Raw genomic sequence first — 288,358 nt, 5'->3', positions numbered from 1 at the left:
CTGACTTTGGAGACGCAGAAATTGAGGACTTCTCTTGAAATTCCTTACTTCACTTGAATTGCGATGCATTGGATCGATTCAGTACCAGCTGTACTTAAATCTCTTAGCAAGGAGTCGTTACATGACTGTTACATAAAAGTATTCACAAGATCAAACTGAGAGTAATTCCTTCTAAAAGAGGATATTTAAGTCCTGTGGGCTGATTCAGTCTTTAATTTATCTGTTTATTTATATCTTGAATTATTTATTCTTTGTGCTTTTTACTAATTTGTCTCACCAATCAATAAATATAAGCATTAGTTTTTAGCCTGACGGTATCAGTTATGACATTGCCATCTTTCAGGGTAGATGATAAACAGAATAGCGATCGGATCTATTTTGAACAAAAAAATTGAAACAGGAATGGGTGATTCAGCCCTTCCAGCCTGCCATGCCTTTCAACATGTTTATAGCTGATTTGCCCAGGTTTCAACTTGTCTTTCATGCCAGCTTCTCATAGCCCTCTGTTCCCTGATACTTCAAAATTGCATAGACCCTTTTCTTTAAGTACTTTCAGAGATTTAGCGTCCGCACCTCCCTGGGGGTAGAGAATTCTAGACGTTCATTAGTGGCTGGGAGAAGAAATTCCTTTGCATCTGAGTTTGAAATGAATGTGGCCCCATAATCATGGCCCCATAATCATGCCCCCAAGTTCAATATTCCCCCACTAATGGAAGTACCGACTCTGTCAAGCCCCTTCAGAATCTCGCACGTATCAGTAAGGCCATCCCTTATTCTTCGAAATCCTGACGAAAGGCTGTGTTTAGCCATTCATAATAAATCAAGCCCTTTGCACCTAGGAATCTGCCTAATTAATCTTTCTTCAGCTGCCTCCCATGTCAATAAATCTTTGCTAAACATGAGGATAAAACTGTACACAGTACTTGAGGTGCAGCCTCACCAGCATCCGAGATGATTGTAGCAAGATTTTTCTATTTTTCAACTCCAGTCTTCTTGCAATAAAATTCCATTTGCCTCCTTAATTACTTGCTGCAAAAGATTTCTGCTGCTGTATTCTTCTGCAATGTATCATAGTCAAGGGGAAGTTTAGACTCCAGGTGTGTTATCCCATTATGGCATGCATTAGGCACACATCTTGCTTAAATGGTAGGTCTCTGCAGAGTTTTGTGGAACAAAGGAACCAAGGGGTGCAGGTTCATAGTTCCCTTGAAAGTGGTGTCTCAGGTCGACAGGGTGGTGAAGAAGGCATTTGGCCTGTCTGCCTTCATTGGTCAGGACATTGAGTATATGAGCTGGGATGTCACATTGTGGCTGTCCAGGATATTGGTGAGGCTACTTTTGGGAATGCTGCATTTAATTCTGGCCTCCCTGCTATAGGAAAGATAGTGTTAAATTTGAAAGGGTTCATAAAAGATTTACAAGGATATGGTCCAGTTTGGAGGCTTTGATTTATAGGGGAAAGCTGAGTAGGTTGGAGCTATTTTCCCTGAAGCATTGGAGGCTGAGTGGGGACCTTAGCGGTTTATAAATCACAAGAGCTATGGATAGGGTGAATAGCCAAGGTTTTTTTTTCCCAGGTTAGGAGAGTCCAAAACTATAGGGCATCGGTTTAAGGTGAAAGGGGGAAAAATTTAAAAGGGACCTAAATGGTAACCTTTTCACGTAGAGGCTGCTGCATGTATGGATTCAGCTGCCAGAGGAAGTGGTGGCAGCTGGTACAATTACAACATTCCATAGAGTCCCTACAGTGCCCAACAGGTCCACACCGACACTCTGAAGAGTAAACCACCCAGACCCATTCCCCCTACCTTACATTTACCTCTGACTAATGCACCTAACCTACACATCCCTGAACACCTTGGGCAATTTAGCATAGCCAATTCACTTAACCTGCACATCTTTGGACTGTGGGAGGAAACCAGAGCAAACCCACACAGACATGGGGAGAACATGCAAACTCCACACAAACAGACAGTCACCGGAGGCTGGGATTGAACCGGGTCCCTGGCACCGTGAGGCAGCAGTGCTAGCCACTGAGCCACCATGCTGCCTACATTTAAAAGGCATCTGGATGGATACATGTATAGGAAGGGGTTTAGAGGGATATGGGCCAAATGCTGGCAAATGGGACTAGATCAGGATGGGATATCTGGATAGCATGGACAAGCTGGACTGAAAGCTCTGTTTTCATGCCATACAACTCCATGACTCTAATCCAAGTGCCCTATGAAATAACTCTCTAGAGGCTGGTATCCCATCACCAAGTCACCCTGTGTTTGCACATGGAGAGTCCTCGACACTGATCCAGTTCCATCCGAGCCAGCTCCAGGAGTGAACAGAACCCCTGCCATTCCTTTTTTTTTCTCTGCTTTAATAAAATTTTTAAAACAATTAATATTAACAGCTGTATACAGAGAAATAGCAGCTTACAAGGGAGAGGAGCGGTAAAGCCAAACCCCACCATTCAACCCGTTTCCAAGGAAATGAGGACAGACCTCAAATCCCGCCTTCAGTCATCACAAAAGTAGCAGTAACAAATACATCCAAGACAGTCCAGTTACCCCTGGCATTCCTTATCTGTCAGCCAGGGCTCCCTGATTGGATCAGGTTAACAGCCCCAGTCCGGGAACTCATGTTCTTTGAGGTCCACCTGGCTGACCTCATTGTAATCATTCCATCCTGCTTTGGCTTCTTTAATAATACCTTCCCAAATTTGCCCTCTGTCAGATGTTAGGCGGACTTGCTTGTAGGCTCCTGCTTTCAGAATCCCTGCTTTTCTGAGCACTTTGTGATTTCAGATGCTGTCACCAAAAGGTGGTACCAAGATAAGAAATAGGAGTAGGGGAAGGAGCAAAGATTGATCTCAGGAGTATACAAGACTTAATGATGCAGCAACAGAAAATAAGACATATCAGATGATTCTCTGGCTATGAATGGAAAAGGAAGGTTAGTATCAGGCCATTGCAGTTTCCAGCTAGGTGGAGGGGAGTGAGGTTGGAGAAGGATAGTATGATTTTTACACTCTCTATCTCTTATTTAAATATACCCATATTCACTTTTCCTTTTTCAAAGTATGTCCTGTCTCAGTGGTAGAGAGTAACACTCATCAGTTATTAGCGGTCCCCCCACAGACGAAATTACTCTCTTTCACTGTACAGTCTGATGTGACTACCACAGACTCTGTTACACTTGGGGCAGGTGGTGGTCATGGGAAGGTGTGCGTGGGGTATTGGTGTGGCAGCACGTTCCTTTCACTGTTTGCGTCTGACTTCCATTTATTCCCAATGACAAGTCTCAATGTGATTGACAACTCCCTGGATACTCCTCCTCCAGTTTTGATGGTCTTGGGCCACTGATTGGTAGGTGTTGGTGAGAATGCCACACTTCGCCAGTGAGGCCTTGAGGGTATCCCCAAAGCACTTCCTCTGTCCACATGGGGCTTGCCTGCTGTTTCGGAGCTGGGAGGAGAGCACCTGCTTGGGGAGTCTTGTGTCGGTTATGGGGACAACATGCCCAACTCATCGTGGTCGATCAAGGGGTGTCAGTGCATCAATGCTGGTGATGTTGGTTTTGTCAAGGACGCTGGTATTAGTGTGTCTTTCTTCCCAGTGGATTCGCAGACAGTGTTGATGGGACTGTGGCAGCACCTTGAGGTCCCTGCTGTAGATAGTCCACACCTCAGCGCCATACAGGAGGGCGGGAACCACTACATCTCTGTATGCCTTGATCTTGAGGTTGTTGTTCTGATGTTGTTGTTCTCGAAGACTCTTTTCATCAGGAAGCCAAAGGCTGTGCTAGCGCACGGGAGGCAATGCTAGATCTCTTTATCAACAGCTGCTTTGGCCGACAGGACACTTAGAGTCACAGAGTTGTGGAGATGTACAGCACAGAAACAGATCCTTTGGTCCAACTTGTCCTTACCAACCAGATATCCTAAGCTAATCTAGTCCTATTTGTTAGCATTCAACACTTTCTATTCATATGCCCATGCAGTTGCCTTGTAAATGTTGGAATTGTACCAGCGTCTACCATTCCTCTGGCAGCTCATTCCATACACGCACCACCCTCTATGTTAAAAGTTGCACCTTAGGTACTTTTTAAGTCTTTCTTTTCTCACCGTACACCTATGCTATCTAGTTTTGGACTCCCCCACCCCTGGGGGAGAAACTTTGTCTATTTACCCTATCCATGCCACTCATAATTTTATAAACCTCTACAAGGTCACCTCTCAGCCTCTGACTCTCCAGGGAAAACAGCCCCAGTCTATTCAACCTCTCCCTATAGTTCAAATCCTCCAACCCTGGCAACATCCTTGTAAATCTTTTCTGAACCCTTTCAAGTTTCACAACGTCCTTCCGATAGGAAGGAGACCAGAATTGCATGCAATATTCCAAAAGTGGCCTAACCAATGTCATATCCAGCCGCAACATGACCTCCCAACTCGTGTAGTCAATACTCTGACCAGTAAAGGAAAGCATACGAAACACTGTCTTCACTATCCTATCTAGCTGTTACTCCACTTTAAAGAAACTCTGAATCTGCACTCCAAGGACTCTGTTCAGGAACCTTACCATTAAGTGCATAAGTCCTGCCCTTTCCAAAATGCAGCACCTCACATCTTTCTAAATTAAACTCCATCTGCCACTCATCAGTCCATTGGCCCATTTGATCAAGATCCTGTTGTACTCTGAGGTAACTCTCTTCGACTACACCTCCAATTTTAGTGTCAAATGCAAACTTAATAATTATACCTCCTGTGTTCACATACATACATTTACACCACTAAGTGTTGGATAATGCCAGCAAAACCCAAGTAATACTGTCACTATTTGTTTCACCATAATTCTTCCCCAGATAACTATCACTCTTTGTGCATTGGAAAATTATGAGCATACTGATATGGAGTTGTTTGGAAGTAGCTTTAATTGTTGCTTTTTCTGAGAAATGGTCAATGTTCTTTAAGCCTCCCTATGGACCTTGATGACACGACATACTTTCTTCCATGTGAAGCAGTTATGTACTTTATCAGCAACTAACATAAGACTGTCTGCCTGATCTATAATTTTCTGGCTTCTCTCCACCACTTTATTTGAAGAAACAAGTCACATTTAATTGGATTTAAAACCAGGAGGAGTGATTGCTAACATTGGACTCTATCAAATTTGAAAGATTAGCGATGGTTTGATCTAATAGGGAAGAAACAAGCAGATCGGGGTGGGGGGAGGGGAATCATTTTCATTATTTGGGAAGTCAGAAATTAGGGACTTGGCTTAAAATTTAAAGTCAAACCATTTCAGGGTGAAATTTGGAAACATTCTTACAAAGAAGGGGTGTAAGGAATTTGCAACTCTCTTACACATTCAGTAGTTGCTCCTAGAACAATTGTTGAGGTCAAATCATACAGTAGTTGTTTTTTGATATTAAAGCAAAATGAGAGCTGGTAGTCTCATATGAAGTTAGGTCACAGATCAGCCATGATCCCACCAACTAGCAACGGGTGCTTTATGGGCTGAATGGCCTCTTCCTGTGCTCCTAATTTCACAAATTCTCCACCCCACAAAGTTTTGCATGTTTGTAGCCAGGCTTCTGCAATTTCTTCCTGAACTTCTTGAATGACCCTGTGATCTTAGTGATTGATTCAAATCCTTGACTAAGAGTTTGTCATGTGAACATACCAAATGTGAAAGGATTGTTAATTGTGAGAAGGACTGTGTGAAACTCCGAAAGGACATTGACTGGTTGGTGGAATAGGCGGTTAGCTGGCAGTTGAAGTTCAATATAGAAAGTGTGAGGTAATGCCCTTTGGTCAGAAAAACATTGAAAGACAACATAAAACATAGTGGGCGGCATGGTGGCACAGTGGTTAGCACTGCTGCCTCACAGCGCCAGAGACCCGGGTTCAATTCCCACCTCAGGCGACTGACTGTGTGGAGTTTGCACGTTCTCCCCGTGTCTGCGTGGGTTTCCTCCCACAGTCACAAAGATGTGCAGGTCAGGGGAGTTGGCCATGCTAAATTGCCCGTAGTGTTAGGTAAGGGGTAAATGTAGGGGTATGGGTGGGTTGCGCTTCGGCGGGTCAGTGTGGACCTGTTGGGTCGAAGGGCCTGTTTCCACACTGTAATGTAATCTAAAACAGTTAATAAAGTATACAGTGTTCTTGGCATTTATTAATAGAGGCATAGAGTACAATAGCAAGGAAGTGGTGTTGAACATGTACAAGAGACTTGTTAAACCTCAGCTGGTGTACTGGGTACATCTGTGTGTGTATTGGACAGAAGTGGCTTACAAGAATGGTTCCAGGAATGAAGAATTCCGATATGAGGATAGATTGAAGAAGGTGGGACTGTTCCTCTTGGGAAGAACACTGAGAGGAAATCTGATAGAGGTTTTCAAAATCACGAGCAGGCTGTGTAGAGTAAATAGGCAGAAGTTGTTTCCAGTGAGACAGTGAGGTCTGCAGATGCTGGAGATCAGAGTCGAGTGTGTGTTGCTGGAAAAGCACAGCAGGTCAAGCAGCATCCGAGGAGCAGGAAAATCGACATTTTGGGCTAGAGCCCGAAGACGTTCCCACTCATGAAAGAAAAATGAACAAGAGGGCTTAAATTTAAATTGATGGGCAAAAGAAGCAAGGGTAACATGAGAAGAAGTTTTTCACACAGTGAGTAGTTAAGGTATGGCCTGGAATGCACTGCCTGGAAATGTGGTGGCGGCAGTTTCAATGAGGCGCCGAAGAAGGGCATTGAATGGTTATTTGGATAGAAACAGTGAGCAGGGATATGGGATATGGAGGTTGTACCTGCACTGGATCTATTACCTAGTGCCAATGTGCCAATCAAATCAGCTTCCCCCTGCCCTGTGATTACCTTTCTCTCAGATCAAATTGAATCATGTTGGCCTCCTTCTGTGCTGTAACAATTCTATGGTTTTGTGATAACTCTTATGTACATACTGAACCCCTCATTGCAACGACTATGTTTTAAAATGAGGGCATACAGCCAAAGAAAATGCCTCAGAGTGTAAAATATGAGCAAAGTAATTCAGTAACTGCATGGAAGACCTGTGTGGATCATTCCAACCTCGAACATGGAATGTGACACCTGACGGATGTCAAGAAGCTTCAAAGAGATGAACTTCAAAGGGGGAAATACACTGCAAACTGAACTGTAATCTGTGGTGAGTTATCTCAGATTGTGAAAGTGTCCGGGGTATAGACAAGTTTGTGGTTTTCCCTTTTGAGAATACAGAAGAAAATTGGATTAAAAGCAAGGTTCAAACCTGTTCTGTGTGCGCTAGTGGGTGAAAGTGTCTGCTCTGAGGGCCACAGCTGACAAACCCTACAATAAAAAGGAAAGAAGCTTATCATTTTGCCAGAAGTCAGAAAACAAATGAAATCACAGCCCAAAGAAAAGTAAGCCTTTCAGCTGACCTGTAAAGCCAACTGTCTCGAAATCAACTGTTCACCTGCCAGCAGCACCTTTAACAGAGACAAAAAAAACTGCAGATACTGGAATCCAAGGAAGACAAGCAGGAGGCTGGAAGAACACAACAAGCCAGGCAGCATCAGGAGGCGGAGAAGTCAATGTTTCGAGTGTAATCTGGTGAGTCCTTGTCCACCTCCTGATGCTGCCTGGCTTGCTGTGTTCTTGCAGCATCACCTTTATAGTGTCACCACTAACATAATAGCCACAGCATCCCCTGGTCTACTCTTTGCTGAATTCAGAAATTGATTCACAATTTTTTAAAACTTTTGTTTTGACTCATTTCTAAACTGTGAGTAATGTGTGTGGCGTTACTGCTTCTTTGTGTGTTTAGTAATTAATAAACTCTCATTAATGCAAGGAAGCCTGTTTAAATTGGCTCCTTCCCAAAGCACGATTTTATTTGACCTGGGAGAAAGGGAACTACAAGGGAGGAGGAAGCTGATTTGATTGGTTGAAAAGTGGAGTTCAAAGATTTGAGAAGTAACAGCACATGAAGAGGGCTTTGGAGTGGAAAGTGGAGTTAGAGATGTGGATTCTATTGAATTGCAGAGAGCTATACCATTAGGGAATTTATCAGCTTCTATCTTTTGTATTGACATTAACCAAGGAATGAGTGGGGTATCATATTGGGACTGAATCACACAGGAGATTCCACAAGCTGTGATCCAGTTGGTAACATTCTCACCTCAGAATCCCAGCTTTTAGAGTTGTACTCGAGGGCCTGGATACACAACCAAGGCTGACCCTCCGGTGATACAGAAAGAATTATGTCTTTTTGATGAGACATGAAACTGAAGCCTTGTCTGCTCTTTCAGGTGAATGTCAGGACATTGAAAAAGCCATCTCACCATTTCCCTTGTTCAACTCCAATAGATTTCAGTTGAGTATCACATTGGTGTGTGTGTGTGCAATTGGCTGCCACATTGTCTACATTGCGATAGTGCCTACATTGGCTGTAAAGAGACATCCAGTGGTCATGAAAAGTGCTACACAAATGCAAGTCCTTTCTTTTTGGACAAAGATAGGACTGTTGGCTGTGACATTGTTCTCTGTGTTGATTGAAGAGCCTCTCAAAAGCCTGCCGAGTGTTTGTGTGTGAGACACAGTGGGGTGGTATAGAAATCACAGGCTTCAGAAAGGAAAGGAGAAGGCAGGGAAGAGGAAAATACCTAAAGGAAATGTCACAGAGTAATGAAGGAATTAAAACTCTTCGTGATCAGGATTAAAATGAGGATTTGATTTAAAATAAAATTAGAAAATACAATGCATTTCATTACTGAGTTAAGTTTAAACAATTATGAGGGCATCTTAATATTTACCACTTTAATCAGTGAAGTCATGTGATGAGTTAAGCTCTTTATCATTTATTGAATAAATTCTTAAATAGGTTATAGAAAAGAGAGAAATAAGCACTGATTTGCATCTGGCCTCATCCTTTTGTATTAAAACTGAGCTTGACCTATTTTCATTAATCTTCAATTTATAAACAGGGGGGTCAGAGATAGGATCTGTAACGTCCTACTGTGTAAACCTCTGATATAAATCTGCAAATAAATCAGTTTTGACACTGGTGAGATTTCAATTCCAGTGTCTTGAATTTAAGCCCTGAGATGTTACTAATGACCGTGAAAGTTTTAAGGATAATTGTTCAAATGCCAGTGAAATTTCATAGAAACACTGATGGTTTCCAATAAGTATTGCACAGCACAGTTCCAGGAAAAAAAGAATGGTTATCACATTCAAATACCTCACTTGTCTGGTTTGCAATGCAGAGTGAAACCAACAGCATGCATTCGATTCCCATGTTAGCTGAGGTTATCGTGAAGGTCAAAGAAAGAGAGAAGAGTCAAGTGCTGAGCCAAAGAAGGAGACTTTGTAAAAGACGAGTAAACATGTGGTCAAAGAGCTGAGCTTTGTGTAAGGAATTCCACAGACCTCCCACAGTGAGGCAGAAGGAGAGGGAAGTGCAAAACATTATAACTATAAGGAGCTGAAATAGGCCATTCAGCCGATCAAGTCAGTTCCACTGAAATCATGGCTAATCTAATAATCCTCAACTCTACTTTCCTGCCTTACCCCCATAACCCTCGATTCCCTGACTGATTGAAAATCTGTCCATCTCAGCCTTGAAAGACGTAGCCTCTGGGGTTAAAATAATATCCACAGATTCCCTACCCTCTGAGAGAAATTATTCCTCATTTCTATTTTAAATGTGTGATTCCTTATTCTGGGAGTATGCTCTTTGGCCCTAGAGTCTCTCACAAGGGGAAATAGTGTTTCGACATCTATCCTGTCAAACCCCTAAGAATGCCGAGGAAGGGTCACCAGACTTGAAACGTTAATTCTGATTTCTCTCAACAGATGTTGCCCGACCTGCTGAGCTTGTCCAGCAATTTTTATTTTTGGCACTTAAGATACTTGTTTCCATCAATAAGGTCATTTCCCATTCTTATATATTTCAAACAGAAAGAGCTAGAGATAGAGAAATGTAGAGTTTGGAAAGCCAGAGGACAGAGGGAGGGAACAGGACCAGGAAAGATTTACCCAGGAGGATAAGAATTTTAATGTTCTAGAGAATGTTTGATTTATGACTAGATTTTCAGTCCATTCCTCCAACCTAGTGTACATATGATATAATTATGTCAACACAGACTTACAAGGTAACATCTGTGGAGATGTTAACACTTTAACACTTTAGGTCGAGTGACCCTTTCTTCGAAGGACCCTGAGGAAGAGTCACTTGACCTGAAACGTCAATTCTGATTTCTCTCCACGGATGTTGCCAGACCTGCTGAGCTTTTCCAGCAACATCTGTTTTTGTCTCTGATTTACAGCATCTGCAGTTCTTTCAGTTTTTAAAAGGTAGCATTTACAATCACACCAATGACCAAACAAAGTTATTTCTGAATATTATTTCAGGCTGATGAAACTTTTAGAAACTCATCTTGAACTTGATTGAAGTGTATGAGATTCTGAATGGCCTGGACATGGTGGATATGGAAAGGATGGTTTCTCTTCTGGGTCAGACCAGGGGCTTTAGGGTAGAGATGAGGAGATTTTTTTTCTTGTAGAGGGTTATGTGACTTTGGAATTCTCTACCTCAGAAGGTGATGGAGGCAGGACATTCATTATGTTTAAGGCAGAAGATGCTGGAAATCAGCGGTGGGGGGAGGGGGGAGTGTGGAATTTGAAACACAAAAACATCAGCCATGATCTTATTGAACAGCTAAGCAGTCTCAAGGAGCCTGCTCCTATTTCATATGTTTGTGTATGTTCATGACTGACTGTTAACCTTTAAACATTTCTCTCAACTCAAATATGTGAAAATCCAAACATTTAAGGAAAGTATGACTGTATCGCAAGTTCAAACAGCTATCGTCAATTTCAGGAATCAGAAATCCTGAGCCAATTCATAGAGTCAGACAGCTTTTCTTTTGAGAAGATTTGTAGCTCAGGTTGAGGTTCTGGATGTAGGTTTGCTCGGTGAGCTGGAAGGTTCATTTCCATACGTTTCCTCACCATATGAGGTAACATCATCAGTGAGCCTCTGGATGAACCACTGGTGGTATAGCCCGCTTTCTATTTATATATTTTTGGTTTTCCTTGAGCTGGTGATGTCATTTCCTGAGGTGATGTCATTTCCCATTCTTTTTCTCAGGAGATGGTAAATGGGATCCAAATCAATATGTTTGTCAATAGAGTTCCAGTTGGAATGCCATGCTTCTAGGAATGTGTGTGTCTCTGTTTGGCTTGTGCTAGAATTAATGTGTTGTCCCAGTCGAAAGGATGTAAGGATACTAAGTGAGAGAGGGTCATATCTTTTTGTGGCAAGTTAATGTTCATGATGTTCAAAAATTCACTAAAGAGGAGGAAAATAACAACAAACTGCCATTCCTAGATGTCGCGGTAGAACGGACAGTCAATGGGGATCTTCAAACCAGCGTCTACAGGAAAACAACATGTACTGAACAAATACTGAATTGCAAGAGCAATCATCCCCACACCCACAAATGAAGCTGCATCAGAACATTATTCCCAATGAGCCACCACACATTGCAGCAAAGAGGAACTACGCAGAGCAGAGAAAACTCACCTATACAGTGTATTCAATAAGAACAGGTACCCAATGAACACAGCCCGCTGGATTTCTCAGCAACAAACCCAAACAAGCAGACACAACACGTCTGGAAACCCTAGCCACTCCGCCTAAATCAAAGACATCTTGGAAATTACTGCCAGACTACTCAGACCTCTTGGCATCATAGTAGCCTTCAAACCCACCAATACACTAAAACAGCAGCTTATGAACTTAAAAGACACTATACAATAAACATCAACTAGCAATGAAAAGATATGACACTCTCTCACTGGTATCCTTACATACAGATGAGGAAGGACACCACTTCGACTGGGACAACTAATCCATCCTAGGATAAACCAAACAGAGACATGCACGAGAATTCCTAGTATTCCATCCAGAACTCGATCGACAAACACATTGATTTGGATCCCATTTACCATCCTCTGAGAAATAGAACAGGAAATTTCATCACCAACCTGGGGAGGTATCCCTAGGTGTATAGGAAACCCAAAAAACACATAAATAGAATGCGGGCCTCACCACCAGTGCTTCATCTGGAGGCTCACTGATGATGTTACCTAGCATGGTGATGAAACATCTGAAAACAAACATAACAGCTCAGCGAGGTTGCTGCCTGACCTGCTGTGCTTTTCCAGCACCACTCTAATCTTGACTCTAATCTCCAGCATCTGCAGTCCTCACTTTCGCCTGAAAAATATGGACACTAGTCTTGAAATTCTCCACCCCAAGGAAAATACACTTGTCTTTCACCTTATCTATACACCTCACCCTCCTACGCTCCAGTGAAAAAGGTCCCAGCCTATCCAGCCTCTGCTTATAACTCAAATCATCCATCCCTGGCAACATCTTGGTAAATCTTTTCTGAACCCTCTCCAATTTAATACAATCCTTCCCACACAGTACTCCAGGAGAGGCCTCACCAATGTCCTGTACAACCTCAACATGATGTCCCAACTCCTATACTCAAAGGCCTGAGCAACGAAGGCAAGCGTGCTAAATTTCTTAAAATAGACAGACCAGAGGCTGGAAGAACAGCAAGCCAGGCAGCTTCAGGAGATGGAAAAGGCAACGTTTTGGATGTAACCCAAATTTGGGACTGGGGTGAAGAAGGATTAGACCCGAAACGTCGACTTCTCCACCTCCTGATGCTACCTGGCCTGTTGTGTTCTTCCAGCTTCCTGCTGGTATATTTTGGATTCCAGCATCTGCAGTTTTTTTTGTCTCTAACCAAATTTCTCAGAAAAGAATTTTGATAAGGTAAGATGTGATAAGCTGGGAGGAGGCATAGGGCCAAAGAGTCAACTTCTGTTCTGTAGTAACATCTTCACATGAGGAGAATGACTGTAGTTATTGCAAAAACTAAATTCAGTTAGATTTTATGAGAATCTAAATGAATGTAAACGGGATTACAATAAATTCAGTTCATAAACTGGGATTGTAAGTAATTTGTTTGTTATCAATAATTTGCTGTAGCATTATGTAATTGCAATGCCTTGTGGCACAGCAGGTAGTGTCCCTGCCTCTGAGCTGAGATCTCCAGGTTCAATCCCACTCTAGGACCCGATGACCAAGGAAGCTGTGTTCGTAGTGTGGCAAACAGATGGACTTTCAGCACACTAGCCAGTGGCAGGTGGTAAGTGTGAGGGAGATTCCTGGTCAATTGTATGATGGAATGGAAATTGGAGCCTCTACCATCATTATCTATAGCTCCAGTTACAACCACCATGAGAAAGTGCACATTGCCACAGCAACCGGGACCCCTGAGTGAACTGTAACACACCATCATTAAATATAATTGCTATGTTAAGTGAAACACTTAATTTCCACTACGCCTTTGATTCTGTACCATCCAGCAACAGCTAATTACCTCCGTCTACACAATCACCGCAAGAAAAGATGTTTTTGTTTTGTAAAACAAACCTTTGTTCTTCCACAATTTATCAGTGTTTACAGCGCCTTGGAACTCAGGAACCAGAAAGCATTGCCAAGAATTTAATAATGTTACCTCATTAAGGAGCTGATTGTTAGTGCTATTGGACTGCAAGGTCATTTTCAGTTCAAAAGTTCAGGAGTCATTTCTTTGAAATAGAATCATACTTTCCTGGTTAACAATCAAGGATTAAAAGCTGCCATTATTACAACGCAGGTAAGAGTAACATGTTTTAATTTAGCTTCTTTGATGTATTGAAGGATTCAAATGAGCGCACGGTACAGGAGTAAGGTTAAAACCTGACATCAAATGCCAAAGAAGGGGTGATAGCCGTACATTTGGTCAAAGGGCAACTTTTGAGAAGAGTCTGAAAGGAGGAAAGTCTTTCGGGCAGAATTCCAGAGTTTAAGAGTCTGACCAACAGAAGGCAATGGTAGCAGAACAAAGGGAGTTTGACCATAAGATGATTTAGGAAGTAAGAACATGACTAAGCCGTTCGGGCCCTCAAGTCTTCTCCATCATTCGATAGGATCTTGGCTGATCTGACATTCCTCATCTCCAATTTCCTGACCATTCCCCATAACCCTTGATTCCCCGACTGATCAAGAATCTACCTATTTCAGCCTAAAATATTCACAAGAACTCTGTCTCTCTCTGTGTCAAGGAGTTTCAAAGACTCACAACCCTCTGAAGAAGAAATTCTTTCTCATCTCAGAGTCGAAGAGACGTCAGGCGCGGAAATAGACCCTTCGGTCTGACTAGACCCAAACTAAACTAGTCCCACCTGTCTGCTCTTGGCCCATATCCCTCCAAATCTTTCCTATTCATGAACGTATCCAAATGTCTTTTAAACATTGTAAATGTACCTGCATCCACCATTTTCTCTGGCAGTTCATTTCACACACTAACCACTCTCTTGTAAAAACATTGTCCCTCATTTTCTCTTTAAATCTTTCCCCATACCTTTAAAATATACCCTTTAGTTTTGAACTCTCCCACCCTCAGGAAAAAAAACCCTCTATTCACCTTACCTATGTCCCTCATGATGTTATCAATCTCTGTAAGGTCACCCCTCATCCTCCTACGCTCCAGTGAAAAAACTCCCAGCCTATCCAGCTTAGTTTTTATAACTCAAACCATCCATACCTGGCAACATCCTGGTAAATCATTTCTGAGCCCTCTCAGTCTTAAATTGGTGTCCCTTTATTCTGAGCCTGTGCCCTCTGGACCTAGCTCTCCCATGAGGGAAACATCACCTCAGCATTGACCCTGTCAAGCCCCTTTAGAATCCCATATATTTCAATGAGATCATCTCTCATTCTTCTAAACTCCAGTGAGTATAGTCCCAACCTGTTTAGTTTTTGCTCAGAAGACAATTCGTCTCTTCCAGGGATCATCCTAGTCGACCCCCCTCCCCCACTCCAACCTCTCACCCTCACAACGTGCAGCCCTCCAATCCCTCTGCTCCGATCTCGACCTCACCATCAAGCCAGCGGATAAAGGGGGTGCAGTGGTAGTCTGACGCACTGACCTCTACATCGCTGAAGCCAAACGCCAACTCAAGGACACCTCTTCCTACCGCCCCCTTGACCATGACCCCACTCCCCATCACCAAACCATCATCTCCCAGTCCATACAGAACCTCATCACCTCAGGAGATCTCCCACCCACAGCTTCCAACCTCATAGTCCGGGAACCCCGCACTGCCCGGTTCTACCTCCTTCCCAAGATCCACAAGCATGACTACCCTGGCCGACCCATTGTCTCAGCATGCTCCTACCCCACTGAACTCATCTCTACCTACCTCGACACTGTCCTATTCCCCCCTAGTCCAGGAACTCCCCACATACGTTTGAGACACCACCCACGCCCTCCACCTCCTCCAAGACTTCCGTTTCCCCGGCCCCCAACGCCTCATCTTCACCATGGATATCCAATCCCTCTACACCTCCATTCGCCATGACCAGGGCCTCCAAGCCCTCCGTTTTCTCCTCTCCAGACGTTCCCAACAGTACCCTTCCACCGACACTCTCATTCGTTTGGCCGAACTGGTCCTCACCCTTAACAATTTCTCCTTTGAATCCTCCCACTTCCTCCAGACCAAAGGGGTAGCCATGGGCACACGTATGGGCCCCAGCTATGCCTGTCTCTTTGTTGGCTACGTAGAGCAGTTGATCTTCCGTAATTACACCGGCACCACTCCCCACCTCTTCCTCCGCTACATTGATGACTGCATTGGCGCCACCTCGTGCTCCTGGGAGGAGGTTGACCAATTCATCAACTTCACCAACACATTCCACCCTGACCTTAAATTTACCTGGACCATCTCTGACACCTCCCTCCCCTTCCTGGACCTCTCCATCTCCATCAGTGACGACCGACTTGACACTGACATTTTCTACAAACCCACCGACTCCCACAGCGACCTGGATTACACCTCTTCCCACCCTATCTCTTGCAAAAATGTCATCCCGTATTCCCAATTCCTCCACCTCCGCCGTATCTGCTCCCAGGAGGAGACCGCAATTTCCCTTCCCACGTGGTTAAAGATGCCCTCCAACCATCTCGTCCATATCCCACACCTCCGCCCTCAGACCCAACCCCTCCAACGCAACAAGGACAGAACGCCCCTGGTGCTCACCTTCCACCCTACCAACCTTCGCATAAACCAAATCATCCGCCCACATTTCCGCCACCTCCAAACAGACCCTACCACCAGGGATATATTTCCTTCCCACCCCTCTCTGCCTTCCGCAAAGACCGTTCCCTCCGTGACTACCTGGTCAGGTCCACGTCCCCCTACGACCCACCCTCCCATCCTGACACTTTCCCCTGCTCCCGCAGGAACTGTAAAACCTGTGCCCACACCTCCTCCCTCACCTCCATCCAAGGCCCTAAAGGAGTCTTCCACATCCATCAAAGTTTTACCTGCAAATCCACTAATATCATTTATTGTATCCATTGCTCCCGATGCGGTCTCCTCTACATTGGGGAGACTGGGCGCCTCCTAACAGAGCGCTTTAGGGAACATCTCCGAGACACCCGCACCAATCAACCAAACCACCCCGTGGCCCAACATTTCAACTCCCCCTCCCACTCTGCCGAGGATATGGAGGTGCTGGGCCTCCTCCACCGCCGCTCCCTCACCACCAGACGCATGGAAGAAGAAAGCCTCATCTTCTGCCTCGGAACACTTCAACCCCAGGGCATCAATGTGGACTTCAACAGCTTCCTCATTTCCCCTTCCCCCACCTCATCCTAGTTTCTAACCTCCAGCTCAACACTGTCCCCTTGACTTGTCCGGACTTGTCTGACCTGCCCAGCTCCTTTTCCACCTATCCACTCCACCCTCTCCTCCCTGACTTATCACCTTCATCTCCTCCCCCACTGACCTATTGTACTCTATGCTACTCTCTCCCCACCCCCACCCTCCCCTAGCTTATCTCTCCACGCTTCAGGCTCTCTGCCTTTATTCCTGATGAAGGGCTTTTGCCCGAAAAGTCGATTTTGCCTGTCCTCGGATGCTGCCTGAATTGCTGTGCTCTTCCAGCACCACTGATCCAGAATCATCCTAGTCAGCCTTCTCTGAACTGCCTCCAATGAAATGATATCTTTCCTTTAATATACGGCCCAAAACTGCTACAGTACACAAGAAGTGGTCTTACCTGCACTTTGTACAGTTCCAGTAAGACTTCTCTCTTCTTATATTCTGACCTCCTTAGGAATAAGGGTCAACATTCCATTAGCCTTCCTGACTCCCTGCTGCCGCTATATGCTAGCTTTCTGTGTTTCAGGCACAAGTTGCCCGAAATCTCTTTAAGTTGTAGTTTTCTGCAGATTTTCCCCATTTGAATAATACTCTCTATTTTGATGTCCTTGGCAAGTAGGATTAAGGAGAATCTCAGGTCCTTTTATATCTATCAATGATACAAATATCTCAGCAAGAGGCCCAGCAATCACTTCTCTAGCTTCCCACAGGGTTCTAGGGTACACCTGATTGGGTCCTGGGGATTTATCCACTTTATGCGTTCTTGAGTGAGGTGCTGGAAGACTGGAGGTTGGCTAACGTGGTGCCACTATTTGAGAAAGGTGGTAAGGACAAGCCAGGGATGTATAGACCAGTGAGCCTGATGTTGGTGGTGGGCAAGCTTTTGGAGGGAATCCTGAGGGACAGGATGTGCATGTATTTGGAAAGGTAAGGACTGATTAGGGATAGTCAACATGGCTTTGTGCGTGGGAAATCATGTCTCACAAACTTGATTGAGTTTTTTGAAGAAGTAACAAAGAGGATTGATGAGGGCAGAGCGGTAGATGTGATCTACCTGTAAGGCGTTCGACAAGGTTCCCCATGGGAGACTGGTAGGCAAGGTTAGATTTAATGGAATAAAGGGAGAAATATCCATTTGGATACAGGACTGGCTCAAAGGTAGAAGACAGAGGATGGTGGTGGAGGCTTGTTTTTCAGACTGGGGGCCTGTGACCAGTGGAGTGCCACAAGGATTGGTGCTGGGTCCACTATTTTTTGTCATTTACATAATTGATTTGGATGTGAACTTAGGAGGTATAGTTAGTAAGTTTGCAGATGACACCAAAATTGGAGGTGTAGTGGACAGTGAGGAATGTTAACTCAGATTACAATGGGATCATGACCAAATGAGCCAATGGGCTGAAGAGTGGCAGATGGAGTTTAATTTAGATAAATGCAAGGTGCTGCATTTTGGGAAAGCAAATCTTAACAGGACTTATACACTTAATGATAAGGTCCTGGGGAATGTTGCTGAACAAAGAGACCTTGTAGTGCAGGTTCATAGCTTCTTGAAAGTAGAGTCACAGGTAGATGGGATAGTGAGGTAAAAGCTGGAAATGTGTTGCTGGAAAAGCGCAGCAGGTCAGGCAGCATCCAGGGAACAGGAGAATCGACGTTTCGGGCATAAGCCCTTCTTCAGGGCTTACCTAGTGAGGTAAAAACAAGGACTACAGATGCTGGAAACCAGATTCTAGATTAGAGTGGTGCTGCAAAAGCACAGCAGTTCAGGCAGCATCCGAGGAGCAGGATGAAGGGCTTTTGCCCGAAATGTCGATTTTACTAATACAATTGCAACATTTAAAAGGCATCTGGGATGGGTATATGAATAGGAAGGGTTTTGGAGGGATATGGGCCGGATGCTGGCAGGTGGACTAGATTGGGGTGGGATATCTGGTCGGCATGGATGTTTCCCTGCTGTACATCTCTATGACTCGATGAATCTATATGTACAGAGGAAACTCAATTTTCCAGCATTCAATTCACTGAATTTCTGGTTATCCGAACAAGATCACACAGTCCCGATGCGTGGCTAACTATGTTGTTGGCATCAATTATCCAGCATTCGATTAACCGAACGAAATACTCCCCGCCCGTGTCCTTCGGATAATTGAGGTTCCTCTGTATATTAGGAGCAAAAGGTTAACAATGGGGAAAGGGTAAGTCCACTCCTAGACATGAGAGGGAAGTTTTGATGAAGCCAGAGAGAGAGTAGTCTAGGTTCTTAATGAGTACTTCTTATCAGTATTCATCAAGGAGAAACACATGAATGATGGCACGATTAGGGAGGGAAATGTTGATATTCTAGGGCATGTCCACATTAAAAAGGAGAAAGTGTTCAGTGTCATGAAAAGATTAAGGTAGATTAGTCCCCAGGGCCTGTTGGGATCTATCTCAGGATATTGAAGAAGGCAAGGGACGAGATCTTTGCTGACTTGACAGAGATATTTGTATTCTCTACAGCCACAGGCAAGGTCCCAGAAGACTAGAGGATTGACAATATTTTTCCTTTGTTTAAGAAGGGCAACAGGGATAATCCTGGAAATTATAGGCCAGTGAGGTTCACATCAGTGGCACAGAGATTATTGGAGAAGATTCTTAGAGGTAGGACTTACTTGTACTGTACTTGGGAAAACAATGGACTTATTAGGGAGAGTGAACATAGTTTTGTGCGGGGGAGGTCTTGTCTCACAAATTCAATTGAGTTTTTGTGGAAGTGACAAAGATGAGCGTATGGCAGAGAATGTAATACCAAGGCATTTTACATGGTCCTTCATGGTAGGCTGGTCCAGAAGATTAAGTTACATAGGATCCATAAAATTGGCTTGGTCATAGAAGACAGAGGGTAGTTATCAAGTTCAGCAATTTTAAGGCTTGAGCAACTTCTCCCATGTCCTTACCCCAACCCCAACACACCAGATCTTGTCATCACATGGGCTGCTACCATAAATAACTCATTGTCAGCCACTAACGTTCCCCATTAGCAGCAATCCATTCTTCCAGGCTGATCTTCACCTATTCCTTTGACTGGAAGGCTCGCTGACCCTTTTGTAAATTAAACAGCCCTTTGGCTGTCCCTAGCAACACTCGTTGCCAGGGAGTAATGAGTCTGCCTGTCTCCAGCAGCTGTTACACAAAAATAATTTTAAACATTTCATTACAATCCACCACCAGTTCAGGAAGAGCTCCAACAGAAACTCCAGCCTTCAATTCATGAGATCACAGCTCAGGACTCGATATTTGGATGAGGCATGTCTGGAAATGCAGCTGCAAGAATCAGAGTTGAAGAGAGAAAGGGTGAAACTAGAGACAAAGATGATTAAACATAACAGAGAAAACACAAAATGAAAAGCACTGACTACAAACACATTTAAAACTTAGGTATGTATGCATGTGTAAGTGTGTGCGTTGGGGTAGATTATGTGTGTGTGTGCATGTGTGTGTGAATGTATGTGTGCATGTGTGGCTGCACATGTGCATTGTGTCGCTGGCATTTGTTGCCACACTTCTTAATTATCCATGAGAAGGTGTTAAAGAACTACTTTCCTGAACTGATGCAATCCACGTGGGTGTGTCCATGTCGATGGAGGGGTGTGTGTATGTATGTGTGTGTATGCGTATGTTACTTGGTGTGTGAGTGTGTTTGTGTGTTACTTGGTGTGTGAGATGTGTGTGTGTGTTACTTGGTGTGTGAGTGTGTGTGCATATATATTTGTTCCTGTATTCTTGTTTCTATGTGCATGTTTGTATGTATGTCAATGTTCATGCTTGTATTCTGTGTGTGCTTGTTTGTTCCTGTGTGCTCAGTGTGTGTGTGCCTGTGTGTATATGCTATGTGTGCATTTGTGTGTCTATAGTCCTGTGTATGCCTGTATATGTATCTATCTTCCTCAGTGCATGTGTGTCTATGTTCCTGAGTATGTGTTCATGTGTGTGTATGCATGACTACATCATGTCCCTCTGTCTTGGTTCCTCTATGTGTACGTTTATTCTTGTGTGTGTGTTCTTCTGTGTTCTGTATGGGTGGATTTGTTCCTGTGTTCTGTGTGCGTGTGTTCCTCTGTGTGTGTTCCTCTGTGTGTGTTCCTGTGCATGTATATATATGTTCCTCAGTCTCTGTTCCTGTGTGTGTATGTATGTGTGTATTCCTCTGTGTGTGTGTGTGTTCGTGTGTGCATGTTCCTGTGGGTGGGTGTGTTCTTGTGTGTTTCTTGGTGTGTGTGTTCCTGTGGGGATGTGTTCCTGTGTGTGTGTGTATATGTGTTCCTCTGTGTGTATGTCTCCCTGTGGGTGTGTGTTCCTGTGGGTGTTCTGGTGGGTGTGTGTATTCCTCTGTGTATATGTATTCCTGTGGGCATGTGTTCCTGTGGGTGCATGTTCCTGTGTACATGTGTTCCTCTGTGTGTGTGTTCCTGTGGGTGGGTGTGTTCCTGTGTGTTTCTTGGTGTGTGTGTTCCTGTGTGTGTGTGTGTGTATATGTGTTCCTCTGTGTGTATGTCTCCCTGTGGGTGGGTGTTTCTGTGGGTGTTCTGGTGTGTGTGTGTGTGTATTCCTCTGTGTATATGTATTCCTGTATGTGTGTTCCTGTGGGCATGTGTTCCTGTGTGTGTTCCTGTGTGTGTGTGTCTGTGTGTTTATGTGTGTGTGTCTGTTCCTGTGTGTGTGTGTATGTTTCTGTTCCTGTGGGTGCATGTTCCTGCGTACATGTGTTCTTGTGTGTGTATCTTCCTGTTGGTGCATCTTCCTGTGTGTGTGTGTGTATGTGTCTGTTCCTGTGGGTGCGTGTTCCTGCGTACATGTGTTCCTGTGTGTGTGTCTTCCTGTGGGTGCATCTTCCTGTGTGTGTTCCTGTGTGTGTGTGTCTGTGTGTTTATGTGTGTGTGTCTGTTCCTGTATGTGTGTGTGATCCTGTGTGTGTGCGTGCGTGCGTGCGTGTGTGTCTGTGTGTCTATGTGTGTGTGTGTGTCTGTTCCTTTGTGTGTCTATGTGTGTGTGTGTCTGTTCCTGTGTGTGTGTCTGTTCCTGTGTTCCTGTGTGTGTGTGTCTGTGTGTTTATGTGTGTGTGTGTCTGTTCCTGTGTGTGTGTGTATGTTTCTGTTCCTGTGGGTGCATGTTCCTGCGTACATGTGTTCTTGTGTGTGTATCTTCCTGTTGGTGCATCTTCCTGTGTGTGTGTGTGTATGTGTCTGTTCCTGTGGGTGCGTGTTCCTGCATACATGTGTTCCTGTGTGTGTGTCTTCCTGTGGGTGCATCTTCCTGTGTGTGTTCCTGTGTTTGTGTGTGTGTCTGTGTGTTTATGTGTGTGTGTGTCTGTTCCTGTATGTGTGTGTGATGCTGTGTGTGTGCGTGCGTGTGTGTGTGTCTGTTCCTTTGTGTGTCTGTGTGTCTATGTGTGTGTGTGTGTGTCTGTTCCTTTGTGTGTCTGTGTGTCTATGTGTGTGTGTGTGTCTGTGTGTCTGTTCCTGTGTGTGTGTCTGTTCCTGTGTGTGTGTGTCTGTGTGTCTATGTGTGTGTGTGTGTGTCTGTTCCTGTGTGTGTCTGTGTGTCTATGTGTGTGTGTGTGTGTCTGTGTGTTTGTTCCTGTGTGTGAGTGTATGTTCGTGTGTGTGTGTGTGTGTGTGAGAGAGAGAGTGTGTGTTCCTGTGGGTGTGCGCATATCTGTCAGATGGATTAACAGCTGGTAGCTGGAATCTGACCCTGTGGGATGCCTGATCCGGTAACCATAGTGATCAGGATATTTATTGCATCCACTAAGCAGTATTCATTGTGGACTTTAGCCTATAATCAGATAGGTGGAGGGGTAAGGCGAGCAGTACTAGATTGCGACTAGAGAGACAAACACATCATTAAAGAGGAAGGGAAAACAGGGAGGCAGCAAAAGAAATGGTAAAAACAAAACAGGAGAATCCCAGTGCTTTCAAAGTAATTCTTAATGTGGAAACACAAAGCAATAACTTTTCTTGTTCCAATTGCAGGCTAAATTTTTCACTCAAGATGAAATCCATGGTGAGTATGAGTCTATACATAGTATGGTATGGTATGTTTGTTTAGTTATGTCTCACAGGTTATTGGAGTCCCCAGTGCCTAAACTCTGTTTCCCTGTTGTGGTGACAATCCCCTCTCACTAAACACCCCTCCACTCTGCTGCCTTTGTAAACTCGTCTTCACAAGTTCATATTCTATATTGTGAGGAAATGACATGAGGATAAACCTGTGGAGGGGGTCAGGGGGAGGGGTGATCAGTGGGTAGGAGGTCAGTGGGAGAGGGGACAGTGGGAGAGCTCAAGGGCTGGGTCATGGAAAGGGGGTCATTGGGTAAGGGGGTGTCAGTGGATAGGGGGGTCAGTGGGGAGGGGTCAGTGGTAAGGAGGTCAGTGATTGGGGGGGTCAACAGGGAGGGGTCAGTGGGGAGGGATTAGGGGTATCTCATCACCCTCAGCAAAATCGTAGACTCTTAAATAAATAGATTTTTGCTAATTACTTCAATTAACGCCTCCAATATCTGCCATTGGTGCTTACTACATTGTATCTGTGTCTTTGACGCTGTCCAACTACCCCCCCCCCCCACTCCCTACCCTCAACTCCCAAAGCAATAGGGGTGGAAGAGAGGGATGATTGTGTTAGGGAGCTGAGATAATGCTGGACTTTCTGAACTTGCTCCAGACTGTGTCCAGAGGATGGGACAGATTCCACCCTCAGTGTCCAGTTCTGCCCACTCTCAGCTTGCTGAGGGAGCTGCTGGGACCTGCTGTGTGTGGAGTGGTCAAAACCAAGAGAGAATGGGCCAAGTGCTGGCAGGTGGGACTGGATTAGGTTAGGATAGCTGGTCAGCATGGACGAGTTGGACAGAAGGATTTGTTTCCGTGCTGTACATCTCTCTGACTTGAAGTTGGAACCGTTCGACAGCTGCTGTCACCTCACCTCAATGTGCTTGTTACACATGGACAATAACCCAGAGTCTCTGGGGAATGTGAGAATCAAATCCCCATGAAGAGAAAAAAGTAGTGTTTCTGCAATAATTTGTACTGAGTTAGAACCACAACAACATTTTGCATTTATGTAGCGCCTGAAACATTGTAAAACGCCCCAAGGGGATTCACAGGTGTAGGATTAGGCTGTAAAAGGAAACATTAGGATTGCAAAACAACAATTTGATTAGCGGGTAGGTTGTATCTTAAAGGAAGAGAGGCAGGTATCCAGGTTTTGGGATAGGAATCCCAGAGGTTAGGGCCACAGGCAGCTGAAGGCAGGGCCACCACATGGAGTGATTAAAGTCCAGAAATCAAAGCCAGGAGTTCCAGTCTCCAATGACAAGCACAGTCCGTAGGAGGAGCAGAACCCTATAGAGGCTGCAACGATGGCCCAGAATCCCCAAACCTTAAACTGCAGCTAAAATCCCAGAGCTGTTTAGAACTAAGAACCCGTCAGTCAAAAGGTGAAAGAAACAAACAGAACAGCACACACAATGAAAAGATACATAATACATCGATCGTATTTCATAGAGACACACCCACAGGAATAGAAACTATTAATTCTAGAGATATTTAATCAGGTTGAACGGGGGAACAGTGTTTAGTTCAATCCCTGATCAGGTTCGGCTTTGTTCCTCTTTGCTAACTGTCAGAATAAGTCATTTATTATTTAACTCTTTTCACTTGATGCAGTCAGCCAGCTGCAAGGCTGGATTGTCAAACAGATGGAGGTCAGGGTTAAAGTAAGAATGGTAACTTGCCAACTCAGATAGAGGCCTCTTATTACCTAAATAGACAAGAGGGTTCTATATGAATGCAGGGAGGTGCCCGGTTTGATCCTAGTCTGGATGGAGTTAGCTAGCCTCAGTGAGTCAGGGGAGGTGATGGGATTGCTCAGTGTCTGTTGAGGACATGGGGAATCATAGCCAAGTGAGAGACAACACTTCAGGAGAGGAGAGTGAACTAACTCCACAGAGGCTGGTATTCCGTCACCAAGTCATCCTTTATTTATACACGAACAGTCCTCGGCTATCATACTGCCTCATTCAGAGCCGACTGTCAGAATCTCTGACTCTCCTGTTTGTATCTGTCAGCTGGGGCTCCCTGGTTGGACCAGGTTAACAGCCCCAATCAGGGAACACATATTCTATGACATGCACCTGGCTGACCATGTTACAATCACTACAAGGGGAACAGGTCAGGAGTGAGACTCATTCACGGATGGACCAAGCCTGCTATTATAGTTTCCCTTTACAAACCATTGACTTTAATTTCCCCAGTATATACTTTACAAAAGCCACATTACAGTAATTTCTTCTATAATGTGACATTGCATTCCTACGCTATATAAAACATCATGCAATACAAATAACACTTAAAGTGTTGGCAATATAATCGTGTTACAGCCAACACACGTTTTAGATACAGCATTCCCTATTCGCCAATCGCATTACAGGCGATTCGCATTCCAAGAGACGCGTAATAGTTTTTGAAGTACATTTTGTTTCAAAAAGAAAACCAGTAATTTCATGCTGGCTTCACCTGAGATGCAATCATAAATCTAGATGAACATTTCAATCTGCAAATATTTGTTCACTCGCAGCAATTAATGACCTAAATGACCTCAGAATTTACAACAAACTGAATCTGAAGCTTTAAAAACAGCAGGCCTCATTAAACACAGCTCACCTTAGCAGCCGAGTGACACATCACAATTTGCACAGTGTAATGCTGCACTGTTATTGCAGTAATGAGTGTGATTCTCACACAAACAACATTTCACAGCAATTGAAGCTGACAGTGATAGTGTGTTCTGTGACATGCCCGATCTGTTTTCTTCAGAATTCAAAGAGTGCTTCTCGCTGTATGACAAGAAGCGCAAAGGCAAGATATCCACTGGAGACCTGATCACAGTGATGCGGTGCCTGGGTACCAGCCCAACCCCAGGAGAGGTGGACAGACACCTGCTGCATCATAAAATCGGTAAATGCAATTGTTACCTAAAGTCTGCAGCGCATAAACAGGCCATTCAGCCCACCTCGTCAACGCTGGTATTGATGCTAACTCCTCCAACCCTTCTACACTTAACCCTATCAACATAACATTTTACTCCTTTCTCCCTCATGTGCATCTCTAAATTCCCCTTAAGTGCATTTGTAGAGTTTACCTTGGGCTAGTGAGTTCTCCTGTTCCAAGCACTCTCTGTGGAAAAGCTTCTCCTGAGTTTCCCATCAGATTTATCAGTGATTATCTCATTGTAATGTTGCCCACTTAAGGTCTCCCCCACAAATCACAAGATTGTGATGAAGTAGAAAGCAGCTATTCAGACTATTGAACTATTTTGTCTACCTAGCCCTTACACATTTCACAGGTAACCCCTCAGCCTTCTGGCTTCCAAAGAAAATACCCTTGGCATGTTCAATATTTGGTTATAATTAACTCCTCTCAGCTCTCTGGTCTCTTTGCTAGTAAATCTTTTTTGTATCTGTGCTGTGCCTCTATTTCAGTTTTGCAATTATAGAGACCAGAACTGCGGACAGCACTCCAACTGAGGTCTAACCAAGTTTCTGTATGTGATACAGTGTCTCTGCTTTTCCATTGTATTCCTCTAGAAATAAACCTCAGAGCTTTGTTTGCAATTTTCTCTGCCTTAACACAGAATGGCAGCTTTGTTACAATGAGAAGGAGGCCTCTCAGCCCATTGGACCCATGAGTAAGCATCTCATTTAGTGCCATTCCCCTTCTCCCTGTACATTCTTTCTTTTAAGATAAGCTTCCAGTTCCATTTTGAAAGCCTCAATTGAATGTTCCTCCACCACTCTCTCAGGCTGTGTATTGCACATCCCACTGCATGAAAAGAAATTCTTCATTTCACTCTTGCTTCTTCTACTAATTATGTCAAATCTATGTCTTTTCATTCTTGATCCTTTCACAAGTGGAAATATTTTCTCCCAATTGACTCTGTGTAGACCCCTCATGATTGAAGCCCTTTAATTATATCTCCTCTCAGCCTTCGCTTTTCCACAGAGTTATGTCCCAGCTTCTCCAATCTATCCTCATAACCAAAGTTTCTCATCCCCAGAACTACTGCTGACCCAGCCAGTGATACCCTCTAGAGGAAAAAAAAACTCCAAATCTTTCTGCACTCTCTCCAAATCCTTGACATCATTCCTAAAATATAGTGGCCAGAACAGGACAAAAACACCGAATTATTAAAGTACAGAAGCAGCACATTCAACCCATCAGAAAATAGAACTACTATCAACCAACTGTTGAATTTTGTTAAATTTTACTCAATATTCAACACTTGTGAGGGTTTTCATGCAAGAGTATATCTTTGCAGCCGCCACAGTGATCCAATGGGACTGAATTTTATCTAATGTGGCACAGAGTTATGGAGGCTTGAAGACACTTCACCGAGTACCTCATCTGTGCCAAATTAGCTGATTTCAACCAGTGGAGCAAATGAATCCAGACTGGCCTTCACTATGGGAGGTGGTGTATTGGTAATGTCACTGGGCCAGGATAATGCTTTGGGGACATGAGTTCAAATCCCACCTTTGCAGCTGCTGGAGGTTATCTTCAACTAATTATACTGGAGTTAGTGTCTGTAAAGATAACCATGCAACCATTGTTGATTATTCTTTAAATAAAACTCAGGTTCACTGATGGACAGAAACCTCTCCTTACCTCTTCTGATCTATGGGTGACTCCAAACCACAGAAATACAGTTGACTCTTTGTGGCTCTATATTAAATGGCCCAGCAAGCCACTCAGTTCAAGGGAAATTGGGAATGGGCAATAAATGGCCCTGCCAGCAATACCCACTTCTCATGAAAGAACACAAGAAAAACAAAATGGCAAAACATCAGCTTGCATCCCCTGTTCCACTACCACTTGGAAATTGTGAATGGATTAAACAGTGAAGTCTCAATGGTGGAATAGTCCATTGACGAACAGGCAGGATTCCTGGTCTGAAGGGATACTGGGAAAATTGTGAGAAGGATGTCAGTATGGTTCACCAGTTCATTGCCTCACTAGGAATGTTTCCTGGAATGGGCCTACATGGATTTATGGACAAAAGCAGAGATTGTTTTGGTGCCAACTAGCATTTGGCAGGGGTGGAGGTTTTTTTTCCTCTAGAGGGTATCACTGGCTGGGTCAGCATTAATTGCCCATCCCTAATTTGCCCAGAGGGTAGTTAAGAGTCAACCATATTGATGTAGGTCTGGAGTCACATGTGGCCAGACCAGGTAAGGCTGGCAGATTTCTCTCCCTAAAGGACATTAGTGACCCAGATAATTTTTCCTGACAATCAACAATAGATTTGTGGTTATCATTACACTCTTAGTTCCAGATATTTATTGAATTCAAATTCCACCATCTGCTGTAGTGGGATTTGAACCTGGCTCCCCAGGATATTACCTGGATCTCTGGATTAATAGTTCAGCAATAATACCATTAGGCCATCACTTACCCTAATCAATTCTCCCCTAATTTATTTCCCCAGTCGGCAGGACACTGCTGCTCGTCATGTCCATGAAGCAAGTTTAACTGGAATTGGATTCCTTGGCTTTATACCATGAGATGTAAAACACTAACACAAGAAATTTAGTTGAAAGCTGTTTTCCCAGAGCGTCGGAGGCTGAGGGGTGACCGTATAGAGGTTTATAAAATCATGAGAGGCATGAATAGGAAAAATAGATAAGGTCATTTCCCTGGGGTGGGGGAGTCCTGAACTAAAGGACATAGGTTTAGGGTGAGAGGGGAAAGGGACCTAAGGGGCAACTTTTTCACACAGAGGGTGGTGCGTGTATGGAATGAGCTGCCAGAGGAATTGGTGGAGGCTGGTACAGTTACACCATTTAAAAGGCATCTGGATGGGTATATGAATAGGAAGGGTTTGGAGAGTTATGGGCCAAGTGCTGGCAAATGGGACTAGATTAAGTTAGGATATCTGGTCAGCATGGACGTGTTGGACCAAAGGGTCTGTTTCTGTGCTGTACATCTCTATGACTCTATGACTCGAAGAAAGATCATTGATCTGAAATGTTAACTCCGTTTTCCACACTCCACAGATACTGCCAGACCTGTTGAGTTTCTCCAGCTTTCGTTTGTTCGTACCCACACAAGCAGGTTGGTTACACTCAACCATGATGAAGCCACTAGCTAGACCCCAGTTGGATGATTGTGTTCAGTTTGTGGCACCAGACTGTAGGAATGTTGTCCGGAACATGTTTGGATTTCACTGACACACGCTCAGGAAGAAGGGGGGTGTCAAGCAGCATGACTGGCTCGTGCAGGAAGACAGAGATGAGGGTGGTGGTGGTGGGGAAGGGGAGCTCGGAGGGGTTGGTGGGTGTTGGGGGCTTCAGTGACAGAGCCGGGGGAAATGAAACTGTCGAACTTTAATCTTTTTTTAACCAGAGAGAAATGGTGAACTGGATTTCTCGACGTTCCTTGCCATCATCCACCAGCAGAAGCAGCAGGAGAATCCACAAAAGGAGATTCTGGAAGCTATGTTGATGACAGACAAGCAAAAGCGAGGCTTCATTACAGCCACTGAGCTGAGGACCAAACTGACCCAACTTGGCGAGAAACTGACAAACCAGGAAGGTGAGAACCCAGAGTATAAACTCTCTTTTTAAAATCTTCCTACCAACATTTATATGGTACCTTTCAAAACACTTGTGATGTATGGATTTTGAACTAGTGGCATGTCAGTTATGGTCGATGAGTGTGTCAAGGTATTTAGTTATTAACTTGTAAGTCTTTCCAAATTCATTTTTAAAACAAGTGTCAGAGATATAGCTTTTAATATGAATTTGTTTACATGGGTGGGTTTTTACAAGTGAACCAAGTGAAGTATAGAGCATTAGGCTTTGATAAGAAGGATTTGGAATGGGTTTTTTTTTTGGTTTAAGTGAAACACCCAAAGCTTGAAGAAATCTTTTGGTCAAAAGTTCTTGTTGAAGCTGGATGTGTAGAACAGTTTTGTCTGAGAAAAGAAGAGGTTATAACTGCTAAGAAGTAGATTACTTCAATGTAAGGATTTAACTGAAGGTTCCAAACTAGAAATGTTTAGTTAAAAGCCTGAAGGAGTATTTGAAGCTGAGAAATTCTAGTTCAGGTTAATAATGACTCAAAGTAAAGGTTTTCAGATTTTCCAGAGGGGGATTGACACAGCACTTATGTTAAACCCAATGGAGGTGATATAGAAGAGAATTTTCCCTGGTCTGAGTACAGTAACTGAGTTTCCTCATTTCCCCTTCCCCCACCTCACCCTAGTTCCAAACTTCCAGCTCAGCACTGTCCGCATGACTTGTCCGGACTTGTCCTACCTGCCTATCTCCTTTTTCACCTATCCACTCCACCCTCTCTTCCCTGACCTATCACCTTCATCCCCTCCCCCACTCACCCATTGTACTCTATGCTACTTTCTCCCCACCCCCACCCTCTTCTAGCTTATCTCTTCACGCTTCAGGCTCACTGCCTTTATTCCTGATGAAGGGCTTTTTCCCGAAACGTTGATTTCGCTGCTCTTTGGATGCTGCCTGAACTGCTGTGCTCTTCCAGCACCACTAATCCAGAATCTGGTTTCCAGCATCTGCAGTCATTGTTTTTACCTGAGTACAGTAACTAGCTGCTATTGAGACTAATGGTATTTTGTGCTTCAAACTCTTTAATCTTGTGATTTAAATATAAATGTTTTGTTTATTCCATTTTAGCTTCACTTCCTTAACGTAAAAAGCTTCTGTTTTATGTTAAAACCAAAGCTGCAATGTTGTATGCCTGTATTTCAGTAAAAGACTACCTTGTTCAAACCAAAAAGCAAAATATGACTTATCAAGCCAGATTTCAGTCTGGCTCCTGACTTGTCTAGCTGGATCATACACACTTTACTGCCAATGAACCACTTACTGAATTGTACACATTATTGTTTGAAATGCAGCAAATAATTTGTGCATAGTAAGATCCCACAAACAAGCAATTAAATAAAGACCAGAAATCTGCTTCAGTGATGGAGTTAAGGGATAGTTATTGACCAGCTCCCTGCAGAGAGGTCCCCTGGTCTTCTTTGCTTATGCTGTGGGATCTTTACACATTCACCAATTGGGGAGGTGTAGCCTCAATTCATTTACCCTCGCCAACGGATGGCACCTCCGACAGTGCAGCATCCCTCTGGCCTGTGACTAGAGTATGCCTGGATTCTGTGTCCGAATCTAAAAGCTACAAGCTCCTGTCCCAATGATGGTTGTGCTCCCACCATGCCGAGGCTAACTCTGTCTGTTGTCCTCATGTCTCCTGTTGCTGGTCTCACAAAAACTAGGCGCCTGCAGTCCCTATCCCTTCTTCTACCCTCTGGAAACGGGAGGATTATGGATGAGAAATCAGAGAAGCATCAGTCCAGACCAGACTGCTTTCAGGTTCACTGGATTATTTCTTGGGATGAGAGGATTTTCTTAAAGGAGAAGCTGAGTAACATCAGACCCAGAACGAGAAATTATCTCACTGAAACAGTAAACTGCTGAGGTGCTGTTTCCCTTGGCTGGGGAATTGAAAACAAGGGATACAGACCCAGGATGAAAGGTGGGGGGGGCGAAGGTGAGGGTATTTTGGGGAAATGGTGGTAAACAGAGAGTAAATGTGGAGCTCAGACACAAGCTCTGAATGGTAGAACTAGCTGGAGGGCTGAATGGCCTTCTCCTCTTTCTATTTCTTATATTCTTCTATTTCTACAAGAGTCAGTACCTTTGGGGAAAGAGAAGGAATTAGGGGAAGGTGTTGGGTAGAGGGGTCTTTTGATGAGTGGACTCAGTTACAGCTATTCTCCACACACCAATAGAAATGGAGATTAAAATAAGAAAATATAAACGGTTAACTAAACTGTGTACATCGATTTTACAGTTGATGACCTCCTGCAAGAAGCAAATATCCCCCCGAACGGCATTGTAAAATACGAGGACTTCATCCGGAGCATCACCCTCCCACTCGCAGATTACTGAACTTCTATCAAATGATACACCAAGGAATTGGAATACCTCAACGCACCCTCTCCAGGTTAAACCACCCAAATTATCTACTGATTGACTCCAATGCTACCCAAGGGACGATCAGTTGTTACCCCAAGCACCAAGATAAATACCGTTGAAAGAGTTCATTTGGTCTCCCTTAAATGTGCAAATCTTTCTTCTGCATCACAGTATCCACCTATCTCTTAAACAACTCAAAGGCTCCTCCTCTCTACTACTCTGCTCAGAATACATTCCTAAGTGTTGGGCACACAATGTGTGAAGCTGAATTTATTTTGTCTTCATTCATTGGATTGTAGGCACCACAGCATTTAATACCCACCCTAACTGCCCTTGCGAAGGTGCTAGTGACTAACCTTCTTGACAACTGGGTGGCTATTAGGATATTTCAGAGGGTACATAAGTATCAACGGCTTTGCTGTGGGTCTGCAGCTATATATGACTCTAGGAGGTGCAAGCTTATCACAATTAACTTCCTGATAGCAACCCTAGCTTAGTCTTTCTTGTTGCTATGTGTACAAGCCTTGCCCTCCTGTCATGGTTAATTCTGAAGTGGCCTTCTCAGTCCTCAGTTTTCTGATACTACTTAATTAATATCTTTGATGGTCTGACAGACTGATGCCTCTCAGTCACCTCTCATCAAGACAGGGATGCTTGACCTTTGTAGCTACAATGAAAATCTGTAATTATGTAGCACTTTTAACTTAGTAACATTTCCCAAGATACTTCATAGAAAAATTATCACCCAAATGTGATAGCGAGCTACCAAAGGTGACGTTAGGACAGGTGAGAGGTAGGTTTTAGGGTGTTTCTTAAAGGGAAGAGAGAAATAAAGAAGGAGAGAGGATTAGGAAGAATGCCTAATACCTTGGCAGCTAAGGACACAACTGCTTCTGAAAGCTCAGGAACAGACCATTCAGACCAACTAGTCCACTTTGATCCAACTTTAGCCAAACTGATCCATGACTTCCTCCCACTCTACTTCATGTCATTGTTATAGAGGCCTTGTTTGTATTTACTGTCCCCACACTGACCAGACTGATGGGTGTCAGCATTCCCAAAGAAATCACTGAGTCTATCAACTCAAAGCAACGACAGGGATCTTCTTGATTAGAGCTTTCTGCAAATTCCCAGGACTTGGGGCTTCACGATGAGCTGCTGGGATTGCTCTACAGGAGGAGACAAACTCGTTGTGGAAAGGGATATTGGAAGTCGCAATCTAAAGGGACACAGTAAGTGTGGGGGTCCCATAGATAATCACACACAGAATGTCCCCTCAACTTTGAGTTATGGATTGCTCCAGTGCCTGAGAATTTTCTTTGATTCTCTGTACAAGCCTCAAACTCATGACTTTAGTTATGTTCAAAACATTGTACATAAATTTATACATTTTGTGTGTCACTGTAATTTGAGATAGGTTGAAACATATAAAAATAAAGGTGATTTATCTGAAGTGTGTGCGTCATTTCGATCAAGGCTCCCCTGAATCCCCAGGACCTGCTTGTGAAAGGTTTCACTCCCTGCACCTGCCAAAGGGATAGGTAGTGAGAGACTGTTCAATAATCTGCTTTGAGATATGTTCACATTATTTAGGTACGGTTCCCCGACATCTTTGCTATTATTCATGGAACTGCAAGTCAACAATTTCAGGAGAAAATTGGGACAAAAATTTCACAATGTAGTATTTACAGCATAGAAAAAAGCCACTCGACTCATTTGGCCCTTTCAGGCACTTAGAGACACATAGTGATGATCTGTCTAAGTACAGGTCCCCATTTAATTTCTCCACGCCTCGAGTCTGTACTTCAGTTATTCATAAGAACCTATTCATTTCAATTTCATTGATCAATCTAACCAGGGAAAAGTTTACATGAGTTGGTTGCCCATTGCCTTCCAACTGTGTAGTTAAAGGAAAATCAACTTTTCTTCTGAAAGGACCTGCATCCTGTAAGCAGTCATTATTTCTCAAGGAGGTCATCACCACCAAAACTTTATTAGTTCTGTCATTGGCTATGATCACTAAGCCAGAGGATGGGACCCTTATCTATGCTGAGGCAAATCAAAAACAACTTGCTTCACTAAAGTCACTGATTTCTCAAATCTTTGAGAGAGAGGTCACTTGAAACCTGTTTGTGGGTGCAATAAAGTTATTGGATCAGACTTCGGATCATCTGGGAGATAACATCTGCTGAGCAACAACCTTTGCTCTCTCTGTCTTTCTCTTCTCTGAAAAACCTCTTATCAAAATTCCTGAGTTGAAAACCTACTGGAAAATCCGATCACTACAAGTAGAGGATTCTTTGAGGAGAATTTCGAATCTTTGACCACAGTCCCCAGAAAAGAAACTTCAGCCATCCATGACTGATCAAGGAAAGTGATCCAGTGCTAATAGTTTGTGTGCAAAGAGACTTCAGCTACTGATCAACATTTGGACAATCTGTAATTAACTCTATTTCATGAATTTAACTGTTACTTGGCCAAGGAATATTTAAGTTAACATTCTATATTTGTTTATGTGTGTGCTTTCTCAAGAAGGGTGCTTGTATATATTTACAGAATTTTAATCTCTTGTTGATAATCTTTACATCTTCACTAAATCATAAAATGTGTGTGTGCTTTCTCAAGAAGGGTGCTTGTATATATTTACAGAATTTTAACCTCTTGTTGATAATCTTTACATCTTCACTAAATCATAAAATGATTACAGTGCAGCAGAGGCGAATCAGCTCATCATCTCTGCACCAGCATTTTCACTTCTAGCCAAACTCCTCCCTTTTCCACATAACCCTGCTCTCTGCTTGAGTAAGTTCTGTTTGCAACAAATTGGTTCTTTATTTGGTATTTAATGAACGTGTCTGACGTGTTTCCAAAACAGAGCGCTATCTTGTTTGTTGTACAATTTAATTTCAAATTTTGTGGTGACCAGAGAGGAACTGGGATAGGGAAGGGATCGATTCATCACGAATGTACTGGATTTGAACAACATTAATCCCATTTTCTCTGAACTAGATTAATATTATTCATTTCATCCCATCCCTGTGTTAGCAAATTCCACACTCTCTGGGTAAAAAGGTTTCTTCTGAATCCCTTTGATGTGTCCCATTCTAATGCTGTGACTGCCATGACACACAGGTATCATTAGAGTCCCTGATTATAAATTCCCCAGCCCCTTTTCACCAGGAAAAAAGGTAACCAAAGGTTAAGATTGATGTGTGGTGTTGAGTCACAGATCAGCGATTGAATGCTTCGGTGTACCATGGTACAGCGGGTCTCAAGGGCCGAATGGCTTATTTCAGTTCCTGAGGCACCAGAAGAATTGCCTCAATACTAGATTCACATCATCAAACTGATTGAAAACTCAAACCTGCGTCCAAGCATTAATCAGATTCTCAAACCTTGGCTTGATTCTCAAACCTTGGAACACAAACTAGTCATCAGTTTCAATGAAAGATCCCTGACCTGAAATGATCTAAATCTGTTTTTCTCTCTCCACAGGCACTACCAAACCTCCCTGGGTACTTCCAGAATTTACTGCTTTTAGGTCAGATTTCCAGCAGCCACAGTATTGCGTTTTACCAAACTGTCTAATCCATTGACAGGACAGGTTAATCTCCTCTTGACAGCATTATCAAACGGAATGTTAGAAACAAGGTAGAATACGTTAATGGTTACTGAAGTAGATCCCAACAATTTTAAGCATATCATCCAGAGATTGTGAGTTCAAAGCTCCCCCTGATAATTTTAGAATTATAACTCTGTTAAAAATATCCATGAATAAAGAGGTGGAATCAGTGATTTTAAAAAATGAAAGAATTGTGAATACTGTAAATCAGGAACAAAAACAGAAATTGCTGGAAAAGCTCAGCAGGTCTGGCAGCATCTGTGGAGAGAAACCAAAGTTACCATTTCAGATCCAGTGACCCTTCCTCAGAGTTCAGCACTCCGAGCTGCTAACAGACCTGTTGAGTTTTTCCAGCAATTTCTCTTTAGGTTCCTGATTTTCTTTCCCTTTTCAGGAGCCTAGAGTTACATACGCTGCAAGTGTTTTAAATGTATGATTTTTTAAGACTCCATGTGATGAGATGTGGGTGGGTGGGGTCAGTGGGCTGCTCTCCCCCTCTGATTAGAAGCTCAGGGCTTTGCTGTCCCCCTCCTTGAGTACCCAGTCTGGGCTGGATCAAAGCCGCGCTGAACTGTCAAAGAAAGCCAAGGTGCTGTCTGCCCTCTCAGGTGGACGTAAAAATGCTAAGGAGCTATTTCAAAGAAAAGCTACAGCATCTGCCCTATTGTTCTGACCAATAACTATCCATTCTTCAAACAGATGATCTGGTTATTGGATAAAGCATCAGAAATTATTGGAGAAACTCAGAAGGTCTGGCAGCATCTGTGGAGAGAGAAACAGAGTTAATGTGTTGAGTCCGATACTTCCAATTAATCAATTGAGTTCTGAAGAAAAGTCACATTGAATATCAAACATTAAGTTTGTTTCTCTCTTCACAGTTGCTGCCAGATCTGGTGAGTTCCTCCAGCAATTTCTGCTTTCTTTCAGATCTCCAGCATCCACAGTGTTTTGCTTTTACCTTGTTAAAGGAATTCATTGTATTCAAATTAGCTTCTGTGCTCCCCACAATGAGAATACTGCACAATTACTTCATTAATTGTTAATCTTCTCGAAGGACACAAGATTGTTAGACACAATTAAAATGGGAATCTTTCATTTAATTCTTTTAGCCTTTTTAAAATCTGTGCATTTGGGCAAATTCCCCAAACACCATCTTATTCAGTTCAAGTGCCTTTTCTATGTTTGATCACCAACAGTAAGAACTACTTTTCTCATGTTGTGTGACCAACCAACTGTCGCACATACTCTGAATAGAAACACACCCAGAAAACACCACAAACATCTTGTTATTAACTTGTGGAAAAGTCAGAACTTGAATATGTACTCAATTTGCTCCTTTCACCTCAGTTCAGACCTGCTAGTGAAAGATAAGATGCTATCCAGACAAGGCAGTCATTCATCCAGTGACCCTCACTGTCTATATAGCTATGGTCTTACGATGAAAGAGTCCTTTGTTCTTTCGAGCTGGTTGACTAAAATTCCCAGGGTTCAAAGTTTAACCTCTGGGCTTTCCCAGGATTCAGCTTGGTTCATAATGTGACCTTACTCAGGCCACTTATACATCATCTTCTTTCCTTGTTCTTCCTTTTGCAATTCCAATGTGCTGCCTTTCATGAGAACTAAGGAACAAAACCTATTCAGTTACTATCCTGGGAAATATTGGTGGACAACAGGTCTCAGGAAGCTAGGGTAAGTGAACCATTTTCACAAAATGCCAGAGCACAGGAGACCATTCAGCCCATCATATCTGTGCCAGGACCTTGAAAAAGTTATTCAATTAATCCCATACTTCTGTCCTTTCATCAAAGGCCTGTACAATTTCTTTCTTCAAGTTTTTAATGAAGCCCCTTGCCATTGAATTCTGCCTCCTCAATCCTTTCAGGCAGTGCACACCAGATCATAATAACTTGCCACGCTCTAACAAAAGATTTCTCATCTCCCCTCTCAATCTTGTGCAATGTAATGGAAATGTGTCTCTCAGTTACTGATTCTCCCGTCAGTAGAGACAGTTTCCACTGGTTCATTTTATAAAAACTATTCCAAATGTTCACATCCCCCAATTTCACAAGGTTGTCTCATCCCAGATTATCCATTCAGAAAGGCAACATGACCCCTGTTGGTGGAACAAAGGAACAGCAGGAGGCCATTCAACCCCTCAACCACTATCTAAATGGATTGCGACCAATCTGTATTTTAGTGTCACAGCCTAGCCTTGTAACCTTTCAAAAGCTTGCCTAACAGAATCTCTCAGCCTCAGTTTTGAAGATTTCATTTGACCAATTCCCCCCTCCCTTCCCCAGCCTCAGTGACTTGTTGGAGGGAAGAGAGTATCAGATTCCCGCTACCCATCTGAGTGAAGAAATATCTCTGGACATCACCGTTGAATGACCAAGATCAATTTTTCATCCATCCCACCACTTTTTTGATTATCTTAAATACCTCCATTGGTTAACCTTTTGATCTACTGTACTCAAAGACGTCTGAGCCCATTTTATGCAAGATGTGTTTGCAATTTTTTTAATAAATTTTTATTTTTATTAAGAAAAAATAGATTTTTAAATATTACAACAAATACAAAACAATGTAATTCAAAACAGTACAAAAATAGTACAAAGGTAAACCCAAATAATAAAAAAAATTCCCCAACCCACCCTCCTATACGAATGTATAAACATATATAGAGAAGTATAAAATTAAAAAAACCTAAACTAGCTATTTAACTAACTAAATAAATACCTAACAACAAACAAATAAATAGTAATAACTCAGCCCAGCCCAACAAAACACTCGTACATTCACAGTTCCTCCTCCCTGGATATTGGACTCAATAAACACAATCGTTACGGCTATATAAAAGCCCTTGTTAGTGTGGCAGATAAATCTGTGTCTTGTTGCCATGTCTTGTAAAAATTCTCAGTTTTGTGGTGTACCATATTTGTGAGAAAATCCAGGGGAATATGCTCCATAACAATCTTCCGCCAACCCGACAGGCCTGGGGGGTTTTCTGATATCCAACCTAGCAAGTTTTTCTTCCTTGCACAGAATGTAAGAATATTGAAAAGTTTTGCCTTATGCGAGTCTGCAGGAAATACAATGGGTAGGCCCAAAAGGAGAGAAATAGGGTCCTTCTCCACCCCTACACATAAAATCCGATCCATTGCACCCACCACAGCACTCCAATATGTTTGAAGCCTGTCACAAGACCAAAGACAATGGGTAAGAGTACCCCGTACAGACCTTGCACTTGGGACATGCTGGAGATACCCCTGGTTTAAATTTTGACAAACGGTCTGGGGCTAAGTGGAACCTGTGGAGAATCTTCAACTGTAAAGCATGGGTCCTATTGCAAATTGATATCTTCCTTGCATTCTCCCAAATATCCTCCCATGCCTCTGAAGAAACTTCAACAGCAAATCTCTTTCCCACATCGATCAGACTCATCTGAGGTGGCACCCCCCAATTGGTGATATAGAGTACTGACAGAGAGTGTACTCTTAGCCCTTAGTACCCCTCTTTCTATGTCAGATTTGTAGGGATCAGTCAAAAGTGTGGTCTTTTTTTGAATAAAATCCCTAACTTGAAAAAAACGAAAGAGGTCTCTATTAGGTAACTCGTACTTCCGTACTAACTGATCGAAGGACATCATTATATCTCCCTCAAATAAATCACCCATGCAAGATATACCCCTAGCTGCCCAACTTTTAAATCCTGAATCTATCATACCTGGTTGAAAACTTGGCATACCCACTAAAGGTGTAAACAAAGATGTTTTGCCAATATTACCTTCCCTCTGCCGAATTGCCCTCCATGCTTTAACAGTATTGATGACTATTGGGTTATGGCAATATTCCCTAACTGTCCTCACCTTGTCCAAAAACAGCAAACTGGTAAGGGGGCACCTTGCCTGGGAGACTTCGATATCTAGCCATATTGAAAGAGGGTCCCCACAAACCCAATCACTTACATAGGTCAAAAGCGAGCTTAATTGGTAATTTTTAATGTCTGGAAGGTCTACTCCCCCCAATCTGTGAGGCAACTGCAGTTTGGCTAATTTAATGAGGAGCAGTTTACGGTGCCAGATAAAGGAGCTGAACCAACTGTTCAGTCTCCTGAGTGTTTGTTTATTGAAAATCAGGGGGAGCATCCGTATAGGGTATAGCAAACGAGGGAGAATATTCATCTTAATAAGTGCTATCCAACCCCACCATGAGACTGAAAGTGCCTCCCATCTTTGGAGATCTTGTTTAATTTTTTCAAATAATTGAGTAAAATTGAGTAAAACAACCAATCCAGAACTGGAGTAATGAATATGCCCAAATACACAAAACCCCCCTGTGACTACCTAAATGGGAATCTATAGTCACTCTCAAGAGCCAACTCTTTCGTAAGACCACCCATAGGCATAGCCTCTGATTTAGCAAAATTAATCTTATACCCTGAAAGAGCGCCAAACGCGTGAATGCATTGTATCAGGCAAGGCACTGAGACTGCTGGATTTGTCAAGAAAATTAGAACATCATCTGCATACAGTGAGATCTTATGTAATTTTGACCCCACTTCTGGAGCTGATATATTGAGATCCCCACGAATGGCCTCTGCCAACAATTCAATCACCAACGTAAAAAGTAATGGTGAAAGGGGACAGCCCTGCCGGCTGCCCCTAGAAATATTAAAATTGCATGATCGTTCCCCGTTGGTAATGAGAGGTACACTGTAGAGAACCTTTACCCATCTTATGAAAACTTCGCCCAGACCAAACCGGTCTAGAGTATAGAAAAGGTACGGCCACTCAACTCGGTCAAATGCCTTCTCTGCATCTAAAGAATTCACCAATCCCTGTACTGACTGCTGTTGGCATGCTTGAATTATGTTAAGCAGCCTCCTAATGTTATTGGAGGATCTGCGACCCTTTATGAAGCCCGTCTGATCCTCTTTAATAATAGAGGGTAACACAGTCTCCAGCCTTAACGCAAGAGCCTTAGAGAGGATCTTAAAGTTCACATTTAAGAGCGAGATGGGCCTGTATGAAACACAGTCTTCCGGATCCTTCCCTTTTTTAAGGATAAGTGAAATATTGGCCTCTCTCAGAGATGGTGGGAGACAAACATGACTGTATGAATCATTAAACATATTCAGCATCGGGCCTGACAGTATACTTATAAATTCCTTATAGAATTCACTGGGAAGTCCATCAGGACCGGGCGCCTTTCCACCCTGAAGCTGCCTCACAGCTTCCTGCACTTCTTGCTCTGATAATGGGGCATTGAGAAAGGACTGTTGTTCGGGAGTCACACCCGGGAGCTTCAGATTTCTAAAAAAGGATTCAATCTTGGCCTGCTCCTTCTCAGACTGATATAATTTAGAGTAGAATCTCTGGAACGTCACATTAATCTTTTTAGAATCACATGTTAGGTTCCCAAACCCTTCCCTAATCGCTGTAATGGTTTGTGGGGCACTTTTCTTTCTGGTAAGGTATGCTAAGTATTTGCCTGGCTTGTCACCATGCTCGTATAACCTTTGCTTTGCAAAAGCCAGCTCCTTCTTTGCCGTCTGCGTGAGCACGGAATTTAGTGCAGACCACAGTGCCGTAATCCTCTGTAGTTTGACCAACGAGGGTCTGTCAAAATAGGCCTTCTTGGCTGCCTTCAACCGTGCTTCAAGGAGACGTTGCTGCTCACCCTTCTGCCGCTTCCTACTGGTGGAATATGAAATAACTAACCCTCTGGCATAAGCTTTGGCAGTTTCCCAGAGAACAGATGAGCTATCAACTGAGCCTATGTTGATGTTTAGGAATGCCCGAAATTCCCTAGAGAAATACTCCACAAACTTGCTGTCCATGAGAATAAAGGGGTCCATTCACCAGTACCTTGAATCCACAGTAACATCCTTAATTTTAACCATGAGGTACACTGGAGCATGATCAGAGATGGCAATATTACCAATCGTACAGGATGCCACCAGATCCAGGGTTACCCCAGGGGTCAGAAAAATATCAATCCTAGTGTGATATCTATGCGGTTTGGAGAAAAACGTGAAATCCCTACCTATAGGGTGGAGACACCTCCAGACATCCACCAATCCTAATTCCCCACACAAACCCAATAACTGTTTAGTTTGTGCAGAGGGTATCGAGGGACCTTTAGGCAACCTGTCTACTGTGGCGTATATGAGGCAGTTACAATCTCTCCCTATAATGATGTGCCGAGACTTGAGACTTATAAGTTTAGAAAAAGCATCTACCAAGAATTTAAGAGGATGAGCTGGGGGACAATAAACATTTAAAATGCCATATTCTTACCCATTTATCAAGGCTTTAAGAATTACAAACCTCCCGTATGTGTCTTTAACACATTCCAACAATTTAAATAAGAGATTTTTCCTAACCAATATAGCCACTCCCCTACTTCTGGTATTAAATGGTGAAAAATAAACTCGGTCAAAGCCATTCTGCTGTAATTTCAGATGCTCCTTGTCATCCAAATGTGTCTCCTGTAACAAAGCAATATCCACCTTCTCCTTTCAAAGACTCAAGTATACCTTCTTCCTCTTAATTGGTGAGTGACTCCCCTTGATATTCCAGGTACACCATTTAATCAAATCATTAGCCATAATCTTCTGCAATTACATTTAAATTCCAGAGAGGAGGAACCTGAACCACAAATTGCTGAGCCTTAGTGTCGCATGATCCACCAAATATAAAAACTACATAAACTAAAACCACTACATTTAACAAACATACAAAATTATTAAAAATAAAAAACAACAAAAACCAGAAAACAAACCAATAGCCCTGAATAGGGGAACTAACCCCCTGCCCGGAGGGGGCAACTACCCATCCCGAACTGCCCATAAATAGACATCTAACCATCTCAACCACCTTCACTTCTCCCATCTAGAACCGCACCGCAAGCACAAGCTAAAAAGAATAAACACCCCATAGAATATCAATATGAATTTTAAAAAATTCTTTTATAAAAAAAGGGAATAAATACCCCACCCATCCTTTGGTATGTCCTAACTTAGAAATTTAAAATGTACATCTTAACCACCGCCAGACATAGTTTGAACCAAATTATTATCAATAGAGGGAAAAAAAGGGGAAAAACAAAGCTCCAACCGGATTTCCTCCATTTCTTTTACAGAATACTAAACACATACCCAAGCAACAATATTTATACATACTACAATTGTTTAACTTAGGTTAATTTGTCCACAAAGTCTCTTGCCTTCTCCGATGTGTCAAAGAGATGCATGGATCCATCTAAGATGATCCGAAGCACTGCCGGATATCTCAGGGAGTACTGAATCCCAAGCTCCTTCAATCTTCTCTTGACACCATCATACGATTTTTGTTTCTGGATCACCGCCGCTGAAAAGTCCTGAAAAAACATGATGTTAGACCCCTCGTATATTAGGGCCTTTGGATCCTTCCCCTAGAGTCTGGAAGCCTCCATGACTCTCTCCTGATCCCAGTAATGATGGAACCGTACCAGGAAAGGACGAGGGCGTTGACCCAGACCTGACCTCCGTGCTGTGACCCGGTGAGCTCTCTCTATCTTCAATCTTCTCATACCAGTCTCCAAGTCAAAGAATTTCAGAAGCCAATCTTCAACAAATTCCGCAGGCCACTCACCTTCCTTACCCTCGGGCAGACCGATGATCCAAATGTTTTTCTCCTGCCCCTGTTTTCAAGATCATCCACTTGGTCATGCAAATTACGAACCTGCGTCTTCAGGGCTTGGATCTCTTCCTTGAATGAACTGGCATCAGCTTCCACCACTGTGATCCTGTGCTCCACCTCATCCGTCCTCTTCTCCAGGTCACCCAGGTGCTGCTCATGCTTCTGCAGCATGAGAGAGACTGGAGCCAGCTTCTCTTCAATCTGTTTCCCCAACATCTCACGAGATTTCGAGAGCTGGTTCACCAGGTCCTGGAGAGTAATCTGCTCTGAGGCTGTTGCAGGCTGTGCTGCAGGCCCAGCCTCAGATGCTTCTCCTCCCTTTTTAGGCATTTCTGGACAGCTGAAAATACAGGTAAGTCATTTTTTAAATGTTTCTTGGGCCCCAAAATCTTTCCAACACCCGAAGAAATCCTGATGATCTGGGTTGGGTGGGTTAAAGGACCATCCTGCTCCTGCTGCGATGCGAAGCTCTGCAGTGCGATCTTCTCAGATCGCCGCCATCTTAGATTCTCCCGTGTTTGCAATTTAACACCTTTCAGAACGGCATCACAGGGTGTTGTATGAGACTGGAGCAGGAGGACTGAGGGCTTTGAGAATGTGGGACAGGATGAGGTTACGGAGCTGGGAAGGTACTGTCAGGAATGTATACCTCTAAGGTCAAGGTCAGCAGGAACTTTCAGAACATAGGTTTAATCCACATATTGATCACCATCGTACCAAAGAAGGTTCCCTCATGTGATTGGCAATCCCTTGGTGAAAGGGCAGTATAATTGTTGGGAGTGGGAGGGGTTGGAGTTTAAAATGGTTATGGGATTTGATAGGATAAATAGAAACTCTTCATCTGGTGGGGACCATTCAAAACAAGGAGGCATGACCTCAAAGTTGGCACGGGGCTGTTCAGGGGCACTGCTTCACCCAGAGGGCAGTTACAATCTCTCCCCTGAAAGGCTGCCGACAGGATCAGTCATTCTGAGATTGACTTCTGTTCAGTTACAACCTCAGAGACAATGGAGTGAAGGCACGGGAGGTGGAGTCATGGTGCAAGTCAGCCATGATCTGATTCAATGGTGAAATGGGCTTGAGGGCTGAATGACATCCTCTCGTTCTTAAAATTTCCAGCACCTGCCCTAAATTTGCCTTTGACTACATTGGATACGTATCCTCTACTCCCACAGTATGTAGTCTTCCAGCTTTTTCAGAATATTTATTTATTTATTTATGCAAGCCCCACACAGATGACAGGAAGAGACAGATTTATGAAAAAGCCTTGCTTCATCATACCACACAAATTCCTGTATAGAAGGAGCTTTGCCTTTTTTAGTGGGAAATGAGCTGGATAAGCACAGCATCACAATGCATGTCCAGTAGGATGCGGGCTATGCACGCAAAATAATTTACAGATTTAAGAGGGATGTTATGTTGGCCACAGAATGCTTCGATAGTGTTAATTCCTGGGGTTGCAGTTAATGAACATCACCACTGGGTGGCAGCATAATGGAAAACACCAAACAGGGCCAGATTAGACTAAGACTAAAAGAGTCTGTGGGAGCGATCAGTGTGTCAGCTTTCCTCTGTCTGTTTATGTTCCATTCCTTATTGATTGAGAAAAAAAAGTTATTGCGAAATTCTGAGATTTGTCACTGTAACCACAGAGCTGATCAGGTTCACTGCTGTTTAGGGCCAGATGAAGAAACCCTGGGTGCTTTCCCATAGCTGAGTTGATAAATGGCCCCCAAACAGTGGTACAGATCTTCACAGATACCACCTCCCCCACTCCATCTCTGATTTGTGATCCTCAGTCCATTAGAATTGGAGCTGGGAGGCAGAGTTGGACGCTGTGTGGCAAAGAGTCTCAATGTTTCTGGAAAGGAGATTCTTTATCTGGGAAAGGATGTTCTAGCTACAGAGGGAATGCACTGACGGTTTACCAGACTGATTCCTGGGATGGTGTACGAGGATTGATTAGGTCAGTTAGGACTAAATTCACTGCAGCTTAGAGTAACGAGGAGGGATCTCAAAGAAAACAGTAAAATTCTAACAGGAGCACACAGGGTAAACCCGGGGGGGAATGTTCCCGAAGATCAGGGAGTTCACAACCAGGGGTCACAGTTTCAGGATACGGGGTAGGTCATATAGAACTGAGATGAGGAGAAATGTCTTCACCCAGAGAGTCGGGAGCCTGTGGAATTCACTGCCACAGGAAGCACTTGAGGCAAAAAACATTAAATGTTTTCAAGAAGGAATTAGATATAGTCCTGGGGGCTAAAGTGATCAAAGGGTATGGGGAGAAAGCAGGAATAGGTTATTGAGGATCTTAATGAATGGGTGAGCAGGTTTGAGGTACTGAATGGTCTACCTCTGCTCCTATTTTTGATGTTACTTTGTCTAACAGGGACACTGATCGAGTGTGCCAGTGTATTTTTTGATTGTGAATGTGCTCAATTTTCTGTTCAAGTACATCTAGGCAGATCGGTGTACCTGTCCCTGTATGTGTCCCGAAGTCAAGATTTCCCGAAGTGGAGGTCAGGACCCCATGGAACCCCATGGAGGCTCGAAGCTGACATTTTGCGGTCTGGAGATCTGAGCCAGCAGTGCGCATCACAGAGCTCTGACTGAGTTCGACAGCGACAGTCCCACACAAACATCTGGCCAGCTCTCACTGATGGGTCACAAGCCTTTGGCGGGAAAATGTTTGGCAAGCACTGCTGTTTGTCATTTGTCCCAATCAGTTGTCATAACAGACTGTTTTGCTCTCCACGGATGGTGCTAGACAATAGAACTGTAGAAAGGTTACAATGCAGAAAGAGGCCATTCAGCCATTCTGTCTATACTGGCCAAATGAACTAGCTTCCCATTGTACTGCCACTCACCAGTACCTGCTCTGTTGCTTTACTGCTTCCAGCACTTCAGATCCAAGTTCCCACCTCAGCCAGCAGCGAGTGCCAGAATTTCCTCAAGGTGAAAAGTTTTCCACATGTCCCATATAATCCTTCTATGAATCACCATAAATCTTAATCTGGAAATGGTCTTTTCCCCTAGGAGAAACAGGAATCTCCTGTCCACTCTGTGCAAACTTGTCATTATTTTGTACACTTAAGTTCAGTTCTCCATCAATCTCCTCTGTTCAAACTTTCTAATCTTTCCTCAATCCCGCCATTTTCAAGCCCTGGTAACATTATGGTAAATCTCCTCTGCACTCTCTCCAGAGCGGTGATGTCCTTCCCGTATTGTGGTGACCAGAACTGTTCATAAAATCCCAACTGCTGTGTAACTGGCATCCTTTAAGCATTCTGGGTAATCCAAGATGGAGGGTGGGAAGAGTTTGTGGCTGTAAGAGCTGCTCCTTTTTTGACGTACTTTTGCTGCTGGAACCGATTTCCTCGAACACTAGAGCAGTAATTACTGTTTTATAAGCTGTTGCATTGTTTTGGAACTTTGGAGAAAAAACATCAAAACAATGGCACTTTAAATGGGAGGAAGACAGACAAAGGTAGTGACCACATGGGAAGTGATTCAAACAGAGAAATAAACCTGCACAGCAGTCTGACCCAGCAGTGTATCTGCACAGCCTGACTGTCTCTGCTGTTTGATTTCAAGCATCTCTGGACATTGGAGTTTGTCTAAGAAAAATAAACAGAGAAACTCACAGCTGACCTTGGATTAACCTGTGTGTAGGAGCTCAAAGCAGGGGAGCAGCTAAGTGGCTAGTTTCAAAGTGTAACCTTACTGTTTTATGTTGTAAGTCTACAATGGTGAGTAGAGTGGGTTCTTTTTTGATTATATATTTTCATTGAATCTGTGTCTTGATTTAAAATTTAAAAACATAGGTACTAAGCCATCCTGGAGCAGTGTTTTAGAGCTATTTTCTGGGTCTGTAGATTGTGAAGGAGCAAAGATGGCCTTTAGTAGAGTGCTGTGCTCTTCCTGTCAGATGTGGGAGTTTAGAGAGAGTTTCCACATTACTGATGATTACGTCTGTAGGAAGTGTCTTTAGTTGTGAATCCTATCGGATCGAATGGATTGGTTGGAGCAACAGTTAGAGGCAATGAGGAATTTACAAAAGCTAGGTGGTATAATGGATGACAGTTGCAGGCAGGGAGAAAATCTGCAGATACAGTCAGGTAGATGGGTTAACTCCAAGAAAGGTAGAAGGGGGTAGGAAGGTAGTGCAGGAGTCTCCTGTGGCTATCCCATCTCAAACAAGTATGCTGTTTTTGAAAATTTAGGGAGTGATGGACTTTCAGGAGAATATAGCACTGACAGCTAAGTTTCTGGTACTAAGAATGGCTCTAATGTTGGGTTCCAAATAATCGATTGTGATAGGGGACTCTCTAGTCAGAGGCACAGACAGATATTTCTGAGGCCGGCAGTGAGAAATGGTGTGTTGCCTCCCTGGTGCCAGGATCAAGGATGTCTAAGAAAGGGTACAGAATGTTCTCAAAAGGGAGAGGGACCTGCAGGTCATTGTACACACTGGAACTAACAACATAGGAAGACAAAAGGATGAGATTCTAAGGAGAGAATGTGGGAAGTTAGGCAGGAATTTAAAAAGGAGGTCCTCGAGAATAGTAATATCTGGATTACTCCTGGTACCACAAGCTAGTGAGGGTAGGAATAGGAGGATAGAGCAGATGAATGCATGGCTGAGGAGCTGGTGCAGGGGAGACGGTTCACATTTTTGGATAATTGCAATCTCACCTGGGGTAGAAGTGACCTGTACAAGAAGGACGGATTGCACCTGAATTGGAAGGGGACTAATATACTGGCAGGGAAATTTGCTAGAGCTGCTCAGGAGGATTTAAACCAGTAAGGTGGGGGGTGGAACCCAGGGAAATAGTGAGGAAACCTGAGACTGGTACTGTTGGGAAAAGGAGCAAGTCAAACAGTCAGTGCAGGCAGGAACAAAGCAGAGAACAAGGTAGAACTGATAAACTGCATTTATTTCAATGCAAGAGACCGAACAGGTAGGGCAGATGAAGTCAGGACAGCTTGGGAACATCAACCTGGGATATCATGGCAATGACAAGGAAGTGGCTCAGGGATGGACAGGACTGGCAGTTTAAAGTCCTAGGGCATAGATACTATATAAAGAATAGAGAGGGAGGTGGGGAAGGGGAGGCAACAGAGGAGGGGAATTGATTTTGATTAGGGATAACATTACGGCTGTACTTAGGAAAGATATTCCTGGGAATACATCCAGGAAGATTATTGGGTAGTACTGAGAAATAAGAAAGGAATGATCACCTTTTTGGGATTGTACTATAGACCCCTCCAATAGCCAGAGGGAAATTGAGAAACAAATTTGTAAGGCGATCTTAGTTATTTGTAAGATTAATAAGGTTGTTATGATAGGGGATTTTAGCTTTCCAAACATAGACTGCCATACTGTTAAGGGTTTGAATGGAGAGAAATTTATTAAGTGTGTACAAGGACATTTTCTGATTCAGTATATAGATATACCTACTACAGAAGGTGCAAAATCTGACTTATACTTGGGAAATAAGGTAGGGCAGGTGACTGAGGTGTCAGTGGCACTTTGAGGCCAGTGACCATAATTTTATTGGCTTTAAAATTGTGATGAAAAAGGATAGACTGGGACTAAAAGTTAAAGTTCTAAATTGGAGAAAGGCCAACTTTGATTATACTAGGCAAAAGCTTTCAAAAGCTGATTGGGGCCAGATGTTTGCAAGTAAAGGGACGGCTGGAAAATGGGAAGCCTTCAGAAATGAGATAACGAAAGTCCAGAGACAGTATATTGCTGTGAGGATGAAAGGCAAGGCTGGTAGGTGTAGGGAATGCTGCATGACGAGAGAAATTGAGGTTTTGTTTAAGAAAAAGGAAATATAAGTCAAGTTTAGACAGCAGAGAGCGAATGAATCCTTGGAAGAGTATAAAGGCAGAAGGAGTATACTTAAGAGGGAAATCAGGAGGGCAAAAAGGGGATATGAGATAGCTTTGGCAAATAGAGTTAAGGAGAATCCAGTGGGATTATACAAATACATTAAAGACAAAAGAGTAACTGTGGAGACAATAGGGCCATTTAAAGATCAGCAAGGCAGCCTATGTGTGGAACCTCAGGAGATGAGGGAGATAATAAATGAGTATTTTGCATCAAAATTTATGTGGAGAAATTTATGGAAGATGTAGAAGTAAATAGCGATATCTTGAAAACTGTCCATATTACAGAGGAAGAGGTGCTGGATGTCTTAAAATGCATAAAGGTGGATAAATCCCCAGGACCTGATCAGGTGTACCCTAGAACTATATATTGTCCCAAAACTTTTGTACCCAAAACTCTGTGGGAAGCTAGGGAAGTGATTGCTGGGCCCCTTGCTGAGATATTTGTATCATCGATAGTCACAGGTGAGGTGACTGGAGGTTGGTTAACGTGGTGCCACTATTTAAGAAAGGTAGTAAGGAAAATCCAGTGAACTATAGACTGGTAAGCCTGACATCGGTGGTGGGCACGTTGTTGGAGGGAATTCTGAGGGACAGGATGTATATTTGGAAAGGCAAGGACTGATTAGGGATGGTCAACATGGCTTTGTGCATGGGAAATCATGACCTATGAACTTGGTTGAGTGTTTTGAAGAAATATAAAAGAGGATTGTTGAGGTCAGAGTGGTGGGCGTGATCGTTATGGACTTCAGAAAGGTGTTTGGCAAGGTTCCTCACAGTAGACTGGTTAGCAAGGTTAGATCACGTGGCCCAGCAATCACTTCCCTAGCTTCCCACAGAGTTTTGGGTACAAAAGTTTTGGGACAATATGTAGTTCTAGGGTACACCTGATCAGGTCCTGGGGATTTATCCACCTTTATGCATTTTAAGACATCCAGCACCTCTTCCTCTGTAATACGGACAGTGTGAAATAGCTATTCAAGGCATTGAATACAGTAGCAGGGAGCTGGAGCTGTGATGGAACTGTATATACTGTTAGTTAGGCCACAGGTGGAATACTATGTGCAGGTCAGGTTACCACACCATGGGAAGGATGGGATTGCATGGGAGAAGGTATCTCAGAAGAGATCCACCAAGATGTTGTCTGGGCGATAACCAGGGGCACAATTTTAAGGTAGGGAGCAAAAGGTTTTGCGTGGATTTGTGGCTCAGATGGTGGTAGGTATCTGGTACTCATTGCCTAAAAAAGCTCAACTCTCAAAACATTTAAGAGCTATTTAGATGAACATTTGAAACCCCTTAGTGTAGAAGGCAATGGATCAAGTACTGGGAAAAAGTACTAGGTGGACAGAGATAACAAGGATGGACAAAATGGGCTGAAGGGTCTTTTTCTGTGTTGCAACAACTCATTGACACTAAAAACAGCTGCTCTCTCTTGTTCTGTGCAGACGTTCCAGGGGAGCTGGTGAAGTTTCTAACCAGCTAAAAGGTTGAACTTTCCAAAGACTCTCAATCAGGATGACTACAATCCAGAATTGAAGGTTTCCATTTGCCTACAGCATTCACCAATTCAATTTTGAGAACAGGAAACTCGTGAGGATTCATCACATTCTATCCTTTGGTTTCAGACACTAGGCCAGGACGGGTGTAGCTCCCCTTTGCACTATTTCGTTTTAAAATCATCATCTCTGCAGAGACGGTTATCTTTTCGTGTTGTGTGAGTCTGTCTATGCTTGGGGAAAGGGGATATGATTTTAATTTCAGATTTTAGCTGTGATTTGCCACGTATTTTAGGAATAAGATTGGTGTTATAATGAACAAATATATCTTGAGTTCTTTACAGATGCCCCATGAATGATTGTTTTATTCTGGATTTTTGCTCAAAGGGGAATCAATTAGCCACTTTGTTGGTTGAATTGACACCCTTATGCTGATGGTGGGATTGACGGAGTTTTGAGGGCTAGGTATCAATGAACTTCTCCAGTAACACTCAAACAATAACCTTCCTCATTCTTCCTCCCAGAATGTAATGTGAAAGATTATGAAGGACATCCAGGAGAAGAGGGAAGTGGAGGGATGTGGGTAGGGGGATGGTGGTGAGGGCAAATGCCCACCAATCATTGATGATGGCAGGACAGATTGAGAAAGTGGGGAATAAAGTGTTTGGGATCCTGGCCTTGAAGATGTAGTAGAAAGTACAAAAGCAAGAACTGGTTAGGCTTCAGCAGGAGTGTATTGCTGTGGACACCACACTGTGTGAAGGGCGTGAAGGCATCAGAGAGGGTGCGAGAAAGGTTGACAGGAATGGTTCCGCACTGGAGAGATTTTAGCAAAGTGGATAGATCTGTGAAGCTGGGGCTGTACTCTTTGGTGAAAATTGGGAGATTTGTTGAGGTGTTCAAAGATCAGGAGAGTAGAGTGGATAGAAACTTCTCATTGGCAGAAAGATCGAAGCCAAAGGGGGCAGGTTTCAAACATTTAACAAATACATCGTGTGACACTTGGAAGACCTCTGATGCAGAGAAGGATTAGGATTAGGTTAGGAAAGGATTCAAGCGTGAGAATGTGAATTTTACATTTGAGGCTATAAGAAGCCAAAGCCATTGTAAATGCAGGGTAGAGGGATAGAGCAGCTATAGATTCAGGAAGAATCTTTGGAATTCTTTACCCCAGAGAGTACTGGATACTCACTCATCGAGTATTCTGGACTGAGGGGGTAAGAGTTTCAGATACAAAGGGATAAAGAGGAAGATAGGGCAGGAAACACAGCTGAAATGGATCAGTCATGATCTTCTTCAATGACAGAGTGGACTTGGAAGCCAAACAGTCAACTCGAAATTGTATTTCTTTTGTTCTTATGACTGTCAGTGCAGATGCAGGGCAGGGTACAAGCCACAGAATTTTGAATGAGCTGTAGTGTTCAGGGGATGGACCCAAGCCAAGAAATCACAAGAGGAGGCCAGGAAAAGTGTGTGGAATTTCTCAGCAAGCCCATCCCTTCCTGTCAAATGATGTTATAACAAAAGCCATTTCCCTCCTTGACTGAGAAACCTGGGTAAGGAGACAAGGGCTGGAGACCAAAGTTAAAGTGTAAAAGAAAGCAAGATGGACCCGCGAGAGAAGGAGAAGGGTGAGTGAGAGGTGGAGTGAGAGAAAGCAAGAGAGAGCAAACCATAAGGAGGAAGATGGACCAGGATAGGGAGGATCTAGGGAGAGAAAAGCAATGAAAAATGGAAGAGAATGAGATTGTGAAGAAAAGGATAGCAAGGGAGGCAGGGAGAAAAGAGAAGAGTGAGTGAAAGCAGGGTGGGGGGAAGACGAGAGAGAGAGAAATGGAGAAGGGGGAAGGAAACAATGAAGGGAGAGGGAGAGGGGGAAGGCAAAATGCGAAGAAGACATAGTGTAAAAGGGGGAGGGAGAGAGAGAGGACAGAGGGAGAGAGAAAGAGAGAGATACCTGACAATCGCTGCAGAACCCTGGAATAGTCTTGTATAAATGCTTTCCTATAAAAAGCTTTCCCTGTTACACATTGATTAATTTACAGGTTCCTGTCAAGTGATGTCATTTTAACTGCTAGTGTCTGTAAGAAATTCTCAGGAGTTGGATATTAATCTCTATTTTAAAAAAATGACATTTCCCCATCACTCTGAATCCTGAGACATTCCTTTACATTGAATGCGTCAGTTCTGATGCAGCAGTGAATCCTGGCAAGCGTCATTGTCTGTAACAACAGGGTCGGTACAGTATTTGAAAATTGAAATGAGCTTTCTGCATTATTGCAAGGTTCTAGCCACGCACGACCTGCCCCCGGTCCTTAACTGAGGATCAGCAGAGTCAAGGTCAGAGGTAACTAAAACAGAAAGTGCTGGAGAAACTCAGCAGGCCTGGCATCATCTGGAGAGAAAACAGAGTTAACATTTCAAGTCCAGTATGACTTATAGAGTCATCGAGATATACAGCATGGAAACAGACCTTTTGGTCCAACTCATCCATGCCGATCAGATATCCGAAATTAATCTAGCCCCATTTATCAGCCTTTGGTCCATACCTCTCTCAACCCTTCTTATTCATGAATCCATCAAAATGCCTTCTAAATGTTGTTTCTTCAAAACAGTCCCTGTTCTTGTTTCAGATTTTCAGCAACTGCAGTTCTGAGTTCTATTTCAGGTTCAGAGCTTGTTGCTTCCTACAGGATAAAACTCAATAGCAGAGGCTTCTGACTGTATTCAAATGTCGGAGGGATGGTGAAAAGTCAAATTGTTGAAAGGAGAAATTGAAATCAAACTCTAAAGGAATCCTTAGGGATCAGTAACAGTTACAGTAACACATGATAGGGGCCAGTGTGATTGAATCGATTAAAAAGGTTTCTATAAGATTGCAATTCTACAAGAATATTACAAGGCTTTTCAGTAATTACTAGCTATATCTGATCCTTTACTCCACTGTCGGAGGTCTGATCTCAAGGGGTGCTCTGAATATTCTGAGGGGGAATTAGCGAGGTCATTTGCCAACTGGAAACCTCATTAATCTCTTATAAAAGCATCTTCATCAGGCATCCCCCCTTGCATACAGACTGACACACACCCACCCACACAATCACCATCATTTCTGCACAGATATGCACAGCCGAAACGAGGGTGAAACATAGCCTGCTGGAGAAGAGAAAGAGGTTTTCTGGATCTGTGAGACAGCGCAGCATTAAAACAGTGAAGCCAATGTAACATAAACATGTCCTGGCACAGGGAGCAGAATGCGGTTACTGAGAGCTGCCATTAACTGAGCCTGAATTTACATCAAGGAAGCACAAGAGGACAGTCCTGCTGGCTTACTGTTTCATCCAGGAGCCCTGATCCACACAAAGGATTGCAATTTCATTTGCTCTGCAAGAACACTTCTTTTCAAAAGTACGTTCTTGTGTGAATTCAAAGGAGTTCCTGGAAAATGTTGATTTTGTTCAGAACAAAGCTTGAACAGGGAACAAATTCTCTCCCTGCCCATCTCAGCCGGATCTGTTCCAATTAGTGACTGGGGAGAAAGGTTACTGCAGGCTTGGGTCAGCTCCAGACTCTGGCACATGTTGTTAGTTCAGTCTTTGATCTTTTCAGGCATCCTGATTTAATTTTACTCCTGCTGCTGCTGATTGACTGCTAACCTGTCACTTTGTATTTATCATTCATAGCAAGAAATCACACAACAGTTACACTATAGCACACAGACATCAGAGCTCTGTGTGTGTGTGTGTTTGTGCTAGGGGGAGGGGATTAGGAAACAAGGGGCAAGGCCAAGATTGGGAATAGGGTACAGAAAGGATCATATACCCCAGCCCCTATCTGACCAGAGCTCTTTGACAGATAGGTCTCTCTGGCTATTCCTTCTTACATTGGAAAAAGGCAAACAGTAGACAGTCCTAGGCAGCTAGCAATGCATCTTGTCCAACAACAACTCGCATTATATTTGTATTGTTAACCAGCCAGGATTGGCTTCCAGGAGCGGAGGATTAATACCAGACACTGATAGGATAGACCCAGGAGAAAAATAGGGTGTATTAAAAAGGAGAGATTGAATAAAAGGCTGTGGGACAGTCAGTGAACCATCATCTTAATAGGGAATAAAGTGTCATTACAGATAAAAAAAAATCTGTTTGTGGGAAGGAAGTGCAATGTGATAAGAGGCATATCAGGTGCCCAACGGCAGGGATATTGGGCTCGGGCAAATCTCACTGAAATCATCAGGAATCTGTGGAACCGACTTCAACACAACAAAATGACCAAACCTTCTTCACAGGAGGGAACCTGTCAAACATTGGCACTGAACCAATGGAAATGTTGGCTCAGATTATCAAAAGCTTATCCAAAACTGCTGGCTTTGAAGGACAGTCTTAGGGGGACAGAGAGAAGGAGAGGTGCAGATGCTTGTGGAAGGAATTCCAGAACGGAGAGTTGAGGGAGGTAAAGATACTCAACATGACACATGAGAATAGATCCCAATCAGACTGGCTGGAGGATTTGAAGAATTCTTTTGCTGAAAGCAATCACTGGAGTACAAACCCATAATTCCAGTTGGACTCAGTAACTGTTACAAGTTATCATTGAACAAGTGTTGTCCCCAGTAGGGAGTGCATACTCCCATCCATGGAAGGATGACTGGAAGTGAGCTTTGCACCAAAACCTCATCCAAACTTCAGCCAGCACCCAACAGTGGTCATCAGGACCAGGAGCCCAGGATGAGTTCACCCCTTCATTAGCCCAACTGAGGAATAGCAGGAGCTTTTACTGCACAAAATCTGGATTTGTCCATTTGGCAGAGCCAAGGCAAAGATCAACAAGGTCAGCCACAGAGGTTTGGCATAATCTCAGAAGGAAAATCTTTTGGCCCATCACACTGTCTGGGAACACATCATGAAGCAGTTAGTCTCTGCAGGTTCAGCCAGTTAGACTGCTAACATTGCAACTGTACCCACTCTCCAACACAAACCATGGCTTACATCCCACAAGACAGCTTCCTGCACCTGGGTCTCCTTCATCAACAGTGCTGCAGCCAAAACAATTTGGCTGCTCTGATATTACCAGATCCAGCCTCCTTATAGAAACCAAGGCAGGACGCCCAAAAAAGCTGATCAATTCCTCTGTCACCGGAATCCGAAGGCTCTAGGTTCAAGACTCACTGTAGGGACACAATCTAATGAATCAAGCCTGACATTCCCACTGGACACCTGAAGGAATTCTCTACTATCATAGGTGCTGAATTTCAGATAGTGTGTGAAATCAAAGCCCAGTGTGTCCCCTCACGGTAATATAAAGATCCCCTGGCACAACTACTTACAGCAAGGGTCTGGTCTATTGATCAATGCTCATCCCTAAATTAGTAGCACTAAAACCAGATGATTGAGTCATTGTAACTGCGATCACTGCAGATGCCCATCTAAGAATTAAACGAGGCATTCTGCCCTATTGCCACATGGGGGTAAGTTTGCAACCACCATCCTCTTTTAGGGTACATCGCGACAGGGTGCATGATAAGAAAACCCACGTGCTGCGAGAGAAGATTTACTTTATTGCCCCTGTATAAAGTTACACTGAAGTGATAGCCTGTGTAGCAGCATCTATGGATGTTGGGTATCACTCCCTCAAGATCCTAACCTTCTGCCTCACCGGTTATGTTAGACATTGCAGTATTTGATTCTTAGAACACTCCTCAGTACCAACCCTTTCAGAACCTAATATCCCCAAAAAAACAATTCTCACATTGCTCTTTGTAGGAGCTTGCTTGTATATAAATTGGCTGACACATTTCCTACATTCTGACAGTAATTACAAATCAAAAGTACTTCACTGGATAGAAAATGCTTTGAATACTGAAGTCATAAATGGTGCTATATAAATGCAGGTAAGTCCTTTCCCTTCTGGTCTCTAAGTTCTCCATTTGGGTTGGACTACCCTACAGTGCTGTTAGTGAGCAATGCAGCTTCTGGGTTTTTGGGGGATTGTTATGGGCTGGCACACAAGGAAAATGCCTGGAATTAAAAACATTAACTGGACACTACAAGTAGCACTTATTCCCATCCTCAACACACAAGGCTGAAGTGTTTGTCATCCCTGGTCTAGTATCAACAAACCATGGGAAAAGAAATGACAACTCTCTTCCCAAACTTCTCCTGCTGAGATTTAAATTAGTGAACAGGGACAATTCCACTTTGTCTCTGATCTGCAAAAGAAACAGGTGGAGCGAGGGGATGAGATGCTTTCTCTCTCGCTCTCTCTAAAAATAGCCAAACCACAAGAAAACAAAAGGCAGCTATTTTAGGTACCGAGCCACCAAGTGTACACAATGCTCCCTGGTGTCTGGGAGACAAGCCGCTGTGAGATGCACCAGCTGTATTATTACAGAAAACTGTCTGGAGCCCTGCCTCCTTCGTCTTCATTGCCAGCCTAATCTGATGCCAGCGATTCTCATGTCCTGAGGGAACTATTACACACAGATGGTTCGCAAATCAACATATCATACTGACCCTCCGTCCTGATCATAGCATATTATATAGTCATGATGTGGAGGTACCAGTGTTGGACTGGGGTGTACAAAGTTAATAATCACACAACACCAGGTTATAGTCCAACTGGTTTATTTGGAAGCACTGGCTTTTGAAGCACTACTCCTACATCAGGTAATGGATGAAGGAGCAGCATTCCAGAAGCTAGTACTTCCAAATAAACCTCTTAGACTATAATCTGGTATTTATATAGTGTCATTAATAAGATACTGGAGGCATTTCATAGGAGCACTATAAAACACGGTTTGACACCACCTCACATAGGAGATACTAGGTCAGGTGGTCAAAATTCTTGGTCAAAGAATTTTGTTTTAAGGATTGTATGAAAGGGAGAAATGTGAAATTGAGAGATGGAGAGGATTAAGGAGGGAATTCTAGGGCTTAGGGGCCAGGAAACTCAAGGCACGGCCAAATGTTAGAGCAATTAAAATTAAAGATGCCTGAGCAGGTCAGAATTAAAGAAACACCAATATCTTGGAACACTGTGGGGCTACAGAAGATTACATAGATAGGAAGGGGCAAGATCATGAAGGGATTGACAAATAAGTTTCATAACATGGAAATCAAGATTGCTTGACTGGGACCAATGCAAGAGCAGGAGTGATAGGGCAACAATGTCAGTTTACATCCAGGGCATTCAGTGAGAGAGAGACCAATTGGCTTGTTTTTGTGCATCTGGTTTATTAGCTACTCTGTCTTAGGCAATTTCAATCAAACTATTCAGATACATTATGACACCCCTTGGAAGGGATTGTGGTTCAGTGGTTGTGTCCCTACCTCTGAGTCAGGGGGCCTGGATCCAAGTCCCACCAGCTCCTGAGGTATATAATAACATCTCTGAACAGGTTAATTAGAGAATAAACCACCACCAAGGCACCAGTGTCACTTGTTAAAATAATAATTTGCAAATTCAACCCACCAGTGCAGTTATAACAAAGTACAAGAGGGTAGGAAGAGAGGCAGGGGATTACATTAAATGGGGTTGGAGATGGAAAATGGAGTGCACTCCAACTTCTGCAGCGTCCACCTCTCACCAAACACATGCGTTCCCTATTAATAGCTAACAATTAATTAATCCAGATTCTCTTTGAAACTTCAAGCTGCTACCTAGCCCAGCTTTAAATGTCCCATCAGGGAGCACTGCTTCTGTGCATATGTATTCCCTATTCCCAGTTTATTTCAGAGTATTTATTCTTATCAAACCACAATCTCTACTCACCCTCTCCTCTATTCTTTCCTGTAAAATGTTCCCCTCCCCCCAGTCAGAACTCCTTTGCATCCAGCCATGCTCATTTCCAAGTCCACTTTTGGAACTCTCACTGCATGTTCTCACCTTCCACATTTGAACCTTATTTTGCCAATCCATGGATCCTCCCTCTGCCTGTCATTGCATACATTTAGCCAATGTTTGTATTTGCCTAGTTAAAAATCACTCAATACCAGATTATAGTCCAACAGGTTTATTTGGAAGCACTAGCTTTCGAAGTCCTGCTCCTTCATCAGGTGGTTGCCAGTATCTTTCCCTGGTCTCCCTGTAATAGTGGCATTTGTTCACTCACTGACCCCTTGTGTGTTGCTTTGGTTCCAACTTTTGATTGCTGTTACCTGAAGTGCAATGCCTTATCCTGTGTCTCTATATCACTTTGCCTGTACTCAACCAGCCCTTCATCTGTCATAATCTGGTTCTCATAACTGTCTGATACAAGTATGTGAAATACAATCACTTCCTTTGGTTTGTTCAAATTCTGTAAGTGCGTAACCAATATCAAAAAAACATTAAAGGAAAGTACTGTAACAGGTTTGGTTGCCACACTGCAAATGTTGATTCTTCTCTTGCCCACACCATTCCAATCTGCCCTTTTCAAATACCCAACATCCACTGGAAGAACACTTGTTTCTAATGGCCTTGCTTGATGCTGTAAGGCTCAGCAGATTTTTTCAGAACCCTCAGCCTTAATGAATTTCCTTCTCCCTGCCTATAGTGAATTCAAATAATCAAAGAAAAAGGAGGGGAGCTAATTGCATTCCCTCACCAAGCTTGTGATCACCACTCCCGACAAAAGTAATTTTGGATTTCTCCAAAGTACACCTTCAAAACCCCCAGAAATGGGCAGACTCAAGATAGACAAAAGATGAACCATTTGATATACTGTGGGTGGAAAAAGAAAATAGACAGGGTAAACAAAATTCCAAAAAAAGCTGCAGTTCCCACAAGGTGGAAAGGTACTTTCTCAGTGCTTTTGATATTGGCTGTGGGGCAATGGCCATTCCTCAATTCGAAGATTAATCAGATGGGTCTTGATCTCATCAGAATTCATTCTTTCTCGATTGTCTTGCCTTTGCACAAGGGGAGGAGAGCACGAGAGCAAGAGCCAGATGCTTTCTGGCTGCAGACGCTGGACGTTCCTTCTCCTCCTTTGCTCCTGGCACTTTAACAGCTTTATAACACTGGCAGGTTTAAGAATGATGCAGTGGTGGTACCAATTAGGCAGAGGGTGTCATTTTTAAATCCACCTGTTGAGAGATGTTATGACACATCTCTACTACCTAGGCTGCCTGGCTCAGAGGTAGGGACACCATCACTACACCACAGCAGCCTTCAAGGAATTGTATTAGCTACATGGAGCCTTAGCTGTGCTATATCGTGGATGCACATCCACACTGCCTTTAGTATTAACTTTATGAGTGCGAAATGAAAGCTTCATTAGTGATTAGGTTATTGATGTAAAAGAACAAATAAAGCTGGATATGGAACACACCAAAGCAACCATTTTTAGGTCATCAGTGGATTTACAGTTTATGAAATCCTGGCATTTTTGTATTCCTTTAACAAGACTTAACTTGTCCATTTGAAATGTTGAGCAGATGTTATTGGCATCAAGTGATAGAAATTTAAACAAAATACTAATCAGCATAAAGTTACATTGGCAGACTGCCCACCCATCATCTAACACATTCAAAGGTCTACTGAAGGTTGGAGGAGTAAAAGACAATTTCTTAGTGACATCCTTATGAAAAATAAAAGAACTTCACAGGGTGAAGGGTCCACAGTGAGTCTACCGTTAATAAGAGATTTAAGCAATGGGCACGGAAGTATGGAATAAGGAAATTTATTAATTTTTGTACTCCTGTAGATGTGGCAACTTGATTTAGTCAATGCACAATATGCCACTACCTGTGAGCCAAGAGACACCAATTCAAGAATATCTATGATAATATGTGGCAAAGAGTAATAATGAATAAAGTAATTTCTCATTGACTGATTCTGTTCCTGACCACTTTAAAATTATCTCAGTTGCAGGAATTCCTCAGGATAGTGTCCTTGGTGCCTACCATTGTCAGCTGCCTTATTAATAAACTTCCTTCCATCACAAGGTCAGAGGTGGGAATGTTTTCTGATTACTGTATAAAGTTCAATGCCATTCACAGCACCTCAGATACTGAAGCAATAAATGCCCAAATGCATCAAGATGTGGACAATATTGAGGCTTGGCCTGACAAGTGGCAAGTGACATTTACACCACACAAATGTCAAACAATGACCTTCACCAGAGACATTTTAGCCATTGCCCTTTGACAGTCAATGGCAATCGCATCATGGAATCCCCCAGTACTAATATTCTGAGGATTACCATTTACCAGTGACTGAACTGGACCAACTGAATAAATACAGCAGCTGCAAGAGGAAGTCAGAAGGTAGAAAATGTGAGGTGCCGCATTTTGGAAGAGCAAATCAGAACAGGACTTATACACTTAATAGTAAGGTCCTTAAGAGAGCAGGTTCATAGTTCTTTGAATGTAGAGATACAGGTAGATAGGATAGTAATGAAGGCATTTGGTATGCTTTCCTTCATTGGTCAGAGCACAGAGTATAGGAGTTGGGAGATCATATTGCAGCTGGACAGGCTATTTGTTGGGCCACTTTTGGAATATTGCCTGTCAGAAGGATGTTGTGAAACTTGAAAGGGTTCAGAAAAGATTTACAAGGATGTTGCCATGGTTGGAGGATTTGAGCTATAGGGAGAGGCTGAACAGGCCAGGGCTGTTTTCCCTGGACCGTCAGAGGCTGGAGGGGTGACCTTATAGAGATTTTAAAAATCATGAGGAGCATGGATAGGATAAAAAGACAAGTCCTTTTCCCTGGGGTGGGGAACTACAGGTTTATGGTGAGAGAGGAAAAGATATAAAAGGAACCTAAAGGGGCAACTTTTACACATAGTGGGTGGTGCGTGTATGCCACAAGAAGTGATGGAGGCTGATACAATTACAGCATTTAAAAGGCATCTGGATGGGTATATGAATAGGAAGGGTTTCGAGGGATATAGGCCAAGTACTGGCAAATGGGATTAGATTAGGATATCTGGTTGATATGGAAGAGTTGGATCGAGGGGTCTGTTTCGAATAACTCACCTCCTGACTCCCCAAAGCCTGTCCATCATTTACAAGACATAAGTCAGGAGTGTAATGGAATACTCTCCACTTGCCTGATGGCACAGCGCTACAACACTCAAGACATTTGACACCATCCAAGACAAAGCAGCCTACTTGATCGGCATACATGCATGAACTTTCACTTGACCCACCACTGACCCTCAGCTGCAGCATGTACTATCTACAAGATGCACGGCAAAAGCTCACCAAAGATCCTTAGACAGTACCATGACCACTTCCATCTAGAAACAGAAGGGCAGCAGACATATGGGAACACAACACCCTGCAAGTTTCCCTTAAAGCCACTCAACATCCTTATTTGGAAATATATCACTGCTCCTTCAGTGTTGCTGGGTCACAAACCTGGAATTCCCTCCTGCACGACATTCTGGGTCAACCTACAATGGGTGGTCTGCTGCAGTTCAAGAAGGCAGTTCACCACCACATTCTCGAGGGCAACAGATGCTCGCCCAGCCAGTGATGCCCACATCCTAGGAGTGAATAAAAAATATTCCACCTTTGGTCTCGACATGGGCAGAGTCAGATTACTGTTACTATTGGATCCTCCTTCTTTTGGTGCTACTGCCAAATGCCCTATCCAAAAGATGACATTGCTTTAACTAACGATTTGAGAACAGTAAGGTTTCTGAGATCTTTTCTAAAAACATGTATCCTTTTGAAAATCTAACTCTAGTTAATTGTAGAGGTTATTCATGTTTGGAATCTTAGCAGTGACCAATAACTTTAAAAAGAGCACTGAATTAGGAATCTCCAAGTAGCATTGTTGCAATCTGGTAATTAGATTCACAGAATGCCTATAGTGCAGAAAGACAACATTTGGCACATTAAGTCTGGACTGACCCTCCAAAAAATTCCCACCCAGATGTTCACCCTATCCCCATAGGGAAAGAGTAAAGAATCCATCTGGATGCTCAATCCTGGTTGTTATCCAGTGCCTCCCTCTTAACATGATGAGACCGAGACAGAACCAAAGTTGGACTCACCTTTGGTGATTCTGTAGGACAATAGATTCAAATGGATAAAGTAATTGGAAAGGAAACCCCTCAAGAGGTTGTCAATTAAAAAAATTCATCTGGAGATTAAGGGCATTTGAGAAGTAATTCAGTGCCTGGACTTGAATATGGAATTCTACAGCCGCATTTGCAAAAAGAGAAGTTAAAGGCAGAAGTAGATGCATTAAATATTTACATTAACTAAGGCAGGAAATTCTTTGCAGGAGATAAAATTAAATTACGGAAGGACAAGGTGGAAGGAAGAATGACTATTTGGCTTCAAAACAAAGATTTGTAGGCCATCACTGGTTGTCATTGGTTTCAGTTCCTATGGCGTTGTTATGCCAATCGTAGGATTTACGCACATCAGCAAGGCTGAATGTTTACTGCAATCAAATGAATGTGTTTAAGGAAACTCAGCATTCTTCTTGAGCTATTGACTGACACAATACCACTTATCAGCTTGTGAACGTTTGATCTAATTTCTCAACTCATGAGCTAGAATTGCAAAATTGCAGCTACAAGAAATATTTACAAGGTTATTGTCCAAGTTAAAAGGGTTCACTGTTGACAAAGTGCAAGTTATTTTGTCAGCCTTATCTGAATCACAATTTCAGATTACACTCGCTAACATTCGCTCCTCAGGAGACTCTGACACAGAATACGTTTGTTTCATTGCTGTTTCAGGGAACCTTGTGGGGAAATTGGTTGTCACATCTATCTACATTAGGATGTGACCATTTCTCCCTCTCTATTACACTCTGGCAATTATATCTTTTCATTCACTTCCAATTTTCCACCTACTTACATCTTCAAAAGCTGCTGTTAAGCCCTAAACATTTTCTGCCAAAGAGTTCAGGTAGCTCAAGCAATTATTTCACATTGGACCGCCAAATTAGCAGAAACAATAGAACAACATTGACATCAAGGACAGTTGACCAAAAACTTAGCTTAACGTAGGTAAGCAAGGTAGAAGGGGGCAGAAAATGTTTAGGAGTGAATTTGAGAGCATGCGTTGAGGCATGTACAAGAGACCAAAATGAGAAAAGCAGAAATCTTGAAAGATTGTTCAAGTTTGCATAAAGATTTGTAGCTCGGGTGCTGGCTGTTGTGGTTATGGGTATGTTCATCAAGCTGGGAAGTTGATTTGCAGACGTTTCATCCCCTGTCTAGATGACATCCTCAGTGCTTTGGAGCCTCCTGTGAAGTGTTCTGTCTCTTCTAGAATTTATTTGGTTCTGTTCCTGCTGCTTCCAGTTGCTGGTTCTGGTACTATGTTGCAGTGGTCAGTATGTTGATGGAGGCAGTGAAGGAAAGCCATGCTTCTAGAAATTCTCTAGCAGTTTCCTATTTGACTTGTATGTTTGTTGCGTTGTCCCAGTCGAGTTTGTGGTCCTTGAAAGATTGTGGTGATTGAAGAGACTATGAAGATCAGTTGGCGAATACCTCAGATGAAATTGAAAACAAGGATGAAAATTTTAAATCTAGGTGTTGCTTAACACCAAATGTTGCACCCTGCTGTTACTAAACTGAGTCTTCTAACTCAACTGAGACTAAAGCATTGATTTTAAGATTGTCCTGGTCAGAATAGGACAGCTGGCAACGTATGTGAGAGAGAGAAATAGGATCAACATTTTAGGCTAATGACTTTTAATCAAAGCTTTATTATTTACTAAGTGGATTTGCCAGTAGGGAGCCTCAATTTTTGAGTGCTTTTTTGTCCAAAAAGAAACTCAGTTAAAGAATGACTTAAAACATTATCCACCCAGAAACTAAAAAACACTCTTCATCACCAATCAATAAATCCACCAAAGAACGTTATTCTAAAATAAATACTACCCGAGGAAACAACTAAAGCCCATCTAACTAAGATAGAGGGAGTGTCCATATGCACACTTGCACACAATACTCTTGCTTGTAGGCAGGGCTGGAGGTATTGAGTTAACAATGCACAAAGCAGACATCACATTATATCCTCCAGAGAGGATTCAGGAGTCCAATGTTCAATTAGCAGTTTGCAGCATCCTTGAGCACAGGTGAGGTCCTGGAGGACTGGGGAATTGCTAATGTTGTCCCCTTGTTTAAGAAGGGTGGCAAGGATACTCCAGGTAATTATAGACTGGCGAGCCTGACATCAGTAGTAGGGAAGCTGCTGGAGAAGATACTGAGGGCTAGGGTCTATTCCCAATTGGAAGAAAATGGGCTTATCAGTAAAGAGCAGCATGGTTTTGTGCAGGGAAGGTCATGTCTTACAAACCTAATAGAGTTCTTGAAGGAGGTGACAAAGTTGATTGATGGGGGAAGGGCTGTAGACGTCATATACATCAACTTTAGTAAGGTGTTTGATAAGGTTCCCCGTGGTAGGCCGATGGAGAAAGTGAAGTCGCATGGGGTCCAGGGTGTTCTAACTAGATGGATAGAGAACTGGCTGGGCAACAGGAGACAGAGAGTAGTAGTGGAAGGGAGTTTCTCAAAATGGAGAACTGTGACCAGTGGTGTCCCACAGGGATCCGCACTGGGACCACTGTTTGTGATATATATGTGATCTGGAGGAAGATATCGGTTGCCTGATTAGCAAGTTTGCAGATGACACTAAGATTTCTGAAGTAGCAAATCATGAATGGGACTGTCAAGAGAGTACAGCAGAATATAGATAGATTGGAGAGATGGGCAGAGAAATGGCAGATGGAGTTCAATCCAGGCAAATGTGAGGTGATGCATGTTGGAAGGTCCAATTCAAGAGTGAATTATACAGTAAATGGAAATGTCCTGGAGAAAATTGATGTACAGAGAGATCTGGGTGTTCAGGTCCATTGTACCTTGAAGATGGCAATGCAGATCAATAGAGTGGTCAATAAAGCATACAGCACGCTATCCTTCATTGGACGGGGTATTGAGTACAAGAATTGGCAGGCCATGATACAATTGTGGTTCAGCCGCATTTGCGCAGTTCTAGTCACCACGTTACCAATAGGATAAAAGGATGTGGATGCTTTCAGGAAAGAGGGAGGGAGAGGGAGGAGGGGAAGAGAGAGTGAGAGAAGGAAGGGGGAGGGAGAGAGGAGTGAGAGAGAGAGAGACATGGGGGGGGGGGGGGGGGAAGAGAGAGAGAGAGTGGGAGATGGAGAAAAAAGTCTTAGCTGAGCAAAGAGAGAGAGAAGAAAGAAAGGGAGAGAGATTTTGAACTTCAGAAGTCCTACACTACAAAACAAAGTAGATCACACTGGGAATAATTGACCACAGGTGATAAAAGAAGCCCAAGAGGGTGAAAAGGTGGTGAAAGGCCTCAGATGTTTCCACTGTGATGATGGGACACGTAAAGTCATAGTGCTGGTCACTGAAGAAAGGCACTGTGGGAAAAGATGTGGTAACAGAGGCGAAGCCAGTGGAATTAATGAAAGTAGTAAAGGAAACCCCAAGAAAAGTAACAGTGCACAGCCTAGGCAGGGGCTGGGTATTCAGTTAGTGTCTGATCTCGATAAAGTCTTCGTCTATGTGCGTAAAGTGTACTCAGGAAGAACAGAGGGGGAAAGGCAAGAAGTTATGATTTTGAGAGATACGGGATCTAATTAGTCTCTAATAGTAAGAGATGAATGTATTTGCACACTTTCTGACATTACCCAAGAGAGTGGTAATTTGTGGAATAGATGAACAGAAATTTAGCGTTTCCCTGTGTAAGATCAGGTTGGAGAGCTAAATCAAGACTGGGGAAGTAACAGCGGGAGTGATTGACAGTGTCAGTTCCAGGAATAGAGTTTGTTCTTGGGAATGATTGAGTAGGATCCAAGGTGAGAGTGACACCCCACGTTGTGGAGAAGCCAAAGGAAGACCAGGGAACTGAGGAGTTAAAAGGAAAATACCCTGGAACTTTTCCACACTGTAGTAACAAGATCCCACTATCATAAATTACTGCAAGAAGCAAAAACGAAAGAGAAAGACGAAGGAGTTGAGGCTCAGTTAGTGGACACTCTGTTAGATGTGATGCTGCAAGAAAAACCTGGACAGGCATAAATGTTTAGTCCTGAAAGGCTAATGGATTTACAACAGAAAGACGAGACTAGATTAGATTAGATTACTTTACAGTGTGGAAACAGGCCCTTCGGCCCAACAAGTCCACACCGACCCGCCGAAGCGCAAACCACCCATATCCCTACATTTACCCCTTACCTAACACTACGGCCAATTTAGCATGGCCAATTCACCTGACCTGCACATCTTTGGACTGTGGGAACTACACCCCCCCCCCCCAGGAAAAGTCAGAATGTATTCCTGAGGGTTATTATCGTAAAGATAGAATCTTAAGACAAAAATAAAGACCATGGCAGGTCAGTGCAGAGGAGAAATGGGCAGAAGTGCACCAGATTGCATTGCCGGTGCGGTACAGACAGCCAGAATTACTAGTAAGAGGTTGTGGGGTTATGAGGAAGACTCAGGTTAAGGTCCAAAAGCACTTCTATTGGCCGGGACTACACAAAGATGTGGTTAAATTTTGTCATACTACGTGCCAAATGATGGGTAAGCCAGAGGCAATAATAAAATCAGCACCTTTGTTGCCAATTCCTGCATTCAAAAAACCTTTCACATGAGTTATGATTGATCGTGCCCTCCCTAAAACTAAAAGTGGGAACCAGTACTTGCTAACCATAATGGATGTGTTTACCAGATTTCCAGAGGCAATTTCATTATGGAGTATCAAGGCAAAAAGAGTGGTGGAGGAGGAGTTAGTAGCTTTCTTACCACAGTACTGGCTACCCAGAGAGATCTAGTTAGACCAAGGGTCTAATTTTACTGCTAGGCAGTTTAAAGAAGTCATGGATACAACACTTTAAATCAAGTGTGTACCATCCTGAATCACAGGAAGCTTTGGAAAGGTGGTATTAGGCCCTGAAGACCATACTGTCAAGATTACCTGAATGATTGGGATAAAGGTATCCTATTCGTATTGTTTGCCATTAGAGATGCCCCAAACAAATCTACTCAGTTTACTCCCTTTAATATTTGGATATGAAGTGAGAGGGCCTTTGAAACTAATTAAAGAAAAATTGACAGGACTGAAGTTGGAGATCTCACAATTGGATTATGTATCTGGGGTGTGGGAGAGATTAAATCAGGTAGGTGAGTTAGCTGAACAGCATCTGAAGAGAGCACAGCATAGAATGAAGCAGGTGGCAGATTAAAACTCTAAAATTCTGACTTTTCCCATTTGTTAGTATTAGTATTGTTACCAGTGATAGGAGATCCCTTCAAAGCCAGGTCCCTGTCAAATTGAGAAAAAGAAGAGTCAGGTAAACTATCTGGTAAAGGTGCCAGATAGAAAAAACTTTATTGGGTACCTCCTTTGAATATGTTGAAACCTTACTATAATAGAGACAGATAACTGGAGAAACAAGTGTTAGTTACTGCCCCGCAGCGTGAGGAATCAAATCCAGATGTCATGGAGGTTGATGTGCCTCAAAAGACGTTAAACAACGAGGAAATCCTTGACGAGTGGGATAGGTTAGTGAACCATCTATCTTGGGAGCAAAGAACACTGTTGAAAGGTTTGTTGCAGTAGGAGGAGGACATATGCAGGAAGATGATGGGGAGGATTAATACTGTTGTGCGTGAGGTGGAAGTAAGGAATGCTGTTCTGACAAAACAACATGCCGACAGACTTAATCCTCTCAAAGCCACACAGGTCATAAAGATGTACAGCATGGAAACAGACCCTTCAGTCCAAACTCATCCATGCCGACCAGATAGCTCACCCCAATCTAGTCCCACCCTGGCCCATATCCCTCCAAACCCTTCCTATTCATATACCCATCCAGATGTCTTTTAAATGTTGCAATTGTACCAGCCTCCACTTCCTGTGGCAGCCCATTCCACACATGCGCCATCCTGTACGTGAAAAAGTTGCCCCTTGGGTCTCTTTTACATCTTTCCCCCCTCACCCTAAACCTATGCCCTCTAGTTCTGGACTCCCGCACTACAGGGAAAATACTGTTTACTTATCCTACCCATGCCCCTCATGATTTATACAGTTAATGGGAAAGTCCAGGGGAGTGTTGCTGAACAAAGAGACCTTGGAGTGCAGGTTCATTACTTTCAACGAACAGAGTCACAGGTAGATGGGATAGTGAAGGCATTTGGAATGATTTCCTTTATTGGTCAGAGCATTGAGTATGGGAGTTGGGAGGTCATGCTGCAGCTATACAGGACAATGGTTAGGCCACTTTTGGAATATTGTGTGCAATTCTGATCTCCCTTCTAATGGAAGGATGTTATGAAATTTGAAAGGGTTCAGAAAAGATTTACAAAGGTATGGCCAGGGTTGGAGGATTTGAGCTACATGGAGAGGCTGAACAGGCTGGGGCTATTTTCCCTGGAGCGTCAGATGCTGAGGGATGACCTTATGGAGGTTTATAAAATCATGAGGGGCACGGATAGGGTAAATAGACAAGTGACTTCTCCCCCAGGTGAGGGGGTCCAAAACCAGACGGCACACGTTTAAGGTAAGAGGGAAAGATTTAAAAGGGACCTAAGGGGCAACTTTTTCACACAGAGGGTGGTGCATGTATGGAATGAGCTGCCAGAGGAAGTGGTGGAGGCTGGTACAGTTACAACATTTAAAAGACATCTGGATGAGTATGTGAATAGGAAGGGTTTAGAGAGATATGAGCTAAATGCTGGCAAATGGGACAGGATTAGGTTAAGATAGCTGGTTGGTGTGGACGAGTTGGATCGTAAGGTCTGTTTCCGTGCCGGATATCTCTATGACTCAAAGTACTGGCCCAGCCAGTGGCACCGACACCTCACAAAATATATCAAAAAAATTGGCAGATATACGGAACACTTTTACACAAACTTGTAAATTAATTAATGGGGAAAATGCAGGTCCACGGTAAAGTCTCTGATCAACTGCGATCTCACAATGATACAATTAAATGGCAGACTCCTAAATTCATGTTCACACTAACTTGGAAGAACTCATTCAATCCTGAACCATCCTGAAATAAATGATCTCTGTTTAAATTAGGAAGGAAAACAAAATTAGCAGCCTGATTTCTTGCTCACAATCACTATCCAATAATTAACTCCTCACCGCCAAAGTGCATACGCCCAGATATCTGGAGAGAAGGAAGTTATAATGTCACATGCAGATAGACAAACACATGCTCTAGTGTCTCGGAAGCTGCAACAAGAAGTACCACGCCTTCAGCGGAGAGTGGCATACCTGAAGATTTTTTAAAACTCTGTTAATTATGTGAAAGCCCTTCAATGCAGTTGTAGTGTTGCATTCGTCTTTCGGGTTGGTAGGTTGTACAAGAAATTCATGAGTTGACACATTACCCCAGCATCCTAAGAGAAATATCCAGCCCTCTGACGAACCAGCTTTAGAACCAAATTAGAGTGTTTACTACAAATTAGTGGAAAAAAAACAACCGTAGCCAGATAAAAAATATATCCTATTTAGGCTGGAAAGGCAGTGCATTACCTATGTTGTAGACAGGATTTGGCAAAGATAAAGTATCAAGACAATGAGTTGGTGTAAATGTAAAATTTCTGTCAGATACTGAATGATACAAGATAATATCTTAGACACTGATTTCCACATGCTAAAAAGCTCCAATCAGCACCAAACCATCAACTAAAACTCAACTTAAAAACAAAGTGTTGGCAAACTCAGCAGGTCCGGCAATATCTGTGGACAGAGAAACGGAGTTAATATTTTGACACCAAGTATTCTTCTTTGGAACACGTCAGTAGATGTTAGCTTACTGCATACATGCAAGTACATTTAAATAAACCAGTGACGTTAGCCCAAGATGACTCAACTTCCTTTTCAGTACCTGAACCACCTCAACAAACCTTCCCTTGACCATTAACGTCAGTAATGTGGTGATTAATGGTTCAATGTTGATTCTTCTGTACCTGAAGTAAAAAATGGCATGGTACTACTATCCAGTTGATAAATAACCTTAAATAACCACCTTTTCTATTTGCGTTTTTTACACAAGGGAAGGTAAGATAAGGTATACCTGGGCCAAAAAAATACAACCTTAATATTTGTTTCATTAACAGAAAAACTTCCAAAAACCTTACAAAAGGAAACAACATAAGTGGAAGTTGAAAAGGAGAATACCCAAATCTATTGCTGGGATGTTTTTGCTGTTTTATTACATCTAAAAGATCTCTACATTAACAAGTAACATTCATTAGGTAAACAATTGCTTTCAATGCATGAAATAAATATTTTCACGTGGTACTTTATACAAACCAACACTGGTCTACTATACTCAATTATAAAAAAAAAAGCCATTTCTCTGGTTTGGCATGCGGTCACGGAAACCAGCACTGTGAAAGATTTAAGGCAGTCGAAGTATTAGAGCTGTCTTTGATACCCTCAGAGAGGATTGATTACAGAATTTACAAATTCACTGAAGAGGTGGAGTTTCATGCTTGTGACAGTTCTACTTACAGAAACACTTCCAATATAAATACACTCTCAACACAGCCCATTTCAGCATAATTTCACAATTAAATTATGCTGCACACAAGCTAGCTTTCTCCTTTAAAAATTTATTTTGCTTGTCAAAATGCAGCACATGACCTGAAAGATCCAGCCATGTAAGACACACTTTATTCCAGACAGGCCCATAACCAAATTACATCCAAGTATTGGAGTCCAATAAACCAAATGCACTTCACAATCAGCCTTTTTAAAACTGGAATTTGTGAAACAAATAGAACGCTGGAAATAAGTTTGGTTGAGCATAAAACATCTTCCTGCCGTTTCAACATCCAGCTTGTCCATTGCTAGAGCAGACCTGATATAGTAATGCATTTTTTCAAACCAGATACAACTCCCTTAAGTATGTCTCACTTAATAATTTTCACTGAGCTATTAATCAATTGATCCTTTGGACAGTGATACAGATTAGATTACATAATCTTCCATTGACACAAATCAGCATGGCACCCTACCACAGCCCAATTATATTTTTATTACTCAGGTTTCATTCATTTGCATTCTTTGGTTATAACTTGTTCCATTTCCTCATCTCTCAAATGTGTCCTCTTGCTGCTGGTGTAAGGTTTCACTGCAGATCACTTTCCAATACATTATTTGAATTAGCTATTGTTCAGCTCTATAGAGTGTGTCTCCAAAAGACTTTTCAAATATAGGGGGTACAAGGTCACAAAGTAGAAGTAAATTGGACGTTGGCCTAATTCGAGACCTACATATATTTTAAACAGGGTCACTAGTCAGTAATCAGAAGCAGAAACCCCAACTAAAACTTCAACTCAAAGAGGTGGCAATTTATACCAAGCTTGGATCCAATAACACCACAAACTTAACTTGGAACTTTCTGAGTTGTATGGCTTAAAGTTACATTGATGGGATCTGTACTCAGTGTCTTTCCAACATAATTCTAAGTAGATCACTGCATACAAAAACCAGTCTTCTCTCCAGTGAACTGATTGAATCATCACACAACAGCAACAACGGAGGTGTATGATTAAGATGCAGATTATTAAATTAGTGGGTTTTATTTGTAGCCAATCTGCGTTCCAAATATTTGTCTGCCAATCCTGTTTTATTGTATTCAAGCCACTGAATGTATCATGAAAGAAGAAACTGAATTCACCTGGAAAACAACCACTTCATTTGAAGCTGTCATACATGGCAAAGATCTCAGTGCCAAATTAATGGAACATGAATTAAAACAAAGGTCATATAATAGACAGTATGATTAACTGATAAGTCAATAATGTGCCCATGAATCTCCAAATTCTAGCAGTCAAATTTCAGCTGGGAACGTATTATGTAGAAGTAGAAGGTTTGTGACATGGGACTTGAGATATGTGCACACGAGGCTGGTGGCCTCCTTGGGATGTTGGTTATAAAACTTAAAATGCTGTTTCATGAACAGTGCTGTGCATACAATGGAAAAATAGCTTTTAAAATAGAAGTACACAAACTGGAGGCATTCTGCAGTTAGGGCTGTTCATGTAACATTGAAAGCGAAATTAATTGCTGATGTCTCTGAAGTAGGAAAGGTGTGACACAACTCACTCCTCTCTGTTAACTTAAAAATTCCTTAATGCTTGAAAAAATGCTACTTTGTAATATGAAACACAAATCAAAATATTGAGACGACAGGTAACACCCAATTTAAAATTAAAACAGAAATGGCCTTTTTTTTGTGTGGGAAAATTGTACGATACTGTGCATTCTCCAAAGCTACTTCCTGCAGATGCAGAGGGAATGATATGGGAAACAATTGAGATTCTTTACATAACTTAAAAAGTATAATAAAATTATTTTGCACAAAAAAAAAGAAAATACTATTGTTGTCAACCATTGACATCGCAGTTCTTTCGGAAAGAAAGAATATTCTACAATGAAGCACATGAATGGAAAATTCCTAATTAAAATAATGACAACGGTGAAGGAAATAATGCCATCGAACAACAAATACAAAAAAGTAATATCACAGAACAACAAATACATCGTAAAAACTCTGCTTTCACAAAGTGAACTGAAATAACCTTAAAAGACAGACAGTTCGAATTTATATACAAAAGTTAACTGAAAATATAGTTTTTTGTTCTCTGTACATGGTGTATTTTTTAAAATTTTTTGTTTATTTAAAAAAAAGGGTCTCTACACTTCTAAATTTGTTTTTAAAAGATGAAACAAACCAGATTTTCTTTTCCTCTTTCTGCCCCAACCCCCTGCCCCCACCACCCAACCACACAAAAAAAACACATTATATCCATTGTTTGAAATCTTAGTCCAATGAAATAACATCTGGCATGGTGCCAAAGATGGGGCCACTTTCCACACTGCTCCGGTTAGCCCCAGGATGCCCAAGGTTTTCCCGCAAGCTGCTAGAAGAGACGAGACTGCTGTTACTTCCGCTGCTGCTGCCGTTCGTCACTGCCAGCGTGTTGGCAGGTGCAGAGTTTGGCTGCTCCAGGAACATTTGCGAAGAGCCATATGGGAAGAATCTATTGAGCGAGGAGTGAATGAGGTCCTGATCCTCTGAAGCACTGGCTGCAGCAGCTGCAGCAGCAAGGAGGGAGGTGTTGTAATGCTGTAGTAGCAAGTAGAGAGCACTGAACATTACTATCAGTATATTAATACTGGTTTTTGAGAGCCTGTGCAAGATTACAATTCTTCCACTGTAGTCTCAAAGCCACTAACTAATTATAACATGCAAGTATTCAAATATTGACATTTATTAGATTATGTCTGCATATAAAACAGCTTCCATTCCTCAAAGTTAAAGTAAATACACTTAACCTTTCATTCACTGAAACATTTATCAAAACCTGCTATTTGATACAACTTGCAACGGCATTGCACCTTTCACATAATTTCCAAATAATCTTTCTGAAGGTAGTTACTTCATATATTTAAACTTATTCTATCCTGGGTTTACAATTATTATTCACACGATGTCTTCCTCTTACGCTGTCCCTTCCTCACACTTTCTCCTCACTAAGACAATGGATAATTGACCCCTGGTAAATTATTTCTCTTCTTTGATCATTCGTGGCATATGCAAGGTCAGCATTCATTGCTAGTGGGGAGCTGTCTTCTTGACTGAGGAATGTTTCCTTGACCATTTCAGAGGGGAGGGAAGAGTCAAGCAGTTGTGGTGGACCTAATGTCACACAAAGGCCAGACACAGTGAGGATGGGATGTTTTCTTTCCTAAAAAGGACAACAGTGGGTGATAACCTAATAGTAACATGGTCATCATTACTGATGTAATATTTTATTCCATATTTATTAAGTGAACTGAATTTAAATTCCTAAGCCGCTGTGGTGAGACCAATGTCTCTGGATCAATAGCTTGAATATATGCTGGTGTTGGACTGGGGTGGACAAAGTCAGAAGTTACATGATACCAAGTTATCGTCCAACAGGTTTATTTGAAATCACAGGCTTTCAAAGCGCTGCCGCTTTGTCAGGTGAAGTCACATTGCATCAGACGAAGAGGCAGTGCTCTGAAAGCTTGTGATTTCAAATAAACCTGTTGGACGATAACCTGGTGTCATGTGATGTCTGACCTTGTCCGATTCAATAGATCGGATCTCTGGATTATTAGTCCCAAGACATAACATGATGTCGTACTTTAACATATTGACAGAACTTTTAAATATAGAATCCTTAGAGTACAGAAGGAGGCCATGAGTCTGCACTGAAGAGCATCCCACCAGACCCACCCACACATTTTATTTTTACCACAGCCAATCCACCTATCGTGCATATTCCCTCAGATACTACAGTATAGTTTAGCACGACCAATTCACCTAATCAGCACATCTTTGGACAGTGGGAGGAAATCAGAGCACCTGGAGGAAACCCACGCAGACACGGGGAGAATGTGTAAACTCCACACAGTCACCCAAAGTTGGAATCAAACCCAGGCCCCTGGCATTTGAGGCAGCAGTGCTAACCACTGTGCCGCCCTGAAGGAGCATTTAATTGAAGTGTAATGGACCCTGAACTTCAAACATATGTTTGGGGTGAACTGTCAATGTAAGGCCAAGCTATAGTAAACTATCATGGCCTGTACACTTTCCAAATGATAGTTTCCATGAAGCCCAGTTGATAAATGCATCATATAATTCAACACTGAACCATAGGTACCAGAGGCTCCAGCTTCAACAGCTATTCTGTGCACATTTCATCAAACTGGGGGACAAGGATATTGCAAATCACCTCCTAGACTCTCAGCTATATTTTGGAGGGAGGATGGAAAAGGTGAAAGAAAGTTTAAACAAAGTGTAATTACAGGCAAGTGATAATCAGAGCTAAGTACATATCTCAAATTTGACTGCCATACAGTCTATGGAAGAATAAAACACCTTGTATTTGGGACGATTATCAGAGGGTGCTATAGGTAACAAAATCTTTGTCCTCTGCTATTCAATGTTTTGTTGGTATTCTATTCATAACTTACTTGAGATTATGCTGTAAAATGTGATTTTGGAAGGAAATCAATTTCCACTGACATCACAATGCCTGAGGTCTTTACACGAATAATCACATAGAAACCACATTTACATTCTTGATATAATAAAAAAATCAAAATTTCAATTGCAAAAGTGCACGGATGTTTTACCTACCTGATTATCTCCTTGTAAAAAGGGGAATAGGTCTAAACCTGTTCAAACAAAGGAATAGTGAAATATGATGATAAAATATATGCCCCAAATGTGTCCAAATTTTATAATAGTACAAACCTTAGAGCAATCAGACTTTGGATACTGGGCTTCATTTGTATTCCTATTGCAAAGATCAGGGAACAAGGTCAAGTAACTACAGGGTTTTATATCTGTTTGTTTAGCTTGGATCACTGCACAGCAAAACCCGTGAGACAGCTTCTCCATGTTTACACTGTTAATAACACCTTATCCTGACAGTATTAAGAGCCTGGACTATAAATATGCTACCGGGATAAGAAAGGTGGGTTTGACAAAGTTAATGTCTTGTACTGGTTCATAAGTGCAGACTTCTCCAATTTAAATGAAGCAAATGAAGCAAGCTTGTCTTAGAACATGGGAAATGATCATTAATAGCACATTGAAAAATATGATGCTGCTTATAGGATTAGATTTGTGTGGTTTCAAAGTGATCAATCTATTATAGGAGAGTTTACACTCTGCTGTTTAACTTTATACGAAATAATAGAGATAGGATTACATTAACCACAAATGCAAGGTCCCAGATTTGAAACCCGGTCTGTTAATTTACCTTTCAGCCAGAGGTGGCATTTAAGAAACGACTTCGCAGATCACAGAACTACTAAACTTGGGAAATGGGAAAAAACAAATCACGCAAGATTCTGACTCCTCACACCTATCCTCAAGGTCCTTAAAAAACAGAATCAGGCAAGAACACAAAAATGAGCCTGCTGTGATGATTCCACAGACCAAGAGCTTGACTACATCTAATATTTTGTCCTACATGATGCTAAATATTAGACTGAGTGAGGCAAGCCAACTACTCAGAAACTGAAATGACCCTTATCAGTGCCTTTAGGGAACACTGTCTATTATGTAGGTGTCAGATATGCAGTCAAAAAACACATATCAAAGAATCACAGACTTCCAAAATCATGAAACCAGATGAATCCAAAACACCATGCTTCTATGGATTACCAAAAATACACAAACTTGGGGCCCCCCTCAGACCCACAGTCTCCCTATCTGGTACACCAACATACAGACTAGCCAAAGAACTCCACCAAAAACTAAAACACCTAACTGAAGATTCACGCCACTCCAGTCACTCCACCCAAGAATTCCTGAACACCAAAGACAGTAACATAGAAGAGGATGAAATAATGGTCTCCACTGACGTTACAGCCCTTTTCACATCAATTAACATCGACCTGGCCAAAGAAACACTGGCATCACTACTGGGAAAACCAGGACCACAAACACCAGACAGTACCAACTTCACCAGCAAAGACAATATCCTCAAGCTAATGGACCTGTGCCTCACCACCCACTTCACATTCAGTAACAAAACCTTTATACAAGTCAACGGAACACCTGTAGGATCACCAATATCAGGGCTCAAAGCAGAAGCAGTAATGCAAAGATGTGAACAAGCTGCCCTCCCATCTAACTAACCCAAACTTTGGGTCTGCTACATCGATGACACCTTTGTCATCACAAAACGGAAAAAATTAGAGGAAACATACAACACCATCAACAATATCCTGACAGGCATAAAATTCACATACAAAAAAAGAGGAGAATGACAACAGACTCCCATTCCGAGGCGTGACAATTGAACATGCAATTAATGGAGAGCTTCAAACCAGCATCTACAGAAAAACACTACACACGGACCAGATACTTAACTTTAGAAGCAATCATTCCAACACCCACAAATGGAGCTGCATCAAGACATTAGTTCAATCAGCTACATCACACTGCAGCACCCAAAAACTACCAAAAAATAGAAACAAAAATCTATACAATGTTTTCGAGAAAAACGGGTATCCAATAAACACAATCCGCCAATTCCTCAGAAACAAACTCAAGTAACAGACAACCAAAAACCACAGCCACATTACCTTACATCAAAGACATATCAGAAATGACTTCCAGACTACTCAGACTCCTTGGCATCATGGTAGCCTCCTAATGAACCTAAAGAATCCAATAGATACCACAAGCAAAACTAACGTCACTTACAAGATGCCATGCAAGTACTGTAAAAAACACTATGTCGGACAAACTAGCAGGGAACTTGCCACCAGGTTACATAAACACTAAGTGGCCATCAAAAGACATGACCAGCTATCACTAGTTTCTATACCTACAGACAAAGAAGGACACCACTTTGACTGGGACAACACACACATCCTAGGACAAGTGAAACAAAGACATGCAAGAGAATTCTTACAGGCATAGCATTCTAACTAGAACTCCATCAATAAATACATTGATTTAGATCCCATCTACCTTCCCTTGAAAAATGGAAACAGAAACGACATCACTCACCTTAAGAAACTAAGACCTATAAACAGAGAGGCGGTACATACCGCCAGCGCTTCACCGGAGACTCTCACTGATAATGTTACCTAGTAAGGTGACGAAAAGTCTGAAAACAAACCTTTAAGCTCAGCGAGCTAAATTACATACTTATCATCAACCTGAGCTACAAATCTTTGCAAAGATCATAAATCTCACAAACTTTTAATAACCAAATCTGAAACACTAATTTTTAAACTTTTTTTTGTTAACTTTAGTTTACTCCATGAGGTTGAGGGGACTCAAAAGTGACAAAGTTAACACAGAGCTGTCGAACTTTGAATGTGGATTTAGGATTGTATTGCTAATAATGTTTTGGTTAAATGGTATAACTCCATTCTTAGTGTACAACATCTCAAATATATCATTTCTCAGCATCAAAGCTACAGTTGAAGACACGCCCTATTGCAAATAGCTTACCTTGCAGTTCATACGGCAGAGTTGGTAAGTGGTATGAATGACGGTAGTCTTGAAAAGGAGCAGAGATAAAGTTGGTATCCAGAGTTGGTATGCTTGGAGTTCTTGTCACTGGTGAGGTCTGATGGTGGAGATTTAGAACCCTGTATACAAGACAGACATGAAAAGTTCAAGCCATTTCATTTTAAACTCAGTTGTAACAGACCAAAAAGAAGCAATTTTGATTTCTGTTCTCTGATGAATTAGCAGCTGTCAGCATGAGCGATATCCCTGCTCACCTGCAACAACCTGCCCTCAGCAGATGTTAAATTGGGATCAGATCTGGTACTGTTCAATATAGCGTAACATTTGAAGCAAAGCATGGTCACTCAGACAAAGCACCAAATGTGCACGATGCTAACTTAAGTTTACAAGTAATGGTACTGTCTCCAGAAAATGTTAAGTGGTTGCAAGAGAAGAAAACAAAGAAATGAAAAAGGAAATAACAAATGAAAATCATGAACAAGAACAGTGCCAGATTTATTTGATAATGTATACACTCCTGCCTTTGATTTCAAAGTTCCACTAGTCCAACCCATTCAAGACAAAAGAGGAATTTTGTGGCCATTGTAACTGATTAGAATCAACCTTGAGAACCATCATTGACTACTTTTAAGTTCACACAGCAAAAGCGAAAGCAGACAACTAAATATTCAACTGGTTATTTGGATAATTTAAAAGGTTCTGATTTTAAAATGAAGTTCCAACGTGCACATATTGAGAGAGAATCTCACTGCAGTTAAATTAAAAAATACAAACAGCATTTGCCAGAGACATTAGTTCTGCAATTTCTGCTCAGATGTGCATGAAGAGTAGCCATTTGAGCAGGAGATAGGGAACGGTGCTTCAGCATTAACAATCCTCAAGATCAGAGAAAACTATAACAGTGCTCGAGGTTGGCTTAAAAAAATGACTGTTATTTCAACAATTAAAGAGTAGTATCCAACAATTGTTTTGCAAGCTTGATGCTCAAGTGAAGTAACAAACTGCCACTGCCATTTAAATACAGCTTTTTAGACATGAAATGACCAAGACACTCTACAAATAGAAATTAGCCAAACGAAACTAAGAGCAAAGTTCAAATTTTGCAAAGCCTCTTGAAGGTGGAGAAAAAGACAAGACTGGAAATGAATCCAGGATTGCAGGAGCATAGCAATTAATTGACATACCAACAAAGAATGATTTGGGACAAGTACATTTTATTCTGTATGCAATATCAGTTTTGAAATGACAGTGGACAGAAATTGTTTGAAGTCCATCAAATTGTGGATTTTGTTTTCACTGTATCCAAACTCATTGCAAACACAAAAACCAGTTCAAAGAGACCAGCTGTAACTCAAAGCCTACCCCTTGTTGATAGGTGGTGATGGAGAAGATATTGAAGGGTACCGCTTTGCAGGTGGCTCCTCCTCCTCCTCTTCCGATGAACTATCGATCGTCAGATCAATAACTTCAACCTTTCTATTATCTTGAGAAGAATGCCTGTGCTCAGACAAACTTTTACAAGCACCTAGTAAACAATTTGAACTAATGGTCAGTATTTCTGGAAAAAAAAAAGGCATATGCAAAGCAAGCTCAAAAGCAGAAATTGGGACACTTGTGCTGGTGATCTTTCAGCCATGAACAGTCTATTTTGTCTTGAACTCTTTCAGCAAAGCTTACAATGGATTATTATGTAACCTTCACTTGAAAGAACATCGTAACAAACTGGTGGAATGCAGGTTAAGGGTTTGGTGACTGTAGGGCTTGGTATTCACTTATGGTGGAAAATTACAGAACCAAAGATTTTATACTACTCTTCCACTTCCAGGATTTAGAAAGAGTGCATGCCTAGCTTATTATAGCATTCCCTTTCTTTTCTAATTCCCACACTACCCACTCTAATGCTTATATTTAACATGCGGATTTATTGTCAATAATTTTTTTACCTCATCAAAGCACTATGATTTTGAAGCAAGAGATGGAAGAAACACTATTATCCAAATTTCACTAACCACAGGTATTTTGGGTTAAATAGCTATCAGTCTAATCTGATCTTTCTGTTCAATCCCTATATAACAAAAGGCATACCTTCAACACCATTATAAGTAGAATTCACCTCCTGGACCTCCTTCTTCATTCTCATTGGTGACCATGCTCCATCTTCCTTAAACTGAATTTCATCACAATCTGTACAGCAATTGAGGATTTCCATAAATAATCTGCGTTTTTTTAAGACAGAAAGCAAGAGTGTACAAGTTAATTCATTCTACAAAAACATTAAACACTGGTTAGCAAACATTGTGGAACAAAGTAACTATTAAAGTCACTTCAGAGTACACTTTGTTTTGAGGGAATAAGAGTTCATCAACACAAAAAATGAAAAATACTATAACTCAGGCATAGTAAAATTATTGAACATTTCTCAGTTATTTAAACGTACTTAATTACGGCAGACATCATATCCATTTATAAACTATACTGCTGCCAAGTTCTTTCTGAACATGATGTCTTACACGTCCTTGAATTTTAAATATATAGAATCCCAAAATGCTAGCAAAGACACAATGTTACTGATGGCATAGCAATACACTACGGATATTAGAAAGATCTCATATTAGTTTCCAATTTGCAGTAAGTTATTGAGTGTTAGTCAGCCCATCATGCACAAGGAAGGATGACAATAATACTCTCTTCTGAACTGATAACCCATTGATTCTTGTCATCTTTGCAGACAAGGTAACCCATCTTCCACTTTTGAATACCTTATTAACAACCATCATCTTGAATCATACAACAGGCTTTCACCTCGGGAATAAGATGTCAAAGAGAAGTGGTAGAAAACCTGGAACAGCCAATGCATTGAAAATGTTCCAAAGAAGAGCCATAACAGACTCAAAATGTCAATTTGGTTTCCCTTCTCACAAATGCTGCCAGACCTGAAGGTCTCAAGCACTTTCTGTTTTTATTATAGTGAAAGCATGATTGGTCAGAACAAAATTGCGTTTTAACGCTAATGCATCAGTAATCAGAGATTTAAACATGGCATCTTCTTCATAACACAACTCAGTAGAGAGCCAAACGAAACAAAAAGTGTCAGAAGCAATTACACTGTTCATTTGCATTGTAGAATCAACTGCAGAACTCAAAGTGTTAGCCATCTTAAGACAACTCTCAGTCTGCTGCCTTAAGAAGAATTTTATTTCAGAATTTCAACTTCTAAGTGAATACTCTGACTGATTTTTGTCTCCTGCTCTTCTGTACCCGTGGGTAGAGAGCTCTAAAATTTTAATGCCAGCTCTATTGATTCAAGCTGCCAACAACTAATACGCTAAGTACGACAATGAAAGAGAAAGCAAACAAACTGCCCTACAGATGGTAAAACCAAAAGGTCAAATATGCATTGTACATAATTAATTTCCTAGCATTTCAGCATTAGCATTAACTTGCCGTAAAAGACCTGCCACTGTCACAGGCAGTTAACAGGATTTAAACACACTATTACAAAAGCAACATTATAATAATTTGGTGAATTTACTTTGTGCCAACCAACCTTTGAAATTTGAGGGAGATGCCCTTTATTTGGGAGAGCCAGCATGTGTGGGGTTTTGGGGAAACAAAGAGGTCAAAACATTGCTATTCCTGCAAATTAACTGAGTTAAATGCACTTATTTATAACTCTCAATGGAACAGTCAGCATGATGTCACTAATGTAATCCTCATAATTCTTTTTAATGGTAACTGCGATGTGGAGATGCCAGTGTTGGGCTGTGGTGCACAAAATCAGAAATCACATGACATCAAGAAGAAAATGCCATTGACGTATCTGGCACATTGTGCTGGTTGGAGGTCCTGTGCAGCAAAGAAATCTTGCACAAACTTGTGCATGAAAATGTTGGTGTATTGAGTCGTAGGTTTGGTCACCATGGCTGTTCTGTGCATCTGTCGAATTGGATCATAGGTCATCTCTTCACTTGCTATTCAGCTACTGACACTTTACCACACCGTTTGACACTTGTGATCACCTGCAAAGACTTGTTGTTCAACCTGTTAACACTCCACTCACATCATTAGTACTACCTTGACACTCTTAATTACTTGGAACTATCTTGCACTGATCTCTACCGATAAATTGTGTGTGTGCACGCTTCCCTCCACTTCATCTGACGAAGGAGCAGTGCTCCAAAAGCTTTTGATTTCAAATTAATCTGTTGAACTATAATCTGGTGCCATGTGACTTCTGATTTCTTTTTTAAAAAACAACAAATTCAAGATAAAGTTGTGCAATTCATGTGATATTGAGATTTGAAAAGTCATGTCAATGCAGATCCACTCCACTTTCAACTTAAGGCTCAGTGACAGAGGCATGTGTGAGTGTTGTCTATGCATAGTTCCTCAATCGCCATGTTGTACAAATAGAAATGCGTTGCAGGCTTGTGGTGATTTATGGAGCTATATGTGGAAGGACCTCAGCCAGCAACCTGGTGAAGCTACAATACAGGTTCTACTACTTGTATACCAAACAACATAAGTAGAGAGTCAAGAGTGTGGTGCTGGAAAAGCACAGCAGGTCAGACAGCATCAGAGGAGGAGGAGGATTGACATTTCAGGCATTTGCCCTTCATCGGGAATGAGGCTTGTGGGTTGGGGCTGAGAGATACATGGGGGGGGAGGGGGGGGGTTTGAAGGACACGTCCGGAGCGCGGTGCTGAGTTGGAGGCTTGGGACTGGAGAGCATGGGGAGAGGGGAAATGAGGAAACTATTGAAATCCACATTTATCCCGTGGGTTGCAGGGTCCCAAGGCGGAATATGAGGCATTCCTCCTCCAGGCATCGGGTGGTAACGGTTTGGAGATGGAGGCGGCCCAGGACCAGCATGTCCTTGACGGAATGGGAGGGGGAGTTAAAATATTCAACCACGGGGCAGTGAGGTTGGTGGGTGCGGGTGCCCCAGAGATGTTCGCCAAAACGGTCCGCAAGGAAGCGTCCTGTCTCCCTGATTTAGAGGCCACACTAGTGCAACGGATGCAGTAGATGACATTGGCAGAGGTACAGATAAATTTCTGATGGATGTGGATGAATCCCGTGGACCCTTGGACACAGGTGAAGGGAGTGGTGTGGGCGCAGGTTTTGCACTTCCTGCAGTGGCAGGAAAAGGTGCCAGAAGTGGGGTGTGGGCTGGTGGAGGGGGTGGACCTAATGAGGAAATCACAGAGGGAATGGTCTTTCCGGAACACTGATAGGGGTGGGGAGGGAAATATATCTTTGCTGGTGGGAAGTGGTGGAGGATGATACGATGAATGCGGAGGTTGGTGGGGTGGAAGGTGAGGACAGGGGGTTTCTATCCTAGTTGCGTTGGGAGGGGTGGGGTTCAAGGGCGGTGGTGCGTGAAGTGGAGGAGATATGCTGGAGGGCATCGTCAACCACATGGGAAGGGAAGTTGCGATTGCAGAAGGTGGTGGCCACCTGGGACTTTGAGGTGGAACTGGTCATCCTGGGAACAGATGAGGTGGAGGCGGAGGAATTGGGAATAAGCCCTGACCCACAAGCCTCATTCCTGATGAAAGGCATATGCCCGAAATGTCGATTTTCCTGCTGCTTGGATGTGCCTGATCTGCTGTGCTTTTCCAGCAACACACACTCAATTCTGATCTCCAGCATCTGCAGTCTTCACTTTCTCCGAACATAAGCAGACAGGGCTAAGCAATTCCACAACCAGATCTAAGCTCTGCAGTCCCACTACATCCAATTGAGAGCTAGTGGACAATTAAACAACTGACAGGAAACAGTGGCTCCACAAATCTCATTACTTTCAATAATGGGCAGCACAATATATCAGTACAAAAGGACAACGAGGTGCAACAGACTTCAGTCAGTCAGGAGGGAGGGAGGCATTCAGATACCTGGATAATTGGGGGTCATTCTGGGGTAGGTGGGGCCTCTACAAATGGGATAGTCTACACCTGAACCAGAGGGGTATCAATATCCTGGGGTGTATAGAATTTGCTAATACTCTTTGGGAGGGTTTAAACCAATTCAGCAGGGGGATGGAAACTGAAATTATAATGCCAGTGTACAGGAAGTTGAGAGTAGTGAGGTCATGAATAAGGTTTCAAGGTTGCAGGACTGTACTGGCAGGCAGGAAGATGGTTTGAAGCATTTCTACTTCAATGCCAGGAGCATCCGAAATTAGGCAAATGAACTGGCAGAATGGGTTGGTACCTGGGATTTCGATGTTGTGGCCATTTAGGGAACATGGATAGAGCAGGGACAGGAATGGTTGCTGCAAGTTCTGGGGTTGAGATGTTTCAGTAAGATCAAGGAAGGTGGTAAAAGGGGGGGGTGGCATTGTTAGTCAAAGACAGTGGCAGAAAGGGCATTTGATGAGGACTCATCTACTGATGTAGTATGGGCTGAGGTTAGAAACAGGAAAGGAGAGGTTACCCTGTTGGGAGTTTGCTATAGGCCTCCAAAAAGTTCCAGAGATGTTGAGGAAAGAATTACAAAGATAATTCTGGATAGGAGCGAAAATAGTTGTTATGGGAGTCTTTCCAAATATTGACTGGAAACGCTATACTTAGAGTACTTGACATGGGTCAGTTTTTGTCCAATGTGTGCAGAAGGGTTTCCTGACACAGTACATAGACAGGCCAACAAGAGGCGAGGCCATGTTAGATTTGGTACTGGGTAATGAACCAGGCCAGGTGCTAGATTTGGAGGTAGGTGAGCACTTTGATGATAGTGACCACAATTCGGTTAAGTTTACTTTCGCGATGGAAAGGGATAGGTATACAGGAAGTCCTCGGGTTACGAATGAGTTCCGTTTTTAAGTCTGTTCATAAGTCGAATTTGTATTTAAGTTGGAATAGTTACATACAGTTCATATCTAGCGTCAGTTAGTCAAATGTTTGTCTTCGTATATAGTATACATTAAACCTAAAACATCGTAATAATAAATGTAACTACAATACAGTACTTATAATTAAGAGAGAGAGAACACGTGGATTGGTATAAAAAACATTAAAGAAATATTTCTTGAACTGTTTAGATAGAAAAGAAAGGGTGATTAAAGATTAATACTCTTGTTCCACTCAATGTCTTGCATACCGGAACAGGCCTTAATTAATAATTAAGATGATGGGCCTGGTGTTGGAGAGGATGGGTTTGATACTGCTACTCGAGAATCAGGGTCTGCTTCTGCTGCTGGAGAGTGGAGGTTCCCTTCTGAAGTCAATTTCTTAAAGTAAGCATCAAGGGTTGTAGCAGCTGAGGCCATTGGTAACTATCCGGTAAACTTTGGTAAATCTCTCTGCATTAGGATCTTGCTCCTCTAACTTTGCCATCCCTGTTTCAATAAGACAAAAGGCTTCATCTAACTCCTTCGTCAAAAACTTCTTGGGTTCTGCGGTTTCTAGGACCTGGCCTTCCACCTCAAATGCTACCAGCCACCGCTCCAGCTCCATAAGGTCCTCATTGATTAGTTCTTCGGCACGGGATTCAAGCAAATCTAAGACACCATCTTCATTGATGTCTATCTGCAATTGGTTATTACCAATATCAGCCACAGCTTGCCTGGCTTCGGCGTGATGTTGCTCCCCCTTAGGCCGACGAACCACTGAAAACGCGCAGTGTTTTGAGCGTTGCGCAAAGTAGTCTGCCCGTTTGTTAGTACAAACTGTTTTAGGTAACTCAATTTTTTAAAATAATAGCCTTTACGGAGGTTGGTTCGTAAGTTCAGGCATTTGTAACCCAGGGTAAGCCTGTATACTGCAGGGCAAGAGTTATAGCTGGGGGGGAAGGCAATTGTAACACTATTCGGTGAAATTTAGGATGCATAGGTTGGGGAAGAAAACTGCAGGAGATGGGCATAATTGAAATGTGGAGTTTGTTCAAGGAAAAGCTATTACGTGTCCTTGATAAGTAGGTACCTGTCAGGCAGGGAGGAAGTTGTCGAGTGAGGGAACCATGGTTTACTAAAGGAGTTGAATCTCGTCAAGATGAAGAAGGAAGCTTATTTAAAGATGAGTTGAGAAGGCTCAGTTCAGGCGCTGGAGAGTTACAGGTTAGCCAGGAAGGACCTAAAGAGAGAGCTTAGAAGAGCCAGGAGGGGACATGAGAAGTCTCTGGCAGGTAGGATCAAGGAAATCCCTAAAGCTTTCTATAGGCATGCCAGGAATAAGAAAATGACTAGGGTAAGATTAAGGGCAGTCAAGGATAGTAGTGGGAAGTTGTGCGTGGAATCCAAAGAAATAGGAGAGAAGCTATATGAATATTTTTTATCAGTATTCATGCAGGAAAAAGACATTTCTATCAAGGAGAATACGGAGATACAGGCTATTAGACTAGATGGGACTGAGGCTCATAAGGAAGAGATATTAGCAATTCTGGAAAGTGTAAAATTGGGTAAATCCCCTGGGCCAGATGGGATTTATCCTCTGATTCTATAAGAAGCCATGGCCGAGGTTGCCGAGCTTCTGGCTTTGATCTTTATATCATCATTGTCTACAGGAATAGTGCCAGAAGACTGGAGGATAGCAAATGTGGTCCCCTTGTTCAAGAAGGGGAGGTTAGACCAGTGAGCTTTACTTCTTTGTTGTGGGCAAAGCTTTGTAAAGGATTATAAAAGATAGGACTTATAACCATCTAGAAAGGAATAATTTGATTAGGGTTAGTCAACATGGCTTTGTGAAGGGTAGGTAATGGCTCACAAACCTTATTGAGTTCTTTGAGAAGGTGACCAAACAGGTCGATGAGGATAGAGCAGTTGATGTAATGTATCGAGATTTCAGTAAACCCATGTGGTAAGGTTTCCCATTGTAGGCTATTGCAGAAAATATAGAGACATGGGATTGAAGGTGATTTGGCTGTTTGGATCAGGAATTGGCTAGCTGTAAGACTAGGGTGGTAGCTGATGGGAAATGTTCATCCTGGAGTTCAGTTACTAGTGGTGTACTGCAAGGATCTGTTTTGGGGCCACTGCTGTTTGTCATTTTTATAAATGACCTGGATGAGAGTGTAGAAGGATGGGTTAGAAAATTTGTGGATGACACTAGAGTTGGAGGAGTTGTGGACAGTGCAGAAGCATGTTGTAGGTTACAGAGGGATATAGATAAGCTGCACAGCTGGCCTGAGAGGTGGCAAATGGAGTTTAATACGGAAAAGTGAGATTCACTTTGGAAGGATTAACAGGAAGACAGGGTATTGAGTTAATGGTAAGATTCTTGGTAGTGTGGATGAGCAGAGAGATCTCTGTGTCCATGTGCATAGATCCCAGGTTGATAGGGTTGTTAAAAAGGCATAGGGTGAGTTAGCTTTTATTGGTAGAGGGATTGATTTTTGGAGCCATGGTGTCATGTTGCAGCTGTACAAAAATCTGGTGCGGCTGCACTTGGGAGTATTGCCGCATTATAGCAAGTGCGTGGAAGCACTGGAAAGGGTGCAGAGGAGATTTCCCAGGATGTTGTCTGGTATGGAGAGAAGGTCTTATGAGGAAAAGCTGAGGGACTTGAAGTCGTTTCCATTAGAGAGAAGGTTAATAGGTGACTTAATAGAGGCATATAAGAGGAACAGAGGATTAGCTAGGGTGGACAGAAAGCGCCTTTTTCCTCAGATAGTGGTGATGGCTAGCATGAGGGGACATAGCTATAAATTGAGCGGTAATAGATTTAGGACAGAATTCAGAGGTCAGTTCTTTACTCAGAGTAGAAAGGGTGTGGAAAGCCCTGCTTGCAACTGTAGTGGACACACCATCACAAGGGCATTTAAATGGACATTGGATAAACATATGGATGATATTGGAATAGCATAGGTTAGATGGGTTTTCGATTGGTTTCACAGGCCGGCACAACATCGACGGCTGAAGGGCCTATTCTGAGCTGTAATGTTCTCTGTTGTACAAAGCGCTGAGTGGTTGATCCTTCTCTGTCTCCTTCCAAGGTCCCAGCATCACAGATGCCAATCTAATGTATATTCAATGTGATATCAAGGAATGGCTGAAAGCATTAGATACTGTAAAAGCTACTGTAAAACATTTTGGCAATAGCACTGAAGACTTGTTCTTGGGAACTTGCCGACCCACTGACCAAGTTTCTCCAGATCAGCAATTGCGCTGGCATCTACTCGGCAACACAAAAGATTCAGGTCAGGCAGCATCCGAGGAGCAGGAAAATCAACATTTTGGGCAAAAGCCCTTCATCAGGAATGAAGGCAGGGAGTCCCAGGGTGGAGAGATAAATGGGAGGGGGATGGGGCTGGGGAGAAGGTAGCCAAGAGTACAATAGGTGGATGGAGATGATAGGTCAGAGAGGAGGGTGGAGCGGATAGGTGGGAAGGGAGATTGGCAGGAAGGACATGTCATGAGGATGGTGCTGAGCTGGAAGGTTGGAACTAGGGTAAGGTGGGGGAAGGGGAAATGAGGAAAGTGAAGTCCACATTGATGCCCTGGGGTTGAAGTGTTCCAAGGTGGAAGAGGAGGCGTTCTTCCTCCAGGCGGTGAGGGAGCGGCGATGGAGTCGGTCCAGGACCTGCATGCCCTCGGCAGAGTGGGGGGGGTGGCGGGGAAGACCAGGAGTTGAAATGTTGGGCCACGGGGCGGTGGAGTTGATTGGTGCGGGTGTCCCAGGGTGTTCGAGGTCTAACCATCTTCAGCTACTTGACCTTCTTCCATCATAACATCAGAAGTGAGAAGGTTCATAGATAGTTACACAATGTTCAGCACCACTACAGAATACTCCAATACTGAAGCAGCCCATGTCCAAATATGCAAGATCTGGAATGTATCTAGGCTTGGGCTGACAAATGACAAATGTCAGGTAATGACCATCTCCAATAAAGGAGACTCAAAACATTGCCCCTTGACATTCAATGGCATTATCACTGTAGTATCCCTAACTATCAGCGTTTCGGTAGTTATCATTGACCAGAAACTGAAATGGACTTGCTCATTCAATACTGAAGCAGCTCAGCTCACAGGTCAAAGCAGCCCACTTAACTGGCACTATGTCCACAAACATTCACACGCTCCACCACTGACACACAGAAGCATTATGGACCATTTACAAGATGCAATGCAGAAATTCAACATGGCTCCTTAGTCACTAAACCCATGATCATGACCATGTTGAAGTTCAAGAGCAGTAGGTACACTGAATCTCCATGATCTGTAGGCTCCCCTCCAAGTTGTTAGCCATCCTGACTTGGAAATGTATTGACATTCCTTCACTGTCTCCAAGTTAAAATCTTGCAACTCCCTCCCTGAATTGTGGGTTTACTACAATGAACTGCAGTGATTCAAGAAGGTAGCTCATCACCATCACCTCTCAAAAGGCAATTAAGGATGAGCAATAAATGTTTTCCCACCAGTAAAGCACACATCCTGTGAATGAATGAAAAAAATATTCAAATTGGGTGATGAGTTGAAGCACAAAGACCTTGCAGGTAGACTGCAGATATAGCTGTTTGAACTACAGCAATAGCTTTGACAGCAATTAGACAAAAACTGAATTCTTGATGTCATTAAGTGGGCTGTGTCCTTGCTGAAAGAATGTATACACTCCACTATCAAAACAGATTCTGGGATGAAAAATTCCAGAAATGAGTGATTGGAAAGGTTGTCAATTTTTTCCTTGGAAAGGAAATCTGATAGCAGTGCTCAAAATCATGAAGCTCTGGATGGAGTAGATAGGGAGGAAGTGCTCCTGCTCATAAAAGGAGGATTGAGAATTGCAGGATACAGAGTTAAAGTGATTTGCAAGCACAGCAAATGTAATGTGAATATTTGAATAGAAACAACATTGAATTGAATAGGGAAAAGGCAGGCCATATCACTTAGTGGGGGCAGGGGTGGAGGGGGCAATACAGACATGAGGGATTGAATGACCACCTTCTGAGACATAACAATTGTGATTTTGAAAACTTTTGATCAAGTCATTCAGCAGCCGTCTAACTGAATACCAAAGGCTAAGAGGCAGAATGGCTTACTCACATTCCAGCGTTTCTAAAACCTGTGTGCTTTGCACAACACTTTTAGTTTGTTACACAAGTTGTTCCATCCTTCTGGAATGCAGATTGATAAGTATTCAGGTGAGAATTATAACTCCAAAGCAAGAAACTGATTTCTTTCAGATGAAATAGCTGATTGTACAGTTTATGAAACTTAATCTATTGCCATTTTTTTGTCAAAAATTTAGAATCCTTTGCAAAATTTTAAAGGTTTAGCCCTGATACAGACGCAGCTGTACAGAAGTAAGATGGTACTTCCTTAACAGACTGGCTCCAAAGTTAGAAAATAGTCTTCCATGTGACCAGTACAAATTCAAAGTTAATTAGACTGTCACTTTTTTTTGGAGGCAGCCAGACAAAGTTCAGCTCTGATCCTATTTCAGTTCTGCACAAGGAATGGACTGCAAGCTGGCAAAGCTACCAATCTTAGTAATGGTCAACTATTTTCTGGCACCAAGGATATTTGCCAAGGTCAAATTGGAAATTATACCAAATTGTATTAAATGATGATGCCACCAAATTATATAAAACACAAGTGAAAAAAAAATTAGCCCTTTTGTTCAATCACACTAATGGATCAAAATCAAAATCCAGGCAGGAATTACACCCTGGAAGTCCACTTGTATGCACTCAAGAAGCTAAAAGTCAAGATCCATATGGCCTTTTTTAACCAAAAAATAAGAGTGAGTATAGTACAGGAATCCACCATATGGTCAGTCAAACCCATATCCACCTTAAGAAAACCATCTTTAAGACAATCCGTAATAGGCAATGCTTATAAATATAACTTGAGAAACTGCAAAAATGTAGAGCTGAATGGTATTAGAATTATAACCAACCTATGGATGCAAGTTTAATAATTCAGATTTAGTTTTGTTGCTGTGCAAACAATTATGACAATTTGAAAGCAGATGGACAGAGATCACCCAAAATTTACAACCACTAGAAAAACAATGCAGTAAAATTTTACTGATTTTTTCAGAATCTAAAGTACTTTTTGCTTCAGGCAACTAATTTCATTAATGTAGACCATGTGAGTAAACTGGAAATTCAATATTTTAGTTATAGGTTTATAACAATGATCAGCAAGTAATTTTTTGAAAATGGTTTATTTTCACAGAATATACTCAGTCTCAAGTCTTCCAGTCTCTTTCATCACTCCCTTTCTGATCCAGTTTTGTTTTCTGAAATACCCTTCACTGCATATTTGGTCCTGGTACCATCAAAACTCATTACAACATTAGAAAGACATGTAGAAGAGGAATGTCTGACTAGAGAAGCTCCGCCCATGACCTTTCTCACCAACAACACCCCTCACATCATCAGTAAAATATGCTCTTGTTTTGCTATCATAACTTTACTAGAGCATGAGAAATCACCTTCTGTACAAATCCCCATTTCTGTGCTATCTCCCAGCAGCACAAAGTCAAAGGCCTTGTCACTTTATACTACATTGTCAGAAAGAGCATTTTGTCAAACTGGATAACTGTGCAGACTTTTTATTACCTTTTGTATGAGATTTGGCAGGAGAAAAGAAAACAATGATTTAGCTTAAACAAGTGATTTTCTGATCAATTAACTTGGTACATCACTAATTGTTATTTTTAATGTGAATTGTTAATTCAAAATTAGATTTTTGGCCTGCATACTCCACAGGTACTCAGTCTTAAAAATAAGTAGTTTAATCTTTTTTTTCAATTTTTAGCTTTCTTGAAGGAACTAACTTATATTAGGACACAGATTTCATTGCAGACACCAAATCTCTGAAATCTGACCAAGTCCATTTTTACATTGCTGAAGAAAACATGTACATGTAAAAATCTTTTCTTAAAAAAGCTCACAGAAAAATGTTATGACCAGATGATCTTACATCTCGTGTACCATTCACTAGCAGGTGCCTTTTGTTATTTTCACCACAGCCGAGTGACTGGATAAAGCAGAGCACTGACAATTCAAATATGCTGTTGATTAAAATAAATTCCACATCTGAGCTTGGGCGAAACTGCTCCTTATCAAAAGGCAACATAAAAATCATTTTCTCACTTCAAGGAATGCAATGGGCTAGTGTTTTGTAAAATAATTCCTGACTTGACAAACCAACTTGTAACCAGAATTTTAAACCAGAGGAGATTGAGCCTGAAAGAATTTAGAAGCAGGTGAGCAGACATGGATGAGGGGCTACTTAAGGTGGGGGGTGGGGGCGAAAATCAGTGCAAAAGGTTTCAAATAAAAACAATGAGAAAACAGAGAGAATTTTCTAAAAAAAAATTAGAAGAATGAAAAACAGATACACAAACATCACTTGCAAGATGGCAGACTGCTTATAATTTCAACTTCTAATAAAATTGTTCCTTTCCCCTCCAAGCTTTCTCCCTCCAGCACTACTTTTTATCAACAGGTTATTTTTAACCATCAGCTTATTTGTTAACTTGCTCCCTTTCTTTCCATGAGAAACCACTTTTGCATGTGTGATGACAGGCCTCCTATTCCATCAATGGCCATTATTTACAGAAGACTGCACGCAACAATTACAGGAAACAATGGTGGCCCTGTGGTCATTCAGAATATTTTCAACCAATGTCAACAAGTGTTAACTACCAGTGTATCACTATTTTCAAGCTTGGAGTAGCAATTCTGGCTGGTTCTTCCCCTTTGCTAACACAGAAACAGAGATCACTTGAACTGTGTAGCTACTGTACAGGTGAAGATCACCTGGGAGCTTATAGTTTCTATCTCAGTTTGACAAAATGCTATTTCTGACAATGTAGTATAAAGTGACAAGGCCTTTGACTTTGTGCATGCTATCTATTCACTCTGCAGGATAGCAGGCAGCACTTCATCCTTATTGTAAACCACATGGTGAAGAGAAGGGTTCAAATTTAGGTTATAAAGACAAGCCTCTTGCTAGACAAAAGTTTCCATTTTAAGGTTATTTGACAAAATAGACACAGTACCTGGGAAGGTCACAGAACAGGTTGAACATTTGAGGAGAAATAAACTTGCAAGTCACAATGCAAGACATTATTTGTGACATTAAGTATTGCATACAAGGTAATGACTGTTGCTAGAAAAACAAATCTTCAAATGTATAACGATGCTCAAACTCTGCTGTATAAATGGTGGGGACATCTGAACAATTCACTTTAGCTTGGTTCTAGTAATGTAATCACTTTGAAACTCTCAATAAATTTAACAATTTTATTTTAAAATGCAAACTGAATTTTACTGCAGTTGACAAATTATTGCATCTTCCAAAGGTAGCAATTTGGGTATTCAGGATAAGCCATTTTTTATTTGAGGGTCTGCTTAAAATAAAAATAACTCAAGACTTATATACTTTACAATCAAAAATATCTTTTAAACCATAGCGACAAATAATGAGATGGAAAGAACAGTATTTTTCCCTTGACTGGAATTCCAATATTTGCTTACCCATCAATAATTAGATGCTCATAAGGACCTTTCTTATCACAGACTGGACAGACCCACGTAGGCTTTTTCTCATTCATCTGAATGTAAAGAGTTGCATCAAAGCACTGCAAATGTGAGCAGGTTACTGCACGACATGGGATTGTCAACCTCATTTTGCCCAGCTAGAAAAAAAGAAACATGAGATTGTCGTCATATTATTTTGAACACAAATACACTCATCTTTTACTTTAAACAAATGCTGAACTGCACCTTCACTATTATAACAAGATGTGAAATGGACCTAGATACTATTTTATTTGTGTTTTAGAATTAGCGAACAAGTAACAGCTGGCCTGAAGATTATAAATCTTTTTAAGTTGTTGGCAAAAAAAACACAAGAGAAGGCACGACTTTTTTCAAAGATAAAAGTGGCACGTTATTTTAAAATTCCCAATGCCAATGTACAATAACCCGAAGGAAAGCCCCACCCAAAATTAAATCTGTCTCTCACATGTTGACTCATCTGCTGCACATACATTTTCTTTTTGCGTTTGGTTAGAATCAGGTTGTAAACACAAACCTATGGTTTCTATGACAGCTGCCGAATTGGAAATACACAGTGAGGGAGGGAGTCAACTGATAATGCCCTAAAGCAAAAGCTAACCCATGCCAATAGGTGAATAAATCGGAGAGAGATTAATGTAAATGATTAGGCTCTGCTTTAACATTAACCTGTCCATTGAATAGTTACTACTTACTTGGAACAAGTATTAGTTGTTCACTATGAAACAATATTGAAATGAACAAGTACAAAGAACACAACTGGGGCAAAAGAAAGCCATTTATTTCCTATATTCATTTTCTATGAAATTCCCAGTTATAGAATCATACAGCATGGAAACAGACCCTTTGGTCCAACTCACCTGCACTATTCAGACCTAGTCTCATTTGCCAGCAGTTGGCCCATATTCCTTTAAACCCTTCCTATTCATATACCCATCCAGGTGCCTTTCAAATGTTGCAATTGTACCAACCTTCAACACTTCCTCTGGCAGCGCATTCCAAGCACGCACCATCCCTGCACAAAAACGTTACCTCTCAGGTCCTTTTCAAATCTTTCCCAGCTCACCTTAAACTTATGCCTCCAGTTTTGGACTTTAACATCCTAGGAAAGAGATCTTGGCTATTCACCCTATGCATACCCCTCATGATTTTGTAAACCTCTATAATATCACACCTAAGCTTCCAACACACCAGGGAAAAAAATCTAACTTAATCAGTTTCTCCTTATAAATCTTTCTGCACCTCTAAAGTTTATCATCCTTCCTACAGAAGGGCAACCAGAATTATAAGCATTATGCCAAAAGTGGCATCACCAATATCTGTACAGCCGCAACATGATACCTCAACTCTTACACTCAATCTTCTGGCCAATGAAGGCAAGCATGTCAAACGCTTTCTTCACCATCCAATCTACCTGCAACTCCACTTTCAAGGAATTATGCAGCCCCTCGATCTCTTTGGTGGGTAACACTCCCTAATTCTGCCCTGGTTTCCCTTCCAAAACTTAACATCTCTCATTTATCTGAATTCAACTCCATCTGTCACTCCTCAGCCTATTGGACCATCTGATCATCTTGGAGATAATCTTCTTCACTGTCCTCTATACCACTTAATTCTGGTGTCATCTGCGAACCTACTAACCATACCTCCTATATTCTCACTGAAATCATTTATATAAATGACAAAAAACAGTGGACCCAGCACTGATCCTTGTGGTATACTGTTGGTCACAGACCTCCAGTCCGAAAAGCAACTCTCTACCACCACGCTCAAGCCAATTTTGTGCCAAATTGGCTAGCTCCTCTGGGTCTAATGCAATCTAACCTTACTATCCAATCTACCAAGCGGAACATTATTGAACTTTTGTCCAAGTCTGTACGGACAACTTCTACCATTCTGCCTTTATCAATCTTCTTTGTCACCTCTTTCAAAAACTCAATCAAGTTAGTGAGATTTCTCACTCCCAAAGCCATGTTGACTATCCCTAGTCAGCTCCTGCCTTTCCAAATGCATGTAAATCCTGTCCCTCAGGATCACCTCTAACAACTTAACCACCAGTGACATAATGTTCATTCGTCTAAAGTTCCCTGGCTTTTCTTGACAGCCTCTCAAATATTGGCATAATATTGGCCAACCTTTAATCTTACGACACCTCACCTGTGGCTGTCAATGACACAAAGACTCAGCAAGGGGTCCAGCAATCTCTTCCTAGGTTCCCACGAAGTTCTGGGAAACACCAAGTCAGATCCTGGGGATTTATCAACCTTTATGCATTTTAAGACCTCCAGCACCTCTCTTCTGTAATACAAACTTTTTTCACGACATCACTATTTATTTCCCCAAGTTCCCTACCTTCCATGTCCTTTGCCACAGTAAATACTGACATAAAATATTTGTTTAGTATCTCACCCACCTATCATTGGCAAACTTGAATTTTATTTACTTTGAGCTTTCTAATGAGTAAAGGCACCACTCACTGTAACAGTAATGCCAAATTATACAGAACAGCAGGTGTCAGAGTCTGTACAATGTTAATAATTCGCAGATAACAACTAGCCTTACTGCCTCCGGACTAAAGCAATGTTAAGAGCTGTGCGGTGACATGTCAGAAAGTGAGAGAGTGCAGATGCTGAGGGTAAGTACAGTCATTAGCTGTGTGATGTCCCCCGGAAATCACATTACGTAAGAGCACACAACTATTTAGATTCACGCGAAGAACAGCTACTTCAGTTCTTAGCACTCATGGAGCGGTCCTGCACAGGAAGTCAACTCCTTTGGAAAGGAGGGGAAAAAACTGACATAAGGATGGGGGTGGAGAGGGGAGACTAATTTCAGTTTTGAACAATTTATACCTTTATTTATTTCTGGGAAAACTTGGCACAGAATTCTTAATAGTGTAGTGAGCAGAGAGATCTTGGTGTCCAGGTACATAGACTCTTGGAAGTTGCCACCCAGGTTGATAGGGTTGTTAAGAAGGCATACAGTGTACAAAAGTCTGATGTGGTCACCTTTGGAGTATTGCGTAGTTCTAGTCACCACATTATAGGAAGGATGTGGAAGCTTTGTAAAGGGTTCAGAGGAGATTTACTAGGAAGGTGCCTGGTATGGAGGGAAGGTCTTATGAGGAAAGGCTAAGGGACTTGAGGCAGTTTGCGTTAGAGAGAAGGTGGTCGAGAGGTGACTTGAGACACATAGGATAATCAGAGGGTTACATCGGGTGGACAGTGACAGCCAAGGGGACATAGCTTTAAACTGAGGGGTGATAGATATAGGAAAGATGTCAGAGGTAGTTTTTTTTACTCAGAGTAGTAGGGGCGTGGAATGCACTGCCTGCAACAGTCGTGGGTTTGCCAACTTTAAGGGCATTTAAAGGGTCATCGGATAGGCATATGGACTAGAATGGAATAGTGTTGGTTAGATGGGCTTCAGATTGGTTTCACAGGTCGGCGCAACATCGAAGGCCAAAGGGCCTGTTCTGTGCTGTTATGTTCTATGCTTCAGAATTGCTGATGAAGATACAACAAAAAGTTATAGAATGTATTTTCTGGTGGACTCATGCCAAGGAAGAGAGGTAAAAAGTTTGAGGAAAGGGGCAAACAGGAAGATAAAAACAAGAAAATTAATTGTATCAATGTAAACTGCCACAGATACTTTGTCACCAAGATACATTATTTTCATAAATAACCATTTGAGAAAATGTTTACATAATGGGCCCTTACAGTATTTCTAATTTCAACTAAGAAATTAACAGTTGAACAATGTCACCACCAAACAGGAACCAGTATTTTCTGCATTTCTTATTTACATACATTTGGGTACAAAAATAAATGTAAATTTATGAAACAGATCTGTACTTCTGCATCAGAAAACTAACTGAAACAGCTTTGCAGAACTGTCAAACTCAAAATACGAATAATTATTATAAACAGTGAGAATTTATCAAAACCAAATAATAGTGGTTATGAAACCAGCTATTAATTAATCAAATTATTTAAAAATGCTTCCATCTCCAAACAGTTAAAAACTGCAACTCTGTGAAAGAGGAAGACAAGACAATTTAAACATCAATAATTCAAATCAGGTTGTACTCACAGGACACAACAGAGACACTCTCAAACTTGTCGTGGCAATTTCACTGTCTGGATCTGCTGTTAATTTCTCTTTGACTGGGGACAGAAGAAAGCACATTTAATATTAATTTAACACCTCCCACAAATGTTATTCTTCATGAGTAAGTTTAGATAGTAACTGCCAATAAGTTTTGCAACACATCCAAATTCTATTGGCTATTTTTGTGGAAACCATCACTACCAGGCACAGCATTGCAGTCCACAATTGCAACAGGTGAAAGTGTCCCACCTTACTGAATGTGGCAAAATTTATTTCAAGCTGCAAACAAGTAACCAAATAGCAGCAATTTCTTCCACTAAGTTTTAAACTAAGATGCAGAAAGACATTCCAAATGGCCTGCAAATGTCTTGGCAATTTGCACTGCTGTTGACTGCTATATAGCCTTGTCTCTATACTGGTGCAGTACAACATTTGAATAAAGACAAAATACTGCAGTCCTGGAAATCTGAAACATGCGCAAAGAATGCTGGAGAAACTCAGCATGTCTAGCGTCATATTGGAAAGAGAAACAAAGTTAATATTTTGAGTCCAGAATTAGTCTTCTTCACAACAGTCATATCAGAATCAAACATGAACTGTTTTATTCCCCACAGATGCTGCCAGAGTTTCTCTAGCATGGTGTGTTTGGGACAGCATGAAAACTGTCTGACAGTTAGCCTTTGCACTGGAACCAGGGGCTCTCCTAACAAAGGAATTCAGAAACAGATTATAATTATTGCTATGATTTCCTGAATCTTACAACTAGCTTAACGTTTAATGTTAACGTACGCACATAGATAAATTACATTTGCCATTTGTGTGTTGGGAACATACACTCTGAATTCCATATTGCGCTCATCAAGTGTCCACACATGCACTTTCTTGCATGTGATACTGACCAATAACTGTAATGGGGAACAGTAACATAATAGTTATGCTGTGAAGTGCAAGTTCATATCCCTCTGAAGCAGCTGGGGGAGTTTAAATTCAGTTAAATAAATAAACAAATCCAGGATAGAAGCCAAGATGAAATAGGTTGATATAAAAATCCATCTGGTTCTCCAATATCTGCTGGGAAGGAAACCCAACATTCTTACGCTTAGTCGGGTTATGGGCAATAAATGCTGGCCTTTGAGGAATCGTCCACATGCTGAAAATGAGTAAAACAAAAGTATGGCTACTAGTTCAGTTTCCTTTCCTTCCCCTGCAAAATGGAACCTAATTGTGGCATCCCATATAACAACACTTACAGCAGAGATCAGGAATCAAACTGAACCTTTCTGATCCATACAGTTTAATCTTTCGCTGTAGTGTCTAATAGTTTAAAGGGAAGGTTTATCTGAATAGAAGGGAACAAGATCAAAACTATGCATCCTGCTATTGCAAATGAGGTTTGCTTGTTGACAGATACATCAGTGACTGTTGGTTTGTTTCACTACAGTCTAATTTTCATCATTATGCTCACACTGTTAATGTACTGTTGCCAAGTTTTCAGATGACAAAATTAAGTGGGCAGACAAGTGGTGAGGATAAAACAGGAACCTGCAGAGGGACATAGACAAGCGAGTGGTCTGGGTATATGAATAGGAGGGGTTTGGAGGGACATGGGCCAGGTGCTGGCAGGTGGGGCTAGATTGGGTTGGGATATCTGGTCGGCATGGACGAGTTGGACCGAACGGTCTGTTTCCGTGCTGTACATCTCTGACTCTATGACTCTAAAGCATGGCAGATGGAAATAAAATGTGAGAAAACATGAGGTTATGATAGGAATAAATGAGATCAAAAGCCATAACAGTTGAGAAGGGTACAGGAGCTGAATATTATTTAACTAGAGAGAAACTGCAGACAGCTACAGCAGAGAAGAATTTGGGAGTCCTTGTGCATGAATCGCAAAAAGTTAACTAAGACATTCAGCCGGTTTGGGAGAAGGAATGGAATGAATGTTAGTCTTAATTTCAAAGGGAACACAAATTAAAATTAAAGAGATTTTGCTAAATCTATGTAAGCAACTGGTCAGACCACAGCTAGAATACTATGAACAGCTTAAGGCCTCTTATCTATGGAAATGTATACTAGCATTGGGGGTAGTTCAGAGAATGTTGACTAGGCTGATACTGGATACGAAGGAACTATCTTATCAGAAGATGGTTAGTACATTTGGTCTGTATTCAATGGAGACCACAAGAATGAGAGATAGCTTTATAAAAACAGTAAAAGGGTCATGGGAACTTGACAGGGTAGATGCAGAGAAATTATTTCCCTTGTAGAAGAGTTTAGGATCAGAGGGCATAATCTCAGAAAATAGGGTCCACCCATTTAAGACAGGGGTGAGGAGAAATTTCTTCTCTTAGAGGGTAACATATCTGTGAAATTCTTCACCAAAAAAGTGCTGGTGAGGCTGGGTTGTTAAGTATATTCAAGGCTGAGATAAACAGGTTTTTAAAATCAATAAGGGATTCAAGGACCATGGGGAAAAATGCTGGGAAGTAGGGTTGTGGGTTATCAGATCAGCCAAAATCTGATTGAATGGGACCAGACTCAATGGGCTGAATGGCCTACTTCTGCTCCTCGGTCTTAATTCTTACCTTAACGTCAGAAACTAGAGTAGATTTTTCACAGTGTTGAGGTCAAGACACCACAAAACCACTAGATTTGATCTAGCTACACAGGGGGTACTCTGTGGGTATGAGGGGGAATGGGAAGCTTCTGGCTACAAGGAACCTAAGTGACAGGCATTCTCTTGCTAACCAAGCATTTTGCTTCACTTCTACATATTACTTTAGTACAGCAAGAAGCTCTTGTTTCTCCCCCAAACCCTCTCTTTTCTTTTTCCAGTCGTTTAGAGATCTTACCTTGTACAAAGTCAACTACACTTTCAAAACATACAAGGATTGGAAATTAAAGTGCTCTCAGTAAAAGAGCTGCTACTGAGGAGCAGCCATTGTCTTATTGTTTTCACACCATCAGTGCTTGGCATTCCAGACTTAGCTGCCAAAAGCATGATGAATCTTTGTCAAACATATCACTGTACAGCTTTCCTATCTTTCCCTCTGGAGGGAATCGGAAGGGCTGGAGGGTAGAGGCAGGTAAGGGGAGAGGACAGATCATTAGTTCACTCTTTATCTGAACCTGCCTAAGGGAAGAAACACATTTCATTAGCTGGAGTTGATTCTAGCGACTAGTTGCTATAGCACTATTACCAACCACCCTCCCCCGCTCACATTTATTGTGCGGAGACAATTTTGGCAACAGCTTTCCAGCTAAGCAAAGACAACTAAAAAGTGCTGATTTTCCAAAAATATATATCAAGCAAAATCACCATTTATAACAACAAATGGGAGACAAATTATGGGTTAACACAGCTTTTATTTGCTATAATAAATTAAAGAATTAAAAATTGCAGTAGGAGACAGAGACTTCTTGACTACTTTTAATGAGCAGGTTTCATTCGATTCTGGGCAGAGTACATTAACTTACTTTAGCATTGCATTAAGACTCTCTCCCATGACTTGCACCAAAACTGGAAACCTAAAGTATACTTCAGAGTATTTCTTAAGGCTAGAAAGTTTACATTTAGGTTTCTGCCAGTCTCATGTCAGGAATGGCCCACAAGCAGCAAACACACTGATCTTAATGTATAGATAATAGAACAGTATTCTTGTCAGGGGGAGGGGAGTTTTAGTGTGAGAGCACACGAGACAGTCATTAAAACAGTGATCAGAAATTTGTTGAAAAGATACAATTTCCTTGCTACAAGCTAACTATCACACTTCCAATGAACTTGTTCACTCATAATTGATTGGATAAAAGGAATTAGGAGATCCATGCGTAGTACAATGTCTCGAGTGGTTTGCAATGTTGCTACTCAAGATTTCTGATTCAGTGAGGGTATTTCACTTGGGTATTTTACAATTGGCTCTGGCCTGTGTAGAAAAGATTCAGAAGAAGGAAAAACTTACGATTCTCATTCCTAATTGCTTTTAGATTGGGGTTAGTAAATGGCAATGTATGGATAATAGAGGAAAACAGACAAGCTCAGTTGCAATGCAGCTGACAAACGAATATCCACATATACTCGTTGAGGTTCAAATGTCAAATTTTTCCTCCTACTAGCAAAACACTAGCTCATCGCAGGTATTTGTGGAACTACGGTCCAGCACCTTCAGGGAGGAGGTGAAGATGTAGTGGCATTATTGCTGGGCGAGTATTTCAGATACCCAGGTAATGCTCTCAGCATGGTATATTTTTGGAATAAGCTTTACACACAAGTGAATTAGCGATAACACATCCTAACTGAGAGGCAGTGGGAACTCAATGCAGAAGTGCTCTTTGCTTTTATTTTGATTGATAGTTTGTAATGAGAACCAGGGAATAAAGGCCCTAGGATAGCTGATATTAAACATCTTCCAAAATGTTTAATTTAGAACAGTAAGCCATGTCAAGAGAGCTCAAAACCATGGTATGCTTTTCCTGCTTGATGCGGGATGTCGGGAACATTTCCAGTGCCTGAGGCCAGCTTCTGTGCAGAAACTGTCTCCAACTGCAGTGCACAGCTGCATGGGTTTCAGTGCAGCAGCAAGGGACACTGTGGAGCATCCACGAGGCAGAGTATCGTGAAAAGTACATACAGAGAGGCAGTCGCAACACAAGATCAGACACCATAGGCAGGAAGGCAATGGGTAACCACCTGGCACAGCAAGTGGACTAGGTAAGCAGTGCAGACGTCTTTTGCAGTTATTTCCTTGTAAAATTATTATACCACTTTAGATACTGCTGAGGGAAGTTGCCTTTTATGGGGAAGCAGCAACCGCCAAATTCATCGCACCACAGTTGGCTCTGCTACATAGAGGTGTAGTAAAAAGTACAGGAATGCAACAGTTACAGGGGATTCAATTGTAAGGACACTAGACAGGCATTTTGCATCTGTAAACAAGACTCCAGAATGATATGTTGCCTCCCTAGTGCTACGGTCAAGGATGGCTCAGAGTGGTTACAAGGCCTTCTGGATGGGGAGGATAAACAGCCACTAATCACGATACACATTGGTCCAAATGACAAAATTTTTTGCAAAAGGGTTGATGTCCTAATAGCAGGAGATAGAGAGTTTGGAAGTCAGTTGGAAAGTAGGACCTCAAAGGTAACAATTTTAGGATTGAAACAAGTGCTATGTATCAACCAGAGCAAAAATAGCAAGATATATCAGATAAATAAATGACTGAAGAGATGGTGCAAGGGGGAGGGTTTCAAATTGCTGGGGCACAGGAACAGGTTCTGTGGAAGGTGGAACCAGAATAAACTGGGCTGGTTACAGCTGAACAGGACTGGGACTGATGGCCGAAGGATGAAAATAAGTATGACATAGTCCGGATTACAGAGCTGCATGGTGACCAGGAATGTGAAAACGCCAAGATGCAAAAAGCATTGGTAGGAATTGCATACTGAACAGTAGGGGTGATGCTGGGAATTGTGTTGAACAGGAAATTAGAGATACATGCAATAAAGAACATGTAATTATTCTGCATATAGATTGGGCAATTCAAATTAGCAACAATACTATAGAAGAGTAATACCTGGAGTGTATACAAGATAGTTCTCTGAACCAATATGTTGAGGAACCAACAAGAAAACAGGCCATCCTCAACTGGGTATTGTGTAACGAGAAAGGAATAACTGGCAATCTAGTTATGCAAGGAGCCATGGAGATTAGTGACCATAATACGATAGAACTGTTGGAAAATAATGCTCATTCTGTGACTGGAGTCCTAAATTTAAATACAGGTAACTACACTGGTATGAGGTGTGAGATGGGAACATTTCTTAAAGGATGACAGTGGAAAGACAATGGCAAACACTCAAAAAGCACACGATTGAGCTGCAACAATTGTTCATTCCTGTCTGGCGCAAAAAGTAAAACAGGAAAGGTGACCAAACTGTGTCAAATAAGGGAAATTAAAGATTTCATTCGATCCAAGGAAGAGGCATTCAAATTGGCCAGAAAAGAAACAACAGACCTGAGAAACACATAACAGAAAACAGGAGGCATAGGCCAATGAGCCATTTGAGCTTGCCTTCCATTCATTATGATCATGGCTGATCATTCAACTCAATAGCCCATTTCTGCTTTTCCCTCACATCCTTTGATCCATTTATCCCCAAATGCTATGCTTTTATGACAAAAGTAAAGAACGGACCTCATTCATTGATTTCAGAAATTGCTACTTCTGACAAGCCTAACTACAAGAGACACAGGGTGGTGTCAAGCATTCTACCACATTTTGGATCTAGAATAGTCAAAACCATGCTTTGGAAGGTGGTGTTGTAGAAGTCAAATATGTGAAAGAGACAGCAGTAAAGATCTTTGTCCTTTTTCTTAAAGATTGCATCCAGTCAAGTTGAGAAGCTCTGAAGAGTTTGTTATAAGCACAAAATACTAAAACGATTGCAATCATATTAGTGAATCCATTCGTGCATAAAAAGGGTCAGGTAGAAAAACATTTGAAGTAAACTTAACTGCGATGCTGGAAAGTCTGTTTAACTTGGTTCAGGATCTATCTAAATCAAAAGATAACACTGGTGTAGATTCTGTTTCGTGATCATGAGGATATGGAACTTGCATCTAAGTTGCTAAACCTTGGCTATATTAATTGGAGATTTTCTTTCTGATCTGTTATGTGCTGGAACCTTCACAGCTTTTGGGCAGGAGTGATTTCTAAATTGAACAGCTGAACAATGATTAGATGCTTATTCTGTCCCACCAACACACTCCCACTATGATGATGCTCTGAATTTTACTTACAATTATAGCTGAAATGCACTGTAAACAGAAATGCACTGTAAACAAAGTGATTACTTTGGCCAGTTCTCAAATAACTTCAGATAGATTGTACCATGACATCACTGTACAGTCAGAAGGGCAGTTAAACACTGAATTGCACATACCATTCTGGTATATGCTAATGCAGAAACACTTCAGAAAACAAAGCTGTGTGTCAATTGAAATGTTTCAACATTTTCAATTTGGTCTGATTCTAGAAACACAAGCAATGATTTCCATGCTTTAGCATGGCATAGACCAAGAAAGAGGTAAAAATACCCAGGTAAATCTTCTAAGTTAAGGTAGAGTAAAGGCAAAATGGTCTTAGATTCTGAACTTTATTATAATTAGAAATCTACATCTCCTTTTAGCTGGGGGGGGGGGGGGGTGGATTGGGGGAGGAATCAGGCAACCTCTGATCATCGTCATTCAGCAAATGCAATTCTTAACATCGGGTGAGGACAGAGTTGCTGTCACAAGTTAAGTGCTACACAAATAAACAGCCACTTGGGCAGGTACTGCACAAAACCTGGCACCCATGGAAGCATGCCACATGAGGAATAAACACACAAAAAAACTTGCAAGAAAATGACAAACTAAAAATTGAATTTAAAAAGCAGTACTGAATCTCCCAAAGGTTGATGATCATCTCATACTTGCATGTTTGACAATCCTGGAAATTATGCTAATTAAAGCAATTTACCATTACAAAATGTAAACTGTGGTTTCTATGAGGATACTCTCCAAACATCTCACTCAGTGATATATTGTAAAAGCGATGGTAAAGTGCAGTATAGCCAATGGCTGAAAGGCAGTTTGGATCATTGATCAGTGCCAAAATAGGCAGCTACCAAATTCTGCTAAAATGAATATAGAGCTTTCATAACTAGTCTCAGTAGTGCAGTTTAGAAAAAGAAGAAAAATCCACCTTGGGTTCCTGCAGCAATCATTTGCCAATCAACTGTATTGGAAAGAGAGTGTGCAGATAAACTGATATTAACTGAATCAAACTTAGCTATAGCAGCCAACTCTTACTGTCAAAATGGTCTCACTATCTAACCTCACAATGCAAACTTAGTGACACATGAGAAAGATAATCACCCACAAAGCTATACTCTCTTCTGCCCATCCTCTTACAATTCAGAACTTTTAGCTAGACTCAGAATAAATTCTTTGATGAAATGGTTGCAACTGATAATGAACAGAAAGGAAACAATGGTTGGAATTTTGTCATGGATTTTTAATCATTCAAATGAATTGAAAAACTTGCCTACTCAAAGTACCCACTTTGTACTTGTACTTACTTAACGCTCTGGAATGGTCCGGGTTCCTTATTCCTTTAGCCCGCAATCTTTGAAGTAACATTGCAGATGACAGCTGTTTTACAAGATAAACTGCCATGGAATAACTCTGGAAAAAAAAATGCAGTGGTCGATCATGATGTTAACTGTATCAACATTCAACCACATCTCCAAACACTGCAGTTAAACTATATACTTCTTGTCAAATTTAAATTATCATATTGAGGGCTGCATCTAGTTTTTTTAAAATTGTATGCATCTTTCAGGCAGCTTTCTAGAGCAAATACGCCCAATGTGTTAAATTATGTATATCCAATGATGGAAATGTCATTTTCCCACATCACAGAAAGGAGTTTGCAATTTTCACTCTTACTTCTTCTTAGCTGGCAAGTGAGACACTATATGTACCAATGTGGTGCTCCTCATTTGTTGGTGGAAGCAAACTCAGCCAAGTTGTTACCTAGCAGTTCCTGCCAGACAGCAAGTGTGAAGAGGGTTGAGATTGATTGTAGTGACCTGCCCGTTCAAGTTGTTTATCTGCACTGGTTAGATGCAGACAAGAAAAATGGTCAACTACATGTGACATAGCTGCCCTGGCAAATCCTAACCCATGGAATCCAAATTCAGTCAGGATCCTCAAGAGAGCGCAAGCTGGAAATAAAATCTCAGAGAGCGCATTGTGAAGGAGTTTCCTACATTGAATAATTATTTTTAGATCCTCCTTTTGTACTAAAACTTATGAAACTTAATGAATAGAAAATCCATGGCCATTTCAAATTAATATGCAGTCCATTACTGATTTATATTTGTTGAACCTTGTTGACCTGCAGCAGTTATTTCACAGGATGTGGCTAGACCAGCAGTTGTTGCACATTCTAATTGCCCTTGAGGTGGTGGTGGTAAGCAGGCTTCTTGAATGGCTGCAGTCCATGTGGTACACACACATGCACACCCGTGATATCAAATATGACACCTTCCAAAACTTCCTGTGTGGGGAACCCCTTTCAAATATTCATAAATGCTCATCAGAAAAACTTTTGAACTATCCAAAGAAAAATACAAAAGCTAAATACTGCAGATGAAATTCAAGCAAAAGCAGTTTTTAATGAAACAACAAATGTTAAATGTTCCTCTCTCCATCGATGTTGCCTGACTTGCTGAGTATTTCCGACAGTGCATTATTTTTAAAGTAATATGTTTTGCAATGGTGCCACAACAGCCTTTAAACTCTTTTGAACTGAGTCCACTAAGTTCTATAGCCACTCTGCTGAGTCTGACCAGATGCCACTCATTTCTAAATAGGCTAAATATTTTTAATCAACCTAGCGGTGGATGCTCCGACAGTGAGTAAATTTAAGGAGTAGCTAGGTAGATTTTTAATTGGTAACGGGTTGAAGGGTTATGGGGAGAAGGTAAGAAAATGGGGGTGAGGAGCATATCAGCCATGATCAAATGGCAGAGCAGACTCAATGGGCCAAATGGCCTAATTCTGTTCTGATATCTTATAAACTGGACATATTATGACACATCTTTGGGGCATGAGATTTGAACACAGATCTTCTGACCCAGGGCTGGAGTCTCAACACACACCACAAGAGTCTTTTGTGTTCTATTGTAGTTAGATGCAGGAACAGCAGATGTGACAAAGAGGATATCCAGACCTTGGCCCAGGTAATTAATTATCTATGGGTTTGCAATCTGTATGATACCTTAAGTATTTACACCAAATTATAGGAACCAATTTGAACAGAAATATACTTCTTTCTTGAACACATATCTCACCTTGGGGTCTTATACAAAACATAGGTCTATTGGTTGAAGTGGTTAACAAAATAATGTTCTAGCCACATTTAGTAAAAGAGATGCTACTTTTCCAAAAATCCTAAACATGCAAAAGTGAGATATGAAGCAATTGAAGTGTTGTTTATTGACCCATTACTTAAATCTATTAATCTGGGAATTATTTTGTTTTAATCCCAAAACAAAAAGCAGAAGCCAAATTCTAAAATCTCAAATTACATCACCTCTTTCTAAGGACAACGATTAGATTCCCTACAATGTGGAAACAGGCCCTTCAGCCCAACAAGTCCACACTGACCCTCCAAAGAGTAACCCATCCAGACCTATTTCCCTCTGACTAATGCACCTAACACCATGGGCAATTCAGCATGGCCAATTCACCTGACCTGCACATCTTTGGAATGTTTATATGACAACCAGCAAAACGCTGCAGTCTAACCCATCAGTACTAACAGCTGCAGTAAAATATCTACTCAAACATACAGCAGAGATGGTCAAAGATAACTTTTGATCTTTCTTGACTCCACTTTGCTGCACTAAATTATCATACAAGTTAAATTAGTAATCAGAAGTGTTCCACATTCCATGTCACAATTTCAAAGTGGAAATGGCATAAACTTTTACTACCAAATCTGTCAACAACATTATTATTTGTGAATAACAGACGGTGCCAAGTTGCAATCTTAGATCAGACTTGTATTCTTACACAGTGACCAAAAGATGAAACATAGCAGCAATGGGTTTTAGTGCCAAGTAGTGTCCTGCCCATTATCATTGAAGTTCTCCCCAACCAAGTTCAGTTTGAAACTGAAATGCAAGAAATAGTTTCCATTTCAAGGTAAAAGGGGTTTCCAACATAACTCTCCCTTATAGAAAGATCAATAAACTAGATTTCAGGATTGGCTTCACCAAAACAAGCAAAATAGTTCAAGAAATGAATCGACCCAAGGGATATGTATTCATTTCCCAACATCCTTCAGTTGTAAAGAACAGTTATATCAGACTCGAAACATTAACTCTCGTCTCTCTTGCTCTCTTCCTTCACAGATGCTGCCAGAACTGCTGAGTCCCTCCAGCATTCTATCTGCTTACCTTTATGAAGAAAAGCATTATTCACATGGCAATTTCTTTTCTCAATTCATCCACATCTGTACTCTCTTCACGCTACATAATTTCCTCCAATTATAATAAAATGTGGGATACCATCTTGCGGGGTTGCAGTCATTTGATACATGGCTGTCAGAGGACAGCGTACAGCAGCTAAATCTAGCTAGTCCTTACTTAGGACCATACTTGATCTCCATTTCGCCCTTCCAAAAGTCACAAATTAAGAACAGGTTGAAGATACAGATTACAAAAAATTTAAAGCTTCATCTTTAGGCTTTCATGTAACTGTCACTTTACACACATTTTTGCAGATGCTTATGCATATTGATTTCAGCAAGTTAATAATTACCTCTTTACTCAAGATACCTTCCTCTCCCTCCTATGACACAGGTTTTTAAGAAGCATGCCTTTTTGTGGTGCCTCAATTAAGCATGTGACTGCCTAGCTGCTGCGTGTTGGCAAACAATTCTGATTCACATGCCCCCTCACCCATATAGGAGCAAGGAATGGTAACCAAAATAGAATATTTCCTTCCCTGGCCCCAGGGCAACTGCTGCTATTCTAGCTGAAAACAGCATTTTTGGCACATACTTGTAATTGAACCCTACATTTTTGCATGGATTACACCCATTCTGTGCTGTATTATTATAAGAGGAGCTAATAAGGAGCTACAACGTGCAGCTGCCTCCCCTTATGCTTTTGCTTATTGCTGGTGTTAGCTCATATGTTTTTGCTGCAGTTTGGGTTACGTCATCACAGTTCTTTTCATGGGGGATACTTGGTGCCCTGAAATCTAGACAAAAGTATTGAAACAGTATCCACCACTGCTGGTACAATTAAGAACAAAAGTCAAACACAAAACAATGAACATTTCTTTTGAAATACCTTTCACTAACCTCTAAAATTGCTGCCACAACAATGAGAAACAAGCAACAATTCACTCTAGGAGAAAGTGAGGACTGCAGATGCTGGAGATCAGTCAAAATATGTGGTGCTGGAAAAGCACTGCAGGTGAGGCAGCATCCGAGGAGCAGGACAGTCGATGTTTTGAGCATGTGCTCTTCATCAGGGATCGGGGGGGTGTGCATGCGTGTGCGGGGCCCCAAGGGGTCACCTCCATTCCCACATATCCACTCCACTCTCCTCTCTGACCTATCACCATCACTCCCCTGCCCTTCATCTACCTATCGCATTCCCTGCTACCTCCCTCAAGCTCCACCCCCCTTCCATTTCTCTCTCTCTCATCGTCTGGGAACCCTGCACTGCCCGGTTCTACCTTCTACCCAAAATTCACAAACCTGACTGCCTGGGTCGACCAATCGTCTCAGCTTGCTCTTGTCCACCAAACTTATCTCTGCATACCTTGACACCGTCCTGTCCCCTTTGGTGGATCGCCGCACATACATTCAGGACGACACCAAAGCCCTCCACTTCCTCTGTGACTTTCGCTTCCCCGGACTCCAACGCCTCACCTTCACCATGGACCTCCAAGCCCTGCACCCATCTATCCACCATGGCAAAGGCCTCCAAGCCCTCAGTTTCTTCCTCTCCCGCTGACCTAACCAGTACCCTTCCAGTGACACAATCATTTGATTGGCTGAACTGGTCCTCATCCTCAACAATTTCTCATTCAAATCCTCCTAATTTCTCCAGACCATTGCGGTAGCCATGGGCACCTGCATGGGCCCCAGCTATGTCTGCCTCTTTGTTGGGTACGTGGAACAGTCTCTACACCAGCACCACTCCCCACCTTTTCCTCCGCTACATCATTACCGAATCTATACCATCCGAGGAGGTTGAACAATTCATCAACTTCACGAACACCCTGACCTCAATTTCATCTGATGAAAAATATGGTGCTGGAAAAACTCAGCAGGCCAGGCAGCATCCGAGGAGCAAGAGAATCGACGTTTCGGGCATAAGCCCTTCTTCAGGAATGAGGCTAGTGTGACAAGCGGGCTGAGATAAAAGGTAGGGGGGAGGGAATTTGGGGGAGGGACGCTGGGAATACGATAGGTGGAAGGAGGTCAGGGTGAGGGTGAGGGTGATAGGTCGGAGAGGTCGGGAAGAAGAGGGCAGTGCTGAATCCGAGGGTTGGGACTGAGGTAAGGTGGGGGTTTCCGAGCTCCTGAAACCCTATACAGAATGATTTTTAAAAAACCCAGCCATAATGTGTTGTGCTGTTACAATTAATTACTTTGAAAAGATGAAGAAAAGCTTACTCTTCCGATTTCTGCTGACCACGAAACCACAATAGTGTTCGGCACTGTCGTGGACAATCTGACTAGTGAGGTAATATTGATTGGCCGGCTAGGTCGCTTTGGTTCAACACCATTTTTGGTTGGTGGTAGGTAACCCTAGAATAAAATTTAAAAGTTACTTAAAAAGTTCCAAGAAGACTGAGTCAAATAAAATCTCGCAGACCAATTACTTTATACTTACTGGCAAGTTACAGGTTTTCCCATTTACTTTCACGCAGAGATTTGGTGGAAAATGATCTTCTTGTGGACAGCTCGTTTCTGATAAACAAAACCTTGAAAAAAAAATCAATTACAAACTTAAAATTATCTGCATTAATCAGATCTACGATTAATACGGTCTAATTATAGTGAGTTTTGAGAAGATTTGTAGCTCTGGCTGAGGTTTTGGATGTAGGTTTGCTCGCTGAGCTGAAAGGTTCGTTTCTAGACGTTTTGTTACCTTACTAGGCAACATCTTCAGTACGCAAAATTCACAAACCAGGAGCCCCCCTCAGACCCATAGTCTCGCTACCTGGAACACCAACTTACAGATTGGCCGAGGAGCTACACCAAAGACTAAAACACTTTGTAGAAGGCTCACGCCACTCCATCCACTCCACCCAAGAATTCCTGAAGACCATCACAGACAGTAAGATAGAAGAGGATGAAATAATGGTCTCCTTTGGTGTAACAGCCCTGTTTACTTCAATCAACATTAGCCTGGCCAAGGAAACACTGACTACACTATCAGAAGACCCAAAGACACATACACCAACCACCACTAACTTCATCAACAAGGAGAATATCATCAAGCTAGTGGACCTACACCTTACCACCCACTTCACCTTCAACAACAGAACTTACAGACAAACCAATGGAACACCCATGGGATCTCCAATATCAGGGTTCTCAGCAGAGGCAGTAATGCAGATACTTGAGCAAACAGCTCTGCCAACCATCCAACCCAAACTTTGGGTCCGCTACGTGGATGACATCTTTGTCATCACTGAATGAAACAAGTTAGAGAAAACCTTCAAGACCATTTAAAATACCCTTACTGGCATAAAATTCACTAAAGAGGAGGAAAACAACAACAAACTGCCATTCCTAGATGTCACAGTACAGCGAACAGCCAATGGGAAACATCAAACCAGCGTCTACAGAAAAACAAAACATACTGACCAAATATTGAACTACATAAGCAATCATCCCAACACCCACAAATGAAGCTGCATCAGGACATTATTTCAATGAGCCAACACACACTGCAGCACAGAGGAACTACGCAAAGCACAGGAAAATCACCTATACAGTGTATTCAAAAAGAATGAGTACCCAATGAACACAGTCCACCGATTTCTCAGCAACAAACCCAAACAAGCAGACAAAACACATCCAGAAACCCTAGCCACTCTCCCCTACATCAAAGACATCTCAGAAATGACTGCCAGACTACTCAGACCCCTTGACATCATGGTAGCCCACAAACCCATCAACACACTAAAACAGCAGCTAATGAACTTGAAAGACCCTATACAGACAATGAGCAAAACTAACGTCATATACAAAATACCGCGCAAGGACTGTAACAAACACTACATTGGACAAACAGGCAGAAAACTAGCCACCAGGATACATGAACATCAACTAGCCACAAAAAGACATGACCCTCTCTCAGAAGTATCTTCTCATACGGATGAAGAAGGCCACCACTTCGACTAGGACAATACATCTATCCTAGGACGAGCCAAACAAAAACACGCACGAGAATTCCTAGAAGCATGGCATTTCAACCAGAAGTCCAACAACAAACACATTGAGTTAGACCCCATCTACCATCCCCTGAGAAAAGGAACAGGAAGTGACTTCACCACAGGAAATGACATCACCAATCCAAAGAAATCCAAACATATAAATAGAAAGCAGGAATTTTCAGCATTGCTTTGCATGAGGTCCACTGAAGATCTTACCTAGTAACGTAACGAAACATCTGGAAATGAACCTTTCAGTTCAGCGAGCAAACTTACATCCACGGTCTAATTATACTTAGGATTGCATGGATTACTTGAATAGGAAGTTCCTGTCTTGATATTCAGCATCTCAATATATACTGCATCCAGCTTTAGGTGATTCTAAACAGTTTCTTGGTCCAATTATCTCTGAATACATTTAGCTTTTGCAATGGATCAATCACTGAGTAACAAATAAACAACACAACTTTACAATTACAATGCTGAATTATAAACCAGGATTTCAGTTACTGCTAATAATGGACAAGTCACATGCAAGGTTGAAACATTGTTTGATAAACCACAAGTTTTACTTTTGCTACTCATTTACCATAATCGCATTAGGGCAATGTATTTGTGACAAAAATAAGTGAAAGTTTATGACACAGAAAGAGATAAAAAACTAATAATGTTACGCTTTACAAGAGCAGTCTCATTACGAAATAGATTCAACTATTTTACCCTCGACCACATCCTTACAGATCCCCTTAACAAATTTAAAGTTCTGGTTCTTGGCGTAGCTTTAACTGGTTTCTGAAGCTTTCTTCTTACTGGCTTCTCAGCACTTCCAGAGGAAACACATGGTTCTCCAAATACTCAACTGCCAACAGTTTTCTGTACCTAGATATTTTTCTCAGGTCATTCAGGACATTTTCCTGTGGTCCAGACTTTCTGCAGACCGTGAAACTGCACTGCTGCTGTTTCAGGCCTTTTCTCCTGCTTCCCTCTGATAGAAGCATACATACATGCCTGACCTTCTGGACAGTTCTGTCTTTCTGTGATAGTCAATTCCTGTTGCCATGCAAAAGTATCTTTTTCCTCTTTCTTCTGCTGTTAAGAGTGCAATGAATTACTGACCTTAAGGATATTGAAGAATTCATTTAGACACATGTGTACAGAACTTCAGATATTTGGTACAACTGTCAGAACTCAAAATTGAAACCAAAACCATGTTTTCCTATTCTTAATACGCACACACACACATAGAAATACAAGTCATACATAAACCTAAACGTTGTTCTTCCATATATGAATCCAAATTTCCAAACAATATTGTGTCACATATTGTCAACAAAAAAAAAATTTGTATCACCAAATGTATTTTAAAACTTGATACATAAGGCAATCAACATTCTAGGACTAGGTTGCTATAGGAAGAATTTATAGAATTCTCCAATTCCTCACCAACTGCACCTCCTGAAGTGCTGTCTAGCCTTGAATCACTGTGAAGAGCTCAGAATAAAGTAGAACTTGAAATGTTCAGTCAGAGCCCTTACAATTATTTTTCTTAAAACTGCTGTGATACTTTGTACTTGTCCAAATTAAAACCAGTTCACATGCGGATTGGTGGGGGGAGGGTGGGGGGGAGAGAGAGAGAGAGAGAGAGAGAAGGCGGCGAGAGGAGGGAATGGGAAGGAGAAGGTGGGGGAGGGGACATAGAAGAGAGAGAACAGAAAAGGAAACAGAACAGCAAGTGAAAGACAAACCACAAACATGCACTTACCTTAACTGAACCTGAACTGTGAAGTCACACTTGGTCCCAGATATGTCCCTACATAAAAGTGAAACATTTTTCACACATTTAACACTAGTATTCATGAAGGAAATTGCACAGTACAATTCAAAATCTTCTATACGTATTCTGAAATAGGATAATTTATACAATTTGATTCATGATGATCTAGGAGAAGTTTTGTAAACCAAACTAGTTTTTATAAAACTAATAAAAGGATGGTGTTGCTACCAAAAATTTTTCCTAGTTCTATTATTGAGTTGCAACTAACAAATTGAAAAACAGCATTTATTTTTAACTATCAGAAAACTTCATTCACCAACATTCCTTAGATACCTTAAAGTATATGATAAGCAGAACAGGGCGATTAATGATATGAATAATTATTTTTTGATGCTCAAAACTTGTGATAAATGGCAGCTGCCACTGTTACAGAGTTGCAAACATCTGGGATTGATAAAGGATTCAGGGCATTACTGCATTCAGGGCAACACTGAACTAGTTTTATAAATTATGTCTTCACATCATGCTCAACTGAGCAGAATGTTTGAAATATATTGAGACTATAAAAGCAGGAAAGGCTACGGCTCATACAATGTGGGTAAGCCTCACTTGCCGTATCGCGTTTAATCCTCCTCCAATAAAGTAGCAAGGTCTTGGAGAAAGTATGGTGATGATTCACTTGGTTAATACTTGGATAAAGGGCTGAGCGGTGTGTGGAAAACAGTGGTTAAATTGCCTGGAGATTAAGAGCTTGACAGACTCGAGTGCATAAAATAACAAGACGACTGGTGAATCATTCTTTCCAAAACAAGGAAACACAATAATAGAATTCAAGCTAAACTGGTTCAAAGCAAATCCAGAGAAGGTATGGGTTACACAAAATATGGAATGATTCCCCTCAAGGTTGATGGATGTAAAGATAAATACAAACATTTAAAAGAAGATGGGTATTTGCATCAAGGCATACAGAAAAGGGACAGAACAGATGTCATGGCAAACAAAACAGCACAGCAGAAAATGCTAAAGAAACCCTGCAGATCTAGCAGTATCGGTGGAGAGAGAAACAAAGCCAACATTTTGAGACAAGACACGATTTCTTCATAATTGCAGACTCGAAATGTTAGCTTTGTTTCTCTCTCCACAGATACCGCCAAGACCTGCTGAGTCTTCCCAGAATTTTCTGTTTTTATTTATTTCCAGAATCTTCAGAATTTTGCTTTTATTAAAATTGCAGAGCAGATGCCTTACTTTTGTTCTTAGTAATCTTTGTGCATCGAGAGCAAAGGTGAGAGGGTGGAGGGGAATTGATTTATCAGCAAATTGAATCTTGCTATACGATTTCATAAACTGAATTTTAATTTTCAAATAGGTCTATTTATGAAAATACGTTGAAGCAATTTAAATCAAAACTTAATTAAATTGAATTAAAAATTTAGTCTTACTGAAAATTAGTAAATTGGGTAATAGTGATATTTTCCTTCTTTTTCATAAAGCACAGAGACCAAACATAGAAGACAAGTAACGCTCAGCATTTTGAATACTTCAGTGGAGAAATTAAAAAGACAAGACTTTTAAGTTTTAAAGTGTATAGATAAACCTAAAGCATCCTTGCTGAGCCAATCAGGCCAACTAAAACCAAAACAGAAAGGCAGCAAATTACTTACATTGAGTTGCTAATCTGTTGAACTTGCTGAGGTGTCAATGCAAATGCGAAACAAGTCTCCTGAAACCGCTGACCATTGTCTGAAGCTTAAGAGAAAAAGAAATCCCAAATTTACATTTTTCAAATCTGGATGCAATTTATAATTGCAAATTTAACAAATACAAGATATGGTGAAATGAGTCATTTCAGTCAGTTGATCTAATCTCATTGGAATTATTTCTAACCAATAGAAAGATCCAAAGTAAATTTATTGTCATTATTCACATGTTCATAAACCTTTGCTCTCGAGAAGATGTCTGTCCACGTGTATTGAAGAATTATCTTCGTCATGCTTCCCTCTTCAGCCCCAATGTGGTAATCATATTTATTTAAAACAGTGGTGACAAAAACATTTTGGAGAAATCCAATTCTGTACAACACACTTCGTTTGGTATTCTCCTCAATGATCTCCTCAACTTGCCTCCAAATTCAAAGTGGCTGCCAGAGGAAGTGGTGGAGGCTGATACAATTGCAACATTTAAGAGGCATTTGGATGGGTACATGAATAGGAAGGGTTTGGAGGGATATGAGCCAGGTGCTGGCAGGTGGGACGAGATTGGGTTGGGATATCTGGTCGGCATGGACGGGTTGGACCGAAGGATCTGTTTCCATGCGTACATCTCTATGACTATGACTCTATCGCAGACCCTGTGCTTTATCCTGTTATTGCACAATTCAAGGACTCTTGCAGACAATAATTCAACTTTAGTAGACAAAATTTCAAAGTTTTTGCTTGGTATTTTAGGATTAAAAAGGAAAATAATTTAGCACATTTGTTATTGAAATTCTGATAGCAAACAGCAATTAATACCAGATCATATTCCAATAAATGTTTAGCATAGCATTTTCCAAATACAAAGTCTGGTACGGCATCACATAAATGTCAACTTGCCAGTTGACCCACACAGATGGTCACAAGACATGCAAGAACAGGATCAAAAACTGAATAATCCCAATGCAAAATTAAAACCTGTATAATTAATTAACATAGTATGACAATTTAAATGCTGAAATATGACATTACTTTGAGGGTATTTATAAACAGTACAAGCTTAATCAATTAGTTACCCTCTTCAGTTTCCTTCAATTGAGTTATTGCTCTGCAAGCAATGCTTTTGCAAAGAAAGAGGGTACATTTTTAAGTCTGACATTAATGCTCATCACAGGATGCGCTGGGCTGGGTTTGTTAAATTTGCACGCTAAATTGGACAGGGCACAGATTAGAGTGTCAAGGTTTTTTTTAAATTTGGTGTTGAAATCAAGAAGTGAGTTATTCCATTTCTGTCATCCATGTGACCTAAACAAGATCATTGTGGTTGCGATGATCTAATGCCAAGGATTCATGTCCACTTGAAAGTCAAAGATGAAGGTCAATGAGAATTGCATTGCCTGCATGGCACAAAGACAAGAAGCAGCTTCATTTAAGAGGAAAATATGTTCTAATTTATTTAATACGAATGCCACACGGTTCAAAGCAGATTTGGCTCACAGGTGCAGTGGCATTTCAAAGACAACATTTTGACTTAACAGTTATCCAAATATGTTTGGTTTTGATTACTTTTTGAAGGTATTATTTAGCAGTTGATGAAAGAATCGCCCTTGTACCTGCAGAGATATAGTCAGGCAAGACTACTTTAGGTAGGAGAAAAAAAAATTCTCTTATTAAAAGTTTATCATAATTTAGTGCAATAACCTACTTAACTTCTAGTCCCCAAGGTAAAACTTAAAAATTCTGTTGGCATTTACTCATTTTTCCAAACTCAATAAGTTTGTTTGGCAGGTTAAAGGTTATGTCACTTTCTAGCAAATATTGTCAGAATCAAGGAATATCATGCGAAGGCACGAAGGAATATCCAGCCAAGGGAGATCTCTCAATTCTGAAAGTTTCTGAAAACAAACTGTGAAAGGTAAACCAGTAAAAGCAGGAAAGGAGGAACAACTTAAAAGATATTCATTATACAGAACAATTTTAGAATATGTGATTTATTGCAAGTGGCTATTGGGCAAGAAATATCATTTAAACGGCATATCTATTTGGAACTTATTAGCATGGGGAAAGGGCAGAGGCTGGAATAGTTATAGATTGAGAATCATAGCATATCCAAAATCAGCAGCACAAAAGGCATATTGAACTGCACTGTAATTCAAAAATATAAGGATTGTCAAAATCAGAGTTTATCAGAGCTTTATGATTTGTAAGAATTATTAGCACTTCCCAACCAGGGTTGCGAACTGAGTTTTAGTGTTCAAGACTTAAATTGTAACCGTGTACTTCATCAAATATTCAAGACAATAAATGAATTTTCACCATATGTACTGATATATCTATTACGTAATAAAAACAAAATAATTTTCTGGTAACTCTTTAAAGCTCTCAAATATTAGCTAACTTTATCTTTAGATGTTCACTGCATACTTCCAACATTTTGAATTTCTCTATGTAGTACATCCTGTGACATACTGACATTTATTGCAAAAAACGAAGTAAACTCCGATTTCAATTCCTAATATTGTTTATCATTTCCATTGCATTATACTTTATTCTAGTCTCTTGCCAAGGAAATATAGCAATAGAAGGTTTCCATAAGGAAAGAGATTATAAACTCACCTATTTGAAAAGACTGATATGGATATTAACTGGAGAAAAAAGTAAATGGTTTTAAAATATTTGAGACGAATGGCTCATAACAGCCAACATATTTTTCCTATCATGGTTGAGGCAATTTCCGAGTTCTTATAAGGATCCTACAAGTAATTATTTTGGACAGTTCAACCTGTCAGCCAGTAGCTAAGTGTACATAACAATTGCATGGCATCAATTGCACAGAAGTTTCAGAGAAGCTGCTACATGGCGATACTAGTTGTTATGGACCAGACGAAACTCTCTGCAAATATAGCATGGAGATAGACCAGGCCCCAAAGTGTAAAGGTATTGTGTTCCAAATGTAATTCAATTGGTCATACTACTCAGCTTTAAGCAAAACCAAGATTTATTCTTACCCTTTAGTTAAAATACAAACAAAAAAGAATACGTATAACTTTATCACTATTAGAAAACTTAACAGAATAAATTTAACTACTAAACAGCAACTGTTCCAATATAGTAACAATACACCCTTGGCAAAGGCGAATTCAGTAAAACAGACCATCTCACATTCAATGTTTTTCCAATCCAGGAAGAAAGAACAAAGAGAAAATTCTGGCAGAGAGAACTCAAGCTTTTAGCCATAGCCGATAGAGATGCAACAGCTTCCACAGCAAACTTCAAAACCCAACTGCTAAAAGCTAAACTAAAACTTTGGTTCTGTGGGAGTCTTGACTCCACCTATTCACACTACTTCTGCTGTTCCAACTTTCACAAAAAAAACCAAAGGCCTCACAAGCTTCAAATAGACAGCTATATACCTATGGTTCAAAACCTCTCTTTCAAAATAGAAAGGATAAAATACACCTCTTCAGGCATATTGTTGTCACACCAGACATTGAAAAAATGCAAGCTGATGGAGTATTATTTGCTTTTCAAAAATTGTTGGGATGCTTCCTTTACAGGCAACCAATCTAAAATTAACAATTCTGTGTTTCCACAATGGGAAAGCATTCTGTTTGTTAGCAGAAAGATCACAACAGATTAGGTGGATTGGCCATGCTAAATTGTCCAATAATGCCTGGGGATTTGCTGGCTAAGTGGATTCGCCACGGGAAATGCAAGGGATTGGTGGGATGATTTTAGAAGGGTCGATGTGGACTCGATGGGCCAAATGAACTGCTTCCACACTGTAGGAATTCTATAATTCTATGGGAAACAGCATTCTGAATCATACAAGTCATTTCAGCAACTTTTGTGAACAGGCATCATTGAACTACTTATAAGGGGGCGTTTAGAGGAATTAGTTTTAATTTGAAGAGTTAAATGTCAATAGTTCATAACTGCCAGTCTGTCGCTAGAATCTATTAACTTACAATACCTCAGAATACAACAGGATCTTGATCAGATGAGCCAAGGGGCTGAGGAGTGGCAGATGGAGTTAAATTTAGATAAATGGGAGGTGTTGCAATTTTGGGAAAACAAACCTTAACAGGAGTTGTACACTTAAAGGTGGGGTCCTAGGGAGTGTTGCTGAACAAAGAGACCTTGGAGTGCAGGTTCACAGCTCCTTGAAAGTAGTCACAGGTAGACAGGATGGTGAAGGCAGCGTTTGGTATGCTTTCCTTTATTGGTCAGAGTATTGAGTACAGGAGTTGGGAGGTCATGTTGCAGCTGTACAGAACATTGTTAGGCCACTTCTGAAATATTGTGTGCAATTCTGGTCTCCTTCCTATCGGGAAGGTGTTGTGAAACTTGAAAGGGTTCAGAAAAGATTTACAAGGATGTTGCCAGGGTTGGAGGATTTGAGCTATACAGAGAGGCTGAATAGGGTGGGGCTGTTTTCCCTAGAGCATCGGAGGCTGAGGGGTGACCTTATAGAGATTTATAAAATCATGAGGGGTATGGATAAGGTAAATAGATGAGGTCTTTTCCCTGGGGTGGGAGAGTCCAGAACGAGTGGATATAGTTTAGGGTGAGGGGGAAAAGATATAAAAGGCACCTAAGGGGCAACCTTTTCATGCAGAAGGTGGTACGTGTCTGGAATGAGCAGACAGAGGAAGTGGTGCAGGCTAGCACAATTGCAACATTTAAAAGGCATCTGAATGGGTATGAGAATAGAAAGGGTTTGGAGGGATATGGACCAGTTGCTGACAGGTGGGATTAGATTGGGCTGGGATATTTGGTCGGCATGGAAGAATTGGACCAAAGGGTCTGTTTCCGTGCTGTTGATCTCTATGACATAATAGTTTTGTTTAATACTGAAACCTGGTACGAACTTTGTCAATCTAGGTCTGCAAGACAGGTAAGCTGGGGAAGTTTGGTATGCTTTTGAAAATCTTTAACTTTTATGAAGACTGAGAATAGTGGGTTTTGATTCCTAGCATGCTAGTTCATACATTGTATTGTTATGAAGGTGTAGAAGTGTACTGTGCCTTTAAGAAAGTTAAAAGCTAGCAGAACTACCTGACAGCACCATGTGTTCTCAACAAGATACAATGTAACCTTTTGATCCAGCAGCTAGAGTAGCTGGTTGCCTGGAGACAGAAACAAATTTGAATTAGGCCAATCAGTTTAAAGTATACCCCAAAAATACCAAATTCCAACCAAGTTTGAATTTAGCATATTGACAATATTAAAAACCAATGACACAATCCGATCCTTTGAGGGTATAAGACTGGGAAAAATGAACAGTTGAGGGAGAACGGCCAAGGCACTAGCATGTACAGACTGCACGAAACACAGCTCTCTTATCTATCAATGACCTGTGAAAGAGATGTCCTAAGAAGAAAATCTCCAGACGACAATCCAAGTAGAAGATTCGACAGCTGTCTGGCTTTGAAATTTGAATTTTCAGTAAATCTTAATTGGGTATTTTATCAGACTAGTTTTATAGAAGGGAAAGTAAAAGACAGGTGGGAGGAAGGAGTTGTAAGTTAATTGTGCTGTTCTATTTGAAGAAATAAAGTTGTTAATTTTTACTTTAAATGGTGACCTTTGGGATAGGTCTTGGCCTCTCAAATTTTAACAGATTACCGCACAGGGTAAATCTTTTCTGAATTGCTGGTTTAAATTAGCAATGGGGACTTACTCTGTGTCGTAATGTATGTCCATTATTGTCCATTTTCAAACTAGTTAGTTGAGGAGGTATAAGTTTGATTTTTCTTTTCATACCGCTTCAAGATATTCTGTAGATGATGTGCCACTTTAGGCCCTCTAATTTGCAATTAATTTCAATATAAAATCAATAGTGTTCATGGGTGAGTTCAAGTGCAGTGAAAAAAACTCAATCTATTCTCACAACATTGTCAAAAAATAAATATTGCACACCCAATTCTATGTTTTGTTGTTGTTTAGAGAACATCTGCTTTATGAGTTAAACAGATAATTACTTGTAATTTTCTCCAAACAACCCCTCTTTCAAAGGTACAACTACTTGCTTGGTTAAAATTCCAGAAGCAGTTCTCTTGTATCCTAGACAATATTCTTCATGTGGAAACCAAGAAAATGAACATAAGTTGTTTGCCTGACGAAGCATCACAGTCTGGTGTGATCCTGTCCTCTTCTAACATTCATTTTCCTTTAGCCATTGTGAGATACAACCAGAAAGGTGAACTTTGTTCGTGTTGTTATCTACTCAAAGCGACATCAATGATAAACAGGGAAAAATTGTGCCAAGGTCCATCATAAAAAACACACCTGGCAGTTGTATTTTTTTCACAAAGAATCTATGTGCTTTTCATTCTATTAGTCACTGATGCTATTTATTGAAGAGTCATTACCTAAGTACACATTCAGCCAACAAAGCAATACCCTTCATATGTAACATTTGATTCAAAGATACAAAAACAACACACGCAACACAGAACATAAAGACAATTAAATCTCACATTTGCCCTTGGAATCACTGAAGAAAATTGTGACTTTACAGCAGTCTTTGTGCAAAGATTATCCCTGTTTTGTTAGTTCATATACATGCAGAGACCATCAGGCTCAAGCACCTTTTTCAAATTTCCATTAGCCACCGCTCATATACTTCAAAAGACAGTTATCGCCAGAAATATATCCAATTATCTTGAACTTTTATCAATTCAAAAGCATTCTTGGTAATGTATTCTACAATTTTTCTGTGACACTGTATAAAATCAATTCTGACTTTGTTCCTCAATTTTAATCTTTAGTGTAGTCTCTCAGGTTGACCGATTCTTCACAAGTCAGAGGAGAACCATTCATACCAATAATACATAAAATAACCTGGCAACAACTGTTAACCAGCAGGAGTAGCAGAGCATTGCCTTACCTATCCCTTCATCTACAGAAACCAACACTAAGCCAGTTATCTCACGTCGAGATTTACACTGGTCCCAAGTAAACAGTCAGACTAAGAATTCTGGTATCAATGTACACCTAATGCAAGTATCAAACTGCACACTCACTCTGTAAATAAATATGTCAGCATACTTGAGAACTCAAATGAAAGTCTGTACTCTCTACAATTGTGAATGGGTAGTTAAAATGAGGGACATGCCTAGAGTGAAAGAAAATCACCTTCAGCACTGTATTTTATTTATGCAATAAAAACAACAAACTGCAACTAAATAATTTTTTGTGATCTTCCCCCCAAAAAAAGAGCAAAGTGTTTAATGTTTAAGCTTTACAGGGTGGAGTACACGTAAGTAAACTCTTTCCAAGGCACCAGAAAATCTCTAAATTACAGAGGAGCCCAACCTGTTACTGCCCATCCGAGATAAGTAACATTAATCAAAATACAAATGTTGGGAAACTATAATGCAAGTCATAAACGGAGAGGATTAAATAACAGTTTTTGTGAGCTGATTGAGCTTCAAATATCAATGACACAACTTTTAAAATCTCTTTCCTTCCCTCTCCTGAGCCTTTTTAAAGACGCTGATGAGCATGGTACACTTTCATAGATACCAACTGCCCCTATGTTTCCTTACTCTTCACATGAATTATAGGAGAGTGTCAGCAGACTATACAAGTAGATTGCACCACTGCTAGCCACAATGCTTCCAGTCAACATTCACAACCCACAATTTCCAGCTGAGCTCCTCTAACCTACAATGCATCAGGATACCCTCCCTGCTGAAAAGGTCATGCATGTGGATTCTGTTTGGCTCCCATTGGGACAGCAGCAGGTGTAGACCTATTCATCCAAAAAGATCACTGAGGCAAATAGAACTACACATGAAAAATAGTCATCTTGAGGTACCCAAAAAAAAATGCCAGTCTCCATTTGCCTTAACCCTCAGTATGTCAGCATTTATGGATAAAGGAAATATTGATTTGGTTGCAGAATGGGAAGGAATCCTGTCTATGGAACAAACTGCATATAAGTTTTGTTCAGATCCAAACTTGCATTTCTAACCTGATAGATGTGATCAATCACATTTTTAAAAACAAAATGGTATTTAAGTCATGCTTTCATTTCAACAAAGCCTTTTATGCAAAGATACCCTGCAAAACCCCAAAAGTCTTTTGCCAGTCATTGTTGAAAATGTTATAGTGATTTCTTCTAGTGGTATGTATTTTCAGTAAACTTGCTGGCAGGATTCCATGCAGAAACATGGAGACAGCGTTTCAGGTTACTGCTGATAGCAACATATTTCGTAATCTACCCATTCGCTATAAATAACTTGGGCGTTTAGTATCTTAACTCTTACGATCATTGCTATCAGTAGTGACATGTTTCCAGAGTACAAAGTCCTTGAAGTGCACTTGAGACTTCTGCTCTCTCTCAAATTCTGACTGCAAACTATTAAAATGCAGCAAGGAGGCACTTTTTTTGCTTCAGTACCCAAGTGCAACCTAGCTTACAAAACTGAAAATTTGTTTGAAAAAAAAACTTTTAAAAATTATGGTGGGAAAAATACTGTATTTTGTGAAACAAAAATGAAAACAGTACAACACATTACTAACACTGAATTACAAGACCAATTACTTTGACAAGAATTTTCCAACAAGTTAGTAGATTGATGCAAAAGGTTTATATAGTTTGAAAAAATGTAAACATGTCTCATTCCAGCAAACCTTTGACACTATAGCTAAACATAGATAGCACCATCAAGGCAGGGAGCTGAACTCCTAAGCTGCAGTAAAAAGTCACAAGTGACTAAATGTACAGCTTGGTTCATTTACATTCCTCCATAGAAAAAGATAGCAATGTTAAACAACTTTGTTGATCAAGACTCAATTATTGGGGAAAATGAAAAAAAAGAGCAAAATGAAGTTTTCGAAACAGGAACTTCAACTCCCAAAAAACTGTGAGAATTGGGTGTGTGACTAGGGATGGGGTCAGGAACAAAGAAGTGGAAGAGAAAGAATATGCAAGTGTGAATAAATGTATCTCTGAAAAGTCAACATTTGCTTCATATTTTCCATATTTACAATGAATGAAACTAACAATTGTGACTTCAATATAAAGTACATACTAATACATGAAAACTAATTTAGAAGAGGTCACCATTCAGTCAACCCAGAAGATATCCATGATAGAAGCTATACATTTTCTTATGGAGGGATCTATCTTTTATAGGTAAAAAGGAACATGCCCCAAAATTGCACCTTTTTGTATTACACAAAAGCATTGTGACAATGGTGCATCCTCCACAGCAACACATTGACAAATCAGATTCTATTCAGCAACCAAACCTTCCCTCGTGTATTATAAATCATTGCTCCCTTTGAAATGTGGCATCTTTGCATCTGTCTTGATGAATGTTAGACAAAGATCTTCAACAACATGTTACTTTGTCAAAATTGCAAAACAAGTATCTAAATGAGGCAAAGAGCAAAGGGTTCTAGACCACAAATATGCAAAATGCTGCAAGTTACATAAAGACGCTACTTCTGGAATTAAAACTAGAAAGATTATGCTAGAGTGCATTGAACACTGGTTAGACCACAGGTGAGGTTCTAGTTAATATTTTATTAAAACCAGTAGAGGCACTGGACAGATTGCAAGGATGGTTTGAAGGATTTTGTTTGGAAGAGGTGCAGGTCAGAGTGCAAAATAACTACATAAGAGGGTATAACATTTTCAAAATAAGCCACAGTGTTGGATTGCCTGACATAATGCAACTTCTTTATCCACCAGCCTCCAAAGAAAATCAACAAAAGCTGTATTTTAATATATTGTCCTAAGATTTGTTCCATTCTTTTAGCAGTCAGTCAGTACACTGATGGAGACACAATGCAAAATCCAAAGAACATGGAATGTGCGGACCAATCTCAGTGTTAGAAAAGCACTCCATGCCTCTTCAGTAGAAAGCGAATTCAATTCAATGTATGATTCGTGTGATAAAAGAAAATGTAACAATCATACAAGTCCAAAATTGGTCACTGCTCATGGGTGAACATACAAATATGGACACAGAATTAAATTTATCATTTAACAGTTAACAACAGATAAACTTACGAAGTAAAAACAAGATAGATTATGAATCATCCAACTATTTGTATCTTAAAATAGTCTAACTGTCGTGGTTACAAGAAATATTTCAGCTACTGAAAACAAATCACGACATAAGTATTCTCAGATAGAATAATATTGGTTTATTGAACTGGATTTCTTATGTTCATCTCAAGCACTATAGAAATGGCAACAAAATAAGTCTATTTTGGGCACCTGTTTCTTACCTAGACTAGTTGGTTTTATCAGTTCATCAAGAATGTCATAAAAGGGCAATTTCTGCAGTTTTACATCCGGATGGACAGGATGGAGCGATGATGTCAGGTGTGGCAGGTCTAGTTCGTGTTTAGGTCCCAACAGAGAAACAGCAAGCAGTGGAGATGTTGTTGCATGCCCATCGTAGGGGAGCTGTGGGATAGCAGCTGGTGACAATGGTGTAGTCATGGAAGTTGAAGTTGAATGAACAGAAGAAAGGGTCAGGTCAGCGGGTGTCACAATCTTCTGTGGGAATCTCCGCCTATATAGTTCCTTAATTTTCATCTGAACAGCTGGGCTGCAGCCAGCTTTCAACAAATGCAATGCTTTTGTTAGGAGTTCGTGTTTACGACCGTGTTTGTTCCGTCCTGCATAGCCCAGTAACACTTGAAGCTCCGACACTCTAAGGCTCATAACCATTTGCTTTAAAGGGATTGGGAAAATAAAGGAGAGAGAAAAATCATTAATAGGAAAATGTTGTCTTGTGATTAATTAATACAATGTTCTTGTATTCACAGGGCTAGTGCCACAAAAATATTACACCTCATTCATGGCATTATAAATCAATTAAAGTTGTCAAATTAGGGCCCAGTCTAAGCAGTACATAATGCAAAATCCAATAGCCTTCAACAAGCCTAATATGGAAGCAACAGACAACCTCACTTAAATATTTTTTTCCAAAGTCAAATTCAGAAAGCTGTACAGATATAAATATGGAGGACCTTATGGACGAAGTAAGGCTATTTGCCAATCTGACTTCAACTATTGGCATTTTGGTTGAGTTAACATGCATTAGCACATCATTGACTGTTTCAATTCAAAATTAATACTGATACTGAGATCTTATTTATCATTGGATTGCATTATAGAAATTACCCATCTATTTGTCCAAATTTTACAAGTTTACCAGTTTAAACTGCTAAAAGATGCAGTTTTGGAAGCAAGACTCAACAACCTCTTTTAGAATCTATTTGCACATTATATTGTAGATGACGATTCAACTTCTTGTTACTTTTCCAGATTACTTCCATTAAATTATTTTTGAAAGCCCTTAAATAAACTTCAATTTGTTGCTGCAAAAAAGTGTGCACTTGTAGGTTTCCAGGTACACCGTGGCAGCACTTATCAAAAGTTTTATTTAAACATAGCACACATAAGCTACCATGCAGCTGGAAAGGAGTCAGTATTAATGGAACAATTAATGCTGATACAATACTTTTTTCATTTCTTTCCACAGGCAAAATAATATAGTACAATGGTGAATTAACTTTAAAGGAGATACTGCGGATATTTTTAAATCAACATGTTCAGAAATGCTATAACACACCATTAGAGCAGATGGTACTGCAACCCAGGCCTCCAGGTCTAGAGGGAGGGATAAGTTAGTTATCTCCACATTCAACAGATCTGTAACCACTGCAGATTTGGCAAAGCAATGTTTATAACAGAAGTGCATGCAGTTTACAGTACTTATCAGCTCTGAAAGCTGCAGAATGATGTTTTTGCAACATTGCTATTTGTCTCCTATGTTACCAGCAACTCCATGAGCTGAAAATGTGTTGCTGGAAAAGCGCAGCAGGTCAGGCAGCATCCAAGGAACAGGAGAATCGATGTTTCGGGCATAAGCCCTTCTTCAGGAATGAAGGGCTTATGCCAGAAACGTCGATTCTCCTGTTCCTTGAATGCTGCCTGACTTGCTGCGCTTTTCCAGCAATACATTTTCAGCTCTGATCTCCAGCATCTGCAGTCCTCACTTTCTCCTCGAGCAACTCCATGAGGCTCTGCACACAAAGTTGATTTTGGTTGTCAAAACAAATTCAAACTGCTGAATGATTTAAGTAACATATGCCTTTAAAAAAAATTCAAAGCATCACACACAATACAAAATGCGGTTTCTGCTATTACTTTTAAAATGTCTAAGATTCAGCCAAAGTGCACCAGTCATTTCTCTCTATTAGATATATAAAAGCGGTTGTGTAGCTTCAGGGGGCCACTCTGCCACCGCGGGGCAAGGTGAGAAGGCAGGCTTCAGTGAACTACCAGAGTCTATACTCATCACACTTTAACTAACATTTGTTAACTAGCCTAAAATAAAGGTAGCATTTTGGACAGATTAGCAGCTAGTGTTACTTTTTTGCAATCCATCAGTCAAATGGAATAATTTACATTGGCATTGTACAATCAGGATTTTGCACCACTGACAGCCAGTGAATTTCAGGTAGGTATTCGCCAAGTTTGAGTTTATGATGTAACAACTTGTGCAAATACTCATAAATCCAAAAGCCAAACCTGTCAGACTCAAAACTATAATGAACTTCAGTGTTTAACACTGTGTCCCCTTCTTTACTTTGTCAGAAGTCCAGAGTTGCAGGCCAATAAACATCTTTGAATGATTCCGGAGAAACTGCTGTTGCTGCTCGTGATTGGTGAGGTCGAACCTAACTGCGATGCAACAAAATTATTTTTTTTTAAAAAAAAGTATCTACTTCCATCTCAATCAAAACAGAAGGTGATACTGCAGCACATTCAACATATAGTGGTGACAGCTTTGATGCAGAAATGTTGTGAAGGAGTACAATCCATTTCAGCCACGTTAATGGCACAGTTTAGTGGCACAAGCAGCACACTAGTATTTAAGTATGATGTAAAAGGAGGGTCTGAAGACATTTTTACCTTTCAATTAGTATTTCAGCTATCCAAATTATAACAATTAACCAATTTATTTCAAATAGAAACAGCTTAATACTTCATCAAGATCCCCTCAATGAATGGAAAAGGAAGAATATGAAACCACCAGTCTGGTTCATGGTCAGCTTTCTGCAGACTTGGACAATGGGCAACACAATCCATTTTGTTAACTCTGTAGGGTTAAGTGAAAAGTTAAGTATTTATTTTCCCATCCAGTCAAACTAAAAGGCAAATCAGGGCAGACTTATACACTTAAATGGCAAGGTCCTGGGGAGTTTTGCTGAACGAAGAGACTTTAGAGTGAAAGTTCATAGTTCTTTGAAAGTGCAGTCGCAGCTAGATAGGATAGTGAAAGTGATTTTTGGTATGCTTTCCTTTATTGGTCAGAGCTTCCAGTATAGGAGCTGTAAAGTCATGTTGTAGCTGTACAGGACATTGGATAGGCCACTTTTGGAATATTGTGTGCAATTCTGGTCTCCCTCCTATCGGAAGGATATTGTCAAACTTGTAGTTCAAAAAATGTTTGCAAAGGATGATGCCAGGATTGCAGGGTTTGAACTGAAAAGGCTGTTTTCCATGGAGTGTCGGAGGCTGAGGGGTGATCTTAGAGGTTTATAAAATCATGAGGGGCTTGGTTAGGGTAAAGAGACAAGGTTTTTTCTTTGGGGCAGGTGACTCCAGAACTAGAGGGTGTAGGTTTGGGGTGAGAGGGGAAAGATTGAAAAGAGACCTAAGGGGCAACTTGTTCATGCAGAGGGTGGTGAGTGAATGGAATGAGCTGCCAGAGGAAGTGGAGGAGGCTGGGACAATTACAACATTTAAAAAGCATCTGGATGAGTAAATGAATAGGAAGGGTTTAGAGGCATATAGGCCAAGTGCTGGCAAATGAGACTAGATTAGTTTAGGATTTCTAGTCAGCATGGACAAGGTGGACTGAAGGGTCTGTTTCCATGCTGTACTTCTCTATGACTCTAACTATTCCTAAATTTAAGAGCTTGTTACAGAATTCAGTCTTCAATTTTTCCAAAGGTGTCAGCTGTGATTCAGTTGTTAGCACTTTCACCTCTGGAGTCAGAAGGTTGTGAATTCAAGTGCCACACAAGTAACTGAATGGGAAGAAAATCTAGCTTGGTTATTGGTTGCACTGAGAGAATGCTGCCATGTTTGGAGATACTGTTTTTCAAATTAGTGTTGTGAAAAACCATTTGGCACTATTTCAAAAAGAGAGCGAGTTCTCCCCAACCCCTTGGCTAATAGCTTTCCCTTAAACAACGAATAGTTTATTTTAAAGTAATGGTCATCATTACACTGGCATTTGTGGAAGTTTGCTGTGTGCCCAGTTCTCCAACATTACAACAGTGACTACAGTTCAAAACTACTTCGTTAATTGTGCAGCATTTCAGTTTGTCCTGAAGTCACCATTCAACCCAAATGGTCCAGTTTCCACAGACCCCGTCTACCACACTATCTCCATCTACACATCTTTCTAACCTGGTCTTCCCCGGGCATTTGTCTTGACCGCCCTTAAATCCATTATTTCCATTTTGCAAAACACTGTGCAGGTCACAGCTAGCAACATGCATTTCTCATTTATAATTTTTAATTCTACTCGTTAATGCGCAATCATTTCTGATGTAAGCATACTGAACTAACTTTCTTAGTATTAGTTTGAACCTGTTCACACTGAGACTTTCTACAGGCAGATACAACCATTGCACTGCAAGTGCCTTTTACCAACAGGAGGGAAGACAGATATTCTAAGCTCAACTTTCATTTTAAAACGATAATGAAACCTGCTTAGAGTAGAGCTCCTCATCATTCTAAATTCACCCTGAAGAGACAAGCAAAGATCAAAGCAATTGCTTGTTCTGTACCTTAAATAAAAGGACTGGCTTTGTGTTTTTTGTTCACAATGTAAGGAAGATTCGAACATTGTAGTTGCATGCCTTTCTAACCACTTCAAAAAAAGTGATCAGAACAGGAAATAGGAGTTGGCAGTGAGACTTCACTGCTACAAATCTGATTGGGAGCTCGAGGCACAAGTTTGGGAAGTACTCTACATTTACAGAATTCAAAAGAGTAAAAGTAATAAGCCCATTGTGATTACAAAGAGGATTTGTTTCAGTACTGAAGTGTGTGAAATGTAACATTCCCTAGAATCAGTTCAGCTTAGGGGATAATCAAAACAAAATGGTACTAAGTTTCATTGGCTCACCTACAGCACCTTTTAAAAAATGGTTAGGCTCATACGAGTGCCGGAAGCATAGAATGCTGATAGAGGCAGAACTTCAACTTTTTGTCAATTTGGTGCTCAGAATGAAAGATATTAGTACATTCCCAAGTTAGGTACATCACAAACAACCTGAAAGAAGCTCCTTTCACTTTGTTGATCAATTTGCTTTAGTCCAAACACAACCTCCAGCCTACATTTCTCTCACTGGCAATCTCACAAGCTCAGTATGTCAATTATGATACCCTTCAATTGTATTTTATTATAGGTGGAAGTATACAAATGCTTCTTCCACTCTGTCCTCAACTCTTCTAATGCTGCAAATCAGTCAAGTGAAGCAAAGATTTTCTTCACAGTTCAATGCAAGAGAATTCAAAATTGCATTTATCCAATTCACCTTTCAAAGTCTCATGGTGTGAAATGTAAAATCCAGCACATCTTTTCAGCTTAACTCTACACACTCCCAACAATACAAAATCAATAACATTGCTGACATTTAACTAACAATCAGTACTTTTGCAAAACACAACTTAAATGACACCAATATATAGAAGTTTGCAAGGCAATAAAGAAATAAACTGAATTGTGTTCTAAAACAAGGCTCTGTTTAATCAGGATGAAAATCTCTGTTACCTCAATAACCGCTGCTAATTCCTAGTAGAACCATTCCTTTACCTTCCTTCTCCATATTGCAGTTCTTATTAAAAATGCAAAAGAATAGCAAGTGGACCATACAATCATAGCTCAAATTGGGCTGTTATCATTATAAAACATCCCAAGACACTTAGCACAAAAAACAAACAGTTGACAATGGTGTCTGGATCAGAATTTGGTATTCCTACAGGGCCAGGGAAGAGCAGGGATCTTGAAGGATTGTAGTTCTACTGGAGAAGGCAAGATAAATGGTCCAAGACAAAAAGAGATTGGAAAACAATGATTAAAAATTTTAATTAAGGCATTAATAGATTAGTTCTTCTTTGGTTGAGTGTAACATATTGTCACCATCTGACACCAAGTATTGTTCTGAATCCTGCATATCGCATTGGATTCAAAACTCAAACTGTCACACTGGTATGCTCCAGAGGTGAACAGGTTAATTGAAAATATCTGCAGCACATTTCTGAAGACTCTTGTAGCACAGTGGCAGTGTCTCTACCTCTGAGTGAGAAAACCGCGGTCAGGTCCTGCCTGGTCCAGAAATGTGTAATAGCACTGCTGAACAGGATGATTACAAAATACCTATAGGTATGAACCACTTTGGTGAACTAGTGTGCTGTCACACAAACATTTGGAATCCATTTAAATCCCACTCATATTTTCCCACAGCCACCACAGTGAAGTGAAAGAGCATGTAAGATTTGAGAGAAAAATTAGTTGGTGTAAAGTGAATAGTCAATAGTACTTCACGTATTAAACAAATTATGTCGGTGTCCATCTCAATTCTTGCAATCATTTATTGGTTATGTATTCATTATATAGGAGAAAGTCCAGTGTACTTCCACAGTTAAATCAGACAGGGTGCTGCATATAATTTGGTTTCCTGCAATGGACGACAAGGATGCATTTGCACGTGATTTCACCAAGTTTAACCACAGTCACTTTCAACAAAATGGGAACATTCAAGTCAGATCTTTGAATTATGCTCTTCACATATTTTTTGCCAAGGCAATCCCCATCAGCAAAGAAGGATCCCTGCATGAAAGCAGACCTTGATAATTGACTCAAGATGGACCAAGCATAGAATAATTTGTTGAAACTGTCTAGACTTGTCCACATTTGTTTGCAACAAACAAATCATATTTTTTACTGCAGAGTATACAAAAAAAATTTTAGTACTGGTTGTAAGTCAGATGAAAGCAAGAAAGTATCTTAATGAAATCACCATCACGAGGGAAGTGGTACAAAGCAAGCTGATAGAGCTGGGACAAAGTGAGGACTACTGATGCTGGAGATCAGAGCCATGAGTGTGGTGCTGGAAAAGCACAGCCAGTCAGGCAGCATCTGAGGAGCAGGAAAATCGACATTTCAAGCATAAACTCTCATTCCTTAGGATCTTAAAAGAGGTGATCTATGAGCTAGCAAGTGTTAATTTTCCAAACTTCCTTTGATTCAGGAAACATTCGATTAGATTTAAAAGTAGCAAATATTATCACCCTATTCAAGGGTAAGGGAGTCAGCAAACAGGAAAGTAAGGCCTGTTAGCTTGAGTTCTGAGGAAGGGTCACTGGACCCAAAACATTAAGTCTGATTTCTCTCTACAGACACTGCCAGACATGCTGAGCTTTTCCCGCAATTTTTTATTTTTGTTTCCAGTTAGCTTGATGTCTGTCATGAGGAAGGTGTTAAAATTAATCAACAAGAGATTATAGACACACAGTTAAGAAAGCTCAAAGGCTAATTGGTAAGAATCATCAAGGAAAATCACATTTAACCAAGTTATTGGAGTTCTTTCAAAGAGTTACATGCGCTATGGATAAAGATGAGTCTGTAGAGAGACTTAGATATTCTAGTGTGTGCATCACAGAATGTTAATAGTTAATCATATAACCAAAAATGCTATAGCATCATTATCCTTTATTTCAAGAAGAACTGAATATAAAAGAAACTATATGCTTCAGTCACTCAAGGCATTGGTGAGACCACATCTTGAAAGACAATTTTGGTCTTCGTATTTAAGGAGGATGCAAATACATTGGCAGCGGTTCAGAGTTGGTTTATTAGACCTATAGGTGGGATGAAAAGGCTGTCTCATGGGAATAGTTGGACAAGCTTGGTGGTTTCCACTGAAGTTTAGACAAGTAAGAGGTGAATTGATGGAGTGCACAGGATTCTGAATGGTGGATTTGGGAAGGATGCTTCCCCTCGTGAGGCAAACCAGAACTAGAATCATAGAATCCCTTGCAAATAGAAGCCATTCAGCTCATTGAGTCTGCACGAACCCTCTGAACAGCATTCCACCGAGACCCACCGCCTCCACCCTTTCCCAGTAACCCGACATTTACCCTGCTAACCCACCCAGCCAACACATCCTGAACACTATAGAACAAATTAGCATGGCCAATTCACCTAACCTGCACAGCTAGAGATACTTTTAAAATTAGTGAACACCCTTTGAGTATGGAATTTTTTTTCCCCTCAATGGTTGAGGAGACTGAAACTCTGCCTTGAAGACAGTAGGGTCATTAAATACTTTTACAGCAGAGGTAGATGCTTGCTGGAAAAAAGGAACTAAAGGTTATTGGGGATAGATCAAAATATGGAATTCAAAACTCAAACATATCTGCCATCATCTTACTGAATGCAAGTTTAAAGGAAAAATGGTGTACTTTTGCTCCGATTTTGGATGTTTGTATTTTGAAAGAGAGGACAAAAAAAATTTAAAATATTTGTAGACTAATACAGAGGAACCTAGATTATCCGAAGGACACGGGCGGGGAATTATTTCGCTCAGTTAACTGAATTCCAGATAATCGAATGCCAGAAAACATAGTTTAGCCCAGCATTGGGACCCTGTGATCTAGCCAGATAATCAGATATTTGGATAATCAAATATTGGAGAATTGAGGTTTCTCCGTATTGCAAAATATATACACCTTTAAAAAACTCCCACATAAATAGATGAGACCAAATAGAACCTTCCTGAAATAGTTACCAGGATCATTCAAGGCAGTACCAAAGAAAGACAAAGGGAATCAAATCTCATCTGGACTTCTTTTTCTTTAGGACAGTCACCAGCATTGAAATTACTGAATGTTTAAAGGTAAAGTAGAATAACTGCATGACTATAGCTGAAACAAAAGAACCAGCTTACCGCTACGACATTTTTTGACAAAATATAATTGCTATTATAACCCAGAAAATCCCATTTACGAACCCTGTTCTTTGCAGTATGACCTGATCTCAACAAATTCAGCATTATAGTGAACTGATGTTAATAACATTGAATTATGTAAGAGACTAGTCAATTTTGGTGTACTGGTCCTATTTGGTGTCTTCTGCTGGTTTGTTGCAATGACATGAATGCACTTTTCCGCACTTTATCTTTTATTATTTAATATCTATATCACATGAACAAGAATGGTCGCCATGCAAATGCGATCCAGCAAGGTTAGGGTTCAAAGGGAAACAAGATAATTAGACAAAATAAAGATCTTAAATAGATTTTAAAAATCAGTAAAATCATTTTAATACATCGGCTCTAAAGCTAACTTGTATTTACAATCTACTCTCATCACTCTTTGCTACTACTGACAAGGTTTAAGCATGCATGCACCTGGAAACTCGCCAAAACAAAAATTACAGACAAACTAACCTGAAAAGGTAAATATTAAAATAATATAAAGCCATTTTCTAAAAAAAGGAAGACAATCCTGCATAACGAGACCTGTGATAAATAAATTTGAAGAAACCATGTGATCTACTTTGACAAGTGTAACAAGACATATTGAAATAAATTGGTCTTGAAATAATCCAATTCCTTTCCCACACCTTTGCCAGTTAGAAAGGATATGACATCTTGGCAAAACCTTGACATTTTTAAAACAGAACAGATAATATCACTCCTTCATGCACTTTAGTCTAAAACCACAAATCATTTCAAAACAAATGTGGACTAACTTAATAAAATTACAGAACTAGTTTTGTTCTAACCAACTTCACAAATCAAGTCAAACAATATAATTATGCAGGAAATACTATAAGCATTGATAAAGAATGTCAGCAGAAACAGTACACCTTGTGCACATTTTCTCCCTAAACTTTTAGCTATCTCGTCAGTCACGCACATTTTATTTTTATTAAGGCCAGAGTTCTTACGATTTGGAAAACTCGGAGTAGACTCAGAATTCACTTAACAGCAATTAGATTGTGCCTTAAGGGGACAAAGAGCCACAGTATCAGCAAATTAATGCAATTTGCATCATAGAATATACAATACAGTCCTTATAAAATCATCATCAAACGTTCCATGCATGTCACAGGAAATCTAGTAACCTAAAACTCTCAAGGCGGGAAATCAGTATTACACCAGATAAATCTACTTACTTTGAACAAAGTGAAGAAAGATTATTTTATTTCTTAAATAAAGTTGAACAGATATATGTATGGCTTGCACATTTTAATTACACTGAAAGCTAAGATGAGTTAACTTTCATCCTGAAAGGCTGAACTAGGATTGATAATGTCTGAAGGATGACTGACAGGCCAGTGACACTGAGCCTTAGGAATGCCATCAGAGTTCAACCCACTGGATCACAAAGGGTGGATGAGCGGTTATCTGGAGTGTTTTCAATTTTACAGTGCACACTAAACCATTACTGTTCACCCATGAAATAAAAGAATATCACAGCTAGAATATGCAGGTTCAATATCTGGTCTGTGTTGCAGTCCACAGTTCAGGGGCAACAGGGAACCAACTGAAGAAATTGCTACTCAATGATTGCTTGTTGAATGTGCAAGCCATTGAACATTGAAGACGATATTTGTCTCCAGTATCATGTCATCCACAGTTGATTCATATCATTAAAATTGTTCAGAAATGATGAACGCCTGAAGAACTGAACGAATTTCACTTGGTAGCCAAGAAAGATGAAGAAATAGACTGGGTGACAAGAACAAAACGGTTGAGCTGTCTGAACTATACGAGAAGGTAAAATGAGTAACAAAACAAAAAGCAAGATTTAAAGCACATATATTCAAAACCAACTTAGCGTTAATAAGCTGAGAGATTGCGACAATGAGATATTTCTTAAGGGGAACTAGCATAATGCCTATTTTTATAAAAATAATTTGAAGCAGAGCAAGACTCCAGTATAAACATACAGAGCATGGGTCTCATTCTTCTCCAATTTGAGCTCAATTTTTTTTTGGAGGAAGGCAAGGTCAGCAAATAATCCTGCACCAGCTATAATTTTCTTCTTCTCCCACTACACTGATGCTCGTTAGGATATGGATTTATTCTTATTAACATTCTATTATTTCACTTTTTTTGTGCTAGCTAGGAAAAATGAGCAATTTCTTCAAATCTCAATTTTCACACTTTTAAAACTGAAGATTGCCATTGCTTAATCACAACTTTCTAAATCATCCAGCCTCTTCTCTGTGCCCTTCAAATTGTAGCTTTTCAGTAAATACTATCCAATAATCACATCTAACAATAATTGTAGTTTTGTCGTCCCATTCCAACCCACCCCAGTCAAAGCAAAATGCTCAGAGTTTTACCTCCTTCATCTTTATTGTGGGCCCTGGAGGGAGAGAGAACGATCACGCATGTGTACAGAGACACGAGTTCTCTGTCTTCTCTGGAAGAGCCGTTTCTTAATTAATTATATAGTCATTTACAGGGAGGAGCACCCAGAAAAGACAACATACATATTGATTGGGTGACCATTACAATCAGTGAACATCAACAGTAAAGTTTAAGCCATCTGCTGTTACACAATCACTGTCCTTAACCTTAAATGGCTTCACATAATGAATACTTTTCACCTTGTTAACAGACCTTACATACGTCTAATATTGTTAAATGGCTCTATGTAATGAATGCTTTAACACCTTGTTAACCCATAATGCTTGCCTCCAGCACCCCATTATTAACTGCAAGTTCTTATGTGATCTGAGTCATACTCAGCTGAACCTCTTATTTAACAAAACTCAAAACTTAACTCTTTCCCTACCTGCTTATACCCTGTACACATTCTCAGTTTCACCTACGCATCTCCTGTCTGGGGTATCTTCCTCATGTTACAGCAGGTTAAAATTGAAAAATGTTTTATAGTAACCATGAATTCAGTAATCAGTTTAAAAATGATACAGCAACACCTTTAAAGGTTATAATTAAAGTCTGCTCAGATCGCTGTAGTCAAAATTGGGCTCCTGAGGAACAAGAGGCAAAGGAATAGAATAGACAGCACCAACCACCTTCATCAACTAACTCCAAACATTAACCCTCAAAGCAGCATTCATGATGGAACTCTAACTCTGGCAAGTAAATATTTTTGTTTCTTTAAAATACAAGCTTCAAAACACTTAAAACCTGTAAACACTGTGTCTCACTTACATTGCAAGGATCTCCCATCAAAGTTCACTGACTTTTCCACCTCGATAAAACCTGGTCACCAACCAGGCTTCGTGAATGGGCATGGACGACAGAGAAATTGCCGAAACCTCACAAGCAGACCACCTCGATTCCAAAAGGTGCGTGTGGTTTCGTGCAAGGGCTAAAGGTAAAGGCAACAAAAAATGTCTTTCAGGCAGAAACATACATATAAAGCACTTTCTCTGTCAGTATGTCTTCCATGCGTTCCTGGATGGGAAGTTAATTCTAGACCAAGCCCTACTGCACTGTTCTCTCAAGCAAAAGTCAATGTTAGTCCAATGACATCATAATGGTCCATGTGTAGCATGGTATTCACCTCACAATGTTGAAATGGGTACGTATGGAACAGATGGAAAAGAATAACCGTGAACATTCAGCCACTTGGCATTTTAGTTCTCTACTCCTGACTTCTGCTCTCCTCAGCCTCAAATGAAGCTAAAGGAACAGCAGCTTATCACTTGACTGGAACACAAAACAGTGTTCTGGACTCAACACTGGGTTCAATAATTCAAGATCATACTCATCACTAATTTTTTTTGTATTTGTGCTATTTATAGCTCCACTAGACATATTTTTGTTTCATTATTTTTCCATTACTAATCAATTATGCTTTGCACCACTATCCCTTTTGTTATTTAATCTCTCCTGTCTTTCAGCTTTCATTTTCTTTTGACCTTAAACCCCTTTCTTTGCACCTATACTTAAAATTTGTTAAACATCTATAACTGTTTTTTTTTGAGTCTGACCCTTTTATCAGTACTAAAATCGTGCTCCCCCAACAGATGATGCCTGACTTGCTAAGTAATTTCAGCATTTTTTGGTTTTAGATTAGAAAAACTAATATTTATTTCAGTATCTTGAGATCTTAGGGCATACAAGATTAAGCAATTAGGAAATTTCCTTTAAGATGCCTGGTCCGCAACCATTATGGACGTCATTTTCAAGTAACACCAGCTTATTAAATTTGGAACAAATCATGAGAAATAATGAAGCAAATTAAATCAAAGCAGTTTGAATACATTTCTTTAGGTTACAAAAATCTTGTAAAAACTAGATTATAAATAGAATATGCAACTGACATACTTGATAAATAGCTGCTTGTTAGACAAACATAGCCATTAATTAGGTAATTCACGCAAATGTATCATAGGCATGACAAGTACTTGTTCTTCCCAAATGCCTTCTTATTCTGCCTATTGACTCATAATGGGTTAGAGTTCCATCAGTCTTGCAGCATCTCAAAGCACTCTTCATGCATGAGATCATTTGAATGTCAGGTTATTTGACCACTAGTACCATTCCAGTTAAATGCATTCTATCGCTGTCCATCATCCAGATACATTACTTCCCAGGAGTAGGAATATTGCTTGATTTGCCAGTGATGCAGAAGCTAATCATAGCACTCCTATTATCCTAGCTAAGATCAGCCAACTCAACATGAAACAGAGATCGAATGCAGGATCTTTCCAGACTGTTGAGCTTACTATCACGTAGAAAAGTGCAAGCAGAAGTTCATGAGAAATAAAAAAAGTGATTTTCAGAAATATCTTAAACAAAAGGCATGGATTTAGAGATTTGAAACCAATAATATTTGTAACAGGCAATGCTGAAACTTTTGAATCTGAATGGCACTTGCTCTGACCAGCAAGGAAAATCTACAAAGCCTGCATTATACTACTACAGTCATGGCATACCGAAATATACGGAAGTCCATGTTTTATATGAAGTATATTTAAAGGAAAGTTTTGACAGTAGGAGATAGCAACCATCAAGTCTGGATGTCACACTGCAGCACCACCTGCTAGAAACGTATCTAGATTCAAACTGGTTTCTACTTGGCAATAGAAATACTCCACAGTCTTAATCATTGCAGCAAAAGATTTGATGAAATTTCTATTTTTCACAAGTACAATTATTCTATTTCAGTATTTCTCTTCACAAAGATATTTCTGCTGCATATTAAGCATAAGCAAAACATAAACATCTCAACTCAAGTACAAACATGCAACGCAAGGTTGCTGACTAATAGATGCCAGAAATGGAACTGACTGGAAATGTGAGAGTGTCCTACTGGACCTTGCAGTATAACATTCCAGACCCGGATAACAAATTATACCGTGAAATCTCACCCATAATTCAGATCCTGGAGTTCAATGGATTAACATATCACTGGTTCAGTATTCAATATCAATGGGTGAATGCATTCCAGTTTAGTTAGCACCTGACATTGAAAATGAAGCAGTAAACTGATGCTTAAAGATCACTGGAAGAAAATCACTGATTAACAGAAAAAGCATTTGAGAGGAGAGCCAGCATATATTTGTACTCGGCAAATAAATGTACTTAAAATCAATATATTAAATTGATTTCCTTATCATTACTTCAAACTAGCGTTGCACAACTCAATGTTTTCTCTAGACACAACTGATGCTTGAAGGGATGAATTCTATACCTAGGTGCTTTCCCTCAAGTACACACAGCTTGGAAATTTCACACAATGTTGATATCAATTTATTACCATGCTCAACTGTTTTCAAACTACGTAAAAGACATATAAGAATCACAAATACATGATACGAATACCTGCTCTATTTCCTGTTTCTGCATCACTCGGTTTCTGTAAACTTGGCAACACTCCATCGTACAGCAATTGTGGCTTTAAATTTGAGAGATTTTGAATTTCTCAACATCAGACAATCGAGAGCTTAGAAACAACATATTAATTTGGCAGAAGCCAACAGCCATTTTGAAAGATCAAACATGGAATCTGCAGTATGGAGAATCTGATATGGTTCAAAAATAAATGGTGGCTCTTAGCATTTGATCTTTGAATTATGAGGGGAAAAACAAATGAAAAAAGAAGTCTGTATTTTTTAATAAAAAAGAACCCCATTCCTTCCACACTCCATTCAAACATTAAAGGTTCATAAAAGACCTTCTGCTTTAAAGTAGAGCAACACCCCACCAACCTCTGCATACATCATATGGCACTTCTGCCACCTACAAACTGACTGCAACATCAGAGACATATTTCCCTGCCAACACCGATCAGCGTTCCGGAGAGACCATTCCCTCCTCAACTCCCGCGTCAGATCCACGTCCCCCCACCAGCCCACACCCGATTTTTGCACAGGAAGTGCAAAACCTGTGCCCCCCCCACCACACCCCTCACCTCCAAAAGGATCCTTTCATATCAGACAGAAATTTACCTGTACCACCACCAATGTCATCTACTGCATCCATTGCACCTGATGTGGTCTCCTCTCCATTGAGGAGACAGGACGCCTACTTGCGGATCATTTCAGAGAACATCTCTGGGACACCCGCACCAATCACCGCCCCGTGGCTGAACACTGCAACTCCCCCCTCCCACTCCATCAAGGACATGCAGGTCTTGGGTCTCCTCCATCGCCAAACCCTTACCACCCGACGCCCAAGGAAGAACGCCTCATATTCCGCCTTGAGACCCTGCAACCACACAGGATCAATGTGGATTTCATTAATTTCCTCATTTCCCCTTCCCCCACATTATCCCAGTCCCAAGCCACCAACTCGGCACCGCCCTCCTGACCTGTTGATCATCTTTCCCATCTATCCGCTCTACCCTCCTTTCCAACCTGTCACCTTCGCCCTCACCTTCATCTACCTATTTTTTCTCAACTACCTCTTCCCCCCCCCAATCCCACTCCACTCCCATTTATCTCTCGACCACAAGCCTCATTCCTGATGAAGGGCTTATGCCCGAAATGTCAATTCTCCTCCTCCTCCTCCTCGGATGCTGCCTGACCTGCTGTGCTTTTCCAGCACCACACTCTAACCTGATCTCCAGCATCTGCAGTCTTCACTTACTCCAACATTCTGTTGTGACTACATCAACTACAATTTATTGACTGAAATTATCTTCTTGCAATCTGATTTCATTTTTACTGATTTTTACATTCCAAGTAAATATCTGATTTTCAACAAAATTTACATAATTCAATCTTTTTGCAGCACTGCGTATTGCTTCTAAGTAGTGAATGTTTCAGAAAATTTTTTTGGCAGATTTTGGGATGTACCAAGTTGCTATTTTTCCAAACAACAATTACTGTCTAAGTTCTGTAGCAAAAAACCTGTGAGGCAGGAGCACAAGATATCTAGTTTACAACTTGAGGGGCATCAATGCTTAAACATAATGACGCATGTATATTTGATGAATCGTGCCAATCAAGGGCAACTTTAGTGTCATAACTGGATGAAGCTTGAGGTTCCAAAGGATTACGTGCAGCAAAAGACAAAGCTACTTCAAAACATGACATACAATTTCCTTTTTAAAGTAGTCTTCTACTTGCCCACAGCAGTCTAGACTTGCACCAGAGGATTAGATATTTGCACACTTGGGAAATGATAGTTTTCTCACCAGCAGATTGCTGCACCTTCAGCTCTCAAGCTTCATGTTCCGATGTTCCCTCCCTAAACCCCCCACAACTCTTCACTCCTTCTTCCTGTCTTAAAAGCTCCCTCAAAATCCATCTGTTTCGTCTAATACCTCAATGTGCCTGGATATCAAATTTTGCTTTATATCACTGGTGATACATTTTGAAGCATTTCACTATGTTAAAGACACTATCAATTCTGGTTACATTTACCTCTTCCTAATCCTCTCTCCTTCTTTATTTCTTTCTTCCCTTTAAGAAACACCCTAAAACCTACCTCTCACCTGTCCTAATGTCACCTTCGGTAGCTCGCTATCACATTTGGGTGATAATTTTTCTATGATGTATCTTGGGAAATGTTACTAAGTTAAAAGTGCTACATAATTACAGATTTTCATTGTAGCTACAAAGGTCAAGCATCCCTGTCTTGATGAGAGGTGACTGAGAGGCATCAGTCTGTCAGACCATCAAAGATATTAATTAAGTAGTATCAGAAAACTGAGGACTGAGAAGGCCACTTCAGATTTAACCATGACAGGAGGGCAAGGCTTGTACACATAGCAACAAGAAAGACTAAGCTAGGGTTGCTATCAGGAAGTTAATTGTGATAAGCTTGCACCTCCTAGAGTCATATATAGCTGCAGACCCACAGCAAAGCCGTTGATACTTATGTACCCTCTGAAATATCCTAATAGCCACCCAGTTGTCAAGAAGGTTAGTCACTAGCACCTTCGCAAGGGCAGTTAGGGTGGGTATTAAATGCTGTGGTGCCTACAATCCAATGAATGAAGACAAAATAAATTCAGCTTCACACATTGTGTGCCCAACACTTAGGAATGTAATCTGAGCAGAGTAGTAGAGAGGAGGAGCCTTTGAGTTGTTTAAGAGATAGGTGGATACTGTGATGCAGAAGAAAGATTTGCACATTGAAGGGAGACCAAATGAACTCTTTCAACGGTATTTATCTTGGTGCTTGGGGTAACAACTGATCGTCCCTTGGGTAGCATTGGAGTCAATCAGTAGATAATTTGGGTGGTTGAGGCATTCCAATTCCTTGGTGTATCATTTGATAGAAGTTCAGTAATCTGCGAGTGGGAGGGTGATGCTCCGGATGAAGTCCTCGTATTTTACAATGCCGTTCGGGGGGATATTTGCTTCTTGCAGGAGGTCATCAACTGTAAGATCGATGTACACAGTTTAGTTAACCATTTATATTTTCTTATTTTAATCTCCATTTCTATTGGTGTGTGGAGAATAGCTGTAACTGAGTCCACTCATCAAAAGACCCCGCTACCCAACACCTTCCCCTAATTCCTTCTCTTTCCCGAAAGGTACTGACTCTTGTAGAAATAGAAGAATATAAGAAATAGAAAGAGGAGAAGGCCATTCAGCCCTCCAGCTAGTTCTACCATTCAGAGCTTGTGTCTGAGCTCCACATTTACTCTCTGTTTACCACCATTTCCCCAAAATACCCTCACCTTCGCCCCCCAACCTTTCATCCTGGGTCTGTGTCCCTTGTTTTCAATTCCCCAGCCAAGGGAAACAGCACCTCAGCAGTTTACTGTTTCAGTGAGATAATTTCTCGTTCTGGGTCTGATGTTACTCAGCTTCTCCTTTAAGAAAATCCTCTCATCCCAAGAAATAATCCAGTGAACCTGAAAGCAGTCTGGTCTGGACTGATGCTTCTCTGATTTCTCATCCATAATCCTCCCGTTTCCAGAGGGTAGAAGAAGGGATAGGGACTGCAGGCTCCTAGCTTTTATGAGACCAGCAACAGGAGACATGAGGACAACAGACAGAGTTAGCCTCGGCATGGTGGGAGCACAACCATCATTGGGACAGGAGGTTGAAGCTTTTAGATTCGGACACAGAATCCAGGCATACTCTAGTCACAGGCCAGAGGGATGCTGCACTGTCGGAGGTGCCATCTGTTGGCGAGGGTAAATGAATTGAGGCTACACTTCCCCAATTGGTGACTGTGTAAAGATCACACAACATAAGCAAAGAAGACCAGGGGACCTCTCTGCAGGGAGCTGGTCAATAACTATCCCTTAACTCCATCACTGAAGCAGATTTCTGGTCTTTATTTAATTGCTTGTTTGTGGGATCTTACTATGCACAAATTATTTGCTGCATTTCAAACAATAATGTGTACAATTCAGTAAGTGGTTCATTGGCAGTAAAGTGTGTATGATCCAGCTAGACAAGTCAGGAGCCAGACTGAAATCTGGCTTGATAGGTCATATTTTGCTTTTTGGTTTGAACAAGGTAGTCTTTTACTGAAATACAGGCATACAACATTGCAGCTTTGGTTTTAACATAAAACAGAAGCTTTTTACGTTAAGGAAGTGAAGCTAAAATGGAATAAACAAAACATTTATATTTAAATCACAAGATTAAAGAGTTTGAAGCACAAAATACCATTAGTCTCAATAGCAGCTAGTTACTGTACTCAGGTAAAAACAATGACTGCAGATGCTGGAAACCAGATTCTGGATTAGTGGTGCTGGAAGAGCACAGCAGTTCAGGCAGCATCCGTGAAGACCACGAACTCAACCTCCTGACATTCAAATACTGTTCATCATAAATTGCCATGGTTAAATCACTACTTCATCCAAAAGAGACAGGGAATGCAACTTATGTTCTGACTTATTCATGCTGACTAGGCCTGAACAGCATCCTCAAGAACTGTATAGTCAAGTTTTGATAATTTACTGGAAACCAGTTACCGAAATAAAATATTTACTTAAATGCTTACATGAACTAACAATTGGGTTAAAACAAGCTGCAATAGCATTGTATACAAGAAAGCAAAGTAAAAGCATATAAAGGAAATACATGGATGCCCCTTTTTAAGCTAGGACTAGTTGTGTTTCAATGAAAACCCAGAGGCAAGTGGAATTTTCTCGCCCTATGTACAATTAACTCAAAATATTGTGCTGCAGCTTTAAAGTACAGTAAGCAAGAAGGGTTTTTTTTTAGAAACTTAGGTCATCACTCGCACTGGTTTCTTTTCACATTTAATTCTTTGAATCTCCTATTAGAACTCCAGCATCTCCCCTTGTATCTAGTACTAGAGGTTTTATGGTCATTGTTTTGAAACAAATTAATAACAGTAATTGCCTTTGTTACATCAGTTGTCAGAATCATCCACATTATAAAGTGGCTTCTACAACTCCTGGAGCCTGAAACATTGCAAATAATTTCCTCACAAATCTTTGATGTCGTCCAAACAAATGCTTCGATATTCAAGACAAATGAATCCAGGGAGCAACAGCGGAGAGTACTTTTCTTAAAAACAAAACTATTCTTGGGATTTTGATATTATTGGTAAAGCCAGGCAGTTTGATATGATCGGGTTTGTAATTCCACCTCAGTGTGAAATTAAAATTCATTGGTATATGACTGAAATAATGGCCAGGTCAAGCTAAGAATCAGACATGTTTCCTTCCCTATAAATAACTAATAAACGATGCAAACCCATTGGATTGACTATCTACAACTCATTCTCTGGATTATTAATCAAGATAATTGAATTACAGAGTCCAGTGACCCAAGTGACTTTCCACAGGTTTGCCCAGCATACCTCCCAAATCATATACTAAACAGTAAGACAGCCAGTAGAACCAGGATGTTGCCTAAGTTGGAATGTTTTAGTAGTGAAGAGATTGGATAGACTGGGGTTGTTTTCCTTGGAGTACAGGCTGGAACATGACTGGGATGTATAAAATTAAGAGCGGCATAGAAGCATAGACAGGAAGAAATTTTTCCCCAGGGTGGAGGGTTCAATGACCAGGGGGCATAAATTTAAAGTAAGGGATGGGAGGTTTAGAGGGGGGAAAATCTTTTCACTCAGAGGATGATGGAAATCTCGAACTCACTGCCTACATGAATGGTAGAGGCAGAAACCCTCAATTAAGTAGCATTCAGATGTACACTTATGCCAAGGCATACAAAACTATTGGCCAACTGCTAGAAAACAGAATTAGGATAGTTAGCTGATTGTGTTTGAACTGTACAGACTTGATGGGTCAAAGGGCCTTTTTTATGTGCTGTGTCTATGGCTCTAACAATCCGAACAGTGACTGCCTAGAAAACAAAATTACTGTTTATTTGATGGAACTAAACCCATAATTAACCCCTAAAACAGCACTGCAAAGTTTAAAAACAAACCTTCTAAAATAACATATTGGGAGGATCCTAAAGCTTGGAAATTACATTAAATCTTCTCCTCTATTAACAGCCATATGATGAGCTTAATACCGTGCAAATATATTACAACTGAGAGAGTACAACACACAAAAGGCTGCTTTGGGATAGTAGGGAAGAAATACCTCTTTGAAGACCAACCTACTCAACAGAACATCACTACAAGTGATGACTTTTACAGAGCTTATGCAAAATCGTATATCCTATGATGTTACTTACTTTGAAAGGAAGGGGAGGGCAACAGATTAAACATACCACATACACGTAACTTATTACTATGTTTGAAGCTGCAGTGGGAGAAATTAAAAAGTTTATATTATTTTTAACCTAAATTGGGAAGAATGACAAGTTGAAGTTTCAACTAGTCCTTCATCAATCCATCAGTGAAACATATGATTACTAAACAATGTGATATGGTGGTACCGGTGTTGGACTGGGGTGGACAAACTTAAAAATCAACTAAAAATCTCCTGCTCCTTGGATGCTGCCTGACCTGCTTTGCTTTGCCAGCGCCACACTCTCAAAGTTAAAAATCACACAAACCAAGTTATAGTCCAACAGGTTTATTTGAAAGTACAAACTTTGGTTAGATAGCTAGTTGGGCAGGGATCATAGAAAACATAATTTATGGTAAAAGATCAAAGCGTCATACAACTGATGCAATGTACTGAATAAACCTAGATTGCTGTCAAGTCTTTAATCACTTAAAATGGGGATGCAGGTTTCGATCGATTATTTTGCAAATCTCAGAACTGTTTTCAAGTCACAGTCTTGAGATAGCTTAAAATTTTATAAAACAATGTGAATGCTGGCACAATGAAGACACAACTTCAACACACCTGGACAACAGAAACTGGGGTCGATACAACTAAAAATCACTCAACGCTTTCGCCTTTCTCATTGTAAAGTAGTTTTTTTAAGTCAACCTGTTTAGAAGTGTTTTATCCAAGCACACATGTAATCTATAAATCATTGAATTTCGACAGTGCTGAAAAAGCCCATTGAATAGGCCTTCTGGCTCAAAAGTAGGGATTCTATCAATGCACCACAAGACCCCAATCATTCTCATTCTATTATCAAATTTGTAAAGTAACTGAGGGAACATCAATAATCAAAGCAAACAAGTTCCCACAATGTAATTAAGGTCCCAGCATCATCTTGACCACCAACTCAGCATTATACACAAGTCTAGTTCACACTTTAAAAAATTGTTAATTAATTTTTAGAACAAAATTGATAATAACTACTTCTGAGATATGAAAACAAAGGGAACAAAAGCTATGCTGACTCTTCTGTCAAATACTGTTTTACTTAAAATGTCAGAAAATATATTAAAACATCACTGAAATCAAAGTTTCTGTTCAATTCATCCCTCTATCCCATCAAGCTAAATACCATTGGTGGGCGGCACGGTGGCACAGTGGTTAGCACTGCTGCCTCGCAGCGCCTGAGACCCGGGTTCAATTCCCGACTCAGGCGACTGACTGTGTGGAGTTTGCACGTTCTCCCCGTGTCTGCGTGAGTTTCCTCCGGGTGCTCCGGTTTCCTCCCACAGTCCAAAGATGTGCAGGGTCAGGTGAATTGGCCATACTAAATTGCCCGTAGTGTTAGATACGGGGTAAATGGAGGGGTATGGGTGGGTTTCGCTTCGGCGGGTCGGTGTGGACTTGTTGGGCCGAAGGGCCTGTTTCCACACTGTAATCTAATCTAATCTAAAAACCATTAATACACATTCTCACAAGTCTTATCACAGAGTTGACTTGACGGAGCATTCACAACACTGTTACAATCGGTATATGTATCCTTGGGATCCCAAGACCTAATCATGGCACTACCTTAGGGGTCAATCTCACTGTATTTGTAGCCTAGATCAAAAAATACATTTGAAACTAAGCATCATCATCTTCCAGAGTTGTGTAAATTATTAGGTTTTTTTTGGTCAGGATTTAATCCCTTTTTGACAAATTGGCAATACAACGCATTGATACAAAGGGGGCCTACCCAACAAACCCCATGGCCTCATTCAACACAAGGATACATCCAGCAGCATCTATCCATTTCCCTTACAATACAAACAACAGCAACTCTAGTCGTCTCCTGTGCACAGTGGGCACATGGACCACTATAATAATGTTGACAAGAACAAAACTGATTCAAAAAAATTTAATATTGATGACAAAACTTAATTCTTAGGTCCATAAAGCTTCATAAAAATGCTCTTAAACTGTTCCCAGTGTTTGAAATTCAAGTCCAGAATTAATCACTTGTTCAACCATTATTGCAGTTGCATGCTTCCAGCTACATCTGCAACTTTTGTTAGTAGTGCTCCAGTAGAAGTTCTTTTGCATTCCTGATACCACACTGGTGAAATTTACAAACCATCTGTCCAAAAGATGGCTACAGCTGCATCCTGTAATGCCATGTAATAACTAAAAATATATTCATAACAACCCTCCCCCCACTACCCCACAAACCATGAGGAACAAACTATTTCCACATCGTTTTAGTTTAGATGTAACCTTTAACCATGGGCAGATTAAGTAAAACAGACTAAGGTACTTGTGCAACTGATTCCACGCTTTCACCATGAATCTTGCTAATCAGCCTAAAGACAACTGCAGAAAATAGGCTAATTACCTTAATTTAATACACTCCAGATAGAAGTTAATGTATTTTGGAAACAAATGTCAATAATTCTTTTGGTACTTGGATATTTGTTGCAAAGATCCCAACTTTAGTTTCCAATTTTTAATGAGTTAGCTAATTTCAGCCATGTCACAGATCAGTAGGACCACATGCTGTAATGAAGGGCCTTAAATGATCAAAATAGTTTAGGCCCCCACTGTTGATCCCCATCAGACATTTGTGAAGAGTATATACAAGTGGGACTCATCAGATATGAGTATCAACTGGATTATTGAACTGATGTGCCATAATTCTAGTTGACATTGTTACTGGATAAGTTAGATCTCAGATCAAAATTTGATTTGATAGATCTCTTGATTTTTTTTTCTTAGTAGGAACAAGGTGGTATCACTGAAACAAGTGCAGATTATTATAGATTCTGTTCTAACAACAAACAAAGTATATTTCGTAGAAGAAATAAAGGTAAAGTAGAATAAACCATTATTTACAATAATATAATTTTAAAGGTTTCTGAAATGCACAGTAAAAATATAATCCCAAAATATTTCTTCACAGATTTCAAAAGCAGTCCTTCAGATACTCACACCAGACACAATCTCCTCCATTATCACCTCTATAAGCTTAAGTTAACTGACTTCAACTGTTGTCAGTCTTCCTGTAACTTTGCCAGCTTTAAGTAACCACTTCAGGGTTGGCCCAAATAGTTCTGGTCTGGAATTATTACTAAACTCCTTAATCAGAGGTAATCAATCTTTTAATCAATCTTCTCCCCTTCTTAGGTGCAATTATCAATACCAGAAATCCTGCAGAACTGACCCAAAGAAAATTAAAATGTAAAGGTTTCAGCCTAAGATATGGGTGCTTCCCTCATAACCTTAAAACAATTAAGTCCAGAATTTTCTGTCAGAAAGCCTAATGCACTATACTGTATTTTGATCACTCCAAATGTAAACACAAACCCATTTGTTTTTGAAGGCTCTTTCTCTCAGATGGTTTTAATAGAAATCACCATGACTACAAAATATTTAAACGTTAACTACTAAATTCCTTCAGGCACACAGATAACCCCCACATGCCACTAGTTCATAGTTCAAAAATCCAATTCATAATAAGTTATTTCAAAATATATATATAAATAACCTATCCTATTTGTATCAATGAGGTCAACACTCAAATTTTTAATCATGAAAGGAAAACAGAAAACTTGAAAAAAAAATTGAAAGAGCAGAGGATAAAATACAGCTATAAATGTGATTTTGGAAAAAAACTGCCCCATGATCACCACTGTCATATATGGATTATTACTGACTCAGTAATGACCTTTTCTCTGCATCAAGAACAAAAAAATCATAGAAAAAGGAGAAATATGTCATTTGGTCTTTCAATCCTGCTCTACTATTCAATATGATCATGGCTGATTATCCAACTCAATAGACTTTCCCTTTAATCCTTTTAGCCCCAAGAACCATAGCTAATTCTTTATTTTAAAAACATTCAACTTTTTGGTCTCAATAACTTTCTGTGGTAATGAATTCCACAGGCTCACCACTCTCTGGGTAAAGAAATTTCTCTTCCTCTCAACCCTGAATGGCCTACTCCATATACTTAGATGGTGACCCCTGGTTCTCAACTCCACTGTCATCGGGAACATCTTCCAGCACTTAACTGTAATTGATTGATTGTCTCCTGCACGGAGATGCAATGAAGAGAGTTGTTTTGCATGTGATATAGGCAGATCGTACCATACAAAGTGTAGCAGAACAGAATGCAGAATATATTGTTATAGTCGCAGAGACAATACAAGAGAGAGATCATATTTAACATTTCAGATGTTTACTCCAGTTAGAATTTTATAGGTCATGATATCACCCTCATTGTTCTAAATTCCAGTGAATATAGTCCTAGCTGATCCACGTTCTCTTCATACATCAATTCTGTCATCCTAGAAACCAGGCTGGCAAACTTTTGCTGCGCTCCCGGAACAACCAGAACATCCTTCCTTCGATAAAGAGATGAAAACTGCATACAATACTCCAAGTGTGGTCTCACCATGGTCCTGTACAATTGCAACATGACATCCTCATCCCTGTAACTCAGATCCGCTTGCTATGAATGCCAACATAGCATTTGCCTTCTTCACCACCTGCTGAACCTATGCTTACTTTCAACAACTAATATATAAATGGACGCAAAATCTCATTGCACTTCCCCCTTCTCAGTATCCTGATTTGGGGCTGGAAATCTGCACTACGTTACATATAGAATACCAATGCTGAAGTGCCAAATGAGAAAGCCATGACAGTGATAAATTGATAACTGTACAATGAAAAAACCATAATAATACTGCTTTCATACCCTAAAGCCACAGATAAACAATGAAAAATATGAGTAGCTTGATTGTCACTTCATTTGAGAATTCAATCTTCTCAAAGATGTCTCAACACAAAAAGCATTGACTTCTTCCCTAGAAGAAAAACAATTCTAAGATTTATCCCCATTTCTCCTTCCCTTCACATGCCAACTTCAAAGTTGGCCACTGATATTAGTCTTATCAATCAATTAGTAAATATATCTGAAGGAAGCACTTGTTGACTGCTCAGTACAGGCTTTTGACAAGTCACTTCAGATGTTGACAACAACACTTCTTATGTATTAAAACACTACTCATTGCTCATTCTGTACTGCGTGTGTGTCACCTAACCTCCTGAAAATGAAGTAACTCTTCAGTATTCAAAATCACATTTTCCAAAATTTCACAATACAATTACGCTAATTCTAACCAACTAGAAAGAGACCATCTGTAATTTTTATTACATATGAAAGGTAGGACCAATTTTTAAAAAGATTTTTCATATATAATTTAGAATATGAAAACGGACATGCATTAATATTGCAGTTTTTCACTACGAATTGATCGGAAATGCTGCCAACAAAATGGAATTAAATAGGAATCTTCTTGTGCCAATTTTGATATTGGCTTTGTTCTAAAGGCTAACCAACTGAACTAAAACGAGGCTGACTCCATTCATTTTACAGTCGATAAGAATACTTCATCCCATCTGTCTTGGCAAATTTCTGGGCCAAAACAGAAGCCACATTTTGCAAGCACTGCGCATTTACCATTCTCCTTTGCATTAACTTCCAGCTAACTATTTCATTCACTGTAACAGGTAAATCTTAATCTCAATAAATTGCACGAAGGAAAATCATGGTGCATACAGGATATATTTTTAATGCAAATGTGGGCAATTGTAATCTGGATAAACATCTTTTATTCTGACTTACACCGTATTAGTTGCATTCAACAATGAAATAGGCTCAGTCAGCAACCAATTTGCAAAATTCTGTTGCAGTTTGGAGATATAAGCGCATACATATAAACAGGCTGAAAAGTGTTGTGTTTCTGTAAAAGCATACTGTCTGTAGCTCTGCTGCAGGTAGAGCTTGTGCTATCCAACACAAGCTCTACCTGCAAGAAGTTAAAGTGCTGGTCAAGTTGTCTGCCTTAGGAAAAACAGTTCCATCATTAAACACATTTGAAACTTACAGGAATTGTTCAAGCTTGGATACAAAATTTAATGATGATGCTCTCTCTCTCAGATTTAAGCAGTTCTGTTTCAGCCCTGAATCCAAATGGAAGCGAACGAAATGATTAAAGCAAAAAAAAAAAGTCATGCCATAGAACATTTTAACATGCTCCATCTGCAAATATTTCACTTTTCTCAAATAGACACATGTAATGTCACTACTACAGTGCATTAAGATAGTGTTTCCAATTTGGATATAAAATTGCCATGTACTGAACATGTTTCAAATCATTCTCATCTGTTCCCTCATCTGCATTTTCAAGATTCAATAGCCATCCTTTGAATCATCTGCTACAACCCAATATCACTTGGCATTCCCTATGCATTTTTATACCCAGTCAACCATATCATTCCTGGCCTTGGATTGGAAGCACAGATGTTGCCTAAGTTCATCAGCTCTTGCTTAACTTCAACTGCATCAGTTGACATATGGTGTACAGCAGCAATGGATTTGCAAGAAGATAACATGAAGCTACCAGAAGACTCAGTTGTCAGTGCAACTTGCAACTCAGACAGATCAGAGGGTTTGAGATTCGATTCCCAGTGTGATCCTTAGCAGTAGATGCAACAATCAGTACCACCTAGTAAAAAGTAACTCATTTGATGAGCAATGTCAATGAACTCAACACCCATTTCCTGCAACCTGGTGAATTCTGGCCCCTTTATTGGGAGTACACTTCATAGCTTTAGGGTGCAGTGGTAATATTCTTATCTCTGGACCAGAAGGCTCAAGTCCATCTGTCCGTAGATGATTTACAACATCTCTGAACAAGTTGATGAGAAAATATTTCAATTTCCTCCATAACTAAGGGCCCCAAGTTCCACTGCAGCAACTCTCAAAGAATATTTAAACAACAACTTTCCCCCACCCTGGTAGCAAAGACACAATACACTGAGTGAGCTTTCAATGCCCATCAGGACTATTGTACAAGATGGCAAAGGCCTAAAGAATATAAGTGCTAAACTGGGTATGTGCCAGGTTGTGAAAAAAACAAGTTGGAAAAACATAGTTGATATCATCATCACTGATCTGCCTGTTGCAAAGGCAACTGTCAATGACAATAATGATACAAGTGTTCCACAGTTCTTGTGGAGTCAGTGTCCTACAGCATGCAGACAACCCTTTGGCCCAAATTGGTCCAAGCCAACCAAAACGTCCATCCACACTTGAGAATGTGTATAGGAGATGAACAGGTAGGGAAAGAGTTATGTTTTGAGTTTTGCAAAACAAGAGGTTCAGCTAAGCATGACTCAGATCAGATAAGAACACCCAGTTAACAATGGGGTGCTGGAGGCAAGGGGAATAGGTCAATAAGGTGGAAAAGCATTCATTATGTAAAGCCATTTAACAAGATGAGATAGCATTCAGTTTGTGAGGTCAGTTTAACAAGATGAAAAGTATTCATTATATAAGTCAGTTATTCATTGTGTAATAGCAGATGGCTTAATCTTTCCTACTGACACTCGCAATATGTATGTTGCCTTACCTGGATGCTCCTCCCTGTAAAATGACTACACAGTTCATTAAGAAGCTGCTGTTCCAGAGAAGACCGCGAACTCATGTCTCTGTGCACATGGACGATCGTTCTCTCTCCCTCCAGGACCCGGAATAAAAATGAAGGAAGTAAAGGTATACTGTGTCTCTAAGTGTTTTGCTTTGACAGAGGGGGGAAAATATGGGACAATGAGGGAACACCCCAGAGGACAGTGGAAACATCTTGGGATGTCCTCCAAGCATCCCTCATGGTCTAATATACCTGTTGTCACATAGGAGACCTGGCTTGTGACCAAGCAAAGTGAAGGTTCATTTAGGAAGCTGCCTTTGGGACCATGCAGAAACTAAGTTGAAACATCAGAGGGAGCACACAAACCCCCAAACAACTCATCTATTAAACCATTCAAGAACCACCTGCTCTGTATGCGACAGATCACACACTGAACTTATCAATTGTTCCGGAATCTATCGAATCAGAATGGAAGCAAATCATCCACTACTCAAAGTACCAACTAAAAATATGATATCCTTAACATCACTTACTTTTTTTTTAAATGAGTTAACTGCAGTTTCCAAAGAGATGGAGAATTGTTTTGTTTGGTTCACTTAGTGCAGCATGAAGTTCGACTGTTCCGGTCTTAAAAACATTCATCTTGGAGATTTGATTAGATTAGATTAGATTACATTACAGTGTGGAAACAGGCCCTTCGGCCCAACAAGTCCACACCGACCCGCCGAAGCGAAACCCACCCATACCCCTACATTTATCCCTTATCTAACACTACGGGCAATTTAGCATGGCCAATTCACCTGACCCTGCACATCTTTTGGACTGTGGGAGGAAACCGGAGCACCCGGAGGAAACCCACGCAGACACGGGGAGAACGTGCAAACTCCACACAGTCAGTCGCCTGAGGCGGGAATTGAACCCGGGTCTCAGGCGCTGTGAGGCAGCAGTGCTAACCACTGTGCCAAAGTACAATCGACAGGCAGTTTTGCAACTTTATTGTGTTGAATTGGATCATGTTATATGATTTCCACATTTGTTACAACTCATTGGGGTATCTGGAAATCAAGCTCTGCTACTTCTGGAATTTTCATAGAAGTTGAAGGTTTTATAGACTATACAAATTTCCCAATTTACTTGACTTTCAGACCCAGATTGATAGAAAGCACGGACCAGGTCTCTGTACTGAACAAAAATCACTATTCGCTACAAGTATTTAGACATTATAACTTGAGTTTACCTGTTGCTAAACTGTCAACATTAAACACTACTAATTAAAACTTTGAAGCCCCATATAAACTTTATACATACACACACACATAGTCAATGAACAGGATTAAATACATTGTGGACAGAGGGGAAAGATTAGAAAGGCTTCTTATCCTTCTTACAAGGTTCTGTTGTTGAGATCACATTTATGACTCTTTTGGTTAGCACACTGCTTCAATAATCTTTCTTTGGCTGCTTCTGCTGATTGATAAGGGACACAGGATGACCAGTTTCAGAATGTGTATAAGGTATGAGCAGCTAGGGAAAGAGTTAAGTTTTGAGTTTTGTGAAATATGCTGAACATCACTCAGATCAGATAAGAACTTGCAGTTAACAATGGGGTGCTGGAAGCAATGGGTTAACAAGGTGTAAAAGCATTCATTATGTAGAGCCATTTAACAATATTAGAAGATTTCAGTATGTAAGGTCAGTTAACAAGGGGAGAGTATCCATTATGTGAAGTCAGTTAACAAGATTAAGAATATACACTGTATAACAGCAGCAGGCTTAATCTCTACTAGTCACACTAGTAGAGATTAATGGTCTCTAATGTAATGGTCATCCAATCATAATATATGTTGCCTTAACTGGATGTTCCTCTCTGTAAATGACTATATTTCATTAAGAAACTGCTATTCCAGAGAAGACCGCGAACTCATGTCTCTGTGCACATGGGCAATCGTTATCTCTCCCTCCAGGGCCCTGAATAAAAATGAAGGAGGTAAAACTATATTGTGTCCAAGTATTTTGCTTCAACGGGGGGGGGGGGAAATGGGATGACAGGTTTACTTATGGAAATATCTCCAACTGTAAAGCCACAGCTTACAGTTACTGCTGCAAGAAAGATAGCATAGATTTCTTTAGGCTAACAGTGATTTTTGATTGCAGAGAACAAATAGTCCTCCTGATTTGGGGAAGAACTGAACACTCGCCTCTCTATGAAAACTTCCCAGATCCAAGATGTTCAGTTACCTGAGAACCACTGTTGGATGTTGGCAGGCAAAAAGATCCCTGTCATTGATAATTGGTCAGTAATTCATGGACTAATCTAGTTCACGTTGCCAGCAAAAAGAAATGTGTATAGTTTCTCAAATCAAAATAGTCTACTGTCAAACATCAGTTACTGCTTGTTCAAACAGTTGTTAACCAATTCCTGTAATAGGTGTCAGATTATTGATTCTGAAAACTGCAGCCAGTCTTTCAAACATTTGGTATGAAAACAGCTTGCTCTGAATTTAGGTTGTACATTTTAAAAACACAAAATAAAAAGATATTTTCCTGACAGCACAAATACTTTTTCCCAACACTTATCTGGATAACTAGTAGCATTGGAAACATTGGTTATTGTTTCTCTTCTCTCCATTATCCTCACCATTAACTCTTCACTTTTTATTTCTGCTGTTTCATTGCCATTTTTAGAAAAGGTATCCTTTTAACGTATAATACTGTTTCACAGAATGGAAGGGCAGATTCATTATTTGCTGGTTTTGGCCCACATGCCACTGTAATATTAAACTGATTTCAATAAGTTCTACACTATCTTTTGCTGATAATCGTGACAGACGTTTTCCTGTTGCTAGGCAGTTGACTCAGTGACTGAAGCATGATGAATCTGATATATACGCAAGTCGATTGGTGTATATTTAAAATTTGCTCATGGGATGTAAATATTGTTGGTTCAGCTAGAATTTATTGCCCTTGGAGAAAGTGGAGAGCTACATTCTTAAACTGCTGCAGTCCTTAAGGTATAGGAGTTCAAGGATTTTGACTCAGCAATAGTGAAACAATGGCAATATAGTTTCAAGTCAGCTTGGTCTGGGATTTGGAAGAGAATATGCAAGGGGTAATGTTCCCATGTATCTGCTGGTCTTTCCTTCTAGGTGGTAAACTTTATGGGGTTGGGGAGTTGCTGTCGGAGGAACAAGGAGTTATTGCAGAGCCTCTTGTGTATCGTTTATGATGCTGCTAGTTTGTGACTGAGGTGAAGGGAGGACAGGTTGAAGGTGGGGCGGCCATCAAGTGAGCTACTTTGTCCTAGATAGCATCAAGCTCCTTGAGTGTTTTTGGTGTTGCACCCATCCAGGTAAGTGGAAAGCATTTTATCACCCCTAACTTTGCATTGTGGATGGTGAACAGATATTAGGGGAGGAGTTGGTGGGAGTTACCCACCATAGAAGTCCTAGCTACTGGTCTGTTCTTATAGGCAGTATTTGTAAAGCTGATCCAGTTCTGCTTCTGGTCAATGATGACCTCCAGAATATTGATAGAGGATTTAGCGATGGCAATGCCACTGATTTTTCAAGTGGTGATGTTTGTTCTCTGGCAGTTAAATGGTGCACATGTTACTTGTTACATATCAGCCAAAGGATGGACTTTGTTTAGGTCTTGGTGCATATGGGAAAAGTTTCACAAAACTTTATCTTGATCTGAATCATGTTCAGCTGAACCTTGTTTCACAAAACTCAGAACCTAACTCTTTCCCTGCCTACTTATATCCTACATACATTCTCACCCTGATGCAACTAAGTCCTGAGTAAAGCAATTGTTTCAGGGTGTGCAAAGTACTTCAGGATATACATGTCACTGCATGTCAATTTCAAGGAACAAAAAATGTTTTCAAAAAATAATTTCAGGTTTGTTACCCCAATACAGGTTTTTTTTTCATATAAAGGATAGATCAAATTTAACACAAGAAAACAACAACAACATTTCAAAAATGCAATAATAAAGAATTCAGCTCTGCAAGCAAGCAATAAGTTAATGACGTTAGATTAATCTCTCTGGCCTCATTTATAGTCACAAGGTTAATCCCGAATGAGATTCACCAATTCTGCCAAATTACACTGTTATGCATTGTGGTTCAATTCCAAAAAAGTAATCAATAACCAACGCAAAAAGAGAACGCATTGTATAAATTCACACATGGCTACCTGTAGGATACCTCATCAAATAATGAATAACCGATTACAATGGGTTTCAAAGATTTTTGATAAGATGAAAGCTTTACATAGATAACTTGTTCTTTGGGAAATCGAGAACAGAAACCCCTTAATAAAACTACAGATTGATGAAAATGATTTCAAAAAATGTTCTTTCTTGCACATAAAATGAGTCCAAAACTAATTCCATCTTTTCTCCACACGTCTCTGAAAGTGCAAACTTGCAATCAACACACCAAGCAGTAATCACAGGCAGGAAATCCAGGAGCTAGCAGAAACTATTATGCACGTGCAGGTTCATGCAGCACTTTGGTTTGAAGTTGACTTTATGTGCATAAGAATTTACACTTATTTAAAAATATTACTTTCAAAGTTCATTTTAGCTAGTGAATATGTGAAAGGGACACAGATGAATAAGTTTTAACTCCAGGAAACATCAATTATCTTATGAACTGGTTTCTCTCTTTTCTGTTCTTTTAGTGAGTAACATCAGATTAATAAAACAATGCAATAACGCATTAAGAATGGTATACACAATTCTTGGAACAAGTTTTTTTAAAATTGTATCTATAGAAGAGTATAAAAGTGCAGATGGAAAGAACATAAGCAGTTTAAGGAAAACAATAGGCTTGTAGCAGCTTTTAAATGGCAGATTACCAGAGGGTGCCAGGATTATGGTTCAGAGGTGCCAGATGTGCGCAAAAAATTGGGAGGAGCATATTGTCATGGCGAGGCAGAAACTGGGCAGCACCACTCCCTCTCCATTGCAGGTGAAAACCTGGACGTCCATTGTGAGGTACTCTTGGCGTTGTACATGGCACAGCACTGGAACATTCCTAGAACCTATGCCACTACAGTCACCCAAGATACCTTCCACTTCATGGGAGGTTAAAGATGGACCATGTCCAAGCAGTGTTTTCCGGGGGGGGGGGGGGGGGGGGGGGGACAAGGGAGAAAAGAGAGAGTGCAGTTGGAAAATGTACCCAACACCACCCTTATCCTGATGACCTCCTCAGTGTGTGTGGCTGCATCAAGCTGTGTACACTCTTGCTACACAAACACCAAGTGTCACTGCGTACTGAGGTTCTTCCTGTCCCCAGCATTATGAAGAATGGACCTGACCTTGGTGCTGTGGAATGCTCCATGGAGTTGGACCCATTTTGTATCACCTGACTCTTGTGGAATAATGTACAAAAGAAAAACATATTTGACCACCAGCTGTGGGAAGTTAGAGAAATTGCAATGCCTCTAACAGAAATGTGCATCATCTATAACCACAGGTGAAGTGCCAAATGACTAGAGGGTGGCTCATGATGTGCCTTTATTTTAAGAAAGGTTATGAGGAACCTGGGAACTACAGATCTGAGAGTCTGACATCAGTGGAGTGTAAGTTATTAGAGGTGATTCTGAAAGTTCGGATTTACATGTATTTGGAGAGCAAGGACTGATCGGGATAGTCAGCATGGTTTTCTGTGAGGAAATTAGTGTCTCAAACTTGATTGAGCTTTTTGAGTAAATAACCAAAATGATTACGGGCAGAGTGTTAGACATTGTTTACATAAAGTTTAGTAAAGCCTTTGACAAGGTTCAACATGGTAGACTAATTAGTAAAGTTCGATCACATGGAATTAAGGGGAAGCTTCTCAATTTGATATAAAATTGGCTGGACAGTAGGAGACAGAGGAGAGTGATGGAGGGTTGTTTATCAGATTGGAGACCTGGTGACCAGCAGTGTACAACAGAGATGGCACTGGATCCACTTTTGTTTACCTTTTTATATAGAACGATTTGGATTACAGTATAGGAGGCATGGTTAGCATGTTTGCAGATGACACCAAAATTGACATGAAGGTAGTTAACTAAGATTACAAAGAGATCTTGAACAATTTGGTCAATGGGCTGAAGAGTGGCAGGCAGAGTTTGGTTTGGATAAGTGTGAAGTAATGCAGCACTTATATAACTAATGGTAGATTCTGGGTAGTGTTGTAGAACAGAGCAACCTAGGGCTTCAGATATATAATTCTTTGAAATTTGTGTCACGTGTAGGCAGGGCGGTTATTGCCTCATTGCTCAAACCTTTGAGTACAGAAGTTGGGATTTCGATGTTGCGGCCATTTCAGAGACATGGGTCGAGCAGGAACAGGAATGGTTGTTGCAGGTTCCGGGATTTAGATGTTTCAGTAAGAACAGAGAAAATGGCAAAAGAGGTAGGGGTGTGGCATTGTTAATAAAGGACAGTCTTACAGCTGCAGAAAGGACATTTGAGGACTCGTCAACTGAGGTAGTACGGGCTGAGATTAGAAACAAAAGAGAGGTCACCCTGTGGGGATTTTTCTATAGGCCTCCGAATAGTTTCAGAGATTTAGAAGAAAGAATAGCAAAGATGATTCTTGATAGGAGCGAGAGTAACAGGGTAGTTATTATGGGGACTTCAACGTCCCAAATATTGACTGGGAATACTATAGTTCAAGCACTTTGGATAGATCAGTTTTTGTCCAACATGTGCAGGAAGGTTTTCTGACACAGTATGTAGACAGGCCAATAAGGGGAGAGCTGAAAATGTGTTGCTGGAAAAGCGCAGCAGGTCAGGCAGCATCCAGGGAACAGGAGAACCGACGTTTCGGGCATAAGCCCTTCTTCAGGAAAGCAGGAAAGCCATTCCTGAAGAAGGGCTTATGCCCGAAACGTTTCGGGCATAAGCCCTTCTTCAGGAAAGCAGGAAAGCCATTCCTGAAGAAGGGCTTATGCCCGAAACGTCGGTTCTCCTGTTCCCTGGATGCTGCCTGACCTGCTGCACTTTTCCAGCAACACATTTTCAGCTCTGATGTCCAGCATCTGCAGACCTCACTTTTTTCTCAACAAGGGGAGAGGCCATATTAGATTTAGTACTGTGTAATGAACCCGGCCAGGTATTACATTTGATGGTAGGTGAGCACTTTGGTGAAAGTGACCACAATTCAGTTATGTTTACTTTAGCAATGGAAAGGGATAGCTATTTACCACAGGACAAGAGCAACAGCTGGGGTAAAGGCAATTACAACTCGATTAGACAAGATTTAGGATGCATAGGATGGGGAAGGAAACTGCAGGGGATGGACACAATAGAAATGTGGAGCTTATTCAAGGAACAGCTACTGTGTGCCCTTGCTAAGTATGTACCTGTCAGACAGGGAGGAAGTTGTCGAGCGCAGGAGTTGTGGCTTACTAAGGAAGTTGAATCTCTTGTCAAGAGGGAGAAGGCTAATGAACATATTTGGATATGTTCATGAATAGGATGAGATGTGAAGGCTAAGTTAGGGTGAGTGAGAGTTACAAGGTAGCTAGGAAAGACTTGAAGAGAGAGCTAAGATTAGCAAGGAGGGGACATGAGACGTTGTTGGCGAAAAGGATCAGAAAAACCCTAAAGCTTTCTATAGGTACATAAGAGATAAAAGAATGACTAGAGTAAGATTTGGGCCAATCAAGAATAGTTGTGGGAAGTCGGGCATGGAGTCGGAGGAGATGGGAAAGTGCTAAATGAATATTTTTCATCAGTATTCACACTGGAGAAAGACAACTGTCAAGGAGAATACTGAGATACAGGTTACTAGACTAGATGGGATTGAGGTTCACAAGGAGGTGGTGGTAGAAATTCTGGGAAGTGTAAAAATAGATAAATCCCCTGGACTGGATGGGATTTATCCTAAGATTCTCTGGAAACCCAGGAAGAAGATTGCAGAGCCTTTGGCTTTAATCGTTATGTTGTCAATGTCTACAGGAATAATACCAGAAGATGGAAGATAGCAAATATTGCCTCCTTGTTCAAGGGGAGTAGAGACAACCCTGGTAATTATAGACCAGTGAGCCTTACTTCGGTTGTGGGTAAAGTAATGGAAAAGGCGATAAGACATAGGATTTATGATCATAGATAGGAATAAGTTGATTAGGGATAGTCAGCACAGTTTTGTGAAGGGTCGGTCATGCCTCACAAACCTTACTGAATTCTTTAAAAAGGTGACCAAAACAGTTGGATGAGAGTAAAGCCACTGACGTGGTGTATACCGATTTCAATAAGGCATTTGATAAGGTTCCCCATGGTAGGCTACTGCACAAAATACGGAGGCATGGGATTGAGGGCAATTTAGCGGTTTGGATTGGCTAGCTGAAGGACGACAGAGGGTATTGGTTAATGGGAAATGTTCACCCTGGGGTTTAGTTACTAGTGGTGCACCGAAAGGATCAATTTGGGTCCACTGCTGTTTGTTATTTTTATAAATGACCTGGATGAGGGCGTAGAACGATGGGTTAGTAAATTTGCGGATGACACCAAGGTCAGTACAGTTGTGGATAGTGTTGAAGGATGCTGTAAGTTACAAAGGGACATAGATAAGCTGCAGAGCTGGGCCATGAAGTGGCAAAGGGAGTTTAATGCAGAAAAGTGAGAGGTGATTCACTTTGGAAGGAGTAACAGGAATGCAGAGTACTGGGTGAATGGTAAGATTCTTGGTAGTGTAGATGAGCAGAGATTTCAGTGTTCATGTATACAGATCCCTCAAAGTTGCCACCCAGGTTGATAGGGCTATTAAGACGGCATATGGTAGGCTAGCTTTTATTAGTAGAGGGAGTGTGTTTCGGAGCCATGAGGTCATGCTGGTGTGGGTGCATTTGGAATACTGCATGCAGTTCTGGTCATCGCATTATAGTAAGGATGTGGAAGATTTGGAAAGGGTTCAGAAGAGATTTACTAGGACGTTGCCTGGTATGGAGGGAAAGTTTTATGGAAAGGTTGAAGGACTTGTGGCTGTTTGCATTAGAGAAGAAGGTTGAGAGGTGACTTAATTGAGACTTACAAGATAATCAGAAGGTGAGACAGTGGACAGTGAGAGCCTTTTTCCGAGGATGGTGATGGCTAGTGTGAGGGAGCATAGCTTCAAATTGAGGAGTGATAGATGTAGGACAGATGTCAGAGGTAGTTTCTTTACTCATAGTAGTAGGGACATGGAATGCACTGCCTGCAACAGTTGTAGACTCGCCAAATTTAAGAGCATTTAAACGGTCATTGGATAGGCATATGGACAAGAATGGAACATTGGAGGTTAAGTGGGCTTCAGATTGGTTTCACAGGGCAGCGCAACACCGAGTGCTGGAGGGCCTGTACTGCGCTGTATTGTTCTATGTTCTACGTAATGCCATATTGAGGTTGTACAGGAATTGGTGAGGCGTGTTGTGGAGTACAGTGTTCAGTTCTGGTCGCCCTGTTATTGGAAAGATTAAATTGGACAGGGTTCATAAAAGATTTACCAGGATGTTGCTGGGTATGGAGGGTTTGAGTTAGCAAATAAGTCGGATAAGCTGGGACCTTTTCGATTAGAGCATAGGAGGTTGAGGGGTGACCATATATATGTTTATAAAGACGTGGGGGGCACTGATAAGGTGAATAGCAAGGGACATTTCCCTCGGATGAGGAAATCAAAACTGAGGGATATTTTTAAGGTGAGAGGAGAACGATTTAAAAAGGTCACGAGGGGGCAACCTTTTTACACAGACAGAGTGGTTATGTGGAATAAACTGCCAGCGGAAGTAGTGGATGCAAGTAGAGTTACAACATTTAAATGACATTTGGATATGTTCATGAATAGGAAAGGTTTTGAGGGATGGGCCAAACACAGGCAAGTGGGACTAGCTTAGTTTGGGGATACAGTCGGCGTGGACTAGTTGGACCCAAGGGTCTGTTTCCATGCTATATGACTCTATGACTGTAAGTGTCTATTTATTCTTAACAGGCTTTTTCCAAGACTTCTCATTGTAGAGAAAACTTAATCAAATTGCAGTGCAAGCTGTGACAACCTGTTCAGAAATTAAGATACACAATCTTTACTGTGAGTAAATGAAACAAAATGGCATTTTGAGACATGAGTTAAGGTCTTTATTTAGAAACCACAGGAAGAGCTTAATCAAACAACTATGTTTTTCTTTGCTTTCCTTGGTGTTTAATCCAGATACTTCCTTCATCATTTTGTTTTGTTCTGACAACATGTTGCACCATGCACAGACTTTTCCATTTACTCTTCCCTTGCAACATTTCCCAGCAGAACAGTACTGATTTACCTCTCTTCATTTTCTCTGGAGTCCTGCAATTGCCATAAGCTAAAGCCAATGCTTTCTTCAGATCATGGGCTGAAAAAATAATTTTGCAATCTTGTAGAAAAAACATTTTGCAATATTACCATTAATGTAGAAACAATTTAAACACCAAAGCTTTAAACATGAAGTTTATCTTCCTTCTTCCATTACATTATGTTGTTTTCCTAACTTTACATCTCTTATTTCTATCCCATCAATCACTATGCTTGATCCTCATCAGGACAGAACAGCTTGAATAAACTCAACACAAAGCTCAACTTTGCGAGGATGCATCAAACTCACCTGGCTGTGCACAACACCCATACATGAACAAAGAGCAATACAGGACAGCAACAAGCACTTTGGTTCTCCAAGCCTATACGGACAATTTTCCTCAAACCTGCATCCACTAGTAATTAACCCCTCTACCTTGGGATAAAGCTTCATACTTTCCACTCTGTCCATGCTATTCACAATCTTATAAACTTCTATCAGGTTGCCCAACAACCTCCTGAATGAAAACAAACACAGTCTATCCATAGCTAAAATCCCCCAAACCAGGCAACATTCTGGTAAACCTTTTCTATACCCTCTCCAAAGCACCCTTCTGGTCGTGTGGTGCCTGGAACTATACACAATATTCCAAGTGTGGCCTAACTAAAGTTTTGTAAAGCTGCAGCATAACTTGTATATCCTTATATTTAATTTCCCTTCCAATAAGGCAAGCATATCATAAGCCTTTTTTACTACCTTATCTATCTGCACTACCACCTTCAGTGATCTGTGGACCTGCACACCCAGATTCCTCTGCAATATCAATACTCCTAAGGACACTGCCATTCACTGTATAATTTCCAACTGTATTTGACCTTCCAAAATGCATCACCTCACATTTGTCCAGATTAAACTCCATTTGCCATTGTTCTGCCCACTCCTCTAACTGATCTATATCCTGCTGTATCCTCTAATAAACCTCCTCACTATCCACAACTCCACCAATCTTTGTATCATCCGCAAACCTACTAATTAGACCAGCTACATTTTCCTCCTAATCATTTATGTAGATCACAAACAGTAGAGGTCCCAGCATGATCCCTGTGGAACACCATTCGTCACAGCCCTCCATTCCAAAGAGCATCCTTCCACCGTTACCCACTGTCTCCTATGATTGAGCCAGCTCCGCATCCATTTTAGCAGTTCACCCCTGATATCGTAAGACTTCCCCTTTTGTACCAGTGTGCCATGATGGACCTTGTGGAAGGTTTTATTGAAGTTCATGTAGACAACATCAACTGCTTTTCCCTTAACTATCTTCGTGACCTCCTCAAAACACTGGTGAGGCACGACCTTCCCTGCACAAAACCATGCTGTCTATTGCTGATAAGTCCATTTACTTCAAAATTCCTATAGATCTTGTCCCTGAGAATCTTTTCCAATAATTGTTCGACCACCAAAGTCAGACTCGCAGGTCTGTAATTTCCAGGATGGTCTTTGCTACCCTTCTTAAACAATGGGACAACATTGACTACAGGTGAGGTCCCAGAGTCAAAGAGAATACAAAGATGTCTGTCAATGTTCCAGCAGTTTGTTCCAATGCCTCCTCAACATTCTGAGATAAGTCCTGGGTCCTGATGGGGTCTACGTACTTTAATACATTTTAATACGGACAACACTTCTTCCTTTTTAGTAAGAACTGCACACTCCCTTCCCTGTGATCATCCTCCACCAATTCCTTTTCTTTGGTGAATACCAACAAAAAGTATTCATTTAGGATTTTCACCTACTTTTTCCTGTCTCCACACAGACTCCTTCCTTTGTTCTGGATGGAAGTTTGCTCACTGAACTGGAAGGTTAGTTTTCAGACTTTTTGTCACCATACTAGGTGACATCATCAGTGAGCCTCCGGTGAAGCAGTTTGGTATGGCCCACTTTTTGTGTGTTGAGGCTTCTTTTGAGTTGGTGATGTCATTTCCTGTTTTTTTTCTCAGGGGTTGATAAATGGGATCCAAGCCAATGTGTTTGCTGATAAGAGTTCTGATTGGAGTGCCATGCTTCTAGGAATTCTTGTGCATGTCTCTGTTTGGGTTTGTCCTAGGATGGATGTGTTGTCCCAGTCAAAGTGGTGTTACCTGGCTGGGCTCATTTCCCAAAACCAGGCCCAGTATAATCCCTTTCCTGATTGGACTGTTTACATATTGTGCCAAGAATCCCTCCTGAATGGTCAAAGTCTGCCCCATCAAAGCCCCTAGCACACAGTGAGTTCCAGTCAATATCGGGGAAGTTAAAATCATCCACTACAACTGTTTTTACCTCTCGCTGGCTGGTGGAAGGCCTGCAGTATACCCCCAACATTGTGATTTCACCCTTCCTATTCCTGAGTTCTACCCATATTGCTTCGTTCCACAAGCTCGTATCTTCCCTCAGTACAGCTGCAAGATACTCCTTTACCGGTAATGGAACTCCCTCAACCTTTTTACCTACCTTGCTATCACGCCTGAAGCATCTAAACTTTGGGACAGTCAGCTGCCAGTTCTGTCCCTCTTTCAGCCAAGTCTCTGCAATCACACTACTGGCATTTCCCAGTACGAACCAAAACTCTAAGTTGAAGAAAAAGCAAATAACGGGTACTCCATAAATAGGTTTGAAGCGGTTGAGAACAAAGCTGGAAGAAATCCAAGGAATGCATATGTGTTATTTAACATATGGTTAAATCATCAACTCGTAATAATTCAATTAACCTGGTGAAAGTTGCAAACATGTGTTTTAGAAAGTGGTAACTAAAGAACTTTAAAACGTCAGATGACATACCACTTGCCACCGGTAGATAAAATACAAGGGGAAATAAGTATCTGCATAAGGACTTTGCAAAGAAAATTCTCTGCCAGTGAAAAGAAATTAAATGAAACAAGACTTCAGCAATGACTATGTCAACTCTTTTGGGAGACAGAAAACAGTAAAATTTCTTATTTTTCCACGCATATCAGTTTTCAATATTACATCATGTGATTTCAGGAGATTGCCAATCTTTCAGAAGCATTTAGTACTGCTATTCTGGGTCATTTGTAAACATTTTAAAATTAATGTTTCTTTTCAATACGCTTGACTTCTACTCACAAGTGGTTTCCATAAAGAAACCAATCTTCCATACCAAACAAAAACTTCCTTTAGACTGACAGTTAATGAGATAACATAACACTGAATTTAAAAACAACTTTTAAGTGCAGCATAACACACCAGATCTCACAGGTTACATTCCATGTTGTCTACATAAAAGAAAAAACATAAGCACAAGGAACATTGCCTATAGTTACAAATGACTTGTATATTTTAAAGTTCAATAATCTGCAAGAGACTTGGAGGAGTTAGAGTCAAAAAGTTTGGTGTTGGAAAAGCACACCTAGTCAGGCAGCATCCAAGGAGCAGGAGAGTCGATGTTTCGAACATAAGTTCTGCATCAGGAGACAGACTTTCATAAACTTTGCTACAACATTATACATAAAATAGCCCATGGAATGTAAGCGTTTTCCCCCAGAAATTGGGGGAAAGTAATTTGTAGTTCATTAATAACAAGCTGTGTTAATGAAGTTAGTTCATAAGTAGAGCAGTGCTACATCATGAAACAACCAACTTCCTCTCCAAGCATTCCTCATAAATTCATTCTTCATTCGAGACCCTCTGTACTCCATTTTGAAAACTATCAACATTAACAACAAAGAAAATCACTGACAAACAAACAAGTTGACCAAATTAGTTTCAAAATACAGAGCATAATCAACAAGAAAATCAAATGAATCAGGATAATTGCATGTACTGGCTTCAGTGACTTGCATTCTCATCATCTGTGCTAGTCACCCCTGATTTTCTCCCCTTCACTTTAAAGTGGAAAATTAAAAGTTCAGCAGCAGAAAGACCCAGCAAGGACTTTTTTTTTTATATAGATCCAGGTGTCAGAAGACAGATGACTTCATGTTTTCTCCAAAGATATTAATAAACAAACATTTTATCTATTTTACAGAGGTTAAAAACTGCTTTGGTGACAATGACTTGCAACTTTTCAATACTAAGATGATCAGAGATGCAGTTCTAGGATCAGGCTAATCATCCACACAAAGATCCACAGATTCTAACACCAGTATCACAGAATTTCTTAGGTGGACAATTTTATTTTTTAGTGAGTGACTACTGACAATGACGACAACTAAGGAGTAATTTCAAAAGTTAATAGGCTTTCAAGTGCATCTCACTTTATGTCAATCTTTAACCAAATTTTCCTTTCAAATTCTCAATCTTGAATTCAAAACAAGTATTACATTTTGTGAAACAAAGAATCTTTTTCCCTAATATGCATTCTGCATCTGAATTTCTGTGCTGACATTCTTATTGGTTTTGAAGCAAGAAAAGGTTAATGAACATAAGCATGGCATGTCAAACTCCTCAAATGAAATGGCTTTAAAATGTTGATATGCTTTCCAACTAATGATCAGTTGAACAATGAAGAACAAAATATGGTCCATACAAAGCAAACAGTAAAGGAAATTAAAGCCAAATACTACAGATTTGATAATAAAGTACTGGAGAAACTCAACAGGTCAGGCAGCATCTGAGAGAGAAATAGAATTACCATTTCAAGTCCTTGAGACATAGGAAATGAATCTCCCCATAAACCTCAAATCCATTACTTATTAAAAACGGTCCAAGTTAACTGGAACAAGAGGTCAGAGTTTTTAGATAGATCATAGTTTTTGATTGGGAGGCGATGGCCATCGATGGACTGTGATTCCAAGGACCCAGCTAATGTTCTGGGGACCTGGGTTTGAATCCCGTTATGGGAGATGGTGGAATCGGAATTTAATAAATTTCTAGAATTAGGAGTCAAATGATGACAACAAATCTATTGTCGACTGTTGTAAAAACCCACCTGGTTCATTAATGCCATTTACAGGAGGAAACTGCATCCTTACCGGGTCTATATGTGATACCAGACCTACAGCAATTCCCTACTGCGCAATTAGGCATGGGCAATAAATGCTGGGCTAGCCAGTGCTGTCCTCATCCCTTGAATGAATTAAAAAAAGCTGGGAGATTTAAAACAAAACTGAAGAGAAATTACTTCTCAAAAGATTGTGAATCTGCGCAATTCACTACTCCAGAGTGTGGTGGATGGTAGTGCATTGAATAAACATGAGAGAGAGAGAGAGAGAGAGGCAGATTTTGAAATTAATAACAGAGCAATGGAGAGCGGAGTTGAGGCCAAGATGAGATCAACCATGGTCATATCAAGTAATGGAACAGGATCAAGGAGTTGAATGGCCTATTCCTGCTTTTAGTTAAGTTCTTACATAAAGAATTACTGTGATAAAGAATTCCACAGATTCACTATTCTCAGAGAAGAAACTCCTTACCTCTGTCTTAAGTGGGCAAGCCTTATTTTAAGACTTTACTCTCTGCTAGATTCTCCCACAAGGGAAATCAATCTCGTTGTATCTACTCTGTCAAGTCCCTGAAGAATCCGGTATGTTTCAATAAGGTTGCCTTTCATTCTTCTAAATGTCAATACGTAGAGGCTGAATCTACTCAACTTCCCCTAAGACAGTCCCTCCATACCCAGTATCAAATGGGAGAACCTTCTCTGGACTGCCTCCAACGCTAGTATATCTTTCCTTACATAAGGGGATATAACTGTTATCAGTGTTCCAGCTATGGGTTCACTAGTGCCTTGTATAATTTTAGCAAGACTTCCCTATTTTTATACTCCATTCCCTTTGAAAAGGAGGCCGACATTCCATTTGTTTTCACCCTTATCTACTAAACTTGCATACTAGCTTTTTGTTCTACATGCACACAAACTCCCAAATCCTTGCGCTGTAGCTTTCTGGGGTTTTTCTCCATTTAAATAATAGTCAGATCCTCTATTCTTCCTGCCAAAGTGCATAACCTTGCATTTGCCCACATCATATCCAAGTTTGTGTCTATTCTCTTAACCTGTCTTTATCTCTGTAGACACTGCGTCATCTTAACCACTGTTCTTCCCACCTATGTTTTGACATCATAAACCTGACTTTAGTGCATGCATTTTCTTCATCCAAGCTGTTAATATATTTTGTAAATAACTGTGGCTCCAGCACTGATCACAGAGACATTCTGCCATCTGATAATGCCCCATCTTCTCTCAACTCTGTCTTCTGTTAGTCAATCTTCTACCCGTTTCTAAAAATCCAAATATATTACATTCATGCTTCCCCATTAACGATCCTGCATGTTACCTCTTCAAACAATGCCAGATATGATTATCCCTTAATCTTAACAAATATATTTCTAAATATCATGTATTTCATTATTACATCCTTTATAACAGACTCAAAACATTTTCCTAACAACAGATATTAAAATAACTGGCCCTTAGTTACTAGTTTTATTGTCTCCTCCCTTTTAGGAACATAGAATCAGGAATAGGCCATTCAGACCCTCAAATCCGTTCCACCATTCAGTGAGATCATGGCTGATCAGTTACCTTATTTCAATGCAAGAGGCCTAGCAGGGAAGGCAGATGAACTCAGGGCATGGTAGGAACATGGGACTGGCATATCATAGCAATTACAGAAACATGGTTCAGGGATGGACAGGACTGGCAGCTTAATGTCCCAGGATACAAATGCTACAGGAAGGACAGAAAGCAAGGCAAGAGAGGAGGGGGAGTGGCGTTTTACAGCTGTACTTAGGGAAGATATTCCAGGAAATACATCCAGGGAAGTTATTTGGGTGGAACTGAGAAATAAGAAAGGGATGATCACCTTATTATTGAACCCCTAATAGTCAGAGTGAAATTGAGAAATAAATTTGTAAGGAAATCTCAGTTATCTGTATGAATATGCAAAACTTGACCGACTCTTGGGAAATAAGGCAGGGCAGGTGACTGAGGTGTCATTGGGGGAGCACTTTGGGGCCAGCAACCATAATTCTATTAGTTTTAAAATAGTGACGCAAAAGGATAGACCAGATCTAAAAGTTGAAGTGCTAAATTGGAGGAAGGCCAATTTTTAAAGTATTAGGCAAGAACTTTCAAAAGCTGATTGGGGGCAGATGTTGGCAGGTAAAGGGACAGCTGTAAAATGGGAAGCCTTCAAAAATTAGATAACAAGTTCAAAGTTTGTGCGAAGATTTGTAGCTCGGGTGCTCGTTGTTGTGGTTCTGTTCGCCGAGCTGGAAGTTTTTGTTGCAAACGTTTCGTCCCCTGGCTAGGCGACATCATCAGTGCTTGGGAGTCTCCTGCGAAGCGCTTCTTTGATGTTTCCTCCGGTGTTTATAGTGGTCTGTCCCTGCCGCTTTCAGTTGTCAGTTTCAGCTGTCCGCTGTAGTGGTTGGTATATTGGGTCCAGGTCGATGTGTTTGTTGATGGAGTTTGTGGATGAATGCCATGCCTCTAGGAATTCCTGGCTGTTCTCTGTCTGGCTTGCCCTATGATAGTAGTGTTGTCCCAGTCGAATTCATGTTGCTTGTTGTCTGCGTGTGTGGCTACTAAGGATAGCTGGTCGTGTCGTTTCGTGTCATTCACGAGAGAAGAAGAAAAGGATAGCCAACTCCCATTCCTAGACGTGATGGTACAGAGAACACCAAACGGAGAATTCACTACAAGGGTATACAGGAAAGCCACACACACAGACCAAGTCCTAAACTATGAAAGTAACCACCCCAACACACACAAACGAAGCTGCATCAGGATACTATTCAAAAGGGCCACAACACACTGCAGTACACCAGAACTGCAAAAAGAGAGGGAACACCTATACAAGGTATTCGCCAAAAACGGATACCCGCGCAACTTCATCAACAGATGCCTAAGAGAAAGACCACGGAACGAGGACATACCACAACCAAAAGGACTAGCCACACTACCATACATCAGGAGCATCTCAGAACTGACAGCCAGACTACTGCAACCCCTAGGACTCATAACGGCACAGAAACCAACAGCCACGCTCAGACAACAACTCACCAGAACGAAGGACCCGATACCCAACATGAGCAAAGCTAATGTAGGTGTACAAAATACCATGCAAGGACTGCACAAAACACTATATAGGACAAACAGGAAGACAGCTAACAATCCGCATACATGAACATCAACTCGCCACGAAACGACACGACCAGCTATCCTTAGTAGCTACACACGCAGACAACAAGCAACATAAATTCGACTGGGACAACACTACTATCATAGGGCAAGCCAGACAGAGAACAGCCAGGGAATTCCTAGAGGCATGGCATTCATCCACAAACTCCATCAACAAACACATCGACCTGGACCCAATATACCAACCACTACAGCGGACAGCTGAAACTGACAACCGGAAGCGGCAGGGACAGACCACTATAAACACCGGAGGAAACATCAAAGAAGCGCTTCGCAGGAGACTCCCAAGCACTGATGATGTCGCCTAGCCAGGGGACGAAACGTTTGCAACAAAAACTTCCAGCTAGATAACAAGTGTCCAGAGAAAGTATATTCCTGTCAGGGTGAAAGGAAAGGAGCGATGCTCACTTTAGCTTCTCTCCCCCTTTTTATATATTTAAGGAAGCTTTTGCCATCCATCATAATATAACTTGCAAGATTACCTTCAAAGTTATTATCACCTCTATTACGTTTTGGTCATCTTTTGGTGTTTTCAAAAGAAATCTTTCCCAATTCTCTGGCTTAGCACTTATCTTTGCCAAATTGCATTTTTTTTCCCTTTAATTGAACTTTACTGAATAACCAGGGATGCCTTATCACCTTCCTAAAATACTTCATCCTCGATGGGATATGTCTTTGTTCTGAACCATGCAGTAGTTTCTTGAACGTCTACTGTTGTTCCTCAACAGTCTTTGTTGTTAAACTCCCTTCCTAATCCACTCCAGCCAGCTCAGCCATCATTCCTTTGTAACTGCCTTACTTAAGTTTAGCACACAACCCAAGCTTAATACCAAATTCTAACACGTTATGATCACTGCTTCTGAAGAAATCTTTTACTCTGATATCAGTTATTAAACCTGCCTCATTACACATCACTAGATCCATTTTTGCAGCGGAAGCGATGACAGCAAGGACTAGGGAGCTGCCGGGAAGGTAAGTAAATTCTATAAAATACTTACCTCGTGAATAGGCAGAGTAACCAAGGTTATATATTTGGGTGGGTGCTTCACCAAAAACACTACTTGTGTAGCGTCTTCTACACATCCTCCTCTTCTAACCCAAAAAAAAGGTTGTGCGCAACAATTTTGTAAGGTTACTAGTTCTTTTCTCCCCCAATATTCTCTTTGGGAATTCCAAACTGTGGGAATGGATGTTAGGACAGTTGAATGCTCCTCCTGTAGACTGTGGGAGGCAATGATCACCACTAATGTCCCTGCTAACTTCATCTGTGGGAAGTGCACTCAACTACAGCTCCTCCGAGACAGTGTTAGGGAACTGGAGCTGGATGAACTGCGGATCATTCGGGAGACTGAAGGGGGTAACTGAGAGAAGTTACAGGGAGATTGGCACACTTCAGGTACAGGAAAAAAGATGGGTTACAATCAGGGGACGGAAAGGGAACAGGCAGACAGTACAGGGATCCACTATGGTTGTTCCCCTCAATAACAAGTACAGAGGAACCTCAATTATATGAATATTGGATTACTGGCAAGATCCCAATGCTCAGCTAAACTATGCTATCTGGAATTCGATTAACCGAACAAAAAACTGTCCACCCGTGTTCTTCGGACAATTGAGGTACCTCTACATACAGTTTTAGATTGTGTGTGTGTGTGTGTGTGTGTGTGTGAGTGTGAGAGAGCGCGAGAGAGAGAGAGAGAGCGCGAGAGAGAGAGAGAGAGCGCGAGAGAGAGAGAGAGAGCGCGAGAGAGAGAGAGAGAGCGCGAGAGAGAGAGAGAGAGAGCGCGAGAGAGAGAGAGAGAGCGCGAGAGAGAGAGAGAGAGCGCGAGAGAGAGAGAGAGAGCGCGAGAGAGAGAGAGAGAGAGCGCGAGAGAGAGAGAGAGAGAGAGAGAGAGCGCGAGAGAGAGAGAGAGAGCGCGAGAGAGAGAGAGAGAGCGCGAGAGAGAGAGAGAGAGCGAGCGCGAGAGAGAGAGCGAGCGCGAGAGAGAGAGAGAGCGCGAGAGAGAGAGAGAGCGCGAGAGAGAGAGAGAGCGCGAGAGAGAGAGAGAGCGCGAGAGAGAGAGAGCGCGAGAGAGAGAGAGCGCGAGAGAGAGAGAGCGCGAGAGAGAGAGCGCGAGAGAGAGAGCGCGAGAGAGAGAGCGCGAGAGAGAGCGAGCAGTGGAACATGTGGCTGCAGGGTTGGTGCCGGAGGGAGGGATTCAGATACCTGAATAATTGGCCCCAGAGGGCAGTGGAGGCCCAGTCTCTGGATTCATTTAAGAAAGAGTTGGATAGAGTTCTCAAGGATAGTGGAATCAAGGGTTATGGAGATAAGGCAGGAACAGGATACTGATTAAGGACGACCAGCCGTAATCATATTGAATGGTGGTGCAGACTCAAAGGGCAGAATGGCCTACTCCTGCACCTATTGTCTATTGTTAATCTGGGATTTTGGACGTCTACAAACAGGATGGCCTTCACCTGAACCAGAGGGGTATCAATATCCTGGGGGGGTGGACGGGGAAGGAGGTGTTTGCTAATGCTCTTCGGGAGGATTTAAACTAATTCAGCAGGGGGATGGGAACCGGAATTATGGTCCAGTGTGCTGGAGGTTGAGAATAAGGTCATGAATAAGGTTTCAAGGTCGCAGGATGTACTGGCAGGCAGGAAGGTGGTTTGAAGTGTGTCTAATTCAATGCCAGGAACATCCAGAATAAGGTGGGTAAACTTGTGTTGGTATCTGGGACTTCCATGTTGTGGCCGTTTCGGAGACATGGATAGAGCAGGGACAGGAATGGTTGTTGCAGGTTCCAGGGTTAAGATGTTTCAGTAAGAATAGGGAAGGTGGTAAAAGAGGGGGAGGTGTGACCTTGTTAGTCAAGGACAGTGGCAGAAAGGATGTTTGATGAGGACTCGTCCACTGATGTAGTATGGACTGAGGTTAGAATCAGGAAAGGAGAGGTCACCTTGTTGGGAGTTTTCTATAGGCCTTTGAAAGGTTCCGGAGATGTAGAGGAAAGGATTGCAAAGATGATTCTGGATCAGAGGAAAAATAACAGGGTAGTTTTCATGGGGTCTTTAACTTTCCTAATATTGACTGGAAACTCTATAGTTCGAGTACCTGAGATGGGTCAGTTTTTGTCCAATGTGTGCAGGAGTATTTCCTGACACAGTATGCAGACAGGCCAACAGGAGGTGAGGCCACATTGGATTTGGTACTGGTTAATAAACCTGGCCAGGTGTTAAGTGTGGAAGTAGGTGAGCATTTTGGCGATAGTGACCACAATTCGGTTTCATTTACTTTAGCGATGGAAAAGTAGGGCAAGAGTTATAGCTGGGGTAAAAGGCAATTCTGATGTGATTAGGCAAGATTAAGGATGTCTAGGATAGGAAAGGAAACTACAGGGGATGGGCACAATTGAACTGTGGAGCTTGTTCAAGGAACAGCTACTGCGTGTCCTTGATAAGTAGGTACCTGTCAGGCAGGGAGGAAGAGGTCGAGCAAGGAAACTTTGGAAGCCAGGAAAGACCTAAAGAGAGAGCTAAGAAAAGCCAGGAGGGACATGAGAAGACTTTGGCAGGTAGGATCAAGGAGAATCCTAAATCTTTCTACAGCTATGTCAGGAATAAAAGAATGACTAGAGTAAGATTAGAGCCTGTCAAGGACAGTAGTGGGAAGTTGTGCTTGGAGTCAAAAGAGATAGGAGAGGCACTAAATGAATATTTTTTGTCAGTACGCACGCAGGAAAAAGACAATTTTAACAATACTGAAATACAGGCTATGAGACTAGATGGGGCTGAAGCTCATAAGGAGGTGGTGTTAGCAATTCTGGAAAGTTTAAAAATAGATAAGTCCCCTGGGCCAGATGGGATTTATCCTAAGATTTTCTGCAAAGCTAGGGAGGAGATTGAACAACCTTTGGTTTTGATCTTTATATCATTGTCTACAGGAAGAATGCCAGAAGACTGGAAGATAGCAAATGTTGCCCCCTTGTTCAAGAAGAAGAGTAGAGACAACCCTGATAATTATAGACCTGTGAGCCTTACTTCGGTTGTGGGTAAAGTGTTGGAAAGGATTATAAGAGAGAGGATTTATAATCATCTAGAGAGAAATAAGTTGATTAGGGATAGTCAACATGGTTTTGTGAAGGGTAGGTCATGCCATACAAACCTAATTGAGTTCTTTGAGAAGGTGACCAACCAGATGGATGAGGGCAAAGTGGTTGATGTCATGTATATGGATTTCAGTAAAGCTTTTGATGAAGTTCCCCACAGTAGGCTATTGCAAAAAATACGGAGGCTTGGGACTGAGGAAGATTTAGCAGTTTGGATCAGAGGGTGGGAAATATTCATCCTGGAGTTCAGTTACTAGTGGTGTACCACAAAGATCAGTTTTGAGGCCACTGCAGTTTTTCATTTTTATAAATGACCTGGATGAGGGCATCGAAGGATGGGTTAGTATTTTTGCAGATGACACTAAAGTCAATGGAGTTGTGGACAGTGCAGAAGGATGTTGCAGACTCCAGAGGGACATAGATAAGCTGCAGAGCTGGGCTGAGAGGTAGCAAATAGAGTTTAATGCAGAAAAGTGTGAGGTGATTCACTTTAGAAGGAATAACAGGAATACAGAGTACTGGACTAATAGTAAGATTCTTGGTAGTGTGGATAAGGAGAGAGATCTTGGTGTCCACGTGCATAGATCCCTGAAAGTTGCTACCCAGGTTGATAGGGTTGTTAAGGCAGCATACAATGTGTTAGCTTTTATTAGTAGAGTGATTGAATTTTGGTGCCATGAGGTCATGTTGCAGCTGTACACAACTCTGGTGCAGCAGCACTTAAGAGTATTGCATACAGTTCTGGTCGCTACCTTATAGAAAGGACGTGGAAGAATTGGAAAGTGTGCAGAGGAGATTTACCAGGACGTTGTCTGGTATAGAAGGAAGGTCTTATCAGGAAAGGCTGATAAGAGGCTGTTTTCGTTAGAGAGAAGGTTACTTAAGAGGTGACTTAATAGAGGCATACAAGATGATCAGAGGGTTAGATAGGGTGGACAGTGAGAGTCTTTTTCCTCAGATGGTGATGGCTAGCACGTAGGGACATAGCTATAAATTGAGAGGTGATAGATATAGGACTTTTGTCAGAGGTAAGTGCTTTACTCAAAGAGTAGTAAGGGCGTGGAATGCCCTGCCTGCAACAGTCGTAGACTCGCCAACTTGAAGGGCATTTAAATGGTCATTGGATAACTATATGAATGATAATCTAATAGTGAAGGTTTGATGGGCTTCAGATCAGTTTCACAGGTTGGCGCAACAGATGGCCAAAGGGCCTGTACTGTGCTGTATTGTTCTATGCTCTAAAATAGCCTGAACACTGGTTGGATTCACAACACATTGTTCCAGGAAACCATCACAAATAGACTATGAATTCTTCCTCTGCCAATTTGATTCTCCCAATCTATACAAAGATTAAAATCCACGATTAATGTATTAACCTTGTTACTTCATTACCTCCTGACTTAATTTCTGTCCTACTGTGCAGCTACTAGGAGGCCTATAGACTAGTCTTACCAGAGTCATCTTCATTTTTTTTAAACTATCACCTGTTCAGATTCTACATCTTCCAATTAAGATCATTTCTTCCTGTCATACGTATTCCATCCCATACCAACAATGCTACCCTTCCCTTTCTGCCTGTCCCTTCAACAGTCACATTTGCCTAAATATTTAATTACCAGCTTTGATCTCCTATATGCATGTCTCTGCAATGGCTATATGAATGTACTTATTAACAGTATTTGTGTCATTAATTCATTAACTTTTGTACCAAATTCCACATACGCTCAAGTAAAGAGCCATTTCTCTCTCTCCCCCCACCATCCAAATACAGCAAAGGGGATAAGAGATCATTCCACACTAGATTAGTTAAACATTTGATTATTTATCAATTTGTCAACCAGTCAACCTTACATTCCACCATCAAAATTAGGCGCAACAGAAATCTTAAAGAAAAACAATCAGATAAGGAAACATGTGGCAATAATTTTACATTTGAGTGTAAGTTACATTAACCAAAAGGTGTACAAACAAATTAGATACTCAAACTGAAGAAGAATGTGGTTTGAAGTTTCTGGAAACAACAGTTTCCAGTATCCCCACATACCAACATAAGCCACAGCAAACTAACCTCGTTAGACAGGTGATCAGAATTGTGATGTTCCCAACAAGTCAAGCACAAAAATCTATATTTGGCTCAATGTCATTGTCTGCATAGGAACACCTTAATGTTGACCTTTTAGATAATCCTAATTGTTAAATTCTCACTAATCATCTACATTTAATTCATAGAATCCCTACAGTATAGAAACAGGCGATTGAGCCCAACAAGTCCACCAACCCTCTGAAGAGTAAGCCACCGAGACCTATTCCCCTACCCTATATTTCCCCTGACTAATGCACCCAACCTATACATCCCTGAGCACGATGGGAAATTTAGCATGGCCAGTTCACCTAACCTGCACATCTTTGGACTTTTAACACATTGGGACATATATTCCCTTGATACAAATTGTTGTATTTCGATGATTGGTGCATCGTTTATTTTCAAGTATGGTCTGTCACTGAGGTCCCAACTATTCCAGGAATCAAAGTAAAATTTATGCAAATCAACAAATCTGGCAATGAAAAAGGCTGAAGTGGAATCTCTAATTTGTAGTTTACAGCTAACGAGCCAAGAGATAAAGATTTCTTGGGTTAATTTAAACTGCATAAATCAGCTTTGAATTTGTGCGTTGCTGTGAATTTCACAGAGGTTTTGACAACAGTAAGGGTCATAGAGATGTACTTTAATAACATTTGCAGTTATCAAATTGCAGAGGCTGCAGTGAGATTACTGCACTATTCTGATTAACCAAAAGCCTTTTCAACCCGCACTATTCAAAAGAATTTGGATTTCTGCCCAAAATTAAAATAAAAATGCTGGCTCCAAGCCTCACGGAATGACTTTTGCAGTGAAACGGCAGAACTGTGTACATTTTTTGATGATGGAGCAAACCGCAGCATTAATAAAAATTCCAACATAAAATGCACAGCCGAACAGAAAACAGGGAATTTAATATTTGAAAATAAGCACAGCATCTTTTAGCCCAAGAACAATCAGGCATCTTTTAAAAAATAAACCACAAACAGGTCGCGGGTGAATAGAATTAGTCACCACAGTAAATGAATTTGAGACCAGCCTGATACGCTGATGGGTACTAGGCAGACTTATGCCCAGAGAATCTCTCACATCATTTGCAATCACAGTGGTGATTACCCAGTAGTGAGCGAGCACCCCTCCCATGGGAAATTTGATCCACAGCTTTTCTTCACTTTTTTTTAAGATGAGCAACATCTCCAAAGCAGTACTCCTAGTTTCAGTTTGGTCATAAACCACGGAAAGCTGCAAAGCTACAGCAATACATTTCTAAAACAGGAACAAAATAAAATAAAAGCTACTTTAAAAATTCTAAGTTTATATCAACAGTATCCTCCGTCACTCCGCACAGCAGCAACAAACTGCAAGCTTAAGAGGAAGATTATATGGAGCACAGCCATTTTCCATGACACAAATAGTTCCTGCATAATGTGGTCCAGATTAACTCTTGGTTATACAGGTCTTAAATAATTGTCATTTGATATTTTGCCTAGAATTTAATTTGATTCCACACACACAAAAATGGAACGTTAAAGAAATCACTAACCAAAGATACATTTATATTTTCAAAACTAGAGGCTTGCAATTTAACACAGATATTAGGGTTATATTCTAATTTTTGCTAAATTGCATGACTCAACTCACAAACACAGATGGCTAGGTGAATTTCATCAACTCCCACTCAATCTCAAATACTTCATTATTACATTTATTCCTTCTAATCAGATGTAACTTCTTCTATTCAGCCAACTCATCATGATTTAAGGTTTAGAAAGAAAATAGCAAGTATATCAATTTTAAAAAAAGCCACGCAAAACAACTTTGATTTTTATGAAAAAATTCTGCCATTGATTTAACACTGATTTCTCATCCATAAATGTCAATGGTCTGTTAATATTAATGTTACAACATTTGCACATACTCCAACTTAGTGGATTTGCAGCATTCCCTTTTCAGCAATTGCAGAGGTACCCCTTTAGAGTTTAAAATATAAACAGGTTAGGAGTTTACCATTCCAAATATGTAACAAGCTTCAGTTCATATACCAGTTTCCAATTTCTAACAAAATGAGTAAAATATTGCACAGCCAATCAAATTACATTTCCAAAAATTGTTTCCAGATCAATTCTGGGACTGCATATTCTTCCACACCCAAGTTAAATCAGCCAAGGAATACAAACCATTTTCTGATGCACATTATGGAATGTGTTAGAAAAGTCCATAAATGTTATAAAACAAAAGCATTGCTATCACTTAGAAGTGCTGTTACAATCTCACCAGCATTTTTTGAAACAAAATATTTGGGAATGCGCTGCAAGATCTCCTACTCCAAAACTAAAGAACATTTTCAGTTCTTTTGTAATATTAAAAGATCAAATGGGAATATCTCTCTGGTCATTAATGCAATATTAAAGGGTTAAACTGCACTGTCTTTGGACAGGGATGACAATCATGAAGAATGCGGATGACTATCCATTATAATTTACACTCGACCGCCATTTGCTATTACTGCCCTGCTATTGTCAAGTTAAATAGTAATTCAATCTCTTCCATCCAGAAATGCTTTCTGGCCAGAGGTATGTCGCACCTGCATTATCTTAGGGAATAAATAAGTCAGGAAATCATCTGCATAACAATTCCCCAGGACTAGGGCATTATCTCAGAGGATGATCTCATCCTACCATTGTACAGGGAGTAACATGCGACTGTGAGGGAGTGAGGGTTATCTTGAGTGGCATGTGACTGTGAGGGACTTGCCAGAGCATCTGCAGGCATGACCAACCGATCAGCATAAAAGGAGGTGTGTTTCTTTGTTCAAGGCCTCACTTTGAATCAACCTATGGGCGGCACGGTGGCACAGTTGTTAGCACTGCTGCCTCACTGGTTAGCACTGCTGCCTCACAGCGCCAGAGACCCGGGTTCAATTCCCACCTCAGGTGACTGACTGTGTGGAGTTTGCACATTCTCCCCATGTCTGCATGGGTTTCCTCCGGGTGTCCGGGTTTCCTCCCACAGTCCAAAGATGTGCAGGCCAGGTGAATTGGCCATGCTAAATTGCCCATAGTGTTCGGTGAAGGGGTAAATGTAGGGGTATGGGTGGGTTGCACTTCGGCGGGTTGGTGTGGACTTGTTGGGCCGAATGGCCTGTTTCCACACCATAAGTGTGGACATACTTCTGTGGTGGTGAAGCAAGTATTTGACAAGGCTAATATGGCCACGGAACGAAAATGTTAGACATTAAAAAGCTAAGGTTGTTCATGTTAACGTAACAAAGTATAACCTTATAACCTTGCCATCAACGCTGCTGGAGTAATGCACCTACTCAACAGAAACTTTACACAGCAGTTTCAACAGCTACCTGAAGCCTCAATTAGCCTTCAAATTAGTTGATTACTACTTGATATTTCTTCCAAAATCTCAACATCAACTTAACTGATTCAAAAAATTATGCAGAGGCAATTAGCATGTTTTGATAAATTACAGCACTAAAGCAATCCAACTGAGTATTCTATAATTTAACATTAAGTTCAAAAATTAATATGTGGATAAATTAACTAATCTCAGGTCAGCAGATGGGAGTTAATATATTCTAGTTACACTTAGTTCTCTGCACATTCATGCAGTATTTTGTATTTATTTTAATTTCATCTAAACAAATTTCCCTCAGTGTAACTTTGTTATAAAGTTTCAGAAATACTGTCATATGTTCAATTCCCATTCTTAAAAATGCATGACATTTGGAAGACATTTATTCCCCTTTTCAAAGTTCAACTGGTAATGAAGGATCAGATAAGTGCTTAGACGTCTACTTTAGATTACATGAGTTTTAAACTTCATTTTGGATAGCTTTATGCCTTTAAATGTAACTCCACAGTTGCTTTCAGAGCCTTCAATACCAGGTAGAAGGTAGTTTTCAGTCTGTCATGTCTCCGAATAGAATTATGTACCTGCAGCAAACAAATGCAACACTCTATAGAAAGGTGGGCCTCTGATTTTAACTTGGAGAAAAAAACACTGCTTTTTGGAAATGAACATTAGAAAAAGCAAAAGCCAGAAAAGGCCATCAACCTCTCTGCTGGCTAATGGCCTTCAACACATTAATGCCACTAATCACTCTACCTTTATCTGCTTCTTCTCCCCCACCCTCATCCTCAGCCTCCTGGTCCCAACAGATTTCAAATGCGTTGGGAGTCATCATCCAGGATAATTGTTCCTCAACCTCCAATGATAGTTTCTCTCCCTTCACATTTGCTGTTCCTGCAGTCAAAGATTCTGTCTCCGAGGATCAGCAAGAGCAGAAGGCAAGAAAACTGTGATTATAGGAGCTGGAACAGCAAACATGGGAGAGACAGAATCTGTGACTGAATGTGGCACTCAGATTCTCTCTCACTCATTTTTTAATTTCAATCATCTACTTTATTCATACAAATATCTTTATATACATAGTGACTTACACTCTCACATTGCTGTTCCTCTAATCAAACCAGTGCATTGTTTTCCCACATGCAACCATTCAGATATAATGTATGGCGGGGGGGGGGGGGGGAATTCTTCACTTTTTTTGCCACCATCTTTAATTTTTCACAGCCCAGTTGTGAACTTTCCATGGCAAATATGTCCATCATCACACTGAATTTTGAACTCTGACATTCCTTCTGCGATCTAAACCACATAACAATTAATGCAAAAAAGACAAAAATCATACAACACCAGGTTATCGTCCAACAGGTTTAATTAGAAGCACTAGCTTTCGGAGCGCTGCTCCTTCATCAGGTGGTTGTGGAGTACACAATTGTAAGACAGAATTTATAGCAAAAGTTTAGTGTGATGTAACTGAAATTATACATTGAAAAATACTTTAATTGGTTGTTAAGTCTCTCATCTGTTAGAATGACCATGTTAGTTTCTCTTTTTTCATATGTAAAAAAGACAAATACAAAAGAAGCATTTGACCGTACCAGCATTCTAATAATTACCCTGAAATAAACACTGCATCTGTGATTTTCCTTTTGCAAGCACCAACCTATCTGCTATCATGTAATTTAAAATTTAACATAGTCCAAATTCCTTTAAAACAAAATATTTCAAATTATCAGTGTTATTTAGAACAGTTGTACCTTTTAATCCTTTCTATAAAGACACCAATTACCTGATCACTGAAGCACAGATGCCAGCTATGCCTTAATACCCAATTCAAGACATTAATCAGCAAATCAAGATAATAATCATTAGCAAACTGTTGAGAGAGAAAAAAAGAGAGAGAAAAAAAAGAGAGAAAAAAATAGTCTCTCTCTCTTTCTCTCTCTGCATGTGCATGCACATGCCCCTGTCTGGGAGGACAGGCTCATCTTTGCCAAATCTGATCCTCATCACATCTGCATCCATAAATTTCTACAAGCCACTGAGCAGTTTTCCCTTCCAAGCACTGCAACATATGTACCTTCAAAGCTTTCTCAATGAAAATTTGTTAATAGCACAAAGCAGCAATCTAATCGAAGATCTTTTGCTCTTTATAGAATATTCACAGACTGTCTTTACCAACTGATTTAGCAAAGTAGTAATATTTGTGTTCAAATTGACATTTGCTGTGGAAGACTTTACAGATGAAAGACCAGATTATACCTATACTATTACTTGTTCAGCAGAGTACTTTGCCATTTTGTGAAGTCAGCAAAAAGAACACAACAATAATCCTGGTAACACTGTACAATTTACTTTTACATAATGTGTTTTTTTTTGACAGACCCACTAGAAATAATTTACTACTGAAACCTCCAAGGAGGTGAGAAAATATTTTAGAAAAGATATTAATCAAGTTCATCCCACTTCACTTGAATCAATGTATTTAGTTACCATGGGATGACAGGTGAGATCTCAGACTTGTACCAATTGTCCAATTCTCATTACTAGCAATGCTGGGAGAATGCAGAACAAATAGTTTGCAGAACTTAGTTTGAAGTTCAGCTAACAAAACAAAACTTATAAAAGTTCTGTAGTGCTTTCTGAACTATAAATGTAATGATTTTAAGTTTCAAATAATGCTCAAGAGAAACTGGAAAGATGGTATGAAAGATGTTACTCTCTTATTTCAAGGCATCACACAAAACTGCAAGGAACCTTTGGCCAAGAACAGAACAGGAAACACCAAACTTGAGTTTTAAAGTTGAACGCTCCAACAGAAAGGAAAGATGGGAGGACCAAAACACACTAAACTCCACAAAAACACAAGAATTTGGTTTGGCAAGTCTTGTTTCTGAACATTAAAAGTCATATTTGTAATTGCATGTAACTATTTCAAGCCTGGCTATCTCCTTGAAACGACTTGAACGATTCAATCTTCCCCAACCATAGAATCTCTAACTAACCACATAGCTTTTAACTACTGTTAAGCCCATTCTTTTGGCTATGCTGCAGTTTCGCTCAATTGCTGAAGAATAAACGCTTCTGTATCTAACTTAGGAACTCTTGATAAAAACAAGACATTGTGAAAGAAGGCTACAGTCAACTTGTACTTGATCTGAACTACAAATTACCAAAATGATTTATAACACTGATAACAGCAACAAAACTTCACCTCAAAGATTTCTGGGGAACGGGGTATCAGCAATGAAATAAGGGTAGAGAGAAAAGAAAATAAGTGGAGAAGTGTTTTTTAAACTGTCTGAAAAGGGAAAACTATAGAGACAAAATGCTTAATCTTTTCAAGAATGTGGCTTACATTAGCGGAGTTATTCAGTCTACGAGAATCCCCATGTTCCTTACAATTTTCTTTGAAGGGGGCAGATTACATTTGTTTGTCTGTGCCCAGTGCTTCAGACTAATGGCAACGGATTTATTGAAGCTGGTAAAAAGAAAAAAAAGACAAACCAATTTATTTTCCAGGACTGTATCTAGATGACGTTAAATAAAAATCATAACTTGGGGTTGAATTTTGTTTGCAAGCCCATTGGAAAAAAAACAAAAATAAAAAGAATTTAAATTTTTGTAACAAGTATTGGCAAAAATAATAGAATAATTAAGAATATTAAGGATTTACATATGAAACGATGGGCTGTGCATTAATGATTGACACAAACTCCATGCAGCTTTATCACATCCTAAAATTCTACATTTTCCCCTGACTCTATTGGGAAAGCATTTTTCAGAAAATTATATCCAAGTTTTGAGATAAGCTGACCATGCACAAATCTGTCTCATTTTGGTTTTGAAAAAAAAACTCTTCAAAACCATCAGTTAATTTTCCCTTCCTTACATGGGCTCCAGAATCTGCTAGCGAGCAGCTAGCCTCAAAATTGATCTCAGAAAGGTCTTTGTAAGGACTGGTGGTCTCAAAGAAAGTGGCTTCCATGCAGCTCCACCTCAAAAGAACCCTCTGTCATATATTATCTAGTATAATGCTGTAATCAAAAATGGCTTTAGCACTGCCGAAGACTTGCTAGCATTTATCAATGAGATTCAAACTATCAACAAATTTCAGATCTTTCAATATTTGTATCCCTGATTGGGAGTTGACTTAAACCTACTGCCAGGTTTATGCAAAATTACAAGAAAAACATATTTGCAGATAAACTTCTGATTCAATTTAATGGACAGATTTTTCTCCTTTCACAAGGATCTCTTCACTTCTTGAAGACACAAAATCATGCTGGGTAAGTTAGAAACAAAAACACCAACCAACCTCCAGTAACTTCCCAAGAGGTCAGTCTTCATAAGCAAACCCAATTGGGGGATTTTGCATGCAATTCAACATCCATCACATAGATAAATCCAATGCTGTCCTCACTTGCCATCCACAGGTAAGCAACCTCCAACTGAAATCAGTGGACAGTTATCAAAATGATGCATTGCTGAATTTTTAAAGGACAAGTTGGGCTGAAATGTCTCAAAATACTTATTCCCTTAGTCTAGCCCATTACTTGACCTTGCCAGCCTTTAGCCCGAGAATTGGCAAGTTAAATCCTGTTCTAACCTTCACTTCTTATTGAATCCATGCCACTTTTCTTCACTGAACCCAAATGCCAACATAAATCTCAGTCCCTCGAAGTTTCAGAACAGTTATCTGCAAACAACAGGCATCAAACTGTGGATTCTCTTGGGCTGTATTGCACAAAAACAGATATTATCTCAACTAGCAAAACAACCTTGCTTTTCTACACTATTAACAGCACAAAGTTTGAAATTCAGAACAAAGCCAGTTTCTTCGGCAAATAAGTTCCGGACTGAACATTTTGTATATGTAAAATAATAAATACAAACATTTGTAAAGTTTGTTTCTGAATCATTTTTACTGACTGAAAACAGGCAAAGACATAAAAAAGTTAACTGACAAATATTGAATATCAATTGCCAATTTATTAATGGCAAGGATAGTATTGTAAAAAAATGTAATACAGTTCTGATATTCATGAGAAGCTGGAGAGCAGCAATTTCCCAACCTACCGTGCTGCCACTAGTTATTCAGAGATCTATTTTAAGCTACCATAAAAAAAATCTGGAGTGCCTGCTCTGTTTTACAGTTGCCATTTCCATGACAACATGGAGTGAAACATGATTTTACAGCAAATGTACACTACACAGATTAAATCTGATATGGATCGAGAAAAACGAAGCTAGCTCAAATTTAAGTATTAAGCTTCTCCCTGCAGCTTGAAGAGATAGAGAAGGTTACCACATGCTTCACAGACTATTGCCTATCCTCACTGCTTCCACAAATCCTAAATATTTGCATTTATATAATAGCAAATGCCTATTGATCAGGGAACTTTCTGATATGCAACAGAAAACCAATGCAAAAGCCAAACCTAATCAAAGCTTGTGGGTGGCAATGAGCAGATAAAAAGTTAGGCAAAGCAAATGTGAGATGGCATGAACAAACAGTAAAAGGACAAAAATAAACGAATGACTTACAAAAAAAGGCAGAGACTCGAAGCAAATATTTGAACTGGACCACAACAAATTCAGGAACCACGTAAAATATGGAATGGGAATATTCATGGAGCTCTTGGTGCTCATTTCCATCATTACACCCTACCATATCTGGACAAGTACAATGCTGGACAATGAGGTCATTATGAGGACGATATCCTTAACCTCAAACATGGTGGAGCTCAGCATATGCAAAATAAAAGGCTATAATGCCTGCAAGTGTCATGAGTCAAAAATATAAAGATGACCATTATATATAAACCTTTGCAGATATTCCTGGGATGCAGATATCAAGTCAATTCTGTTAGTGCCAAATGATATTCAAGAACAATTGACTTTACAGGGAAGAAAAGAAGATTGACATTGACAATACCCCAGCATTAGGGCAACAGGACGGCTCAGTGGTTAGCACTGCTGCCTCACAGTGCCAGGGTCCCGTGTTCGATTCCCACCTTGGGTAACCATCTGTGTGCAGTTTGCACATTCTCCCTGTGTCTATGTGGGTTTCCTCCGGGTGCTCCAGTTTCCTCCTACAAGCCAAAGATGTGCAAGTCAGATGAATTGGCCATGCTACATTGCTCATAGCATTCAGGGGTGTGTAGATTAGATGCATTAGTCAGTTGTAAGTGTAGGGTAACAGGGTTGGGGAATGGGTCTGGTGGGTTACTCTTCAGAAGGTCGGGAAAATGGCCCGTTTCCATACTATAGGGATTCTATGATAGTACAAAGGACTGGTGCACCTGAGCTAATCATGCCTTTGCAGTATAGATGATAAAGGCATCTGAGAACATTAAAGATTTCCCAATGCAAATATAACTCCAATCAATTAAAAGGTAAAGTCACTACAGTACTTTCAGGTTAAAGGGCTGCTCTCTCATTAGGGAGATATGATTAGTGGTGATTTAACCTTGCTTCAAGTGTGGGAGAGGTTGAGAAGGAGAGCCCTTTGAATCCATGCTATTGGCACTACTCTGCATGACAAAACAGCCATCCAGCAATGAGCTAACCAATCCCCTTCTCCAAAAAGTCTCTTCCCAATCATCAGTAAAAGCCGTAACAGGTATCGTCAATACTTTCAAAAGCATGGATCGGAATTAAATGGTTCATTATGCTGGGTGGGCAATGAGCAAAATTTAAAATATGAAATTTTTGCATTCCCTAGCATAAAGTTTAATTTTGCACAGTTGCATTCACAACAGGCAATAACTGACAAGCATGCTGAGACCCACAATTCTGATATTCTGGTCTTAATATGAATAAATAAAATGATGCTTTGGGGAATACTGGTGAGTGGTTAGCTTTCAATGTCTACCCCTCACCACCACAGATTGGTACAATCATGATAAGCTGTAACCAATGCTGTCTTATCAGAGGAAGGCATCACAGACCATGAACAGTAATTTTTCTTGTAGGAGTTACTGAATTGCAATTCGGATCAGCACTTTCTATGCAACCTTTGTAGCCTAAAGTTAGGAATAGAAGCAAGGCATCACCATCCTTGCTAAATCCAATTAAATCAAAGACCCAAGTTCAGAATGTTTTTTTTAAAAACTCCTATTACTCAACATTAAATCAGGCAATTGATCTACAGTTAAACTATTGCCCTTTTCTTAAAGGCTAGTATAAGCCTTCTATATTCAAGATTTGAAATAAATGCATACCCTGCTCTAAGAAAATTGCCAAACAGCAAACATAGTCTCCTTCCTTTCCATTGTGAAACATTTCTGATCTAAACAAAAACATTTAAATTATCCCCATTGTTTATGCCCGTTGTGCTAACAGTCAAGTGTCAATTTTCCGTTATATACACAAGCGTAAAAATGATCAGCGGTTTTCCATTTCCATGCAGATTAAATTTCTAAATGAATCTAATGAGCAGCAGTAGAAATATTTATAAACTGGCTCCTACATGCAGAGTCTATAAAAATTTGGTCAAGTATAACATTGCCTGGCATACAGTTGGAAATTGGTGTTATCTGTTCCTTAAAGTGAAAAAGTTGAAATTGTTGTTGAATAGGTTCCAATAGGAAAAATGTAACTTGGGTGTCAGGAAGCATTGGTACACTCCAGGGTACTGAACAATAAGTCAACAAATCTAAGTTCCCACACAACATCCTGGGCTGTTTAAAAAGAGTAGCTGCACCAAATGATGTGTAACCGAGTCATATAAAACAAAGTATCAGGTTCAGTCTCACTTCGTGTGGAGTGAACCAATGTCAAGATATATAGCAACTAGATTTGCTAGTCTCGATGATTTTGGGTTAAAGAAGAAGTGGGGAAATATCAAGGTTCTGGCTCTTGAGCACAAGTTAGTGATTCTTAGATTAGATTAGATTAGATTAGATTTCCTACAGAATGAAACAGGCCCTTCAGCCCAACATGTGCACACTAACCCTCAGAACAGCAACCCACCCCAGACCTATTCCCCTACACTTACCCCTGACTAATGTGCCCAACACTATGGGCAATTTAGTATGACCAATTCACCTAACCTGCACATCTTTGGCCCATGGGAGGAAACCGGAACACCCGGAAGAAACCCAAGCAGACACAGGGAGAATGTGCAAACTCCACACGGACAGTCGCCCGAAGTGGGAATTGAACCCGGGTCTCTCTTGTAGATTGATTTTAAGGAGGCTTGATTATGGACAATGTCAAACCTCAAAGCCTGTTTAAATGTACACATTATTGGAGACCAATTGTCATATTCTTGGTGCCACCTCGTGGACCAACCAAACTGTCCCCAACCCCTCTACTGCTGTCTTCATTAAGATCAGCAACAAAAACAGAAATTTGTATATTATTTATTTGTGGGTTGGAGGGGAACTTGCAGGTAGTGGTACTCCCATGTATCTGTTGCCCTTGTCTTCTAGATGGAAGTGGTCATGGATTTGAAAGATGCCATCTAAGGATCTTTGGTTAATTTCTTCAGTGCATCTTGCAAATAGTACACAATGCTGCTACTTAACATTGGTGATGAAAGGATGTGGTGCCAAACGGGTTGTTTTATCCTAGATGGCATCAAGCTCCTGGAGTGTTGTTGAAGATGTACTCACCCAGGGAAGTGGGGAGCATTCCATTATACTTTTGACTTCTACCTAGTAGACTGTGGACAGGGGAGTCAGGAGTTTAGTTAATGGCTGCAGTATGGTGTGTTTAAGTGGCAAATCCAGTTGAATTTCAACTCAATGGTAACATTAAGGATGCTGATAGTGAGGGATTCGATGTGGTGGTGGTGGTTAGATTCACTCTTATTGGAGATGGTCACTGCCTGGCAGTTGTGTGGTGCAAATGTTAGTTGCCCCTTGTCAGCCCAAAAGTGGATATTGTCCAGAAATTCTTGTATTTGAAGGTGGACTGCTTCAGTATCTGAAGAGCCATGAATGGTAATGCTGTGCAATCAATCAGCGGACATCCTTATTTCTGACCTTATAATGGAAGGAAGTTATTGATGAAGCAGCTGAAGATGGCTGAGCCTCGGACACAACCCTGAGAAACTCCTGCAGAAATGTCGTGGAGCAGAGATGGCTGTCCTCCAACAACCACAGTCATCTTCCTACGTACAAGATATGATTCTAAACAGCAGAGAGTTTGCCCCCGATACTCATTGATTTGAGTTTTACTAGGGCCCCTGACGTGCACACAATTGAATGTGGCCTTGAAGTCAAGGTCTGTCATACTCACCTCACCTCTGGAATTCAATTATTTTGTCCATGTTTAAACCAAGGCTACAATGAGGTCAGGAACAGAGTGGCACTGGCAGAACCCAAACTGGATTTCAGGCTTTTTCTAAGCAGGTGCTACTCTATAGCATTTTACTCATGATCGAGGTTAGACTGATGGGGCGGTAATTAGCCGGGCTGGATTTGTCTCGCTTTTTGCCTATAGTACATACTTGGGCAATTTTCCACATTATTGGGTAGACTCCCTCAACACCTGCTGCAGACCTAGTCTAGCAGCAATGCCACTTGACCAGCTCAATCAATCAATAATGCTGTTGTTGAAACACTGTTGCTGATGGACATGAATCCCCTACTCAAAACACATTGTGCAGCCTTGCCACGCTCAGTCCTTCCTCCAAGTATTGTTCAACATGCATGAACTGTGGCAGATACAAAATGTAAATAAAAAAATGTTCACCTAATAAAGCAGACTTCAGTATGAGCACATTACTTGAGCATGCAGTATCTCACTGACATGAGGTAACTATCAAAGCACCAGTGCCAAAAGTGAATCGCACTAAACATCAACACAGCAGGGACAACACCGCGATCACTCCTAGAATCACTAAGTAGGGCCATGCACAATCCCAATCACCATCAAAATTAACCACGTACACAATATCATGAAAGTTAAATTATAGTCAACAATGTTAATAGCTTTGCAACCAGTCTGAACAAATTAAAGGAATTATATACACCACAGACGATTTGACATCTATAACTTTTTTAAAAAAGCAATTCTAAGGATATTTCTCTAATCATATGCAGCTGAGTGTCAGCCATACAGCATGCACCACAGAAAACCGACCCTTTAGTCCAACTCATCCATGCTAACCAAGCTACCCAAATCAAACTAGTCCCACTTGCTTGCATTTTGCCCATTTTCCTCTAAAGCTTTCCTATTCATGTACCTTATCAAATGTCTTTTAAGTATTGTAACTGTACCTGCATGTGCCACTTTCTCTGGCAGATTATTCCACATATGAACCACGCTCTGTGAAAAAGTTGCCCCTCAGATCCCTTCTAAATCTTTCTCCTCTCACCTTAAAAATATGCCCTCTATGTTTGAACTTCCCTACACTAAGGAAAAGACATTTGCTATTCACCTTATTTATGCCCCTCATGATTTTACAAACCTCTATAAACTCATCCCTTAACTTCCTACATTTGATGTAATTTCATTGTACTACTACTTCTTTGCCTGATTCATATTATAGCAAAAAAAGTAACAGCTGCTGGACTTTCATAAAATAATCCCACAAGTACATCCAGGGATTTAGTTACATATTGGATCACAAAAACATGCTGCTCACCATCTATGCCTAAAAATAAAGTGAAGTTAAGCAACTACCTTTTTCAATTAAGCAATCAGAATGATCAAAATCTGAGAGTTAATGAAATACTGTGCAGGCACTGCTCAGCAGTTCTACAAAGGTTACACAGATCAACCATGTAGTTTATTGTTGTACCGTGGGAATTTCTTGCAAAGTCCACAACACCAAGCCACTCATTATATTTCTATTGCAGTGTGTTTGTATCTCAGGTCCTCTGAAGGTTATTGCATCTCAAGAAAACCTGACATTCAGTCCAAATGCACTTCATAGCTCAACCAAAATATAAACTTCAAGGCCTGAAAATTAAATATTTGAATTAATTTTCTTACCTCAAAATCAATCTCACATCATCTTTATAATTTATAAAAAATCTCCCAAGCAAATTAGTAATATTTCACCTGTTGTATTTTGAAACATTTCAACACTTACAAAAGGTGCTGCAAATGTTAATGCACCACTAATAAGCAGCAAGCGGAAGAGACAGAGTTAAATAGAAAGGAAAGTGTCATTTGTATTCAAGGAGAGGATTTGAAACAGAGGTTAAAAAGTGTTATATGATTACCACCACAAAGCTAGAATAACTTTTAATTAGTTGATTTCAAATAACTCATTTAAGTGGTTAATCTTTTGCCCATATTACAAAATACCTCTGTTGTAAAAACTATAAAATAGGTGCCGGAGGTATTTGCAGTTACTACAAATTCAATTTCAGCAGCACAAAGCTAAAATGTTCTTAACACTGCAACTCGCATTTTGTATGAAAAATGCAATTCACAAAAGGTAAGTTTAAGCTCATGGAACATATCCTGATTTTTTTCAACTTCATCACAGATGTAAACATTATACCTCAAACACAAATTGGTAAATTTCAACGAAGTGCAGTACACAGCTAGTGTATAGTCAAAGAAAGAACAGTTTGTGGTTTGCCGAAGATGAGAATTTTGATTTTGGAATTTTTTTAAAAATTGGACATAGAATTAATTGAGTTTTAAAATAACAAAATTATTAGGTTGTTTTGTTTAGAATGCTGTTGATTATTTTAGAATGTCATGGATCTCACTTGCTGTGGCAGAATTTGTTGCAAATGTCAACATGTGAGCTGAGATTTCAATGTAGGATTTTGGATGCAAATTGGACTGAAACATCCTCCATGAGATGGAAGCTCTTAATCAAAAGATTCCGTTTTTAACTGTGATTACAAATCATCAATTAGACGAGAAAAGGCCTCAGAAGAAATGCGTCATTGTATAATGTTAAGCTAATACAGTATAGCAGACTATATCAGTACAGTACAAGTACTACTGATTGCCATTTTTACTTGTATCTTTGTTCAAGACTCCCCTCTCCAAAAAGAGTCATCTTCTTCTCTTATTAGATCGTAATTCTCTGCTACTGTAAAGTGATTTCCCATCCATGTTTCTTTTCCTGTACATTAAAAGGTGGTTATTTCATCCTGAACGACACTTCTCAGCACAGTACTGAGAATATGCAGGCAGGGAACGAGTTAAGTTCTGAATTTTGTGAAAGATGAGGATCAGCTGAGCATGACTCAGATCAGATCAGAACTTACAGTTAACAATGGGGAGCTGGAGTCAAGGATAATGGGTTAACAGGATAGAAAAGCAGTCATTATGTAGAGCCATTTGACAATTTTGGAAGCATTCAGCATGCAGGGTCAGTTAACAAGGGGAAACATATCCATTGTATGAATCCAGTTAACAAGGTTAAGAACAATCATTGTATAACAGTAAAGTGCTTGGTTTCTGCTATTGATATTCGTTGATTATAACGATCAACCAATTAATATGTATGTTGCCATATCTGGATGCGCCTCCCTGTAAAATGACTATATAGTTCATTGAGAAACTGCTATTCCAGAGAAGACCGTGAACTCATGTCTCTGTGCACATGGGGCGATCGTTCGCTCTCCCTCCAGGGCCTGGAATAAAGATGAAGGAGTAAAACTCTTCTGTGTCTGAGCGCCTTGCTCTGACTGAGGGGAAACGGAATGACAATACACATCAGGTCAGGATCTTGATGGAATAAGAGATGAAAAATGGTTCCTTGCAATCCATCAATACTTCGCATAGGCACTCCAATGCCACAGACTCAGCTACTTTATTGATCTGAGATAATGAGCTCAAAACTACTAGAGTTTTGTGGAAATTAATTGCATAAAAATCATGCCACTTAAGACAGTGGACCATCTACGGAAATAAAACAAGATATGGAGCAAATAGTTGATAATTAAATCTTGTAATTCCATTTCAATCTAATGCTCATTTCATGCTCTCCTGACGACACCTACTAGGGATCTTGATAGAGAACAGTTTCATTGGCACTGGCTACGTTAAGAGGTTTAGATGCTTTTCGTCATTATCTCACCTCTTTCTTGATTGTCTTCAACATCTCAAGACAGGAGTAACTGTTTTGTATATCCAGCATCAGCCTAAACTTCTGCAAACTGTCCCAAACTGAAAACAAAAACCTACTTTCCAAGATAAACACAAAGGATTTCTGGAATCTCCTATTCAAAGCCTAACACATTATTTACTTTGTTCACTTAAACTGCTCCAATACAAACAAAACCCTATTATATCCAGTCTATAACACTGCTTTAAAATAAATCACTATGGCTACAGAAATACTCAAAATATTAGGCAAAAACCCTTTTCAGCCATACAGATCAAAACCCATAAGTCACTAACTCACTTAATATCACCTAGTGTTCTCTCTTGGTTTGAACAAAGCATAATAGTTGTGCAAATTATTTCTACAAATGTGCAAAAAAAAAAGCACCTCATACAATTATAGACAGGTGTGTGTAATAACAGGGAAAAATACCAGTTGTTGAAGATGCGAGAAACTAAAGTTAGTAAATGCATCATATTGAGTGTACCAAGTTCTAAAAGAAATCTTAATTCAATCCATTAACCTGCCTCATTCAGATCCACGTATAATTATTATTTATTGAAAGGAAATTGCTACATGAAAGAACATAGGAAATAACAGGAGGAGAAGGTCATTCAGACCCCAGAGCCTGCTCTGCCAATCAATTAGATCACCGCTGATTTCCTACCTGAACACTATTTTCCCATACGGTCCTATATCCCTTTAATGTCTTCAATATCTAGAATTCTATCAATCTATCGTGAACCTCAAATGATTAAACTCTCAGTCCTGTGGGGTAAAAATACCAAAAGATTTACCACTGAGCAAATAAATTCCTCATCTCAGTCCTAAATGATTACCCCGTTATACTGAGACTGTGTTACCTGGTTCAAGACTCACTAGGCAGGGAAAATATCTAGTTTGATCTAGCCTGTCAAGGTCTTTAAGAATTTTGTACATTTCAATAAGATCACTTTTTATTTTTCCAAACTCTAGAAAATACAGGCAGGACTGCTGCAATTGCTCATACCCTGCCAGCCCAGCAATCAGTCTGATGAATCTTCTTTGTACACCCCTATGGCAAGTACACCCTTCCTTAGCTCCTATCAAAATCTCCTTGAAGACACTTTACACCCATCTCACATATCTTGAAGAGATCAGTAAACCGGGAATTTAAGATACTGGTCTTCATATCCAAATGGAGAAAGTGAGGACTGCAGATGCTGGAGATCAGAACTGAAAATGTGTTGCTGGAAAAGCGCAGCAGGTCAGGCAGCATCCAAGGAACAGGAGAATCGACGTTTCGGGCATAAGCCCTTCTTCAGGAATGAGGAAAGTGTGTCCAGCAGGCTAAGATAAAAGGTAGGGAGGAGGGAGGGACTTGGGGGAGGGGCGTTGGAATTGCGATAGGTGGAGGGAGATCAAGGTGAGGGCAGAGAGGTCAGGAAGAAGATTGCAGGTTAGGAAGGCGGTGCTGAGTTCGAGGGATTTGACTGAGACAAGGTGGGGGGAGGGGAAATGAGGAAACTGGAGAAATCTGAGTTCATCCCTTGTGGTTGGAGGGTTCCGAGGCAGTAGATGAGACGCTCTTCCTCCAGCCGTCGTGTTGCCATGGCTTGGCGATGGAGGAGTCCAAGGACCTGCATGTCCTTGGTGGAGTGGAAGGGGGAGTTAAAGTGTTGGGCTACGGGGTGGTTGGGTTGGTTGGTCCGGGTGTCCCAGAGGTGTTCTCTGAAACGTTCCGCAAGTCGGCGGCCTGTCTCCCCAATATAGAGGAGGCCACATCGGGTGCAGCGGATGCAATAGATGATGTGTGTGGAGGTGCAGGTGAATTTGTTGCGGATATGGAAGTGTCCCTTGGGGCCTTGGAGGAAGGTGTGGGCGCAAGTTTTGCATTTCTTTCGGTTGCAGAGGAAGGTGCCGGGAGTGGAGGTTGGGTTGGTGGGGGGTGTGGACCTGACGAGGGAGTCACGGAGGGAGTGGTCTTTTCGGAACGCTGATAGAGGAGGGGAGGGAAATATATCCCTGGTGGTGGGGTCCGTTTGGAGTTGGCGGAAATGACGGCGGATGATAGGTTGTACATGGAGGTTGGTGGGGTGGTAGGTGAGGACCAGTGGGGTCCTGTCCTGGTGGCGGTTGGAGGGGCGGGGCTCAAGGGCAGAAGAGCGGGAAATGGAAGAGATGCGGTGAAGGGCATCGTCGACTACGTCTGGCGGGAAATTGCCATCCACCGCCTCCAACCTCATAGTCCCACAACCCCGCACCACCCGTTTCTACCTCCTGCCCAAAATCCACAAACCTGACTGCCCCGGCTGACCCATTGTCTCAGCCTGCTCCTGCCCCACCGAACTCATCTCTGCATACCTCGACATGGTCCTGTCCCCCTTAGTCCAAGAACTCCCCACCTACGTTCGGGACACCACCCACGCCCTCCACTTCCTCCATGATTTTCGCTTCCCCGGTCCCCAACGCCTTATCTTCACCATGGACCTCCAGTCCCTGTACACCTCCATCCCCCATCACAAAGGACTTAAAGCCCTCCGCTTCTTCCTTTCCCGCCGTACCAACCAGTATCCTTCCACCGACACCCTCCTTCGACCGACTGAACTGGTCCTCACCCTGAACAACTTCTCTTTCCAATCCTCCCACCTCCTCCAAACCAAAGGAGTAGCCATGGGCACCCGCATGGGCCCCAGCTATGCCTGCCTCTTCGTAGGATATGTGGAACAGTCCATCTCCTGCAGCTACACTGGCACCACCCCCCACCTTTTCCTCCACTACACCGATGACTGTATCGGCGCTGCCTCGTGCTCCCACGAGGTGGTTGAACAGTTCATCCACTTTAACACCTTCCACCCCGACCTCAAATTCACCTGGACCGTCTCAGACTCCTCCCTCCCCTTCCTAGATCTTTCCATTTCTATCTCAGGTGACCGAATCAACACGTACATTTACTATAAACCGACCGACTCCCACAGCTACCTAGACTACACCTCCTCCCACCCTGCCCCCTGTAAAAACGCCATCCCATATTCCCAATTCCTTCATCTCCGCCATATCTGCTCCCAGGAGGACCAGTTCCAAAACCGTACAACCCAGATGGCCTCCTTCTTCAAGGACCGCAATTTCCCGCCAGACGTAGTCGACGATGCCCTTCACCGCATCTCTTCCACTTCCCGCTCCGCCGCCATTGAGCCCCGCCCCTCCAACCGCCACCAGGACAGAACCCCGCTGGTCCTCACCTACCACCCCACCAACCTCCATGTACAACGTATCATCCGCTGTCATTTCCGCCACCTCCAAACGGACCCCACCACCAGGGATATATTTCCCTCCCCTCCCCTATCAGCGTTCCGAGAAGACCACTCCCTCAGTGGCTCCCTCGTCAGGTCCACACCCCACCAACCCAACCTTCACTCCTGGCACCTTCCCCTGCAACCGAAAGAAATGCAAAACTTGCGCCCACACCTTCCTCCAAGGCCCCAAGGGACACTTCCATATCCGCCACAAATTCACCTGCACCTCCACACACATCATCTATTGCATCCGCTGCATCCGATGTGGCCTTCTCTGTATTGGGGAGACAGGCTGCCTACTTGCGGAACATTTCAGAGAACACCTCTGGGACACCCGGACCAACCAACCCAACCACCCCGCAGCCCAACACTTTAACTCCCCTCCCACTCCACCAAGCACATGCAGGTCCTTGGACTCCTCCATCGCCAGACCATGGCAACACGACGGTTGGAGGAAGAGCGCCTCATCTACTGCCTCGGAACCCTCCAACCACAAGGGATGAACTCAGATTTCTCCAGTTTCCTCATTTCCCCTCCCCCCACCTTGTCTCAGTCAAATCCCTCGAACTCAGCACCGCCTTCCTAACCTGCAATCTTCTTCCTAACCTCTCCGCCCCCACCCCACTCCGGCCTATCACCCTCACCATGACCTCCCTCCATCTATCGCAATTCCAACGCCCCTCCCCCAAGTCCCTCCTCCCTACCTTTTATCTTAGCCTGCTGGACACACTTTCCTCATTCCTGAAGAAGGGCTTATGCCCGAAACGTCGATTCTCCTGTTCCTTAGATGCTGCCAGACCTGCTGCGCTTTTCCAGCAACACATTTTCAGTTCATATCCAAATCACTAACACGCATTGTGAACAGCTGGAGTCTACCCAGTGATCTTTGCCATATCCCACTAATCAAAGCCAGTCAACCCAAGAACGTACTATCTACTTTCGCTTTATCAACCAAATCTCAATCTATATCAGTAACTTCCCCCCATAATTTCACACACGTTAATTGTGTTTACTATTCTTTTGAGCAGATCCTTATCAAAGGCCTTCTGAAAATCCAAATGCACCACATCCACTAGTTTTCCTCTATCTATTCTGCAAATATCCGCAAAACTTCCAACAGGTTTGTCAAACATATATTATGCAAGGAAAACATACTAACTCTGCCCAATCCCACCATTATTATTTACCAAACTGATAACAACAGTTGCTGATCTTTGTAACAGATTTTAGCACTTCACCAAACACAGATGTCAGACTAATTGGTGTACTGAAACAATTCCCGGTTTTCCATATCCTTCCCTTCTTAAATAGCGGGGTCTGCCTTCCAATCTGTAGGAGGTTTTAAATAGCAATAATGACCACATAATGCAACCATGTATCTCCACAGTCACCTCTCTTGACATGCTGGGGTGTAATGTGTTTTAGATGGAGGTCTACCCAGTAAAATTCACAATTAGATTATTTAAATATTTAAAAATCCCCCATTGAGGGGATCTATCACCTTTTTGGTCTCGCGAGTTTTGTAGCTCAGGTTGAGGTTCTGGATGTAGGTTTGCTCACTGAGCTGGAAGATGCATTTTCAGACGTTTCATCACCATACTAGGTAACAGCTTCAGTGAGCCTCTGGACGAAGCACTGCTGGTGTCTCCTGCTTTCTATTTAGATGTTTGGGTTTCCTTGGGTCTGTGATGTCATTTCTTGTAGTGAGATCATTTCCTGTAGTGATGTCATTTCATATGGTGACATCATTTCCTGTTCTTTTTCTCAAGGGGTGGTAAATGGGATCCACATCAATATGTTTGTTGATAGAGTTCCGGTTGGAATGCCATGATTCTAGGAATTATCATGCATGTTTCTGTTTGGCTCGTCCTAAGATGGATGTGTTGTCCCAGTCAAACTGGTGTCCTTCCTTATCTGTATGTAAGGATACTAGTGAGAGAGGGTCATTACCAATACAGATTCTCCTGCCTCTCTCCGTAATGGGCACACATTTGTCTTTGATGATCTTTTACTTTTTATATGATTATAGAAGCTTTTAAAGTATTTTTTTTTCTGTTTCTCACTAATTAATTCTGCCAACTTCTTTTGAGACAATTTGTTACGATTGTATCCTCTCTAGATTGACAGGTTCCAATCTGCAGGTTCTGCTACATGAAAGCCGGTGGTGCATGAGGAAAAGTTAGATGAATTGTTTGAAGGATTGTTCATTCTTTTCAATTCGTCGACTTTATACTTGCATGTTCTCAACAACCTCTTGATGTGTTGGGTGTCAACTTGAACTCACCACCATTTTTGATAGCCACAAGCCAAAGATTCAGTTGCAATGTTTTGAAACTACAGAGATACTGAGCACATCCCTAAAGTGAATCCACTCTTGAATGTCACCTGCTACAGTGCAGTATCAGCTATGGGTCTGGTCAGGAAAGCAGGAAAGAGATATCGTTTACTTTTCTCACCATTAAAATTAGAGGATTGCTGATCTGATGGTTAAATCCCAAAAATGAAGTACTGAGGTGTTTATTGTAAGCACTTGATTCTATAATAAATATACAGCTAGACCTTTCCCTGCATTCCAGTAAAATCTGACCTAGTCAAACTTTGTTGCACATGCAAATTTAATACAGTATTGTGCATACACCTTTTCACCAAAAACAAATACATGTTTAACTTAGTCCAATCAATTCTTCAAAATGTAATTATGAGAATTTCCTGAGGAAACATTTTAATTATCCTCCAGGCTAATTTAGTCCATCCATATTTTGCAAACATTCTTTTCTAAGTCATTTTGAAAAGAATATTTTAAAACTTATTCACCCTTTTTCTTCTCTTCTGATAACACCAAATCTAGCCATAGTTCCACAAGCAATTAACAGGCCAACAATGCCTCATTCACATGGTCATTCTTCACACAAAGAGACAGTAAGAGTCGGCAGACTATTAAACTGCGAGCAGCACAACCAAGCACGTTTTTTATCCAGATGCACACCTTCCGGCAGAGGATAGTAATTAGCAGTAGGAACCAAGGCTGGTGTTCTCACTTCCTAGCCTAGAGGTGCAAAGGCCCATTGCAATAACTCCTATTGTCATCCCACATAAGCTCATTTTAGTCACCAGGGACCAGGCATCAACCTCTGACCTTCTGTAACCTTGAGGTTTAAACATATGGTGCATCTGCCTAGCATCTCCCAAGCAGCTCATTCAGCTATTCATTGTAAATTTTAGAAACTGTGAACTTCAAAGAAGAGGTCTTACTTTTGTCCCAGACATCTCCAAAATGAAAAGGAAGAGCCAACATCATGGCAAAGTTTAAATACTGCTAAGTTCTAGTAAAGTGACTCATAACAATGTTGAGCTGTACAAGTCGTCTAGCACATTTGCTGAGCAACTTCATTGCCCAGACCTGAGTATAGGTGTTGGGACGTCATGTTGAGGTTATACAGGATGTTGGTGAGGCCTTTTCTGGAGTACCGTGTGCAGTCATGCTCCTTTTGTTATAGTAAGGATATTACTAAACTGGAGAGGTTCAGAAAAGATTTAAACAGGATGCTGTGGTTCTGTTCGCCGAGCTGGAAGTTTTTGTTGCAAACGTTTCGTCCCCTGTCTAGGTGACATCCTCAGTGCTTGGGAGCCTCCTGTGAAGTGTTTCTGTGGTGTTTCCTCTGGCATTTATAGTGGCCTGTCCCTGCCGCTTCCGGTTGTCAGTTTCAGCTGTCCGCTGTAGTGGCCGGTATATTGGGTCCAGGTCTATGCGTTTGTTGATGGAGTTTGTGGATGAGTGCCAAGCTTCTAGGAATTCCCTGGCTGTTCTTTGTTTTGCTTGCCCTATAATGGTAGTGTTGTCCCAGTCAAATTCATGTTGCTTGTCGTCTGCGTGTGCGGCTACTCGGGATAGCTGGTCGTGGCGTTTCGTGGCTAGTTGATGTTCGTGGATGCGGTTGCGGATCCACAAACATCAACTAGCCCCGAAACGACACGACCAGCTATCCCTAGTAGCCACACACGCAGACGACAAGCAACATGAATTTGACTGGGACAACACTACCATTATAGGGCAAGCAAAACAAAGAACAGCCAGGGAATTCCTAGAAGCTTGGCACTCATCCACAAACTCCATCAACAAACATATAGACCTGGACCCAATATACCGGCCACTATAGCGGACAGCTGAAACTGACAACCGGAAGCGGCAGGGACAGGCCACTATAAATGCCGGAGGAAACACCACAGAAGCGCTTCACAGGAGGCTCCCAAGCACTAAGGATGTCACCTAGACAGGGGACGAAACGTTTGCAACAAAAACTTCCAGCTCGGCGAACAGAACCACAGCAACAAGCACCCGAGCTACAAATCTTCTCACAAACTTTGAATTTAAACAGGATATTGCCAGAGATAGAGGATATGAGTTATAAAAATAGGCTGGAGCGGCTGGGACATTTTTAAATTGAGCGTAGGATATTGAGGGATGAATTTATAGAGGTTTATACACCATGAGGGGCATTGATAAAGTGAATAGCAAAGGTCTTTTCTATAAGATGTATAAGTTTCAAACTAGAAGGCATAATTTTAAGGTGGGGAGAAAGATTTAAAAAGGACATGAGGAGCAACTTTTATTTTACACAGCGTGTGGTTTGTGTGTGGAATGGACTGCCAGAGATAGTGGTGAATGCAGGTACAGTTACAACATTTAAAAGACGTCTGGATAAATACATGATTCGGAAAGGTTTAGAAGGATCTGGGCCAAGCACAGGCAAGTGGGACAAGTTTGGTTTGAGAACATGTTAGTGTGGATTAGTTAGACTGAAGGGTCTACTTCCATGTTGTATGACGCCATGAGTCAATGTCTTGTGTTTATTTAATCTCCTATACTGTATCCATGCTAAATCATTAATCAATCAGCATTTTGTTTTTGCCACATCCAATTTTAATCAACAATTTTGCCAAATATCACATAATCTAAAAAAGATTGATGTTTCCATTTTCTTATTACAGGCTGAATACTTTAAAGTGTGCAAGTGGTCAATTTGTGGAAGAAATTCCCTTAGGAGATGGCAGAAGCAGTTTATACAGATTCATGTAAATTATTGGCATAGGTACATTGAGACAAAAACTACAGTTATCTATGAAGATACTTTGTGAAACTGCAAGGACTCAGGATTTTGCTCCCTTTCTAAATTAAGTTGTGGAAAATAATTCAATCTAACCATTTTCTTGTAGTCTGTAATGCTATTGCAGGATTCACCACCACAATAACCAAATTATAAAAACAAAATGATGGCTACTGATTAAAATAAGCAAGCAGTTAAGATAGGATTAAAAATTATCTAGGATTGAGTATCTGAAAAGGATATTGCTGGTAAAGACTGAATCTAGGCTTTTGTTGTTTATGTTAAGATTATTTCATATTGACAAACAGTTTTGAGGTTTTTTACCCTTTTGAGCAACAAAACGTGCATTTTTGTGTTAAATAACACTTGCAATTTCATGTGAATACTTTCAGAGATAAACCACCAGGATAACCAACTACAAAACTAAATTTATGATCAATCAAGCCATGTTTTACTTTGGAATATGACTTGTCCAGTGTTACCATTAGCTGGGATCATAACTCTGACTCCAAAGTTTTCCTTATTTACTTTATCAAACCTGCCAGGATTTTGGAAAAAAAACCTGTTAAACTCTGTCCTAGCCTTCTTCATTAAAAGCCTGCAACCATCGAGGACAATGAGCATCTCGCCAAGATTTTCCCTATGCCTCCACTTCTCACTTTCAAACAACCACCAAACCTTAAACAGACCACTGTTCGCAGCAAACTGCCCAGCCTTCAGGACAACATCAACCACAACACCATACAACTCTGGTCATGGCAACCACTGAAAAACACAGAGCATTGGCATGGATACTATCATTACATGTGGGGACACCACCCACCACAACACATGCACATACACACACCATCTCACCCACGCGCACACACACACACGCAGATATTCTATTTTGTTCAAAAAGCACACAACTTGTACATTGTCAGCCAATGTGGCATTTTATAAATTCCCACTTTGGAAATCAAACCAGTGACTCCAGGTTAAGACACAGACAAACTCTAAACAAGGCCTCACACCTGAAACACATTGTCTGACTTGAGATGTCATCTCTTTTACACTGATAAATCTTAAGTTACCTCAGGACAGTGACTTGAAAGAAATTCTGGGATTCACATATTAATCAATTGAAACCTGCACCTCCACTCTAACTGATTAAAAACTTAACAGCCATTTGGGTTTGTTCAATACATTTGCACAAATTGCATGTTCTTTGATCTTTTACCTATATGTCCACCCCAGCCCGACAAAGGCATCTTCACATCATTAAAAGGAGAACAATCCTAGTTTATCTAGTCTTTTCAGCAAACTGAATTCTTTTATAGCAAATTAATCCCTACTGCATCCACTAACACCTTGACCTCATTTCTAAATCATTATAAAGTCAGATGCCTGTATAGGAAATTTATACGTATTTATTCTGCTACAGTGGACATGTCTTTTGTGGCAGGAAGATAGTTGCATGCTTTCCCAGTGATCTGATTCTTAGTATTTTCCATTTTATTTGAAAATTGGGTCCCATTCTTCCTTCGAACTTAATTGTATTGTTTTCTTCTCCCTTGTTTGACTGCTGCTGTCATTTGTTGCATTGGCTATATCTTGATTTCTGAGACAACAACTGACCACAAAAATAACCATATGATGAACTTGTGCAAGATATAAACACAATACCAAGCAGAGGAAGGAGTCAGATTTAAGGAGAGAAAATTGACTTCTAGGCGGTAGCTCTAGCAGGGTAAATGCACATGAGGGCTTTCCAAAAGGTGGAAGGAGAGAAAGAAAATCAAATTGCATGGCAAAACTCAGGTGCGGCAGCACCTGTGGACAGAAAGCAGCGTTATCATTTCAGATCCATGTCCCTTCTTCAGAACAGCAATTCCAATTTTCTTTGATTTTCAGCATCTGCAGTTCTTCGGTTTTTTTTGTTTGAAGGAGAGAAAAGGGTGGAAGAGTTAAACGATGCAAAATAAAAAGGGAATCAAATAAAAAAAAAACGATGGCAAGGGAGCCATGGATGTTGTAGTCTGATAGACGTTAAAGCCACTGTCCCAAAATAAAATTAAGAGTAAATGAAGGGGTTATGTGACTTATTCTTGAGTCTGCCTGACAGCAGGTTTGGATGATTTAAATCGAGAGACCAAACGGAGGTTTGGATTGTGTTACTAGGAAAAAGGTGCAAGATATTTATACTTGGAGGCAACAACAGAATTCGGAGTTTAAACTGAGCAGGCTAAAGAATATCACAAAGTCTGAGAAAGGTGTAAAATAAACCAGATTGTAAACAGTTGTGCTGTAAACTATCCAGTTACTTCCAAGGTAGAGAAGAATTGGACTCTCAAGTAGACAATTAGTATTTCTACTTACAAGGTTAAAGTGTAGCACAGTGGTATTGTCCCTACATCCAGGCCAGAAAGCCCGACTTCAAGGTCCTAACAGCTCCAGAAGTGTGTCATAACATTACTGAATGGGTTGATTAAAAATACCTACAAGGTTAATTTGCTTCTTGTTGCCATGGAGAAGAGGGCAGAAGAAGTCCTTTTTTGAGTTGAGATTACAGATTTCCCCATAAATCGATGAGTATTACAAATGGCAGCTCGTTCCTCTAGCAGCTCGTTTCATACACACACCACACTCTACATGAAAAAGTTACCCCCTTGGGTCCTTTATAAATCTTTCCCCTTTCACCTACTGATTCAGACAATATACCAACCAACACAGCCACATTAGATCACCTCTAATACTTAGCTTTGGCCTTACTTAAGTACATATGCCCTCATTGTGTGTTATCCATCACTGAAAGAAAAAAAAAGAGCAGCCAAAATGGTTTAAAATTGTATGGCAGAAAAAGGCATGAAAATTTACATTTCAGTTGGTTTTAAAATCTTATAGTTAAAATATACCATTGATCTTAAGTAGAAAAGCCTCGAGTTATCAGGCTGCTAATCAGTCTCAAGCACATGAGAGACTGTAGTATGCATTAAAGCTAGAGTTGCACAGCTATAAATAACACTTTTTGTTTTAAAACAAAACTTTTCGAAAAAGGTTTAGAACACTACAACTAAGTTTTGAGTAATTTTCTGATGGCAGTCTTATCGGTAAGCTCGCGTTACTGCTTTCTTCAGTTCAATTATGATGTCATTCTAAACAGTAAAACTGAATTAATCTTTTGAGATAATCACTGGAAGAAAATTTAAATGCAAGCACGTATGAAACAGGTCTGATAAATATGTATACAATTAAAACATGACAAAAGCTGGATGCAATATGACAGAGAATTGGTAGAGTTGCTCAATGATTCTACAGTACCACATCTTACTGAACGCAAGTAAATTTTAAGTGCAATGCCACAAAACAATTTAGCATTAAAGTCATAGGGACACTTAACAAATAATCATTTTCACTTCTTTCGTACTGAAGAGATTTTCCCAATTCAATCTTTCTTTAAAAAAATGAACCCTAATTTAGCATTGATGATTATGTGTCTTCATTAACATGCTGAATTTTTACGATCTGGGTTCAGTTTTCAGTTCTGAGATACACAATAAATCACATGAATCAGATTGGACAAAGGTGCTCAGTTGAGGATATCTGAGGGCTAATGGAAGACACTGAAGTGAGTGAAAACTAGGGACTCAAGGGAAGGCAACTTTAGTTTCATAATATGCAAAAAAGGAAGTGCTGCAATTTTAAGTGAAATTATTTGCATAGAGATGTGCAAGATTTATGCAATCATCCTTCTTTGGATGAGGCACAGAATTTATTTTATTTAGTTCCTGAAAATGGTTTGTTTCAAACATTATCTGCATAAATATGAATATAGTTGAACTCTCAGTTCAAACAAACCACAGATTCTAGATTAATCTTCCACCCAAGCAACAAAATATATTTGAAGCTCAAAATTTCCAAAAACAATGACAACAGTTTGTTTTCAAATTGATTAGGAAATGAAACGGCCGAATATAAGGACAACCTGAGGAAAATGGGTAAGTATGACATTTAGTTTAAAACAAAAACTTGCATTTAAACAGTACATTCACAATAAAATCACTTTACAGTCTTTAAAATACATCTGAAATCTGCTCATTCTAACAATTTCGGAAAGCCAATTTACATAAAGCAAGATTCCATAAAAAGCATGTAATCTATTTTTGTGACACTGATTATTTATGCATCCATGGCCAGGACGTTGGGAATAACACCCATTCTTTCCCAAGACAGTGGCATGACATAGTTTATATGTGACAGAGAGAGTACATGATGTTTCAATTTAATTTCTCATCTGAAAGACAGCACATTCTTCAGTACAGTAAAGGATTATGAGCCTAATTTTTTATAATAAAGTCATTCAGCACAGAAACAGACCCTTCGGTCCAACTTATACATGCCAACCAGACATCCCAATCTGACCTAGTCCCTTTAGCCAGGATTTGGCCCATATCCCTCTAAATCTTTCCTATTCAGGTACCTTTTAAAATATTGTAGTTGTACCTACTACCACTATTTCCTCTAACAGCTCGTTCCATACACGCACCACACTGTACATGAAAAGGTTGCCCGCCTTGAGTCCTTTTTAAATCTTTCCCCTTTCACCTACTGACTCAGAGACAATATACCAACCAAAGACAATATACCAACCAACACAGCCACATTAGATCACCTCTAATACTTAGCTTTGGCCTTACTTAAGTACATATGCCCTCATTGTGTGTTATCCATCACTGAAAGAAAAAAAAAGAGCAGCCAAAATGGTTTAAAATTGTATGGCAGAAAAAGGCATGAAAATTTACATTTCAGTTGGTTTTAAAATCTTATAGTTAAAATATACCATTGATCTTAAGTAGAAAAGCCTCAAGTTATCAGTCTGTTAATCAGTCTTATGCACATTATATATGCTAAGATTGAAACATCCCAGGAAAGCTACAATGGCTACATAGCAGGTCATCTTCTTCAGGTTGACAGAATGATAGCTCTGCACAGAATAACAAAAAGGACAATTTAGGAAATGTGCTTTTAGAATGGAGGCATATGAGATGCCTGACCATAAACAACGGTATATAGATTTCATCTCAATTGGAACAAATAAATAAATTTCCAAAGGGTTTTAAGAAGAACTAGGAGGAAGAAAATTAGATGAACCAAACAGATGGTTGAAGGTTGATGCAGGCTCATTGAACAAAATAGCATCATTCTGTGTGACATTGTTTTGTAATCCATGTAGACAAGGAGCAAGAGAAAGACTGGCACAGTGACACTTTTCTACAAATAGTTCAAATGGAGCTGCATCAAAACATTATTTCAACAAGCGGCATCACACTGCAACACCCAAAAACTACAAAAAGCAGAAGAAAAATACTTATACAATGTTTTCAAGAAAAACAGATATCCAATAAACACAATTCATTTATTCCTCAGAAATGAACCCAAACAAGCAGACACAACCAAACCAAAAACTATAGCCGCATTACCTTACATCAAAGACATATCAGAAATGACTTCCAGACTACTCAGGCCCCTTGACATCATGGTAGCCCACAAACCTACCAACACACTTAAACAGTGACAAATGAACCTAAAGGATCCAATAGATACCACCAGCAAAACTAATGTCACTTATAAGATGTCATGCAAGATCTGTAAAAAAACACTAAATCGGACAAACTAGCAGGAAACTTGCCACCAGGATACATGAACACCAACTGGCCAGCAAAAGACATGACCCAGTATCATTAGTTTTTATAGATACAGACAAAGAAGGACACCACTTGGGACTGGGACAACACACACCCTAGGACATCTGAAACAAAGACACACGCGAGAATACTTAAGAGGCATGGCATTCTAACCAGAACTCCATCAATAAACACAATCGATTTAGATCCCACCTACCTTCCCTTGAAAATAAAACGGAAATTACATCACCCACCTTAAGAAACCAAGACCTGTAAAATAGATGTGGGACATATCACCAGCACTTCACTCAGTGATGATGTTACCTAGTAATGGTGACTAAATGTCTGTAAACAAACCTTCAAGCTCAGCGAGCTAACTTACATACTTATCATCAACCTGAGCTACAAATTTTGTCAAAAATCGCTAAGACAGACCATATGTTTACAACGGCATTAGATCACTCTAGTTAGCACATGATTAGTTGAAATTCAAGTTAGATTGTTATGATTCTTCAAAGCAATTTTAACAATCTTAAAATTAAAACCAGTCAGTCAGCTTCAATGCCACGGCTGTGGCTATGTTCGCCGAGCTGAAAAGTTGATTTGCAGACGGTTCGTCCCCTGTCTAGGTGACATCCTCAGTGCTTAGGAGCCTCCTGTGAAGTGCTGCTATACTGTGACTTCTGGAATTTATCTGGGTCCATTCCTGCTGCTTCCAGTCACTCATTGCAGTGGCCAGTATACTGGGTTTAGGTCAACTTGTTTGTTGATAAAGTCCATAGATGAGTGCCATGCTTCTAGAAATTCTCTGGCTGCCTGTTTAGCTTCTCCTATTATCGTTGTGTTGTCCCAGTCGAATTTGTGGCACTTGTCACCTGTGTATATGGATACTAGGAACAGGTGGTCACCTTCAATGGCTAGTTGGTATTCATAAATACAGATTGCTAGTTGTCTGCCTATTTATCCTATGTAGTGTTTCATGCAGTTTTTGCGTGAAATCTTGCAAATTACTTTGGTCTTGAACACGATGGGTATAGGGTCTACAACATACCGAGCACTCCCAACCTGCAAAGAGAACACCTCTACAAAATGTTCACCAAGAAAGGAATCCCCACAACTTCATCCACAGATGCCTACCAGACAAACAACACGTCGAAGACATGCCACAACCTAACTCACTAGGCACTCTATCTACACAAAAAAATCTCAGAACTAACAGCCACACTTCTCCAACCCCTCAGATTCATGACAGCCCATAAAGTGACAGCCATGCTCAGACAATTCACCAGAACAAAAGACTCTACACCCATCATGTGCAAGATCAATATAACTTACGAGATTCCGTGCAAAGACTGCATGAAACACTACATAGGACAAACAGGCAGACAACTAGCAATCCACATCCATGAACTCCAATTAACCACTAAATGCCATGACCAGCTGTCCCTAGTATCCATACACAATAATAATAGGACAAGCCAAACAGAGGACAGCCAGAGAATTTCTAGAAGCATGGCACTCATCCATGGACTCCAACAAACACATACACCTAGTCTCAATATACCAACAATGAACTGGCAACCGGAAGCAGCAGGAACGGAACCAAATAAATTCCAGAAGACGCAGCACAAGAGGTTCCAAGCACTGATAGTGTAACCTAGACAAGAGATGAAACACCTGCAAATCAACTTCCCAGCTTGGCGAATAACCACAGCAATCGGCACCAGTTACAAATCTTTACGTAAAGTCATCTTCAATCTTGCTTTCACTCTATAGTGGTTGATAGCCAATTATACTATCTCCATGAAAAAAAAACACTGGTTCTCATAAAAATACAGTTAGCAATCTAGTAGCATATTCTAGTTATACAGCCATAAACACAAAAGCTGCTGTTTGTATACAGTTCGCTTTCTCCTCACCTTCAAAAGATTGAAGCCATTAATCAATGTAGTAACAATTCGTTTTGTCTGCAGTCTAAGCTAAGACCTTGCTTTAACACTCTCCAGTACATTCCAAGTACTTCATTGTTGTATAGCAATAGCTGTGGTTTGAATGTATGCTAAAAGCTGCTACCATTAACCCAAGCAGCAGATGCCAAATGCGGAAATGGAGAGGGAAGAGACACAAATGGCAAACTTCTATTCCAGTTTTAGACAAACTGTCAGATTAATTGAAAAAGTGAACAATTTTACAAATCATCAGAGAATGGGATCAATTTCTCATCCAAACTTAAATATAAAATATGAACATTAAGCACTAAATGTCTATAAAACAAATCAATAACCAAAGGCCATTTTATGTTTTTTTTATAAACATCATGTCAGGTCTTATGTGAAAGCTACACCCATAATGTTAATGCACATGAAGATGGCCAAAAAGCTAATTGTTTCACTAAATATGTCAGTTATTGGTCTGTGAATAAACAATAAACTCTTCCATACAGGCCCTGGGAATCATGCTGGAAATAAAAAGGGGAGGACAAGGCACAGATAAGATCACCAAACCATCATCCCCCGCCATATTAGGCATTATCTTGTGAAGGACTCTAGTTTATTTAAAACTACAGAAGTACACCATCCATACACCAGCACCACACACCCAACAATACTGAAAATGCTTCCCCTATATCAGTGGTACAATAAAAATATCGGAAATAGGACTGCCATAGGATAGCTGTAATAGCTGATTATACAAGTCTACTGACAGACTCATGAAGATGCTTTTAGCAGGTTTAATACAATAGGCTAAAGCAAAAAAAATGTATTACCAATATGAACTAAACCATAATGCCAAGGCAAAGTCCTCAATAAACTAAACACTTCTTGGACCAATATCTAATTGAACTAGCCTGATGTCATTTACAGCAGCAAGTGGCAACACAAATGACCTGGGCTACTTTTGAAAGAGAGGGTAAAGACAGCTGGACTGCTGCCCATTCACACATGTGCAAAGGAAAACCGACAGGATTGGCCTCAGTTATTATCTGTCCAATCATCACAGAACTCAACAACATTAACTAAGCCACATGTCAAGAACTGCAAGATGTATACGGTGGCTCCAACCTGCAAAATCAGACACAAGCAAAAGACCTCCAGAAGAGAGGAGGAAGAATAACAAAATTAAAACTGGATATAGTTCTAAGGGAAGTTTTTGTACACATTTATGTCTTACATATTTTAAATACATGTTAGGTGCATTAGTCAGGGGTAAAGGAATGGGTCTGGGTGGGTTACTCTTCTGAGGATCAGTGTGGACTTGTTGGACTAAAGGGCCTGTTTTCATACTGTAGGGAATCTTAAAAAAAGAACAATGGAAGATAACAAAATCAAATATAGTTTCACATTCCAATAGAAACCTCACTAAATAACACTTACAACTAGGAACAAATTCCAAATCTGAAAAAAATTGCAGAAAATAGGAGCATATTCTAAAGAGGGATTATTACAGTGAACTAAAGGCAGATACAGGGGCTGTTCTTTAAACCTCCATAGGTAAGAGCTTAATAAAACTAAGTTATATAAGATGATTAAACACCACGGGGCGGCACGGTGGCTCAGTGGTTAGCACTGCTGCCTCACAGCACCAGGGTCCCAGGTTCGATTCCAGCCTTGGGCGACTGTCTGTGTGGAGTTTGCACATTCTCCCTGTGTCTGTGTGGGTTTTCTCCAGGTGCTCCAGTTTCCTCCCACAGTCCAAAAATTTGCAGGTCAGGTGAATTGGCAGTGCTAAATTGTCCACAGCGTTAGGTGCATTAGTCAGAGGGAAATGGGTCTGGATGGGTTACTCTTCGGAGGGTCTGTGTGGACTGGTTGGGCCGAAGGGCCTGTTTCCACACTTTAGGGAATCTAATCTAATGAAAAAAAAAAGAGTTGGGTGAGAAGTGCGCTCAAAACAGTGATATAACGTGGCTAAGCTCATCTCTCAGAATTATGACTAGGAAATGGCATTTAAGGCAATGAGTGTGGAAAACCACAATGAGGAAAAGAAAATTAAAAGACCAAACGTGAGAACAGTCCCAATAGTGCAAGATACCAGTTACCAAGAAACAGGAAGACTGGATAAATTATCAGGTGCATATGTACCATGCTATATTAAAATTTCAAAAGGGTTGCAAGAAAAGATTTAGCTCACAGGAACAACATCCCTGGAATGCTAAAATAGAGGTTAATTCTCAGATACACTTGTAAAAGAGATTAAGATTAATATTTTCAAATCATTAACAACAGCCATTGAAAGTTCATGTTCCCTGTACAGTTTATTTAATATAATGATGGACACTCAATGTTCTACATTCAGGGATATGTCAAAGTCAAAGCACTACATTACATGCAATGTTCACCCTGCGTTGAGAGAACAGATTTGCTTGTGGACCCTTTGTATTACTATGCTGTCACTAATAGCAACCCCAACATCTCGAACAGAAATGTAATTTAAATCTGGCAAAGCAACTGGAGAATCAACAAACTCAAGGGGTGATTTTCCCAGACTCCAAAATAGAGCTGTTAAAAATAAATACTGGTCTGTTTTCACCAACATATTTTCTAGCTACAGGCAGGCAATCTGCCCATAAAGGACTAACCCAGACATGAGGGAAGATTCACAGCCAAGAAATTAAACTTATAATTATAACTCTGTTTCAAATGTATATCAGGTCGATTGTACACTCCTGATATCCCTAGTATAGTACAAAACAATTCAAGTAGAAGCTTTTCCAGAATATAAAGCATGCCTTAGTAAAAGCATTTTAATTACTACATTCTTTGTTGGCAACTTTAAGTCCACAAAAGTACAAAAAGGAAACCCAAATATAAACAGGCTTGATATAAAAGCAGTTCTTCATTTAAATTCACATAAAAGGCCAGGTGGAAAAGTACTGAATTATCTAAATTAATTTAAAAGGTCTCAAAAATTAGAAATCTACAAGCTAAACAAGAATGTATATTTTCCAACTTACTGAAGCAAATTTTTAGTTTAGATTCTTTGGAGAATGAAGGAGCTCAGATTTCAATTGCAGAAAATCTTTACATCTTGTAGAAGACCAAATTGATCAAAAGGAAATTCAGAAGTCTTGAGATTAAAAGAAACCCAAGTAGTAGAGCAAGATGTTACATTTCCAGTACTATATTGCTGGCTGCAATATCCACACCACAATTAAATAGATAAGTTTCACAACCATCTATCCATTCAAATAATAAAAATCCTTAAAATTTTAAAGTTTGTCTCAGAGGACATAACATCAAAATTTCATCAGAATCGGTTGCCTTTCTCAAGTGCAAGAAGTGGTCATCGACCCCTAAAAATTTGAGTTACTTCAAAAACAGAATATCTTGATGCTCTACATCAAGATAGAGTCATTGAGATGTACAGTACGGAAACTGACCCTTCAGTCCAACTCGTCCATGCCGACCAGATATCCCAAACCAATCTAGTCCCACCTACCAGCACCTGACCCATATCCCTCCAAATGCCTTTTAAATGTTGCAATTGTATTAACCTCCACCACTTACTCTGGCAGCTCATTCCATACACGTACCACCCTCTGCGTGAAAAGGTTGCCCGTAGGTCTCTTTTATATCTTTCTCCTCTCACCCTTAACCTATGCCCTCTAGTTCTGGACTTCTCCACCCAAGGGAAAAGGTCTTGTCTATTTATCCTATCCATGCCCCTCATGATTTTGTAGACCTCTACAAGGTCACCACTCAGCCTCCAAAGCTCCAGGGAAAACAGCCCCAGCCTGTTCAGCCTCTCCCTATAACTCAAATCCTCCAACCCTGGCAACATCCTTGTAAATCTTTTCTGAACGCTTTCAAGTTTCACAACATCCTTCCAAGAGGAAAGAGACCAGAATTGCACGCAATATTCCAACAGTGGCCTAACCAATGTCCTGTACAGCCACCAGATGACCTCCCAACTCCTGTACTCAATACTCTGACTAGTAAAGGAAAGCATACCAAATGCCTTCTTCACTATCCTATCTACCTGCGACTCTACTTCTAAGGATTATGAACCTGCACTCCAAGGTCTCTCTGTTCAGCAACACTCCCTAGGATCTTACATGTGAATATTGGCTCAGGTTACATGTGTTGGCTGACAAGTTGTGGACTTCACTCATTTATACTCCAGGTTTTCCATTCTTTTCAACTTTTTTTTCATCTTATTATGCAAAATACCAATTTTCCTTCCCTTGTATATTCTTCTTCTGTAATCTCAACAAGTTGATAGATCATCAGCATTGTCTCAATAGAAGTTACCTAGATAGCTCAATTTCATTTCTGCTAAGTAAACTCCACCTTTTGTAGCATGACACTAATTCTCTCAGCCTGCAATGATACACAACAGAATGGCATGGACCTACTTTCACTGTCTTAAGCTTCTCTAATCTTTATTTGTAGCTCATCTCCTTGACAATTGGATCAAGCTCATCACTATTTCCTGTAACATGTTTTCATTTTCTGCTTGTGGTATGCTGACCTAAATTGAACATAGTGCACTAAGAATAGCCTGATCAGTGTGTTACAAAGCCCTAGCACAACTTCAGTAGACTACTGTATATTGTATGCCCAATATTTCATCAACAATAATTACTTTATCACACTGTCTGATTATGAAAGCGACATACATTATTCTTAGATATCTTTTTCAATCTCACTACACTGTTTCAATAAACAATCATACATCAAACATTTACATTCCACATGTTCTCCTTTAATATTCAAGCATTTAATTTGTAGTGCTAGTATGCATCATGCTTTGCAGTGAAATATTGTACATTTGAAAGATAACACTTCAAAATTATTTCTAAGCCAATTTAAGAAATAATTTTTCTAAATTTTTTTTTAAAATTGAGAATAATGGGTGAAAATAAAGTATATTCAATGCCAAAAAAGCCTTGCCCTTTCTCATTCTAACATAATATATTAAAGTTAGCAGGCTACACATTAAACTTGAGCTCAGACACCCTATTTAACAAACCTCATCATCACTTTATCGCTAACATCACAATTCAAGTCAGTCCACACTGTGTCCCAAAGCAACCACCTTTGTCTGAGAAGAATATTCTTGGTCAACATGGCCAGATAGGCAAAAACAAGCCTGGGTCTGAGAGATTAACAGTTCTGATTTATTATTTGAAGATGCCGGTGTTGGACTGGGGTGTACAAAGTTAAAAATCACAATGCCAGGTTATAGTCCAACAGATTTAATTGGAAGCACTAGCTTTCAGAGCGCTCAGTGATTGGCATTGTGTGATTTTTAACTTAGTTCTGATTTAGGCAGTTGAGGGTCTAACACAGCATAGAGAATAGTGATGCAGGATTTCTCCCTTCTCCACTAACCAGTAGCTCCAGTTAGAAACAGTGAGAAGGAACATAATCAGGCTTAGCTATAACACACTTTAAAAATAAAATAGCTTTTTGGTCAGGCGATCACACAAAGATATCTAGTGGGTAAGAAATGGAGGGCTACTGGCACTTAGAGAATCAAACTCTAAATATTTGACATTGTTCTTCTCGTCATTCCCTGCTTTATCAAAGGGTTCGGCCTGAAAGATGTATTCTAAAAATGGCTTTCGGAATCTTTGTAGCAGAAATGATCAAACCCGTTTTTGTAGTAGTGGTTAGTTTCCACAACAAACATTTGCTTTACTCAGTACAAACCTCTATTTTTCATTTGTAATCTCCTGACAATCAGTGAACCATAAGATTAGGGTCAGAGGTTAGCAGCATGAGTATATAAACTGCATTCCTGAGAATGGGTACCAAGAACACAATGCTTGAATATATCAGGAGTCAGTCAAAGTCAATCTTTAAATATGAGGCAGCAATTTTATTTCTACTTTCCTCTCAATTAAAAAGGCATAAATTCTATGGAAATAGTGCAAAGATATTCATGTAAAACAGGCTACTCATGCATAGGTAACATGCATATCATTCTTTACTGCTCTAGATTAAGGTGAAGACACTGCTCACCTTTCTCCTTTCTTATGTTGTCTCCTTTCTTATCCAAATCAAACTAAGATTGGGAACAAAATATGAAGCGTTCAAATCTGAATAGGTTGTTATCCAAAAGATGATATATGAGAAAAGCAAATTGTGTTAAAAACCAGGTACGATTCCAATGCATGATGGAATGTCTTGAGGAACTAAATGGCTTACTCTTGTTTCTAAAATCAAGCTCTGATCATGTCACAAATGTGACACTGTACATTCGTGGAATATGCTGGTCAACCCTATACCTCAATATCTGCATCTTTAGCTTCAATTTAAAATGCAATTCCAAAGCTATAAAAAAGACCAAGTACTATGCATGTTTGAAATCGGAAATAAAACAAAAGATGCTGGAAATACTCAGCAGGCCAGGCAACACCGAAAGAGAAAAACAGAGCTAATGTTAACAAACCTTCATCAAATCAGCAAACTGAAATATTAAAACTTCATTAATGCTGCCTCACCTCGTGGGTATTTCGAGCATTTTCTTCTTTTACTCTTAAGCTATATAAAAACATGGAAAAAGGTGCAGGAGTAAGCCATTTGGCCTTTCAAACCTGCACCACCATTGAATATGTCCATGGCTGATCTCTTCCATCTTTTGCCTTTTCCTAAAGCCTACTATTCGCCTTAATCATTCAGACGTCTTCTGATGACTAGCATTGTTTTCCACCTCTTTAAAGTGATGATTCTTTCAGGTAAACAAAAATCAGTACGGTGCACAGTGGCCAGCACTACTGCCTCACAGCGCCAGGGACCTGAGTTTGATTCCAGCCTTGGGTGACTGCCTGTGTGGAGTTTACATATACTCCCCGTGCCTGCATGGGTTTCCTCCGGGTGCTCCGGTTTCCTCCCACGATCCAAAGATGTGCAGCTTCTGTGAATTGGCCATGCTAAACTGCCCATAGTGTTCAGGGATGTGTAGGTTAGGTGCAGTGGCTTAATGAACACCTTCAGAACAATAAAAGAAGCCTAACTGAGTAGGGATAAAAAACATGTTTCTACTTATAGGTGAGGCCATAACTATAATTATAAGGCCATCACCAAGAAACCCAATGAAAAATTCAGGAGTAAACAGGTGCAAAAAGGCCATTTCTGAGGGAAAATCTGGCATCTGTTAACCAGTACCAGAGTAGAACAGCCACTGACCTATTCAACAACTTTGGTAAGTTACAAACACACGAGGAAGATGTATTGTGGAAACAACAAATCTGTCTGGTTTCCAAAAGGTTCCAACATGAGTAATATTGTACAACTTTCTGCCACAAACAGATTGCTGAGGCAAAAGAAGCACTTGATGCACTTAAAGGGAAACTAGATAAACAAATGAAGGAGAAAGACAGAATTTTATGCTGGCAGGACAAAGCAACATAGGAAATAGGAAAAGGAATAGGCATAGGCCATTCAACCCCTCAAGCCTGCTCTGCCATTCAAGTAAATTATGGCTGACATTCTACTTCAATACCACTTTCCAGCACTATCCTCAAATCCCTTGACACTTTTAATGTCTACATCCCGACCTTCCCTATGAGAGCAGCAATTTATATTCTTCAAATATTTACAACAGAATTTTTAGAAAGCCAGTTTCACATGTATTGAAGCCAAGTGAAAGTTGGACAGATATTGACAAATCCCCAGTACCACAGATATCTGCTATTAGTTAAGAAAAGGTGGAGACAGTCCTTAGAAGATAAACACAGACTTGGACCAAATCAGTTGTACAGCCTATTTCTTTGTTGTAAATTCCATACATCCTCTACATTTGTGTTTTTCCCGTATCCCATTTTCTGACTATTAATATGTTGTGTTCATTTTCCAATTTTGAACAGCAAACACCAAAACGTCAACAGTCTGCTCTCACCGCAGATGACGATTTACCTTCATTTTACCAGCTGTTTTCTCTTTCAACATACTTAACTGTCAGCATGGCAAGATGACCAGTACTGCACTTTAAAGTGCAATATACAGACTGACAATACTATTTGTCATGTCAGTTTTATTCTCAACATTATTTTTACATTGCAGCTCTTAGCAGTGTTAACCATGAAGTTCCACATTATTTAGTTCAAGTTGATTGCATCAAGTGGACAAAAAACTACTACCATTCACAATCCTGAATAGTATTTTAAATTTGTGTACTCTTTGCTTTCTTCACCTATCAAAATTTCAGAGTAGAACTGCATTACCCCATTCAGAACACCTGAAAAGCTGCCAGGAATTCTGCTTTCAGAAACATGAATAAGTTGCATAGTCAAGCATCATTAATTGTGGTAAATAGATGGCAAAGGCCATTTCTGAGGGAAAATCTAGCATCTGTTGACCAGCACAAGACTAGAACAGCCACTGAGCTAGTCAACTGACCTTGATAAGTTACATTTTACGCTAAGACACTAGGAAGATGTATTGTGGAAATATGAAATCTGCCTGGCTTCCAACAGGTTCTTTCAGTAGGGTATCTTTTCAAGTCCAATCACTATACAACAGGTAGGTTTTGCACTGCCACAAACACGGATTGATTTGATTGCACACATTACACTATTCTGTCAAACAAAAACACTAGAATGAATAAACACTCAATTCCAACTTTTTTAAAAATGAGGAAGCATCCAAGAAAACATTTTTCAACAAGAAGACTATGACAGTTTTCAGACTGAAAACAAAATCAGGACCATGCAGTTTATGTTGATTGTATTAATGCTGCAAAATTTACAGTTTTTCTGAAATTCAGCCAAACAGATATTGTGCATAAGTGCATACATCAAGAACTCAGATAGAGGGCAAAAAAAAATCAAATTTTCTTCAGGAATTGCACAAGATAAAATTACAGGATTGTACCTAGTAAACAGATCTTTCCATTTGCAGTACTGCTACTTTACCGTACTGTCCATTGCTATGGAAAGCATGGTTTAAACAAAATGTATAAAAATGCCAACATTTCTCCACTTTCCAGTTTTTTTTTGTTAAGATGTTCCAAATCACAAAATTACTACAATAAATGCACAAACAAAGAATAAAAAGATGTAAATTGAAGGCTTACAAAAACAAGAAGTTTTAACTCAAACACAATATTACAATGTATAGATGTAAGACCAGAAATACTAATGATTAGTGCTGTTTTTTCCATTTTTGACAAGTAACATGGAGATACTAGCGTTGAAAGAAATTATTTTGTTTCCCAGTTTCTGGGAGCCAAATCATGTAGTCCCAGATTAGACACAAACATCAGAGAAAATTGAGTTCATTTTTAACCACAACGATCTTCACCTCATCAAGCCCAGTATCAGAAAGGACATGAATTTCCATATCCAAGTTACGTTTGTGTTTTGTAATCACAGAATCCCTACACTGTGGATGCATCCTCAGTTTTAAAGCTGCCTAAACTCACTTGCATATGATGCTTTCAGCTGGGTGTGATTGCTTAATGTGAATTAACAACTTCACAGAGATAAGTGGATAACATGGTAATCTACTGCCACACAAAACACAATAAAGGCTGTTGATTCTCCTTTTACCTTCTGTCCCTACAGATACAACCAGAATCTCTTAAATGAGATTCTTGACCCACATCTTTGCTCACTTTCCATCATCCTCACTGAAAACCGAGACCAAAATAGTATATGACCCATTTACTTACGTACATACACAAAAAGCCCCCAAAGCATTACAATGATCACTTGCAACGGAATACCATTAAGCTACTGAGGCTCAAAGACAAACAAGTAGTCAACTAGTGGAAACACTTTGATACACACATACTCCACTTAACTTTTGAAACTGGTTATTTTATGGATTTGCATCGATTCTGTTGCGTATCTAACATCAAGCCGCACTTTATCCTAATTACAGCGATACAAATAGCGGCGTCATATTTAACAATTGCAATATTTCATATGGTTCTCAAAATCACAATTTAAAAACGTACAGGGCACCGAATGATCTGAATCTCGGGAGTATAATTTGATAGATCATATTAATGCTTGCATCAAAACACGCAAATATACCATCCTGTTTTAATCAATACAGCACATCATATGGGATATATTCAATCTAATCAGCATATTAAGCAAACTTATTAAATCGCTGATCAGAAAGAAACCACATCAAATAGATGCGCAAAGAAAACGCGATCAGGAAAGTAAACTCCGACACGCTGTTTCCGGAGGCGCAATGTTTATTTCTAGGCAAACTTAAAAAGAGACAGCCTCCGACACGGATAGATTAAAACACCACAACATGTTAACGCAGGATGGGCTTAAACAGGACAGAAGAAACGGGTTGCAGCATTTTTTTTAATATAAAAAAACATTTGGAAAGCTGCAGCTATAAAAGCGGACGGTGTACTTCCGAAATTGTAAATAAGGACGCGATTTTTAAAATCGAGGTGGTGGTGCAAAAATAAAGTGGCTCAAGTTAAAAAAAAAACAATGGCAGGATACAAAAGCAAAGCGCACAGATCGCCATCATCCTTCTGTCTTGAAGTGGCGACGGCGCTGCCCAGGGTCAAAACCTTCTGGATACCAGAGGGGGGGGGGGGGGGGGAATCGCCGCTCAGTTACACAAAAATTGTCCTAAAGGTTGCCGCTTGAAAGAAATAAGAATTCTCTTTTATTCGTTATTTGATAAATCAGGTTGCAGAAGGCGAGAGGGCAAGAGATCGCTCACCATCATCACCCTCATGAGGCACTAGTGTCCTGGCCTCCTGCACTGTTTGTTGCTTCAACTTCAAACCCACGACGGCGCGGAGGAGGAGAGATTGAGGGGAAACTATAACTTGTCAACAGCCGCCAGATTAAAAAAACAGCAAAGTTCCGCGCCTTTTTCCCACGCTCTGCCCGGGGGATCCGGTACCTCAGTTTTATTCTCTCTCGGTATGATCGAAAAGCGCGGCCTATTCCCTCCTCCTCGGCCGCCGCTTCCTGCTCTTTCCACCCTCTCACTCACTCCCACATACGCACACCGCTCTCCGTCCATCCTCCCACAGGAAAGGGTACAGTGAACGGCCCGAACTCCAGCCGCAATCCGTCTGCGAAATTACCTTCAGTTCCGCACTGTCCGCCATCTTCTCACGCTTGTCCGCGCAGGCGCAGGGGGGACAGTCACGTGGTGCACGAGGGCGGGGCCTACTCGCGCAGTGACATCAACAGCCGACCGTTTGAATCTTTCCCGCCGCCCCCAAAGCGTGCAACAAGGAGGTGCATTTGTATAGTACCTTTCACGGCATTGTCATGCCCCTCTCCGACCGCTGTGCAGCACACGAGGCGCTTCTTGAAGCGGTCATTTCGTTGCATACAACTCCAGTGTTGCCGTAAAAATGGACACATTTAGTTCGAGATTTCCAACTCCGCCTCATCAGGACAATTCGCAAGAATAAGACTGGAATACTGTACATAAGGAGAGTAATGGTTGGTTATAAAGTGGACTGCTGATCAATGGATAATGCAGCAGTTAACTATGATTGATTGTTAACCGACAGGATTAGTTCACCATCATCTTGGAAATATATCTCCGTTCCTTCATTGTTGCTGGGTCAAAACCTGGAATTCCTTCCCTAATAGCATTGTGGGTGTACCTACAGTACATGGACTGCAGCAATTCAAGAAGGCAGATCATCACCACCTTCTCAAGGGCAGTACGGGACCAGCAAAATATGTGACCCCTCCATATCCCACGAGTGACTAAAAAAAGGTCAGATTTCAAATGTGGTGCCAAGGCAATATTCCCACCTATGAGCCAGGAGGCTGGGTTCAAGTCCTATGTGTTCCAGAGATGCGTAATAACATTTTTAAACAGGTCGATGAGGAAAATATCCAGATATCGAAAAGGAGAATGCTTGCAGTACTGTGATAGAGTCCCTACTTCTGGACCAGGAGGCCTGGATTCATGACCCCACCTGTTTCAGAGGTTTGTAATAACATCTCTGTTCAGGCTGTTTAGAAAAATATCTAGATTTCAAACAGTTGGACCATAAGACATAGGAGTGGAAGTAAGGCCATTCGGCCCATTGAGTCCACTCGCCATTTAATCATGGCTGATGGGCATTTCAACTCCACTTATCTGCACTCTTCCCGTAGCCCTTAATTCCTTGTGAGATCAAGAATTTATCAATCTCTGCCTTGAAGACATTTAATGTCCCGGCCTCCACTGCTCTCTGTGGCAATGTATTCAACAGGCCCATCATTCTCTGGCTGAAGAAATGTCTCCTCATTTCCATTCTAAATTGACCCCCTCTAATTCTAATATTGTGCCCATGGGTCCTAGTCTTCCTGCCTAATGGAAACAAATTCCCAGCGTCCACCCTTTCTAAGCCATGCATTAGCTTGTAAGTTTCTTTAGATCTCCCCTCAACCTTGTAAACTCTAATAAATACAATCCTAGGATCCTCAGCCGTTCATCATATGTTAGGCCTACCATTCCAGGGCTCATCCATGTGAATCTCTGCTGGACATGCTCCAGTGCCAGTATGTCCTTCCTGGGGTGTGGCGCCCAAAATTGGACGCACTGTTCTAAATGGGGCCTAACTAGAGCTTTATAAAGTCTCAGAAGCACATTGCAGCTTTTATATTTCAACCCTCTTGAGATAAATGACAACATTACATTTGCTTTCTCAACCTGCAAGTCAACCTTTAGAGAACTAGCACTCCCAGATCCCTTTGTACTTCGGCTTTATGAATTTTCTCACTGTTTAGAAAATAGTCCATGCCTGTATTCTTTTCTCTAAGACCTCACATTTGCTCACGTTGAATTTCTTCAGCTATTTCCTGGATCACTCTCCTAAACTGTCTAAATCTTTCTGCAGCCTCCCCACCTGCTCAGTACTACCTGTCTGTTCGCCTAAGTTCGAATCATTGGCGAACTTCGCCAGAATGCCCCCAGTCCCTTCATCCAGATCATTAATATATAAAGTGAACAGTTGCGGCCCCAGAACTGACCCCTGCGGGACACCAGCTGCATTCCGAAAAATAACCTTTTATCCCAACTCTCAGCCTTCTGTCAGACAGCCAATCCCCAATCCATGCCAGTAGCTCACCTCGAACACCATGGGCCCTCACCTTACTCAGCAGCCTCCCGTGTGGCACCTTATCAAAGGCCTTTTGGAAGTCTACATAGATAATATCTACTAGGTTTCCCTCGTCTAACTTACTTGTTGCCTCTTCAAAGAATTCTAACAGATTTGACGGGCACGACGTCCCCTTACTAAATCAAACAAATAAGTTGAAACTGACTAGTCAGGGCACTGTCCTGAGAAATCCATCAGCAAATGGCTGGCACCTAGTTCGTTGAGTTGAAACAAGCAGAGTGCATGTACATTTTCCTTTTGTTTGTAAAGATGTATTTGTCTGATGCATTAATATGTATCTTCCAGTACGCATGAGTGTGCCACACAGTAAACCCAAGCGACAATCCTAAATTGGTTGTCCGTGTAATTCTTATCACAGCATGCCTCATAGCCTTGCATATTTCTGATATATAGATGATATGCTTGTTTTATTAGAATCTGCAGCTGCATGTAAAGGGATTTGGGCCAAATGCAGGCAAATGCAACAAGTTCAGTGTAGGAAACCTTATCGGAAGGGACGAATTGGGCTGAAGAGCCTGTTTCCATGCTGTATGTCTCTATGTCCAAATTCATAACTCAATTCCATCTTTGAAGTTGAACAGTAACGTAAGCTTCATTTCTTTGATATTGTAGTTGAGAAATTAACCATAGGCTTCTCTGCGACTGTCTATCACGAAACTACCAACGTTCCAAAATCGGTGAATCTTATCAAACAGCATGTTCCTTTAGCTGTTCACAACAAGCAAGGTACTTACTATACACAACTAGCCCAACCTGGCAAAACTCACAACAATGTTCAACGTTAGATATGATTTTACAATTCAACAACATTTACTAGATAATCCGGAGTGCCCAAAGAATGAGAGGATTGTTAATGAGGTTTGCAGTGTGATGCGCTTGAAGTTACATTTTAATACGAAGGCCATGCTCTTTACAGACAGAAAGAAAATGTAGGTAAAAACGAGGACTGCAGATGCTGGAAACCCGAGTCCAGATTAGAGTGGTGCTGGAAAAGCACAGCAGGTCAGGCAGCATCCAAGGAGCAGGAAAATCGACGTTTCAGGCAAAAGCCCTTCATCAGGAATTTCCTGATGACGGGCTTTTGCCTGAAACGTTAATTTTCCTGCTCCTTGGATGCTGCCTGACCTGCTGTGCTTTTCCAGCATCACTCTCATCCAGAAAGAAAATGTATACACACTGCTTAAATTCAACAAAATAAGTTGCAGCCATTTGCTGATTCATTTCGCAAGGCAATACCCTGACCCAGCCAGATACAACCTATCTGGTTTGAAATGTGAACAAAATCCTGGCCACTAATTCAATCAGTGTATTGTGGAATATTTCACAGCCAATCCACTTGAAAGCCTTGGTAAACAGGCCATTACATCCTGGCAACTTATTTGTCTTTCCTCTCAACAACACCTTGCTTATCGTGTTATTTTTGGAATGTGTATAGTGTCCTCCACCGTGAAGAATAGTGCAAAATATTGGTTTAAATTAGCTGCCATTCCCCTGTTCCTAATTATTAATTCCCCTGTTACATCCTCCACAGATTTCACGCTGAATTTAGTTACTCTCTTTTTATTTACCCATGGTAGCAATTGCTGTTTTTATATTTCTTGCCAATTCACTTTCATAATCTATTTTTTCCCTCTTTGTTAGTTTTTTTGTTTGCCAAATAAAGCATTATCTCCTCATATAGTATAAATATTTGTTTTCCCTCAATTGGTGTTCTTGCAAACTGCCCTGATGAGTGCAAGATGAACAGCTTCATCAAACAGTGTTTTCTTTCAGCAGTACATTATAAAAGGTAGCCATGATTAAATACGAAAAAGTGTAAGTCAATGTGCAAACAGCATTATCCCACAAAAAGCAATTTCATAATGACCAGATAACCTTGTTTTCGTATTGAGGAATAAATTTTGTCCAGGAAATAACTCAACTGCTCTTCTTTTGAAACAGTCAACTGGGATCTTTAATGCAACCTAATTTCACATCTGAATCTCAGCACCTCCAACAGTACAGCCCTCATATAGTTGCATTGGATTGTCAACTGAAATTTGTTGCTCAAGTACTGGCATAGGACTTGAGTCTACAACCTAATACCTCAGAGATGAGAATTCTTCAACTGTAGCATACCTGACATGGTTGCCTCTAAACTTTACGTCTAGGCAAAATCAAGCAATCATCACCTCATTATGTGTTACCTACTTTACTGAAGCTTTAATTTAACATTTCATGTGAAAGGTTACACCTCTGACAGTGCACCACTCCCTCACAACTGTATTGGAGTCTCAGCCTTGGTTCTGTACTCAAGTTCTGGAGTGGGATTTGAACTCCCTTAACTGCTTGACTCAGATGCAAGATATTATCCAGTGTGTCCATTCATGTTGCCTAGATGAAGGAAAGAAGGAACCCATCTGAGGTTTCTAAGGCTCTCATAGCCAATTTAAGTACCTTTTGAAGGGTGGTTGTTGTGTAGGGTATTTAAGGACCATAATGGATGGGCAATAAATCCTAGCCTTGCCAGTGACACTTATAACCATGAATAGACAAAAACAACATTTCTGAAGCAAATGAAGCTTGTATATCAAAAAAAAAGTATATTTTTCATTTGGTTTTGGGATCAGGTAAATCATTTCTAAACAAGCAGCATGGTGAAAGGTTATTGTGAGTTGGCAAGAATATGGAATAATCAGATCAACCCTAATTGTACAGACTCAAAGAACTGTCTGTCTCCTAATCATATGTGCTTGCGTATATTTCAGTGAATTGTCACATAATAGTGAAAATGTTATTATTCAGGATTTATAAGCTTCCTTTGGTTTTTGTGGTTGAGTTGTTTATTAGTTGTGCCCAAATGAAACACAGGAGACACTTCTGTTTGATTTTCAGTTCACTAGTGCAAACCAGAGTCTCCCTATGGGTTAGCATATAAAGGACTGATAATTAGAAGCAGACTTGTCAACAAGTGACATTCATCTGTGATACATTAGACTTGTTCTATGTGTCCCATATTCATGATTTGGACATTGCTATTCACTCCAAACTACTACTATTTGCTGCAATGTGTAAAACAATGGATACATTCTGAGGGAAATTTGCTTTGACTTCATTTTGTAATTGATTGATGAAAGCCAAAGGAGCCAGATCGACAAGAAGCCTCTAGTGAAGTTATCGAGGTCTCCTGGCCTCAGCACAGACTTGCAGCCTCAGTGTGGACTCCCAGCCTTGAGAGCCTCGAGACAAAGCCAGCATGGACTCTTGGCTTTGAGAGCCTCAAGGTGAAGTCTGACACAATCTGGAGGCGAGGACTGGTGTGGACTGGGTTGGAAGGTCTGTTATTCTGAACTTTTTCTTTCTTTACTTTTCTAATTTTTCCTAAGAATTTGTACTTAGAATCTGCACCTAGATACATTTGTACTAAGGTGGTGCCATAAGTGACAACTTGTAAACTTTTCACTGTGCTCATGCGAGCACATGTGATAATAAAACTAATTCTAATTCTAAGATCTTAATAATGAGATAACAGGAATAAAAATATAAGTAGGAGCAGCAGGTGGCCATTTCGCCGATACGTCTGCTCCATTCATTGTTAGATAGGTTCATGGCAAATCTTCCTTCTGAACTCTACTTTCCTGTACTGTTTCAATATTCCTTGATTCCCTTAGCAAGAGAAAATTTGCATAATTGCAACTGCTGACAAGGAAACTTACAGAAATTCCAATCTAGAAAATTTGAAAAACTTTAAGAATTGTTGATACAACTTCAATGCAGTGTAATAGCGATAGTTCAATTTTAGAAACTCTTTTATAGGACTGGCATTGCTGGCTAGGCAAACATTTTTTACCTATCCCTAATTACCCTTGACATATGTTGGTGAGTTACCTTCTTGAAATGCTGTAATCATTCAGTAAGGCTCACCCATGATGCTGTTATGGTGGGAGGTCTGAGATTTGATCCACTTACAGTGAAGGAATAGCAATAAATTTCCTAGTCAGGATGATATGTAGTTTGGAGGAGAATTTTCAGGTGGCGGTGTTCCCATGCACCAGCTGACCTTGTCTTTCTAGGTGATAAAGGTTGTGTGTGCATTCAGAAGGTGCTGTAGATTGTTTGAGTTGTGGCCTCCTGTGGATCTGTAGTGGAAAGAGTAAATATTGAAGGTGGTGAATCAGTGCCAGTCAAGCAGACTGCTTTGTCCTGGATGGTATCAAGCTTCATGAATATTTTTGAAACTGCAATGATCCAGGCAAGTGAAGAGTGTTCCATTATTTTCCTGACTTGTGACGAATAGATGCTTTGGGGAGACAGGAGCGGAGTTAGCTGCTACAGGATTCTTAGTCTTGACCTGCTCGTGTAGCCACAGTATTTATATAGTTAGTTCAATTCAATTTCTAGTAAACAGTCATCCTCAGCATGTTAATATTGAGAGGTTCAGTCATAGAGTCATAGAGATGTACAGCATGGAAACAGACCCTTCGGTCCAACCCGTCCATGCCGACCAGATATCCGAATCCAATCTAGTCCCACCTGCCAGCACCTGGCCCATATCCCTCCAAACCCTTCCTATTCATATATCCATCCAAATGCCTCTTAAATGTTGCAATTGTACCAGCCTCCACCACATCCCCAACAGCTCATTCCATACACGTACCACCCTCTGCGTGAAAAAGTTGCCCCTTGGGTCTCTTTTATATCTTTCCCCTCTCACCCTAAACCTATGCCCTCTAGTTCGGGACTCCCCGACCCCAAGGAAAATACTTTGTCTATTTATCCTATCCATGCCCCTCATCATTTTGTAAACCTCTATAAGGTCACCCCTCAGCCTCCGACGTTCCAGGGAAAACAGCCCCAGCTTGTTCGGCCTTTCCCTGTAGCTCAGATCCTCCAACCCTGGCAGCATCCTTGTAAATCTTTTCTGAACCCTTTCAAGTTTCACAACATCTTTCCGATAGGAAGGAGACCCGAATTGCATGCAATATTCCAAAAGTGGCCTAACCAATGTCCTGTACAGCCGCAACATGACCTCCCAACCCCTGTACTGAATACTCTGACCAATAAAGTAAAGCATACCAAACGCCTTCTTCACTATCCTATCTACCTGCAACTCCACTTTCAAGGAGCTATGAACCTGCATTCCAAGGTCTCTTGTTCAGCAACACTCCCTAGGACCTTACATTAAGTGTATAAGTCCTGCTAAGATTTGCTTTCCCAAAATGCAGCACCTCGCATTTATCTGAATTAAACTCCATCTGCCACTTCTCAGCCCATTGGCCCATCTGGTCCAGATCCTGTTGTAATCTGAGATAACCCTCTTCGCTGTCCACTACACCTCCAATTTTGGTGTCATCTGCAAACTTACTAACTGTACCTCTTATGCTCGCATCCAAATCATTTATGTAAATGATGAAAAGTAGAGGACCCAGCACCGATCCTAGTGGCACTCCACTGGTCACAGGGCTCCAGTCTGAAAAACAACCCTCCACCACCCTCTGTTTTCTACCTTTGAGCCAGTTCTGTATCCAAATGGCTAGTTCTCCCTGTATTCCATGAGATTTAACCTTGCTAATCAGTCTCCAATGGGGAACCTTGTCGAACGCCTTACTGAAGTCCATATAGATCACATCTACTGCTCTGCCCTCATCAATCTTCTTTGTTACTTCTTCAAAAAACTCAATCAAGTTTGTGAGACATGATTTCCCACACACAAAGCCATGTTGACCATCCCAAATCAGTCCTTGCCTTTCCAAATACATGTACATCCTGTCCCTCAGAATTCCCTCCAACAACCAGCCCACCACCTAGGTCAACCTAACTGGTCTATAGTTCCCTGGCTTGTCTTTACCGCCCTTCTTTAACAGTGGCACCACTTTTGCCAAGTCATGGCAATGTCATTGAATGTCGAGGGGAGATAGTCAATTCTGTCTTTTTGGAAATGATCATTGCTTAACAAGCATATAACGCAAATGCTACTTGCCACTTAATTTCCCAACCATGAATGTTGTCCAGGTTTTGCTGTATATGGACACAGACTGATTTAGTATCCAAATAACTGCAAATGCTACTGAGCATTGTGCAATCTTCAGCAAATATCTCCATTTATGAAATTATGATGGAGGAAAGGTCATTGATAAAGTAGCTGAAGATAATCGAGACTAGTAAAATGTCCTGTGAAACTCCTGCAGTGATGTTTTACAATTGAAGTGATGAATTGTCTTGATAAAGATATATAAGATATATAAGAAATGATACTACATGGAGTTGAAAAATGACTTGTTAATTCATATCAGTCAGTGTAAACTGAACAAAAGTATAAACATTAAAAAGATTAGTATGAGTATCCACAACAAAGTCATCTTTTTCAATTTGATATTTAATTTGCTGAATAGTGAGGTCTTTCCATTCATAGAATCCCTACTCTCCCTTCAAATAGCATCCCACCCTGACTCACCCCTATAACCCTGCATTCCTTATTTCTAATACATCTTGTATACATATCCTTGGACACTATGAGCAATTTAGCGTGGCCAATCACCTAACTTTTACATCATTGGACTGTGGGAGGAAACCCACCCACAAATGGGGAGAATGTGCAAATACCATGCAGCTAGTCACTCAAGTGCCACATCCTTTGCCCTGTGAGGCAGCAGTGCTAACCACTGAGTCACCATACCACCCGCTCCTTTGCCTCTCTCTGTGGGCTTTGTACTCACACAGAAGATAGGTGTAACAAAGAGATTGGAGGCTTCACCTTTGGTTGGAAACTGCTTTTGATGTTCCCGTTTCAACCTCCATTTGGTGAAGAGAAAGCCAGTCTATTTTTTTATCCTGTCTTGCTAGTAATCAGCAATAATCACTAAGGAACACAATTAATATAGCCATCAAAACCATGGCTGCAAACTCTAAGTCAAGAGAAGCTTCACCAACGCCCAGTTTCTGCTCAGCCTTGAAAACAACTGACCACGTTTTCCATTCCTTGGAAAGGAGTCATACTGCATCATGCAACAAAACCCCAGAGTCTTATACCACCTGTAATGGTACATTTAATCAGAGCAGTGGTGGATAATGTAAAGAAGGGTACTAAAGTTTCAGCTCTGATTTTATATTGAAAGCAGTGATTCTTGGTCTTTAGTTCCAAATGTTCTTCTTTAAATACAGGCAGTTACCTTGCATATTATTGTTATTAGAATTTCAACATAGTAAGTGAGAACACCTAAAGGTATTGAATACACGAAGAATTTAAACGAATAAAGGTGAAACATTGGAAAGCTTGAATTTAGTGTATCTTGTATCAAATCTCTAATGATTCTTTGAAAATTGTGAACAATACTGAATCCCTCAAGAAATTCAACATTAGAGTCATAAAGCTGTACAGCATGTAAACAGGCCCTTCGGTCCAACTCACCCATGCCGACCAGATATCCTAAATTAATCTAATCCCATTTGCCAGCATTTGGCCCATATCTCTCTAAACCCTTCCTATTCATAGACCCATCCAGATGCCTTTTTGTGAAGAGTAAAACAGGTATATAAAAACTTTCCAGAAGGATGAACAACAGCAACTTGAATTTATGTAACAGCCTTAACATAGTAAACATGCCAAGTGTCTTCACAGCAGCATTATCAGATTAACAGTTACACTGACATATTAGAACAGGAGGTGGGACCATGAAGGCAATTAATAAACACTTGCCAGCAGTTAGTGCTTTTTCAGTGTGAGTTCCGGGGAGAGTAAGATGGTAGAATTTGACTCATGTTGGGTGAAAAGGCCACAATGGAGGTGCAGTGGGTAGTTACTGAGAGTTTGGGATAATACAGTGAGAAATCTCACTAGGCCTAACAGAGACAAACCTTCCATTCAATTTGACAAAATTAACACAGCCAAGATATGTTAAGATTCAATCCATTAAATGTAGCACAAAATACAATTTCAAAATTATGGTTCAGCAAGCTTATCCAATTGGTAGCTGAGCTACTAGGCAAGAAGGTGTAAAGACTTAACCCAAAATCTTTGACATTAAATCAGCCAATTTAGCAAACAGCAGTAATGGAAACAATAAAAGTTTATTACAAGTCCAACCAAAACGATGCCTGATAATTTTTTCATCTAGAAGTTATGAGTTCAACTCGCAACATGAGCACCACTATTAAGCCATGTGCCAGCACCAGCACATGCAGCAAATGCTACCTGTCGCCTCTTTACCTCGTTTCACAGTCATATGTCTCCAGTCCCATACTAGGTGGTTGATCTTCAAGTACTCTCAAGACAATCCATCAAGGGCAGTAAATGCTGTCTTGCCAAAGTCATCCAAATATCAAGAACAAGTACTAACTGAAGTAGAATCTCCAACACTTTTATTGCCTTTCCTACAGGTTGATAACAATTATCCAATCCCTGTCAGCTAACACAACAATGTGCAGAAATTTATTCCAGAACCTGCTAACCTGGTACCTTAATTATTAAGTGGGAGGCATAGGTAATGTCCTGGGTCCTAGGTTTGAATCCTGCCATGACAGATGGTGGAATTTGGATTCAATAAAAATCTGGAAGTTAAAATCTAATGATGACCATGAGACCATTGCTGATTGTCAGGAAAATCCTCTGTGGCTGAAAGAGCAGTTCCTTTTTTGAGGTATTTTAAGTGTTAGAGGTGATTTCCACGAATTCCAGGAGCATCAATTATTATTTTATATACTGTCGCATTGTTTTGGAACTTTGGGGTAATAAGATCAAAACAAGGGCACTTTTAAAAGGAGGGAGACAGACAAAGGCAGTGACCACATGGTCAGAGAAGGAAACCTATACTGCTGTCTGACACAGCAGTAGATTTGTACAGTTACTGCCTTTGCTGCTTGAGTTCATGTATCTCTGGACATCGGAGTGCTTTGAGGAAAAATTAACAAACAGCGAAATCCACAGCTGACCTTGGAGAAACCTGTGTGGGAGAGCTCAAAGCACCGGAACAGATAAGTGCATAGATTTTCTGTGTAACCTTGCTGTAAATCTACAGTAGTGATGAGTGGGTTCTGTCTTGATTGTATTTTTTTTGAGATCTGTCTCTTGATTAAATTTTAAAAATATAAACCATAATACTAAGTTAGCCTGGACCAGTGTTTTTTTTTAAGAGCAATAAGAAGGTGCTATTTTCTGGGTCTGTAGATTTTGAAGGAGCAAAGATGGTCTTTAGTAGAGTAACGTGCTCTTTCTGTCGGATGTGGGAGTTTAGGGAGGGTTTCCATGTTTCTGATGATTATGTCTGCAAGAAGTGTCTTTGGTTGCGAATCCTATCAGATTGCATGGATCAGTTTGAGCGGCAGTTAGAGGCAATGAGGAATTTACAAGAGCTAGGGGTTGTGATGGGTGGCAGTTATAGGAAGGGAGAAAAGCCACAGATACAGTCAAGTAAAGGGGTTTACTCCAGGAAAGGTAGGAGGGGTAGGAAGGTAGTGTGGCTATCCCCATCTTAAACAAGTACGCTGTTTTGGAAAATGTAAGGAGTGATGGACTCTCAGGGGAATGTAGCACAAACAGCCAAGTTTCTGGTACCAAGAATAGTTCTAATGTAATGAGGGTTATGTCGGGTTCCGAGCGATCAATTGTGATAGGGGACTATCTAGTCAGAGGCACAGGGAGAAGTTTCTGTGGCCAGCAGCAAAAAATCAGAAGGGTGTGTTGCCTCCCAGGTGTCAGTTTCAAGGATATCTTGGAGAGGGTGCAGAATGTTCTCAAAGGAGAGAGGGACCAACAGAAGGTCATTGTACACATTGGAACTAACAGCATAGGAAGGGAAAAGGGTGAGATTCTGAAGGGAGATTATAGAAAGTTAGGCAGGAATTTAAAAAGGAGGTCCTCAAGGGTAGTAATAGCTGGATTCCTCCTAGTGCTACATGTAGTGAGGGTAGGAATAGAAGGATAGAGGTGATGAATTAATGGCTGTGGAGCTGGTGCAGGGGAGAAGGGTTCACATTTTTAGATCATTGGAATCTCCTCTGGGGTAGAAGTGACCTGTACGAGAAGGACAGATTGCACCTAAATTGGAAGGGGATTAATATACTGACAGGGAGATTTGCTGGAGCTGCTCGGGAGGATTTAAACTAGTAAGGTGGTGGTGGTGTTGGGGGTGGGGGGGGGAAGATGCAGGGAAATAATGAGGAAAGCGATCAATCTGAGACTGGTATAGTTGGGAAGAGGATCGAGTCAAACAGTCAGGAACAAAGCAGGGAACAAGGTAGAATGATAAATTTAACTGCCTTTATTTCAATGCAAGAGGCCTAACAGGAAAGGCAGATGAAATTAGGGCATAGACTGGGATATCATAGCAATTACAGACACATGGCTCGGGGATGGACAGGACTGGCAGCTTAGTGTTCCAGAATAAAAATTCTACTGGAAGGATAGAAAGGGGGGCAAGACAGATGGGGAAATTGCATTTTTGATAAGGGTTAGCATTACTGCTCTACTTAGGGAGGATATTCCTGGGAATACATTCAGGGAGGTTATTTGGGTGGAACTGAGAAATAAAAAAGGAATGATCACCCCACAGTCAGCAGGAAATTGAGAAAGAAATTTGTATGGAGATTTCAGTTGTCTGTAAGAATACAAGGGTGGTTATGGTAGGGAATTTTAACTTTCCAAACAGAGACTGGAACTGCCATTGTGTTGAGGGTTTAGATGGAGAGAAATTTGTTAAGTGTGTACAAGAAAATTTTCTGATTCAGTATGTGGATGTACCAACTAGAGAAAGTGCAAAACCTGACCTACTCTTGGGAAATAAGGCAGAGCAGGTGACTGAGATGTCATTGGGGGAGCACTTTGGGGCCAATGACCAAAATTCCACTAGTTTTAAAATAGTGATGGAAAAGGATAGACCAGATCTAAAAGTTAAAGTTCTAAATTGGTGGAGGGACAATTTTGACAGTATTAGGGAAGAACTTTCAAAAGCTGATTGAGGACAGATGTTCACAAGTAAAGGGACAGCTGGAGAATGGGAAGCCTTCAAAGTGAGATAACCAGTATATTCCTGTTAGGGTGAAAGGAAAGGCTGGTAGGTGTAGAGAATGCTGGATGATTAGAGAAATTGAGGTTTTGGTTAGGAAAAAGAAGTAAGCATATTTCAGGTATAGACAGTAGAGATCAAGTGAATCCTTTCAAGAGTAACAAGGCAGTAGGAGTATATTTAAGGGGGAAATCAGGAGTACAAAAAGGGGACTTGAGATATCCTTGGCAAATAGGGTTAAGCAAAATCCAAAGAGATTTTATAAATATGTTAAGGACAAAAGGGAAACCAGGGAGAGACTAGGGTTCCTCAAAGGTCAGCAAGGCAGCCTATGTGTTGAGCTGCAGGAGATGGGGGAGATACTAAACGAGTATCTTGCATCAGTTTTTACTGTGGAGAAGGACATGAAAGATATAGAATGTGGGGAAATAGATAGTGACACCTTGCAAAATGTCCATATTACAGAGGAGGAAGTGCCGGATGTCTTGAAATGCATATAATTGGATAAATCTGCAGGACCTGATCAGATGTACCCGAGAACTCTGTGGGAAGCTAGGAAAGTGATTTCTGGGTCCCTTGCTGAGATATTTGTATCATCGATAGTCACAGGTGAGGAGCCGGAAGACTGGAGGTTGGCTAACGTGGTGCCAATATTTAAGAAAGGTGGTAAGAAAAAGCCAGGGAACTATAGACTGGTGAGCCTGACATCGGTGGTAGGCAAGTTGGTGGAGGGAATCCTGGGGGACAGGATTTACATGTTTTTGGAAAGGCAAGGACTGAGTAGGGATAGTCAGCATGGCTTTGTATGTGGGAAATCATGTCTTACAAACTTGATTGAATTTTTTTGAAGACATCACGAATAGGAGTGCTGAGGGCAGAGCAGTGGACGTGATCTATCTGGACTTTAGTAAGGCATTCAACAAGGTTCCTCATGGTAGGTTGGTTAGCAAAGTTAGATCTCATGGGATACAGGGAGAACTAGCCATTTGGATACAGAATTGGCTCAAAGGTCGAAGACAGAGGGTAGTGGTGGAAGTTTGCCTTTCAGACTGTGGCTTGTGACCAGTGGTGTGCCACAGGATTAGTGCTGGGTTCACTGCTTTTCATCATTTACATAAATGTTTTCGATGTGAACATAGGAGGTATAGTTAATAAGTTTGCAGATGATCCCAAAATTGGAAGTATAGTGGACAGCGAAGAGGTTACCTCAAAGTACAATGGAATCTTGATCAGATGGGCCAATGGACCAAGTAGCGGCAGATGGAGTTTCATTTTGATAAATGTAAGGGCTGCATTTTGGAAAGGCAAATCAAAGCAGGACTTATACATTTGATGGGAAGGTCCTGGGCAGTGTTGCTGAACAAAGAGACCTAGGAGTGCAGATTCATAGTTCCTTGAAAGTAGAGTTGCAAGTAGATAGGATAGTGAAGAAGGCATTTGGTGTGCTTTCCTTTGTTGGTCAGAGCACTGAGTATAGAGGTTGGGAGGACATGTTGTGGCTGTACAGGACATTGGTTAGGCCACTTTGGAATATTGCATGCATTTCTGGTCTCCCTTCTATTGGAAGGATGTTATGAGACTTGAAAAAGTTCAAAAAAGATTTACAATGATATTGCCAGGGTTGGAGGATTTGAGCTATAGGTAGTGGCTGAATAGGCTGGGGCTGTTTTTCCTGGAGCCGCGGAGACCGATTGTAGAGGTGTATAAAATCTTCAAGGGCATGGATACAGTAAATAGACAAGGTCTTTTCCTGGGGTGGCGGAGTCCAGAACTAGAGGGCATGGGTTTATGGTGAGACGGGAAAAATTTAGAAGGAACCAAAGGGGCAACATTTTCACACAAAGCATTGTGCATGCATGGAATGAACTGCCAGAGGAAGTGATGGAGGTTGGTATAATTACAATATTTAAAAGCATCTGGATGGGTATATGAATAGGAAGGGTTTAGAGGGATACGGGCCAAGTGCTAGCAAATGGGACTAGATTAGATTAGGATATCTAGTCGGCATGGACGAATTGGATTGAAAGGTCTGTTTCTGTGCTATACGTCTCTATGACTCTATGACTAATGTCCTTTAGAGAAGTAAACTAACATCCTCACCTGGTCTGGCCTACATGTGATTCCAGACCCACAAAGTGATTGACTCTTAAACTGCCCTCTGGGCAATTAGGAATGAGTAATAAATGCCAGTCTAGCCAATGACACCCTCATCCCTTGAATGAATAAAAAAAAGTGCTAACACGTCAGTAGAGCCATCTTAAATTTTTATATTATATTCCATCAAATCTTTTAACTTACAAGTTTAGTGACTGAAATGATTAAGTTGTATCACCAAATAAATCTGCATATCCTGGCTTTGTATAAATGTGCATTAGTGTCAACTATGTCTGAACTGGTAGCACACTCCCCTCTAAGTCAGAAGGTTGTTTGTTCAAACCCCAATCTAGGACATGACCACCAAAATAATATTGATACTCTAGTGAAGTGTTAAGGTGCGCTGCACTGTCACAGCTGTTGCCTCTTAGATAAGATGTTAAATCAAGTATATGCTGCGTACCTTCTAGACAAAAAGCCCCAATGGCGCTGTTTCATAAAAATGCAGTGGAGGTGTGTTCTGATCAATACCAAACACTCTCAACAAAATGGATTATCTGGCTACTTCATATTGCTTTTTGTGGCTGTTGCATTTCCTGCATTAGAATAGCCACATGTCCACAAAAGTACTTCACTGACTGCAAAGCTTTTTTGTGTATGTAGTGTTCATGCATGGCACTACAGATATGCAAGCCTACCTTTTTTTACTAATAATTTACATTTTAACACTTTATTAATCCAGACTCTTTTAAAACAAAAGTATAACTCACCTTTTGTTATTGTGTTGCTGACACGTGGCAGACAGCTTGGAGAGGGGAGATGGTTAGGAGAGGTGTGGTAGCAACACTCAGAATCTAGGATAAGGACAAGGCATCGTTTGGGGCAAAAACCTGGAACTCAATGCAGTTGCATGGCAGTGACACTGACACTCGGCAAGGGCTTGTCATACTCAGTGCTTGGCAGTCGTTAGCTCTACATCTGATGGTTCAGTCTGCTTGTTCCCATAGCAGCCACCACATGACAGCTGTAAGCTATTTGCACTTGCCCCATGGGAGATAAAGGTATAGTACTTGTTCCTTACCAATTGTGAAGTGTACAATGGGGAATAACACCCATGATCCTGAAGAAAACATTTCAATAATAATTGAAAACATTATATATCCAAGCCTGTAATCTGACTCCCATTAATGTTAATGAAAACAATAAAGCACATTTCAAGCAACAAAGAATGATACAGGTTTATACTACTTAAAAATGACTGGAAATAGAAAATAAATTTTAGATATATATAGCTTTGCCATTCTGAGAAATCTTAGGAAACAAATGAATAATCCAGGAACCAGACAATCATCTCTCTGAACTATCTCATTAGTATCTGAAGACAAATGCTGTCTGATAATGCAATGGTTAAGTGCAAAATTCAGTGTTCATCTGAGCTATATAGCCAGGGGAAGTCTGACGAACAGTCTGCACTGGGACAATAGCAGAAATGCTCCAATTACCCATAAGATGTCTGAGTTTGGCAGAGACTGAAGTCAGACAGATGTCCTGTTTTAGATTACGATCAGTGATGCCTGCGTATAGGTGAAAAGGAAACAGTTCTCTGAAAATGGTTTCTGCTATGCAACCCAGTATTTTTTCCTTCTGCTTCACACTAACCAACCGCCAGTTTTCTTTCCTTATTTCCTTACTGAGGTGATTCAAGCAGGAGTACAGTGCTACAGGCACTAAATTCTCATTCTAAGTGACCATTCATGGCCACATTCCAGCATGATCGCTGGATAATAATCAAGAGCATGAATTCTGCCAGATTCAATCGACTCCAATCCTGGACATGGAAGGCAATTAGATTGCCCCTACTGTTACCCCAACAGATACCAGTTAATTCAGCAACAGATAGAATTGCGCCTGGGGCCTTGTGACTTACCCAGTAGTATTGTGTTTACCCAGGGAGCTCATTAATGTTTTCTTTGAAAGTTGTAATTTATGCTACACCATGTGAGATATTTCCCTGGTGACATCGAGATGCACACTGCCTGAACCCTCTGGCTGGGTGGAGTGAAGTAAACTGCTATATCAGATGACACTGTTGGAATTACTGACACACCTACTAACTGTGTTAAACACTTCACAGGGGAAAACAACATTATTCCTAATTCTCATATTGAAAGAAAATTAAACATTTTTGCTATTACTTTTCACATGAATGTAATTACTTCTTGGGAAATGATACAGTGGAATTCCTTTTGCATAGGTGGCTTCTATAATTTATCACAAAAGATGTAGGTTGTCACACTTAACGAAATAAAAATCTGATTGTCATAGAGATGTACAGCACACAAACAGACCCTTTAGTCCAATTCATCCGTGCTGACCAGATAGCCAAAATAATATAGTCCCATTTGCTAGCATTTGGCCCGTATCCCTCTGAACCCTTCCTATTTGTATACCCATCCAGATCCCTTTTAAATGTAATAATTGTACCAGCCTCCACCACTTCCTCTGGCAGTTCATCCTATACACATACTACCCTCTGGGTGAAAACGTTGCCCCTTCGGTCCCTTTTAAATCTTTCCCCTCTCACCTAAACCTATGCCCTCTACTTTTGGACTCCCCCAACCCAGGGAAGTGACATTGTTTATTTACCCTATGCATGAAGTCTGCTCTCAGCTTCCAAATCTCCAAGGAAAATAGCCCCAAACTATTCAGCCTCTCCCTACAGCTCCAACCCTGGCAACATCCTTGTAAGTCTTTTCTGAACCCTTTTGAGTTTCACAACATCCTTCCTATAGCAGGGAGACCAGAATTGCACGCGGTATTCCAAAAGTGGTTTCATCAATGTCCTGTACAGCCGCAACATGACCTCCCAACTCATACAGTCAATGTATTGACCAATAAAAGGAAGCATACCAAATACTTTCTTCACTATTCTACCTACCTGTGACTCCACTTTCAAGGAACTACAAACCTGTACTCCAAGGTCTCTTTGTTCAGCAACCACCAACACTTACCATTAAGTGTATAAGTCCTGCCCTGATTTGCTTTTCCAAAATGCAGCACTTCATATTTATCTAAATTAAACTGCTTGAATTATTGTTGACTGCCTGCTAACCAGTCACAAGACAGTGTCTTCAAATTTCTGAATCATTTTTAAATCAAAGTACAAACATTTAAGCCTTCTACTGGTGTCCTAGATTGGATGGTAGGAAATGAGGAATGTTTAATTCGCCTTCTATCTACTGTCACGGAATGAAGATCAATAACACCCTACAGAAGCTCTTATGGTTTTAGAATCAGAATAAAGTTAAATTTGCATCCTGCAGTCGACTCCAATTTGAATTTGCTTAAAGTAAACCTTCGTTTGCTTAATTCATGGCAAAATCCACCTCTTGGAACTGAGCCACTTTACCCATTAGAAATCTTCCAGATTCTGTTCTTGTGTGCGTTATTAACTGACCTCGGTAACCGTGGTAAAAAAAGGTGCTATAGTTTATGAACATATGAATTTAGGCTCCTTACATAACACCTTCCAAAACAGCAAACACTACCATTTAGAAGGAGCAAGGCAGCAAGCACAGGAAAACACTACCACCTGAAAATTCTTCTCCAAACTACACATCACCCTGAATCGGAACTGTACCACCATTCCTCCCCTGTTGCAAAGTCAAAATTCTGGAACTCACTCCCAAACACTATTGTGGATGTATCTACACCAAATAGACTGTAGTGTTTAAAGAAGGCAGCTCACCTACACCTTCTCAATGGGCAGTTAGAGATGGGCTACAAATCTGCCCCACCCAGTGAAGCTCACATCCCCTGAATGAACAAAAGAAATAAGAGGTCATTCAGCTCTTCGAACTTGCTCAGTTATCCAATAAACTCATAGCTAATCTGTTTGTACCCATAACTCCACAGCCCAACAACGCCGATAACCTTAGATTCTTGACTAACAAGGAAGTCGATCTACCTCCATCTTAAAAACATTCACTGCCCTTATCTCAACCATTGTCTGGGGAAGGGAATTGCAAATATTCACGATCCTCTGAGAGAAACTATTTTTCCTAATTTCCATCTGAATCCTTATTATTAAATCGTGTCCCTTTTTCTAGTCTCTATCATAAGGAGAAACATCCTTTCAACATCCACCCTGTAAAGTCCTCTCAGGATTTCAGTATGATCACCTCCTACTCTTTTAAAGTCCACTGGTTAAAGGTACAGCCTCTCGAGCATTTCCTCATAAGAAAAGCCTCTCATCTCAAGTATCAATTGACTGAATGTTCTCGGAGTTGTTTTTAACACACTTATATCCTTTCTTAAGCAAAAAGATCAAAACTGTACCCCAGATGTGGTCTCACCAGTGCTCTGCACATGTCTAGCAAAATATCCTTATGTTTATATTCCATTTCCATGGCAATAAAAAACTACATTCCCTTTTTAACTACATGCTGTTTCTGCAAATTAACTTTATGTGATTCATGTAAAAGAAGCCCGGATTCCTCTGTACTTCAGTGTTCTGCACACTCTCTCTCTCCCCATTAAAATAATATGCTGTTTTACCATTCTTCCTGTCAAAATGGATGAGTTCACATTTTCCCACTTAGCAATTTTCTGTCCCCTTATGTTACCTATATTACTTTGTAGATGGTTTACATTCTCCTCACAACTTGCCTCCTTGTCTATTTTGTATCAACATCAAATTTAGTCATCGGACATTTGGTTTGTTCATACAGATCATTAATATGAACTGTAATTAGTTACATCAGATGCCCCCGCCCTAATTAGTTGCCCAGCACAGATCCCTGTAGCATTCCACTCGTCACATCTTGCCCACTTGAAACTGACTTTTATGCCTGTTTTCTATTTCCTATTAGTGAACCAATCATTCATCCTTGCTAATATTATCCTCTATCTACAAGCTCATATTTTGTGTCATAACTTTTGATGTGAATATTATCAAATGCCCTTTGGTAATGCAAATATTGGTAATTGACAGGTTTCTCTTTCTCCACATTGTTTGCTACTTCCTCAAAAATCTCCAATAAACCAATCCAAATAATTTCCCTTTCACACAACCATGTTGTCTCTGCCTGAATGCATTAAGTTTTTTAAAGTACTCCTCCTCCTAAGCAACTGATTCCATTGCCTTCTCCACTATGTAAGGAAAAAAATCAGCTAGAGATTCTCATACTTTATCATTTTCCATTGACTCTCTGCTATAGGCTTGTGCAAATTGAATATCAGGAGAGGACAGTTTTGGCCTCTGATGACAATTCCAAAACTACAATTCCCTTCAGCTTCTTGCTGTCATTTCCTAAATTTCTCAAATGAAACATGTGTTCTGATACAACAGATAAGAAGAGAAATTGATGTCCATGAAACTAGAACAGCATGAGTCTAAACCTTTGGGAAGGCGAAAGTGAGGACTGAAGATGCTGGAGATTAGCGTCAAGAGTGTGGCGCTGGAAAAGCACAGCAGATCAGGCAGCATCCAAGGAGCAGGAGAGTCAAAGTTTCATCAGGAATTCCTGATGAAAGGCTTTATCCGAAACATTGACTGTCCTGCTCCTCGGATGCTGCCTGAACCTTTGGAAAGTTAAGAGGAGACAATAAAAGAGAAAACATCATAAAAAGCAATGAAAATGGTATGTTGTGGCAAGCCCGAAGAAATTGCTAGAGAGGTTCAGCAGGTCTGGCAGCATCTGTGGAGAGGGAAATAGAGTTAATGCTTCAAAACGTGCTGCCAGTCTAGCTGAATTTCTCTAGCAATTTCTGTTGCTTTGGCAAGCAGCTTTGTGCCATCATTGTCAACATCAGCAGTCCCTTGCAGACAATGATGACTCTTTTCCACTCTCAACGTGAGCCTGTAGATGGCTGTACAGACTGATACGGCTACTGCAGGCTCTGTTACACTTGGAGCAGGTGGTGGAGTGGGTGGGGCATCAGTGTGGCAGCAAGATCCTTTTGCTGTCTTCGCCTGATTTCCATTTTTTTCCCGATAGCAAGTCTCGAGGTACTCAACGTCTTCCTGGATGCTGCTTCTCCATGTTGGATGGTCTTGGGCCGGTGATTTCCAGGTGTCTGTGGGAATGCTGCACTTCGCCAGTGAGACCTTGAGGGTATCACTGAAGCACTTTGTGTACTTGACACTTGGATACCTTATTAAATACATGTTGCTATCAAATTCATGTTAATTGAATGTAATTTCGGAAATCATCAGGAATTTCTGAGACTATTATACAACTGAACAATTGAAATATATTTGTAATTTGGTGGGGGTGAGGGGGTGTTTGTGTGTGTGTGTGTCTTTAATTTAATTGCTTCCATGAATTAAAAAAAGCTGTTTATTTCATCAGTTTTTGACAGTGTGAGATGTGATATCAAGCAGATGGTATTGTACTGAAGGAAACATTTCAAGGGACTATCTGCCAATTACTTATCTCAAAGACAATACAGAACAAACAAAAACAAGCAAAAAGTTACCTAACACCATCCTTCAGAAAGAACAATTGCAGATTAACCTCATTTAAATATTATGATTTCAATGCAATGACTTTATTCTAGTCTATTGTATTTAATATTATTTGTACATAATACAGTGAAAAACAACACAGATTAAAATAAATTTGGAAATGATCCAAAATTAACAGCTTCAATGTTTTGATTAACTAGAAGTGAAGGAGATTGAAGGGGAACAAGGTAACATAGAACATATGCACAGACAAAGTAACAGACAGTGTAGATTGCCTTCTGCTGGAATGTCAAGTGTGTGAGAGAAAGAAGATGGAAGAATAAAGATCAACAAACGAACAGCTGGAGGATGGAGTAGATGACTATATTGTTGAAATGCAGCACAAGATGCTTCTAGAGAGTGGCATCCTGCAATTGTGATTCAGTTATGCTTTGGCATTCTTCTGATGTAACATATGGAAATCCTAAATTTTTACTGTATTTCTGCTCAACATGACGAAGAATATTAGTACAACTGAAGAGGTTTTTTGATACAATTTCTTTGGTCTTGTGTATTTAGTACGTGTACCCTGTCATGTGGAGAGGATTTGAAATTTAAAAATTCTGGAATTACACAACATTCATCAAAGAGAAAAGAAAATTAATGTTCTTGGTAGTCAACAGGTTGAGGTGAGAGGAAACAACTGAAGCAAAACACGTCTACACTTTCTGAACATAACAATATACTACAGTCAATATTTTTCTATATCTTGATGGTATTTGAGAAATGCCCACAGCAAGTCCAGACTATTGCATAACTTATGTTCAGGACAGTACTTGTAAAAATCAGAGCACATGTTTGGAATCCTATACCTATATTAACCCTTGAATGCCACTAAAGGTAGATTTAAACTTTAGTTTATTAAATGTTAATCGACAATTTTTTCTGTGCAGACATCAGATTATATTCAACAATCTACCTCCAATGATCTCTGGGTAGAAAATTCCAAAGATTAATGATCTTCTGAGAGAAACATTTCCACCTGACCTCAGTCCTAGATGAGGGATCCTTTATTTTGAATTTATACCCCCTAAGTCTAAATTCCCCACAAGGGAATTCATTCTCAGCATCTAACCTGTCAAGCACCATCAGAATATTATTTATAACAATAAGATCACCTCCAGTTCTTCTAAACTCCAATGAGTAAATGTCCAACCTGCTCAACCCATTACTCATTATAACAATCCTTTCATCCCAGGAATCAATCCAATGATTTCACTGAATTATCTCCAATGCATGAATATCCCTCCTTAAATAAAGACCAAACGTGTACTCTGTACATTTGTGCTCTAATCCTGTCCAATTGCAGTAAGATTTCCCCACTTTTGTACCCCATCTGCCTCGCAATAAAAGACAACATTCGATTTGCCTTTCTAATTGGCTGTATTTTCTGATTCATCTACAGGACACATTGGACAATCTCATTCTGTAGTCTCTCTCCACAATAATATTCTATTTTTCTTTAAATAGTTAATATCAAACTGTTCTACATGTGTCCACTTATTGTATATACTCCTAACATCTTTGTAGATCCTTCATGTCTTCCTCACAACTTGTTTTTCTATCCAGTTTTGTATTGTCAACAAATTTAATTTTAAGTCATTTCATCCAGATCATTAACATAAATTGTGGTAGAGTCAGATACATTAGCGACATGTAAGCAACTCTTGGATAGGCACATGGATGATAGTAAAATGTAGGGTATGTAGGTTAGTTTGATCTTCAAGTAGGATAAAATGTCAGCACAACATCAAGGGCCAAGGGGCTTGTACTGTGCTGTACTGTTCCATGATCTATGTTCTATCTGAAGAACCCTCTATGGCACCCCACTAGTCACACTTTGCCAATCTGATAATTAATCTGATACCCCACTCTCTTTGTTTCTTGTCCATATGAATATATTACCCTGATACCTTGATCACTTACCTTGTGCAGTAATCTTTTATGTGGAGTCTGATTAAGTGCCTTTTAAAAATCCAAATACATAATGTTTACTGCTTCCCCTTTGTCCATGCTGCTTGTTACATTGTCAAATAAATTTGTTAAACACAATTTCCCTTTCAAAAAAATTATATTCACTCTGCTTGATTGTATTATGATTCTCAAGATGCCTCTTTAAAGGGCAGAAAGTTACAGACTAGTGAGTCCAAGATTCAGAAAAGCCCAGACAGTAGGTAGATTAATGAGACAAACAAGAATGGGATTGGCCAATAGGTCTGGGAAGGTACAAATGCAAATATATTGACTGCAGATTAGAGATATGAATCTAACGATTTACTGCATAAATGAACTACCTCTTGTAGTTCTCAAAAATATTTATCAAATAAAAGCTCAGGTTTGATTCCTCCTCTGGGATGAGTCCATCAACTGCCAATGGAGCAACACAGGTTTTACCAGTGGTATGGGCAAGGGATCCCATTCTGCATTGCTTTCCAGCGAGTCTGCTGATGTATTGAAGATGGCTGAGGAAAAATCAAGTTTTGCTGTGATTTTCTGTGCCCCACTCCCGGCAACACTGTCAAATTAATTGTCTGAGCAAAGTTATTGAAGAATGAATATTTAGAATGACTGATACTTGCGAATCCATATCCCAGTACAGATCACAGGAGTCAAGGAGAAACATTGGAGTCAGGAAGCATTTAAAAAATAAGATGGAATACAATATTTAGTCCTGCAATGCAGGGAGCTGGAAATGAAACATTGTTCACTATTCCTTTGATGCAGCAATACTCCTGCAGGAATCTAATGGGTAATCATGGGTTTGTAATGCAACACTGTTCCTCATGGAGATCTTTCCATGTACTTAAGCATTAACAGATACACAGGAGTGCAATATGTTGAAACTGAGCCAAGGCAGTTTGATTAAAAAATGAAATTAAACACATTGCACACAGATAATTTCATTAACAATTTCTTGATTTTCATAATTCTTGAACAATAGTTTTTGGTGCATTATTAAAACAACAGGGTAAATTAGTAACAACATCATAAATGATGTCAATTCTACTTCTATATGGGTACAAATTTGTTGCAGTGGTTTAATAATATATTTCATATTGCAGAGCTGGAGAAGACGGGGTGGATTTTCCCATCTGCAGTTAAAGTAAGATAGTGAGTGAAGTTAATATGAAATAAAATCCTGACTAGAAATGTATATGCCTGGACTCTGTCAGACCAGCATTGATCCTCTAGTGTTTAACAGTCCATTTTCCCTGTGGACAGCCACATGAGACATACCACCAGATCCAGTGTGACTGGCTCCAAATTGCAACATAAGTCAGTGCTGTATCCTGAGTGAAATGGGAAGCCCAGCAGTGCAAGAAGAAGGTCAATGATCTTCTGAACTCTGCAAGGGTAGGTTGCCTTCACCCTCTTTCTCCTATCTCAAACTCACAGGGCAAGGACTCCTCTGCCATTCCACATACATCTCACAAAGGCTCATGAAATACAACTTTCACAATCACATTCATTATACTTCCTTTTCTTCATTCTTGTACTGGCATCAATAGTCCTTTATCTCCCCTCACAAATAACCAATTAATGTTTGCCACGGATAACTTGTTTCTGTCTCCCTGCATCATAGGAACACCTTATTGCCACATATAGGCCTAATTTCTTTTTTCTCACTGCTATTCCTTGACTTCTAAAGCACAGAACTATTCATCTCAAGGTTCTTTTTAAACAACTTACATAATGCATAAAGAATAACATTTAATGCAAGTCAGTACCCCTCACAAAACTCAAAAATTAAACAAAAACTATGTCTCCACTTCTTAACACCCATTTTTAAAATCAAATTTAAAGTAGTATGTGGTCATGTCCACGTTAGAATCCAAGTTTCCAAAATAATTGAAATTATATGTTATGAACCATCATCACAGATGTCTGGTATAATTGAGGCATAACTTCCCTACTTTTGTATTCACTTGCACTCACAATAAAATATAACATTCTATTAGCTCTCTTAATTACTTGTTGAACCTATATATTAAAGATTCAATCGCAATTCATGCTCTAGTATACCTAGATCCCTCTGTGTCTAAAAGCTCTGCAATCTCTCACCATTGAGATACATGGTTCTTTTTCATTTTTCCAAAATGGACAATTTCACATCTTCAGACAATATACTCCATTTGCCAAATGTTTACTAACACACTTAACCAATCTAAAACTCATTGTATCCACATAATAGCCTTCTCACAACTTATCCTTACTTTTCTTTGTGTTACCATCAATTTTAGCAATTATATCTGCAGTCTTTTCACCAAAATCATTTGTATAAATTGCATAAAGGTTGCTGATTCAGCATTTATCCCTGTGGTGCATCACTCGCTACAATTTACCAACAGGAAATGACCCTTTATGCATACTGTCTGCTTCCTGTTTGCTAGCCAATCTTCTTTCCATACGAATGCAATACACTTGACACCATGAGGTTTCTTTTCTGTAATAGTCTTTAACATGGCTCTTTATTAAAATACTTTCTGGCAATCTCAGTACATTGACTGGTTACCCTTTACCCACAATACATTTTACCTAGAGTCACAGAGATATACAGTACGGAAACAGAGCCAACGGTCCAACTTGTTCATGCTGACCAAATATCCAAAATAAATCTAGTCCAATTTGCCAGCATTTGGCCTACATCCCTCTAAACCCTTCCTATTCACATACCCATACAGATGCCTTTTAAATTTTGTAATTGTACCAGCCTTCACTACTTCCTCTGGCAGCTTCCTCCATACACGCACCATCCTCTGCATGAAAATATTGCTCCTTAGGTCCCCTTTACATTTTTCTCCTCTCACCCTAAACCTATGCCTTCTAGTATTGGATTCCCCCACCCCAGGGAAAAGATTTTGTCTATTTCTCCTATCCATGCCCCTCATGATTTTATAAACCTCTGTAAGGTCACCCCTCAGCCTCCAACGCTCCAGGGAAAATAGCACCAACCTACTCAGCCTCTCCCTCAAACCCTCCAACTCTGGCAATATCCTTCTAATTTTTTTCTGATCCCTTTCAAGTCTCACGACATTCTTTCTATAGCAGGGAGACCAGAATTGCATGCAGTATTCCAAAAGTGGTCTAATCAATGTCCTGTACAGCCGCAACATGACCTTTCAACTCCTATACTCAATGCACTAACCAATAAAGGAAAGCATTCCAAATGCCTTCTTCACTATCCTGTCTATCTGGGATTCCACTTTTAAGGAACTACGAACCTGCACTACAAGGTCTCTTTGTTCAGCAACACTCCCCAGGACCTTACCATTAAGTGTATAAGTCCTGCCTTTACAAAATGCAGCACCTCACATTTATCTAAATTAAACTCCATTTGCCACTCCTTGGTCTATTGGCCCATCTGATCAAGATCCCTTTGTACTCCAAGGTAATCATTTTTGCTGACAACTACACCTCCAATTTTGGTGTCATCTGCAAACTTATTACCTGTACCTCCCGTGTTCACATCCAAGTCATTTACATAAATGACGAAAAGCAGTGGACCCAACACCAATCCTTGTGGCACACCGCTGATCACAGGCTCCCAGACGGAAAAGCAACCTTCCAACTTCACCCTCTTCAAAGAACTCAAAAGATTGATCAAACATAATTTCCTTTCCACGAAACCACATAGAGTCCCCACTGTTGCCTGAACTCAGATCAAACACAGATTAGGGATCAAAATGAAGATATGCCAAATGCCCCAAAGACACTTACTGTCTATGATTGCATACAAAAAAATGGGTCAATACATGTCAATAACTTTCCACTTTCCATAAATATTAAGCTAACTAGCCTGTAGTTACCTAGTTTCAGACTCCATCTCTTTTAAAATAGAGGAGTTATATTTGCTCTTCTCCAAACTAATGGGACAATTTCCAAATCAAGGGTGTTTTGGAAAATGAGAGCCATTGTAACAATTCTATAACCAGTCACTTCTTTTAAGACTCTAGGATGAAATCTATCAGGTACCAGGGGTCTGTCAGCCTGTAGCACAAACACTTTGTTCAGTACTACTTTCCTGTGATTATAATTTTCCTGAGCTCTTCCATCTCTTCTACTTGCTACCTTATGGCTGTGTCTAGGTTGTGTCCTTATCATGAAGCCTGAAACTTAGGGGATTTTGATTATCACTATCTCTTACTAGAGAGGTCAGTTACAGCTGCTGTCTAAACTAGTTCAGTGAACACACCACGGATTGGGAATCAACAGGTAAGTACATATCAGACAATACATTTACTAATCAAGGAAAATTATCTTAGATATATGTATAGTGCATATTGTATGTAGTAGTAATTAAATGTAACCATCAATTTCTACTGACTTAGCCTAAAAATGCTTGCATTCTGATTTATCCATTTCCCTCATCTATTATTTTTCCAAAAAGCAATTAATACAATTGACATTCAAGATGACCTTTGTCCTTTCTCTCGTAATCGCTGGACACCAAGGAGCAGTGATAATCCTGATGAATTTCCCCTTCCTAGAATTGAGTGATGAGTCCAATTGTAGAGTCCCCACTGTTGCCTGAACTCAGATCAAACACAGATTAGGGATCAAAATGAAGATAGGCCAAATGCCCCAAAGACACGTACTGCCTATGATTACATACAAAAATGGGTCAATACATGTCAATAACTTACCACTTTCCATAAACTTGAGGTCACCGACATCTCTGACACCAGTATCCTATCTTGCAGCAAGTTTTATACACTCTATAACTACTCCTAGATGAACAACACCTCAATTTAAAACACTTATTCTTACTCATACTTCCTATTCTGTAGCTTTGTCTAGCCATACCATATGCCTTTTCAATTCTGGCCTCTTGAACACCCCTGTTACAACAAGGTAAACCCTCCTGCTTAATTTACACTAGCAACACAGAAAAGATTTATCCCGTGCAGTAATCTGTGAAAATCCGAGAGGACAAGAACTATTTAAAGTTCTATGTATTTGGTTGGCACAACATCGTGGGCTGAAGGGCCTGTTCTGTGCTGTACTGTTCTATGTAAACATTAATAACTTTATTTCTTAAAGTATAACAGAGAATAATTAACTAACAACTATTTACAACTCCTTCCTCTAACCTAGGTTTTACTTTTTCTTCTATAATACTAGTCCGATAAAACCCCTGATTAAGATTTACCAAAAATTCAAGTTTTCAAAACCAGACAGCTGTTGAATCTTCTATTTGGATCTTCCTGTGTCTTCTTTTCATCTTCTTAGGGATTTCTGTTTCACAGGTTACTGATCAATAAAGGTACGTTTAAGAGAGCTATTTTTGGGCAGTCTCTACATGCTGGTGGAGTGGCAGTTCTCCTCCCAACTGTTCAACTTTCCCTGGTCTTATACCCTCCAAAGCATCGAATTGTGTCATTAGCAGTTAAGATTGTAGGTATACTAAATTCAAATTTGATTGGAATTTGGTATTTTTCGGAGTATAATTTAGACTGATTGACCTATTTCAAATCTATTTTTGTCTCTAGGCAACCAGCGACACTAACTGCTGGACCACATCTATAATGTATCTTGTTTGAGAACACTTGGTACTGTTAGGTAGTTCTGCTAGCTTTTAACTTTCTTAAAGGTACAGTACACCCACATCTTCATAATACCCGTGCTTCTAACCATTTCACTGGTGATAGCTGTGTTTTCAGCTCCCAAAGTCCTTCCCTGGAGTTTTCTGTCTGTAATGCTGTTCTTTCCTATAAGACATACTACCATACTATCTCTTCAATCAAACTTTCGGTCATCTGCACTAATACCTCCATATATGAACAGATGTCAAATTTAATTTGATAATGGCCCCATGAAGTGCCTTGGAATATCTTACTACTTTAAAGGTGCTGCTCAGATTCCCTAGTCTAAGTTATTGTTGACTAAAATAGAGAAATTGTCCCCAGCAAAGTAATTAAGTTTAGCCATGCGTGCTGCATATTCATAGAGCCTGCCCAACAGTCAGAGAGGAACTCTACATTCCACACAGCACTTAAAAAAGAAGAGTTCAGAATGAGAACACACAAAAAGAACTCTTCCAAAATTCAACAGCAAAATTCAACAAGCCTGAGCAAGTAATCAGCAAGGACACCTGGAAACAAGACAACAAATTCAATAACCTCAGATGGACTCTCAACAAGCCCAGGATGAGACTTAGTAGCAAATCCAAGAGGCTTAATTAAAAACACTGAAGCTAGTGTATTAAATTGTAGAGGGAAGTGCATGCCAAAAGGCTTAGCACCACAGGCATGTTAGGGCAATGCATTGACAGCCTGGAGGTATAAAAGTATCCAACAGGTGAAGATGATCAGATATGCTGAGCTAAGGCCAAGAACAAGCGAGTAATGTTTTGAGTTAGAGAGAACAAGAAATTGGTAATGTGTAGAGTTAGCAGACTCATAGAATCTCTGTAGTGTAGAAGCAGGCCATTTGACCCATTGAGTTCCAAGCAACGCTCTGAAGAGCATCTCACCCAGACCCATCTATCCCTGTGACCCTGCATTTTCCATGACTAATTCACCTAACTTGCACATCTCTGGACACTATAGGCAATTTACCACAACCAATCCACCTAACCTTTACACCTTTGGACTGTGGAAAGAAACCAGAGCACCCAGAGGAAACCCATGCAGACTCAGGGAGAATGTGCAAACTCCATATGGACAGTTGCTCAAGGCTAGAATCAAACCTGGGTCCCTGGTGCAGCGAAGCAGCAGTGCTAACCACTGAGCCACTGTGCCAACCTAAAAGGAGAGAAAGGAAGCAAAGAGGCAGTAATCTAAATGAAGGAGGAACGATGCAAAAACAGTGAGAGGGCCTGGATGTCAAAATGTTTGTTTTCTTAGTCACTTAATGTTAACGATATAGAAGGTTCAGAGACCACAGAGTAGTCCAGCCATTGCAAATGGTACAGCACAACATGGTCAGATTCAGTTAGAGATCCCAGGAATGTGATAGGTTGTCAGTAACCCCAGAGTTGAAGAATGGGCCACATTTAAAGCAACAATTGCAAAGCCTTCGGACAATAAAACCTATCTTAGGACATTACCCCATCCCCATGATGTAATGACGTAATGTACATCCGACAGCCAATCTATGGACTGATATAATGCTATCTTGAAGGGATTGAGTTCATAGAAGCAATAGTCTAGGTCTTTAGCCACTATTCAGAAAGAAAATTGATATCATCAAAGCCATGCACGGCTGGATTGGGGTAAATGCAAGTTATAAGGTAAAAAGAACCTCACTGTTGAACCTGAATCAATGATGTGACTGTCAGAATTTTTGATTTGGAACAGAGAATGATAACTATCATTGGTTTAAAATCATTTTAACCATTATACCACTGGGGATAAGAGAGCAGAAAAATAGCAATTGTCCTAAATGAACAATTTATCAGTATTTTGACGTGCCATTTCAATTAAATAAAGCAGTTTCATACGTTCTTGATGAATGAATATCGCAATCAGATGGTATTCACCTCTCACTTTTCAATGCAACATTATGAAAGACCTTCTTCGATTATTCAGATATTCGATTATTTGAGATATTCAACTGTCGCACTTGGCAGGGATTAAATGAATGAATGAATATCCTTATTGTCAAGTGTACTCCAGCACAGAAATACAGGAGTGCAGTGAAAAGTTTTTAAAACACAAAAGAACAATCTGAAGAGTTTATCTTTCAAGAAATAGGCAGGAAACATGGAATTGAGAACATTGCAATTACTCCCTCTGCCAGGCACCACAGCCCCATAGTCTGGCACTGTCAGCTGAAACAAACCCACCTCATCATGGACTCTATAAAGGCCACTCAATAGCCCTCCCTGTAACAGATTCAGGGTGAATGAGACTTCAAAATAATATTGTTCACGATTCAGTGATGTGATAGCAGAAGAGGAGCATAATGGAATTGAGTAAGGAGACGGAAGGAAATATCAAATCCTAAGTGCTGAGTATTCTGGCAATGAGCTTAGGGACCTGCCAGGAATAGACAAATTCTTGCAAAGCAAGAGAGAGAGTAAGCAATTTAGATCTATGCTGTCTGGAGTTTATAGAATGAGAGGAGATCTAATTGAGGTATATGAGATGCTAAAAAGGATTGACAAAGTAGACATGGAAAGGATTTTTCCTCACGTGGGGCAATCTAGAATGAGAGATCATAAGTTTAGACTAGCAGATTTAAAAGAGAGTTGAAAAAAAATTTCTGGCAAAGGGTCATGAATTTGTGGAATTCACTACCCCAGAGCACAGTGGATACCAGGACATTGAGTAAATTTAAGGAGGAGACAGACAGATTTTTATTAAGTAATGGGTTGAAGGGTTATAAAGAGAAAGCAGGAAAGTGAAGTTGAGATCGAGATGAGATCAGTCATTATCATATCAAATGATAAAGCAGTCTCGAGGAACTGAATGGCCTACTCCTGCTACAGTTCTTATGTTCACCAACTGCAACAATGATGGCAGACTTCAATGTCATCCATGAAAAGGTTTCTCTACAATGAATAGCATACCGGAGCAAGCCAATTCAGGAATTTCTCCATATGTGCCTTGGAACACAAAGGCTTCAAATACAAATTGAGATGTGCTGTAAATTACTTTTTGGGCAAAATCTTGTTGAACCTTCAAAACTACCCAACCAATTAGAGAATCAGTGAAAGACTCAAGCTGCCTTCCTCCAGGAAGGCCTGCTAAACAGTAAGTCAGGAAAGCGGCATGAAACAGCGAGTGGGGATAAGGGGGTCTTTTTTAGGTTGGTGACCGGTGACCAGTGGGGTTGCACAGGGATCAGTCCTGGGACAGCAACTGTTTACAATATATATTAATGACTTGGAGAAAAGAAATGAAGATACTGTAGCCAAATTTGCAGACGTCACAAAAGTTGGTGGAAATGTAGGTTGCAAGAGGGATACAAACAGTTTATGGAGAGATGTTGATAGGTTAAGTGAATGGGTAAGAAGTTGGGCAAATAAAGTATAATGTGGGTAAATGTAAATTTGTTCATTTTGGAAGGGAGAACAAAAGGGCATAACATTCTTCAAAGGAAGAAAATCTGCAGAAAGCTGCAACACAAGGGGTTTGGTGGGATTTGTGATGAAGCACAGAATGATAGCACACAGGTGCAACAGCGAATCAGGAAGGTTAATGAAATAGAACATGATAGTCCGGTACAGGCCCTTCGGCCTTGATGTTGTGCCGACCTGTGGAACCAATCTGAAGCCCATCTAACCTATGCTATTCCATTCTCATCCATGTGCCGATCAAATGAACACTTAAATACCCTTAAAATTGGCAGGTAGTGTGTTCTATGTCCCTACTGCTCTCTGAGTAAAGAAACTATTTCTGACATCTGACCTGTATCTATCACTATGTGGACCCTTATTTTAAGGGGCTTGGAGTATAAGGGTCGGGAAGGCTTACTGTAACTGTACAAAGTCCTGGTGACAGCACATCTGAAGTACTGTAAGCAGTTTTAGTCCCTTATTTAAGGAAAGATATTGCTTTAATGGTGACAGTTCAGCGAAGGTTCAATTTGGAGTGATTGTCTATGGACAAAGGTTAAACTGGTTGGGATTCTATTCACCGGACTTTAGAAGAATGAAAGATCATAGGGGTTTGACACGGTAAATGCTGTGAGGATATTTCCCCTCACGGGAGAGTCAAGGACCAGAGGACACAGTCTCAGAATAAAAGTGCACCAATTTAAGGCTGAGTTGAGGAGGAATTTCTTCTCTCAGAAGGTTGTGTCCTCGGAACTCCTTGCTGTGGAGAGCCTTTGGGACAGAATCCTTGTGTATATTTAAGTCAGAGATTGATTCTTGATCAGGAGAAAAATCAAGGGTTATGGGGAAAGGGCAGGAAAGTGGACATGAGGAGTGTTGGATGAGCCATAATCCTACTGAATAGTGGAGCAGGCTCGAAGGGCCAAATGGCCTCCTTCTGTCCCTATTTATTTTGGTGTTATAAAATCAGGCTGTGGAAAGGTCACCAGTGAATCACCTCCTCCAACCAAATGCTGGTGACAGACATCTGCCTACTGAGAGCTGCTAGCCAATTAGAGACCAACAGATCTTGTGCTCAGCAATGAACCAGCAGTGACTGCAGCAGGGAAAGCACTGACCAGACTCCCAGGATCACAGGCCATAAATAATGTGGAGGGTTGGCAGTCCTGACCAAATTGGTATAAAGATGGTAGTAAGTGTAAGGATTCCGTGTCTCAAATAGCACCGCTGTCTTGATCTGGCAATGAGGGTCATTGACACTGAGGGCAACTGGGAATGAAACCACTGGCCAATAATTGCCCACTCAACGGCCCAAATTGGCAGTGGGGCAGGAAGATTGACTCTGGGAATTTAATCCTGACAGCAGTGGGAAGGATCTAATTATACCACCATTGCCTCCATCACCCACCACTGCACCCCCCACCCTTCCATTTCCAGTCATGCCACCAGAGTCTAAGTAACAATCATCAGGAGATACCTGTCTGGTTCCGTCAGTCTGGATTTCAAACTGTGTTACACAATGAGCCTGACTTTCAGACTACTTCCCCCTCCAATAAACAAGTGAAGAAAAGGGAGTTCCCATGAATACAACATACTGGAAAAAAATACTCAAACAAGGACCAGTCGCAGGGGAGAATTCCGACTGAAGTTGAGAGTCTTCAAAATAAAGAAAACAAAAAATATAATTGCATTTGAGAGTGAAGTCATGAGTCTTTAACAGAACATTGAAATGCAGCAGTGCACCTTAATGATTGCACTATACGTTTGGTTAGACCTGATGGTGTCAGTGGTGGCTCAGTGACTTGTACTCTCACCACTGTATAAGAAGGCTGTGGGCTCCATTTCAGAGCTTCGAACATAAAATCTGGCACACCAAAGCAGCACTGAGGGAGTGCTTAGGCACTGTCCTCAATTAAATGTTAACTTTTAAACCAAGGATTCAATAGGTCTCTCAAGTGAACGTTAAAAGTTCCCATGATAGTGTTTTGGCTAAGAGTAGGTATCCACACCAATATTTATCTTTCGATCAACATACTTTAAAAAAAAGAGTTTCCACTCATTATGCTACTGCTGTTTGTGGGACCCTGTTGTTTACAAAATAGTTGTGTTTGCTACACAAATATAGTGACTGCATTTCAAAACTATTTCATTGGCTGCATAACACCAAGGGGCATCTTAAAATCATGAAAGGCACAATGTGAAATACACATTGTTTTATTTTGTTTAAATAAAATGTACATTTGTTTTATTGTAAAATTAACCACAATGATAAATTGCATCTTATTACCAGCATTTAAATTAATGGTATAAATTTAACTACTAGAGTATCGCTATTTCTGGGACCTTCCTACATGGAAATTACCAAGCTGTGTTTCTAAATAATTTATTGCTTGTGAATCATCTTGAGGTGTTTATGAGAGATACAATGAGGTTTTGTAGAAACACCCTTTTCTTTCCCTTCCACTGATCACTCCATTACTTTTGTTGGCATTTCCACAATCAATACAAATCTGTTGTTCTCAATTTTTTTCACCCTTTGACCAGTCAAAAGGACCAAAAGAACCAAAGACCAGCTACCAATCCTATCTTTCACTTTAATTCAGCGCTGCAAATTACTCACTAGAATTATCAAGAAGAATTTTTTTTTTAATTCACTTGTTGGACATGGGAGTCACTGACTGGGCCAGCATTTATTGTCCGTCCCTAGTTGCCCTTCAGAAGGTAGTGGTGACCTGCCACCTCGAACTGCTGTATCCACATGCTGTGGGTTGACCCACAATGCCCTTAGGTAGGGAATTCCAAGATTTTGACCCAGCAACACTGTAGGAATGCTGATATATTTCCAAGTCATTGATGCTGCTTTTAGCAGTGAGGTGATAGCTAGTAAATTGGAGATCATTAGCCCCACAAGCTGTGCTCGCAGGAGCCAATTTGGTTGGGTGACATCACACAAATAGTTAAAAATCACACAACACCAGTTTATAGTCCAACAGGTTTATTTGGAAGCACTAGCTTTCAGAATGCTGATCCTTCATCAGGTGGTTGTGAAGAATAAGATTGTAAGACACAGAATTTATAGCTAAAGTTACAGTGTGATGTAACTGAAATTATATATCGAAAAAGACCTGGATTGTTTGTTAAGTCTCTCATCTTTTAGAATGACCGTGTTGGTTTCAGTTCCTTCATACATAAATCGCAGAATTTTTTTTAAGAGTTACATTCTCAAGTGAACTTTAACAACTGGTGTCATGTTGGCCCTGATAATGTATTGAAGGTGTTAGCTCCCTGTGTGAGGCTGTCTGTGCCCCAATGTTCAGACTGATTCTAATCTAAAAAATGGATTTACAGAATCTTACATGGATTCATGCAGTTTTTGAGAAAAGTAAAATGTAATTCTGCAAGTACAAATTCACCCCACAAACTTATATGTGTATGTGTGCATGTGAGTGTGTGTGTGTGGGGGGCAGTTGAGAGTGTCAGTGAGAGGGTGTGTGTATGTGTGTGAGTGTGAATGTATAGGGGTTTAAGTCTGTGAGAGGGTGTGTGTGGGAGTATATGTGTGAGTGTATGAGAGAGGGTCTGCGTGAATGTGTGTGTGTCTATCTGTCTGTGTCCGTCTGTCTGTGTATAGTGCAATGGGTTCACCTGTAGTGTGACATGAACCCAAGGTCCTGGTTGAGGCCATCCCCATGGGTACTGAACTTGGCTATCAGCCTCTGCTCGGCCACTTTACATCACACTGTAAACTTTTGCTATAAATTCTGTGCCTTACAACCTTATTCTCCACAATCACCTGATGAAGGAGCGGCGCTCTGAAAGCTAGTGCTTCTAAATAAACTTGTTGGACTATAACCTGGTGTTGTTTGATTTTTAACTTTGTACACCCCAGTCCAACACTGATTTCTTCAGATCACACAAATGATGGCAATGAAGCTTCTCGAATATTTTCTCTGATGCCTTTGGCCATTGTGATACACCTCTGTGATTTGTATTTAGACCAACTGATGGACCAGACTTTGAGAAGGTCCAAAGTTGAGTTTACTGTTGGCCATGTGAGCACATGAATGCATTGTGTACATTGACACGCTGCTCACTCTTTTAATGGAGGACTTTGCAATTGAGCCCAATTACATGGACATCTGCCTTACACCCATTCACACTTTCTAACAAGAGTCCATGGTTAATGATCAGGAAATTGGCTGATAACCTCATCCTAATCCAGGACAGCAGTGATTTTGTGCACTGCTATTTTCCCTTCTCACTTAATCTAAATGCAGCACCATCCTGACCAGTATTGTTCAGAGCAATGTCTTTGACCACATTTTCATGTACACATTTCAACGCTGTTTCATTAGCTAGACAGTTTATGGACATCTTTAATTACCAAATTCCTTAAACATTTGCCAACAAATTTGTTGCAATTCAATGTCTACAATTTCAGTCAGTTGTCATAGCAGTGAAGTTCTAAGTTCCCCTAAAGTTTAATTTCCCTGAAACACACACACAACAAAAAGTCCCCAAGTCATTGGCATGATCTGTGCTGATTCTGATTGTTGATTGGATAAAGATTAGCAAAGACTTAGCTAATGTTAGCCATGTTATCTGTAGAAATGTTGTGCTTCACCTTAGTATCCTTGAACTCAGGAATATCAATGAGGAGCCCAGACAATTGAAATCTGGAAAGGAACAAGAGGCTCAAATGGCCTTCATTCTCTGTTGAACCAAGTGAGTCAACAATCTCTTCTATTGCAAGGCTTCCAGTTCCTATTATTATTAGGGTTTGGTTAATTTTGTTGGTTAGATAGCTGAGTTGTCATGCAAACTGATGCCAACAGCATGGGTTCAATCCCTGCACTAGCCGAGGTTACCACGAAGGACTTTCTTTCTCAATCTATCTTCTCATCTGAGGCAAGTTGACCCTCAAGTTAAAATTGGCACCAGTTATTTCTGTAGTGAGGTAGTGGGACTATGGTGACTTTACCTTTATATAACTAGACAAGTCAGAACCCCGATTGCTGTCGAGCTTGATATATAATATTCTATTTTGGATTTAATGAGGTGGTCTTTCACCAAAGCACAAGCACACAATGCTGCAGATCTGTATTGACCAATAACGCAGAAGTTTATTATGTACAAGAAATGATGAAAAAATAGAATAAACCAAAGTTTATGGACATCTTTAGTTACCAAATTCCTTAAACATTTGCCAACAAATTTGTTGCAATTCAATGTCTACAATTTAAATTTAAATATTTAAAAAACACAATAGAATTCAATCCCATTAATCCCAAAAAAGACCTTATTTAACTGTAGTTTTGATTCCCCAATTTTGAGAGTCTGATGGCTTTATAGGAGACTTTCATATGACTGAACTTAGACATTGTCAGATTCGAACAACCACTCAGAGCTTTAACCAAACGCTTCTGGTCTAGAATTTTTAAACTAAACTCCTAACACTGAGCTAAACTATTTATTAACAGTCCTACACTAACTCCTTTTCTCATGAGCAAATGCTTTACGTCTTTAGCATCAGCCAACACCTGCAAAGCTGCCAAACAAACTAAAAAAGCTTTCTTCAAGCTGTGGATGTTACCCCGAATCAAAAAAGAAAAACCAATCCCTGACCATTTTAAACTAAAATCCTACAGCAAAACTCCTTATTTTTTGGCTGAGAAAAGCTTCCCAATGTAAACAAAGACCCATTAGCCTCAGCAAACTATTTCTTTTGGACTTTTAAAAATACAAATCACCATGGCTTCAGAAATTCCTACATGTCGATCATGAAACCCATGAAATCACACAGAAAAATCCATATGTCACAAGCTTAAAATTCAAAACTGCAAAATAAATGTTGTTAAGATATAGATATAAATCACACACCTTACGTCAAATTATCATGAGATTGGATGTATCACAGCTATGTCCATTCCATGTCTTCATTCATAGATAGAAGTGAGGAATGAGAATTCTGGGTAAACTCCCCCTTCCTGATGCTGATTGTAATCCCAGATAATTGAGCCAGGGACTACTTGATCTTTGTGATTCATCTACACACTGGATAACAGTATTGCTAAACTTTTATGCAATACATATTATAACAGTCGCATGCTTAATGGTCATTTGAGCATTTTGCCCATGGAATTGTATACAAATACATTATCAGTGACCTAGCAAAGAAGGGAAGAAAATAGGAGAAAGTAAATAAAAAAAGAATTTATTTTACTCCATGTAAATTTTAATGTTACTCTGATGCTTACATTTTCCTGATCCATGAGTGTTCAAGGAAGAGATGTTGTCTTGTGACAATGTTGTTGGACTATAATCCAGATGTCCTGGGGACATAGGTTCAAATCCCATGATAAAAGCTTGTGAAATTTGAATGCAATGAATAAATCTGGAAACTGGGTGGCACAGTGGCTCAATGGTTAGCACTGCTGCCTCACAGCACCAGGGACTCTAATTCAATTCCACCCTAAGGCAACTGGGTGCTCCAGTTTCCTATCCAAAAATGTGCAATTTAGGTGGATTGACCATGCTAAATTTTCGACAGTGTCAAGGGATGTTTGGGTTAGCTGGATCAGCCATGGGAAATGTAGGGTCACAGGGATGAGTTGGTTCTGGGTGGGATGCTCTTTGTAGGGTTGTTGTGGATTTGATGGGATGATTGGTCTGTTTCCAAACTGTGGGGATTCTATTATAAAGCTAATCTCAGTAATGATGATCATGAAAGTACCATCAACTGTTGTTCGTCAATGTCCTTATCTGGTCTGATGTACACGTGACTGTAGAGTCACAGTAATGTAGTTGACTTTCAACTGCCTTATAAGGAATGGACAAAAGATACTGGCTTTGCCACTGATACCCACATCTCAAGAAAGAAAAGAAAATTTAGATGGAAACCATGGAGATGGAGATATGAAACATTATATTCCCTTGCCAGATCATAGCTTAAATGTTGTACCCAGACCTGAATACTGCCTCATGCAACTGGAAAGTTTGTCTGCTACTGGTGTTGACAGTTTCCTGACCTGGTGTCATAATACAAATGTGTCACCCTTGACTACAATTTTAACTGATAAGCACTGAAGTTTCAGCCAAAGCTTGGCAACAACGGAGTCAAGGTCCAGAAGAGGGCCATCAAGGCAAGTGGCTGTTTTGAGATTTTAATTTCTTGCAGGCTAGGAGACAATACCTCCACAGATTGCAAGAAAATGTCAGGCATCCCTAAGTTCAGATTTCTCCTCACCTTGATTTCAAGTTCCTGTTGTGATTCTCCACTGCCTTCCACTCTTCCCCACCTCTACACACACACACAAAATGAACTAACACTATTTGTATCTGCAGTTCAATGTTTATCCTGTGCTTGAGCACTATGGACCCATTCCACAGAATGAAATACTGAGATTACGTATCTGACATGGATAGACTGGCTGTTGATCAAGGGACTATGGAATTGCTGACACTGTAGAACCTTACAGCAGCAGGAGGAAGCACTATCTGGAAACAAAGACAGAAGCTCGATGGAAAAATAAGCAAAAAGTCAGTCTCTATTTTTCTTGATACTTTCTTGCCTTTGATCCACTGTCAAAAATATAACACTCCTGAAATTTAAGTTCAAGAGGGTATTGTTTTAATAAATGACTTTGAACTGTGAGCGGAACCCTATTGACTCCATATTGATGTAGCCGGGCCAAGTATAACTCTGATCCAACAGCAGAATTCCAATCCACCAAATCATTTCCTACTCATTCCAGTTACAAAGAAACCCTGAATCAAAAATACCACAAATGGATAATCCTGATGTGATTGCTAAATCACCTCCCAATCCTTCACACTTCAGCACTCGATATATTGTCAATCAGTCACCAGAGGACACCAATAGATGTTTCAAGTCAAACTGGCACATGTGATCACCAGCTCATCAAGATGATGTTTCTTAATATCATGTGGAATAACAAATATGTGCAGCATATTGCTTTAATTTAGATTCTGCCACAGGATAAACATTGAACTGCAGGTACAAATAGTGTTAGTTCATTTCACATATGCACTTTCAGTGGGATCCAAGCATAATATTGACCTTTTTTTTGGAAAGTTTGACACATAGCAGGATTCAGTTGCCCTGGATGAAGCCTCCTTTAGACAGCTACAGCAATGTGATTTATTTTGATTAGTTGGTAGAATGATACATACTCTGCCATATGGGATTGACCTAAAGGTCGCCAATGACATCTTGGGTCCACCCAATATAGTATTGAGTCATACTCAGAACAGAAAGGTCCCTGAATGAATTAATGACTGTGATTGGAGTTGTCAATTCATGTTGGACATATTCCTGGACAAGTCAGCACAAAATATGCTTTCCCAATACATTCACATCGAGTCATGCTGGTTCCCAGTCCAATCCAAAGCTAAATACACCCTTCATTATCCAATTGGGTGAGTCTAGACTGTCAGTCAAACAACTCTTTTCCTATTTTGGATATATTTATTGCTAACAACCAAAGTGATCAAAGAAACCCCTTAATAAATGAAAAGCAAAAATTGTTTTTTCACTCACATTTTCCTTGTCGGGATGTTAATTTAGTTTTTAATTCTTGCAGGCTCTAGGATAATCTGAGAGAGAGTTGGCACCCACTGTGCCCTCTGATTTATTTTTGTAATACACAGCCAATTAGTTTAAACATTTGGGCCGTACAAACATTTCTTTTATGCATCTGCTCATGTGTGTTTGTGTAAAAGGGTGGACCTGTGCATAGCTGGCTCATATTAAGCTATGTAATCTGTATTTTGGACAGTTTGCTGCCTCCAATCCCCCTTTCCACATTTCTAAAACAAAAATGTAATCAGGTTAAACAACCCCTGGTGAGACATATAACAAATTCAAAATCAATTGGTCAATGGAAACACACAGAACTGGAAAAAATACCTATTAAAATCAAATCAAGATAATACTATTTGGAGTGAAGATACATCTGAGTCCTTGGGGTGAGCAAATCATCCTTTCTATACTAAATCTAAATGCTTGTCTAATGATCAGTGGTAGAGGATGGACCACTAGGGAGTCTTAACAAGACAAAGCACTTATCTTACAGAACAAAGTATAGTTTATCACAAAATATTAATAGGTACAGTTAACCTGAACTCGTTAGACATAAAATACAACTATCCACAGATATATTACATCTTTCTTCATCAGGATTTTGTGCAAGCTTAACTATTGCTTCACCCAAAGACATCATCAGATTGGGTGAACTTCTGGAACATCAGCATTAACACATTCCAAAACCAATATCTTACACAACAGCCCAAATGTAATTTTTCAGGGTTCTGAGGAAGGGTCACTGAACCTGAAACGTTAACTCTGATTTCTCTCCAGACCTGCTGAGCTTTTACAGCAATTTCTGTGTTTGTGTTTGTTACTGTTTGGTTTGCTGCATGACCCAAATGTGTTTGGTAATCCTTGTGGAAGTTAGTAGCAAGAAGTTCTGTAATTGATCTCAGTGTCTTTGAACATGGGCAGAGGGAGGGAATGACAGGCAATGTTCCCATTCTTGATTGAAGGCTAGTATCCCTACTCTATCCTCTTCACTGTCAAGTGCCCATTAGAACAGAATCAGCAGCAGTGTGATTGTTAGTTGAACAGCTGGCATCCATCATTCAGCAAAGAATGATGACTTTAACAAAGTACTAGAACACTGGCAGCATCTGTGCCATTCTTTTCCAGCAGCTGCTGACTTATAGGCATGGCAAAAGCCAAGACGATAAAACAAACATTTTGTTGTTCCAAAACTCTTGACCTATTCACTTAATTCTGACAGGTCAGTCAGGTGGACATCATAGAATATGAGTTCCCTGAATGGGGCTGTTAATCTGGCTGGGAGCTCTGGCTAGAGATTTAAAAAACTGCAGATGCTGGAATCCAAGGTAGACAAGCATAAGGCTGGAAGAACACAGCAAGCCAGGCAGCATCAGGATGTGGAGAAGTCAATGTTTCGGGTGTAACCCTTCTTCAGTACTGGGAGCTCTGGCTGACAGATATAAACAGGAGTGACAGACATCCTGTTCACTCTGAGATCTGGCTCTGAGGAAGCTGGACCGGGGTCAAAGACTCTCCAAGTGTAAATAAAGGGTGACTTTGCAATGGGATACAGGCCTCTGTGAAGTTATTTCAGTAGAGATGAGAGAAAAGCACGCTCCTAAAGAAATTCACTTGCAGCAGTTGTCTTTGAGTTAGAATAAACATTTCTGGCCTCAAGCCATTATTTGGGAAGCTTGATTTGTTTGATCCTGCTGTTGAAGACTGAGACCCGTATGTGGAAAGAATGCAGTATTTTTTCAGGTAAGTGACATTGGGGCAGATGAAAAGCAACGAGTAATTCTGGCAGTTTGTAGACCCACAGCATTTTTGGGTATTCGGAGCCTAACCTTCCCAGAGACACCAGCTGCTAAAATTTTCAAGAGTCGACAGATTTAGTTAAGGAATACAGTTGAACCTGGGCAGTATTTTGTTTGGTTAATCGAATTCCGGATAACCGAATGCTGGATAACATAGTTTAGCCGAGCATTGGGACCTTGCGATCTTGCCGGATAATCCGATATTCAGATAGTCGAATGCCAGATAATCGAGGTTCCTTGTATTGTGACCCCATGCCTCTAATTCTAAAATGCTATCGGTTTTACTAAGCAATTCGAGAACCGGGGGAATTCATATCGGGATTTTTGATGAGGTTTAGATGACTAGTAGAGGCATGTGACTTTGGTTTAACCCTTAATGAGATGCTGAGAGATCATTTGCTAAGTGGGAGTAATAAAAAGCATCTACTAGTTGAAGCCAATTGGACTTCAAACAGAAACAATTGGCTTTATCACTGGAAAATGCAGCAAATGGAGCATATGAGTTGTCGGGTATTCCAATGAAAGCGGACACTCACACCAGTATGACTGAGCTTGGGGAACACTACTTGAGTGAAGGCAACTGCATAGTCTCACACAGGATTTTTCCTGAACGGAGGGACTCCAGGTCAAACCACAACAAAACCCCAAAACAAAGCTGAACCTTGGCCAAATAGTTAAAATTTCCTCAAGGATCCGGGCCAGCAAGCCATTGTGGTTGCTGACATGAGACAGCAAAAGTATCCTACTAGACAAAAATTGAGTAAGAGAACTCAAAGACAGGTATCCAGAAGAGTGCATATCCTGGAAAGTCCACCTATGTCTGGTTTAGAACAATCAAATTGCTTAACTCCAAATCAGAACCAATCAAAACAAATATCTGGTTAAATGACCACCCAGTTCTAATGAAGATTGATACCAGCATGGTCATTTCTGTGATTGCAGAATCAGTCTTTAACAAAATTCACTCTGGATTCCAAACCTTAAGTTTGTGCAAGACCTCAGCTCCACCAGGGAACCTTTACAGATTAAGGATACAACTTTGATCCTGGTGTCTTATGAGAAGTGGCTGGTTTAGTTACTACTGACTGTAGTAAAAGGTTCAGGCCCAAGCCTGATGGGGCAAAATTGATTGAGAAACATTCACGTAGATTGGCTCCACATTTTTCCATTAGAAAATGGCTCCCTGAGTAAAGTCCTAACTAAATATCTGGATGTTCTTCAGGAAGGTCTAGGGAATATCAAAGGGGCCAAGTCCATCTTGCATGTTGACCAGGAAGCAATTCCTAAATTCTGTAAGGTCCGCCCAGTGTCATTCTCCTTATGGCAGAATGTTGGAAAATGAAGGAATCATCAAACCAGACTAGTTTGCGGAATGGGCAGCACCAGTCGTACCAACTATGAAGCCTGACAGGTCAGTTCACCTTTGTGCGTATTTTAAATAAATGATAAACTGCTTTTCGCAGCTGGATAAATACCCAGTCCCTCACAAACAGGAGATAATCTGCAAAGCTGGCAGGGGGCTGTCCTTCACAAAGCTGGACATGAGCCATGTGCAGTTGTGATTAGATGAGGATTCCCTGAAGTATGCTGCAATTAATACCAATAAGGGTTTGTATCAATATATATGATTGTCATATGCCATATTGTCAGCCTGTGCAGCTTTTCAGCAGACATTGGAGAACATTTTACAAGGTCTATTCCAGATTGCCATTTATTTAAATGACATGCTAATAACAGGGAAGACCAATGAGGATCACTTAGAGAACTTGGATATAGTACTTTGCCTTTTCTCCCAGGCAGGCATATGCCCTAGAAGGGAAAAAATTTGTGTTCTGGGCACCCCAAGTGACCTACCTGGGCTACAGAGTCAACAAGGTGGGGTTACACTTGTTGGAAGATAAAGTGAGGGTGACCAAAGATACCCCAGCTCCCACATCTGTACCAGAGCTTAGGTCTTTCCTTGCGCTGGTGAATTATTATGGAAAGTTCATACATAATCTGGCCTCCATCCTGGTACCTTTACAATCCACTCTTCAAAAAGGATCAGCCTAGGAAATAGTCGCATCACCAAGTCACAGGTTTTAGGAACGTGAAGAAACAGCTTTCATGGTCGATGGTGTTGGCATACTATGATCCCAAGTGAGATCTGGTATTGACGTGCGATGCCTCCCCATAAGGCATCAAGGTGGTATTAGTTCATAGGTGTCCCAATGGAGGGAAACACCCAATAGCATATGCATCCAGGACTTTAGCTAATACAGACCGTAAATATGCCAAGATAGAGAAAGAAGATTTGGCAGTCATACTTGGAGTCAGGTAGTTCCATCAATAGCTTTACGGATGTAAATTTGTAATAATAACAGACCACAATTCCTTGCTAGGTCTTCTTACAATGGACAAGGCAGTGCTGCCCATTGCTTTAGGCCAAATTCAGCGGTGGGCTGTAATACTCAGTGCTTTTAATTACAAGTTGTAACACCATCTGGGAGGGCAAGCAACAAATGCAGATGCATTGAAACACTTCCAGCTGGCAGATACACCACCAGGGGTATCACCACTGGAACAGTCCATAAAGGTTCTTAATTTTCTGGACACACAGTCATAGCTGACAATATAAGACCCTGGACGCAGAAAAATCCAGTCCTGGCAAAACTGAAAGAGCTGGTGTGATGGAGGAAAACAAAAGGGCGTCACAACCAGAATTGAAACCGTTTTGGACCCAGAGAGACCAGATTGCAGTCGAGGATGGCATATTATTGTGGGGAGCAAGAATGATTGTCCTGAGCAAAGGTCACCACCAGATACTGGCTGTACTGCACCAGTCATCTAGGGGTTTCCAAAATGAAGATGTTGGTAAGAAGTTATGTTTGGTGGCCAGCATTGACTGCAGACATAGCTGCATTGGTGGAGCGGTGTCCAGAGAGCCAGCAAAGACAAACTTTACTGCCAGCAGCTCCCCTACATTTGTGGGAATGGCTGGGTAAACCCTGGACTTGGTTATATGTTGACTATGCTCGTCCTTTCTTGGGCTCAATGTTCTTAGCCATTGTGGATAAAGACTCAAAGTGGCTGGATGTGCATAGAGTTCATTCGTCAAACATGAGGACGTCGATAGATAAACTGTGCGCATCGTTTGCAACACACAGATTCCCAGAAGTGCTTGTCATAGATAACAGGCCATCATTTACTAGCAGGAAATTAGCAGGGAAGTTGGGTTCATCATATAAGGACAGTTCCATACTATCCACCATCCAATGGTCTTGGAGAAAGAGCCATCCAAACTTTGAAGGCAGACTCAAAGAAACAGCCTACAGCTTCACTACATATCAAACTCTCCTGGATCCTATATGATGACAGGACCACCCCTCATACAACTACAGGGATAGCTCCAGCAGAGTTGCTAATGGGGAGTAGACTCTGCATCAGGTTAAATTTGATCTTCCCAGACCTGGCAGGGGGAGGGTGAAATGGCATTAGGAACACCAATGCCAGACTCAAGACACCTCTAAGTGAGAGAGATAGTATATTTCATGAGATAAATTTTGGTGGACGGACCATGGGAATTTCCCTGCATGTGTAAGAAGTCCAGTCAACACTGGGTCAGGTCCATTGATGTATAAAATTTGGGTAGGTGTGACAGTCCTGTACAAACATATGGACCATATGAAAGCTGCAAACTTACAAACGGTGCAGGAGGCACAACATGCCTGGCTCCTCACCAGCCTTTCCAACCGTTCCAGAGCCTGTGGGTTCTCCTGCTCCATCAAGAGTTGAAGTTACCTTGAATTCTGAGATGGATATGGCAGATGTTGCCTGAAGAAGAGAATGAATTTCTTCTGAGATGTTCCAGGTACAAGAGGCAAGCTGCTGTGCATTACACGCCGCTCGTATCAGAGGCAGACTTGGTGGAACCTGACCTGGTTCTAAAACTCTCCAGGAGGAGCTACAAAAAAAATGAACTGGCCTATGTTCTTGGAGTCAGAGTGTGAGGGATGCAGTGATTGTAATGAGATCAGCCAGTGGACCCTCATAGAATATGAGTTCCCTGATTCGGACTGTTAATCAGGGAGCCCTGATATAAATAGAAGTGTCAGAGGTTCTGTTCATTCTAAGAGCTGGCTCTGAGGGAGCTGGATCAGTTTCAAGGACTTTCCATATGTAAATAAAAGGTGACTTGGTGATTATATCAGCCGCTATGGAATAATTTCAGTCTAGTAATTCTAAATAGTCAGGGATCAAATTATAGTTTCTAATAATCAACTGAATCTTTGTAGATGAGTAAGAGTCGAAAAGTGTGGAGCTGGAAAAGCACAACAGGTCAGGCAGCATTGAGGAGCAGGAGAATAAACCCTTCATCAGGAATGTCCTGATGACCTGCTATGCTTTTCTAGCATCATACTTTTTGACTCTGATCTCCAACATCTGCAGTCCTCACTTTTTCCAAGGTGACTGAGACACTAACTTGAGCGCTTTGTGCTACTGCAATCCTCTGTTTTAGGATAGGCAGAAAGAATGGGGGCAAGGGAAAGTTGATTGTGTGAGTCGCACCCTAAATTGACAGATATCTCTATTATCAGCCAGTGACAGTTCTGGCATGATCTTCTAATTTGTACATTTCTGTACCTGATTAAACATGACATATGCCACTTAGCCATTATTATTACTCGTTGTGTTACCTTTAAGGTTCTGTGAACATATAATCCAATACCCTTTCCTCCACATTACTCTGTCTTCTCCTTTGACTATTTGATTGCATTGTTGCACATTTCAAAATGCATTATGTTATTCCACGAATTGATTTTACTTTCCACATTTCTGCCCTACTGATCAGACCATTCTTCAGTCTAAAACATCCTTCCTCACAGTTAACCACGCATCCAATTTTGAAACACCTGCAAATTCCCCTAATTGTTCCTATAAGTTCAAGTCTAAATCATTTATAGAAACTACACAAAATAAGGGATCAAGTACTTCTCACTGACAGTACAGAACAGAAACAGGCTCTTCAGTCCACCATGTCCGTGCCAACCATGTCTGTGCTGACAACAGCCTTTCAGTTAAAAAAATGCATGTCACTCATAATTTTTTTTTCTTTCCACAAAGCCAATTTTGGTTTGAATTTACACTCGAGCAAAAATGACACTATCAAGTGCACAGAGAATAATGTTCATATTCCAGTTTAACTACAGCAACTTATGATATATTTTGTAGATGAACTTTGCAGCCTCCCCTTCAATACTCTCAATGTCAATTTTTTCAGCTCATTTCCTTGACCAAACATATCCCGTATAGTCACAACAGGTTAAGAAGGGTCTAAAGGTTAATTGTCAAAACGCATTTAAACATTTAATAAAGTCATGAATTCTACTAAATTCATCAATGAATTTAACTAAGTCCAACAATGTCCTACAAATATCAATGATCTTTACATAATTAAGACAAAGACAAAGGAGATTTTTTGCAGAGTATGATATAGACTGAAGGTAGAGGGTGCAATTGTTTAAGCCTAGGAACAAAACTTGGAGGGTTCATCAAATTGATAAAGGAGCAGTGCTCTGAAAGCTTTTGATTTCAAATAAGCCTATTGGACTACAACCAGGTGTTGAGTGACTTCAGACCTTGTCCACCCAAGTCTAACACAAGCACCACCACATCATATTAAATCTTGCACCTTAAGGACTTTGTAGGTTTTCTTTAATTCATTCATGGGGTACTGGCATCTCTGGTTGGGCCAGCAATTATTAGCCACCCCGAGTTGCTCTTGAGAAGGTGAAAGTTAGCGGTCTTGCTTCTTGATCTTTTTTGTATTAGACTCTCTCCCTTACTATCTGTATAAAGGATGCTGGAATCTGAAACAACACAGAAAATGCTGGAGAAATTCAGCAGGTCTGGCAGCATCTGTGGGGAGAGAAACAGATTTTTCATTTTAAGTTTGCTATTACTCTTCTTCAGAACTCTATAGATTCTGCCTGATATGCTGAGTTTCTCCAGCATTAATACCTGTGTTTGTGTAAGATTATTTGATGTTGTGTTTCTTTTTATATTTCTTGGCATTAGTAAATAATAAGATTCTTCTTTATTTCACTGAAAAACATAATAATTAACTTCCAGTTTGATTCTGGCCAACGAATGAGCTACATTTTTATTGAAGTGTGATATAACTGCATGCTAAAAATTATTAAAAACTTTGTTGTGACTAGTTGAGCGGTTAAAAAGAGGGGAATTAGTGCATCCCTTTTCACCTGATTGTAGGCCATTTAGGTTTATTAATAGAACTATTGAAGACACCCATGCAATTCTCACAACATAATTCACTGGCTTCCAGAGAAGAGAGGAATATGTTGAAAAGGATTTGCAGGTACTTTTGATGAAGTATGTAAGGTTCCAGTATGGTTATAGCTTGACAAAAGTACTAACGAAATGCAGCTCATCATATTCAAACATTATATTTTAAATTTGATTAATCCTGACATTCTCTGACACAACTACCTTTACTGACAGTCACACAACCATTGGTTGGAATTTGGGGTGTTAAAAATGTATTATTGGGTAGTGATGTTGTTAGAATGGCCAACATTTATTGCCCATTCCTCATTGCACTGAGAAATTGGTATATCAACTCTTTCTTGAACCAAAGCATCAATCATTCTACAGAATTGTTTGATACAGCTGAGTGCTTTTCTGGTCACTTCAGTGGATAGTTAATACATTAATGGATTATGTGAAAGGTTGAAACATCATAAAGAAATATTGTACTGAGTTTAGAGTTACACTTAGTGAAGATTTGGCTAAGGACAGTAGGTTTATTTCTCTATAGCATGAGTCAATCACTTACATTTTCATGACAGTCTAATAGTTGTAGGGTCATTTACACTAGCACCAGGTCAGCCAATGTGATTCAGCATCATCACCAATAGGAACATCACCGGGAGCCATCAGAGATTTAGATGATGATACATTAAACTGGCTGCATATAATACTAGGTATTTGCCAGCCTGTGCTGACAGATACGAGCTGAAAATGTGTTGCTGGAAAAGTGCAGCAGGTCAGGCAGCATCCAAGGAGCAGGAGAATCGACATTTCGAGCATGAGCCCTTCTTCAGGAAGGGCTCATGCCCGAAACATCGATTCTCCTGCTCCTTGGATGCTGCCTGACCTGCTGTGCTTTTCCAGCAACACATTTTCAGCTCTGATCTCCAGCATCTGCAGTCCTCACTTTCTCCTGTGCTGACAGATAGCAGGGGATTCAGAAAGATGTCAGAATTATTTTCATTAAGTGGAATACCTATTATCTGTTATTTTCCAGATGTTTCCCTAGAAGTGTACAGAATTGATTTAAGTCCCATTGAAATAAATACATAGAAACTGTCACTCCTTGGCCCCATGAGTTGCTTCAAGGTGTACTGTCAATGTTTAAGATACTTGTCCATTCAGGATTTTTGTTTTGCTACATTTTGTTGCATTTTGTTCATTTGTGTTTGCTTTTTAATTTTTCTTTTCTCAGAGACATCAGGTGCACTAACACTCAAGTTTGGTACTGCACCATCTACAGTGACACCTTTCAAAAGTGAAATTAATCAGAGGTTTTGTTTGCCATCACATGCAAGAAAATGTGAAGAAATATCCTTTCCATTGGGTGTAAGTAATCCCATGACACTATTTTGAAGAATGCAAGGACAATTATTCACATTGATTGATATTCATCCTTCAATTAACATCACCATTCAGATTATCTAATCCAACTGAGACAGTTGAGGTGGGGGTGTGTAGAGGGGATGGTGGTAGTATTTTTACAACCAGCAACTGCACCAAACATCTGCTCCATTGATTAAGATCAACAACCAGATCCTAGAAAATGTGGCAGCCTTCTGTCTTAGACATAAACAAGAAAATTTACCTAGTGGTCTATCACTGAACTAGTAATCTGGAGACACCAATAATGTTCTGGGGACTTGGGTTCAGATCCCACCATGGCAGATGGTAGAAATTGAATTCAATAAAAATCTGGAATTAAAAGTTTAGTAATGCTCATGAAACCATTGTAAATTACAGGAAAAATCCCGTTTGGTTCACTTCTGTCCTTCAGGGAAGGAAAATGCATTCTTGAGAGCAATGTGGTTGACTCTCAACTGCCTTCTGGGCAATTAGGGTAAGCAATGAATACTGGCCTAGCCAACGATGACCATATCCTGTGAATAAATCAGGCATTGGACTGAACAATCATCTCAGAAGCCAGAAAGCTGGAGTGGGAACAAGCCTTCCTCGATTTTGAGGGAGTGCCTAAAAAGAGGAGACTTGTGAGAGATTGCTTGCTAAAATTAGCCACTTCATTTCTACAATGACTATACTTCAAATGTATTTCATTGTTGTAAAGCATTTCTTGACATTTTCTGTCCATCAAAGGCACTATATAAACAGAAATCTTTTATTTTTCTTAAAATTAAAAAGTTACCTTTTATTTAAAACTCTTAACAGACCCATCTGGATCAAAGAGATTTACTTTTATCATCTGGACTTGACTGGAGAAACATTTTCCTAAACTACCATCTCTTTCAATATGAGATACAGCAACACCAAGATCAGAGTAACTATGGTAGCAAAAGTGGCTAGTATATTGCAAGTTACCTTGATTGACTTAATCAACTAATGTGCAATGTGTCATTGGATACATCAGCCAATGATATTTGGCTTACCAGGGCTAATGATTTCATAATTTTTCCAATGGAAAACTGCCAGCAAGAAGTTGTGGCCAGCTTTCCAAGAGCACTAGACCCCATTGATGAAAACCATGTTACTGTTGTGGCAACTTTCTGGCTTCCATGAACAGAGGCATCTTTCATTCCAGCAATGTGCAGGTGGTCCAGGACTGGCAATGTCTAAATCTGGAAATTGCTGCTGGAAAAATCAGAGCACTTTCCTTCCACAGCACCCTTCTGAGCTGTTAAAAGTTCAAGTACTGACAGAGTCGATGAGGAGGATGAGCATCCTTTCACTTAATGCTGTGACTGAGAAACTCTGAACCATAGCTCAATGAATCTTATATATACTGCCTTTCATTGTATCTGGGTTCTGGGAGCTGACTGTGATGGTCTACAATGGCCACTTACCAACTTCACTTGTGCTTCGTACAGAAGCCACGTGGAGTTCAATCATCTCAATAGTCCTGGAAGTGGATGGTGTTGGGCTGATGCTTGTGTTAGGAGTAGTGTGTGTGGCACTGCAGTTCTGCAATGTGCTGTTTTGTCCATCATCTACTAGCTTGGTTGTTCCCTCCTCCTGCACATGAAGAAGATGTGTTGCCTATACAGAGTTTTTAAAGAGAGTTGAATCAACAATCCTGTTGAGATCCATAAACTGTTTGGAAATGCAAAAGTGACAACATGTGAGCGACAAAGTTATTATTATTATTCCGTATTATGTACACCTTGTCCCACTATGGACTCGAGGCCCAAGATCTCAAGTATCAAATCTTCAATTTGATGGGTCATTTGGTAGTCTCCCATTGGTTATGTATTACTCCCATCCATTATGGGTTGCCTTCTTCTGAAAATAGACATAATGTGATGAACTGCTGCGTGTTTGAAGTGCACAGATGCAATTACTCTGCATTCAAGTCTGTGAGAATCAATGAGCCAAGAGCTGATACATCACTGTTCGTAGAAGCGTTAACAATGGTCTTGATTCCTCCAGTTATCAGCTGAAGATACCTTTGGCAGCAAGAAAGAACATCTTGCATCAATAAAATCTGCAATGTTTTAATCTATTCACAAAAGCTGGACACCTTTCTACATTTCAAAGGTCAAATGGCAGAAGTAGATTTTGTGTTTAATCTTTTATTTCTGTATCTGAGGTTTGAAATAGATTTCTAGCTGGTCAAACTTCCCCAAGTTGGAAAATGTCTTTTTCATATAAAATGTTATTCCTTCTCCCTGGAAGAATGCACAACTGGTACAAGGTTTCCTTCAACCTATGCAATTGCACAGACTATGGATTAATGGATGATTTCAAATATTATTGTAGAGTCATAAAGCACAGAACCAAACCCTTCAGTCCAACTCGTCCATGCCAACCAGGTATCCTATACTGGACTAGTTCCATTGGCGATTAAGGGATTTGACAGCATGGATAAAAGTGGGGGAATCTTGTTGCATCAATTTTACAGCCGCTCTCCATGCTGCTGTTTATGAGGAAGTTGCTGCCTCATTAAATGTAGGAAACAGCAGAACCTGCTTGGTCGAATGTGGAAAAGGAAACCATTTCCAGTCTAACTAGAACAGCCTCTTGCAGTTAACAAGAGATAAATAAGTGTATGAATTTCTTCAGCGGAAGGTAGTTAATCTGTGGAACTCATTGCTGCAGGGGGCTATGAGGGCCACGTCATTGAGTGTATTTAAGACAGAGATAGATAGGTTCTTTATCAGTAAGGGGATCAAAATGAAGGCAGGAGAATGGGGTTAAGAAACATATCATCAAGATCATATGGTGGACCCAGTTCGATAGGCTGAATGGCCTAATTCTGCTCCTATATTTTATACTCTTATGTCAGCAAATATTAAGATAAGCATTGTATATAGAGACGTTGAAAAGGACCAGATGTCAGGTTTTATTCCTTCAAGATCCAAGTCGGAACAGATTTAGTTGATTGGTAGACATGAGACACAAGGAAAAACTTTTCACTCAGTGGTTAATGGGTATCTGGAATTCACTGTCCAGTTTAGTGCATGAAGCAGAAACCCTTTAATAGAAACCTGGATCTACATTTGATGTGCTGTAACCAATAAGGCTATAGGCCAGCTGCTGGAAAGTGGGATTAGAATGGGCATAAGAAATAGGAGAAGGAGTAGGCCATCTGCCCCATTGAGCCTGCTCTGCTATTCAATAAGATTATAGATGATCTTTTTGTGGACTCAGCTCCACTTACCGGCCCACTCATCATAACCCTTCATTCCTTTACTGTTCGAAAATCTATCTTACTTTGCCTTAAAAATATTCAACAAGGTAGCCTTGCATGTTTCAATGAGCAGGGAATTCCACAGATAGGCAGCTAGGTTATTCAGCCAGCACAAGTATCTTGGGCTGAATGGTGTCTATCTGAGCTATACCTTTTTCTGTGGTTCTATTTTTTCGCGTAGGGGGTGGTGGGTTGCCAGAGGAAGTGGTGGAGGCTAATACAAATGCAATATTTAAAAGGCATCTGGACAGGTTTATGAATAGGAAGGGTTTGGAGGGATATGGGCAGAGTGCTGGCAGGTGGGACTAGATTGGGTTGGGATATCTAGTCGGCATAGACGAGTTGGACTTTATGATTCTATGACTCTAAGTCTGCACGACATCATCATAATGGGTGGTGCATATGGCACTCCTTAGTGTTAACCCGTACAGACTGTCATACAACAGTTTGGCTGTGTAGGTGTCTCAAAACAGGGGACTCGATGCCTTATGAAGATGAAGGGGAAAAATAGATAGAAAAGACTCTCAATTTGGTTTTGCTACCACTAGCAACAGAGGTGTACCCGCACGTATTTCATCTCAGCATTGCAAAGCTCAATACATCCTCCTAGACCCCATCCAAATATGGATGACCAAAACCTATAACTCACATTCACTTTTTCTTGATTGTAGAAGATTAAGAAATGTTATGGTTCTGTTCGCCGAGCTGGGAATTTGTGTTGCAAACGTTTCATCCCCAGTACAGAAGAAACATCACAGAAGCGCTTCACAGGAGGCTCCCAAGCACTGAGGATGTCACCTAGACAGGGGACGAAACGTCTGCAACACAAATTCCCAACTCGGCGAACAGAACCACAACAACAAGTACCCGAGCTACAAATCTTCTCACAGACTTTGAAAATTAAGAAATTATTTTATTGAGATGTTTAGATGATTGAAGAAGTTAATTAGGTGTGACGAGAGGTAGAAATTGTTTGCTTTGTTGGGAGAATCCAAAACAGGGAGACATAAACATAAAAAGAGAGCTTGGCTGCTTGGGGAGATGTCAGTTAGAAGCATTTCCTCACATGGAAAACTGGAATTCTCACAACTAAACACAGTCAAGTCATGGGTCATTTGAAGATTGATAGATATTTGTTAGGCAGGGACATTAAGGGATTTGGATGTGTATAGACAGTTAAGATCAACTTTAAATTAATTGAATGATGGAACAGATTTGAGAGGACAAAATGACTGTGTTTAGTTCATTTATAATTCAGAGACCACAATTCATCCAAGACAACTTACCATGCTCAAACTGTAAGGGGACTTACATTTTTCTTGATTTTTGGCTTATCTCCATCTGAATCCACTTTTATTTTCCCCATTGCAACAAATAAAAGCAGCTATTCCTCATTGCATCTTGATCAACTGTGATCTAAAAAACTGCCACACAGGATTCCAGATCCATAAACAAATATGAATAATTAGTTCATTTCAAAATGCTGCAAGAAATTGGATGAGGCTAAAGGTGCCTTTAAATCACATTTGAATACAATAGATTTATTAAGTTATCAGCTCAGAAGATGACCATTCAGTTCATCATGTCTCTTTCATAGGACAATTCATGACTGACTTTTGTTGCAATTTGCAGATGTGATTACAAGCCACAATAAATGTTGTCACCAAAAAAGTTAATAGTGAATAACCAGGGATGAGACACTTTGAACCAGCAAATCTGCCAGGATGACTATCTAATCTTTGCAGAGTCTCTGACATTCCAATAGAAAGGGAGACATGTATTGGAATTAGTTGAGTCAACAGATTTATTAGGCGAAAGTGAGGACTGCAGATACTGGAAATTAGAGTTGAGAGTGTAGTGCTGGAAAAGAACAGCAGGTCAGGCAGCATCTGAGGAGAAGAAGAATCGATGTTCCGGGCAAAAACCTTTCATCAGCCCTGAATCACTCCTCATTCCTTGGTGTTGTTGACAGTCCAGAAAAAATTATTGCTTCTCTTTCCTTCTGAATGGACTGTTTTGAGGTCCCTGCTACTCATATACCCTTTAGACCTGCAACATGTTACAATCATAGCCCCATTCCCTCATGAATACCCACCCCTCATGACGAGTTTGGTGGCACGGGACTGGCAGATCAGCCAGCTCTGCCGTGATTAAGTCCATTGTGGGAGGTCCTGTAGCCAGCCTTCCCAATCAGTCACTAAGTGAGAGTCCAGGTTAGGGTGCCATCTCACTGTTTGGTCTTTGAAATCCAGAGCTTTCCAATTTGGTCTTACATCACATCTTCATGACATTACTGACCCTCTGTCAACGCCCCACCCTCCACCATCTGGCCTAAAACTGTCTGCCAAAGATTTGAAGACATTTGGATTTTTCTTTCTTCAAATACTTAATTGTTTGTGTTGGGCAATTGGATCTTTCAAAACTTCACCCCTTCAAAGTGTCAGTAAAGAGGTAGGCCACTGCCCGAAGCTTTGCTTCGTTCTGTCTTACTAAACGTAAGATTACTTCTGGTATGGCAACTCTGTCACTCTAGGAAATCCTCTCCACCCCCAACAAATCCTGGTGACACACTTCAGATTCTTCGGATCAGTTACGGTGAGTGGGTTCCCATGGTAACAGCAGAAACTGTGCACATTCAGAGCCGACTCTCAGGTGCTTGTTTTATTTTTAAACTGTGTGTGGCTTGTGGGAGAATTACTGTGGTCAAGATATGATATACATGGATTCATTTCTTATTCCATGGAAATGGCATTGTAAACATTTATTTGAATTTATGTTGGATTGTACACATTGGAGATTCTCAGAATAATGAGGGAGTATTGTGTATGTGACATAACTGATGGAATGTCCATGTATGTGGCAGGAATGTTGTCCCAGCCCCCATTATTTAATGGCCTGTTGCCATTCACTCCTCATACTCAGAGCTTCTGAGGTCAAACTCCAAGTGAGACAGGCGGGACAGCGAGAGCGTTTTGGTTTTAAAATTACAGTGCAGTGAATTATGTAACACATGCCAGAAAAACTTAAAAAGGGGGTCAGGCTGTTACATCCCACCATCTTCTTCCTGTCTCCCACCCCCACATTTGAATAAGATTTGTACCCAGCAAATCAAGAGAGACTTGCATTTATATCGTGTGTTTTATGACCACGTGGTGTTCCAAAGTCAATGAAGTACTCTTGCAGAGCGGTCATACTTGTGATTTTATTTCATTATTTGTCCATGGAATGTGGTCACACTGGCTGGGCCAGCATTTGTCACCCTTCACTAATTGCCCCTTGATTTGAGTGACTCATCAGGACCATTTTCACAGAGCAGTTACATTGCTCTAAGTCTGGAGTCACATGTAAGCCAGACCAGATAAGAATGGCAAATTTCTTTCCCTAAAGAACATGAGTGAACCAAATAGGCTTTTACAATTATGGACAATAGGTTAGTTTATTTTTCATATTCCAGATTTTTACAGAATTCAATGTTACCTGTCTGAATACTTGAAGACATGTCCCCAGAGCGTTAGGCTGGAGGTTCAGGATTACTAATCCAGTGATGTTACAACTGTGCCACTGCTTCCATGGTTTCTGCACAGTAAGAGGCCATTCAGCCTGATCAGTCCATGCCAGCACAATTCCACTGGTCCCACTATCACTTCCTTTCCCTGGGAACCTATCAAAGGTGCCTAACAAAAAAAAACACAGAGCAGCCAAGTAGCACAAGTAAAGATCTAACGATGTGATAATGAGCAGTGAAATGTTTCAATGACGCTGATCGAAAATGTAGCCCTGAAATCTTTCACATCCACCCAAGAGGACAGATGGGATCCTGGTTTTGCATCTCATCTGTGAAACAGAAACTCCAACAGTGCAACTCTCCATTTTTACTGAACTGGTGCATTAACTTAGGTATCTGTGCTCAAACCTTGGAGTGGGATTATGATACAAACCAACATCTCCTCACAGACAGGAGAGTATGCTCACAAGCTGACACTTACTGCCTGTATTACCATGGGACTCAGCCCCTCCAAGAAGAGGCAGCTCAATAAGGTTGAAATGGAGGGACAATTGAGCCGTGTATTAGGCTATTCAGAACTACCACTGTATGAGTGACCTCAATCAGTCAAGACTTTTTTGAAATGACCCATTTACCGTCATAACAACGTTCCTGGTTATCAGCAGGAGGTTCCATATTAATAGATAAAGGAATGATGAATTATGAAAGAATCTGTCTATGGCGATCAGTAAACAGGACTCGAAGCTAAATTCCCATATATTGTGGCAAACACCACCAAACTTTTTGTCAAATCTCTTACGTACTTAAATACTGAACATTTATATCATAAAATGCGCAAGTGTGTACAAACTATTCAATTTGTGCCAAAAATCTCAATAAATTTGTTCGAAACAATTGTTTGTAACTTAAAGAACTACCAACTCATGACTGCCCTCTTTCTGTGAGATAATTAAAGTGTGAGAGATTTCAAAGCTAATGCAATTATTTTTAAAATAGTTTAATTTGACTCCACATCCTCCAGTTCTCCTCATTCCCTCTGGAGCACTCTGCCTGAGGCGCATATTCACAGGCACCTGTCAGCCTGTGAATATGCCCTATTTATCGTTCTCCATATATGAGCCTGCGCTTAGAGCATCATTAAACCATGTGACTTTCTGTCGGAACACAACCAACTAATGTCCACATACTTGGGTAGTCCATCTTAGTTGAGGGTAATGTTGCAAAACTGAGTGACATCAAATTGACTGCTTGATTTACTGTATGGCCGAGATTGTTTTCCACTCACTGATGGAAAGGACATTTGTATGTCATGTATTGATGGGTGTTTAAATAGGCACGTAGGGTGAAATCTTGTTAAGATTGCAAGATCTACTGGGTTCAAATCTGAAACCAAACCTTTGCTTTCTTAACAAGAAAGAAAAACTTGAATTTATATAGTGCCTTTCACAAACACCAAACACCACATAATGCTTTACAAGTAATGAAGTACTTTTGAAGTATAGATTCAGTTGCAATGCAAGAAACATGGCAGTCAATTTACACTCAGCAAGCAAACAGGAATGTGAAAATAATAAGATAATCTTTTTGTGAAGTTGATTAAAGCATAAATATTGGTCTGGACACCAGGGATACCTCTCTTCCTCAAAAAAGTTCACAGGATCTTTTGTACCCATCCTAATAATACCATCATTTAACATTTCATCTGAAAAACAGTACCTCCAACAATGCAACACTTCCTCAATATTACACTGGTCTGTCTGCTTTGATCGGATGTCTCTCCAATGGCCTCCTCTACAATGGGGAGACAGGCCGCCTACTTGCGGAACGTTTCAGAGAACACCTCTGGGACACCCCCACCAACCAACCCAACCGCCCTGTGGCTGAACACTTTAACTCCCCCTCCCACTCCGCCAAGAACATGCAGGTCCTTGGCCTTCTCCATCGCCAGACCATGGCAACATGATGCCTGGAGGAAGAGCGCCTCATTTTCCGCCTAGGAACCCTCCAACCACAGGGGATGAATGCAGATTTCTCCAGCTTTCTCATTTCCCCTCCACCCACCTTATTTCAGTCCCAACCCAACCTTTCTTGACCTGTAATCTTCTTCCCGACCTCTCAGCCCCCACCCCCTCTCTGGCCTATCACCCTTACCTTAACCTCCTACCACCTATTGCATTCCCAATGCCCCTCCCCCAAGTCCCTCCTCCCTACCTTTTATCTTAGCCTGCTTGGCACACCCTCCTCATTCCTGAAGAAGGGCTTATGCCCGAAATGTCGATTCTCCTGCTCCTTGGATGCTGCCTGACCTGCTGCACTTTTCCAGCATCTCCAGTTTTACTCCAACATCAACAATCACAGCTAACATGAACCATCCTGTATTCTGCAAAAAAAAAACTCTGGTCAAGAATCAGGAAAGAGAGCACTTGCTGGTTTACAGTGTCACTGAACATCCTTTTGTTAAGATTCAGTGCACACCAGAGCAGTGCCTTAACCCACAAATTTATTGAGTGAATTGAAATTTCAAATCTGTTACCTGACAAAATTACTGTAACTGTAACAAGAAAATTGACTGGAGTAAATCTTTAAACTAAGGAACCAATGGGCTGTTTCAGATTAAAATGATAAACACAATATTCACGAAGGAGAATTACAAATGTTTGAGAGGGAGGTTGAATCACAAAATTAAATATAAGCTTCCCCCATGGTTTACTGGATTCATAATGTGGTACTGAGCCTGCAGATGAGAGATCTGAGACTTGATTTCTGGTCCACAGCCACTGAAGCCAATTGCAATTCCTCCACTGTAGCTCCAACCAAATCAACAAGCTCCCAACAGACCAGAGGGTTGGATTCAGCTCCACACTCATATCAGTTACAAATGCCTTAGTGCTTAGCTTCTCCTTTGCACAACGGTTTCTCCCTTCATGAGATTTAACTTAGATTAGAAAGTGTGGACAGCAACTTTCAAAAATACATAGGTCACTTCATCGGGTGCGTGATGGAAGGCCTGTAAATGAATCAAAGAACTTATTGTATTATCTTACTGCCATATGATTCTGCCATACTAAAATATTATTCCAACTTATATTCTGCAATTGTCTTTCTTCTCACTCACCACTCCAGATTCTCCCCTTTCCTCCACTCTTCAAAAGTAATGAAATATTTCAAGACATTGTCATGATCATGGATCATAATCCCAGATTCCACATGGACACAATGAATTCCAACTTGTGTTTTTATTTAAAAGATGTCAAAATTGCTGCAGATGTAAATTCAATGGCTGTCTAGAGAGACAGAGACCTGGAATGTCATACCTGATGCGGTGTCAAGGAAACTTCAAAAAGATGAATTTAAAAGGGGGAGATGCACCTGAGCACTAATTTCCAGAGAGTCAACAAAGAATAATAGTGCAGGAAAAGACAATCGGCCCTCCAAGCCTGTGCCAACACATTTTGCCCTTTCTTGCTAACCCTGTCTTCACCTATAGGCTCCATACCCCTCTATTTCCTTCCTATTCATGTATTCGTCCAGGTGCTTCTTCAATGCTGATTTTGTATCTGTTTCCACCACTTCCTCTGGCAATGCATTCCAGGCTCTCAGCCAACCTTTGAGGGAAAATCTTGCTTTGCATATCTCCTTTAAACTTCCCCCTCCCACTTTGAACTTGTGTCCCCTAGTAATTGACCCCTCCACCCTGGGAAAAAGCCTGGTACTTTCCACTGTATCTATGCCATTCATAATCTTATAAACTTCTATTAGGTCACCCCTCAACTTCCTGTGTTCCAGTGAAAACAATCCCAGTCTATCCAACCTTTCCTCATAGCTAAAAAACCCCATAACTGGCAATATTCTGGGAAACCTTTTCTGTACCCTCTCCAAAGCATATACATCCTTCTGGTAGTGTGGTGACCAGAACTGTACACAATATTGTGAATGTGGCCTAACTAAAGTACTATAAAGGTGCAGCAGAGCTTGTCTATCCTTATACTCAATGCCCCTTCCAATTAAGGCAATCTCAGACTGTAAGCATAGTGGGAGGAATGACCCCATACTGGGTAAGAGACATTGTTTGTGTCTTCGCCTTTAAGTATAAGAACTTCGGTTAAAAACCACTCAACCCTTCAGGCCATTTCAAGTCATAGTTCAACTATATGTGCTAGTGAGAGAAGATCTTCATGAGCTCAGGTGCTTCTGTGTCCCAGCTGTATATACTAATCTGGGTTCTAGTGTGCTGTGAAGGGTCACAGTCAGAGAGTAACAACAGGTCACCCTGCATCGAGAGCATTCTGTCAGGATGTATCACTACCTGGTATGGCAGCTGTACCATTCAAGATTGGAAACGGTTACAAAGAGTGGTGAACTCGGCCCGGACAATCACAAAGGCCAACCTCCCATCTATAAAATCCATCTAGCAGGCCCGCTGTCAAGGAAAGGCCGCCAGCATTCTCAAAGATCCATCCCACCCTGGTAATGTTTTTCTATAACCACTACTGTCAAAGAGAAGGTACAGAAGCCTGAACACATGCACCAGCTGGTTTTGAAAAAGTTTCTACTCTACTGTTGCTAGAATACTGAATGGACTCCCAAACTCTTAACATTTGCCTGTACCTATGTTTTTGTTTTTGCTGCTGTTACCTATTATTTACTTATCTATGCTACTGAACTCTGTGATCTGCCTGTATTGCTCACAAGACAAAGCTTTTCACTGTGCCTCAGTACACGTGACAATAAATTCAAATTCAATTCAATTCAATTCATTGCAGGTTAATAAACTTCTTGCTCTGAGTTAACCAGTCCAAAGGAAATGTAACAGAAGAAGGACTCTCTCACTCTGAGTGCTGCCATCTAACCACCATCAAAAGGACTCAGGAATTAAAGTTTCAACTAGCCTGCAAATCCTTATGAATGACCGATAGAGACTGACCAGTTTTTTTTAAAACTTTTATCTTCTTTTACACTCACTTCTCACTTGTAATCCATGTTTTTTCTGTGTTGCTTTATTATTTCTTTTCACGTTAATTAACTATTTCTCTCATTTGTTAATTCGTGAAAGCCTGTTTAACTTCACTTAAAACATAAATTCATTTAATCTGGAAGAAAGAGAGGAGATCCTTTGTAAATTAACCATGTTTCTTCAACCAAAGAGTGGACTGAATAAAGGAGGGGAGCCAGTTTATTAAGAAGGGTTTCAGAGCTGAGGTATGTTGATTGAGTTAATATTTGGGACATCCATGAATGCCTTGAATGATAGAAGAATCTTGAGGGATTGAATGGTCTACTCATGTTTCTATTAGAAACAAAGGTGCTTTATTTGGCCTCATTATACTAGGTTTGGGAAAGGTAAAAACTAGACAGCATTTCAGTTTCTCAGTGCAGTCCAGGAACCCACAATGGAAAACATTTACTTGGATGCTGGATGAGAGAGCAAAGGATCAACTTACATTTCTATAGGCAAGAACAGAATTCATCTATGGTCAACAGATTGTTTTAATACCTAGGCTTAAAACTAGGAATAGCTGCTTGTATGTATGGCCTGTGCTAAACGACAGCATGATCTAGCAACCTTAAGAGAGAAGGGGAGAAAGTTAGAAAGCAAAATTCATGGAAGTGGCTGCAAATTCATTAGTGGTTCCAATGATCGCTGCCTGATTGAGTTTCATAAGTACAGACTTTGTTAGCTACAAACATTCTGCATGCCAGAGATAAAGCAACATGGCCAATCCCTAATAGCGAAGTCAGTGAGAGGTTGTGGCTTTGCAATACCATTATGGCCTGGGACAGAATGAGGAAAGCCTGTTCTGTTCCGCTGGCTCTCTGTGTGCCAAAGTGACAGGCACTACAGCTACATAATTCCTGAGAGATCTTGGTTTCACTTTCTGTAGCCTTTGTACTGGGTGATGGAAAGAGAGAGAAAAAAAAAATAGAAATTTGATTTTCTGTAGCATTTTCAAGGCATTGAGATAACCAGAAATATTTTTCAGCAAATTTAGTTTGAGGAATAGTCACTGTCGTAAATAATGATAAGTGCAGGGGAACATCATGTTGAGAGTTCCACCATTGGGAGCAAAGCTGGAATGCTGCTATATCAGACTAAATTCCTTTGTGTTGTGGTACTAGACTACACAGGCCAGGACAGTCTCAGAATGAAGTTGTCTGCCCCTTGTCCTCCCATTTTCATTCTTGTACCTTTTGAAATAGTTTTAACATGATCTATAATTGGGAGAAAACTTCCACGCATACCTATGGTTGAACTCTCACACATATGTGGGGGTAATGTGCTGGCACATGTATCATTTGTTGCTCCCTTGGGTCCAATGGGAGCCACAGGTGAGGCAAATAACTGGTAGAATTAAGTCTTTAACATTTGTCTCATTAGCTCAATGCTAATATTTTGCATTCTTTATATCATTTAACAATCAGCAGTTCCGTGATTAAAAAGGATATCTATTCACAGATTAGGAAACCCCCTTGTAGCAATAATTCATTTGCCTTTTGTTCTCCTGTCACTAACTCTCTTTAGATTTGTGCACTCCTATAAGGGGTGAAATTCATTTATATTCTCAGAACGTAAACTTTAACTCGTTTGTCTTTTTTAAACGTAAAAGACATGTGCCAGATTTACTGTTTTGTTTTCTGTCTTTCTCTGTTTCCAAACTCCTTACCCAAGTGAGAATGAAGTGCAAAATTGCTCCCTCAACCTGACACTAATGCTCTTGTGCTTGGAGTCGATAACATGGGGGTGGCAGTATGAGGCCAGTGAATTCAATGCTGGCTTTTGATCTGGGGCCTGGATTCAGATCTACCCAGTCAGGTATAGTGATATCCCCTGATAATGTATGAACAATCTCAATCCAATTCCAACAGCCTCAAGCTACCCCCAAGTTAGAATTTACATAAGCAGTAAATTAGCAAGAGGCCACCAGCAGGGCCTATGAAAATTGGATAGATTAACTGGGCAGCAATTTTCTCAAGCTGGTTTAATCCTTTCCCCAGTACCAACAATTTTTATGCAACAGAGATCAAAAGGGAGAAAATATGTTGGAAATCTGAAAACAGAAACTTAAGGGAATGCACAGCAGGTTATCAGTATCTATCAATGGAGAAGAAGGGTTAACATCTTGAGGGTAGATTACTTTGGAATAAGATAACTGAAAGCATCTATGTATTCTTGCTCATTTCAAACATCCCTTTAATTTGCCTCTACATGCACACTAATTTGGCCTGATATGTAATTTCTAATGATCTCTTTTGCCATGAGGTGACCCATGTAACTCATTCTCACTTTTCAGGCTTCATAGCTTTTAATAAAAGGACTTCACAGATGATTAAACCCGAAGCTGCCTTCTTTGTGATCAGACTCACTATCCTTACTCTCTCCCTTTCTATGTACACTGTTGTTTTCTCAATCTAATAAAATTAACCACTCTTGCTAATAAACGCAAATTACTGCGGATGCTGGAAATCAGAAGCATATAGAGAGAATACTGGAGGAATTCAGTAGATCTGGCAGCATCTGTGGAGAGAGAAACAGAGTTATTTTTCAGGTCTAGTATGTGTCCTCTTCAGAACTGCAGAAGTTGTAGTGAACTGAAGAGTT

The 288,358-nt window shown here is 40.6% G+C and overlaps 3 protein-coding genes and 1 pseudogene across 10 annotated transcripts in view; 3 read left to right on the top strand and 1 right to left on the bottom strand.

Annotated features, from left to right (window-relative positions):
* Window positions 1-317, top strand: part of LOC122540906 (ceroid-lipofuscinosis neuronal protein 6 homolog) — a 17,826-nt gene extending 17,509 nt beyond the window's left edge. Inside the window, exon 7 of the mRNA XM_043677189.2 lies at window positions 1-317. This exon is cut by the window's left edge and continues 2,062 nt beyond it. The gene's annotated coding sequence lies outside the window, so the exon portion shown is untranslated.
* A 22,282-nt stretch (window positions 318-22,599) lies between these two features.
* LOC122540905 (calmodulin-like protein 4) lies at window positions 22,600-33,293 on the top strand. Its single transcript, XM_043677187.2, has 5 exons — window positions 22,600-22,703; window positions 22,793-22,823; window positions 25,631-25,771; window positions 29,216-29,404; window positions 31,697-33,293. Exons 1-5 carry the CDS (start codon window positions 22,701-22,703, stop codon window positions 31,792-31,794), a joined length of 462 nt encoding a protein of 153 aa, XP_043533122.1. The 5' UTR covers window positions 22,600-22,700; the 3' UTR covers window positions 31,795-33,293.
* Window positions 33,294-70,645: 37,352 nt separating this feature from the next.
* pias1b (protein inhibitor of activated STAT, 1b) lies at window positions 70,646-223,380 on the bottom strand. Of its 8 annotated transcripts, none has more exons than XM_087981414.1 (15): window positions 223,282-223,297; window positions 138,816-138,975; window positions 126,813-127,263; window positions 116,532-116,616; window positions 114,856-114,903; window positions 111,545-111,635; window positions 111,325-111,459; window positions 106,199-106,304; window positions 98,063-98,136; window positions 93,929-94,089; window positions 80,588-80,718; window positions 79,865-80,027; window positions 78,482-78,621; window positions 75,641-75,678; window positions 70,646-73,597 (listed from the first exon to the last, which is right to left on the bottom strand). In XM_087981414.1, exons 2-15 carry the CDS (start codon window positions 138,831-138,833, stop codon window positions 73,292-73,294), a joined length of 1,947 nt encoding a protein of 648 aa, XP_087837540.1. In that variant the 5' UTR covers window positions 138,834-138,975; window positions 223,282-223,297; the 3' UTR covers window positions 70,646-73,291. The 8 variants fall into 8 exon arrangements, with proteins under 8 accessions (XP_087837540.1, XP_087837542.1, XP_087837539.1 ...); XM_087981416.1 differs by lacking the exon at window positions 138,816-138,975 and adding an exon at window positions 186,544-186,666 and having other exon boundaries at window positions 223,282-223,296; XM_087981413.1 differs by lacking the exon at window positions 223,282-223,297 and adding an exon at window positions 186,544-186,666.
* LOC148138625 (uncharacterized) lies at window positions 111,807-114,082 on the top strand (annotated as a pseudogene).
* Window positions 223,381-288,358: the final 64,978 nt, after the last annotated feature.

Source organism: Chiloscyllium plagiosum, unplaced genomic scaffold (genome assembly GCF_037043375.1).
Source record: "Chiloscyllium plagiosum isolate Xiang-an unplaced genomic scaffold, Cpla_swu_hap1 HiC_scaffold_39, whole genome shotgun sequence".
NCBI classification, from domain to species: domain Eukaryota; kingdom Metazoa; phylum Chordata; class Chondrichthyes; order Orectolobiformes; family Hemiscylliidae; genus Chiloscyllium; species Chiloscyllium plagiosum.
Note: the sequence above shows the minus strand (reverse complement) of the source record. Positions and strands in the feature narration are given on the sequence as shown.

Coding starts and splice junctions, on each gene's coding strand:
- pias1b (XM_087981411.1), bottom strand. CDS start 223,217: ATGGACGGAGAGCGGTGTGCGTATGTGGGAGTGAGTGAGAGGGTGGAA. Junction 94,090..98,062: donor GAGTGTCTCTGTTGTGTCCT/GTGAGTACAACC, acceptor CTTTTTTTCTAG/CTGGGCAAAATGAGGTTGAC. Junction 80,719..93,928: donor GAGCATCTAATTATTGATGG/GTAAGCAAATAT, acceptor AAAAAAACGCAG/ATTATTTATGGAAATCCTCA.
- LOC122540905 (XM_043677187.2), top strand. Junction 25,772..29,215: donor CCTGCTGCATCATAAAATCG/GTAAATGCAATT, acceptor TTTTTTAACCAG/AGAGAAATGGTGAACTGGAT. Junction 29,405..31,696: donor GAAACTGACAAACCAGGAAG/GTGAGAACCCAG, acceptor TCGATTTTACAG/TTGATGACCTCCTGCAAGAA.